Source organism: Trachurus trachurus, assembly GCF_905171665.1.
Source record: "Trachurus trachurus genome assembly, chromosome: 15".
Lineage (NCBI taxonomy): Eukaryota > Metazoa > Chordata > Actinopteri > Carangiformes > Carangidae > Trachurus > Trachurus trachurus.
Window position 1 is genome coordinate 11,787,255 of NC_139906.1, and position 288,358 is coordinate 12,075,612.

The following is a 288,358-nucleotide window of genomic DNA, read 5'->3' on the forward strand; positions in this document are numbered from 1 at the left end:
TCGTCTCTCCACTAATGGACAGATGATTTGGAAAGTATTATGAGGCTCAAAATCGGCTCAGTGAGCTGTGCACGAGTGTGTGGCCAGCTCTTTGATGGATATCCCTGTTCTGATTGCCTGAGCTCAGTGCCATATAAAGAATCTCTTAGCTGTGCCCCGCAAGAGTCTGAGACTGATGCTGAGATCAGGCTATCTGGCTACTGTAGGGGATCAGCAACTGGATAATGAAACTCTCCTGCAGACAGGCACGCAGACCCTCATGCCCACAAGAAAGCACAAACTGCCAGAAAGACACACACATGCACACACGCGCGCATAGACACATATACACCGACACACACAGAACTGTTCCATGACTGATCAGCTTTTCTTTCTCAGTTGCCAGATTGCCAGGTCTGGAAGTGGCGGTGGTAGTTGTGCTGTGTTGCAGGGGGAGAGTCAGTGAAATAGGAGAGAGTGAGGGAGTAATTTCACCGCTGGTTTATCAAACACCTCCACAGTCAATCTCTGGCTCTCACCAGCCTCATCACCGCATGGAGCAAATCCTCTCTATCAGTTTTCCTTGTCATCCTCTGTCTAATGAGCTGCTGGATTGCGTGTGCTGTGGGCATTATTGTACAGAATTATACGCAGTGCCATCTTGATGCTGTTATATTTTGCTTTTAAAGGAATTTTGGATTCCTACATTCATGTGCAAATCAGTGCTGCTGTGCCACATGAGCACTAACAAGGCAGCAGCTTCTTGGCATTTTAGTCATGCAGAAAATAATATTTATTATTGTTTGAACTCATTGCACAGTTCATCAGTGAATAGATCAATGCAAGAATTGGCTCTCATTTGAGATAATGGCACAAAGAGGATATTTTATGTTGAGTTTTATTTCAAATTAATGCGCCTGAAAGCATCTCATCTCACACAAATTTAAAATGTAGATTAAAACGGAGGTTTTAGGAAATACACAGACATGGTTTACCTCCTTCACACTGCTGCATTAAAGCCGGGCAGACTGCACAGAGCTCTCTTAATTAAATATCAGGCTTTCATGCAAGTTCAAATATGCAGCGTGTCAGAAGGTAGTGGACATGCTAATTGCTTTAGCGCCATTCACTGGGTGAGCTCGTCTTGGCCAGCTTGCAAGAGCGGAGAAGAGTGGCTGTTAGCTGTCTGAACACAGGACATGATGTCTTTTGAAAAGTCACTTCATTTGCATTTTATCCCGGGGGCCAAAGAGCAGTGGTTGAAGGCTAACACACTCCCACACACACACTCCCACCACCCATACAAAGCCCATGCACCCCACACCCACATCTATGACAACACAAGCAATTACAGAAAACAAACTGGGAATCGTGTTAGTTATTTGTTCTTTTGGACCTCTTCAAAATGTCTTCGACTTTAAGCAAAACTCAGCGACTGCACTCACAGCAGGGTGGTAACTGACAAGAGTCGGCGCCTTTTCTTCACTGTTGGGGAGGCTCAGTTGGTATTTTTGTTGGTATTCTTCAGAAATCAGACAAAGAACCACAATCAGGCTTCGATCTAGCCCTAAATCTTTCAGCACACTGATGCACACCAGCTGTTTGAGGAATCAATCCAGACTGTGAATTGACTTCAGGCGATTCATGGAGCTTAACAAGTTTGTTCATACATTTTGTTTTAAGATGTTTTTACTTGAAGACTAAAAGCAGTCTGCTTTATTCAGAAATATTAAGTGGCATTTTTGTATTTCCAAGTTCTTACTGCTAATTATGGGATGTTTTGTTTGTCGCTTCTCAGATTGCATTAGTTGGCAGCTGCTTTGAGAGCCAGCTAAGTACAGACCAGTATGAGCTTGAAGTCCATCAAAATGAAAACACATTGTAACACTCTCCAGCAAACCATACAGTATTCAGCTTTTTTTTTTCAGTCAAAAGACTCGCCTAATGAAATCTATCTAAAGAGAAAGCATTAGTGCAAGTTGGCAACATATCACTATCACAAATCTCTATGTTTAGCCTTTACAATCCATTCATCCTTTTATATTCTGGTACTTATGTTCAGCCTGATGCTACCATCACCTGGTCCCACATAACAGTCCAGATCCATCTCCTCCTACTCTCTACCATTCTTTCTTTCTTTTTTGCTTTATTTATTGCTTTCTATCTTGCTTGCTTTCTTTCTTCATGCAAAGAAATGGCGACATGAATGCCACTCTCTGTCTGAGCGTCCATCTATCCTATACAGATAAACTCTTTGCTTATTTCATCCGCTCGCACCACGGTTCATTCATTTGGTCACTAGTTGCCATAGGTAAGGGTTGCAATACAGACTGAGTGGTAAATTGACCCTTCGCCAACTCCTCCCACAAACGGCTATTGTCCAATCCTACGTTAGCAACCGTAACTATAGGCCTGGCAAGCGTTCCGCAGTGAGTCATTACGTTTGCTTTTGTGGACACATTTTGAGACTAGGATGAAAAACATTTGTTTGTAGAGAAGGATGTTGTTGCTGCTGCTGCTACTATGGCGGTGGTGGCGGCGGCAGCAGCAATATAGAGATGTTCAGATACGAGCGGACTTTTTTTTCGACTTGAGCAAGTGTAAATATGGGGATAAACATATGTTCACCTCCAAAATGACAGCTGTACTTTTACGGCTTTTACCTGGGCTTTTAGGCGAGGGATCCTCCAGGCAGGGACTGCTTTCACTGACTGATACAGCGGTGGGAGAGAAAAAAACAGCAGCGAAAGCTGTATGTGGTTCACAATTGCCCAAAAACTTGCAGTTTGACAACGTTTCATGACCAGTGAGATGACGTAAGTCTTTGTGGGTTGATAGACGGTAAAATTACCGGTCCTTACTGCTGCTCTGTACATTGTCCAGTCGTGTCGTTGAACAGATGTTTTATCCTCCTGCGCGAGTCACGTCACTGAAAACTATGAATGGTCTTTGTGACTTCTTCTCTCTATTATCTCAGAACAGTTTATCCAGACATTTGCTGATATTTCCTTTGAAATCGATACCAAATATTGCCAGGAGCATGGCTGGGAGTGAAAGCTTGCCCGGCGTAGCAACAGTAACCAAGGGGGCGGGGCTTACGCAAAGGGTCAATTGAGAGATTTGCCTTTAGGCTTAACTCCTTGTTCACCACAATGGTCTGGAAAAATGCCAACATCGCTGCTGAAGCTGCACCAGACCAGCCTTCCCTGAGATGTGCACTTGAACTTCTTCGCTCAGAGCATCCAGGCTTCTTCACTCAGCTGCAAACTGCTATAGTCCATGCCGGAGGTCATGGTCTGAAGATCAACATCATCTTCAAAGAGCACAGAACCAATTCGGCGGGCCTCTAACTGGACGGTTCCCTCTCTCTCTAGCTGCTGCTCTCAGACATGGAATTTGCGGAAGTTATGGTGAAAAGCATTTCAGTGCAACTTTGACCGTCTGTTCAGCACTGACTCACCAATCAGAGGAGAGGATCAAACTGCTAAAAAAAGCACCCTGTTATTCCTAAGGCTCCTGAATGAAGTGTGAGAGAGATGTAAAACTATTTGTTATGGTGATATCAACATATTGGACATGAGAACACACAACAAATCTTCATATGGAAATATCACAAGCCTCTTCAACATATATTTGGGTGTTCGTCGACGTCTTGCCTTCTGGCCCCCAAAATGTGAGAATTGACAAAATAAATCTGTAATTTGCAGGCTCCCTAGATTGAAATCCATGTGGTTTTATGAGCTGTTCCCTCAGATGTCTTACAGTGATGAAACTAGCTTTCGATTTGCATAATACCACCCCTACCTGGTACCAGTAGTAGGGGTGGGGCGGGGCAAGCAGTGGCCGATCTGCGTTTAAAGGGACAGGCTTTGAAACCAGCCGTTCTGAACAGGGCTGTTTTGAGCGCATGAAAATGGAGCCATGATGTTTGATCCTTGGGGTGTTTTGACCACAGCATGTCACGGAACTATTTTAATTTGTGAAAATAATATGTCTTCTTTAATGCTGCAACATCTGGAGAATTAAATGAACATGGACAGTTTATAGTGGAAATGATACTACAACATGCTTCCTATATTTGCCTTTGTATGTGAAGATCACATTAGTCAAGATGTGTGTTTTTTAAAGTGAATTTTTGAGGACAAAAGAAAAACTGCTTCACCATTGTAGACATTGATTCATCGCTGACTTTAACTGATGGAATCCGAGAGATTTCTGTTCATTTTAAGTGCTGTTCAATTTTCATTGTTTAATGCTCTCCCCCGCTGAGGAGCTTGTTGTTATTATCGTTCAACCTCAACATGAAAAAATGACTGAAATTGGAATCATTCAGTTTTCTGCATGCAAGGGTAATAAGAAACTTATCTACATCCAGCTGTCATCAAACCTCCCTTATCCTTCAGTGTACCAATTAAACAGAACAAGGTATGCGTGCACATTCAAGGCTCTGCCAACGATTCACCTGTTTGTATTAGCGGTCTCAACAGACTATTTGTGATTCAGCCAGAGGGAGACCATCACTGTGTTTTAGTGTGCGTGTGTCGGTGAGAAATAGAGAGTGATAGAGAGCATGTAAAACAGACTGGGTTCAGACTGGTGCCTCCTCTCACATGCACACACAAGCAGAATCGGAAACAGCTGGGCTCCATCACTTCAGGAGACTAAACCCAAAGGTGTTGAAGCACGACAGTGGCTCAATGCTGAGCTGGTAAAAGATCCTGCAAACCTATATCTTCTTTCTCTCTCTCTAACTCTCTCTCTCGCACACACACGCACACACACACACACACAACACACACACACACTCACACTCATGCCAAACAGAAACGCAGGTGGCAGCTCCCTCGCTGCAACAAGTACGGGTTAAAACTCGACAAGGTGTTAGAAGAAAAGGTAGACCCTGTGGACCGTTTCTCTTGCTGCTTAGCAACATCCACACATACACACTGCTTTCTTAAACTCCTAAATAATGAAATCACATTGCTTTGGTGAAATATTTTCCAGATAAATCTGCACTGCAAATACAGAGATTATTTTTTCTATACTACTATGATTACAATGTCCAGGTTACATTCAAATATCAATAATAAACATATTTTTCAAGCAGTTCCTCCAGGAGCCTCTGAGTTAGGCTTAGAGTAATCCAGCTATTTTAAAGTAAATTGAAAACCCATTTGTGCCATTGATTATGTGTCACCATGTGGCTTAAAGTGAATGCTCTGATCTCACCGAAATATTTCCCCAGAATGGCGATCAAACAGTTGTCACAGCACTCGAGTTAAGCAATGCTTTAAACACATTTAATTGACAACACGGAACCCTTTTTAGATTCAGATATTCCCTGCAGGCAAAAGTGTAAATGAAAAATGCACAAACACACACACACACGTTGTTCCTGACCACACACAGACTATTTGCCTTCCACAGTCATTGTGAATTAATGCTGTTATCTGTCAGCAAGATGTACTGTAGGTTGCCTGTAGCTAAGGTGGACATGGAGACAAAATAGAATATTATCTTCCCCACAGGCTAAAAACACAAGAAAGCTGTTGTCATATACACAAAATTTAAATTGGTTTTATCATCAGCAATGTTTTAACCATCACATCCATGTCTCTACTGTTCTGTGCGCAGACCATTGTCTCATAACAAAATGATGGATGTGGCATAAGCAGATATGTGTTATTGCCAACACCAGTAATGTTTTTTTTTCTACTTTTAGAAACTTTTTAAAAGTTCACTCTGCAGTGCTTTAAAGTTGTTTCCCTACTCAGCCAAAGCTTCATTGATTTTACACATGAACAAAATGAGTGAATTGACATACAAAGGGCTGTTCAGCCTGTGAAAACAGTTGCGTAATAACCTTTATGGCTGTGGAGGAGTTTTGCAAAACGACTTGGAGTCAATACACTCAAAATGAATAGCATCAACAAGAACTACAGAACCTCTGTAAATTTTGTTCTTTTTAGACACAAGATGTTCTGGATATAAGTGCTGGCAGGCTGTCGAGGTGTTGTCTGGGTTTTCAACCGGCTGCCCAAAGATTGGCACTGATTCTGCTCTAAGGGAAGAGCTCATTCCACCACTGCAGGGCCAGACGAGAAGGGAATCTGGAGTGAGATGAGCAACCACAGACTCCTTAGAGACGTTGTATAGTAAGTCGGCCAGAGACAGAGGAGAGAGCTGTGTTTGGGGTTGAGTGCAGAGCGTGATCGTGGCTTGAAGGTAGAAAGGCGCATTTCTCTTCACCGCCCTGGAGGAGAGCACCAAGTCTGGATGCATGTTGCAACACACAGCCCGTATAGTGTGTAAAGGAGGGGGTTGATGTGGGGAAACTGAACATCAGGCAGGCAACATTACTCTGGAATATACAGAGGTTACAGGGCAAGGGCTGTTGTTAGGAGGGAGTTGCAGTCCACCAAGGGACAGGAGTGGATGATTGTTGCCATGCTGTTAAGTTGCAGTATGGGAAATGTCATATCTACTGTAGTATTTCAGGAGTACATTTGAATATAAAAGTCTTTTATGCAGTAAATAAACCACAGATGGAAGAGGTCAGGGTAGATCTAGAGATCCATTTCCTACTGACATTCAGCTCTGGCTTCTTTTAACCATGCAATTATTCCCCTACATTAACCTGGTATGTATTATTGTAACCTACAACACCGTAAACTCAAACCTAGTCCTGATTGTGCCTAAATCTGTTCAAACCTTGACCATGGCACTGATTATTCAAAAAGCTTTGATCTGTTTTAACCAGCCTGACAAAGGTGCATTAAGATGCTCAGGAAGCAAACAGACAAGCACTGGATTTTGTAGTTGAATTTGGAGGATTGTCACTGTGATTATTTTTTGATCAGTGTTTGCGGGTCCCCTAACTTCCTCAAATTGCTGCAATGCGTATCTAAATTTGTCTCGGTCAAAACAGCTCTGCACCTGGCAGTGCTCTCATTCTGTCATTCACTAATACTCATGTTCAGAGAGGACTGAAGATAATAATTGTATGCAAATGAAGGAAAGGAATGCTCTGCTACTGTATTGCACCTTTCTCCTCTGAGTGAACGGTCACTCCTATCTGCGGGGGAGCCCCTTTCACTCTGAATGACAGCTGCGTCAAGTAATGCACATTTATCGGACTATTCATGACTTTGCCATTACTGTTAAGTCTTGGTGATGTGTATTTAAAATGATCTAAGGCCTCCCTAAGCGAGATAATATCCTGCTCCAATCATGTTTGTGTCACTGAATGGATCGCTTGGCACCTTGTCATCAAATGTAGTGTGACAGTTAACGTAATAGACCCGCAACACTAGACTATATCATCTGCCAATTAATTAATCCAATACAGCCTGGCTAGGCCTATTAAATCCCATTCTAATTAATCAGATGCCACCAAGATACTCTGTCACTTACCCCAAATTTGAAGGATAATTACCCAAATGGAAGCCAGTAATATTACTGCAGATATTTTTTTTTAAATAATATGTGCTTTTAAATAAGGAAATGAGGCATATTCCTGCATATTCTCAGTATGGAACTGACAGATTTACCGCGGTGTTAATAAATCTTGGCTGTGAGCGGAAACCAGCTGCTAGGGGACATTTTTACATATGAACTCTGGTTACTGAGTTTTAGAATGAGCTTCACAAGTAGTAGAGTGAGAGGTGCACATTTGGAGCCAATGCAAGGAAATCTAGTTCGGTTTCATATAAGAAACACTTATTGTGTTAGATTAGACCCAGGGTTTAAACTTCTTTAAAGTATAGGCTTCTGTGCTAAAGGAATGGGAGGAACCCTGAAGAGTTCAAATGACCAGAAACTGAGCTGAATACTAAGGCTCTTGTCATCTCTACCTCTTACGCACAGTATGAGGGAGAGAGGTCTTTTCAAGCATGTCTGTCAAGGTAGCAGCAAGCAGATAAAAAAGGAAGAGAGTGAGACTGTGACAGCATGAGAGAGAATGAAAAGGGAAAGATGAAAATGAGAGAGACAGAGAGAGCGTCAGATACTTTGTTAGTTCTCTTCACTGGGGCCAACTAAAACCTTGGCTTCTTTATAAATAGATTAAAAACGGTGTTTGTTGGGAACTGTGCTGCCTGTCTGTCCAGTTCCTCTACCTCCTCCTTCACTGTATTCTCTGTCTTTATCGTTCAATTTCTGTACACGGTGATAATGAACTCAAGTGCAGCCTATCATCTATGGAGTTTACCTCTTCAGGTTTAAACTATACCCACTGCTTTGTGTAATGTTTATTCCAAACATATTGCACAGTGAATGATGATACTTTTCATGTGCAGCTGCTGGACCAAAGCCTGCTGCTGGGAAAGCAATTTGCACATTGCATTCAGATTCTTTTGTTTTGCATAATGGACACAGAAGTTGAAAACTTTCAAAAGCATTTGTCTGCAAACATCATTTTGAGATTGCTTTTTATTTTTTACCTGTGATCCCAGGCACCAAAATGTGGATAATTGGAATAATAGATGTTTAGCAGGTGGTAGCAGAGCTTTTTACACCTCAGATAGGCCTCTCTTTTTCTTGCCACTGTGTGTTCTCTATGGTTTACCTTTGGTGGTTTTTCTTTTATTCCTGTATTTAATAATGAATCAGATTGACCTGCTCTTAAAAACTAAAATACTCAAAGGATTTTGTTGTTGCCCTCATTTGCAAGGCATACCTCTTTGCAGGTAGATTTCTGAGTATATCTCTCCTAATTGGCTCCCCTTTCAAAACCTCATCCACTAATGACTGTCTTGCAGGCACAGCTGGAGTGAAATGCAGCTGACACAGTGGATTCAATAGCGCTGCTCGCGGCACCTAAAACAAATGGCTGAACAGTTGCTATTAAGGCTATAAATTCTAAACATCTCTGCAGGGGGAATTAGTGTTTTGCAGATCTTGCTTATTCTGGACACTGTGGAGGCTGCGCTGGCTACAAAATTTTCATTTCATTGTGAATTCATGTGCAGATTTTTCAAATTAATACCACTATTAAAGTCAACAAGAGGTTTCAGATTCTTGGAACTGCCGGCATTTTTATTTTTTTCTACTTTCAGTTTGAGGAGGGATTTCATTAGACAGGCAGCGAGACAGACAAGCAGGCAGGCAGACAGGCAGCCAGGTAAACAAACTGTCTATTTGATACACCATGCCCCCACAGACCTGTGTAAACAATGAAATGTGGACAACAAAAATAGAAAACAGTGGCCACATCTGACATCTGTGCTTTTCCTCTTTTTATTTTTTTAACAGTAACGAGTAACCACGGTCCTCTCCCAGTTGGACATGGACATGTTGATGAGGCACATGGTTAGAGAATAGGGAAAATAACACAACAATAAATCCAGCTGGAGGCTGGAGCAACCTTTTTTTTTTTTTTTTCATTTTTCAAACCACAATTGATAATGAAACCACTCTCTTTTGTAGGCAGTAGTACATATGTTTTGTTTTCAAAACTATTTTTTCCCCACATTTGCTCGTTTGGAGAGTAGAATAGAGTGAGATGGATTCAAATCTATATTGCATGTGCTGTGGAAAGGTTTGGACCAAATCTGGGGGAAGAAATGTCTCCAAAAATAACACAAAATATAAGTCAGATCTAATAGTACAGAAGCAGCAACCACACCACAACAGGTCTACAGTCCATGGGCAAGACTATGTATCAAGGTTGCATACCTGAATAAGACTGAATCCAGAGTTATGTCTGTGGCTGGCAAACTCCCAAAGCTCTGATCTTGCAGCTGTCAAAATTCTCCAGGGTAAACCAGATACACCTTCCTTTCTCCCTGTTTCAGACCTTTTGTCCACTGGTATAATTTTTCCATATATGTTTCATACATTTATTACCTAGTACATATTTCACTAAGGTTCAGTACGGTGTAATGTTTAAATTTATAATGATGTGGGTAGTCAACAATTCACTCATTGAAATTCAGAGTCTGTGATGGAGGTTGTGCTTATTCTCCCATAACATGATTAATCTATAATGTTACCTCAGGCTGTGTATTTGGAAAAGAGTCTTGCTTATTCACCTCTAGTACTGCAGACACTTATTGCTATTCCCTGCACATTTCTGGTTGACATGAATGGATTTTCAACTTGTCTGAGATTTAACCCTTCTCCAAATTGCTGCAGGGGGTTCATATAACTATACCCACGGCCACAACAGTGACACAGTGACGGACTCCTCACTCTACTCATAATATAAAGTGTCATCTGCTTCTCTGCAACTACTTTTGGTGAACAAAGTAATTATACCAGTGCACTTGTATTGTTCTTCTGGAGCTCTAAGTGCATTTCTCATTGGTAAGGGTAAGCAACATTAACACAGTGTGTGTATGCTGGACAACTGCAGTAAGTGCCCTAATTATGTTGACTTGCAATACATTTGACTGCGCACTGCCGGCTCCTTTCCATATACAATGGGTATGTTAGGCTAAAGGCTAATGAAGTAATTAAACAGACTCAGACTTATTCTGTAGCACACTGCTTGTTGTTGAATCATGTACAGGGATACAGGTAAACAATATACGTAGCTACTGTTGGCAATTACCTGTAAGGATTACCATGTTGAGTCAAAAACGGGTGCAGTGAATATAATGGCACTAATAGTCCAACCAATCAATGAAGAGGCAGCTACACATGATACATGTGTGTGTATTACACTGTGGTGATAATTTCACAAGCAGCAGTGTGCACTTCCCCAAGCCATGCATAAGAAAGTAATTTCAAATTAAACCGAGAGATAGGACTCATCAGAAGGAGCTGAGTATCCTGCACACAAAAGACGCCATTCTATAGAAACAATTAATCACGCTGAGACTTGTGCCATGGGCTTATGGTTAGAAAAGCGTGTTATTTGAGATGAGGGAAAAATTAGTTTATCAAAGAATAGGCCATTAGTAGGAGGTCACCGTGCTGTATAACGGTGGTACTTATCTATTCATGACTAACTGCGGTAGTTTTTTTTTTTTTTTTTTTTTTGGCTCTGCATGTGACAGCTCCTCTTCATCTAAATTCACTTTTTGGCCTTGTTCCAAAAAAGAGGAGAAAAAACCCTGTCTTTCCTTTTCACTCCATTGCTCATAGCCATAAACATTATGACTCAGGTTTGTGTGTGACAATGAAATTCCACCTTCAGCGCCGAGAGCAGGCGTGACCTACCGCCAATGTCTCGGTGACTGTTGGCAGCTTTTTGAGTCTAACTTATGTTGACACGCATGGAAGTCCATGAGGTGCACTCCCCAACTGGGGGTGCCCATGATTGTTCAGTTTTAGAGATAATCATTGGGAGGCAGGAAGGGAGGGGGGGTTTGGACCAAAAGCAGAAACGCTATGAATCAGCTGCGCAAGCTAAAGAGCCCAAAAACAGGTGATTAACCACTGGATGGTGTATTTTCCATGAAAAGGTATTCCCTCTCCGTCAAATGAAATCTACTTACTAATGCATGGAGCTGGCTTACTCATAACACAAAACACACAGGGCCATTCATTCAAATATCTCATAAATACCTTTCTATATGCAGAGAATAAATATGAGAGGACCTATATTATTTTCAGGAGGCCTGTCTGGTATATGGTAATGACTAACATAGGCTAAGATAGCAAAAATTACCACTTAGACTTAAACATATTCCCATATGGAGCTTCAGCTTGTTACATCGCAGCTCACCTGTGAACCAGAAGCAAGACTGTCATTTGGCACAAGATGTATTTCACACACATATTTTTAGTATAATCTATTTCTTTTTATTCCACTTATAATATCTTATGTGAATAAAATATGGTGTTCATTTTATTTTTCTTATGTAGATGTTGTACAAGTCACAAAAGGTGTTGTTCCCACCATCGAGAGAGAGAGCTCTACATCACATGCAGGCGTATTAAACATGAAAAAGCACAGAATGAAGGCGTTTTAAGACCTGTGTGAAATGCCAGTTAAGCCACCAGTTAAAATGAATAATTTATTGATGAAATTGTAGCAACATATTGCTTCATAGATCAAATAAATTAAGATATTTATTCTTCTACTGGGGTGTGATGAATTTTTTATAGTATTTTGGATGCCTGTCAACTTAAAAACCAAATCTCGAGGTTAAGCTTTCTCTTCTGATCCCTTTGGAATGAGCCTTTATTGATCTACATGTGTTACAGGAGCTGTAATTGAGATCAAAGGGAAATAATTAATTTCATGGTATGTTCATGGTATGTTCCTTTCCTCAAAATGTCAAAGCTATTCCTACATATAGCTGTGATATATGGCACTGTGGGCTGCAGCTTGCCTTGACATATACTGTTATGTTCCACTTCTCAGATATCATAACCCATTTTTATGTAAATGATAGACAATGATGGAGCAGCCTGTGTTCACCAGCACAACAAAGAAACGACATGAATTGCCATTTAAAAAAAAAAAAGAAAAGAGAAAAAAAGATGGAGATGTTTTTGCGAAACACAGCTGCAGTATCCACAGGTGGCCAGTAGGGGTAGTGTGTGATTTTACAAAAACTTTAGAGGCACTGATGTTCGTTCCTGCCGCGATGAAACCCATGACTTTGACATGAAAGTGGTGGATTTATTGGGTGGATCGCGGGCTGCGTAAAAGCATTGTTCAAGATGTACAGAAGGATTTGGGAGCAAAACAAACAGTCAACCATAAAGATAATGTGCTGCACAGTGAGACGGTCGCCTCTGGTTGCTCCACAGGTGCCTGTTTTTCCTCGTGCATCTCGCTGAGGGAGCTGTCCTCTGCCGGCGGTGCTGAAAGTTTCTTCCCTGCGCCTCTGACAGACTTAACCAAACAATTAAGAGATATTTCCGTTTTTTATTAAAGTCACGAGAAATATCCTTTAATTGTAAGATTATGCCCATCCAGCAACTCCGTCTCCTCCACGAGTACTTCTTCTCCTCTAGCTCTGCACACGCCTAGTACTATTCAAGCACTGCGAGGCGTGTAACTGCCACCCAATAGAAATGACTGGCACCCTGTAGTCTGATTCACACACAAAAAAACAGCCTGCAATTTAAAAAAAAAGAAAAGAAAACCAACAATGCTTTAAAATCCCGTGATAAAACATACAAGAAAAACGAGGGCGTCAATTTTAATTTTGCCGAATTTGACAAATCGATCAAGTCATGCATCTGTGATAAAACACTGAGCTATTCTATGTTCTTCTGCAAAAAAAAAAAAAAAATGCTCCTCCGTTAACTCGCGTCCAACTGTTCCCCGGTTGACTCAGGCGCTGTGGCTCGTGTCACGTCTGTTCTGTCCACCTCATCCGTCAGCCCTGGCTGAGGAGCATGCTGTGTGGAAATCCCTTCTCTCTGCCACATCAGCTGCGGGTCCGTGCGCTGGAAATCAAAAAGAAAGATCAGCTCGTCTCGGTCTCTGTGCTGTGACTGTCTCGCATCTTCTCTGGAAAACGCCAACTTCTCCAAAAGTAAACACCGCCGTCGAGTTTTTCTCACCTCTGGTTTTGGCTTATGCGCGTTTGCCACGCACCCGTCTTTCTTTTCAATGAGGCAGAGGGAGTTTTTTTCTTTTGCTTTTCTCTGTGTGCGTGTGTGTGTGTGTGTGCTGCTTTGCCTGTTGTAACCTCCAACCTCCAATCATGTGTTTAGTTATCGGCTCCCCAAGCGTCTTTCTCCGGCAAGTCCAAATCATTTCTACCAGGTTTGTCGGGACAGCAGCCGAGTCGTGAAGTCTCTGCAGTCACGTGATGGAGACAGTACTGAAGAGTGTGTTTTTTTTCGGAGTGTGTAGCCTATGTGCGTGTATCTCCGTGTGTAGTTAGAGGGGTGTCCCTCCTCCGCATTTTTTTTTTTTTTGCAGCTTGCCATGCTTTAGACGCCGGAGCGCAGGGAGAGAGGCGAGAGTGAGAGGTAACGCCGGTCTCTCTCACCGGGCTACCTGTCTTTTCAGTATTACCCCGGGTCCCCGTCGGTTCCTCCGCGTCTGTTTTTCTTTTGGAGTCCACCTTTCCCTGTGGTCGTCTTGTTTTTTGTTGGACAAAATAAAAGCTGTGATCGTTTCTGTAGCTTTTCATGCGGGTCTGATCTGCCAAGAGGAGGAGGAGGACAGTGGTTCTGTTTTGCACTGGGGTTTTGATCATCTTCTCTTTTTTTCTCCTTTTTTTTTCTTGGGTGCTCCGTTTCGACAGAAGGCTATAGGACAGCCGAGCAGAGCTTGGATGAGCCGCCTCGCTGAAATCCCGAGATGGAGTTGCTGCTGATCTGCCTTTCCCTGTGGATATTGCAATGCAATTCGGCCAGAGCGGACTCCATCATACACATCGGTAAGCGTCCGATAAAACAACATGCTGTGGTTTAGACAGGTGGAAAGGGAAGGCGTGCGGAAATAAAGCTCAGCCGGCGCATACTGCGTTGATCACAGGATTTTGGTGAGAGGGCGGGATAAATAGTCTATTCAGCTCGCATCCTGTGTTTAAGCAACACCTTGACTCTCAAGCGAGTTGAAAAGTTGCTGTTTTGTTAATGGCAATACCTCTGACCTTTACTAGGGAGATGTGTTGTCAGCGATTATTTACTACTAGTTATATGTCACCCTGTTTTTGCAGGCAGTCACTTTTCGACGGCAGACCACTGCATTAATGTTGGCTTCACATCTAAACCTCATCACTGCCGGCCTGTAAATTGCAATTCTGTATTCAAACCACGGATTACAGTAACCGTGGAGGCCTGTTTCGGGCAAGCTTAGGCGAAATTAAGACCCAGCAGCCAAAGGGACGAGGCTTTTTTAGACCAAGGTACCTCTTGTCTGTACCCGACGAGCCTCAACTTTCGCCGGGACGTGACTGCAATGTCAATAACAAGACAGAGGGAATGTCAGTGGAGTTTCGTTTTAGAGATGCAAAACGCATAGAGCCTCTTTGTGCTCAAACTTCAAACCAGAGCAGAGCTTCCTCTCCCTTTTTTTCTTCTCCAGAAATCGAAAAGGTTTTAAACTCATCATGGCATTCCGCTGGTTCTGATTTGATGTTTGACGTTTGTCCTTAAACATGGCATTACGGTATTGCTTTTCACAGTTTAGAAATTATTCCCCCCCTCCACACACGCGCATGCACCAAATGATTGCCCTGGTTTGTGTCCCTTTTTAATGCACACGGTCACGTATCCACTTATAATGACTGTCTTTGTAATCTAGGATAAAAATGTCAATGTCACTGTGAGCAAATCTCGCCTGTGTGCTCCTCTGCTGCTGCTGCTGCTGCTTCTGCTGCACACAGTTTGCTGCAACAGTCTGGCAAGCAGCAGGTGCTCAGTCACTGGCTTAATACAGCGGTGGGACTTCATCCAGATGATATTGGCTGATGCACCGCATAACGTTTGGGTACCCCAATTATAATTTTCCCTTCCCGAAACCTTCCTCTGTGATATATGTGCGTCTCGCGATAGCAGTTGATGCCATTTCGATAAACAGAGGAAGAAAGCGAGGGGGGGGGGGGGGGGGGGGGGCAGCAGTTGAGCTCCAGTGTGCCTCCCTCCCACACAAGGCCTATACTGTTTAATGTTTAAGGTGCCACTGATCCAGACGTGAAAGACGTTTGTTCTCCAAGTTGCCTGCATCAAACACCACAGCGTCAATGTGAAGAGGCCTGGCCGCTGTCCATGGTGCTGAAGTCTTCAGAGGGCGCACTGGGGACGCACATGTTGCACAACTTCAAGGTTACATGAACCTAGATGACACTTCACGGTGTTGTTCAGATATCAATCACCGTGTCATGCTCTCGGGTCATGCACGTTAAAGAGCTGCTTCAGAAACAGCGACCAAGGCGCAACTCATTCACTTCCGCCCCAACCTGCAACTCCACTGTGCTCTCACACTTGACTCCATCGAGTTTATTCTTACTCTGCAAAAAAATAACTTGTGATCATCATTTCATTGGTCAGGTGCCATATTCGAGGAAAACGCTGTGAGAGATGATGAGATTTTCCAACTTGCCATCTCAGACCTGAGTCTGAACGACGACATTCTGCAGAGCGAGAAAATCACCCACTCTGTGAAACTCATCGAGCCTAACAACCCTTTCCAGGCTGTGCAGGAAGGTAAGTGCGACACCCCCGCCACCCCCCTCCCGAATCCCTCTCTGCAATACCCTGCTCTTTAATTTGATTATTTGGGACTGGCGGGCATGTCAAGGGGAGGGGGGCTGGGGGGAGGGGGCGGGCTCTTTCTCTCAGCGGTGTCTGGTTACGACGAGGCAACAAGTATCAGGCGTAAAAGTCTTCACTGCCCTGATCTAATGGGCCCTGATGCTGCTGCTGTTCACACGTTGATCAGTCAGTGCGATGTCTAGTGGAGCAGGCAGTGATGGCGATCCACGTGTCTGTGTGAGAGAGGAAAATGGCTGTGAGTGTGTGTGTATGTGTGTGTGTCGCCACCTGCAAAGCGCTGTGCCGCTGTATACCATATCAAGGTGTCTTCTATGGTTGAAAAGCTAGGTGGAAGCATTGCGTTAGAGCACAGGAGCTTGGGATAATATATGAAATAAAAATCACTTGAAGACAATCGAATGTAATTTCAGCAACATTAGGGAAAATATATTTCTGGCTTTTATGTCTTTTTTTTCTTTTTTCTTTTTGAAGGATGAGTACCGCAATCTTATTCATACACATTTATCAGCCCTCAGCATTTTTCCTTGAAATGGTTTGTCTGCCTCATTTGGATCCCCCCATAATTGTTGAGGATGCGCACACCTCCGCCAAACAGACAGGAAATTAGCAATGGAATTATTTTAGTCAAGGTTATCGCTCTTAGTCATTGAAAAGTGGACCCATACACTGTTGACTGCAGAAGATATTAAAAAATGTTCTGCTAAAATGAATCATTAAGACTTTAATAGGTTCCTAGGGACCTTCAAAAGCTGTTTATGTCCCCTGCACTTAGTTACCAGCCTGTACTTTTGTCCCCAGTTACACAAAGGCCTGGATGACTCATTGCTATTCATAGTGCCCCTGACAGGCACAGAAAGATGATAATAAGTCCTGCCTTTTGCTATAATTATCCCATGTCATTTAGCTGTGCTTCTTAACAATGTCACAGATATCTGGGATTCTAATTCACATTACCTTTGTAAACCAAAATCCTGATGAGGCTCACGTGAAGTTGACAGGTTCTTAAAGGTACACGGAACGGAAAAGATAGGCCTGTTTGTTGCTGCTGTAGAGGTGAGATAAAAAAAAAAAAAAGTATTACACATGTGCGCGTCAGATAATTTATCATAGCTGTTGCTTGAGATGCAGAAGTGTTGTAATTAAACAGAGTTGCCATCAAATCATGTGCAGTTTGTGCCGAACTGTAATTAATTCAGTAGTATAGTTAGAGATGGAGTGTTTAAAACGTTCCCACTTTAGACCTACGCTTGGTGGAGAATATACAAACTGAAACCATGGTAATTATATATTTTTTTCTTCTGACATCCCCCCACACAACATGCATTCAATGCCACGTCTTGTAAAAAACTTAGGGACTCGTAGGTATTGTTGTTGTTGTAAAAAGGCGTGAACAGTGAAGGTGCGAAGAGAGTTTGTGACTATGTGCTCGTTTTTCTTTGTTGTATACTGAACTGCCTTTCATTGACTTCACATAGGTGTCAGTTCACAGGCCTAATTATTGTTTATGTACAGGCTCCTGGTGATCTTAATGGGGTGGTTAGGGGGCATTTAGTCTCTAGAGAGAGTGAGGAATAATGTTCGGTCTGACGTGAGGATCGATGGGTGGCCCTGGATTCTTGCACTAGACACAAGGCAGGGTGGCGAGTGCTGAGTGACAACTTGGATAAGTTGACCTTTTGCTTTGCTCTTTTGTTCACTGCCATCCCACTGTGAGTGGCAGTCAAGACCTTGGTATTGAATGGCAAAGAAAGGGGGGAGAAGAGAGTGGGCACAAACATGGAAGGAATCAGGGTGAGTGAGGGGAATGAGGATGAGTTGATAGAAAAGGAGGATACAGTGGCTATGGAGAAGATTAAGGGTGAGGAGAGCAATGAGGAGAAGAATAACCATGAGCACTTGCAAATGTGGGGGGGAAATGGAAAAAAAACGGAAGAATAGAATTATGATGAAGACCTGAATAAACATGAGTGGACAAAAGAAGTGCAGGATGTTTAAGATAGGAACGAGTTGATGAGGAAAAATTTGCCAAGCCAGTGAGGGGGGTAGTTGCAGTTGTTTGTCCTTATTTGGCTTCCTTTGTCCTTGCACTGGTGGGACAAATATTAACAAGAATGTCACACAGACACCATGGACACATCAACACTCAACTATTCAGTCCTCCCACATTCTTATCGTTTAAAGATGACAGCTCAAGGCTGGTTGGATATACCGCCTGATCACACAACTGGCAGATGCTGTCCTATTTATAGGCTGGAGCAACTGGAGCGATTGAATAGGGCGATTTCAACACAAGGAGCAAAAAACTTGGTGGAATATCTATCTTTGGTGTCCTGAATGATTGTCATGAGAACCGTGGTTTTGAGATGCCATCAGTTTGTGATACAATCGCAGGAACAAAACCCAACTTGTTGTCATCGCTGCAACACGAGGCATCTGCTTTGCATTTCTTGATCAGTTTAATAGAGATTGAGATGAGGCATTGGCAAGAATAATGAAAGAGGCTGAATCAGATATTTCTTTAATCATGTATAATTCTGTGGAAGGAAAAGTTGAGATGTCTCCAATAATGTGGTGACGCACAATTTAACTGCACATCCTGCCATTCTAATCAGTTTTCATATTTCACCACTTATCCAGTAGCAGTCAGTCAGCAGTCAGCAGGGAAACTGTGGCTCTCACAAGGATTTGAACATTCACAAAGTCTGTAAAAACCATAGAAAGCTGAAGTTCAGAGCACGGTCACAACATTGAAACTAGTTACTGGCTTTAATGTTGTGGCTGATTGGTCATTGACATAAATTAGATTAATGTTTACTCACAGATCTAAAGATTGACACCACTGATTTCCACCCCACCTTTACTTAAAAGGTGATTCCCCCCCCTCTGGGGCCTGATAAGTACGTAAAGATAAGAAACAAAGTTTCTCTAACCTTCCCTGTCTGGCGTTTTGTTCAAAGAATGTGGCAGAAAGGTGAAAGCAAAGCTGTCACCTCCTTGTGTGATTATGTAAATCCAAACCAATGCATATTTCAAGAAAAGTTTATAGATCCATGGTGAGGTGGATTTTTTTTTTCTGTAGTTTCTCAGAGGACATGAGAACAACCTCCTCGGGTAGATTAGCAAATGTAAGGATTCCCCAGTGCACCACCAGCAAGGAGTTATCCCATCTCTCAGAGCAGCTGAGAGGAAAGGATTGTGTGATAGGACGTGGCTGAACCGTTTAGTGTTTGTGCAACAATTTTCCTGTCCGTAAAGCATTGAAGGTGGTAGAGCAAATAATGTAATGCACCATTACCAAAGGTCAAATTGATATTGCTGCAGGTGCATGAATCAAACACAGCTTGAAGCACAAGAAAAGTCAGGGGATCACCAAAGTCATTAGGATTCATCCTCTGGGAACCATGATGTCTGTGCAAAATTTCAGATTGACATATCTAATATAAGACCTGTCAGTCTGGGCCACCATCACAACCTGTGACAAGCAAACTAAAAATACAAATATCAGCCTGAATCGGGAACTATTTAGCATGAACATTGGACATCAACATTATGTGGGGGTTTGCAATGTCTGCTAATTGACTTCAGGCGTTTTAAAGTATATGTATATTATTATATTATTTTTGACATGATGGATTCTCATTGCAATAATAGGAGACACAAAGGAATAAAAAAACCAGACAGCAAACAAAGCCATCCAACCACTCAGGGAGGAGTTTTCTGTACCTCTAATGTGCAGTAATTTGCTGAGTGTTCTGTCCCTCCGAGTCTTCTTCACACACCACACCACTAGTGACCCTCCATTTTCATCTAACCCCTGCCAAGGTAACGTCAAGGAGGATTTAATTCTTTACCCCTTTTCTCCGTTAAGCCAATAGCGCTTGAGCCATTTGCAGTGCAGTCCTTTTCTTTTTTTGTCTTCTTCCTTTGCTCAATCTGCAGTGACAATAGTCAAAATGATGGTTCCTTTGAAAGTGTTGGCATGGGTAATGTAATATCCTCTATCTGATTCTCTGCTCATGACATGTCATTATTTGGTGTGCCCTAAACGTGATGGAATGCTGCCCTTTCACTATTATTGTCCCCCTGAATTTAATAATGCTGCATAAATCTTGGTAATGGATTTGTTTGTGTTTTTATGTCTTTTTACCAGCCCTACACAGAGGGGGGATGATCAGGCCATTTTACCGGCCCCTGTTAATTACCCAGCGGTTATTTTAATCCGTCATAAGCTCCTCAGTGGGCTGTATAAAGGCCTGCTGGTACCTTAATCAGCTAAGTGATGTTGCGGCAGAGGTATACCTTTTACCATTTAATCCCTTCACAATGCAAGGCCACTCAGCATCCATGTAAGTTAACCTTTAGTCAGATGCTTGAGCGTGTGCACAATAGAGCACAAAATCTACAGCAGTGGTTTAGTTCATGCTAAAGAAAACATGTGTTCTTATGTAGAAGAGAAGATGATTAGTAAAGCAGAGTGTTGCTCATTTAAGGTTCAGGTAAAAACAAATTACACATTTCTGTGCAGATGATTTAGGAACCAAAGGCAAAGGGTGAATGTTTTAAATATGATGCCCTCAATAGCTTTTATTCTATTCATCACTGAAGTTCATATCAATCGGCCTCAGACTGATAACATAATGTTGAGATCGTGGCTCTCTGGGTATCTGCAACATAATTTTTTTCCAGCACTCGTTTTTTCCCCCCAGCATTCATTGCTCTTCTTGTCACTGAAGATAGTTCTTTATGACTTTGACTTTAGGTTTGGGATCCTTGTCATGCCGCAGAATAAATTTGGAACAAGACAAACTGATCAGATGCCTCCCTGATGACATTGCGTGGTAGATCAAAGTGTAAACAGCTAAAGTCAAAGCCAAAACTTTTGCACAGTACTTTATATGTACAGTATGTAATCCTCTTATTTGTGTTTTAGGAGAGAAGTAAACACACAAGTAGAACTGCAATCTGGTGTGAGGCTGATCTTCAGTTATGTTCATTGTTGCATTGACCAAAAAAAAACAACAGGCATTTATTACAGGCTGACTCCACAGGAAATGCCTCCCACAACCCAAATAATGCCTGACAAAGATAAAAAGAACTAATTAGCTTGTAAGTAAAAAATAACATTGAAGGGTTGAAACATCTGGTTTCTGCCATCCCACATTGGACAGATGCAAGAATGACAAAATCAACTTGAAGAAAAATACAAATAAGAACAAAGAGACATCTGCAGAATCACTGTACAGCAGTTGGTTTCAGTTTAACGTTATGTTGCTTCACTTGGACACGTCAACAGCATTGTTAGGGTTAGCAGCTTAACTGACATTCACCATTTCGTCAGATCTGTGTCCAGGCAACCGATCGGTCACCACAACCACTTCGAACCTCAGAGGGCACTCCAGACCCTGTGGATGCTTCTTTGTGGAATTGCACGTTTGGCTCTGGTGATGTGGGGAATTTTAGTGAGTTGGAAGTTATTCTAACAAATTGTGCAAACTTACCCAAACTTGCTCAATGTTTTGTTTTTTGACACATTCAGGATGCTGCATTGTGAAAATTGTGAATTTCCGTTGGACAGCTTGGCTCTGGCAGCACAGTGAATCTTGATGTTTTGTGGTGTAACTGGAAGTTGCACAAACTTCACATATTTGTTGATTGTCCCACTATGAAGACAAATACATAATGATGTCTTAATATGATGTGTAAATAGAAAGTAACCCTTGACTGACAATCATCATTTTATTTACATGGCGTTCTGATCAGTATCATCATTGCTTTTCTTCCTTACAAACTCCTTTGTTTCCATACACTCTTGTTCACGGAATCTTGTTGCGTTCTCATTTACAACCACTGCCATTTTATCCGTTTTCCAATATTGTTTCCACAGCTAAAACCCTCAAAGAAATACGGTCTTTTCCACCTTATTTGTGGTTTTAGCTTACTGCAAAACTGTGCGCCTACACAGTGGCAGTTCAAGTCTGTTGAGGCTCCAGGCACAACATTGCTAGGGGGGGCTCTCCAATCAGCATTCCAAAGAATGACATGGAGCGCCGTTAGGGAGGTTTCCTACTGAAATGTCATTGCAAATTATCCATAAGTTGTTAAAGGCAGGGGAAGGTGCATTTTGAGACATTGCTCTGGAGTTAAGTTTGTCAACCCTCTGGGCACCCCTAACAGCCTTGGGGCCGCGAGCAGTTGCCTTGCCTTGCCTGTTCACAAGCTGCGCCTCGGTCTTCAGACCCCACTGTGTGTGTATAGGCATTCTTGTACAAATATTGTAATAATAACCAATTTTATATAGTCAACTTTGTTAAATTCAAATGAAGATATTTCAGATATGACAAGTGGGGCACAGATGCTTGAACTCATTTTATAGAGCTGGGGGGATATGTCAAATTTAAAAGGTTTGGAGGCACTGCAATAACCAAAGAATCATAACAAGTGCTTTGTGTTATCTACTAAATCAGACATAAAGGAGATGATGTAACATTTTGGATAAAGAATGAATGCTGAGACACCTACACTTGAAGTTGATGTGGTGCTTCCTGATATCAACCCGATAAATATCTTGTATTTATGTCATCCTGTCTGGTTTAAAACATTTGATAACACAGTGAGAGCTGCCTATGATGCTGCTCAGCTTGTTTGGATTTTGCATAATTGAGGGCAGTTTATGCGCTTCTTGTGCAACCGTGCCATTACAATGTGTGATCAACAGTATATCAGAGGACTTGGATGTGTAGATGCTTTACTGGAGGTGTCGATGCGAGAGCCCTCTTTGGTACATTATGGATCCTGTTGCAGTATGTTATTGCTTTGGTGGTTTTGTTGATGTCTCTGTCTACTTCATTACAGCTCATTTTCTTTCCTGGAGGAGTTTTCAAAAACCAAATGTTACTTCTGTTTTTGCACGGATCATTCTTTAGTGAGAATACACCTGTCAGTGGAGTACTGTGGGTTATACAAACCTCCACTCATCCTTCTATACATGTGCTATTCACACTATACAGTGTGGATGTCATAGGAGAGGCCCTATGGGAGCTGCAGTCCACTGTGGGCTGACAGACACACGAAAGAAGATGTACTCCTCCAGCCTTTCTCTACAATAGCCAAAGTCAGCAATGTCTGCCAACTGCTGACCAGCACCTGCCTCAGTGGGAGCCGAGATAGAGAGCAGAATACAGAGGGGGAGAGACAGAGAGAGGTTAAGGATGTTAAATGCTGGATCCGCTTAGCAGGCCTACAGGTTTTGTTCTGTGTGCTGTACAGGAGCAGCCGGTCAGTATTCCTCTCCTGCGGTGAGTTACCTCTGTCTCAACATCTGTACCTGGTGTCTCCTCTGGCAGATTCCTCTTGAAAGGAGCACGGAGACATTTCTAAGTATCCAATTATAGTGGAGAAAAAAAATGTCAAAAGACTTTGAAAAGTGGTTTTGACTTTGGAGTCAGAAGGCCTGCTCTGCCGATTATCTTGAAGAAAAACGTCAGTTCACTTAAATGCCACATCTGATCTATATTCAAAGGAATCGTCTACAGCATGCTAAATGTCACCATGAGCGTGGGTTTTAGTAATCTTTTTAATTTGAGTAAACAGGGTCAGCCTTGTTGTGACGCGTGGACGCACAGTCCCGCAAATGAATAAATAAGTAAAATGTAAATGAAGAGAGGGAGAGAGACTGCTCTGCTTGATCTGATCTTTCTTGCAGGTTTTTCAGGAAATTAGGAAGTTATGTTTGGTCTGCGATGCAAACGAAATTACTGTATTGCACTAATTAGAGAAAGTGGCACTCACTTTGGATCTTGCATTTATGTATTCATCACACTCTGCCACACTGGCAGACAGCTAAGGGCTGATTTCAAAGCTTTCTCATTGCTTTTCACAGTGCCATGTTTGATCGAGGATTTTCTGTGAGGTCATTGTGTGTAAGGCTGACTAATGGCTTCTGGGTGGTACGGCGGCTGTCTGCGTCTGAAGGACGGATGCAGAAAAAAATTACATTTGAAAAGCAGACACATTTCAGATGGGCGAGGTACATGAAAATATAGATTCATGTCTGGCCGTTGGGCCCTCCCATCTTACGATGCAACGCCTACAGTATGCAGTGTTCCTAAATTTGGCATCAGAGAATATAATTTGGGTCATTTAGCAGCATTGTCAGACAATGACATCAAACTAGCAAGGAACCAAATTTATCCTGCCCTGCTTCTGTAATTGTTGTTTGAAAGACATTAAGCACCTGTATTGATTTTCCAATATGACAGCAGCATCTGATGCATGACGAATGGCTAAAGGAGGCAAAAATTTATCAGAACACCTGCACACATGCCACACATAACTCATCGAGCTGCCTGTTATACATACACATGAGCACACAACATATGTTTTCACTATCACAGGTCTCTCAGCCCCATGTCTTATTCATGTTCCTGTCTTCTGTGCTGTGACAGATTTATAACGAGCTGCAGAGAATACTGTGACAGATGTTAGTGCTTTGCCACGACCCCAAACAGCCCCCAACCACGGCTGGGGATTGGCCATCAATACTACTCTACCTGTTAGAGCGAGTGGAACTGAAAGAAGGGGAGAGAGAGAGAGATGGGGTGTGGGGTGGCCCAGAGGATATGTTCTGTCCAATCAGATTGATGCTGATGAGGCCCGCGGCCTCTGTCCATTGTAATACATCGCAGTCCCACGTTGCTAGCATCATTCCTCTTTGTACACACCTCACACTTATGCTTCGACGTTATTGAGCTGTCCAAAGTGTGCTGTGATGACAGAGACGGGGAGGGAGGCGGAGGTAGAGTGGGCGTGTGGGTGGTAGGAGAGGATTCGTTTGTTGTTTCTGCACTCTGAATGTTTGCCTTTATGCATGCGGTCGTATGCTGCGATGTGTGCGCGCATTTGTGGTGGTTTTATAGACGCAGGTGCTGTGGTCCGGTGAGAGGTGGTGTTGGTCATGATAATAGCTGAGGGAGGGGAGGGCATAGCTCCCCTCTTTCACTGACTTCTGAGGCCGGCTAGCTCAGAGGGAAGTGTGTATAATTTACTACCCACCACCTGCACTTTTGGCGGCAAGAAGACTTCATTTCAGGATGGAAGACAAGGAGCAGAAAATCAGCCCCAAGTAAATCCTATTAGAGGCTAAAGAGGAGTCGGCTGAGGAAATGCTGCACGGCTACCTCCAGCTTCACGCTCTGTTCAGAGAGGCCAGAGAGAAGAAGGGAGTCTTGCTGAGAGTGAAAGGGTGAAGCAGAGCGAACTGGTGAGCGAGCGTGATGATGAGAGATGGCGGGTTGATGGAGATGGAGGAAGGCAGGGGGAGAGAGAGAGAGTGTAGGGAAAATGGAACAGAGGCTGTGAAATCTCGGGCCTTATGGAAGACAAGAGGGGCAAAGTCATTTTAAACGGCTCACTAGTCTCATTGATGAAGAGATGCCAAAATGTATTTGGGAGCCATTGTTTGCATTACTGCCCACAGACACGGATGCCGAGTGGGACCATCTGTCACAAGAATCCGTTCTCGGTCTTCTTCGCCGAGTCTCTGACTCTCTGTTTCTCTTTCACTGCCATGGGTCCTCTACCATGCCCAGGCAACATGGATTTTATCCAAAGATGAGGCTAAGCTAGTGTGTAAGCTCTCTCTGAGTGAAATCAAAACCCAGCTTAAACCTCATGAGTGAAAGCCTAAAAGAGTATAGAGGGTGAAACATACAGGCGTCAGCGAAAACTGGGTCGAATACCCATCCTAATATAAATACACTTCAAACAGCTCAGCTGATGAATAAGTCTTTTACTTTATTCTTCAGCTAAGGTCGTTACAAACCTCTGCACGCTCACACTGCTTTTTTTTTTTTTTAAACTCGTGCACAGTTACACAGATTTTACTCCCGCTCCTTTCTCTGCTCATTCATCGACTGCTTTTCCTTTTAACAGCACTTGATCATCACACAACAGTCTCGCATGTTGTGGCCACTAAATGTAGAAATGCAAGTCTGCAGATAATTGGAAGAATGAGAAAAAAATAAGTACAATACTGAGGATCAGTTTGTCTTTCTCACAGTTGAAGATATCTCCCAGCTGAAGATAACAGCTAAATCTTAGATAAATAATTGATTTGTTTTTGTTATTGTTTCCAAAAATGTGCTGACTCCATATCTCAGTATTAAGCAGGCCTGGATGGATTTGTCTTTTTTTTTTTTTTTTTTTTTTTCACGAATCCATCGTATTTCCACATCAAGGTAAATCATTCTGGGAGCTCTCATGGGAAGTGGAGGCCTAGATTTTGTTGTAATAACTGTGATGTGATCATCACCACTTAAACATGCAGCTCGGCTCGTTGCTAATTTGATGGCAATCCATCTCATATTTGCTGAGATCTTTGACTAAATGTCAACCTCTGTGACACTATAGAGGAAATGTCTGGAGATCAACAAAGTAATTGGGATTCACCCTGTATCTGAGCAACATGCATGTCTGCACCAAGTTAGATGAGATACTAATGCTATTTCAGTGAGGACCAACACTACCATCCATATAGACACACTGCTAATATGATATTGTGATATTCCCTCACTGACTCACCACATGCCCACTAATATTAATGAGGGTGCATGCAAATGTAGCATCACTGCTCTTGTTCTTTGAGACATTTCCACTCATGGTCAGGTTTTGGGGTGGGTTAATGGGCAAATTTTGATTGGTTGTTTGTGTGCAACATGGAAAGTTTCCATTGTCACAGCACAGAAGAAGACGCTTAAAGCAGCCATAGGGGCTTGTTTTACTTCACCTGCAAGGACGTGTAACAGGTTGAGGAGAATCACTTTAGTCAGAGAAAGAGCTGATGAAGAGTGCAGCAGTAAATGCACGATTTGTGTCTTTAAGCCTTTCCAAACCCAAGACAATGTGAATGATTCATTATTTCACTTGAATGAAACAGAGTAGGTTCATCGTTGCGCATTATCGTGTCATTCTGAGACGCAGTCATTTTGTTTACCTCAGACACAACATGCTTTCCAGGCATTCTGTAGCCACAGCTTTACGCTGTCACTTTAATCACTGTATGTGTATTTTCCACACAAAGGAGAGAAAAGCACATTAGGACTGTGTAAATAATTACAGTGTACATGTCATAGCATTTGCTGCATATGTAATCAACTGTGTGTTTGAGTTGCTTTTACTTGTCACAGCTTTGTGTGCCTTGCCGTGAATGTTGACATGCTGTCTGTTTGTGTGTCATTTTGTGTGTTAAAATCTACAACACCATCGCCGTGACCCAGGTTCAACTCCCAGCAGTTGTCCCAGCTTGGCGCTGTGCTCCAACAAACGTTGGAAGTTCAACCTTTCAAAGGTTTGGAAGTTCAGATCGCCACATAGAGTTGTAGCAAAACTGAAAACCTTAATCTGCCCCTTTCATTTCTTGGGAGGTTTGAGGGGTCGTAATGAGCACATGCAGTGTGTGTGTGTGTGTGTGTGTGTGTGTGTGTGAGAGAGAGGATGGAGAAAGCAACAGCTTTGTGTTAAACTAGTTTTTGATTAGGACTCTTTGTGCAAACGTTTATGGTCGCTATGATGACTTTCATTATCCCCAACTTCTACTGCAGAACCACCACAGGGACGACATTTGTGGATTGAAGTTAAATGTCTCGTCAGCTTTTGCCACTCATGCCTCCCGAGTGATAATGTAGTTTCATCTAGTGGCACCATCAGCTAGCTTTATACTTTCTTTATGTCTACAACTGTGCAAAATTAAAGACATTCCCATCATCCTCAGCGCAGCTTAAGTTAAAGCATAAATATGGCAAAATTACACCTACTATGTAATCAGCATGTTAGGATTGTTTTGAACATGTTTGCATTAAGCTTAGGGCGACTAGACACCCGCTTTTCCCAGGCTTAGTCTAGTTTTGGTTGTCTGTCACTGCAGATATCCACATATTTACCAGTTAAAAACAATGTTGAAGCTAACAGGAGGAAAAGTAAAACTAGGAAATACGATTAAAAAGTTGTGAGTCGGTACCACAAAAGGAAGTGCAATTTGACTTTGTAAATTTCAAATTCTGGTAACTATCTCATTGTGTGCTCCACTACCACACTTTATTTATACTAAAATCGATCACGTTGCCCTCAGTGCTGGTCCAGCTAGACTCATAAATAACTGACCTCACGCCTGTGTAAACTAACTCCACCATGCAGAGCAAAGCTTTCTAATATGTCCACAGAAGAGATTCTGTTAGCAGGCACCTATATGTGATTGGCTGGTCGGGGTCAGTCCTCTAGATAACTGCACACATTTAATATATGAGCTCAGGATTTGAAGGTACATGACAAGTGGCTTTAAATATCACAAGCATATGCCTAGACTCCCACATAAGGGAATTACATAATGCGTTTTCTCATCCATTATATGAAAACCATATACAGTATACCGGAGCCTTCAGCGTCCCAATTCTCTGTACGGCTCTTGGAAAATAGTAATATACCAAGCACCATGCCTCGCGATCATGTTTTGCATAAATCAGCCTTTAAACTAGCAGTTGGGATCATGTATTTGTTTCAAAGAAGAGAGGATTTTTCCTTTTGCAAATATTAGAATTTTCAGTAGATAAAAGAAAGGAGCACAAGAACATTTTCACAGTGGAAAAAAATCAACACCCACCCACTAACTTCAAAATGATGATGCGGCTGGCCCTTAGGTATGTGCACTTAGTCAGAGGGTGTCCAAGACTCACCCAGGTAGAAATTGGACAAGTGCACACACACAGCAATACAAACAAAAATAAGATTTGGCTGGAGTGATTTTCAGCCACTTAAATCCTTGGTTATCAGTGCCTTCTCCACAGCCCCAGCAGCAAACACTGTGTCCCGGGCAACAAGAGGAGAAAAAAATAAAATAATGAAATGCTTAAAGGGGCAGTATTTTCATGAGGTCAAACACGACAAAACTTTCTGTATATAGAGGCTTATCTTCCGCGTACAAGAACGGTATCACAATCAGAAAAAGATGCCCCACAGGACACCATGAAAATATACAAAGGAGATGAGTAGGAAGAGATGAGAAGCACATCGCCTCGGGTGGAAGGAGAGGAGGAGCGGTGCAGGAGGATGTGGCAGCATTTCAGATCATCTCTCTAACTTTCCCCTTTCTCTTGGACAGCAGGAGGATGTCCATCAAGGCAATGTCATCATTTCTGGCTGTGCCAGCTTCCTCCTAGCAACGCCCTGGCAGGCCACTCACCCAGGAAGAGAGGCTAGAAAAATGAGGCATCTCCCCATTGAATAGTTGTCCCCTCACTGACTCACCACATGCCCACTCCCTGCCATAACAAAGACTCCTTTTAATAGCACAATTCATTCATCCCAGCACAGTGTATGTGCTTGTGACACAGGCTCATATGTGGTAGATGGAAGGTCATTATGAGTGTCTTGGTCTGCTCTGTGAATACATACAGGATGTGGATGTGAATGTACAACTAACTGGCTTGTTTGTTATTCCCACATTGAAGGCGAGACACTACCAGGCGTATTTTCATGCACTGATCAATTTTGAGATTTTGGGCTATTTTTCTTCCTATTTCTTCCTGTATTCTTTCAAAAAAGTCCAAAAATGGTAGAAAGTCCACATTAAGGTGGTTATTTTACTTCACCGTGTCTTCTTTTGTCAGTAGATTTCTCCTAAATTCACCAAAAGTTAACATGCTACTCTGAATCCAAAATCTCCACTTCAGCAGCACCAAACCTTCCAGTTTTATTCCTGTCTATATTATGAAGGTTTTACAGAGGGAATTGTTGATGTATCATTCACAGCCTGATTAATGCAACATTTTATTCCTAAAAACATGGCGAAATTAGATTTTTTAGGGCTGGTGACAGTATTTTCTCATTTACAGAGTGATAAAAAGAAATATCCTAAATCCCCTCTTTAAAAACTTCTGACTCTAATACTGGTATGTCAACAAAATCAAACAAGGCCAATTGTCCATTGTTCAGATTTCGGTTATGCAAATGAGTGCATATTTCATTAGATATTGCCTCATTTACATATTAAAACATAACATTTGACAAAACTTGTAATACAAAAAATATTTGTCTTAATGTAAGTGATAAACTTGGGAAGTCTCATGGTGATCTGTTAGTTAAAATCTTTACCCTACAGTATTCACCTGTAGTGTTATGGAATTGCAATTCCTCAAAAACTCCCATAACAAGATGTCTAGAAACCACAGCGTTACGGTCACGACGCCCCTTCGAACCATGTCTCTTGTTTCCGATTGCACTCGGAGGGAGTAATCTAATGCCTTGATCCAATGCGTTGGTTGATATGGCAACAGCTCCCTGCTCAAGATAGAGCAAATTTCCCCTGTCCACCTGTTGACAGCGAAGAAACAGACTGAGACACATAAGAATGGAAATGTGTCGTGTTTGCTGGCAGGATAAAAATCAAAGCACATGGGAGCAGCGTTATCATTTAAAATATCTGTCTGTCATAGGGGCTGTGACTTTTTTTTTTTTTTACCCCTCTTGATAACTCAATAACTGCACGATAAAATCAGTCTCTTGAGAAGGATGTTTGGAACTTTTTTTTTCTTTTTTAAATGCTGATGCCAACGCAAGAGGGAATTCATATTCTGTTTGTCATAATGGAAGTGTGCTGAGCAGCGTCCTGCTTTACTTCAAATTAGCTATTTTCTTGATTTAAATGCAAACCTGCGTGGTGTATTAAACAGGGGTTATAGTGACAGGAATATTCAGCTTCAGCGTCTTTGTCGTGGAAAAAAGAAATCCAGAGAGCGTTAATGACCATGCTCAGCTCCTTCCCCCTCTGAGCCCAGAAGAGAGAAAATACATCAGTCTTAAAGTCAAAGTTGCTGCATGGTTTGCGGCTGCTGGGATTTCCTTTTTCGCTTTTGCTGGTTTCCTCCGGGGGTTCAGTGGTGACGGAATCATTGCAGTGTTATTTCTGTGCTGTCTCTCCATTTCAGTATTTCAACATCTATTTAGACCACACATCTGCTTTAGTTTTCTGGTTAGTTAAGTGGAATCATAAGTACTAACGCTGAATTTGTTTTTATTGCTATTAGGCTTTCCAGAGCTCTATATGAACAATGTTAATGTGATTTAACCAGGATCAGAGTTGACCTCAACCCCACTAGCCCTGATTCAACACATCATCCATGTTTAATAGGTCTCAGGGCAGATTGTGATAGGTTATTGTTTGGCTCTGTTTGCGTCACTATTTTAAGAACATTTGTACAGGATATTTTTTAATTTTTTAATTTTTTGTTTGTATGGTTTGAAAATCCCCGTCTGGAACCAAGTCCAAATTGTTAAGGAGCTAATAGCAGCTTTTGTTGTGAGCCGGATCAGGATCGTGCCACCATTTTGTGTTCATTAATGTGTTTGCAAATATTAATACATGTGTCTGGCTGCATGTGTTGGTTGGTGTGTGTGTGTGTGTGTGTGTGTGTGTGTGTGTGTGTGTGTGTGTGTGTGTGTGTGTGTGTGTGTGTATGTGTGTCTATGCTTTGCAGAGGCTCAGTGTCATCCCCCTCAGTGAGGAACAGGCTCACAGCTTTTAGGATTTTGCCTTAAACTGTGTAAATCTCTGATTATGTGTTCCTCTATTGAAGCACAAGGTCTCAATGGAAAAGACTCTTGGAACGTGTCATCAATAATCTCAATAGTCCAGTAATGCTTTTCAATCCTCAATTTTAAGCGCAGTCGATGCAATTTCAGCTTCTGCTGTCCCTTTAAATTAACCCATCCCATAGATGTTCTCACCCTTTCTAATGCAACACAGTCTATCTCTGCTTCCTTTTATTGCTTCTTAATGTCACCCTTTGCAGTGTTTTCTGACTATATGTGCAGTATAAACAGAGTTTATCCTGCTGCTGTGTTGCTGAGAAGGAAAAGGCTCTAAAAACTTTGTAGCTGCTTCCCTCAGCAGAAATGGATTACACCTGGCAATGGTTTCTCTGAGGATCAATGTTGGGCTTGAAGTCCCGAGAACAAAAAACAGCGTACCATGGATGTGTGTGTTTCCTTTGACGTCTTCTGACCCTGGACAAGCTGGGCTACGTTGATTATTGACCATGCAGGGTTGATTATTACTCACCCACAGACCTCGGTTTTAATATGGGTGTGTATTAAATATAAAGTGGCCTCAATAAATGTGGCACAGAGGAGAATATAGCTCTATAAATAATGTACAATGTGCAGTGTTTGCTTTGGATACAGGCCACGATTTTACATAAACTTCTATTTTGTGGTGCTTTGTTTTTCCCTTTTCCATAAGGGCTGGATAATAACACATTTTTATCATTAACTGAGTTTCTGGGGTAAACATATCATCCTTATATCCTATGTTTTCATTCTACAAACTTTGTCCACATTAATAATTCATAGTAAACTACTCTTTCTGTCCCCATCATCCAATGATGATGATACAGCAGCTTATTTAGTAGGATTCACATTTGGTTGTAAAATGTGTTTATAAAAGCAGACACATACTGTAGTCAGGCCAGGTCTTTTGGATTTGTCCTAGATTGAATCTGCATTCTTGCATCTTTCCGTAAAATTTGGTTTAAACTCCTTTGTTTGTTACTGTCTGATAGTTCCTCCTCCTCATCTTTCTCTGTTAGAAGGCAGACGTATGATGAGATTATAATGTTTATGATGCGGGGCTCTGTTTTCACATCATTTATTTTGCAACAGGCTCTACGAAATGGGAGAGCATCTGTAGTGCGCGGCTCAGAGAGGCTGGTTCAATGAACGGAATAACCAGAAGTCATACCCCTGTCATGACACTGGGAATAAAGCAGCTGATCAAAAAAAAAGTATTTGTTTATTTTTCCCATTTTGAGACATTTGGTCTGCAGTGAGACACGGCTCACTGTTTGTAAACATCAGGTTGATTATACTTGAGCCTATGGTTTATTGGGTTCGCAAACAGTCAGTGTTTCTTACCATGATTGCTTCTTAACACTAACAAAGATTCTCACCATAAAAATGAAGGTCATGTTGCTCTTAAACCCTGTTTAACCAAAACCACCACCTTTTGAGGTGTTTATGGCCTTAATGCATTTATAATTGTGCCCAGCAGTACTGGATTTTCATTGGTGAAATAGAACATAAATATACTGTATGTAGTTTTTGGGTGTTGGTGGAGATGACTCATGCTGTTGTTTTTCTTGGGAGATGAGTCTCATGTATCAATATTGGAAATCTTTGTTAATATTGTGATAATGATTAGAAACCAGTCCTAATTTCCACAGACAGTTTGCAGAACAAACTGCTCTCTCAGCACAAGGCTAAAAAATGAATGAATGTCTTTTTCTATACTATAGCACACAGTTACCATATATTTTCTTGGGTGGGTCTGATGATGCAGCAGATAAGACTGACCCACTACTGACCCTACAATTACTTGAGCTTCCTGGCTTACTTAGAGCTGATATGCTTAAAGTCATATCAGCAGCTACTGCTGAGTGAAAGATATCCACTTTCATCTACCTCCTCTGCCTGAGGATTTCATCTTATGAGCTGACTTCTTGGACCTTGAGGCTGCCACTGACTGTCTAATGATGTGTGCATTTGTTCTTTGTGGAGAGAGTGGGTTAAGGCGTATCGGTCTCTGTACACAGAGGGCCAGCAGAGCCTCTTGGGGAGTCGCTGCCCAGAGAGAATAAAGTTCTGCTCATTTTTCCCTGAGGCTGTCTCATCCTCACCAGGATGTGGTGTCAATTCTGAGCTCATTCCTGGACTCATCATAGGCTCCCGGTGTAACGATCCTGTGATTAAGTCTGATCAGCAGTGTTTGAGCAACAGTGTTTGACCATGCTGTCTGAATTGATGATTCCCCCCGTTAAGTTCCCCATAGGGATCAAGCTTCTAAATGACCTTACCTCCCTCTTCTAAAAGCAGTAATGATCAAAGAAAGGGATGTCTTTCTCTCCACTCAGCAGAAATCATCACAGTCCAGAGTTCAGGCTGCACAATTAATAAAGGGACTTTGAAGTTTCCTTTAACTAGATGTCAGGATGAGATTATAGCCTACCATGAACATGGTTTTATAACACATACCAGCCACTGCAACACAGTGGAACATATCCACTTTATGCAGCACTGTGCTGTAATTAAGAACATTTTATGACACCATTATTATTATGGCAATAGCTTTTAATGTAATTTTAAAAATAGGGTTTAGCAGACGTCCAGCATGCTCTGTCAATTCCACTTAATTTTATTGCTATGTTTCTGTTCTTAGAAGCATCATCACTTTATTATGTTTGTCCTTTAAATCATTATTCTTTAAACTCACATAAACTTCCTCTAAATATATTATAATTTATTCCACAGTTCTTTCCTCTGCAGTGCAATCTTGAACCACTTGTGCTTTCTATACAGCGCAAACCATATCACACTGTACACGTGCTAAGCTTACTAACCACAGGAAGACAAAACAACACATTCACTCAAAATCCTGTATGAAACAATAGATAGCTTGATATTAGTTCACCTCATTAGAGAACCGAGGTAATCAATACAGTAACTCCTATCCCTTGAGTACAAATAGAGCAGGATGGATACTGTAGGTCTCTCTATCAATAGCAGATCCATAAGAGCAAAGCCAGTTATAAAGTATATTTAACTACACAGGTTCCAGAGTGAATAACTATGATCTAACTAGAGAAGGTCAAAACCTATTATGTAGCTGAACCCTCATCCTGATTTTATAGCTGCAGCGTTGTCTGACTAAATCACCAAACACATACATGGAGGCAAAGACTGAGCTGTGATTTCAGCTGTGTTTACTGTAAAATGATGACAGAGAAAGTCAGAAGAGACAGACTATCCTTCTATTTTAGGATATTTACTGTAAGCTACTTGAAACAGTTATTGCGAGAGAGCGGCAGGAAGAAGGGGTGGAGAGAGGGAAAGACATGCAGCTTGAGACTTGAACCTTGGCCACTGTGGCAAAGACTAAGCTCAAACCACACAGTTTACCAGCTACACACCCAGAGATGGACAAAATCTCATGCAGAGTAAAGCTCACAATGGTTAAGCTTGTATTTGCTTTCAGCTTCATGGTGTAACAGGAGACTTTTTGAGTGGTTACATTACCAAGCCTCATCACCGCTCTCCCTCCCTCTCTTCTGCTTTCTCTCCTTGGTGTGTCTTCTGTTTAGACATTTCTTCAGCCTCAGTAGACTGTGGCTTTGCCCTCCACTGACCAGCAGTGGAAGCACCATCACTTAGACATTCAGTCATGCCATGTCTCCTCTATTCGTCATCACAGCGCTGGTCCCACTGTTACAGCCCAGCCAAAAAACTGGGAATGAATTCCATCCAAACTATGTTTGATAATTTACTGCTCTTCGTATTGCATAATGTTTGTCTGAATAGAAAATCAAGTTTCAAAGTATATCTCTCCATTTATAATGACATGATATATAAAGCCAAGTCAAAAGTAACGCACCCTGTTATCCACACCCTCCAAGACAATTACTCTTCTTGTCTGTTCTGCAGAAAAATCCAGACTGTAGGCAGCAGTAAACAATATATGTTTTGACAACTACTTACCAGTAGATAACTGCTGTTTGCTTATCTTTGTTAAGCTTTGTTTGTTTGTCTATATATTTCTCTGTATTTTTGCTCTTGGCTTGAAGTGTAGAAATGCATTGAGAGCTGTGCCAACCAAGAGTCAGATGCATTGTCTTTGTCAACATACTTAGCAAATTTCTTCTTTCACGCACCGGCATGCAGAGAAAAGCATCTGTAGCGACGTATAGCACTCATCCGAGGCAATGGAGATGCAGCCAATTTGTTATTTAACTCACATGTTTCATTACAAACGACAACTTGATGAATGTGACCTTTCCAACACAAAAACTGTGCCAAAAACAGGGGAGGATTACTTTTCTCCCCCGGCAGCTGGAAAGTGGAGTAGTTTCCTGGCACCACCACCTTTTGCCTTTCACTTGTACAGTATGAAGTTTGCAAAAGCAGCCCTCTGAGGCTCCAACTTCTCCTACATCGCTCAACACTGCTGACCCTGCCAAGAACAGAGAGAGTTAGTGCTTCACTTTTCGTGTTGCTGATTTTGTTCATGTTTATTTTGCATTTTCTTTTTCCTGCGCCCATGTTTAGTCTCAAGAGGCGATCTCATTATAGACTAAATGTTAAGATCCAGCTCCGCTTGTTTTCTCATTACTTTTTTTTTTTTTTTTTATCTCTCTCTTCCTCTGCGTTGCACTTGTTTTTTCTCCCCCCCTCTAAAATAATGTGCTCTGCTTCGCTCATCATGTAACTCCCTGCTCATATGGATTAGTTCTGGAGTCGATTTCCCTGAGGGTTGTGGGTAATGCTGAAGCCTGTCAGAGGTCCTACCTGGATGCTAGCTCTACCCGTATCATATAGATCACAAATCGAGTTGATGCTAATAACTTTCACAGTGTTTTACTCTGCGCATGGATGCCTTCTAATTCATGGGATGCTGCCAGTTTTCACTCACTCTGTCTGTTGCAGATACACAGCCTGTGTAAATACCTAAACCCCCTCTCCTTACCAGGGAGAATAAAGTACTGGTGTTGTGCCATAAGCTTTTCTGATGTGATTAGTCCTTCATTAAGTGACATAAACACCCACAATTGCACAGTTTTTATGCTCAACGAATCTGTTCACTTTGCCACTCCCAGCGTCTGCACTGTATGTGCTTGGCAGAATGACAAACACACCTACATGTGCGGCATTTAAGTATTGTGTACATATTGTACAAGTTTTCATAGAGCAGTTTTTACAAGGCTTCACCGCCTGACTCAGCCCCTCTCATGTAGCCATTATTGTGTTGTTTGAAGCCGAGCTAATATTGGCCCAGGGTTATTAACCTCATTGGAACATTCATGAGGTCTTAACCTTGCTGTGTGTGCTCCACTCTGCAGCCCCTCATCCGACTTTGAGGGTGCATAATCACATCGAATAAAAAGGGTGAATTTGCACAGAAATAACAGAACAACAGAAATAAACAAAATGTTTATTTATTTTGTTCATATACACATCTATATGTATATAGATGTGTATATTACCCGGGGTTTGAGTTCATAAGATCTAGGTCAAATGCTTTATGGTTTAAAAAATCTGATTGTTCTTGGGGAAATCCAGCCAAAGGGTAAAACTGTGTCCTTTAGGGTGGGAAATGGGTTGTGATTTATATACAGATCATGCAGCCATTTGGTACGGGCTATTATCCTGCATATGATTATCATTATTCTCTTTTGCCTGTTAATCATGGCAATCTTCCAGGATATGTTGGCAAGGTGATCACATTTAATCTGGCTGTGTAAAGACCACTCCACAGAGGTTGTTTTATCACTTAGCAGAGGAGGCTTGCATTATCCAAATGAAAAACAAGCTGGAGAAGAGGCTGATTTGTCACAGGCTGATTAGACCTCTATCTGGCTCTCCTCTTTGCTCTGACAGGAGCTTTTCAAGGGCACGGTCAGACATTGAAGAGCCCCTAAAAAGCACAACTGCACTGTTTCTTTCTAAAGCTAAGCAGTACCAAAAAATCCTCATCACTTAGTGATGGTTTTATTTTCTCAATTGTTGCGTATTCACCGTAAAAGAACAGCAGACAACAACGCAATACGCTTTATCTTTGCTTTTATTTTAAGTACACAACATGGTGTTATTTTCTCACCATTAACTAAGGTATTCATTTTGAGATGAATAATGGTTTTTATAGATGCTTTTGAATGAATAGCTCGGAGGCAGCAGGCAGAAAGTTATACAACAAACAGCACAGTCGCTGTCAGGCGTCAAATTTCAAAACAATAGGCGCAGAACAAATGATGAACAGTGTGAAAAAACATCCACTCATACTCACATATTTATGAATCGAATGGAGCTGTCAGCACAGCCATGGTGTTCATTCTGTTTGTCTCAGACAGCGTAATGTGGAAGAATCAAACAATTGTTATAGAGCAGACTTTTATGTAAGTTTTTATATAAACATGACCCCAAAGATTTCCTTTCTTTCATGCAGGACGTGTATGACTCATTGTTCATGTTCACATTTGTGTGTGTGTGTGTTTCAGATTAGCTCACCTTCAGGGATGAAGGCATGATCGCTCAGTAAAACATGACGAATTCCCAGGTTGCATTCTGCATAATAAGGCCTCTCTGTCTCGTTTTCCCCGAGGGCCAGACGCTTGTATAATCCATTAAATATAACATGTTGGAAGGGGTCACTTACGTCTTTGACCTGAGGCTATCACAAAATCCGCCTCGCTAATTGCTCCTCGACCTTCTCCTACATCATCAGCCAACAGGTAGTGATGAAGTTACTACTGTCTCAGTCCCTTTTATAAAGTGGAGACTGGGCACGGGCACAGACAGCTTAAGGAAGTATTGAGGTCTGTGGTGTATGCCCTCACGTTTAGCAAACATCTGCATCACTTCTGCGAAAGCATCCTTGAACTAGACACCATGATTCTGCAAGTTCTTTGAGTGCTTGACTGTAGCTGGATGAACAAACACTCAAAACTTGAAGGATTCATCAAGTATGACTTTATAATTAGTAATTTAGAGATCCTGTTAACATAAGACATGCCTAATGCATCTGGCTGTCAGTCTGTAGCTGCGATAAGGCAAATCCTGTGAAACCCTCTCGACACCTGTGGAAGATTTGTTCAGAGCTGTAAAAAAAAAACAAAAAAAAACTAGGGTGCAAGCAAAAAAAAGCTCCTTCAACATATCATGCTGTACTATGACATTTTATAGACAAAATTATTTCTCGTAATAACGACAATAGATAATCGTTAATAGCAGCCCGAGTACAGAGTTGATATTTGGCATCTAGGCTGTGACCCCCTGTAACCATACATCGACCTCTGCAGAGAACAAGGGGGGTGGGAGGTGGGGGGATAATAACTTCCCCCCAGGGAAACATGGACTCAGAGGATACGGGTCGATGCAGGGGTGGATGTGAGAGCTTATGAAACTCTTTATGCAGCATCTCCAGCAGCGTTTTCACATGAGCAGTGCAGCAGCAGCAGGCATGGCAGGGCAGGGCTGAAGAATGAGCAGAGAGCTGAGGGCTTAAATACACTGCACTAATGCAAATAGTGGCTTGCACTGGATACACTGTATGATGCAGTGGATAGAGAATGTTTTAATTATTGCATTATATCAGAGTTAACTGCCTGACCTGCCTCACGGACTCCTCACCATGTATATTAATCATATTGTAATGGTAGATGATGGAAGCCAGCGTAGTTTTCCTCTCCACACTTCTTAGATGGTGTCATTTAAATCTTGAAGGCGCAAAGAGTAAAAAGTGCAAAGAATAATAACACATTATTCATCTCGCCCCCTTAGATTTATCTTGTTCTCAGATGCAGCAGGGAGCCACTTAACTGTAAATAACCAAATTAAACCTAGCTCCACCTCGACCAGTTACAGTAAAACAGTAAAATGCTGCTTCCACTTCGATGCATCAGTATTTAAATGTATAATAACTATATCTATAATAACCGGTCATAGAGGGTATTTCTCTGCAGCAACCACTTTCACAGCTCTTTAAGTACATTTTCCTGGTAACATAATTGTGTGTTAATTCTTGTGTAGCTGCTTTGAGAAAGATAGAAAGCAACATTTTAGAAGCTAATAAGGGTAGAGAGGTGAGAGGATGATCACACAGTTAATCAAAGAAAACGATAAGTGGACTGAAGAGTAGGGAGATCAAGGAACGTAATTCTCTCTACGTTTTTCAAGCAGTGAGGAGGGCAGGGCTGTGGTGTTATTCCCCGGTGTGATGGGTCTAGTTTTAGTATGCAGTGGGCTGGTGGTACTGTAGGTGGTAAGAGAGGGAGGTGACCTGAGGGGGGTCCCTCTGCAAGGAAAAAAAGAAAAGAAAAGATGTTTGACTCATCTGCTCAGCCCCGATTCCACCTCACTGTTTTCATCCCACCCCTCAAGTCAAGCAGTTTTGTGCAGTTTGTCTTCATTGCTCTCACAGTAGGGGTTCTTCTCAGCATTAATTACGCCATTCAGCTCCTTCTACCTTTCTCCAGCAGCTCACATCCTTCCTATTGAGAAGAAGTGAGCTTCTATTTTTGGTTCGGGGTTGGTTGTTTAGATAACATCAAACATTCTCATTCACACATTTCATGGTGAATGTACTATCTCCACACAGAACCTGACATAGTTCATTACCCTGTGGAGTTGTGTGTATATTCCTGTAGAGCCACAGTCTCTTGTGGTTTTTAGCAGCAGTGGAATGCAGTTGCACAGTGGGTACTTGCACATTCAGTTAAGAGGAAATCCTCAAAATGAATGGTGTATCAGTCGTAACTATAAGACTGAAAGACTGGATTCTTGGTTTAAGAGTAACACACAAAGCCTTTACCTCTAAAAGAGAAGTTCAAGGTGGTCCTGAAAACTTCTAACTCACTGAGGCTTATAGTCTCTGTCAGCTCGTGTCAGTAAAGTGCTGCTACTGTGACAGTGTGGAAAAATCCAGTTTAGACTGCTGAGGAACTCCTGTCAATCAGTGAAGATGACATAAGCACAAATTAAATAATAAAGGTGTAAAAGCTAATTTCCATGACCATCCCTGGATTAGCCAGCATAATAAAGTAGCATTATGTATGTATATCAATATCCCATCGATATCCTGTCAAAGGAAGAAGTGATCCTTTATCGATTGGGAAAATATCCCTGAATCAAAAGAGACTTTGATACAAGATACAGTCCTTTTGACAAGTCAATATTTCATTTTGTCACGTATACTAATACAATATGAAATATCCAGAGTATACAAGTAAATCAATAGAGCTTCCTGTCTGTAAGTAGTAATTTGGTGAAAATCAATTGAATTTAATTCCATTTAGTCCAGCTCATGTATATTGATGCACAGGTTTTTTTTGTCCACATAGCCCAGTGACCTGTAGACATGATGAGTAAGTTCATTCATGAAACATAATGAGACATCCATAGCAAAAGGGTCAAACCCTGCCCCCTTTTCCTACTTCAAGTACAAGTTCTTTTAGAAAAGTCAGTCTCAGCACATTTGTGACAAGGTCTTAAGAGGAATTTCTTAGCTAGGACCGTATCATAATGGGAAGATATCCCATAATATGCCCCCTCTTCTTTTAGGCTGCAGTCTGGTATAATCTGTCTCTTTGTTTTATAATGAGTTCCGAGGGGTTTCCGTGAAAGCACCAGGATGTTTAGGATTGTTTGTGGGTTTGCTTTATAAGCTGTGTTTGACCAGAAACGAGGTCCATGCATAAAGAGGTGGCAGGTGAGCTAGAGAACCTGAGGAGATAAGAGCTGGTGGTGCACGGACAACAGTTTTGTGGCCACGAGTATCAAAGCCATTAGCCAGCTTATCACCTTTGCTCTCCTGTGATTAGCCTGGCTACTCTCAGACCATCTCTTCTGAAAGCCTCCAAAAAACACCTCTAGCCAGGCGCACCACTCATGTTTCTCTGTTCTTCCCCGAGAGTGGTCTGAGAGTGAAAGTTGTGAAAGGTTGCTGGTTAGACAGTTGGATTTGTTTGGCACCATTCGGACTGGAAAAAGTTTCTCAAGGGGTTTTTCTGAACTTAAATGGAATCAGAAGAAGTGATGGTAAATGTAGGCTGGAGGTGATCTGCCTCTGTTTATTGATGCTTGTTGGACAGTGATGGTCCATGTGAGCTGTATTCTCTCACTTCCAGAGACCTGTTTGGACTGTTTGATTTGTTGCTGATGATAAAAAAAAAAAAAAAAAAAAAGTCAGAGCTTGTTGTGGTTCTTTAGCGTTGTTTGTTGACCAACTCCCAGCACACGGTAAGGTTCAACTACAGTGAAAGGTTAACGTTTCCTTTTTCCCTGTTGCACACGCACACACTCACCCATTAGTTGGCTTTTTGCGTGTTATATTCAGCTCAGTGCAGGTGAAAGTACATCTACAGCGCACAGTGATAGCTAATTGTAAGGCTTTGGCTAAATCCACAGCATTCGAGGTCATGCCCTCATCAGCCCACTGAGGTTTCATTATTGTATTTATGTAAATGTGTTTTTCCTGTCTTACATGATAACAGTAAAGCACAGCTGCTAATGACACATCTCATATACACGCTGAGAAATGAAAAAAAAAAATACTAAGGAAACTAATGAGGTAATACTGAGCAGGCAGGTCATGAGCAACACATAGGGATTGTAATACAAATTGTGCATGCGTATATATGCATCTGGCTCCAAGTGTGTGTGCTATGCTGCACAGATACAACCTTAAGTGATTTGTATTGTGAGCAATTTGTGTGCAAAGACTCACTTAAATTTGTGCATACGTCTTTGTGTGCATGTTTGTTATGCACATGTGAGTAGGCCCAGTGTGCAACCAGGGCTCTGTATGTTTTGTTGACTCTGTCTTTAAAGCCTGTCACTGTGAATCACCCACTTTGCTCTCCCCTGACACAGTGATAAGGCTGAGGGTTTGCTCTTCAGAAATTAAAAACGCTGCAGTCCCCTGCGCCCCGTTTCTCCCTGGGCTCCACCCTGCTCACCAGAGTTCAATCTGACAAGATCTGAAGGAGTGGTGGAGCCGTGGCGCATCCCGCTCTTTATCTCGGTATTGATCACTTCACTGCACGAGACCCCCTAATCGTTTAGATGGCTGGATTCATTGGGATTAACCTGTTGTCAGCCAATCTTGGTGATACACAGGCAATCACCTCCGTATGTGATGCGTGTACACACAGAGGTACACATACTGTAGGAATATGATCACCCATGTCTTATACGTCTGCAGAGACGAGCTCCAACGGGACAGATAATTACAGTATTATTGTCTTTTAAGGCGGGCGCTTTGATTAGTCAATAATACATATCAGAAAGTCTTGCTCTGAGGGGTGCCTCATATCATCAGTGGTCTGGGTTCAAATGTAACCCATGACATGATTTTCAGTATATCGTTCCATCAATGCTAGACTAAAGGCATAAAAAAATGAATAAACAAAACAAAAAAAACTACACTGCAAAACTAAACAACAACAGCGAAATAATTGTGACATGCCAGTCTTTTTATTCCAAGATGCTCTCTGTTCTGAGTTGATTATCTTCCACTTTAACATATTGCACAAGATAAAGTAATATCTGTTAGCTGAGGGCCTCATCAGGCTGAATTCATATAGTGTGCATAAATACAAGAGGTTCTTTGTATTAGGCTTATTTACTGTATGTGACTGTCAAAATAAAGTTACATCACTGTTTCATTACAGCTGCTGTCTTACTGAGGAATTAGAACAGAGACGCCATGAAAGAAATAACTTGACGTTACTGTATTAGACAGATGCTAGTACAGTAAGTGGATCTTCTTACCTGTGGAGAGAGCCAGACCCGCAGTTTCCCTCCAGTTCCAGTCTTTATGCAAAGCTAAGCTAACCATGGCTAATTGACTTAACTAGCATTAGTTGGCAAATTTCCCAGCCTATTACTTTGATGTTTTATAGACGCTTGTGTTTTTCTTCTATCAGTTGTCAAAACGTCTCCTGTGGTGATGTTGAAGCTTAGATATCAGTATCATCAAAGACCTTGAACCCTCAGAAGTGTTCTCCTTTATTACGGCTTTACTGTAAAACCTCTACTCAGTTTGAATAAGGCTCAGCTCTCATATAATTCACATCAAGTCACCTGACTGTATTATTAATAATAATAATAATAATAATAATAATAATAATAATAATAATAATAATAATGATAATAAAAATCATGTTGTTAATTGTCTTGAGAGAAAAGTCAATTAGTCACAGCCACAGTCCCAACAAGGTGTTTAAGCCAACATAAATACCTTTGTAGATCTAGCATGAGTATGCATGGCCTTTATATGAAAATGGCATTTTTACACAACACATTAATCAATAGTGTTTAAGTGTAACATTTCTGCTCTGAAGTGTGATGTTCCAACATCTGATTTGCATCTGGTTCAAGGAAACAAGCTATCAGAGAAATTTATGTAGTGTATCACTTTTTTTTTTCTAGTCCTAGTCCTTTGTTGCCAGTGTCGCAAAGTGAGGCCGTTTTTGTTTTTCCTGTTTAAGGGCTTTTATATGAGGCTGGTGTTCAGGTCACAGGTTCCCCAAGTGACTCATTAAGTGGTTAGATGATGGAAATTGCATTTTTTAGAGCAGTATTAAAAAAAGGCCATGAGGGCTACATGAATTGTTATCCCTGTAGGAAAGTTGCAAGCAGTTGTGTCATGCTGATCAAAATCTCTGAAGAGGAGTGCCAAAATGGGATTAAAAATGTCCCCATGCAGAGCAATGGAGGCAAATGCATTTTCTCTCTCCGCCTCATTCACTCACACGCGCAGCTACACACACACACACACACACACACACACAAATGAGGCTATACTGTCCTTAATGTCAGAGATGATGATGACGACGGTGATGTTGATGATTGCGGTCATAAACGGCTCGGGTGATAACAGAATGGCTATTGTTTTGTCAGTCTGCATTGCTTTTATCCATTTGCTGTTCAACAGAGGCGTTTAATGTTGAAATGTTCTGCTGTTATTGAATCATAGTTTTTGAGGTTACGATCCTGCAGATATTCTCATTGTCATAAACCATGTGAATCTACTGTATGTTTTACTGTTGCGCTGTATGCTCATTGTTTTGTATTGTATTGCTTATACCTATTGCCTTTCCATTGCCCCTTATGCAGTTTTGTCTAAAAATACAACAGACAAACATTTCATGGCTCAATGGGTACTACTGCATGAATGGTACTGGCCACTCCAGTGGAAGAATGATCCACCAATCCCTCTTCATTGGTATTGTCTATTATGACAAAGCAATTACAGCTACAGTAAGTGAGGAAAGAGTGAGTCATGTGTTACATAATTATCTATCTATCTATCTATCTATCTATCTATCTATCTATCTATCTATCTATCTATCTATCTATCTATCTATCTATCTATCTATCTATCTATCTATCTATCTATCTATCTATCTATCTATCTATCTATCTATCTATCTATCTATCTATCTATCTATCTATCTATCCTAGTTGCTAGTTGTTGTCCTCTTTTTTCATCCAACTTCTCTTGGGCCGTCTGCCTCTTCCTGGCACAGAGTTAAGCCTTTAGGTACTGCATCACCCACTGTCAGTGTGGGTGGGGGGCTGAGATCAATCACTGGGCCTCTAATGCAGTGCTTTAGCATACAAGGAGTGCTTTGAGGTTGATACAGTCCATAGGGAAATCATGTGATGCACTATTTATACAATAGGTACCTGTAGCTGCCATTCTCTGCCTTTCATTTTATGTAACCTATCTCTTCTGATTTGGACGGTATAGTATTATTTTTATCTAATTTTATGCACTCAGCTCAGAATAATAAAAGCTTACCTTTTCAATGACTTTATTATTATCTCACTGACCAATGGTTCTGAAGTGGCAGGTTGGGGGCAGCCGTTTGAAAACATAACACGCCACAAGTCGATACCTGTCTTGTGTTTATTCCAGAAATCTTGGCAACTCCTTTGGATTCACCACAGATGACATTTATCTTAGTTCTGACCTTTCTCAAGATGGCCGGTGAATCAGATCATTACACCTCAAATCTCTGGCTCCTCCACACTGATAAATTACTCACCCAAAATGAAATTGTCATCCTGCTCAACGCCCCTGCCTTTCCTAGGTATAAGACCATCAAAGGAAGTGAATGAGACATGCCATGTGCTGTTCCTCAGGGAGTTCCGCCTTAACAGTAATAAGGCAGCCTAACCAGGAAAAATGAATCGTGTTCTCTTGCTGCGAAAAGGACATCATCTGGCCTTTCAGACTGTTTTCATTCATGATGGAACTGAAAGATTTAGTATGTTTGGCGCTCACATTTTACTCGTGCCACGTTCACATTACCTATAGGCCTCTCTGGCAGGATGAACTTCTAACCTGCCAATTAAACAGAGGGTTGGATTGAAGCCGAGTGTCTATTCTCTATAGATTTCCTGCTGCTCTGTGGGGCTCAGATTGATCACATCCAGCAGTTACTTGGAAACGGAAGCAGGAGCAGGGATGCTGACAGGCAGATAGCATTTAAAAAACAAATGCACACAAACACAAATAAAGCAGCATGCACACAAACACGCACGCACACACATACTCGCATATGACACAATCCCGTCAATGAAGTGTATGGTCTTTGCCTGTATTTACTCAGATTAGAAAGGTTATGCTTCTGGAAATGAGAGAACCGTAAAGGTTGTGCATTGACGTCTTCCTCTGCTAATATTGCCACACTAATTAAACATGTAGTTTTTACCCCCACCCTCTATCCAGCAACTCATTTCATCCTGCCGCCCCTCAGGCATCCCCCTCAAATGTCAGCCCCAAACATCGTCATGCTCTGCATGCATCCACAAATGACTGGTGTTTAGAGAAGATATGTCTTTATGTGACTAACATGTAGTGCACTGGTTCATTGACTGTGTGCATGCATGGGCTGCATGTCTGCTGATAATCCTAACTGTCTCACACAAGGTGAAAGGCAGGGCATCCACATCGTTTAATTTTAACCCAGCGTATCACAACCAGGAGCATCATCATTGAGTCATTGTGACTTAATTACCATGTCGGAATGAAGCATTTTCTTTATTATTTCTTTATTTCTGTAGCACATTTTTCTGAAACACACATGCAGCATTTCAAAAATATCAAGCACAATTGCCACAACATTTTTTACTCTGCAGAACATCACTTCATTTTTTGCTGTGAAAGAGCCGTAACTCACTGAAAACGTTTAACTTGTGAGCGGAAATGACATCAATTCCTCAACCAGTTCATCAGATACCAAAATGAAATGTCAAGACCCTAAAATGTCTCATCAAACTTTCTACATCCACCAGTTTCTCACTGACACTGTTCAGTTTTTAACTCTATTCAAAGTAAACACTTTACACTTTCATCAATATACTATGGAAAACAAATAGAATACACTGTCAGTGGTCTTCACACAAATATATGCTGTTTCTGCCTGGCCATAATATTTCAACAACGTTTACCCAGTGGAGAAATGTCTTATTACATGATGCAATGTTTAGAGTACATTAGACTGAAGTTGTTTGTTTCCACATTTGAAAAAAAATGTATACACTCTGTTCTTACAACATGTATACTCATCTAAGAAATGTAAATACTGTTTTGAGAAAATGATCTATTGACAGATTCACACGGTGTCTTGAGAATTGAGCTCTTATAGTTAAACGACTGTGTCGAAGCAACTGAGGAAACCGGGAATATGAAGGCTATTAGTGAATGATTTATGACTGCCTAGTAAGACAGCAGCAGAATAAACTGATAATTAGACCTCTTTATGCTAAATCAACATCTCTATCAAAACCCACCCATGATTCCCAAAACCCTGACATGATTATCACCGGGGGTTGCATCAAGTACGGCTTAATAGTCCTCATTTTATGAGAGCTCAATTTAGCATTGGTGGCATTTAGCAAAGGTTGAAAATTCAACATAGCATCATCAGCATGTTGTTTGGTGTTTGTATGAGCTCGCATTCCCAGATCTCATGCCAAGCCAACACTCACCTGCACATACTTCATGTCTCCGGGTGGCTTTGCATACAGAGTGGTTAATTGGCAGAGTGGTTATTTGGCAGTGTGTTAGTCTAGACTTGTTTTCCCTTTGAAGTCAGTCGAGTTTCTAGTTACCCCTCCACCCCAACCGCCCCACCCCCCACAGCCCGACATGGCTTTTCCCTGCATCAGCCTGTGTCTGATGAAAAGGCTGAGCTGTAGTGGGTAACAACGCAGCTAGTCCCAACTGAGCTTCCTCAGACGGAGGGATAGAAAGCCGAGGGAGTAGTTTAATCACCTTCTCAAACGCCACCTCTTTTATTCAGCCTAGTGTGACTTCTGTGGGAGGCAGGTGGGCAGTGGTGCTGCTGAGTCACATCTGCATTAGGAGGATGGAAAAAAGCTAACAGAAATAGTAAAAGTAGATTTATTTAAAACGTTGTGAAAAGAAAAAAACACAGATTTGTTAACTAAACCTCAGATTTTAAGTGGACACTAATTGGATGTGTTTGTTAATGCTTTAAGTTAAAAGTCAGGACACAAAAATGATATGCAAATACAGTGATGGATTTTCCTTTAAAGGTTAATGAAAGAAAAACAAGCATTTCATTCTTGATAAGATGCACCTGACTCGGCTCCATGAAATCAACTGTTTCTGCTCTCGTAACTTGTTACTTTGACTCTAAGATCAATGAAGCCAATCAGCACAGGGGAGAGGGTTTAATGACACAGGCTCACTAATCGGTCACAGGCTCTCGTCAGCAATCGACAGGCCCTCACTTTAGTCAGTCTGAGATGGAGATTATTACCAAATGATACAGCCTCTGTGATGGACACATGGCCAATAAACCAATCTATATCTGCTACTAGTTGAAGTTAAAGCATCGGTTTTTAAAAAAGCAAGAATACTGCTTCACTAGTGGTGGAAGATGGCTGCAAAAGGAATTGTACTATAGAAGATTAAAACATTAAAATGCTGTTCTTGTTATGTCATGTAAGAGCATTGTTTTGCTTTTTGAGGTACTGTTTAGAGTAAGAAGAGGAAAGAAAATGGAAATCTTAATGCAAGGTCTACAACACAACAGTCTGTCGGATTGAATTTTCTGCAGTTTTTATTAGGTGACTTGTAGTTGATTGAAGAGGTGAGCTGTGATACGGAGCCTTTTTTTCTCTCCAAATAACAAAAAGTGAAGGAATGTGTGGAACAATATTAGCTTATACAGTACCTTCAGTCATGTTATACCAGAAAATATAGACAGAGCAAATCGAAAACAAATTATTTGTACGCAGGTATAGTGTTTTGGGAATTGATTGTAAGGCGCAGTGTGTGTGGTTGGCTTTAAGGCAAAAGGAACAAAAGCTCAAAATGAAACCATGTTTTCTAACATACTGGCAGCTTATGACAGAGCACAAATCAATCAAATTTGCTATCTGTACAAAGGTTTGATGACAAAGAAAAATGTTGATCAAAAGAAACACTCAACTGGCGAAGACAATACTATTTTCTTCTCTTGATGAAAAAGAACAAATTGTTGAGATTATCACGACAGTTCTGAGACACACATTTTCAAAGCCTTCTCCATTTAATTCAATTTTATTTGTTTTCTCCCAAAGCCAGAGAAGAATGAAGCCAATTAATTAAAAAAGAAAGAAATGTTTGACTAATTAAATTAGTGAAGGCTCTATTTGTTTTACAGATGATTCTTTTCCCTTCCTTTTGGCTGAGGGGTATTTGTTGTTCCACCTCACGCTTTAAAATACGCCAAAAGTGTTTTAAATGTCATCTCCCCTTTACCTTTGGCATTCACGCAGCCACATATCAGCTCGCTCCCACCTCCATGTTTCTCTGTCGGCTCTGTGCAGTCAGCGTTGCAGTCTCTTGGCTAGGTCCTCACCAAATACCCTGGACTTCATCTCATCCAAACAAATTTATTTTGGGTTCCTCTGACCAAAGCATGTGCTGCCAGTACTCATCAGACCTCTTTTCATCTTCTCTGGCAAAAGTTTAATCTTGTGGTTTTGTGCCATTTTTGTGAGCAATGGTTTCCTTGGGCGCCATCCGTAGAGGTTGACTTCATTCGATGTCCCTCTCTCTGTCTTGTCAGGCACTGAGAGACACAAGTTACCACAGTGCCAAATGGGCCAAATCAGTGGCATTCACTAGTCTTTATTTTCATGCAAGGTCGTATAAATAGCAGGTTGTCCATGGCATTATTTCTCCTCTTATGCTTCCTGTTCCTTGTAGTATGGCACTTCCTGTTCCTCATAACCACTGCTGTAGCTACAAAGATGCAAAGATAATCCTTTATTTGTCCCACAATGGGGACATTTAAAACAGAGATTTCTTTTGGAATACCATATGCAATGTAAAAAATGTTATAATTAAAATGGTACTGTACATACAGTACATTTTAGTGATATTGACCAAAGTGTCCTCTGTTTTTGTTCGTCTGAATATGCGTTATCCATCTCTAGGTCCAGGCAGTCTGCTGTCGGCTGGGTCAGCACTGATTTGTGAGGCAGTAAGAACTGGGCGTGTAGCAGCTGCCTCTGCGTTTCATTGACCTACGCTTGTAATTACAGTGTGAAAATATCAGCTGTCCTCTCACGTAAATGTCGTCCCAGAGTGAGCAAAGTTTAATCGAAACAGAAGCCCTTGCCTGATCTGACACAGAGGTTATGAATGCTGATAGCAATGATGGGCTGGGAGGGGAATGTATTCACTTCTTTTTATCCTCCCACCCATAGGAAAAAAGAAGGTTTATGTGGATTGTAACCAAACAACATCATAATCCACAGGAATATTTTGTCACTCCCTGAGTAGCTTAATAACCAGGATTTCTTGTTGTCACATGTGCCTTGAGAGCCGAGCTCTGAAAGTGAGGTGTGCAGCACAAATTACTCAATTTAATACATCGTTTCAATTGGAAGTCGTGTCAGAATTTACGTTTAGACAGACTTTCATCATCTTGCTGGGTGACATTTTTAACTGACATCCTCCAATAATACAAGAAAGCAAAAATGGATCTTTTCCCATTGCACGATTAGCAGAATCATGCGCTGACGTTTTATCTCGGTCATCACAATAACAACAAATAAAATAAGCACTGAGCAGGCAAACCTGATATTCAACACTGAAGTTAAATTCAACCAGTGCAGTGGCTTTTACAGATTGGCAAGTAGAGCTAAAGATCCAACATCCTGCCCCATCGGCGCCCATAAACCACTATTTCAATGTGCAATTCAGCAGTTTAATGCACCAACAAGAAAAATGAACTAGAACTAAAACATACCTTTTCTTGACAGTGGTAGTTGCAAAATTCAGAGCCTGAGCTGTATCATAGTTTTATGCAGCCTGTCTTTCCTGCACTGAAATTCTCTATCCTGTATCCTGCACTCTATTTCACCTCTCTACGCTCCCTCCTGGCTGAAGAAGTAAAAGGATTATTCCTTCAAACTGACACTTGCTATATAAAATGTGCAGTATAGAGGGAGAACATCTAAAAAATCGCCTTTGTGATAATCTTCAAAATATTTACCGTCAACTGACAGTGACACACAACAATGTCACTACAGAATCCTCTGTTTTCTTTCCTGAATATGCTCTCTTACTTAAACTTACTGTAGCTCCCACACAGAGTTCTCTGTTAATGAGTAAACGAATCAACAACATCACACCGACTTCTCAAAAATCTATACCGAGGAAATCAGAAGAGTGGAAGCTGAGTCAGAGACAACCTGATAAGCACACTTTGGCTGCAGTTAGTCACTCTTCAAAGATGTTTGGATTATCCACAATGTGCAAACCCCCATGAAATATTGCTCACCCATCTGTTTGAAGAGGTCCAGTCTTTGTCAAAGGGACATGGTTCCACCAGTGGAAGTGACAGAAACTGTAATTACAGCCAACCAAGCTTCCAGAGAGAATATCGCTTTCACTTAACATCATTCTAATTGATGTTTATTGTAGGTGTTAACTGGCCAAACGTTGCTTGCCTTGTTTGTCCTGACAACATGCCCCTGCAACAACATACGTCTTACAATTGTACACCCACTGCTGTAAATAGATGTAAAGAGGAGTAGTTGTGTATGCCTGGAAACACTGACCGCCCACATGATGTACAGTAATCCAGAAAATGGGAAGCAAAGAAAATATGTGCAGTAGTTTGTTGCTTTGACCAGCATTGCGTATAAGTTTATCACAATACAGTGAGATAAATACACTCCTTTTTTTCTGAGCTTGTTCTTTTTGAGCTTTTTTTTTAGTGGTGATCCTCATGCATATCATTGTTATTACCGTTTGAATTGCAGGATCGATAAAGTAACCGTCATTGTTTGAATATGCCTAAACAAATGTCACCTATCTTGGTGTGCATCCTTGCGCAAAGAGCACGGGGCTTAGTCTAGAGCAGGTGGAGCTCCGATTTCTTCTCCGATTCTTTGTGTGTGTGTTCGGGTAAGCGAGCTCTGACTTATCTTGGTTGTGAGCTAACATCATAGGGTGTTGGAGTCAAAGCACAATAAATCTCCCCAACAAGGAAATCACACCTTCCACTATCTCGAAAACACCCTTCATCCCTGGATGCTCCACTGAATACGTTAAAATACTTCCACTAATAAAACTACAGGGCATCTGATGCACTCAGGGAAGAAGCTACCAAATGTAACATGAGAAAAAAAATTCCAGCTATTGTACAGGAGCTATCCCAGGAACTGATTAACTTAAATATGGAAGCATTAGTTACAGCTGCAGCCATGCTCGGTGCGTGTCGGAAATCTTCATCCCTCGGACAGCAGTACGCTTATTGATAATGTACCATGGTGCTTCAGTGCCTTCTGCAGAAATACCCAATTAATAGCTCAAAGCAGCTCCACTGCATCTTAAACATTGCATCTTTCCAATATATTGTAATCTATTGCTGCTGTAACCTGTCGTGTGCTTAGATCTCAGCAGAAAAAAATGTCAGTCAATTATACTGTGCATTGATGTTGGTAATATCAGCAATTTATTCTGTGTAAAGACACAGGGGCAGAGAGGGAAAAAAATATCAATGACATGAGGCACCTCTGACTCCATCATTTATATCACTACATCCAATCCCCTCTTCCATTATCTGTTCATATCTCTCTCTTTTCCTCTCTCTGTCCCTCCCTCCATCACTCCCTTATCAGTTTCTCCCTCTCTCTGTCCCTCCGGGGAAGTGTGGCCTTACCTAGGGGCTATGATAACACAAGTCAGAGTCATAAATGGCTGCAGAGTTTGGAGGGAAATCAGCATTGGTCAAGCGCTTAGCCAGAGAAAATGCAGTGGTGTGTGCCGGTTGCCACGGGGGCCAGTCGAGGTCTTATTGGCTGATTTCACTCAAGCCTGACCTTTCTCATGAGGGAGCAGGGACAACTGAGCGTCCGGTAACCGAGCAACATACCTTAACCCCCGAGATCCGCAAACACCACCCGGAGCAGGGAGGAATCAGTCACATAAAAAGTGTGTCATGCTGGGGAAACTCAGGCACATCCACACAACATAGTGGCCTCACAGATACTGTATCTGTTGGTATAATCTAGATACTCAGTTGCAGCTCAGTTTCCACCATCCAAATTTCACATTTCATCCATTTTTTTGAAATGTATCCCAGTTTTTTTTTTCCTGCCAGTTCTGCAGTACTGATTTCTACACCATATATATAGCGTTGGCCTTAGGTGGCATGACATGACGGACTACCTGTTCTACCTCTGTGACGCATGGTGTTTGCCAGATGCGTCATCTCCCCTCATGCGCCCCAGCCGGCCAATAGGAGCGAGAAGCGCAGTGACAAGGATGAAAAACTCCTTGGCAGCTTCTGGGAAGGAACTTCAGCTCTTGGCTGGTGGATGGGAACTTTTATCTCAGCACCACCTGTGTGCTTCTCAAAGCCATTTTTGACTGAGCTGACTTGTTGGACTAAACTGTGTGCAGAGTGACACCAATATGTCCTTGTTTTTTGGCACCAAAACAGTTTTATTGTTGTTGTGCCTTTCCATATATGTCTCTCGTCAAATACCTCCCCTGAGCTCCCCTTTGTTTGATTTTTGGTTTGGACAAAAGTTGAAGGTCACGGTCAAAGTTGTATAGATCCACCTTCACGGTTGAAAGAAACTGTTGCTGAGTTGTACTTGATCACTGTCACCAGTCATTATAACCCCAGACTTAAGCTGTAAGCTCCCTACTCATGTAGACAGCTACAGCGTGGGTGTGCAGTTTGTACAGGAACGTCAGTTTGTTCACTTCCCTCTCATACAGATCTCCATCTGCACCACTTTGCTCTGCCTAGTATGAATGTGACTTTGCATTGACCTTTCCTCTTCATAACCAATGTGAACAACCTTACATACATTTGTTTGGCGGTGATACATCATCACACTAACACTGACTTTGCCACTGAGCACAGCCATTTGTCAGGTAACTCTTTTTCTGAAGAAGACAGCATATGTACAGTTTACATATATTTTCATGAGTAATGAGTACAGGCTTCCACTTAGTGAGTGCATTGTACATTCACACTCATGCATCATATGCATAAAAGTACATATTTGCATAAAAGTATAAAAACATAAAACAAAGACACTGCACACAATATGCCATGTATATCATATCAAGTCTCAGTGGTCCAACTACAAGTGAAAGATTTGGGATATTAGCTGTGGAAGAAAAGCTCAGTGATGATATGTAAAATGAAATGATGAGAGCAGGATGGTAAAATAAAAGAGAAAGCGAGAGGAGAGAGAACCAGTGAGACATGAGAAATGTGGGATTCGATTCCTCTCCCATAACAAGCTTATTGCAGTTTTCTGTCCGGAAGAGGAGGATGGAGGTGTCTGCTGTGGACATGGCTTCAAATATTTTATTGTATACGCGTCTGTGTGGTATTCTGATAATAGGGTCTTTTTTTATTCACATGTATCGTAGCAAAGTTAACATGGGGCAGCATCAGTGTGGCCAGTCCTCATCTTTTCTCATTACTTTCTCTGTCTTCTTTCCTTTCCTATTTTGTTCCCTTTCCTTATTCCTTCTCTTCTCTTCTCTTCTCTTCTCTTCTCTTCTCTTCTCTTCTCTTCTCTTCTCTTCTCTTCTCTTCTCTTCTCTTCTCTTCTCTTCTCTTCTCTTCTCTTCTCTTCTCTTCTCTTCCCCTCTCTTCTTTCTGTCACAGCTTTGGCTCCTGCTGAAGACAGATAACGGGAACTGGAGGTTTATATTTGCTTTATTGAGCGTTAGATTCACAAGTGTGTATTCAGCGTTGATGGATGTTCCTTATGAGCCGTGCCCAGTGTGAGTGTTAAGGAGTCCCCATGTGCGTGTGTGTGTCTATGCAAGACTTTGTGCATGTGCATATGTGCGATTTGATGTGTGTAGGCTGTCAAAAGTGATCTGCATGGAGTGTAGAGAGCTGAGGGTGAAAGAAAATGAAGGCAACTGGGAATATGTTAGTGTTTGCTATACATAGGCAAATGGGCTTGCACAGTACACAAATATATGACAGAAAACTGGCTTGACTGCGAGGCTTGTGTAACATGAAGATAACAATGACACCATGCCACAAAATTCAAATCACTTTTATCCTATTTCGGTCTTTTCACTAGAAGTACCCCCCCTCCCGCCACACACACACACACACACACACACACACGATCCCGCTCATCATTTTCATCTCATATCAGTTCAGCTTTCTGAGGTTAGATAATAGATCATCTTCCATCTCATTTCTCCTTACAGCATGATATTAGCACATGGTGTCTTCTCCCAGATTTCCCTCCTTTCATTTCAGATTTCACTCTCCCCCCGCGGTAGCTGCGGCTTTGTCGAGGAATTATTAAAGAATTGGGAGGAAACTGTTCACTGATTTTGTTTTTTCCTCCCTGACCTTTTTCTGTAAGCAGTAAATGTCTTCCAATATAGTGACTATACCATTCCTCTCCATCACCAAAATGAGGCCTTAATTAAACCATCTATTTTCCTTCGAGTTTAATTTGAAAATTCCTACAACCACTGTGGCTGATCTGACATTGTAAGTCAAGTGCACTCACCCATACCACACATCATAACTGCCATCTGCTTAAACATGCCTGCGTGTTGTAGTTGCTCCCCAGAGAGAGTGCCCTCGATCTGCTTGGCACTGGTCTTCAGTGGTGGTGTGTGAGAGCCTGAATGGTTATAGAGTATGACACACACATTTGAAAACACAAAATCAACGTGTAAAGCCCATGGACCACAGATCATATGCACACTTCACATGAATCCTAGAGAACCACTAAATCTCCATAACAATGATTCATAAAGACCAGCTGTGGAATAACTAATCATAACCTCCACTTCAGTTTAAGTACCAAGAGTGCAAATAGAGCGTTACAAGTAAATGTTCTGTATTAAAAACACTAATTTATAATACACTGCTAAACCAAAAGTACTAATTTTGCAGAAGAAAATCAGGCCAAAGGTTCATGAGATAAATCTGGGGGGTACTGAGATGATTAATGGGGTAGGAAGGAGAAAAGAAAAGAAATGAAGCTGCACTAATCTGTATTCATTTTCGAACCATTCTCTTATCTTAGCTTTTTTACAGTTCAATTTCACTTCTCTGGGAATCAAATATTTTTTAATAAAAACACCTGAGAAGTTTAGAAGGTAAATCTGTCTTTTGAGGAACAACTTATAACTTACAAACACATGAACTCAAGCGGTTTGGAACAACTGATTTAATCTTGTACAGCCTAAAAAGTGGTAGTTACGTACGTCTCTGAAATACAGTAAATGTGATGAAATAGGAGTATAAAGAATAAAGTAGTTAGAAATACTAATGTGATTTACCTCAAATTTGTTCTGAGAGTAAAATATATCGAGTTAGTTTCCCCCCAGGAGCTTTTGTTAAGTGATTGACAATGTACAATATAGGATAAGAACAAAAGTGACATACAAAAGAAGTGCTCCCATGTTTTCACCGCTGGCAAAATGTCCTGAGCCATACATTTTCCTCCATCCATATTTAATTAGCAGTCACCTCTGTGCTTTTAGGCGCCTGTGTGATCTGTGAGGCACTGAAGTCCAAGGGCACAGCTCGCTCCCAGTCACTTTGGATGAGCCTGTGCAAGTGTGAAGCGATGGAGATAAACACTGGGAAAACATGACAAAAGAGAAAAGCACTCAAATCCTTCTTGATTGGAGCTGACACACACTTTGTGCCACTCCCCTTTTCTTGTGTCACCATATCCAATCATTCACCTAACAGTGTTTCTTGGTTTTGTGTTTTTGAGCATGCCTGTTGTGCATATGTGTGTGTGTGTTCAGTAATGTTGGTAAGAAGAGAGAGAGAGAGAGATGAAAACACAAAGGATCAAAAGATGTAGATGCCTCTGTAATCCAACTGTGTGAATCTGTCTCCATCTCTGGTGATTTTCTCAGGGTTAATCTGTTAATAATTACTGTGACACAGATGCTGCCATCTCAAAGGACCACAGAGAAATACATTACCCACCTCCTACCCCCCACCCCCTGCCTCTCATTTCCTTATTCCCCACATGAATTCCCAGATATCTGCACACACATACTCAAAGCATGAACACCAAACCCTCAGTGTCTTACTGTACAGCCTCCACTTATGAATCCCTTTCATTTCCTCCTCATCTGCAGAAAGGTCAGAGGTCAACATGTGCTCTTAATACATTTAAAACTACTGATTCCATAGATCTGTCAGTCTTAGGTAATGCAATAACAATTGCTCATCACTTTCCTGCATTTGTAATGATGCTACTCAATTTGTAATGTGATCATTTCTGCTTTATCATTACTTTACAAGTCATACACTTCCTTAATCTTACCATATAAACACTAAGTGCAAACACGCTTTTAGAAGTGAAGGATTGTGATATATTCACTGCTTTAACCAGTTTCCACTCTGAACTGCTGTTCTCCATACATGTAGGTTATCAGTTGAGAGAGCCCAGCTCAATCCGTAACAGGGCTATCCGTGGCTTCTGTTGTTTTCCTTAAGCCTGATGCAAAAGTCATTATCTTACCAATACAGTGAAATTGATTTTTCTTTTGTTTTGCATGATAAACATCACAGCTTCTGTTTTGCATTTCCCAGTATTAACTTAATCACTGAATTAACCTTAAATAAGCATGGGCAGCCAAGCTTAGTGATGAAATGAAAGACATCCAGTCACAGAGAGGGACCTTCGTTACTGAACTGAAACAAGCTCGGTCATGATGATAAATAAATAAAATGGTGTTGAATAAGATTTTCTTTAAAAAAAGCAAAGACTCATGAGGAAAAAATGCAGAAAATATTAAAACATCCTCCACTGGAGCTTAGAAACAATGACAAAATGAAGAAGTAGAGGAGAGCCAACCATAGAGCGAAAAGACCAGCAGTTCAAGACTCACATTAGCATCACTCCTCTGGCTTTCTGAGAACCTTTTTATCTTCGAAAGTCAGCACCAGCGTTCACTCTGTTTGGCTCAGAGACAGATGCTTTCCACTTTAAGCACACCAGCCTCCCTTTTTCCATTTGTTGAAATGTTCTGATCCCCCGCCTCTGTCTGAGTTTTTATTCTGCTAATTAGTGATGGTAAAACAACTGACGTCTTCGATTTACTTCACACCAATCACTGTGGCTTCACCGAATAGAAAACGAATTACAAAACATTACTTTTTATTGTACGTTATGCTATTATGTCCACTTCAGCGCAGATCGTCTGCATGCTGTTTGCGCATATTACGGTGGCAATTTGAAGTTTTGCTAGGTACACCTTGCAACATGCGGGGAGGAGAGAGTGCAGCATTCATACTGGATGTTGCACATACAACATAAGAAAGTGACAATTAAAACAAGTAGAAGTGTTTTTACAGGACAGCTTGAAGGCCGACGCCAGACTCTGAAAAAACTTAACTGTGCACCGAAAACCAGCCTGTACTCACCACATGAGATGTTGCCATGGTTACACAGCAGGGATTTGCCACCCACTGATGCTGTCTAAATGTTTTCTTGGCTCAAGTGCCACCTTTTGTGCCCTGATCCTTAAAGTATAAGCAAAAGCAAAGCGGAGCGGTTTTCTCCCTCTGCCTGGTTATTGAGCTGCATAGCATCGGAGGCTGGCACAAGGACAGAACGTCATGTGGCCGTGGCAGTGCCCTTTTCACGCTTTCCATGGAATACACACTCCAAACCACACACAAACCACTCAATGTCCACCCAAGCCGGATTTTAAGTGGGTACAGGTGGAGTTGTTATTGTAACGCACACAGACGCTGGCGTGCCGCCCAATCTCATCTCATAAACAGAATGGATACAAGAGGTCACAATAATCCCCTTTTTCATCTTCACCAAATGTACCCTGACAATTCATCTCTTTAATAATTCATAAGACCCAAACATTCTATTTCACAAACTGAATATAACGCTGGCCTACGACAAATTATCTTATCTGAAAACTTGTCCCCAGTATCGTTATCCCTCACCTAAAAATCATGACTCACGTTTCAGCGGTTGTCACTAGGTGGCTGACGGAAAGGGCTCATTGGAGCCTCTGTGATTTCATTCAAAACCCCTTTTTCATTTCCAAAAATAACATTTATCCTCATTACAGTTAATGTATTACCTGTGACATGACCGTTACACACAATATTATAATAAAAACAGAAAAAATAGACTCCACTCCACTCCACTAGAATCGAAACTAATAAAATCCTCCATGGACTTTGCGGGGAAACCTGCAGCAGTTCTAGGGAATTCATTTTTGTCCTTATGGACAGGCATCTACAGCTACAACACATGTATGCATGTGAAACATGCATGGCTTTTTTTTCAGGGAGGGAAGGAAGAGAAGTTGTTTAGATTTCATCTACTTGAAGTTTTTCTTGATCTGCCAGTGGAAATGTCTATCTTCTGACATTAAGTATATTTACGTACAGTGATTGTTGCTTTTATATATTTATTAGTTAAGAATGAATATACACATATACGTGGCACACAATTATCATGAATTTTAACCCATATATTGGAGCAGTGTTGCAATTTGTAGTGCAACACTCATACTGTGAGAAGAATGACCTCTTCTCCACAATACACAAATCACTGTCTGACCTTGCAAATATTGACGGTCAGAGTTGAATGGAGGTGAATGATGACAAGTGGCGTGTCTGGTCGGGGATCACACTTTGACAGGAAGCGCGTTTTAAGGATTTGCGAGTGGAGTCGCGCAAGCTTCAGCTAAAGTGACTGGTGACTGCGATCACCCCTTCAGAGAGACATCAGTCATACAGCCTCTTCACCTTCTGCCTGCTGCTCTCTGACTTTCCTTCTGGACCTCTTGTTCTGTTCCACTTATCCCACATCTTTTTTTTTTCTCTCTCCAACTTGAACAACAAATTTTGAAGCTGCAAAATATTTGCTGGCAAATTTCCCACCAGTATAATGTCTATCAATACCACACACACTTAAACATTTGACTAAAAGTTGTATTCATCAAGAGCAGCCTCTTCACTTCTTTTCTCTAAAAGGCTCTTCTGTACATGACTGAACGGAATATGTTACCTAAATAATGGAGTTTCCAGATAACTAATGATGAGTAAAATGGTATTTTTAATGTAGTCCTCCTCCAAAATGGGATGCACCTCCTGCTGTCTTCACTGTGTATACACAAAACGCCTTTTTGCATCAGGAAATGGAATTCACTACATGATCTAATGAGCCAATTTAAAAATTCAGGGTGGACATTTCCTTATTATTGGGCAGAGATCCCATAGGTAATTGCTTAGGTAAATCAAGTCAAGTCGAGTCAATTTTATTCATAAATTTAATACATTTGCCCCAAATGGCTTTACAACGTATAACTACTCTTAACTGTCACTCTCGATAACGAGGGGCAACCCCACACTGATGTGACTGTTGAGCAGAAGCTTTACTCATCCAACAAAACATTATGTTACTTTGTGGTAAAGTGCATAGTATCAAGCTTATGGCTGCCACATGGAGGACTCATTATTTTTAATTAGCCCAACCTTGTCCATTGTCACCAGCTTTACAGACTCGGTGTGTGTTTCAACAGTTGTCGTGCTGCCAGTGACATTTAGCGTCCCGGTGGCCTGAATAAGAGTCGCCCTGGCATCGTGACTTCTGAGATTCAGAGAAATGAAAGCAATGAAAATCCCTGTGAAGATGGCGGAGACAGGGGTGTGTGAAGAAGGATGGAAGGTCTGCGTATCCTGCTGGACTGTCATCAGCAGTCATGGGAGATGAGCTCCTTTTCTGGAGGTGAAACAAACGAGCAGCCTGTTACATGTTGTTGTGGCTTTCGCCCATGTGAGCTGCCCCATAACCACAGGTTTGCCGCATCTTTTGCTGCAACAAAGCTGTGCTTTGAACTCTTGGAGTGTTTGTGATTTTACATCCTTCCAGAGTTGCAACCCCTGTCCAATTGTAGCTCATTTACCACCCCAGACTGTATGAGAAAGCCTGATTGATGTGCATGAATGTGAGTGTTTGCTGTGATTGGCATTAAGCTTCCTCCACCACAGAATCTCTCCCGTGGTCCATTTGGGTCTGACGGGTGCTGATTGGGTTCAAGTGCTCCTTGACTGCAGATGCCATTTGAAGATTGCTTCCATCACCCCCCCCCCTCTCTTGAAACACAAGGACAGATAAGAAACAGACTTTTCTCTGGGGATTTGAAAAGTTCCCTGTGAAACAGACACAAATACATGTACACGATGGAAGTTTTCCGCTTACCTTTCCACCGTCTTTTTTGTGCCTTCTGTCAGCCAGGTGTACATGTCCACACATTCACATTTAGCACACACACGCAGGAAGAAAATACGGCAAATTGTATTTGCTTGCTCCAAGGCAATTCCCTTCAAAAGAGAAAAAAAAGATGTTGAAAACGATTGGTCTTGAAAACCCTTTTAACTCCCCAGTCTTCCACCACTCCTTCATGCCATCTTATCTTCCCTATACAGCATGCTAATCAAAAGCAGTCGCGCCCTGCTATCTCTCCGTGGGATCAGCAGCTTTGTCTAAGTCTTTGCCCTGAATGTCTTAAAAGCAACACCTTTTAAATTAGCACAGGTGTTGTGTTGGCTTTCAGTCGCATGTAGCACACGGAAGATGAAGAAAACTGGCCGCAAAGTTATGGAAGTGACAGAACAAATCCTTTTTCAAGGTGTGGGATTGGTGACCTTTTTGCTGAACAGGCTGCCTGCTGACCGCCATTCATCTCTATCAAGAATGTACATCAATGGTGCTCAGCGAGCTAAAAAATCTAATTGTAATCGAAAGCATTTTTCACAAGCTTCTCCTGCCTGGGGATGTTTTATAAAGATGGCTCAGGAAACCATGGTTTATTATTAAAAGCCTGTCAGGAGTGATCCTTTATTGATTTTTTTCTTTTTCTTTTTGTGCAACGAAGAAATATAAAAAGGAAAACCTTCATGCCAGAAGAGCTGTACATATTACAAATTGTATGCAATGTAAATTTGGTTTGTAATGTAAATATTTGTGTCATAAATTAACATAAGTATGTAAAATGAAACGTGGCATTAAGCTGAAGCATCAAATAAGAGCCCAGCCGCATAATGTGTAAGATCAAGATCATGAGATACTTAACATTTTCTGGATACTCAAGATTTTTTTCTGTCGTGTTACATGCTACTTTACAATTACATGCTTCTGTTTTACATTTTTGCAGTTTCAAAAATTCTACCGTTATATTTTTGATAGATTATTATTATATTCTTGCGTTTCTGTCATTTTATTTGACATTTAAAGTTATGCCACACTTTCCATTAAAGTTCACAGCCACTCACAGTATGTACACAGTATGTAGATTTAAAAAAAAAAAATGAAATGAGCTACTGTAAGGTTAACGCAATGAAAACAGACCTTGGTAAAGTGAACTCGTATTTACAGAGAAGCTACTGCGCAGGAGAAACTATGTTTAGCTTGAAAAGTTCTCATCAGTCTTTCTGGGAGTGTAACAGAAATAATAGTTTATATATCATTATATTGTTTTAGTAAAACTTAATACATTGTAACAAACAGTCACTGCTGCTGATCTAGATCCTGACCACACTGTAAAACCATATAAATGGAGTTCCACTTTAAATCCATCCCCATGCTTCCTTTGAACACTGCTGTCGTTTGATGAAACACTACTTCTCCCCTTTTTTGAGTAGACTGTAATAGAAAACTTTACACCCTCTACAACTTTGAAATCCTGACCATACACCGAGAGTAGGTGCTAGTCAAAGAGAAGCAGACTACTCATGATACTCCTGGGATCTGGTGGATGAATGTAGCACACGCTGTTGGCAGGCACTGGAGCACAGTGTGCACATTGCACTGTAGTAATATTAATAAAATCTAGAGTGCTTTTCAGGCATCTTTTGAAATTTCCCCACACTGAAGACTCAAAGGAATAAATATCTCCACAGGTGGGTTTGAGGTGATGGCGGATAACATGTTGGTTTGGTGGAAGAGGGGCGTCGAACGACTGCACAATTTGATTTTACCGCTGTTTGAGGAGATTTTGGAAGTAGCCTGCATCTACACTTTCACAAAAGGTGTCATGTTGTGTTGTTGAGTCAATGATAACCCAGTGCTTTTTGTGGGACTAGTGGCAGCGAAGCCTTATAATGGGTGAGTTATGTAGGGAGTAGGGAGAGGAGGGATGTTTCAGAACATCTGTCGCGTCAGGAGTCAGATATTCATGATGAATACATTTCATATCAGCCTCCCACATTTGCTGCTTTCTCTGTGTATTTCTATCTAGTTTCTCTGTTTTGTCTGTTTTCCTGGTTTACATATTAATTTATTTTGTCTCATTGTCTCATTCTGTTTTCTTGGCATGTCTCTTTCTGCCTTGTGTTTCTCTATAGCTCTCGTCTGTGTGTCTCAGTTTCTCTTGCTGTCATCATCACCAGTTATTTATACCTCTCACTTTTTTCACTCCATTATCCCATCATTCCTCTTTACAGGTCCATCTCTGCCTTCCCTGCCTCTTTTATCTTCCCTCTCTCTTTTTAATGTCCCCCTGGATGTCAACTGCCTCTTATGGCTATCGTTCTCCATTTCTCCCTCTAGCTTTCTTTCATTTATTTATTTATTTTTTGTTCTCCACCCATGCCCTACCCCGCCATCAATAAGAATTTATGCCACTGCTGGGAGCGTGCTGGGAGGAGGGGAAAGGAGACACCTGCAAGAAGCAGAGAGAAGCACAAGGAGAGATCAGAGTGACCATCAGATGAAGTGCAAGAATGCGAGCATGAATAGTAAACATGAGAGAGCTCCTACGGCTGGGCTAATTGAATTCCACTCTCCCCTCTGAGTCGGGCTAGCGGCAGCAGTTATAAGGAAATTCCTGAGAGAGGGAGGAAGAGGAGGAAACGACGAAAAAAAAATAGGGAGGATAGGAAGAGAGCGAGTTAGAGAAGGGTCAAGAGATTGGCTAACAAACATAAGAGAGAGAAACTGAGAGAGAGATAGCTCCTCTGGCCAGACTAATTGAATTCCGATTTTCCCTCTGAGATTGGTTAGCAGCAGCAGGCAGGCAGACAGGCTGCCCCCAGCATGGATCAGCTCCGTCCAACCAATCACACTAATACAGTGTTTATTTTCAATCCAGTGCAGCCCCGGTCAATAGCTTCTTCTCCAGTGCAAGTCCAAGAGAAGCGGGGGTGGGGCCTCACTGGGGCTGGGGGCCAACTTTAGTAAAAAAAAAAATAAAAAAAAATGAAAAGCCCTGTGTGTCAACTGGAACCAGAGTCTGACACACAAATCATCTCGTTTGAAAGCAAAGTGTTGAGTGAATTGCAAATGTATCCTTTCTTTCTCTCTAATATTAAGCAGTGGTTGGTGCAGTGTAAACCATAGCAGGAATGTGAAATATGTTATCAAGGCCAATATTGGTACTGCTTTCTCTCGGGAGGCGGCGGCCAATAGGAATCCAATTTGTGGGAAAACCTGCACTAAACCAATTTACTTCATCCTTCAAGGATAAGTCTGGTGAGATTCTATATTTTTCTCATTGTCAACACACCCCATGAAAAGGCCAAAACTGAATTGGGGCACACTAACAGTTATTACCTGTGTAGCCTTAGCTTATTCCTCGGAGCTCCACTGTTGTCCAGACACCGTAACAGTCATATCAATGAGCCACACGCTGTTGCACTTGTGGAGGTTTTTTCTTTATAACGATTAAAATGGGCACACCAGTGTATTCTGAGTCAATCTGGCATATGCTGTCCTTGCTAGCTCACCAAATGTGAGTGTTTTTATTTGGAGCTTTAAATAGTGCCAAATAAATGTTCTTTTGGCCCGTTTTTAAAGATTTACATCCTCAGTATGAATGTTTTTGGGGCAGGAACAGGCTGGGCAGAAAGTCAGAAAGTATTGGAACACGACTAAGACATTGTTGGTATTGATCTTTGGGTGGAATTTGTTGACGCTAAATAAACTATAGAAATGCAGCCTTTATCTGCTGGTTATTCAGTCATGATGAAACATGAACACGGTCAGAGTAAACAGGTCATTTCTGTTTCCAAGCGGAGGTTTGCCTGCATGTCTGTTTGCACGCGTTTGCTTCTCCATAATTGCACATTTGTATTGCAAGTTTGGTCTGTGTCTTGACTGCCTGTGTGCCTCCAGCTGTGTCTTAAAGCATGGGAAGGGGGAAGAAGGGAGGGAGGGAGGGAGGGAGCGAGGAAGGGGGGGGGTCTCTCTGTGTGCTCATTATTCGCCTCTACCAGGCTCCTCGATCTCCCTCGCCGCTCTACGTCACCACCCATCGCCACACAGCCTTTATGAATATTTAACCAGTCCTCAAGCTTCTCTGCTCCCCTTTCACGCTTTCCTTTTATTCCCATGCTTTTTCTGTTATCCTCTGTCATACCTTTTTGTCGCAGCTGCACACATTTGTCTTTCTCCGTCTTTCCCTGAAATTCTTGTAAGCCCCCCCCCCACACCTCTGTATCTCTACCCATCTGTGTGTCTCCCTCCATCTCTGTTTTAGCACATCACTTGCTGTTTCCTACAGTGGGGAGGAAGCCACTGCTCTAGACTCTGCCCCTTAACGCCCAATCGTTGTTTCTTATTTAATCTGTTCCGCTTTATTGAATTTAATTATTTCTAAATGATTAACTCAGAGTTCGGATGTGGAGGGGAAGTGGGTGGAAGGGGGGGCAGAAGGACATATGTTGTGAGACGGGGTGGAGGGGCCATTGGAAGAAAGATAGTGGGGATCGTGGCTTTTTGTTGTGGAGCCAGGCAGAGTAAATAGCTTGGTATGCACACTCATCAGTCTTTCATTCCATTACTGCAGCAGTGCCTGCAAATGCACGGCCGTCTCCCGCTGCTAGCTCTCCTCACCTCAAAACCTACCCAACACAACTGCAATATTTACATTTTAGGTGTGTGAGTGTGATAGAGAATATGAGAGAGAAAAAGTGAATTTGCATTTTCTTGAAATATCATGCTACGCCTCTGAGTAGCTACAGGTACCAAATCAGTCTATTTTTCAGGGTGACGGTGTGTGCATGTGTAGTTGTGTGTGCGATCAGGTTGTGTCTGTATGACAGGAATAAGGGAGCAGCAGGTACTGTTTACGTTCACATTGTCGTACCTCAAAAAGAGGTTTTCATTACACTGCCAGAAGGCATTGTAATGAAAGCATAGCTGTAATGACGTCCAATAGGCTGCTGGTTCTTTATGTGACTGGTGGAGAAAAGAAAAACTAGAACGATGGGGATGATGGGCCACTGCAACGCTGCAGTAACCCTCCATACACTAATATTCATAGAGATTTACATCAAGAAAAATATTGACATAGGATCGCACAAATGTAAAGACATGCTTGTCTTTATATTGCAATAAACACAACAATAGTTTTTTCAGACACCCCTCTCTAAAATGATGTTTCAGATTTCAGCCACTGTGCAAAATATATAATCAGTTTCATGTCTTTTAAATTTCCTCCCATTACATTTAGAAATTGTAGCTTTATATAATTTTTGTACTCAGTTATTCATAAACATACACATGAGGAAGATGCAAATCTTCAGAACAGCCCCACTTTGAGAGGCTTGTTGTGTTTATGCTGCATGTTTTTCAAAAGTGTTGTAACTTTTTACTGACTCAAGCCTTTTGTAGTAGTCAAGGTAAGCATGCTCACTTGGTGGAGTGGCGTCGGGCGCTGTATGCTGATAGGAGCTGATGTGATTGGCAGCATCTCCAGGGGTGCTACAGGTGCAGCTAATTATGTTAATGAGCTGGTTTGTGATTGGTTGACATCTGGGCAGGAGAGCAAAGTGATAACTTTTAGCTTTCTTGACAAGAGGTGCAGCATCAGGGAGCGCGTGCTGCAAAGGCTCAAGTATGAGACAGTAATGGGGACAAGAACATGACAGGAAATGAATAGGAGCCAACATTTTGTGGCTCAAATTGGATAACGATTTATGGAAAAGAGGAGATAAATAGCTTTTGTAAAGCCACAGCTTTTCTAATACTTAATTGTTTGTTTTTTTGTTTTGGAATTCACCTTCTACCTAAGTCTACTTGAGGTATGAACCAATAGTGTTACTCATCCAAACAGGTGATTTCATATCTTAGATGTGATAACAAATCTTCACAATCTTATTTTACTATGTATGAATATATTTGCGTGAGTTAAAGTGTGAATAAACAGTTTTGCTTCTCGGATGAATATATAAATAGTCTAGTGGTCACTTTGTGGTCTTTAATCTCAGCACAGCTGAAGAAGAGAGCACAGGTGGTTTTAGCTCAACTTATAAGAAAAAAAAAACAGGGTATAATATCACCATTACCCCCAAACAGTTACAGAGGAGTTCTTGCTTGACAGTTCATTGCAAAAATATCTTTAAAGGTGTACAGAAAAGAAAATTGAATTTAAGCCCACTCTGGGTCATAAAATTAGTGTAATAACTCATCTATCAGACGTTGTAGGCCAAACTTTGTGCAAAATTCTATTTTTGAGTAAATCCGGGCTGAAAGTGTGTATTTTTTTTTTCGCATTGGATAACGCAGGCGCACGGATTATACGTCAGCCTGTACACGATTCACCAGCCACTGATATTGGATCCGTCATCCGTCATTCAAACGTCTGAGACAACACACACACACGGAGCTCGGGCTCGCCCCAAGCTTTGAATATCCCGCCCGCTCCATAACGACCAATCAAATTCGTTTTCCTCACTCGGGTAAACTCGTGTTGCAGCTCGTGACAACTCGGCGCGACGGGCGCGACAAACGGCCATTTCTGTACACCTTTAACCCTTTTTTATGAAAAACACAATTACATGAAGATTGATTGAAGTGTTTATTTCGAATATGAAAATAAAAAAAAGAGAATAAGACAAAACATTTAAACATGAAATATAGAATACATATTCGAAAAGGAGTGAGAAGAAGTAAAACTTATAAACTCCCACCCCCTCTCCTTATATATGACTAGCTAAGATCCTTGTCTAAACATATCTTATGTTACAAAATCATGAATATAATTTATTTATAATTTACTTTACGTTTTTTTTACTTTACGTTTTAATTTAATTTACGTTTACTTATAATTTACTTATACACACTAATTATACATACATACTAATTATACAAACATCCACATCCAGATACATACACAAACACACGCGCACATACATGCAAAAGGAAAAAAAAGAAAAAAGATCAGTGACTACACCGTGCAGGGATGCCATATGTGGATTCGGTATTGAAGGTTTTAGTCCTCCGTAATAAGCAGCTCACATTTTGAACAACAGATCTGATATGTGCATTTCATATCACGATATTAAGCCTGACTGCCTGCTGGTGTAAATATGAGGCGATTCTTTGAAGGCGCTGATAGACAAATCTAGATGACATTAGAGTGAGAGCACCAGGTCTGCTTTAGGTGAATTCCCCTGCAGCTCAGGCTTCACTGTCTCGCTCAAGGACTTTTTAAAGGTGAGTTTATAGCAAACAGTCTGGAGCATTTACTCCTTTAGTCTGGTCGTTTGCTCAGAAAACGTGACACAAAAGATGCCTGAAATATCTGTCTAGTTTGTCTTCCAGTGTCATGGAAATTTCTTCAAAATGCATTTGATCATTGTGGTATAAAAAGAAGGATGTTGACAACTGACAACCTGTGGTTTCTGATTCTTCTAACTCAGCAGTGTAAACCCAAACAAAACACAGTCATTTAAATATAGGAGGCTCCAGTTTCGTGGTGCAAGATGGCGCAGGGTGGCGCAGCCCACGCAATGCAAGTTTCGTGCAGCGCGCAGTCAGTTTGGCAGTTTGGTAGACCGAGGTGCACCGAGATGGGTGTGGCGGCACAGCAGGGGGAGGTGTCGACAGATTCAGCTTGGTGCAGTGACAGTTTTGTACCAAAAGGCTGTGCCGAAGGTGCGCTGGAAGCTCACCAGCTCCAACTTAGTCTACTCTCGGCGCACGGCGAAGAGCGGCCGGTGCAGTGGTAGTTTGGCTGACCAGCGCACAGTGCGCACACATCACCAAAACCTCACAGGCAGGTTTCCAGAATGTCTGGCACATTTAGATGCAATAAATAATCACAACAACCACTATTTAATGCAACTAATGGAATCAGCACGTCAATTTATAGGTTATCTATATCGATTGTCCCGTCACATCTGATGTCAGATCAAAGGCGGTTGGCATGCGTAATGGAAACTCAACCTGACAGATTACAATGTGATGTAAACTAACGAGTTCACATCTGTTTCAGCCAACCTCAAACAGCCTCGGCATCAGAGAGTGAGTATATATTCGACATCTCCCATCTCAGAAAATTAAAAAAAAAAAAAGAAGAGAGAGACGCTTGCCGACGAGGGCCGGCCACAGAGCTCAACGATGCGTCCTTTCGCACAGCTGCTTCTGATTTCATCCCCGTTACGCATGGCATTTGTTGTGATCTGTGCACACTACTCATCTTTGTTACACGGGTTTAAATATAGGTTACTAGTCTCTTTAGTAGTGGAAAAACGGTGTGTTTCTTCGCACTGGGGAACGGTTCTTAGTGTATCAGGGCAAATCTGATTAGTAACTACTTCTGCTCAGTCTGTGGAGGTCTGTTCATGTTACTATATATTCGGCCACTGTGAGCTTGGACCTCCCGGACCAAAACATCAGTTTCCCCCTGTAAAATGTTTGGTCGTCTGGCGTCGCTGTCTCCTTCATCCATGTTGAAATATAAAATGACAAAATTGCAGTGCGCCTCTTCCGCAGCGCATTTAAAGATCTGAGTTGACTGTGTTAAACCCACTCATGCCTTCTCCCCTCCCTCTTTCCCACTTGCGCTGGTAGGAGGGACGGGAGGAGTACCTGCGCCAGGGTGCCTGTGTCTGGTCCACAAAACTAGAGCCCAAGGTGTTGCTGCTATTGTACCTAGCAGTGTGAAAGCCTCCCAGCGTGGGAGTGTGGCCTTTTTTCTCATGTTCTTATCACTTTGTTGCACCGCACGTCACACTGGAGAGGATAAAAACAGATAAAAACATGAATATCGCAAGTTTGTCTGTAGAATCTTAATTCAAAAACTTGTACACTTACAAATAGGGATTTATTATGGCTGACTCCACAAGTAAAGGCAGGTCAGTGTTGACAGACATCCACTTTGTTCACCAGTTTTAGCAACTGGAAAGCGTCATGGCCAGATCTCCCCGCTTACTAACCTTCTTTTTGTTGTCTAAAGCTTAGATATGTCTGTGTCTGGAGTGAAAATTAATGTGAAGAAGCACAGTGTGACAAACCATTTGAACATCACAAAACATAATTGGTTTCTATGAAGGCACTATCTAAAGGTGATGGCTGTTCACTGCTTTACAGACCTGCATTCGCAAATGATAATTACATGAGCAGGTATTCGCCCACATGCTCAATTACCACATATACCCTTCTGTTAATGACAAGTGATTATGAAGAATTGATGACCTGATGAGAGGATGGAAAACATGTTGTCCATTGTCTGTCTATGAGTCCAGCAGGTTTGTTTACACACTTGTGTTTAAGCTGAAGCACAATATGGAGGAGCAGAAATACCCGGGGGAGTTCCAGACAGTGTGAAGGGCAGATGAGGTACAGGAGGTGAGAGATTAGAGGGTTCACGTCAACTGTGTCTGGCAGGTGGCAGAGAGGCCACTGTCTCTGGGTGAGACTAAATGGCTAATGATTGTAGTGTTTACTTCATCCTTCTCTCCTTATTATACAGTTTTCCATGAATTATGTATCATTGATAGAGGGGTGACTGTATGGATTAATGGCCACCATGAAAAAAAAGCAACATATTCCTATGGAAACCGCCAGTGATGGTCCTATCTGTGTTTCACTGGACTGGACTCGTTTTTCATTGCACACCTTATGCACTCATGTAACTTTTACTACCAAAAAAACAAACAAAAGAAGGAATAGCCAACAACAAAAAAAGAAATCAGACAAAAACGAGGTCAACCAAGCAGTAGGTATCACACGACCATGATATTGCTGTTACGCTCTTATTGTCACAGCTCAAGGTGTTGATGCAATTTTCCGCATGGGGGAAATTACACAAACTTGTATCTGTGTATATGTGTCTAAGAGGACCGCTGACATGTGCACATACTTTAAGTGGTTGACATGCCTGAAAGCTTAATGTAGACAAATGTCTGATAGGCGATTTGTAGTTTCTAAAGTCCCCATGCCATGATGTTTTCTTCCTTTTGTTTCTTACTGAATTGCACAGGGGATGGGTGCACGGCATCCCTTGCACTTTCTAAAATTGATCCAAAAGACTGATTTTGTTTGTATGTGGATAACTACTTCTGATAATCTTCATTATATTCTCCATCCATAGTTTTGATATGGCATTTCTATACAGTAGCCTACATATTTACATATGAGAAACCTGGTGGGATACAATACATTTCCCTCCCTTGGATGATAACCTGTTGTGAGGGCTTGCTGTCTCCACAAAACCTTATCCATAATAGATTGTTATTGAGCTGAAGATCACTTTTCACCTGGGATGACACAGTAGGGATTTCTCAAAATGTCAACTGCTCAGTGTGATTGCTCAGTGTGACACGGCTATCTCATTTCATAAGAAGCCTAGACTTAGCGTTGGAGTGGAGCTGTAATATCCAAAGGAATCTTGCTAGAAGTACCTGTCAAACTGGAAAGCTTTACAGAAGTAAGAGTCACTAACAATTGTATTTAATTGAACTGGAACACTTTGGAGGTTTATAGTGAAATATGCTCAAGATCCAGTGTTGGTGGATACGGCCTCCTTGGTGCTCTGAGTGGAGATAAATCCACTAGCAAGCCTGTTATGACCTTTAAGACCCCTGGCACACAGTGTACCTCTTGAATGCAGTTTCCTCTCCGACCATCGCTTCTTTTAATCGCCATGCTTGATCACAAATAAAATTCAGGAACATGTATTTAATCACCACGGCGGGTCCTATGTGCACTCCTCTCACTAAGCCTGCTTATTGACTCAGCCAGCACCAACAATCAGCCTACTAAGCTTTTAATCTAAAACACAATTACCACCTATGACTCGATGGTTCCAGGCAATAATGTTACTGTTGCTCTATGGGAACAGCTGCTATAACCCTAATTTGCACACTCCATTGGTCAGTTAGGCCAATAAACTGAAAGCCGAACAAATAATTATTTGCAATCATTCATTTGGGAATGTATACATATGACAAAAGCACTTGTTTTAAAAGTTATGTTATGATTATGCACCAAGAAATACAATCATTAATAGATAATAAACACAATGTAATCCATTGCCAGGGAACAATATGATACAATAAATTGGTAGTTCACAGCAGAATGTGTTTAGTCATCCACAATTACAATGCTCGTGTAATCACCAGTAGTTCCCCAACTAACAGTGATGCCTGTTTTTAACTATTGCTTTGAATTGACTGGGGTGGCACAGGGCTCAAATAACAATAAAACATCTTCATGATAGGGACGTTATGCAGAACCTTAAGCTGGAAAAGATCAGATGTACCCTCAACGGCTCCATCCACAAATTCCTCATTACTTGGGACTCTCTAATAACTTATGTGAACAATTTACCTCTGAATGATTACACCTGACCTGCCCTTGAATCATTCTGTAATAAGAAGTATTAGGTTCACTTATTTTTTTGTCTGTTTGTTTTTTTTCCTCTTGTCTTTGCCTGTCTGTTGTCTATGACTAGTTTGTCACGTTGATTTTGGGTTTGATCTGGTTGTTGTCGGGACTGTTTTTCTATAGTTATTTATAAAACAGAGAATATGATTGTTTTATATGATAATTGGAAAATTACAAATAAAGTGTTTAAAAAAAACAAAAAAACATTTTCATGATAAAAAAACAAAACAAACATAATATAATCATAATCTGACTGTTTTTTTTTTTTTTTGTTAGAATCTCTCACTCCAGTTGGTTTTGCTATTGTTGCTGCAATGACAGGATTGTTTAGGTCCCTTGTCCTGTTATCATCTGTGCAAGGTTGCAGGGCAGATGGGAAGCTAGATACGGGTAGCTCCTGCCTCCCAAGTGCCTTCTCGTCGATCCCTCTCACATGCATTTTATTTTCTTATCTTCCTGAAAGTGGACCCTACCACACTTGTCTCTATTTTATTCATATAGTGAAACATCATCATATGCTCTAATATAGTAGCTGCTCAAGCCCCTGCGCTGGGAACAAACAGAGGAAAGCAACGTGGTTGGCAGAATGCATTAGCATTAATCTGACAAGCCCTCTAGACAAAGAAACATCAGAGAGCAGTGGAAAATAGCATGTCATTTATAGTATATGAATATATGTGTATGAATGTGCTTCTATGCAAGGGTGTCATATTCTCACAGTAGGCGCAAAGGACATAAATTGAAGCAGTAAAATTTAGGTCATATTATAAAATTTCCAAATATACTACAGCGCATGTACTGTACTGTATATCCATGTAAAATGAACAGACTACTGAAGCGCCCTCATAATGTAAATGTGAGAGGGCCCTGACCTTTTTGCATTAATCTGAAGGTGATTCATGAGGTTTCTAGCATTCTTGGCAAAAATGAAACATACAGTACAAGCTTCCATTGCAATTGCAAATATCTCTGTGTGTGTCTTTTTATCTGTCTATCGTTTTGAGAAATCGTGGGGGCCCATTTTTACTCATTGACATTTTATAACAAAAAAAACAAGGAAAATTATATGTGGCCTAAATCAAATCAATCAAATGTTCCAAGAGATTCATACATGGTATTCATGGTATTTTTGTCCTTGACTAATTTTGACAATTGAACAGACTACTGTGCATGTGATGACTTATACAATAAAATGATGCTGATATGTTTTGGAGAGAACAACCATTAGACTGAGAATCAATCAATCACCTTAGATCAGCAAGATCTATTCACTATTCACAAACTGTAGGCTACCTGTACTTAGTCATTTGCAAAGATGTATGAAGACATTTGCAATTTGATGAAATGAATGAGAAATTCAATTCTGTTGTGAATAATTCCCAAGTGGTTTGGAGGTTTGCCCATGTTATTTTGAAAATGTAATTTCTTTGAACCAAGTATTTATTGGCTTTCATATGTATTTACACATCTTTTAGTTTACATCATATTTTTCTTTCTGTTACATACATATGAAAAAAAAATCACAGTTATTCATGAAATGTATAAACTGAACAGTCAAACAAATAACAGTTTGGCAAACAACTTATGCTCACTGGACTGTTTCTGACATTCTTCTAAATCACAAATACACTTGGACAGTTCTGAGGTAGCATAGTTTGACAATGTTTCACATTGGTAGATTTAAGTATTTGCTTACAGGGCCCCATCTTGTTGAAAATTTAATTTCAGTTTCAAGAAATGAGCCAAACCAATGGAGAAAAACTGTAATACAGCTGCTTCATGATCAAATGTCAGCTTTAGATATCGTTTAGCTGTAGCCAGTGACAGCTATTAAAAGTCAGAACCTCAGTAAACTAATGTAGAAGTGAGGAGGGCTTACAAAAAAAAAATTAAATAACCATTTTAATGCCCTGTGATTCTGAACAGTCTTCTCAAGTTTGAATAATAGTATCCGTCAAAGCAATCTGACACTGCATAGTGGAAATTATTGAACAGTGTGTTTCCAAATGGCACCATCTAACAACATCACATCAAAAAATTAACAGATTCATTACACACTTTGCAATCTTTAAATCTTAACTAAGGTTTGTGTTTTTGTGGAGTGTTTAATTTCAGGTGCAGTCAAGGTTTTCCCGGTAGTCAGCGAGTAGGAGTGCAATATACTACTCCCAGTGGATATATCTAATCATTGTTATTTGTACCACTCTTACCTGATAACAGCCTTAATAGCCTTAATGATAAGTGGTTGCATTTTTTTTTAACAATTCATATATCTGACACGTATACTTCAACATTTAATAGAAAATACCAGAGGCAGGGTACGCAAGTACGTAACCTCACTGCAGTTAGAACCACAAACATTCACTTACTTGACTTTCAAAAACAGACTTACGCTAACATGGATATAAAGACCCACATTAAAGCAGAAGTAAGTGGTCCGGTCGTTTTCGCTAATGCTGCGTTCCAGGCAGGCTTTTGAAATCGTAAATTACAGCTTCAAGTCACAACTTACGACTTTGTAGCGTTTCAGGCAACCCACTCGTGTTTTTCCGACCTGTTTTACCGGTGAAAGTCACTATAACGGCCACTCGTAACTTCCGACCGGTGAACTCGTACCAGATCGAACTGGTACGACTTCACGGTCGGAAAAATACGAGTTTCCTTGAACGCACCATAACAGTCCTCGTCGCTACGTCACCACATTCACGGCGTTCCTTGGCTGCACACACAGCCCTGCATGCCGTTCTCTCTCCTCATTGGATAAAAACTGTAGGATACGATAAATGTTTTCTCTTCGGCTCAGAGCAGAGCAGAGGGACTGAGAGACCCGTGTTTCAGTCCAAACACTCTATGTAAGTGATTGCTGTCGGAAGATATAACTATTTAAGACTTATATTAACACAAATATATCACTCACTTCTGCTTTAAGAGATAACAGATATGAAAGAAATTGGTACTAATACAAAAGAAAGACAATATTATGTTCAAATAATGTAAATTATACCTTTGCTTTGCTGTTATCATACTCAGACAGTTGTTAATATTCCTGTCCTGAAAGATGGTCAATTATAAACATGCTGTAATATAAGTTTTAATCACCAGTGCTTATGAAGTGTAATCTTCTACCTCTCTCATTTAGGAAATAAATATACAATAAAAATCTTCGCTATCTTGTACAAAATGTATTTAAACATGGTGAGACAGGCTGAGGGGAGACTACACAGAGGTGTACCTGTAGAGATGAAAGGGAAGCCGTCATTTGTCTACAATGATCTGATGTGCAATAACAAACATATTTGCTTTTGCATATTTTTTTCTTCTTTGTAGTGAATTCAAAGCTTTGCCTTCTTGATTATACAAGTGAATTGACTTAAAAAGTGATCCCAGTTAGCCAACAGAACAGGCATTTAGATTTAAGAACTGCCTGAATTCATCAAAGGTAGTGGAGATAGCATTGTGACTTTGGTTTTATTGGTGAATGAAGTAATCTAAGACAGAAAGCAGCACTGTGCAGTTGATGTTGATTCACACTCAGCCACAAGATGACTTCTGACACTGAACCAACAAAACACTGAGTTTCGAAGATGTGTAAAATTGAACTTGAATGTTGTACTTGTTGTAAAACATACCATTGGATTGCTTTAGATTATAAAATAGTACATGCCATTGTGTCTGCCTTCTGTAAATCCCATTTAATTGGCTTCTAAATGGGCTTTTAAGGGTTGCTGTGACAAATGGCTTTTTTAAAGACTATTTTAGAAATCTGCCCTCATTCTCCACGTACAGTATAATTCTATTTGCCTTCCGCCAATATTGAGATTTCTCCTACACGTGGAGAACACTAGCTGCTGTCTTCAAGTAGATAAATATGTGAAGACTTATTTGAAGCTTAACAATGAATGTTCATAAGGTAATTTAGGCCATTTGGGCCGCAGCCTTTTTGCCCATGATGTGTCAGTGAGTTACAGCTTAGCCCCAGAGGGCTGTCGCTTTGAGCCCTAATGAAGAGCAGTATGTCACTGGCCATATGGCGGGAGTCATGGTGTTAGTACAGCCACTCAGTGCCAGCTGAGACATGCCATGATGGCAATTGCGTGTGTGTGTGTGTGAATACTGCATCGATGTGTACAGTATTTGCATGCATGGACCAACAGTTCTGCATGTGTACTGTTTGTGTTCAGTCTAAGTGTGCTCATGGGTGTGTATTTGTGTGTGGCAGTGGGCTGCACAGTGTGCCAACAAGCCTGGCTTGAGAGAGCTAACAGACGGCCTGGTTTTTCATCAGTGCGGGTCAGTGGCTGAAAGTAAGGCCTGAGAGCACCTGCTGGGTAGACAGGCTGTCAGCCACGTCAAGTAGACAAATGGGACCGTCCAGGGCCTGGGGGCATCCAACAAGGTCAAGGGTCATTAGCAGCACATAGATAATGTGACAACAGCAGCCCTTGCCAATATGTTTGCGTTTCTTTATGCAGGTACCAGGGTTGCAACTAATGATTATTTTCATTATCGATCAATCTGCCAATATGACTGTGTTGGAGCGGCTCCAAAAGAGCAAGATTTGTAACCTGGTCCAGGCAGCAGTGGTGAGCACCTACGGTCAGAGGTCCGAGGTGGGACAAACCACAAACCTGTGACAGGGAATGGGGGTTGTGTTGGTTCTTCTTACAGGATCTGATGCTAATGTCTTGGTTGCAGATACCACAGGGCAAATTCAGAGGTGTTGGAGACATCACATTATGAGGGCTGGGACTGTTTTGGCAGCACATGATAAACCTTCAGCGAATTCGACAGGTGGTCATAATGTTTTGTCTAATGGCTGTAAAAGTTAGACATTAAAATAGAAAGATAATCTGTCTGCTATATACTCAAGTGATGCAAATTAGACTTTAGCCTTTGTGTCATAATCCAGGCATTGCCTGGGTGTATAAAGGACATAACAAATAGACTGTAATGCCCTGAAAGACATTACACAGTAATGACCTTATTCATTTGACACCATTACAATTACCCAGCCCAGGGGCTCAGCGTCTCGTTTCTTCTCTCTCTCTCTCTTTTCGGTCTTTCTATCCATCCCCTTCACCCTCTGTAGCTCTCTGTCATTTTCTCTCCAGTGCTACGATTCAGCTCACAGTTTGATTCACAGTTGCTTATCATGCATACATCATCCTGGCAAGACGTGTCTTCATCAGGCTGAACACACTGACAAGTACGAACACACACAAATGGACAACAATAGTGCAGACGCATTCATCTTTAAACACCTTTTGAGATTTGAGGACGGGCGTGCACGTACTGCAGTAAATTAGTCCAAAACTGGGTAGAACTAATTAGCCACTGTTTTGCTGAGGGAGGTTGGAAGGGAGAGCATAAGAGATGAGATGTGTTTAACAGATGATCTATACGCAGGGTGCTTCGCAGTGATCACCCCCACTGAGGGAAATTATTGCAGTAAACAGAAGCTTGCATCTCATAAATGCATCTGCATTCATTTGACTTGATGGCGGGCCTCACAGTGCCATCTTCAGCAGTGGGCGATATCTCTCTCAGCAAGAATAGCACTGACTGTCATCCATAGCGAAACTGAGCAGAAATGAAAAATAAGCATGGAGAACAAAGAGGTGAGAAAGAGACAGGACTTGCCATCTGGTGTGAAGGCAGAGAGCAGCAGTACCTCCATGACCTCAATGTCCACACCTGCTCATTTGTCCAAAATGCTGCATCACCTACAGTATGGCTATAAAGAAATGGTTAGGGCTATGAGGAACATAATGGCGATTATGATGTGTCCGGTGAGAGTAACTTTTCAGTAATGTTCAAGCTGTTGAAAACTAAAGTTGGTTTCCTATCCTAGGCTGTTGTTATTCTGCTTTTAAACTTGGTCTTTTGATCTTACACCCTCCCCTCCATCACATTGCCTTGAGGGTACAATAGACACTGGCTGATGGTTCAGCAGACACTGGTAATATTAGATGTGGCTATTTGTGTGTTTAAATATATTATAATTGCCACATAGCCAATGTTAAAATTAACAGTAATTTAGTTGCAGTCTAGGAGAAAGGTTGTGAGCTCAGCATGAAACTTCCCTGGCAGAGGAAGTCAACTCTCTTATTTTGCTTCTATTTCTATAGCTAGTTAGCATTGTATGAGTGTGTGTTATAACCTTTGGTCTTGTAAGGATAACAGTGGTTGAAGCTCCTGCTAAGACTGTTAAGTAAACAGTTGTTAATGCCAATGCTATGAGCAAGAAATAGTTCCTTTTGATATATTTCTTGTCAGCATACTACTGCAGCACTATTGCACAGTGTCCTTGCTTTGCCATTGTAACTCCCATTTGTAACATTGAACATGAGAATTTGCAAATATATATTTTAAAGAAATTCCCAAAAGAGCAGTTTCCCTCACGCATCAAGGGATTATTATGGCACTCAGAAATGATTAAATAATTATCTGTTTGCCGTGACTTGAAGCTTAAAAGGATAGTTCAACATTTTGGCAAATTGGCCCATTGCCATAATCCCCTGCTCTGCCGTTCTAAAAATAGCTTGCACCGACAATTAAAGGTAACGAACCTACTCCTAAAACTGTAGGGATTATGGCAATGGGCCAATTTACCAAAATGTTGAACTATCCCTTTAGATAGATTTATAAGAAAGGCTAACAATGTCATTTCCCTCCATCAGTAGCCCTGTGAAGGCACACTGCTGCCTATATTCTATAAAACCCTAATTTAGTCTATTTCCATGTCTACTTTTAGATTGTTTGCTGGCATGGCAACCTGGGCTTCAGGATGGAACATGATCTTAGAAATTGTGGAGGTGGCTTGGAAGAGAGCGAAGGCACACTGTAGTAGTTGCAGGACATTAACAAAGCACACTTTCATAGGTCTGGGTTTAACTTTCAGGTGTAAGAGGAACTCCCTCGTAGGCTACCTACTGTACAGTATTATCAGAAGAGCTTCACATGTACATAAGGAAGAGGTCAATGTTTGCTGTGTCTGTCCCTGAGATGAGTCATGTCGTGAAAGTGATGCTACGGATAATGCTTGCGAAGAGATTATTACAGTGTCTGACATGTACTGTAGCTGTACTTCCCAGGTTGTCTGATGTTGAGTCAGACCTGTGTGACATTTAAGCTTCTCTTGATATACATGTGTGATGTGTAATCCTGATACCGTATGTTTCTCTCTCGCCAAAGCATCAGCTAACTTTTCAATTTGATAAAATTTCAACCGCCTCAGTTCTTTGAAAAAATAGATACGGATAACATAGAAAATATTCTCAAAGCGTCTATTTATTCTGTCTCCAAAATGTTGTTATCTTGAGTGAACAATCATTCCTTGTCCGTGACCTTGGAGCTCATCATGAGCTTTGTGTTTATGAAACTGGGCTCTGCCAGGCTCTCTGTGAACTCGTACCAGATCAAACTGGTACGACTTCACAGGTCGGAAAAACACGAGTTACGAGTTGCCTTGAACGCACCATAACGTCTTGTCAGCCGATGGAGTTAGCAGCCCCCCGCCCTCGTCATGGATCTATTGGTCCTCGTCCCTACGTCACCACATTCAGGCGCATCCCTTGGCTGCACACACAGCCCTTCATGCCGTTCTCTCTCCTCATTGGATAAAACTTGTAGGATACGAGAAAAGTTTTCTGCTCGGCTCAGAGCAGAGCAGAGTGACTGAAGCCGTTTTCCCACTAAAATTAGCGGGTCGACGCGGGTTTTTTAAACGCGGGTCGACCCGCTAACAATCTGCATTTGGCCCCTTTCCCATTGACCAAAATGAGCCGAGTCTGCCCCCCCGCTGAGGGATCAGACAGAGCATAAACCAGTCGCCCCGCTCTCATCCGCGGTGCAAGAGACACACACAGTCATGCCACAGCCGCCCGCCGCGGAGTGTCCGTCCGCCGAGGCAGACTCTCTGGCTGGCTGACCTGGAGCACCAGGACCGCGGAGGACAGAGAGTCTGCTGCGGCCGGATGACGGACGTCCGCGGCACAACACGTCAGTTAAACAGACTGTCGCTTCTTTTCTTTTCTTTTTTTCTATCGTTTTTGGTCAGTGTTCTCTGATGTTTTGATCCCAGTCTCGGATGAGAGCAGAGCGGAGCAGAGCTTTGTTTTGGTACGTGATATGAGACGCGACCGGCGCGATGACGTAGCGTCACGTAACGTTCAGTGTCATCACGTAAATTAGCGGGTTGACGCGGGTCTGGCGTTCCCACTGCAAGCCGTTCGGAGCCGAGCCGATTAAAGGCGATTTTAACCCGCGTCGCTTGCCGAGTCGTTTGACCCGCGACGACGCGGGTCGACGCGGCTCGGTGCGCCTTTCCCACTGCCACCAAAAGCCGATTGTTAGCGGGTTTAAACGGGTTTTTTGGCCAGTGGGAAAGGGGTATGAGAGACCCGTGTTTCGGTCCAAACACTCTATGATTGCTGTGGGAAGATATAACTATTTAAGACTTATATTAACACAAAAATATCGCTTAATTCTGCTTTAATGTGGAAAATAAATTTGAGCTATAAGCTAATATCTAATTATACATTTTCATTGTATATCCCTGTAAAGATTGTGTCCTTGAAATTAGAGCATGTTATTACAGTGGTATTAAACATTACATAGACAAATACTTATTCAGTGATCTCACAAGCTGGTGCATTCCAGCAACACTTGACGGTGAAACTTCAAAAAGTTTAGTTGCAGACTAACTTCTTCAAAAAGTAGTTTGACAGCCAGTAGGACTGTTAAAATGACTCCCTGTCAGAGCACATGTGTTAGGAACCAACTGTTCCAAAGCAACTTCTTCCTCTAAACATAAACATATGTACAAGGAACAAAGGTCTTAAAAATCTTACCTGCAAACAGCTGTCCAGCTGCACTGGCACTGCGAGCCCAGATGAATGTATTAGACAAAATAATGTCATCATGATAAAAACTGGTATCACTATTCAAATACTATGATAATTGTGAAGAATGGTGTTCAAACTTTTAGGGGCTATTAATTCAGTAAAACCAAAGCAGACCTATTATGATAATGACTCATAATTTCCACTTTAGGGCACAGGCATGATGGCTCAGTTAACCATTAATTCAGCAGTATCAAAACAATTAGTGCAGCAGAAACCTAAAGATAAGCATCTGTGTAATTTTATTTACTTTTTTTTATCACTGTTAATGTCTTTAATTCTAAACCCACTCATGTATTTGCCACAAGCTACTGCTGTCTCTGCAAGTTAGCTTTGTTTAACAGAGGTCATGGGCTCCCATTGTTTAAAAAAAAAGGCCATCATAAACAGTTTGCAGAGGCATACTGCTGCCGTGAATAACCTAATACATCATTTTAAATGAGATGATTATGGTAATTTTTCCTACCATAACTTGCAGATGTATCACAACTAAATCCACTGTGCTTGTGTTGAATATGAAAAGATAATTGTCTGCACATCAACATTGCCTAGAACTCCATCTTAAGTTTTGTTTTGCAGCTTAACTGCCGCCAGAAGATTATAACGGTGTACTCTGTTGGAAAAAGCAGACATTTTCACATTAAAAGTGATAATTAGGTGCAAAGTACAATCAAGTCAGGAGAAATACCGGTAATCACAGCTGTCAACTCATATTGTGATATTGTTGCATTGTGGTCTTAATAGATAGGTAATTGAATTTGAAGAGACTGTTTGAATATGAATCATGAATAGCATTAAACCTTATTATAAAAATAATTTCAGGTGTTGCTGCTGAGATTCCTTTCTTTAGGTAGGAAATTCACCATGACACGTACATGCACTGCATAATGTGTTTAATTTAATGTGCCCTAAGGCCAAGTGATGGGGAAGAATGCATGCTATGCTACAGTATGTGACTGACCCACAGTGAGTGAATTCAGTATACTTAGATTAGGACATTTCGTATGCATGTTTATGAACATTCACATGCTTTAAAAAAAAAATGTATGTTTGCTCTTCTGTACATTTATTTTTGTGTGAATGCGATTATTTGGTAATATTCATGTGGATGCACATGCGCATATTTATGCATCGATGCAGGTGGCTCCATGTGTCTGCTTGAGATTAATCTGATGGTGGGAAATTCAATCAGACCCTGCTGTTGGATCCACCCTGCGCAGATCCATCAGCAAAGCGGGGGACATTTACACAGCAGCAGTGTGGGGACATTCTTTACAGCACAGACAAAGGGGAGGAGGAACATGCCGGCACTCTGGACTCATTTCAGAAGCTCCCATTTGTGCAGGCGTGGCGCTGCGAGTGGAGGGAGCAGGAAAATGACAAAGTTAACAAAAACAGTGAAAGTCAAAGCAGATCCATGTGAAATAATGCATGTCATTTATTCATAGTGTTCCTCAGATTTGGTCATGCTTTGGCCCTGGTAAATTAAATAGGACTCCCTTGTGCTGTCATGTGGCATTTTCCCCCCTCATCTCTGGTGTTTTCTTTTGCTTCATCTTCTGCGCTCTCATCTCCATCTGTGAGGATTGAATAGTTCAGTGAAGAAAGAGAAAGATAGAAAGGTTAGAGCAGAGCCAGTCATGAGAACCATAGTTCTATCACTCCTCACAAAGCTCATTTGATGATCTTATTTTATAGCACTGAGTATTATTGAATAAACCCTCTCAAATACTTCTCTGCCATTGATTAAGTTTGCTTGGCATAATAGAAATCATTCAACCAACAAACCCTTCTCTGGGTATGATATCGAATCCTTGTGTGCTTGCAGTTGACTCATAAGCAAAGATATGATGAGAGACAGTGATGAGGATTTTCATTCATAATATCAGTATTGTTTCATTTTACTCACACAGTTTGCGATGCTGCTACGGTGGCCTATGTGGTCCACACTTCAACATAGGAGCATGTCTTTACAGTAAAAAAAAAAGGACTTTTCTTGATAAGATGATATTATCATTACTGTTACTCAGTTTTACAAAGTTTTTGCCAAGCATCAGTATCAAAGACTAGTTAAGTCTTTATCATTCATCACTGTGCTTCACAAAGCTGTACCTCCTAATTTTTCTTTGCCTCTTAAGATGCACAACAAAGCTCCTTCACTTTCTTCCTGCATGAGTAATCTGACGATCTTTGGGCAAGTCCCAGCAACTGATAATTAGCTCGCTTGTCAAGTGGATGCAACTAGATGAACAAGCATCTTTCTCCAAAATGAAATGGAAGTGTAGCCATGGATATAGCTCTGTGAAATTAACATCTCAGCCAATCAGTCTGAGCTGCCTTTCTGTGACTGCTGCTGGAGTCAGCCGGGCTTCACCACTGAGAGATACCCTGCCACGGGTTCATGCAGGCTGGAATACAAGAGCCACAATTAAATCCCTGTGTCACTGCCATTAATGATGCTAATCTATTCATCTATCTGGAGATCTTCCGGCCTTGTGTCATTGAGGGTTATTCACTGCTTTGATCAGCCTGAGATACTGTGGGCAGCATAAGTCAAAGGCCTTTGCAAAGGATTGTTTCTCTTAGGAAGGATACACTTCCCAAACAGTGATAGAAATGTACAGTAATGCATTGGATTTTGGATTTCATTCCAGTTAAGGCCACCCTACTTTGAAAGATTTCAGGATACATTTAACTCTTGTCTTTCTAAAGCAGGCAAAGTCACTTTTTATTTTCCGGAAAATTGTGATTTTTTCCCCCCCTGCCAACACCAAGTTTAAAAGATGGAAACAAATCCAGAGACACACTCAAGGCATCCAGTGCCTTGAGTGGAACCCAGCTAGTGGTTATGTAAATGCATCCTTCTCTGCCATAGGATTATTCAAATTAGGTTGTTTCAGACCCCTCTTCCTTTGTCTATAAGCGAGGGAGAACAATAACAGAAATGTGGAAATCATGAAGTGATCTAGTGCTGTAGATACCATTGTGGGGTTCACTGTCAATCAAAATGTGGGAAGCTGGCAGTGGCACAGGTAAGCTGAGAGGTTGGAAGAGGTGAAGTGAAACTCTGAAACAATGACTTGCACCTGGGTCCCATTTATGACCTGTCTCATCGTGTTTTTCCTTGAGGAGGTGCTGAACTCTGAGGAAGAAACTCTGCTGAGCTGAGAAAGGGAAGAAAGAGGCAGACAGACAGACAGACAGGGAGGATGGTGTGGAATAGGTGGTGGCTTCCTATCAGCCCTATCCTCAGCTGCTTTTGCTGCTTCACTCAGTCTCTGAGTTTATGGGCAGTGTTACAGAACAATGTTTCCAGGCAGCAACTTTATGACATTTGTGTGCGTATGCCTCACATGAAAGCAGTGTCTCATTTTTCTTTCCAACCTATTGATGGTAGACTTGATGAAAGGAGAGCGAGCACAGCCTGGTCAGAGTGGGGCTCTGGTTGCTCTGGACAGCCCACATAAGTATTTAGCTGCCTGGGGAAACTCCACTCATCTCCCAGATGAGACGCAACGCCTCGAGTAACAGTCAGACAGCATTGTGATTAAAGAACGTGTTTGATCAATGATCTCCAAATAAAGGAAGAGCAGAAGAAAGGTATTGTGGTGTCACTGTCAGTAGCTAAATAAAGGAAGCAGAAAAATAGACGGGAATTGAAAAAGATTCCACAGAATACTTTCAGTGCAGCCATCTTGTTATGAATGTACAAACATATTTACCTTGGCATTTTTGTCACCTTAGCAGACATTTCAGTGGTGCGGCTTCATTCTGGGAGACAGGTTTAATTAAATACAAGTAGCTTCCAGTTTATTAGGAGCACCAGGCTAAAATGAATGTAGCCTAATAGCCTTGCAGTAAAAGCTGCTGTTGAAGTGTTGTTTTGGAGAGCTGTTTTTTCAACTTCATGGTCATTTTTCCCCCCTATGCAGCAGTATATGGGTCTTAAACAGGGTAGTTACTGTTTATTGAATTTTTCTATGATACGATAAAAACTGTATTAACATAGAAGTGTCACTATTCTGAAGCCAAAATCAATGAACTTGAATGTTGATTGTAATGAATGCTAATTTGTTACAGAACTTTTGGAGGTGATGTCTCAGCTGCTTGTTGTATAGGAGAGCCAGGTTGTTCTACCTCTCCCCCTGCTGATGTGTTACGAGCTCCCCTCCTGTGAGCTACGTGAAAGTGTTTATCAGATTGGCAGTCACTTATTTTTAAAAGGTCTATTCTCACGTAGAGGCAGGACAAGTATTCAATTCATGGAGCATGTTGTGTCTGTTTCTATTTATTGCTAATTACCAGTATAGTCGTGTCAGTTTAGTGGTTACAAAGAAATGTTTCTGCAACTTATTTTTTCTATCTTTTAGTACTAACCTACCACAAAGATGAGATAAACCAGATGTTACCCTGTGGTGCATGTTACGTTACATATGGTATTATACATTTTTGTTGTGTTCTCATTGTGATCACATTGTGTTTTTGCGCACAGAGTTCAAGAGATGACATTGTCAGCAACAACAAAAATGACAAACAGGCATGTTAAGACATGACACTGTATTTACAGCTTTCTTCATTTGACATAAAAGGGGTCGTGTCTCTGCGACTCCTTAAGGAGGCAGCATGACAAGTCATTTTTGCAGTCCTCCTATCAGCCAGCTTTGAAGCTATTTCTCCCGTAATGCACGGTGTTATTATTTAATTGCCTTTGGAAATACAAAAGCACAGTGGAGATTTCATCTACACCTGGTTTAGAGTTAGGAAGCTGCATCTGCTCACTTTAAAATTATAATGGGTGTTTTGCATGATCGTGCATTTCTTTTTTTTGCTACAAGACAAAAATGAGTTTTGCACATTAGTTTTGATGGTATGTTGATGTTTTATCATTCTTAGATGGCCTAGAATAGAAACTGTTTTCCTTCTGAGTTATCTAAGTAAGTGCCAAAGGCCAAAGCATCATACTCTCGTCCCTTCTCTGCAGCCTCTCTGTAGAGTATAAAGCTGCAACTCAATGCTGAGCCATGCTCACTCACTGGAATAGAGCCACTGTATACTGGAATCTGCATTAGGGATGTGTGTGTGTGCATGTGTATGTGTGTATTTGAGTTTTATATGCATGCCAAGGTCAGTCTGACTCCCTCATGTGCAGGGGTCAGTGCAGGGTTGAGGTTTCTCTTTAATGCCCCATCACAGGAGGTGCCACTCAGCTCACAAGGTCCAAGTCATGATTCTTCCTATGATTGCTAAATGCCCTGCAGGTGTTTCCACATTAGCCTCTAAATGTATTTATATCATCCCTTTTATTGATGCTGTTACCTGTGATATTCACGAGCTGGGATTTTGTGAGACAGCTGTGCTAGAATTGTGCACACGTACCAATGTAGATTTGAAAGGTGGTGGCATAGATTATAGTTCTCCATCTTCTCTAAAACATGTATGACACCGTGTGCATACCTGTGGTGACTAAAACTCCACATTACTTATAAAGAACAATCATTATTTTGTTCATTCATGCAAAAACAAAGGAAAGAAGAGGGAAATTAAGGTGCAGGCTTTCTCCTGAACTCCATTATTCTGAAAGAAAGAAATGCTGCCCCTGAAGACAATGTCATCATTGCGTGTTGAATGGGAGCTTGGCAGCCTTTCTCAGTTATTCTAAAATTAACTACCAGAGCAGCAACAGCAATAACATTCAATAACACACTCTAAAATGTTTATAGATGTGCTACTGAATGACATGACTCCACTGATTTTTAACTGTGACAACTTTTCAGTTTTTCTTGATTGTGCTCTCTGAGTTCCCAGCCTTTTAAACTTCAAAGGTAAAAAAAAACTGTCTTTCATATCATTTTAAGCATTTTCTTTCCTTTATGCTTGTCATCCACACCTCACATGGGATCAAACAAAAGTCACAACAGCATTTCAGTTGTGTACTGCCTCCAGAATGATATGAACAAATGGTGAGAGGCATAACAATCCGTTCCCGTCCATTATTTTCTTAACCTAATTGACATGAAAGCCCAACTAGACAAGTTGTGGGGATGGTTTGGAGAAGCTTAGAGAGCTGTGACACCGGGGAGCTGATCTATTCTCAGGAGTCCTGCTGCACGTTGCCACATGCACTCAGATATCTGTGTGACAGCCTGGGTAAAATCTGTTACATGCATCTTCTGCAGCTTCACACTATTTAAAGTACCCGCTGAAGTGTCATTGATAAGACAGATACTGCAGTTAACACTAGACTAGCATGGACGTGTATTTTTTTCACTCTCTTTGCAGGCAGTGAATGACCTGAAACCTGGCAGAGTGAGTAGAGTGATGAGATAATGCACTGCACAAGCCAGTGTTCCCATAGTCGAACTAGTTCATCTAAGAGTCCCACTTAGAAGGAAACTGTGTATATTGCATCCTCTGAATTGATATTCTGAGCGGAGTGTTATGAAATTAAATGGAGACAAGCAAAATTATTATAATTTATAATCAGTGCCTCTTTGTTTATGCTCAGACTTCACACTGCTGTGCTGGATAGATCTCAAATTCCACCTGTACCTCAACAGCGTTGCAGGATTTCAACATGGGCTATGGCAGTCGGCCAAACTGTGAGGAATCTGTTCCTTTATTTCCCTTGTTCATTTACTTGTTCATGCCCTTTTCCCCTCTGTTCTGGGCTAATCTGGCCTGACAAAGTGGGTGTAACATTACATAAACCCTAGAGCCATTCTGCTGCTTGTTAATTAACTCTGCTCATCAGCCTTTGCCGTTTGAAGAGCTGCATATATAAAACACAGTATGGTAAACCCATGGAATATGTTCATTATAAAGAGAGTGAGAGAAGTTTATAAGCAGCAGCATCAAAGCTTACTTCATTCATACTTGGGTATATTGTGTAACTGAAATCTGTGATGCAGATTACTACTATTTAATTTTGCACCTGACTTGCATTGACTTGCCTATTATTGTGAATGGCATTGAGGCGGTGGAGTAAATGCACCATTTTAAAAGTGATTTTAGTATTCCAATATGCACATATTTGCACTGTGGTGTCTCTTTTTTGGCTGTCAGGCTTCAAACAGCTGTGTTTCCTCGGCACAGAGCTCTACCTCCTTCCAGAGGGGTTTGAGTAGGTGGATTATGAGAGCAAGAAAACAAACTTCAAAACAACCCTCCCTGTCATGCCACTCACACAGACTTTTCCCTCACACTGTACTTCCTGCTATTTAGAATCTGTTTACAGTGAAAATAAAATAAGTGAAACACTTTCAACCCCACGGTACTGCGGCGAGGAGCCGTTTAAATAGCTGATGAGCCGTCGCTGTTGTTGTCCACCAACGCCTGTGTTTAATAATCACAGCAGTATCATTAGCAGATATTGATAAGCAGCTGTATCTAACTAGCACATCATAATTAGTCAGAGAATGCTGGAGGTGTTGGTTTGGTGGAATTTGTTCCACTTAGAGGATTCCTGTGTTTCATAAGGCTCAGTGTGGTGGCGCTCACACCAATGAAGCTCCAGTTTTTTTTTTTTACTTAATCTTGGTCCATTTTGATAATCTGAAAAATGTATTGATTAAAGATAATTGATTAATACTGTATTTAGCAGCTATCTGGATAACTGACCGATTCTATAAACCATAAGATGTGAGCTGGGTTTCTTGGTTTTAAACTAAATATACAGTAATTGGGTTCTGTTTGTTGGACATGACATTTGATGGTGTGCCAGTTTCATTCCACAGTCAACAATGAAAAAGAAAAAAAAACTGAACACAGAAGCCTTGTCAGTACATTCATAGACAATGTTTTTTGCACTTGCTGTGATTATCCAGATCAAGGTTCACCTGGTTGGCATCAGCCATAATTTTTATAGCAAAGTCAGCTGGCTTTTCCTGATGCTTAGTTCAAATTAGTTTTTATTGAACTATAACTACTCAATTGTGGGCCTTAACCAAGAGTTAACAATGTAATCAAAGCACCACCTCATTGCTATAATAACTGAATCATTAGCATCTGAGCACACTGTATGTGTATGCCTGGTGGTGCTTCTTTTTTCCCCTCAAAATACTTGCTGTGCTTGATGGACTGATTAAAAGTGATGACAAGACCGTCATTAAGCAACACACTGCAAAAGCCCCAGCAACACACACTGTAGGCACAGCCTCCTCACAGCAGACAGCGGTGAACATGTGCTTGTACTGCATGGGCTGAGTCAGCGCAGTTACTGCAGTGACAGTTGGCTGCTGTCCTACCGCTTCAGCTGAGGTTGCTCCTCAGGTACAAAGTGACGAAAGCTGCCACGACTGTGTCTCCATCTCGTTGGAAACACTCAGGGAGAGTGCGACACAAAACAGCCTCGACCCGACCGGCACAGACGGTTTACCCCCAGGCCCCATTTCTCTATCAAACATTAACACATCATAAGGCGCTGCTTCCTGTGGTAAACAGCGGTATGGGATCAAACGTTTCATGTCCACTTTCCATGCTGCCATGAGCGTGATGACTCATACAGGTTATGTGTAGATGAGCAGCTGTTGGTGTTTTGGTGTTTCATGTTGGACTGTGTTTGTTTAAAAAAGAAAAACATTGATTTGAAAGACAGACTAGAGCTGAAAGTTTCTCCTGGAAAAAAAGACAAATATCACCCACACATTGTCCAGTCGGGTCATGTGTCACAAAAGTTTTGCCACTGCACTAAATAAATAACAGTGGACTGGTGGGGAACTTTTTTGCATCGTGACTTTCTCAGTTGTTGTAAAGAAGTGAGGGTAGAGTTTGTGAGTGGTGTGATCTTGCAATACAGAACAGGTTTTTTCAAAGTCAGAGGTCTGTAGTTTCACAGTGGTTGTGCTAAACATTATTGGCATCTCAAACAGCTGTTGGCACACGGCAGCAGCCGTCCTGGCAACATAAGAGGTGAGACAGCTTAAAAATAATGAGCTATGTGAAATTTAAAACGTTGACTATATGCGCTGTCAAATTAATTCCCTCCGGTCTCTGCTTTTGGCTGCATGTGTCCAGGGTGTTTGGTTCAATACACTTTCTCCTGTCACGACAACCACGATGGAGGGGCAGATTTCTGAGCAACGAGAGACCTTGAGTTTGTAAATGGAGGTTAAAAATAGCAACATCTTAAAGGAAACCCGAGTGCATTAAAGAGTGTCTCGTGCCTCTCAGTAAATACTGTAGTAATTCACAGTGCTCACTTTAAAGCTGACATATGGTGGTTGACATTAATGTTCCAGTGTGTGTGTAGCAGCAGTAAGAAAATAACTCGTAACTTGAGGTTCTTGGCCTTTTAAAAGGCATGCTTTACGGTGATCGATCATTTAAACAGAGTGAGTTGTCCTGTAACTGCGTTTGGCTAAATGGTTGAACAGGTAACACTCAGACCTATTTTGTGCCTCAAGCCTGAAAATAGAAAATGTAGACCACAGTTCATATGTTTAGACATGATCTCATCTTGTTATGCTGCAGTATCCATATCTACTCATGTTCGCATTGTTCATTCAATCATAATTAGATTAAGACAATAAAGCGAGTGGGGCAATAACCATACTCTGATAATGGTAATGTGATTAGGAAAGCATAATCACTGTAACATGAAGTCGTCTGATTGCAATCTCATCAGGCAAAGATATGTTTACGATGCCAGTTTTTAAAAATGTGTTTCAGATATTTTTTCCAGCTCACCTTGACTTTTCTTATCCCAATAAACTGAGGCCCAAACAATTAGCCAGCCATTCCAAACATATAAAAAATAAAATGTCAATCAAGTTTATCAACACAATAACTTCCATTGTGCTTCAAGGTATCCCATTCCAAAAAAAAGTTCACAGAGCACCAAATTGTCGATCATTTGTCAGTTTCTCTCACTTGGTACGATGAAATGAACTCTGCTGTAGCCAAATGAAAGAAAGTCATGTTAGACATGTGTATAAGAAGCCACCAGGATGATATCTTCTTCTCTCGTACCACTCCAACAGTCTGACAGCCTCAAGACAGTGATCAAAGACTTCATAAAAAAGCCCAACCCAAACTCATACTGGACACTGTCAACCATGTCATTTCCCAGCACCATTCACAGTCTCAGATCATGTTCATCACCCCAACCCATCATCGCCAGGGTCGGACACTTCGAACACTATTCAAAGAGAAAGGAAAGAAAATGGAAGGTACAGACTCAAGAACCAATGTCCACATGAATTACTCAAAATAAAGAAATAAAAGAATACAGACAAAAAAAACAAAAAATAGGAATCTGACAGTGGACGCAGATTTAGATTTCGCTACTAAAGCACCAACTGTATAAATAGAAGCCTTTTAAACATCCCTCTACCAAAGAAAAAGTAGTAGTAATAGCTGTAGTAGTAATAGTAGCAGTAGTAGTTGTAAATCTGATGGATATCTCACACATTGGTTTCAACAGAAGAAAGGAAAAAAAATATCAAAGAATTCACTAAGGATGACCTTCCATTCAGAAGATTGATAATATTTTTATTTTCATACCATAGTGAATCACAGTGAATGTATTGTAGGATTTTTTTACTCTGATTGTTGTGGCTTACTCTCCTCTTAAGCCCATGAGAGCGTCTATTTTGTGCCTTGTGTGTCCTGTTGATTTGGGGCCGGTGCAGATTGGCATTAGGTGGGGAGATCTCCACAATCCCTCCCAAGACCACCCATTATAGGCTAAATGAGTATAATCTGGAAAACGTGCGGTGAACAGGCTCCCTCCCAAGGGCATGGAGGCTTTTTAACAACCTGGATTTGTATGGTTCAACCCCTGCCTAAGAGTGGAAGACTACCCAACAGGGGGCAATTAAAGGCACCCAGTTACTGAAAGAGAGAAATGCTAACCCTGACAATCCTGCGCAGTGTCCTCCACTGCTGCTTTGAGTATTCATGTAAACTGCAGCATCAGACTGATGCCTTGACTGCAGAATTAAACCACTGCACAAATGGATATCTTAACACTGACTGTAGATTGTATGCCAGGTAATTTATTAATGGTTAATTTCTATAGGGAAAGACCAAACTGCAAATAATGACTGACATTGCGCTTGTTACTGTAATTGAGTAAGTCTTGTTCTAATACTTCTCCAGGGTCTAAATGTGCTTCTCAATTAATCTTCACACTTAACACTGTCAGCACCCTATAGGCCTATAATGTAGGCTTGCAATTATTTATACATATTGGTTTAATTCTTGCATCAATAAAATTTCACTTTTACTACTTCACACTTGCACTACTTCTGCTTAGCATGCTGGTGAAGAAAAGATGAGTGTTCTACACTGAAGCTCCTGCTGACAGATCTCTATATTGTCAGATCACGTCAACGAATGCCTCAGTGTGAATCCTTATTTTCATTTCCTGAGAACTACAGGGAAAAATCCTCAGTTCAAGACTCACCATGTTATACCACTTGTTTGAGGAGTAACGTTAAGCCACTGTCTGTTACTGTGTCCCTGAAGCTCAAAACAGACCTTTTCCATACCTGTGTGAGGAAGAACAACAAGGGTGGTCTGAAAGGGTCTATTGTCCCTGGTATTTTATTTCAAGGCCCCATAAATAGCATTAGCCTCTACCTGGGGATGCTTTTTGCAAACCCAGCAGCAGATCAGCAACAGGTCATAGAAGATGTATACAAAAGAAAGAAATATGTTCTTGTTTGTATTAATGCAATAACCATTACATTTGAAGCATGACATTTCAGTATGATAATGGAATATACTTTCAACAGTGCATAAAGTGCATAAAAGTAATGGTGCCTTAGGCCTATCCACTCTCTTTTACCATTAATATTGACACTGTACATTTTATATAAATTATAATTGCATAATAATAGTCACTGATATACAATGCAGAGTCCTTCTATTAATTAAATGTCATGACACGTGTCATATACTGTACATCAACACAGCTACCTTAAGATGTTTCTTCTATCAGTCAAAAATAACACCAACACGCTCTGTCATTTCATTACACAAGAGCCCATGTGATCAGTTTATTAGTCATTCAAGGACTTCCTGCTTGCAATCATGTGCAAACTTATTCAGATGATTACACTAAACAACCAGATTATTGCATGCAGGAAGGCAAACGCCTGTGATTCTGATGGCACTCGTATCTCTTTAGAATATGTTTGGCTATTTATATCTATACGTTTCATATTTAGTTTGATCTCCTCTGTCATTATTATTGCTGCGGCTTTTTGCTCTTTTTTTCCCTGCACAGAAAATCATTGGCCAGATGCCAGAGTTTAAAAAGGCATTTGGGGGGAATAAGTGTAGAAATAGATAAGGCAGGCTAGAAGAAATTAGATTTAATCTGAATTATATTGTGTCCTTGTGAATACCAAAAGGTGGCATTTCCCTTTTGACCTTCACTCTAAGTACATTTTAAATGAGATGCCCTTTACATTTGAGTATAACAGGTCAACTTTGAACACAGAGCATCTGCGTCTTTTTGTGCAGAATTTCTTCTTATTCTTCTACTTCAGCAGAATACTCTGTTATTGTCCCAGACCTGTTGAAAACATTTGGGCTCATGCTGTTTCCCAGCTTGGAAGTTGAAATGGCATTTCCCTGCTAGGCTTTTTCTGGCAGCTAGTGGTGTGAAGTGATGCTGTGGGGCATTGTGATTGGATTTGCCTTTTTGAATGTTTTGACTTTATGCCTTTTTTTGCATCGAATGCCAAGTCTGCCGGCCTGTGCGGTGAATCAATCTCACAGAGAAGACCAAAAAGAGCACAATTAAAGCTCTAAACTGCAGATCAGAATAGGCAGCACAGCTTGCTACCAAAGCTGGGCTGCAGCTTTTAGAATTCCACACGTCTCCTCTGTAAATGACCTCCATGAGAAGTCCTTTATTGTAACTGCACTCCCCAGAAACCTCTGGATTATTTTGAACTCTTTGCAATATCAGAGCAGTGGGACACAGTAAAGCCCATGTAAGAACAATGCACACCTGTGACAAACCAGTTTTTTTTTCAGAGATTTAAGGTTCAATACAGCACTTCAGTAGCCTTAGTCGTACCCAGTAGGCTACCATAATAATAAAAAAAAATTGAATGTGGAATACAGGGCCATATAAACAGAGATACACTGTTAGTGTTCAGTCTTCCATGATTCTTATTCATCCTTTGCAACCCCTCCACAAATGTCCATTTATAAATTGTATCAGCCAAGGAAAGTATCTGATGTTATCCCCCCGATCCATTCCCTGCATATTTTCAAGTTGCCACCATCAAATATGATACATGGTCATACTCTTATGGCTTGAATTAGTGACCGTCCAGAAGGGATTTTGTAGCTTTATTGCTGCTAGTAAATATGAAGAAGGGCAAAGGAGGAGAAAGTTGTGTCACCTTATCCCAACACTTCTGTCTATTGCACCGTATATAGTTATTTCAGTGAGGTCATTTTCGGTGTAAACAGTATCATAAAGAAGGATTGTTGCTGTAGGCTTAGGTGTCCTTTTTCCCTGTTTTGCTGTGTGTTGAGTGTCTGTCACTTTGATAATGATAAAGGAGGCACCACAGATGAACAAGCAGCCCACAATTACAAACATCTAATAATAGCTGTCCTTGGGTGATGTTTTGTTCTCCTGTGGCTCCATGCTATCCATTTAAATGAGCACATTGCATTGATTGATTCTGACTATGATCACTTGCTTAATCCAAAAACTACTCTTTCCTTGCACTGTCCCTAATACTAATGGTGTCCAAAGCAGTGTGAACATGTGCCAATCTGTCGTAAATATACAATACATTGATCCTGTGTCTCAGAAGTCAGCCTAAACTTGACATTGTGAATGTCACCTCACCAGCTTTTGGAACGTCTTAACAAGTATCTCTCTACTCTTGAGCTTTCTGTTCAGTAATGATCACATGGAGAGAGGTTGCAGAGAGTCCTTCAGTGGGTGGAGCAGTCGCAGGACACAAACAGACTGAAGTGCTGACAGACACACACAACCACCTCAATGCAGACCCAAACACTCACACATTAGTAGCAGGTAATTGCATGGTAATTGTGATTAATCAGGTGTGTGTTTAGGTGTGTATGTGTGTGTGCGCGCGTGTGTTGCTTCATTGCCTCAGGCTAGACAGCAAATAACAAAAGGGTTTTTCTTGGCTCAAAATGAGGCGGAGGTGGTTCCATCCTGCTCGTCTGCATGTGTACTCTGCCATCAACTGACTGGAGCAAACGCATATGTGTCACTCTGTTCTTTTTTTTTTTTTTTTTTTTTTTTTTTTTTTACAATTTTATAACATTTGAAACACTTGAATCAATCAGTCAAGAGCCCTATTACAAACCTCACCTCACCTCAGCTCACAACTTTCCCTAGTGTGTACATTTAAAAAAGAATCTGTACCAATTTGGCTTTTGTGCCATAATAGATGTGGCAACAAATGGAAATCAACAGGGTAAAATAATTGGGAAAAAAAGAAGCTTTTTTCAATGAAGACACTTGTCAGAGTTTGACAACGCTGGAAGCGACACGTAATGTGACCGCCCCCTGACTCACCTCGTGGCCTTGGAACTCTCTATGCAGTAAAAACCTGCAATAGGGAAGGTCTCGGTCAAGGTGTTTAAAAGGGCCTGAGGAAAAGGCTAAAAGGGGGCTGGATCAGGGGCCTACGGGGGCTAATTGAACATTGCAATGACAGGGCCAGTGAGGACAGAACAGAGCAAGGAGCGTTGACTCTGAGGCCACCCATTTTAAAAGAGGCGTGATCAGATTTACTGATAGGAGCAAACAGAATAGCCTGCTCCAAATAGGCAGAGCGTCTTATCACCACTCTGAAGGATGGTAGGAGAAAAAGACCAAGAGGGGAAAGAATCCAATTCAGGCCATTTTTTCCCCCCCATTTCTCTTTCTGTCTACGATAAACACAGCCAAAAAATATTCACTAAACAAACATAAAGTGCAACAGTCCATAACTCAAATAAGCAGTATTTCTTATATTTCCACTGATGGTAATGTAATAGGACTGCAGACACCACTGGTCCAACTTTAAGTCTTTGTTTGTTTTGACAAAGGCCAAAAAAACAAGCCCACACAGTGCCACTGTATGCTTCCTTCCTGCCCACATGGACAAACTAACATGACCACTGTGTCACTGTGGAACATAATTATGCACCGTTGGTGGACCCAACCTGTCTCTGCCTCCCTTCTTCCACACTGTCATTTTTGATGTTTGCTCTGGTTTACTGCTTTTGTGATACAGGATTCTGTGCTACACATTGCTCTTATAAAGATAAGGCAAAACACAAAATAACGGGAGCATCTTCCCTTTACTGCTGTGCAGACTAGGTACAGTATACAGTAGTGTAAAAAATGAGCACGCAAGATGCATCTCTTCATGCGTACAATAAAGCAATTTAATTCCACTCAATGAGAGAGGCACCTTGTTATTTACTCATATCTTCTTGCGTTAGGCAAAGTGAAGCAGGAAACAGGGGTCATAGCAGCTGAAGCTGCCAGATTCACTGTGATGTGTGTCTCCTTCCAGATGTATTCGGTGCCTGAAGGCAGAGGCCTACCTGTCATTTATTAAACAGGTGCACTGGAATGGAAACGCCATTCATCTGCCATCTGTAGAAACTTTGAGCCCCCTTTAACTTTTATGCATATTCATTTGATGGATCACTGTGTCAAAAAGGGTGCAGCACAAATTTGTACTGTGCTTGAATGCACCGCACAGAGATCTTGCCCCATGTGTGCGGCTATGGCAGTATACCTTCCACAGAGTTCAGCGTGCTGGAGCTGTGTCAACACATTGACCTTACAGGGTATTTCTTACAAATCTTCTAACTCCCCATTGGTTTCACTACTCAAACTCTCAGCCTCCCACACCAGGCTACTGTAACTGTTCACATGCCTGCAGATTCAATTTCAACTGAAAGTAATCGGAGAAAAAAAAAGTCTTGATTGCCATTTGCAGAAATTACATTTTTTTGTATTTGATCAGCCTTAGATTAGTTCAAAGGGAATACCTTGCTCTCAGCTGCTTGGTAATATCTAGTACACCTCAAAATCACTTACTAGCATACTTTTTGGTCTGTATCTGCATCATGACATTCATAAAAACAAACGACTGACCTACAATTCAATTTAAAATGCTTTTAACTAATTCCATATGTAACAAAAGCTTTTTGTATCATCATAATCTTTCATTGTGTACAAGGCTGGAGAAAAACTCTACTATTTGTTCCTTCTCCAGTACATGAGTGAGGCAAGTGGATAAAGGGAGAAACTGTCAAAAAAGTAAACATTTATGTAGTACTGTATGAATTGCATCAGGCGTAAATTTGTAATCATCATTCTATTACTTGGGTAATGGCAAAAAGATTTGTCACACAACTAGACATGGACTTAGTTTAAATATAGCATGGAAGTGGACAGAAACCAAAAAAATGTTCTCAAGTGCTAACATTTAAAATACACTGCAGTTCCCATCTGTGTAAAATCAGTTAAAAAGCCCCTTGTAAATCTTCTGGCTTATCATTTTATAAAGTTAATTTTCTGAGACAATAAGCCTCGAGCATTTTTAGCTCACTTTGGAGAGCCCAGGATTCCGATTTCTTTAAGGATATATGCACCGTCTCCTCTAGTAAGATTTGTGCTGTTTCATCATTGGCAGAAACCACTTAGCCAAGGTCTACATTCCTCGGCCCTTCGCTGGAATATATGCAATATTCATCCTAGATCTTTTGCATGGCACGTACAGAATTACAATCTTGAAATATTCATCTGGCCTTCATTTACAGGAAAAAATCGTATGGTGAATACAACTCGGACATGAGCAGAAACCAGAGGAACATTCTCATTTTAGTTGAAAACATGAATTATGTCTAAGCTAACATGAGTGAAAATCACAGCTAGGGCTTTGGAAAGTCCTGTCCCTGAGGTGACTGGTTAAGTGAGAGTTTTGACAAAAGTTGTCTGGCTGCATGAGATTACGCTAAGGTTTTTTTGAGTTCCAGCTAGGTGTCCATGCCAATTATAATCAAGGCCTGGAGTGAGCATGTGCCATTATGGCCCACATCAGTCCAGACTCTATGATTAATGACTGTTCGAATATGGATGTGGGAACAATGACATTGATAGATGTCACCTTGCCAATGACGCTTTTAACTCACTCCTAAATGGATTTGGTACCGTGCATGACTAACTGTGTGTCTCTGTTTTCTCTTCCCTCTCTCTTTTTCGCCATTTTCTCCCTCTTTCTCTCTCCTCTGTCCATCTGCTTCTCTCTCACTCTTGCTTCCGAATGAATGCTGCCATTCCTCTGCACCAGGTAAGAGACAAGTTTTTTTTAATTTTTTCCCACACAAACTCACACTCAATATGAAGCAGCGGCGTACAGTAAGTGGTCTAAAAAGAAAACCATCAGTTTGCCAACACTAATGCAGAACAAGACTTCATTGCACATGCTTTTGGTCCTTTGCCTCCTGCTGGCCCGAAGAAATCCACACACTCGTCACAACAGCACTGTTGTCTTCCCTGCTAATATGGCTTTGAATACTGAATAGAACACATTGGCCCACTTTGTCATAATCCCACACTAAGCCATGACACTGGGGGGCTCAAGGCTTTGCCCATATATGCACATAATTATGGTTTTTCAATGCCTAAAAATCACTGTTGGTTGTTTCTCTGTTTATAATGAGATGCACAGCCTTGGGAGCAAGAGGGGATTGGAAAACAGATGCCTCTGTACCTTAGAGGTTTGAAACACACCAACATGAGTGAATGGTGGCTGGCTGCCTTGGGTTGACCCCCTGTGGTAAAGTAGGCATCTGCCTATTTGTTTTTAGTTTTTGACTACATGTCATGTGGTTCATTAAGAACCAAAAAAGTAACCAAAAAAAAAAAAGGTCCACGAGATACCTGACCCAATTCACTGACTGCAGACTAATATGTTGACTCTTTGCACAAGTTTGTTAAGAAGTTAAAATTCTTACTAGATTGCACACCAGCACTTATGGGGCAGAGTTTTTAGCTTTTATTTAGGGGAACATCTTCAGGGCGGAAAGTGTTCATGTTGCTCCTCGCTATGGATTAAGGGCTCATTGAATGAGCTGTGGACTCCTAATTGAGATGGCAAAGCCAGAGGGACTCCTGAGTCTTGCTTAAGCTAACAAGTATTTAGAGATAGTGGGTAAGAAGGAAATGAGGTGAGTGACAGAGATGGGGCAGTGAGACGTGGTTATATGGAGGGTAGTAGAATCAGAGAGGGATTAGATAAAGTGGTATTTGCTTGGGAGGGGAATATTGACCAGGGGGGGACATGGATTGTGGGGGCTAAGTATTTGGAGTGTGCATAAATCAAATATAAAAAATGATAGCGAAAGCCTGAAATAGGAAGGGATAGATCAGGGCTGGAGTGCAGAGTAAGGCAGTAAGGTGGAGGGAGGTTTGGGGGGTAGATGGACAGATAGGAACTAGTGAAGTGTGAAGGCTCTGGATTTCTCTATCAGTATTCTGTCTCTGCGACTGAGCTTCAGGGGCTTCCCGCAGCAATATCTTCTGTTCTGCTCAATCTCTCTTTTGCATACACATGTGCATACACAGTACACACATGCACATAGGTATGCTCTCAAACACAAATAGAATCAGACGCACCTCCACTCACTGGCAAACACCAACAAACACAAGCTGAATAAACACTTTGTCAATTTTATTTTTCATAGACATCAACACCCACGGCAATAAACATGGGGAATTCTCTAAATACAAGTATTTTCCCATTGTATGTAAACCCACAACTGCACTGTGGTGAAATTCCATGTCCATAGATTATGCTAAAGCAAGGCTGCTAGCTAAAATCATGAATAATCTCATGGCTGAAGATGTAGCGCTGGCTGTATGGGCCTCATGGATTGTGATGGAAATGAGCCTTTGTGTCGGCCTGGATGATATTGTACTCCGCAATATCTTAGTTTTCAGAATATCCAAGAATGTAAAAAAGAATTCACTTCAAAATAAAATTATCCAGTCTTGCCAAATGAGGACCAGAGATTAAAGGACAGCACAAGCTAACTGGGAGCTCACTCAATGAAACAGAAGCTGAAATTTTGAAGTAAAATTTCTTATTGTTATAAAGGATGTCAGCACTTGAAGCAGAAAGTGTGTGAATATTTCTTTTATTCTTTTTTTTTTCAACTGTCACATTTCTTTGCTGCTAAATAGGAACAGCAAAAAAACAGTTTAATTTTGTTTGTGGCGTTTGATAGAGAGAACATTACTTTCATATTGAATTATGTTTTGAACAAAACTCTTGTCTCCCATCAGTTTGTGTTTTGACTTAGAATTTATTACTGAGTAAAACTAAAATGCTGACTCTTTAAAGTGACAGTGGTTTGTGACACTTAGTAATAGTGGGTTGTCCCTTGATCCCCAGAACTCCCCTTCTCCCTTTTCATGTGATTCTGTCTTTTGATGTTGTTTGTAATGTGCATGAGACCCTAGTTGTTCATTAAAGCTCTCCTGATACAGAAGTTACTCAGGTTTTTAGACTTGGGTCTTGTTGAGGAAGTTGTGCATGTTTCCTAACTTTAAAGCTGAATGAACATTGCCAGACACTCCATCTAATGACTAATGTGTATTTAAGCAGTGGCACATTTGTGTGGGCACCTGCTGTTTTGGTACACAGCCTGAAAACGTCAGACAGCAGACTGTGCTGCTTCTGTTAGCTCCTGCTGTTTATTTTGGTTTGAGAAAACACCTGAACTTTGTGAAAAATACCTTTTAATCCACTAAGTGTCATTGCTAGTTAGGGCAAGTGCAACTTCTATGTTTTCAACCAGTTTATGTTAACACCTGTTCACTCTTGCTTTATGTAAAATTTAAATTGGATTGCAGCAGAGACCTTTCTACTGCATATAGCATACTTAATGGGCATTTGTAGCTCATACAACCCCACTTAAAAAAAAGCTGAACTATCCCTTTAAATGCATGCAGCATGAAGAAAATCTCAAGTGTGCGTTCAATACAATCAGTTTTGTACATCAAGTTAACCTAATTATACGATAAAAATAAAAAAAACACATTGACAAATACTGGGCTATAACTGGACAATTAAAATCCGAATAACAAGTAAATAATTCTGATGTATTAATGAAAAGGAGCAGCTTGACCTCTTCAGAAAGATTTTATTATATATTAAATTATAGACTGCATCAGAAGGAGTGCCAGCTTTCTGTGTACACTTTCATTTTAGACTGATTTGAAGGCACAGAGCAGCATCCTGGACTTGACTAAAAAGGACTCTCAATAAGAGCAAAACACATAATTTAGGTGCTGCTACTCAGCCCCAGAGGTCCTCCATGCATCTCATTAGCTTATACTGTAACAAAAGCTCTGCCATAACAATCCATTAGTTGAAGAATCAACTGCAAGCAATCCCAGACTCTGCAGACCCACACCTACCCAGCGTTTAGTTAGGAATGCCTTCATGTTGTAAATCCTCTGTTCTGCCACATCCCAAAGGTGCTCAACTGGATTCAGATCTTGTGGAGGCCACTTAAGTTTGCTAAATTTATTATCATGCGCCAATGTTGTTGACTTTTTAGCCTTCTTGAAGAAGCCTTTGGGAGATGGAAAATTGTGACCGTAAAGTGGTCAGCGGCAATACTCAGACAAGCTGTGTCATTCAGACCATGATTGATTGGTATCATGTGGCTGAAGTGTGCTAACAAAACATTCCCCATTCCACCAGCCTTGTCTGCACTGTTGACCTAAGGCAGGTTGGATTCATGGATCCATGCTGTTGATGCCAAATTCTTACACTGCCATCTGTGTGCCACAGCGCAGAAACAGAGATTCATCAGACAAGGCAATGATTTTCCAGTCTTCAGCTGTCCAGTCTTGTTGACTCTGTGTCCAGCACAGCTACAGTTTTCTGTTCTTGACTGACAGGAGAGGAACCCGGCGTGGTCCAATGCTGTTGTAGCTTGTCCACCTCAAGGTTCAACATGTTGTCCTTTCTGCAGTTGAGATGAGCTGTTATCTGAGTCGATGCAGCCTATCTTGTTAGCTCCAATCAGTCAACCAGAGGACAGGTGAAAAGATCCCGCTCCTTGTTATTCCACTCATTAACTAAAGACCTAAATGTGTAACAGAAATGACTAGAAATCTGCACACCCATGGATCCCCCACACCCATTTGATCTGAACAGTCCCTGACTGACAGTATATCACACTGCCGACCTCTACTACTAGCTATCCTGAGTGTGAAAGCCCTTGGCTCAGCCCTGGTTATTTACGCTACTCTTACTTTGACATATTGGTGTGTGCTAATAAACTCAGGTGTGTTAGTCACTGACCTACCGATATGTTCACTCAGTCTAAGGAGATCTCAGGGGTAAGCAAGCAGAAGAAAAGCTTCTCAATAGAGCTGTTTTGATTCTGCATGCCATGCGTGTAATTGACCTCTCCCTCTCTCTGTTTCTGACTCTTAGTTCTCACTTTCTTTTTTCCCTTTACTGCCACCTTTATTAAAAATCACCTGACTCCACTGAATAAAACCTGAACCAATTCAAGTATTTTGCACATTCAAATTAATGGGTTTGTTGGTTGATAGCAATTGAGTTGGCCATGCAGCTTGATGTTAAATTTGAAATATTTCGATTTTAGTTTGATCCACAGTTTTAATAAAAAATTGTATACGGCATACCTAAGTTTTTCTTTTCAAAATGATTTCTATTACACACTTCAGTGGATTTGATTCCTGCTTTGATTTTTTTTTCCTCCAACGTGATGACATCAGACTTTACCTCTTACGACTGTACATTATAGAGACACAGCAGCATATTTCCCATAGAGTTTTGTGTTTGGTTGGAGGACACTGTGTGATTGCTGAGCCTGCAGCCTCTGGTAGCTTTCTTGCCGTGCTCTGGTCATAGGGTCAAAGTTCTGTCCAGTTATTTTGTCCTGGTATGGGCTCGGGCCAAAACTAACTGCAGTTCCTTGCAGTGACAGCCACCCGTGGCAGAGGTTGTCACATACTTTAATGATTAATTTTTCACTCAGAGCCCTCCCCTCATGAGACAGAGCCAAACTGTTTTCACAGGTCAGAGGAGAGAGTGAAAGCACGTAATGGATTCCTGCTTTATCTCTAAATGGCCCCCTTCTATTATGAACAAAACAAGTAGACTGAGAAAGAATAAAGTCACTGCTATTGGAGAAGTGGATTATCTGGCCTGATCTGGGTTGTAATTAAGTTGGAGAAAAGTGTATTTTTCATGAAACACAAATCTTTATGTTTATCAATTATATTGTCACGTACCTAGATTTGTCATTTTAAAGGTTATTTTGTCCCTGTCTTACAACAACCTTGCTTATGTTTTGTACAAAGAACCCTTTTTATTACTTATAATAATTCATTTTTTCCCATCACAGTATTAATGATTTCTTATACAATTACAGATGAAAGAAAAATAGGACAATAAATCTCAGCTACTGAACATGCAGACTGTGTTCCCAGCTGCAGCTGTGGCTTCATGTAAATATTCATAGTGTCTATTTTTCTGCTGACACCTGTCCTGTTGGGGTAAATGAAGCATGGAGAAAGGGGTGTTGCTTGCTTGCTGCCATCTTACCCAGAGGATGAGTTGACTTCAGGAGGTGTTGATGGTTTAATGAGCGTCTGGCAGCAAGCTACTGTATCTCTGTGCATATGTGAGCGTGTGTATGTGTGGTTTCTTGTTTACCGACGCCGCAGTGTTGTCCAGCATGATGGTTTTTGAAACGGCCTACCACTGCCCCTCTCTCTGTGCCTCATCTGCAGTACAGGAAGCCATGGTCTCATCTAAAAAGCAAGAGGGTCCATTAGCACTGCATGATCTGACACTGTCACTGCTAGGCTGGATACAACCGATGGCTGGGCGTGGAGATGTACAGATGTTTGATTTGTGAGTGTGGCAAACAGGAGGGACCATTTTCACTTTGCAGTGGTTCCTCATTATGGCCGCGGTTCTTTGCAGAACACAAAACAGATTTGTATTCAGAATTCAGAAATGGCTGTTGACCTTGGCAGGTCAGGCTCTTTTCACCTCAGCCCACACAACATTGATATACTATGACCAATCCTCTGCAGCGCAGCTTGTTATCCTCTCTGCGTGGCTGGGTATCTCGTTAATGGTAATATTCAGTTTCTGTGCCCGATCAGAGTTTTGCCAATGCCGTGTAGCTGACAATCTCTGGTTGTGGAATGATAATATTCTTTTAGGTTGATATGAGGGGCGGTGAAAGTTTATTCATGATTTGTTTTGATCCTTTTTTCTATATGTTTTTTTTTTGTACTCTCTATGATATCTGTTAAATTGGTGGTTTTAAGCACTTTTTTTTTTTCGTAATTGCTGTTTGTGTTGTCCTCACTTTGTCAGCGCATTTGTCAGTGTTGACATAAGTGCTCTTTTTTTGTAGCTCAAACTAAATCACCACATTAAAAATACATGTCATTCACTTGATGAGTTAAGTTGCCAGATGTCAGCGTGATGCCACAAACACGGAGCACCACTCCCGAGGGCCACAGATGGGAACTCGTAGAAACTGGCATAGCGCTGGCCTTGTTTACACTTGTTAAAGAAAAAAAAAACACAGAATGTTGTGGCATTCTGAATCTGTCAATAAATAAATAAATAATAACAATCAACAGGGAATAGTATTGCCATTTGCTAATTAAGACTTATTGCTATTAATACATATTGACCTGCAGCTGCTCCTAATGCACTCCTCAGCACTATGTCACACCTTTTAAGCCAGTTCATAATTGTATAGATTGCCTCAGGGTCTGGTTGTGCAATCTATACAGTATGTTTATAAATGTTCATCTAATCTATTTTTTTTATATAATACAAAAAAAACAATACAGTGTCATATAGTAAAGAACTGTAGTTTTAGCCTGACTGAGTTTTGTGGTACTTTGCCATTGCTGCTGTTTTGTTGTTTTTTGTGTTTTTGTTTGTTTGTCTTTGATTTTGAAATGTTTTGTTGTTTTTTTGTTTTCAATGAAATCCTGAAATGCATCAGTGACTTTTTTATTATGAATGTTTGATACCAACCCCAGGAACTTTGAGGTAAGCCATCAGCATCAACCTCCCTTATCCTCCATGCATTAGCACTTTGATATGTGGAGTAGCTGAGGCTCACAGTGCAGCTCTTTGTTTCCGATATGTGCATCTCTCTGATGTGGTGTATGTGCCTGACATGTAGATCAAGGCAATAAAACAAGCAGCGGAGGACCTTTTCTAAAAGTTCACTCAGCCTCCTCTTCTCCCCACCTGCCTCACATATACAGCATTGCTCTCCTGCCTAAATTACAACATCTTTATCGTGGTTCTGCAGGTCTGCTCCAGTAGTTCAATTTGGATCAAACTTGTTAGTATGAGCGGGTTTCAAAGTTGTCGACAATGTTTATGGGAGATTTTCTGCATTGCTTTCCTCTTATCGCAAACAGCTCACTTTGTTCTGACCTTTTTAATCCAGTCTCATTTAGATTAGTTAAATTGTGTTTTCTGTATCCTCACAGGCTTTTCTACTTTTTGTGTAATGAAAACCACAAAAAACACAATATGGAAATACTGGTGGGAAAATCTATCATTTGAAAAACCATCAGTCTGAAACAATCAATTGTTTTTTTTACAGAGGGAGGGTTTTTGTTATTCAGACTGAAACATTGGCAGAAAATAAGTGAAACATTATTCCTATATCTGCTAATTTTATTTTGCCACAGTTTCACAATAACAAACATTCTACTTCAAACTGTTCAGTTTAATCATCGATGGCAATAGCAACGCAATCAGCGATTAACATCCATCCATGAAGTTGTTTTAAAGCTATTGATTTTCCCTTTTTCCTCTTGAACATTTGTAGATTTGTTCTTTGCCACTTCCCTCATTTTCAAAGTATGAAATGCTGTGAAATTATCTCCTTATACTGACAATGTCTACAGACAACAATGATTGGGGCGGAACAAAAAGGAAAAAAAAGTTGTTTTTAAAGTTATCTTCACCTCGGATGGTCCCGGCCAATTTTCTGCCAAGTGTTTGTGTTGCTGTGGACGTAAGAAGCAACAATCAGCTGTTGCCTCGTTTTCTGCACCTTGTCATTTGCCTTCTCCAAGGAGGCTGAATAGTTTGAAATCTCACAGCCTCACCCCTCACTTTTCTTTTTTGAAATGGGCACCACTATTGTGGTGTTCAAGGGCACTGGCTGTGAAGAGATGTGTCAGTCACAGCAGCAGACCAATATCCAGAGTTTTCAAATGTACAGGTCAATTCTCCTCTATTCTTGGTGCCTTGTCACTGAGGATCTTGCTGAATACCTCGGTGATCTGTCAAGGAGACGGCCTCTCACCCGCCTCGTTTTTTTTTTTTTTTTTCCTACCACTTTCTGCCTTCCCCTGCTGAATTACTGAATAGTTTTTCTGTAACTCTTTCAGACCATCCAAGAGTCACCCTTCAAGCTCAGCAGGCCAACACCACTGGAGCTTTTCTGGGCCACTGTTAACTCCACTGGCTCAGGCTATGCTAACAATGAAGATCAAAAAACCCTCCCTTGTTAACACGACGCTCTTTCTTACTAATTGTGACCAGCAGCAGGTTTTTGATCCGATGCTATGACAAGCACAGAGCACCTTAAGGCTTCCTGATAAATTACAGTAATATAAATGCACTCACAGACCGTGAGCAGCTGACAGTTTAACCTCTTTTTTTCCATGAGCATTTCCTAAACTTGTGGCCACATGACTGACAGAACAATTTAAGAATCATTCATCAATCGGCGGCCTACGGTGCAACAGTGTTGTGCAGGCTCAGGGGCCGATGGGAGATTTTTCTGCACTGCAGTACAATGAAGTTTATTCACCTAAGTCGTGCGCACTTCTATTAAGCATTCACAGTGAGAAACTCCAGCTGTTTAGTAGCTAGTTGGAAAATTTTATTTTAAGCGCAGCTCAGTCTCTCGGTCACTCTTGACAACTTGTGAATAGAGGCGACCACATCTTATAAAAGAGCTTGGTTCCAGAGCTTATGGTGTGTCATTTGCCATCACCAGGGTTCACAGTGTCCAAATCTGTTCCTCCCCTGCTGTTTGCTAGCTGGTATAGGACTTGACCTCTACGTGGTTTTGATCATAGAGGTCCTGAGCCCACAATAATTTAGCAGAGCTTTATTTAGAAAGTGCTGTGTGCTGCCAAAGGATAGGGTCCGCCCTGATCCACAGGACATGTCTGCAAGTCTTTGATGTCCCCATTCTGAGAAAGTTCGGATCTTTTTGAGCCACTGTTTTGTCTCAGAAAACCATGCTCCTCTGTAATCCTTTTTAATACAGCAAAGCCACATTTAGACAGGATTAAATATTAGAGGGGATGGTGGGAAGTAAAATATTCACATATTAATTAATAATTTCAGATTATATTTTTAACATGGCACAATCATAGGAATGTGGTCTGATGTGGACACTTGGCAGGAGAATAGTGATTCCTACCTGTAGCTGGCAATAGAACAACCCATTTGATGAGCTCTTCCTCTGGCTTCAGGTCATTGATTTCCAAGTAGGCCTGCATGGTGGCATTAATATGTTCCTGTCTGTTAGAAAGGCATTCTTGACTAAAGTCAAATTGCATACTGAGCCAGCAAGTTCACAGACAAACAAGAAAAGGGCATTTGCATCATTCACATGGGGGTACAGCCCATCCTAGACTGCTCTAGGAACAAAGAAAGCAACTCAGACAGACCACTAGCTCATTACAGGGCATGTGGCAATGACGTACTGATATAAGTGGCAGCAGAACCCTCCTTTTTAATGTTGTTGCTGCTTCTATCTTTAACTAGAGTGGGCTGCTCAAAAGAGGGTGCACAAGGTCAGTTTGAAAAGTGATTCCACTTTGCTGCCACTTTTGTGTGAAAACGTTTTCTATCTCTGACTGTACAAGTCAACAACACAACAAAGCCTGCTCATGTATTATTAAAATTTAAGTGTGAAATTCTTTGCACTACAGCCTCGTTGTAGGTAGTCTGGGGTAGAGCATTTCTCAATTTTGAACTTATATTAATAGCATGTAATTTTCATGGTGTTGGAGAAGGGAAGTGGAGATTAGAGCAGCAGGTGGTACTCTTTTGTCCAGCCGCCCGCAGGTCACTGTGTGAATGTTTAACAATATGATTAGAGGAGAAGTTCAAACAATATGTCAAAGAAACTAGAGAGTGAAGACTGTGAGAGATCAAGGTGACTGTTACAGGTGAGGTGAATGATGATGAAACTTTGCTGTGGGTTGTGGTCCTGAGTCAAAATTGCTCATCAAGAAATCCATGGCCCTGTTTAAATGTGCTGAATACCCTTTCCTTGTCTTTCACACTGTGCAGCGAACACTAACCTGTGTTGGAAAAGTGCTACGCTTTCACTCTTCGCTGCTTCTGGTGGGCAGTTTTCCACACACAGTTTTTTATTTTTTTTATTTTTCCCCACAAACAAGGCCGACGCTGCTCCAACACACTGCTGTTCATCTTTGCTAATTAAGGCAGACAACATGTTAGTCACAGTTATGCTGACAATCAATCACCTAGGAAGACGATGAAACTGGGGGGCAGATGTAAACACACATGATGAATGTTCTGTCCTGCATGTCTCTTGGCCGGTCATATTGTTCGTTCCAGTGGCTGTGTTGCATGCAAGCGTTGTGTGTATTACAGTAGTGCTGTGAGAAATATTGACATGTGAAGTGGTGGCACTGCACTCGGGAGGTTTAAACTTGTATGCATATGGAGAAAATCCAGGTTTTTCAGGTTGTTTCTACAGCATTTTTGAAACTGGTTTTAGGTCTAACCTTAATAGGGCTGCAGATTATATTGTTTTAGCATTGTCGTGGTGATGTAAGCAGACTAATTAACTCAAACATCCTGATGCTACATCTCCTATGGTTCCCATTTTCTACCTCTAATCTAAAAGTAGAGAAAATTAGGAAGTTACGAAAAACAAATGAAACTTATAGTCATAATTATGTCTCTGTTATAATTTTTAAATTCAGGTAGGTGGTGAAAATAACTTTCTATTAAATTTAAGGGACTGAAATGCATCTCATTACAGTAAGACTAAGTGTTTACCTTAAAACTATTTACATTTTTATAATTGCTATTTAATCTGAAAACACACACACACACACAAACATGTACAATAAAGACAGAGATTGTGCTGTGATTTCAGCTATATCTATTTTTAAAATGATCACTTGGAGGGAAAGTCTTTCAGCCTCTGTCTGAGTATCAATCTGTGGCTCTGCTAAGTGGACAGAGGGTGTTATTGGTGACTCCCTTTTAAGAAGCCGGGTTTTGTCCACAAATTCATTGTCACTCAACTCATTGAGTCAGTCAGTCTGCAACATTTGTGAATTTATGGCTCTTAAAATTTGAGGAAAAAAAACATGACAATTTTCTTTTTTCCCCGGGTGAATGTATCTTCTAGAGGCCACTGTCTTCAGGTCTTTTTTATTTTTATCTCAAAGCAGTGCGCAGTGCACAGAGAAAGAATCTGTCACACAAAAGAGACATTCATCTGTGTTCAAAGTTGCAAAGTACCTAAGGTCTGCTGTTATAACAGCAAAATAAAAGTTTTAAAGGCCACTGCACCTTTTTCAAACAACTGAAGGACTGAAAAAAAAAATCTATTTGTGGTTGATGTAGCTGTTGTTTGCCTTCGGAAATATTCTTATTTTCATTACACTGTGTTTAGCTTTGCAAAATAGAGTTAGTGATACGATTTCTTTAGCTTTTCTCAGATACCTGCCATGCATTTATCAAACTGTTATGTTGTACATGAAGTGTACATAGATGGTATTGCACCATCATCATCTCAAGCATGCTCGAGATAGAAATTAAATATTAACAAATTAACTTTTTTTTTTCTCTAAAACTTAACTCTCGACTCAACCGCACCGCTTACCACAGCTGATATTTGTAAATGACAGTGACTTCACCTCATGTCAAGAATGAACTGCTAATCAACTCAGAGTGATCGTTCAAAGCAAATGTTGATGCACAGTTACCATTCACTATTTATACAGCAATCCACAACCAATGCCCTTCTTACCTCTAAGACCATATTTGTAGTATACCGTATGACTCCATCGCTCTCTAATTTGATGTTGCACATAATAGTTGCATAAAAGGAAAATAAGTGGGAGACAGGGCTTCTATACTGTATGTTTGTTCTATAATGTTTGAGGCAATAGCTGGTGGTTGCATAAGATTGCATTATTGCTCAGGGATTTCCGTTGAACTGTACGGTAGTATATATTGCCTCTGAATAGTATTTGTATTCAGGCTTCAGCTCTTGTGTTGCTCAGTCCTGTTGCACAATGTTTTTCTCCCCTTTGTCAACAGATATGTGTGATGTTTTGCCTGTTTGCCCAGTAAACACAATCTCTGAGTACAGTACAGCCCTAATGGCTCAGTTGGCTCAAAGCTTGAACAGTGTGGAGGAGCACAGCTCTGATGTCAAAGCACAGAAGTTATGCATTTTCCATAAAGCATTACAGACAAGCCTCAGGTGTATTTTCCCTCCAACTTCTACACATTCTCTGTCATCACAACCGCTGTGCTATACCTCCAGTAGAGAGACTTAGCGAAGGAGCTGCAAAGACAATAGCTCTCAACAGCTGGTGCGTCCTTTGGAGCACAGGGTTTCTCTTTCAGTCTTTGACAGATTCATGGAAGAGCATGTGGTGTTTTCGACACACATGCACCCACATTCAATCAATAAGGCATACTAGTGTAAGGGATTCACAGTTGGTTCTGAAAGGATTTGCCTATTATAAGTCTGATGATTTCTTCAATTATGGCTTTATGTCATAAAACTCTCCTGCAGTGGTTGTCGTCTGTACTTCAGCTTCCATTATTATTGCACCGTACAAGCTTCTGCTCCTAATATGATTACATTTTCTCTACCTATCACATTTAATACATACTTTTTAGCTGAAGTGCTGAATTCCAAAAAAATCCCACTGTTCACTTGAACAAGGATGAAAGTATCAGTGTGCATCAGATAGGCCCACTTAGATATTAAGAGGTAGCTCTTGATATTCACACCATTACACTTGATCTCAGTACAGGTGGGACAAGGTGAAATTAGCTGGTGAAATTCAGAAGCTCAAGTCTGTGGTTATAATGGATCAAATGTTTTACAGCAAGCAGAGACCTGCAGAGAATACTGCCACTAATAATAGAGGCGACCCCAAAAAAAAGTTTATTCAGTAGATAAACAATATAGGTTTTTCTTGTGTTTTCACAGCAGCAGTCATTAACTGACCAGCCATGTGTGTCTTAAATGCCAGGTTGGAGCAGGCCAAGTGGTTCACTGGCTTTCATGCCTCGTTTTCATATCGAGTGAGAACTCTACCTACCCCGTGAGTTTTGCTGTGTGCCAGCTGAAGAAAGTCTGACGCACACTCACAATCCTGGTGCATAGCTCTTGACACGTCAGCAGGAGACACATCCATCTTTGTAGATAAATGAGATGTTACCTAAAGAGGAATAGCGTTGGTTCATGGTAGCAGGCGTATAGAAAACTATAAATAAATGTGGAGCAGTGTGGAACTGTCTGTAAGGTGCATGAAGTTCCATAGGATAGATGGTGTTAGGGTGCACTAAAGCAGAAAGTGATAGAAGGGATAATTACTACTGTCCAAGAGTGCAATAAGGGAGCCATTATCACTAAAGTCGCAGAAGGGGGCATCATGAAGTCAAATGTCCTCCCACTGCAAATCGTCGATTTCTAGGTTTTGCTTTAATTTTTACATCTCATCCTTTTCTTCCATCTGAGCAGCGATCAAACTTCAAGCTCAATCAGCTCAAGGTCAGCCCATTGACTCAGAAACACTAAAAGGGAGGGAGAGGCTGAAGAGGACGTGTTACAGAAATAGAAATAAGCGATTGAATGGATGGGAAAAATACAAAGATGTGTGGAGAATGGGATCAAAAAATAATAATATTAACACACAGATAAAAGAGCTCAAACTGCATTGAAACAAGTCAATTGCATTAGTTTGGACTCTGATGTCACTTGCTCCCTTTTGTATCTTTGTATATGCCTCCTTGTTAATTGCCATTGTATGAGACACACCCTCACTAATGTTGTGTCATCTCTCAAATCTGACCAAAGGCCGTCTGATGCGCCCAGCCACCCCCTTCATTTCTCCTCTCAGTGGGTCGACGGGGGCAGGTCACTGTTGTGACATCACAGTCGGTGGGACAGGTCCATACCATCAATCAAACCTAAAGTGCCTATGAGAGGCCTTTAATATTTTACTAATTAAGATTGCTGAGTGCTCAACTATAATTCACTCCCACTAAAGTGGGGCTGGGTTCACTAGAAAGTGTTAAGTGACATTGATTGCCCTATGGTAGTGTACCCTCCATAATGGGTTTTAGGAGATTTGCCCTTCTTCTTGCCTGTCCTGCTATGGTTGATCGGAAGATGCATGATAGTCTGCTGAATATGTAATGGATGTAGTTTGTTTCAATCCTCCTCCCATTTGACTCTGACTTCTGCCCTTACAGTACAGCAAGGATGAATATTGTACTTTTGCTGGTCACTTCTGAAGCACTGTTTCTATTCCCATGGTCCATTGGGAAATTGATTTTGAATGCAAACTTTTGAATTCAACAAACCCTGCATTTGCGTCACACCACCAATCCAGTCCCCTCTGTGGTGAGTAAGCACTTTCCTATGCTGAGGCCTCCCTTGGAAGGAGTAGAAATGTGATCACCAGTTGAAAAGCACTATACGCCTGCTCGGCTCAGCTAAGCATGGCATTTCTTGAGAGGATGTGCTGTTCATACACCCTCCATTTCTTTCTCTCAAATCCTCGACTTAGTTTCCACCTCGCAGCCCCTAGACAAATAGAAAGGACAAGCCAAGATAATGCAGATGTCCAGCCAGTGGTGGGATCAACTGGAGCAGGTGGATGGCAAACCAAAAAAATATGCATATGTAACAAAGTATTCGTTTTTTTAGACTGAAGGGGAAGCAGTTCTTCAGTGTCCAGGCTTCATGGTGTTTAATTCCTTCTGCTGAGGCAGGCTGTCAGTTCAAAAAGTCTATGTCAAACTCATGCTGATGACTCACTGCTTGCAGAAGAGTGCAGCCATTTGAATGTTTAATAATTAAGAGGACTTAAAGTCTGGCAGCTGCAAAATGATTGCTGACGCACGATTCAGCAATTCTAATAACTGCACTTGCCCATGGAATAGTAAACGTGTAGTAATGATTACTGATGTCTCTATCAGATATGAACTTTGAGCCAAAACATCACACACCAAGGACCAGACATTTGATTTAACATAATATCTGTATATTGATTTATTTTGTTCAGGCTCTTGGTGTTTGATGATTTGTATCATATGTCACCTTTTGCATAAGGTCAATTCAGGCATCCAACACCACGCTCATGTTTTACATTCTTTGATAAAATCCCACACTTTAATGTCTTTGATCGTCACCTGGGATATGAAAACATTAGACTTAAAGCAGATATCAGCTTCACGGCCGTTTCGGCTAATGCTGCGTTCAAGGCAGGCTTTTGAAACCGTAAGTTACAGCTTCAAGTCACAACTACGACTTGGTAGCGTTCCAGGTAACCCGTAGCTCGTGTTTTTACCATCCTGTTGTCTGTGAAAGTTCCCTATAACGGCCACTCGTAACTTCCGACCCGTGAACTCGTACCAGATCGAACTGGTATGACTTCACAGGAAGGAAAAACACAAAGTACGAGTTTCTTTGAACGCACCATGAGTTAGCAGCCCCCGCCCTTGTCAGGCATCAATTGGTCCTCGTGCTACGTCACCACATTCACGCGCATCCCTTGGCTGCACACACAGCCCTTCATGCCGTTCTCTCTCCTCATTGGATAACACTTGTATCCCACAAGGAAAATTTTCTCCTCGGGTTACAGCAGAGCAGAGTGACGGAGAGACTCGTGTTTAGGCTGAAATACTTCATGTAAGTGATTGCTGACGGAAAATAGGACTATTTAGGACTTATATTAACAAAAACATTCCACTGATATCTGCTTTAAATTCAGAGGAAGCAAAACTGTTGTCTGGGTTATAGCTTGGTTATGAAGACACAGCAAAGTGTCTCCCCTGCTGTGCTGCTGACAGCACCGTCAGTTGGACACTGGGGCTGAGAGTATTGGAGCAGCCAATAGAAACAAGTCATATCACCCTGCCTCATGCTGTCCAGTGTCGTGCTGCCTCAGTTAAAGCCTCAGTTTGTAAAGTTTACAGCCTGGCACACTGTTCCTCAGCAGCAGCTAAGACAACAGTGCTGTGAGTCAACTCACAAAATACACATAATACATTGACCTGCTGTTTGGTGACTTTCACCATCAAGTTATAATTTGTGTAGCGTACTGTACAGTCTGGTTGGTTGTGTGACAAAGTTGTTTGTTTTCTCAAATGATTTGGTGGCACAGTTTTGAGTGCTTTAGTTTTATTTGTTCACTTTTTATATTAATATACTTTTAATATTAATCCTGGAATGCCATCCACTCAGCAAGCACCTGAAATACATGAACACCTACTTATTGCAGCATAATTCCCAATCTGTAGTGGTGCCATGGTGTGGCAAATGTATTCTTTCCCCTTAGATGCCCATTAGTCTTACAGTAGTTTGAATGCAATGGTCCATCTTAGTATTGTTGCTGCCCAGGTATGTATCTCTTAATCATTTGTCATCCTCTGTTTGTTATTTCTGAGGGTTAGGGTGCAGCGTGTTGCAAAACAAAAGTGGCCCCACTTACCAGATCTGAATCCAACAGAATACCTTTGGGTTATAGTCGAGTAGGAGACTGGCAGGTTGAGCAGCTCACAAATCTGCAGAAATCCTGTGACGCAAACATGTCGACATGGAGGAGAACATGGATGGACATTGGAATTTTTCCATCATCTTGAGGAGTCTATGTCACAAAGAAAGGAATATTTCTTTCCCTAGGTTTCTTTCTTCTTTTTTTTGCCTTTATCATTAGATCTTCATTTACATTAGAATCAGGGCAACTTTGGTAACAGGTGGCACACAGAACAATGTTATTGTGAGCAGTGGTTCATGCTGTGGTTTTACCTCTATGGCTGATGGTGTGCAGCCTCCCCACTCTTTTCAGCAGTATCCATAGCAACCAAGGCCTATAGTTAGATAAGCATGTTCAGTGAGAGGTAGATGTTCAAGGAAATATGCGCAACCGTTACAGTGTATGACAAGCTGAAGTGGACCTACAATGTTGGTTAGGTAAGCCATGAGCTCATTTAGGATCTTAACCCAACAATTAACCTCATACAGACACAAGGCCTTTGAAGAGGACAACTGGCATTCCTGATTTCACTTGCTAATTGCATTGCTCATCACTCTTCTCAGTGCATTAAGCATCAGCAAATGCGTCTGCTGTAGACAGCAGACGTTTGAATCCTCAAACGTTCTTCCAGCAACCACAAGATTTCCATGCCACTCTGCATTGAGGACAACTTAAGGGATTACACGTTTACTCATCATGTTTTCCACTTACTTTTAAAATAGCCTGTTGCGAAAAAGAAGCAGAAAAATCTCCATGTTCGTAAGAATAATTATGTTTTCCTGTTAATAGGGAACACAATGAGGGTATTTTAATGGACTGTTAAGCTGTATATTAATGAAGAGGTCCACTCCTGGCAACCCCAGCAGCAGAACCAATGGATTTACTTCATGTCTGTGAGCGCAGTTGCTGAGGATTGGTATCGTGATTTAAGTCTGTCAGCATGCTAGGGAAAAATGAAGATCATGAGATGAGAATCTCTCTCAATTTAAAAAAAAAGACATGAATAAGTTTCAAATTTTATCACTTCTGTTCAAGCACTAGGGCCTAATTAAAACAGCCTGTCGTAATAGGTAGACCTCTGATTCTCCTCTAATTATTGTGTCTTTGTAATTTGAATTAAAGATAACTACCAGGCTCCTGTTTCCTTATTGACCCGGACAACTGGGTGTATAGGTCACAGGGGTTGATAGAGAGAAGAGAGTAAAGAAAGAGAGAGCGGAGATGAAAATGGAAAAAGGGAGATTAATTGTCTGTTGTCCTAAGATTGGTTATCAGCTTCCAGCTCCTTGCCTTGCCTCTTTACGGGCTGGAGATGAAATAGCAGGCCTTGCGTTTCACATGTCCGCGCTGATGAAATTAGGCCTAGGTAGAGAAAGCTGGGGAGACACAGAGTGAGTGTCAGATGGAGAAGGGTGGAGGATCACGGTGGAGGACCATGAGAAAGTGAGGCGGATCTGAAACAAAGCTGGAGTGACGGAAATGAAAAGGATTAGAAAATGGACAAGATAAAGGCTAGGGTTTTATTATTACACTCTCTGCATTAATGCAGTCCCCGCTTGACCTGTTCAGTGAACGAGAAAAAAAATATTTTCTAATCATACTATTAGGTCTTGGAACATAGTTTGTAAACCCTCACCACTAATCCGTTCTAGCTATACAACAATGAATGCAAATGCAAATACACTTTTTGCTGCTTTCAATTACTGTAATCCTTCTGGTGAAGGGGTATCTTGGGATAATACAGTCTCTGATATTTGACAGTCTGTTGGAGGTTTTCTTTTATTGTGTAATGTTGAAATTACTATTGAAATGACAGAAATGACTTGAGTTAGAGCCAGGTTACAAAACCTTGCCAGCCCTGTTAAGTCCTGTTCAGATAAATCCCCGCTAAGTGCACCAGTCCAATCAGCCTCTCTAGTTTTTAGCGTTACTCAAACATTTCCTGGACAGCTCTGATTCAGGGATACACGGGGAGAGTGTTTTCATCTTTTTATGCCACATTTCTGTTTTCTCCATCCACAGCCATGATTATCTTCCGTTGTGGATTGTTTGTTTTATCTAAATAAAACCAGATTACTTAAGTTGGCACAGCACTTCCAGCTACTTCAACACTGCCTGAGCAATGTGTTGACAAGAGAGAGAGTGACTCCCGAAGGCAACACGCATTAACACACTGGACATTCCTTAATGTTCTTGCTACTGTCTCTCCTTGAGGGCGTTATTCAAATGAAGTCATCAATGAGTGACGGATAAAAGATTTGTCCCAGAGAGAAATGCAGTGTGATTTAACATGTATGCAGTGTACTGTATGACTGCATTTATGTGTGTGTGGGTGTGTGCGTCGTGCGAGGATGGCCATAAAGACACTTCATCAGCATGCCATTGTCATTCAAACTTTGAATGGCAGCGACATGAACTTAAAAATAGCCAGAGGTGAGGGGCCTCTCGCCGATTACGCAGAAAAATAGCGAGAATTCAATTATGGCTGTGCATACATGTGTGAAGGGATTTAGGGGTGGCGCATTTTTGAGTTTCAATGCTGACAGTAGGCTCGAAAATCCAGGGCTAAGTTTGCCTGAAACATTAAATGATAAGGGAATTAAAAGGAAAATAGCATACATTCAGAAATTCCTGCACACACACACACAGTGTCAACTTCCAAGCGTGAATTCTGTTCCAAACACCACCTTCTTAGACCCTGTAATAGCACTGCAAACCACCATCCAATTCAATCTCCAGATGTCGCATTTATTTTAATGCCTTTTTTTTTGTTCATCCACTAAATTGCAATACTCTGATAAAAGGCTGGAGATAAATTCTCCTTGCATTGTGAGGCTTTTCTCAGACTCATTGAGGGGAGAGTTTAATGGTGTAGTGTGATGTGGTAAGTGGTAGGTGTCCTTTCCCATGGTATCCTTTTCATTGATTGGAAAAAGGCAGTGGCAGTTCCCTTGTTGCTAATAGCCTGCTGATGTGTCTAATCGGGGACTGTGTGACCTTTACAGGAGACACCCTGCTTCCTTCCTCGCCTGCTCAGCCACAGCACCACACATACACACACACACACACACACAAGTCAAGGCCCATTAATCCGGTGAGTTAGCATGCAATCACCACGCCATATGCCATTTTACCTGTCGTCTTCAAGTGCAATTGACAGGTAATACGCATCAAATTTTCAGTCTTATTCAATTTAAGAGACATCATTTTAATGGAAGGTTTTATGTATTATCAGAACAAAATCATTAAAGCATCACAAGCACAGCGTAATCTTTCTCAAGCCTCTGTCATGGAGCAACGCCCTACAGGCCCAAGAAAGTGAGACATGGGGGAGTCAGAAAACTTTGCAGAACCACAAACTTTGTGCTAAAAAAAAAAAGTCGAGAAATCAATTTCAATCTTTCACTAAATCAGAATCACATTGTGAATATGGCTCCTGCCTGCAGGTCATCTGAAGCTATGGTGCAGGGTGTGTAATTGTGTGATCTGATCAGGCTGTAATTGTATTGAAAAGAAATAACCTCGCCTCATTCTACTTGACTGGGGCTCTCTTACAGCCGAGAGAATATTCACAATAACTTGGTCCCGGAGTAAAACTGCCTAATGAAAGTGTGAATGGCTTTCACACTTTGAGTCGTGCTGCATGCGGAAATCACAGAGTCTCCATGAGCCTGCTCGAGAAAAGGCAAATGGCCCATTGAGCCCACTTTGCCAAACAGTGGACATTCTCATGCTCATTTCAGCTTCTTTATAATTTTTCCTTAAAGGAGCATTATCGCAAATACAGCAGTAATAGCATAAAATAAGCTGAAATATGCAAAAGATGGGTCGGGGGGAGCCATAACTAAATTTACAAAAAAAATCGCCAACAGTATAGTGTCCGTGGGGCAAATGCAGCATTTGTCTTTGTTATGATCCAAGCCGGCCCGGCGCTTGCTGCGTTAAAATGCACTCGGAACTCGCAAATCCGACCTCCGAACCGGACAAATATGCAACAGTAAGTAATGTAGCAGTGTTAGGGTGCTCACAGTCACTGAATCGCTGGTAGAACACTTTGTCTCCACGTCCCTGTGTCTTTCTTCAGCTGTCCTCTCAGCGTTTTAAGGAGGAGGAAGTTGCAGTTGCTGTTGTTGTCGTTGTTGTGGTTGTGCGCGACATAGAGCTGCCGCTTCCACTAGCGAGTTTTCTTTTTCCCGCGATTGCGCGTTCATTCGGCCTGGTGAGGGAGGAGGAGGGGGGAGGGGGAGGACTAAACGAGGCTGCTCTCTCTCTCTGACAGCTGCCCACTTGTTTATATCTGATAAGCTCCGCCTGGCTCCATCTAGTGGCCGAATTTTGCGATAATACTCCTTTAATGCTTTAATTAACTCAACTTTGATACCTGCGACATTATTATTAGAATGTAGCACTTCAATTAGAGCAGGTTCTGCACTTTTAAAGATTTAATTTCCAAGTGCACACGGCCGAGTAAGTAAGAAAAGTGTTGGGAGGGGGGGCTTGGGTGCTACTTGAGTGGTTGGAGTCTTACCTGTCGAAGCTAACTGATGTGACTGAGCAGCACTTGTGGAGTTTCGGTGCTCCTGGGAAAAGAAAAACACGTTGTAGAATATTTTTTACAGGCTGCATAACTCAATGTAGGTTGACTGCTGTGGCCGGGCAGTTGGTCCTCACGGTGGGGGGGGGGGTGGTGCAGCCGTAGCAGCATGAGAGTTGATACGCGGCTACGGATCGGCTACCATCCTCACCACTGTCGCCAGATTGGATGCGTTTCAGGATGCTGTTATTTTTGGCCTGACTTTCAGATGCTTGGGGTGGATGTCTGACCGAGGGATTTTTAACACTTGACGGGAAAGCTTTTTATTTTACTTAACGTGAGGAGCTGTCAACTTGTCTCCCCTCTGTTCTGCTCTGCTCTGTGTGGGAGGGGAGGGTTTAAGACACACACAGTGAAACACAAAGAAGAGAGGAGAGAAATGAGACAATCACACTGAGTTGAAATGAAAGGAGTGCACTGTGCACATGAATTAGGTAAACCACATAAATGGCACTGGTAGAGGAAACGCTTTCATTTTCATCTTATTATCAAGAGAAAAGTGAAAAATACCCATTTTCCCCCTCATCTTTTGTTACTACTGTTATTTTGGACAATCTTAAAAGTTTTTGTGTCTGTTTACCTGACCTGCAGCTGACTCCTGTGCGTCAGATAACCTCATGGGTCAGCTCAGTAACAGGGTTTGTTCTTCACTTGTTGGTTATTTCAAATGGTTTCTGCCTGCAGCTGCAAAGACACTTCATGTGTGAACACTGACTTTGAATTAAGCCTCGCTCTGTGTGTGTTCTTTTGGCGTTAGAGCCTCTTCCGCACCCACACAATCCCTTTGCTCTCCCAATATGAGACCATCGTCGATTCCTCATTGTGAGAGCTATCTGCTCACGTACACACACACACACACACACACACGCATACATATAGTATATATCCACATGAACACACTAGGCTCTTTCACTGCTTTCCTTGCCTGGATGGCTGTGTAATTGAGTTTTGGGGATGCAGCCTGGCACTTCCTCCTTGTGTGCAGGCTCTCCTCATTACAGAAGCCTAATTGGGATTAGTGCAGCATTTTGTTTTGGCATTGTTTGCCAGGCCCATGGTCAATGCCAATATCTGGCTGGGTCTTCTCCCCAACTCCAGGACAAGGAGCCATTTGTGTGTGTGCGCGTGTGTGTGTGTGTGTGTGTTTTCTTTTGTATGTGTGTGTCTTTGTAAAATACCTCTACATTTGACATTGTTGTTGGCCAGGGAGTCTGTGCCAGTACAGACGCTCTCTCCACAGAATGCGGCAATAGCATTACGCAACTGTAAATGCCTTCATAGTGAAAGAAATTCTTCATGAATAAAAAATGAGTCTTTCAATATTGTTCCTTTTTAAAACGTATTTTTATATAAAGATTGATTGGTCTTTGATGCATTGTGTATAAAGGCAAGGATGTAAATGAGCAGTTTATACCTCCATGCTCATCTCATCTCAAGATGATAGCCAGCACTTAAAGGGAGATGGATAACTGAATAAGACTAGAGGGGAGCACTCAGAGAGTGTTCACTTCCACCAAGGCTATTGTCAAATAACATCAAAAACATATTCATAGTAAATGATCCGTATCTGCTCCAAAATTCTATGAGTTCTTCCTTGTCCCATGCCTCACCCCTCACCCAAGTACACTGGAAAACTGTAGTGTAATCTTGCTAACAAATAAGAATACAAATAAACACCAACACAGGTGAAAGCATAAAAAGCATTTGACAGAAAACTGTGGAGACTGGACATGAGGATGGAGGAGAGTGTTTCACACAGCTCACGTGATCTGAGCTGATCACAGGAGATGAGAGGCTGAAGTGGGGGTGTGTTCACTTAATTCCACCATCACCATACTCATCTCCAATCCTGCAGCTCTACTGTACCCTTCACTTGTCATTTTAATAAAAGCCCTATTATCATTGGCACATTACTTAGCCTATGTATCGTGGCTGTCTCTCTTCACACGAACAGATAATAGGTTGTTCAGAAGGTTTAACAGACCCCATCATGCGTGAATGTGAGGTGCCACAAAATGAATGAATTGTTTCCCTGTTAATTCTTTTTTTTTTATCGCGAATGTTCTCTTTATAGAGGAGTTTGATGAGTTTTTAATCTATGGCATATAGTGCACACATTGTATGGTGTAAAAGGAAGTCCATCTTCACTAATGGGCTCTCTGGGCTATACTGTATAGAGGAAAATAGTATATACCAGACTTTTGAAAGATCCCGTCATCCTCTAAGAGCTATATGTAAGCAACTGCACTGGCTCTTATCCTCTCCTCTGAAAGTCTTGGTAGCTACGGAGAGCATAACTTGCCATCAATCCATTTATCCATCCATCAGTCTAGTCCTGTAACCACCACCTGTATTACAGTGGTGTGGGTGATGTTGCTGCCAATCAGTCAGGTTGAAAGTGAACATTTTTTCTATTACCTGTCTGTCTGTTTCCCTATTGATGGATGGATGGATGGATAGATGGAGTAGGTGGAGTTTGTTTTTACACTAAAACGTTTATCTTTGAGTTACATGATACAGAAAGAAAAGAAAAGAACACATGTGAGGGCTCAAATGTATAATTTATGAGATCTTGAGGAATCAAATTGTAGATATTTGCACACGGAGCATACAAGCACACAAAACATACGAGGAAGCTTATTGTGAGTGCTTAAATACACAGACAAGCAAACAAAAGAAAACAAGGCACTGCTCAGTGAGATATTTGTGGCACACACGCTGGAAATTTGTATGTGAAGCTGAAACTAATAATAAATAACATGTTGTGATATTGGAGTCTGACAGTCAACATTTCTAAAACCACAAGAAATGGATTGGTTATTGGATTTGAAGATGTAACAAGCTCCACTGTTGCTGGACTGAGATCAGTGGTTGTTAGGGGTTTGATGAGGATCAATTAGCAAAACTGTTTAAATGGATCAGAGCCTTTTTAATTGCACATGACAATCCAGACTGTTGACATCTGTCATCAGCAAGAGAAAGGCACAGAAAGGTGTGGGGGAATGAGAAAACACAAAGAAAGAGTAACCTCTCAGTAGTTTTGCTTCATGAATTTCTGACTTGTATCTACAGTCATCCTTTTGATATTAGTTTCATCTAAGCGTTATCAGTTCTGGTTTTTACTGTTTTAATCCTCTGCGGAAAAAAAGGAGACTGTTTTTTTTCCCCTCTCGTCTTCCTGCGTTTTCTTTCTGAAAATGACACACTGAGAGCTTACCTTCCTCTGCACCTCCACGACTTGTCACTCTGTCTGAGCCAAGGAAGGTTTTTTTTTTTATAAACTCACTGATGAGAGAACGCAAAACCTTGAACCTGCTCATTACAGAACACTCTCTCACCAACCGGTGCAGGCATCAAAGAATGCACCAAATTGACTCCTTAATACATCTGAATCAACACCAGCACATCTCGCTGCCCTACTTTACTTTACATCACCTACCTGAATAAAAGGAGAAGTCTCACTGCAGATCTACAGATGTCTTGATGGTTGCGTGGTTTGTGACATGTATAAAAGTCCCAGGCAGCGAATGATGTATGTGGCTTTCTTTTTTTGTGTGTTTATGATCTCTAGATCAAAGTATTTCACATCAAGAACCCTTTAACTGAAACAAATTAGACCGTGGCGTGGACGCTCATTTGGTTAGATCTCTTTTTGCTTTAAATAAAGTAAAGAGATAGCCTTTTTCATTTTGTAGGAACCCCCAGAAATCTCAAACATGCCTGGGGCTCCCTGGACCTCACTTTGAGAATCACTGATCTAGATTGTCTCATGCAAATGTCCCTCAAGTGTCACTTAAGCGAGAATTACTGCAAAGTTACAACAAAAACCAACACTATTCAGAGTATTGAAAGTCTTCAAAGTAGCTTTGTGAGCCATATTTCCTGCAAACAGACCCTATGTTTGCCTTGTGGTGTTCTGTGTTTCTTGTTGAGAGGTTTTATTGCAGAGCAGCGTGTTGATTCTGTTTGCTCTGAGCAGATATGCTTCCATGCTGAATATTGCCTTTGCCATCATATTTATTTCCACATATTGAGAATTGAAGAGATGTGAGCTGACTTACTTTACATGCTGCATTCTCTGCTGCCTAGCTCATACACGGTATGGTGCAGTTTTTGGAATCTGTTCATGCTTGAAAAAATGTTGAAGCAACTCCAGGTTACTATACCCACCCCCGCCGCCCTTCCCTTGGTATAGTAAGTGAACCCTGCCAAGAGCATGATGCAAAAAATCCACTGCTGTTTGTGTACTCTGGGTAGTGTGAGCACCTCTGATCAGCTGAGGAGCTGTTTGCAGCACGCCTGCTCTGGCATGAGCTCTGAAGTGGCTGAACATGTCATCAAGAAGACAACGCAGCATCTCGCTTGCTAGTCGATGCATTTTATTTATTTATTTTTTTTGTCACAAAGCATGTGGTTAAATATTTTGCTTTCAAAGCTCCTGTTTGCATTCTCCTTCTCAGCCATTGCAGTGTGTAAACTTGAGGTTTAAATAGATTCTGAAACACTGCACATGACAAAACTGACACAACAGCTCCGTCGCGTCACAGAATTGTTAAGATTTTTAATTATTCATACAGTTTGACATGCCCAAGAAGAACGGGGCCAATTAATTTGAAAAACAGAAACGAAAGATAACTTCAGCCAAACACTCAACCCTCTTCACCCTTCATTAGTGAGGTTCTATTCTTGTCTTGTCTTTTTTTGTCCTCTTGTTTTTGATAGTTTGCATCTCCACCATATTTTAGATGACAGATTTAATCTTCCTCAACATTCATAGCACTAGTCTTCAGCTGCTCTTGCTAAGGAGTTTTTTATTAATTTTAAGTTAGAGGACATACAGTTTCAGCTATAGGTCATAGTTTTTTAAAGCCTTTTTTTCTTTCTTTCGTTCTTTCTTTAAGCCATTGACAGCCAGAATGGGAGGTTTGTTGTTTTTGGCTTGTCCATTTGTACCATTCTGGTGGAGACAACATCTTATTCGAGTGCAGTCGTGAGTCAGTCTTTCTAGTTTCTGTTTTAGAAACCGGTGTGTGGTGTTTGCTGTTTTTGTTATCACCAACAGGTTGGAGAATTCCTCCTGTGCCAAGATCCTTGAGCATGGGAGTCATCGTTTCATTCAGTGCATGAGCATACAAGCCTATATTCACAGTGCCATCTATAAATGTCAACTCTTTTTGCACTCACGCAGCCTCATATCAGCTCACCCGCCTCCATCTCTCCCCATGTTTCACCGTCAGGCAACTTTTTGTTCAGTATTTGGACAGACAAACTTCCATTCATAGAGCCGCCTATAAATGTCATCTCTCCTACGCCTTTTGCACTCATGCAGCCTCATACCAACTCACTCCCACCTCCATGTTTTACAGTCAGCAGTGTGAAGTCACTGTGCTCGCCCTGGCCAGATACACTTCAAATATCAAGGACCCCATCTGATCTCAACTTTTTAAAATCTTGGTTTCACTTGAGCAAATGTGCTGCCAATACTCATCAGAAAATAGTTTCAGTGATATTGATCAAGCCGGTGCTAAGTTTTGTGGTGTACTATATTGCTACCAGTCACACAGCATGATCACACAGATCAAATCTGACAATGTTGTCATAGCACAGTTTTGTTGCACACAACTGTCGTGGGACTCAGTGCAGGGGCATTTGTGGTAAACAGTTCAGCTTTTTAAATTGTTTACGCAAGAAACATTGCTCATGTTGAGCAGGCGGACAGTAGAAAATGTTTTGTGGGTGGTTTGTAAGAGATTATTCAGATACACATGGGGATAGCTGGGCTAAGTGTGATTCAGTGTAGTATTGAAAAAAGGATAACATCAAAGGGGGGATTTAAGGTGACATTGTATTTGGAGTTTTAATCTTTTCAGTGCATCATGTTGAACTGCTGTAGGTTTTGAGAAAGATGGCACATGTTTGTGTACTTTGTATGTAAAAACCATGTTTTTCTTATTCCAGTACAAGTGCGCATACTTTATATTCTTACTTTAATTCTACCAAATTTGAACACAAAAGAGGATCCACCAGAGCCATTCAGTATGCACAATTGTATAGATCTACGGCAGGGTGTGGTGCATATTGGACTCTAATTGTTCTTTTAATTTTGTTTTGTGTATTAACAATTACTTACTGCGATAAGCAAACCACAAATGAGAGTGAGTGATACTATATTCTTATTTACGATCAGCGAGAAAGCAAACAAGCATTTCCCAGAATGTCAAACTCCTCATTGTATCCACATCGAGACTGATATATTGGATCCCTATGAATAGCGTACACTACATCACACTGTATAAGTTCATTAAAGTTTTTTTGGCCTGGGTCCCATTAGAAAATGATGACCATAACTACAGCAGATTGATGCACTATGAACGGATGTCTGCCTTTCTTGTGCCAGTGCAGTGCTCAAGAGCCCATTAGGTTTCCCTGGGCCTGCCAGCAGAATCTTGAAGCATTTGTTTTGACCTAGCAAATTAAAATGTCTGCTCTTATCAATGCCCTCGGGGCTCGAGGGAAGGAGAGAGATGTCGCTGTCTGTCCTTGTCAGGTTGCCGGTCTGTCTTCCATCACTTGAGTAACCACAGACCTGCTGTCAGACAAAAGAGCACTTATGCTCTCGGTGTGTGTGTTTGTGTGTAGGTATGTATGTGTGCGTCTGTGATTGAGTTAAGGAGAGAAATAGGAAGGTGTTTATGATGGAATAATTCCTTTTCTATGCAAAAAAGAAGCTTGTCCCTACGTTATCATTTATGAATAAAAAACTCAAATTTTAAAAGACAGGCACAAGACATAGAGATTTACTGTTGATGTGTAGCGTCACGTGTCTGCTTCTCTGTCTCTTGAGATGATTACGTGGGCCTGACCTCGGATGCAAGATTGTCCCCTATTTTTCTGGCATGAGATTTTTCACCGTGCAGGACACGAATCGGAAGAGGTGACTCCTATGTGCTATATTACTTCCAACTTATTCTGGTGGACGCTGCATTATTTTTAGATTTATTGTGTTTTGCCCACTTGCATGCGCTGCTGCTGGCAGCAAACTGGCAGGCAGTGTGCATGTGACTCCTCCCAACAGTTGGTGTGTGGTTCTGCTGATGTAGTTCATGTTTGGGGAAGCAGCAGGGTTCCTAATGAGGATGTATGGCTGTTGATGCAGACTGCCACCCGGCTGCCCTTCTGCAGAAATGCATACGATTTCAGTTCTCCCCACCTTTCTCTCGTTTTCCCCTCTTCCTCCCCAAAAAATTTCCCTTAATTTCAACATTTTTTCCTTCCTCTTCTGGCTCTCTGATTCCTTCACTTCTGCTTAGTTTCCTTTTCTCTCCCTCTCTTACACACACTTGCACACAGCATGCTTGCTCCGTGGTAGTCTGTGCATGTGAGTTGAGAACGTGCCAGGGGTCGGTCAAAGGTAAATCACACATACTACATATAAATGGGCCGGCTGCTGCAATCATTGCTATTCTAAGAAAAGCAACACTCACATGTTCCACATCTTTCTTTTCCATTCAACTTTTCATATCCCTCTTTTTTCCACATCATGAAATCATCTCCTACACTACTTCAGTCTCATTTCTGCTATCAGTCAACTTATTATTATTTCCTTTTATCTCTCTTGGTCTGTCAGCCCAAACCTGTCTGCTTACCCCTCACCGTCGCCCTCTAACTAGCTTCCTGGTGTGATATTATTACTCTCCCTCTCATCCTTCCTCTCTTACTCTTGTTCTTTCTTTATGTGTCTCCTAGGATCGATTTAACAAAATGCAGAGCTCTGCTATTACCCTACAGGGACAACCATTTGACAGATCCAGTTCCTAGCAGCATGAGCCAGCAAACACAATGGGGCAAGGATGAAGGTAGATAGTCACTGACAGCTAACAAATAGGCCCATAGGACTCAACAGGATAAGATAGCCAACTTCTGCACACATTAAATGCCTGATCTCTTCACTGATAGTGAATGAACCGAAGTAGCAGTGAATGAAATAGATATGAGCCTGATAAAGGCAGCTGATACTTTCCATTAAAGGACTTGGTAATTAAAACATATATTATAAGATTCCTTTTTAGCACACTGGCATTCAACCAAAGATTGATTCTGAATCCTCCAGGGAAACTATTTGGAACGTTTAGGCAGACTACATGTTAAGAATATGTAAAATGAAACCTGAGGCAACAGATGAGAGATGATGTGGAATAATTGTAAATGTTAATCTCAGAAATTGCAAAACTAAATAGATGCAACATGACTTGGAAAAACACAAGATGCAGACACTGATAACTTCATGACTGTTGGATAAGAATACTACCTTGTGCACACACCATGTCAGCAAAGCACAAATATTGTGATTCATGTAAATCATTTTAAAAAACCTTCCTGTTTTTTAAAAAAGAAAAAGGTCTGTTGAAACCCAAGGGATTTAGCAAAAGAATGATTGACTAAATCTTTAGTCAGAAGAGGAGAATGCAGAGAATGACTGAGCTGCTTGTTTTGTATTTTTCTTTTTTATTTAAAACAAAATATACGATTTGAATGTGTATATAGATTAATCAACATATAGTGAGCTCATTGATGTGTCTTGGCCCAGGAAGGTATACAGTGTTTGATAAAGAAGTATTTGGCAACATCTTTGCTGCTAAATTTCCTAAATAACCAATACCATCAGGTGTCAGACTTCAGAGCTGGTTTTCACTCTTTATCCTTTTTAACAGATGGCCTGTTGTGGTGATATAAGAAAGCTGTCCCTCCCTCATAGGGAGCTTTAATTTTCACTCATCAGTCATGGTTGAAAGGTAGACCAGCAGGTGCTCAGCGAGGAGGGCTCTAGATGGAAGTCGGCAGTTTGAGTGAGATTGCTGACAGGCATGGTCTAGTCAATCATTCTCCATCCACTAATGCTGCCAATGGAGTCCTGATCTTGCTCAGTGTGTCATCAGCCCCTTTCTAACCCACTCTTCCACCTCCACCAATTGCGTCAAGGCCTAATGCATTGTTTTATCCACTTTCAAATGGGGCGGAGGACAAGTTCAAAGCTGGGAAAAGTCAGTATTCTATTCATATAGCAAGTGCAATATATTACGCTTTTTTTTTTTTCCACTGGCCCCAAAAAAGAACAAAATATGTCTCAAATCTGTTGAGTTCAATGAAATGCATGACCTGCTGCATGTGCTTTACAATATATCACTGAGGGTTTGAGGCTACAATGTTGAGAGGAAAGCTTTTACTTTCCATCAAAGGGTTAAGCAGGAGAGGCAGGCTCCTTGTCTAGGTCTACACACTACCTGTGGATAGAGCAGGAGTGTGGGATCGGCCAATTAGAAACACAAGGCCCTTGTAACGACTAGTGCTAGAAGCTTGCAAATTTAATAAAGAAAGAGCAGGAGGGCATCTGCTTATTAGCTGTGAAGAATGGTTTTTTTTTCTGTGGTCATGGTCCAAATGATCTTTCCACCTTGTTAGCATCTGAATTCTGTAATATCCAGTTCAACAGCCAGAAGAACTGGGGGTAAGAAGAATTCTGTCTGTGAAATGTGCAAAAACAAGTACAATAGGCTACCATTTAATTACAGAATGAAAGGATGTACCAGCGGCCTTATCAGTAAGGTTAACACATTTGTAGATCATATCTTATTTTCAGTTATACTGTATATATATGTTCAGAATAACAGTTTTTATGCCCATGAATAAATGACCCAATCTGTTTTTTTTTTATTTAGATGCAATAATTATCAAGAACTTCTCATGTAAAGATCGTAGTATGGCTTGTAACACGGGACATCAAATAGTTTGAGATCTGCCCTTCAGCTTCTATAGCTACAGGTTATTTGTAGTATAGCTTCATCTAGCTTAAAGACTAAAACCAAGGAGAAACGGTTAGCTTTGATCTGTCTAATGACGAACACAGTTTGCCAGGTGCAGTGATTTCAAAATGTCTTTGCTTCAAAGATATTGTGATACACGACCTTCCATAAAACCACATTTTTTCTTATTTTAGTATTCTTTTTTATTTACCAAACTGATATAAGAATGCTATCGATTGTCATCTAAATATCGGCAAGGAAGCAAATTATTTTTTTGTTCTCCTTGTTTGTTTCTTTCTGTCTTGATTTCAAGCTATCCCTTTAACTGTGTATTTTTCATTTATCTGATTATTAGTAGCAAGAGCTTGAAAACATAAAATATTCTTGTGAGCTTGGTCCACTCTGCTCTCCTGCTCTTGCGTCGACCTCAGGGCTAAACAACCACAAAGCCAGTGGGAAATCTAGTACTCGCCTGCATGTTGCACTCATTTGAGAGAGAGAAAAAGATAGAAAGAGTGAGAGAGCAAAGAGAAAGAGAGAAACAAGGTGCAAAGTGGAATTGGAGATGAAGCCAAGGACTGGAGAGTGAAGTATAGTCAGGGATAAGAGTGGTAGAGCTGAGGGAGGACTAAGAGAAGGACAGTGTGAAACCATGTAAAGTAAGGCAAATGAAAGAAGAGATAGAGCAGAAACAGCTGTCCAGCAGTGTGTGAGATCTGAACGGACGCAGGACCAAGACAAATTGAATCCATCTCTTTTGTAACACTCATGTTTACTGGGTTTTATTTTTGAATTTCAAATCCAATTGGATTTGAACCTGTGTTTTATTTACATTTTTACTTTTGTGTGACAGTACATATAGAAGATATGATATCAGCCCACCTCTTCTCATGCAGTGTTTAATTTTCTTTAAATTGGGGTGGTCAGTTCCCAGGTATGTCTTCAATTGGGGCCAATAAGGAAGGCCTTGAGAAATGTAAAACAGAGAATTCCTGCAGGGATGGTGAATTATTCACACCTACTCAGTACTTCTACCTATGTAGATTTAGAGAGTCTCTATGGTACTGTCTGCATACGTTTAATCAAAAGCAGACAGAGAATCATGAGGCTGACTAGAGACCTTGATTAATTCTCACTCAGACCTTGAATACTGTAATGATACCGTTGTGTGCAGGCGATACAGTCCCTATATGACTGACAGTAGGATGTAGCAGTGGCTAGCATTTAGCCGTGAAAAGGTTTTACTAGTTTTCCAGCTAATTAGCAATAATTCATCTGCTACACTGCACTCTGGGTGAAGTCTATTGAGGCGGTACAAGTACATGCAGTTAAGATACAAAGTTGTAACAGAAATAAATGAGGGACAGGGGTGCACATGAAAGAGAAGAAGGTGGGGATGCAGGCAAACAGACAAAGATAGTGGGGTTTTGAGACATCACAGCGGACATTTTAAGATCTGAGACACTGAGACAAGACAGCAGGAGTCCTCAAACAGATGGCAGCTCAGGTCTGCTGGGTCATTCAGATCGGTGATCACTGGAGCACAGTACAGAAGAGTGATTCAGCAGTAAGCCACCTGTGTCTCATGCCATATAAAGACCCAAAAGTAGCAAGGTGATGATTGCAAACATGGCCACTACATAGATTACTGATTATCAGAATTTAGCAGAGCATAGTTCCCTGTGTAAATAAGCTGCTATACCATATCTTTTATACTGTGATTGTTTAAGTCTCAGTTTTGAGTTTTGAGCTCACCTCTATGCTAATGCTTGACAGCTAATATAACCTAACCTTAACTGCTAATTAAATATTTCCCCAACTCTGTCCACAATTGATTCATCTCCAAGTGTCACTGTTTACCATGATCCCTTTCACTTTCAACTGCACTTGTTTTCCAAAAAGCAAGAAAAAGTTAATGGAAGAGTTTAATGCTAATCTGAATTTATTTTCTCCCAATGGCCTCCTAAACTTGAACAATGTCACTTTGCCCATCAACTGGATGCTGGATTCAAGAGCTTGTGAGCAAAGGCAAAATGAAGGACTCTTCAAAGTCTCCAGTCTCATCTGTTCTGAACACTGAAATGCAAGATTTACCATGGGACCAAGCATGTCATTGCACCAAATACGAAACAATATGTTAAGCATTAATGGGGAAAAACAACCAATCAAATGTCATTAAGAGGTTATGTCCACAATCATCTGTTTCAGTTTTAATATATATCACATAGGTCCAGCTTCAGCTCCTATAAAACAGGTTTTTGTAAAAACTGCTGTTGATCCTGCTTTAGTTTAAAGTTTTGTTTAGTTTGAAATTACAACATATTGGTGTGGACACAACTAAAGGTCACCCACTCTCTAAATTGTTGCTAGAAAACTTCTTTGTAATATATTTAGCAGTTATAAAAATGGCTTAACCACATTACATGACTTTGTTCTCATTTATCTTACTGTAATAGACAATATTGTCTATTATGTCCTATTATGCCTGTCCATCACAGGGTTTTAAAATAACAAAACTTTCAAACTTTCAATTAATTTTGTCAAAGTTTGAATTGAATGTGAGTTTTACAGACAGACTGTGACAGATAATTGTTAATATCACTTCAAAACTACTTACAGCATCCAAGATGTCAGTTGGGCACTGCCACTGACCTTAGATTAGTCACAAGAACCATGTCACCACAAAACAGCACTTGAGACATTTCTGCCAGTAGACACAGCACGCTCTGTCTAACATTGCAAAAGTAAAAACACCTGAGGGGTATTAAATAAATCTAATTGCTGTAGGAGGTAGTGTAATGAACTGTGTATGGAGGAATGACTGGTTTGTGATTTTAATCAAACCAGAAACCCTGTGGCTGGGGAGACGACAGAGCAGCCTTGCAGGACCGGGTATTAGCTCACCCCACACTGACACTTCAAATTGATGTTATCAACATGGTAATAGACCTACTTTTGCCAGCTCCCTTCATGCATTATGGGGGATGACAGCTTACTTAGGGACTACATAAACTAAATCATATTTCCACTAGATTCTCTGTCTGCTCATATTTACCTCAGTATCTACAAGCAGATGGACTGGCCAGTGTGTCCTCCATGCCGCCAGTTGAATTGGCACACTGGAAAATATGGCATTGTGTCCCTTTGAGCCATACCTGGAGATACACACGGGGCACTGAGGTTTATCTCGGATTAGATACAACACTGATACCCTTGGAGATTGTTTAGTTGTAGAGGCAACATAACAAGATTTAACATAGACTATAACAAATGGGACACAAACACCCAGATATAAGAAATAATAACAAATGCAATATGAATTTTATTTAAGGCCAAAACATAGTTGAATAGTGTTAGTCACAGTCACAGAATCTATGCTAGTATTTCCCAAGCTATTGTCAGACCTGTTGATCTAGTTTACAAACACAAGAATGGGCCCATTTCATAAAGCTCCTGAATGATCTTTCATGAGCTTTACAGTCTGTTTTCAAAGTATTTTGTAAGAATGTGAAAACCTTGTGATTATTGTGAAACCAAGACATACATTGCAATACTAGATGTCAGAAATCAACAGTGACTGAATTTTTATATTTTTGTGTTAATATAAGTCTTAAATAGTTATATCTTCCGACAGCAATCACTTACATACTGTAGAGTGTTTGGTCTGAAACACGGGTCTGTCAGTCACTCTGCTCTGCTGTAAGCCGAGGAGAAAACTTTTCTTGTATCCTACAAGTTTTGTCCAATGAGGAGAGAGAGCGGCATGAAGGGCTGTGTGTGCAGCCAAGGGATGCGCGTGAATGCGGTGACGTAGGGACGAGGACCAATAGATCCATGACGAGGGCGGGGGCTGCTAACTCCATCGGCTGACAAGAAGTTGTGGTGTGTTCAAGGCAACCCGTAACTCGTGTTTTTCCAACCTGTGAAGTCGTACCAGTTCGATCTGGTACGACTTCACGGGTCGGAAGTTACGAGTGGCCGTTATAGTGACTTTCACAGGTAAAACAGGTGCAACAGGTCGGAAAAACACGAGTTACGGGTTGCCTGGAACGCTACAAAGTCGTAAGCCGTGACTTGAAGCTGTAACTTACGGTTTCAAAAGCCTGCCTGGAACGCAGCATTAGCCAAAACGACCGGATCGCTTACTTCTGCTTTAACATGAGAGGAAACATAATACTTACAGTAATATACTGTACACATATTATCACCTGCTGTAAAAGTTGGTTTGATTTAGCTCAGCGAGCAGTTCCCACAAATCATGTCTATTCAAAAATAGTACCCAAATATTGATCTCAGAGTTTTGTATATAACGGAACATTACGAGACAGAGGTGTTTTCAAGGTAAATGCAGAGACTGCTTGCCGAAAAGCTGCCCCCGACGGGAACGCGCAACAGCGGTTTTGCAAGAATTCACCTCGAAAACGTATTTGTTGGATTGTGTATTTGATGAGTTTGATGAGGGAAACCAAGAAATCCTATTATCCTCTGTAGCGTAGCTCTGAGTAGCTCGCGACTCTGCTCCGCCGTTCTAGAAATAGCTTGCGACAATTAAAGGTAACGAACCTACTCCTATAACTATAGGGATTGTGGCAATGGGCCAATTTGCCAAATTGTTGAACTATCCCTTTAAGTTAACCCCTCTCCCACGACCAGTCATTGTATATATATGCTGGCATATACAAACATAACTGCAAGCACATAAATATGTTAAACATAATGAATGGACCTGTTTCTAGGGAAATGGTTGTCAAGTGACTGCCTGGAAGCCACCCACATGATATAGCCTTGACAGTATACATCCCCATGTAAAGCTGAAGATGACAAATATAGAAGATCTGTGTTTTGCAAGCCGATCCAGCCCAGAGTGGTAAAATGCAATAAGTGAGAGTGTGTGCAGGCTTTTACCTGTAGAGGATATGTCAGTGTCAGCCCCCACAACAGGCCTCAGCTCTCTCTCATGCCCGAGGGACCTCTCTTTCTGCATTTTGTTTTCTCTTTCACTGCTCACTATTCATCTCCCAAAAAAGAAAATTAATAAAAACTAGAGCACATAACACAACTACGAGCAAAGAAAAGAGCTCAGATTTAGGAAATTGGATCCTAATTTAATGAAATGATTAGTCATTTGCTATGTTGGACTTGACACAATAAGCACACCTGGTGTCTGAAGGTAACAATTGCTGATTTTGAGTAGTTCTGCTGTCCTCCAGTTTCGTCATGGTATCAATGAAATTAACTGACATTTATTGTGCCCTTTGGCAATCATATACTGTACGTCGGTAGATAAACAATCTATAAGTCAGTCAGTATTCTTACCCTCTGTCTTTGAAGCTAAACTTCAAAGATCGAAGAATGCGGATTCGCTTCAGGACACAGAGTTAAAACTAGAGTAGCTATATCATTTTTTTCTATTATGTTTTAGGTGTTGGAAGACATCACTAAGGCTGACTCACAAACTAGCATAAGGTTGTAAAGAGCGCAACAGAGCAGGACAGGGACCAGTGGGGGGAGTGGTGTGACATGCTAACACTAGCTTGATTTCCATAACTGTCATATTGTAGCTTTAAATAACTTTTAGGGTGATATGTTGCTCTATGAGTGATGGCGGTGACTGTATGAGTGCATTATGAACTGGAGGAGGGAAAGAGGTGTCTTGACACTAGTGTACTCTAATTGTTTATTATGCTTGGAAGCTGTTGTGGCGAAGGGAACATATTTTATGTAACCTATGTTTTTATGCAAATAGAGTGATATATCATTCAAGTCCTTAGATACACACTCCTGCGCAAATGCAAACAAAGATGTATTAACAGAAGCATGTTTTGGCACATGTCTGCTGCAGTAGATGGTTAATGAACTCAGGAATGTGTGCTGTTGGCAGCCCGATGCTCAGTGTGTCACCTTGGCATTTATCTACAGATGCTCATTACGGACTTTAAAAATCCTGCCACTTGTTTTGTTTTTTTTCTTTTCTTTTCTTTTTTTTGTTTTGTTTTTTGGGGAAGGAGTGTGGCGCCTTAATGGACTTGATAATGGGGATCTGTCTTGTGACAGCCATTACCGCCTGAGTTTAATGTGCACTCTCAAGGTAGTATGTTGACATTTTCAGCTTGGCACATCCAAAGGCTTGGCTCGTCACGCATGCTGCTCCTATGTGCCCAGCCTTCCAAGGATAATGAGCTAATTTGTTTTTCAACAGGACACAGCTAACATTAAGAGGAGAGCAGATCGCCTGGGAAAGGCAGTTCCTCTTCTTCGAATGAGAGGAGTATCTCCTTTTAGAATTGTTCTGCGTGATACATTTTCAATCTTAATATAATGTGTACAAGATGACAGTGCAAGCATTGCAGCATTTTACTGTATCTCCAAAAGGTTTGGTGTTTTTGTTTTTTAACAAATTGATGCAAATCTGTCTATCATGGTAATACTTGTACTTCACCTTGTGAATATATCTCATGTTTAAAATAGTATGATTGTTATGATTGACAAGTTCAAGACAGGCAGTCATAATTGCAGTGTGTGGTAGAAGCTGGTTGTTCATCTCATTAAAAAAAAAAAAGAAATCAATATTTTTTTTAAAATAACAAAACATGAATTTCACATAAAAGCTATTGAAACCTGGAGGATCCTGGTGCTCTGAATTAAAAAAAAAAATTACATAATAGTAAGCGAGTACAGATTATCATTCTCTCAAGAGAGATGGAGAGGAAAAAACTTCAGCATCATCTGCATAAATAAACGGCATAATTTACTTAAATCATTCCAAATTACTTACATAAGATGACCCCCCCTAAGAGACAAACACTACTTAGAGCGAAGAACAGGTTAAATAAACAGTCATCCATCCACCTCACTGCTGTTTGTTTACTTTTACCCACACCATTACCTCATCTAAAGACCTTACTGGTGGTAATTGGAATTTCATTGATGTGCACCTCTTTTAAAACATGGTCTCTGCCTGCGGAGTTAACCACACTCACCCAGAAAAAGATTTAAATGATAACAATCAATTGAGCAGATTTGAAATTGCAGAGACTGACACTCAATCACACTCAATATTTATTCAAATATGATTATACATTTTCAGGATGAGAACTGCCCATCCTTTTTCATTTAAGGTATTACTAACTTTTGAGAAATTAAGGAGGTTTTTAGAATTTACCCTTCGGTTAGACTGTTTTGTACTGGCCAATATAGTTATGTGTACTGTATAGTGCTTAACCATATTATTACAATATAATGTTGTTTCATCACCACCATTAGAGATAGGAGTGTTCATTTTGATTTATGTTTGTTTGCTTCTGACCCTATCAGATACTCGTTAGGCTGGTGTCTATAACCCACAACAATACCATTACATGGGGTTTAAAGTGAATCAGAAAGATCCAGAGTGTCTAACAAGAGAAATGACACATGGGGAAAGTCCAGTTCATTGTTGCAGAGAAATACTGAACAGCTATACTACTGCTCATGCAACACAGCATTGGACTGGCATTAAACCTCAAAATGAAATAGACAAGGCCTTCGTCAGTCCACAGCAGACGGTTTGTTTACTGGACTTAATTCAGAAATGGCAACATGTCGACATGCTGTGGGGTTAGTCTGGTGTGCAGTCTGTTAACTATGACACCTGCAGTGGAGAGAATACTTGCTCAGAAATTGAATAGTATCAATCAAAAATGCTTACTGTCTTTGATTTAACAATGTCCGTCTGACTCTAATCAAAGGAAAGTAAAACTGTTTCAGCATAAATGGTTCACATTTTGGCACCAACTCAACAGATGGGCATGACGTTCCAGTCCTCTCTCACCACATGCTAACACAAGTCCAATATTCACTCACTCTTATAGGATTTAGCTTGCTTATGCACCAGACAATGATATAATGCATTACAGTATTTTTCATCATTGAAAACCAGAGCAGCTCAACTGCATTGGCTGGCAAGCAGCAAGATTAAAGTGGCTAAACTCTGGTTTGGTAGCAGGGCTGGAACAATTCCTTTACGAAGAAGTAATTTGTGTCCTACTAACCCTTGTCTCTAATTCTCTGTCTCCAACCTTTGTGAGGCTGAAATAACCGAGCACGTCTGCATGTCACATCTGGATGCTTTATCCGAAGCACCTGTCAGTACTTTTTATGCGGTTTTACTATCAGGTGGCCTAAAATGAGCTTCCTCACTTCATTGCCAGTGCCAGAGGCTACATTACTACATTACAGGCTCTGTGCCTTGACATTGCACTGATATACTGCCCAACACAGCAGAATGAATCAGCAACATAATAAGCTTAACCCATCAAGTTGATTTAACACTTAAGAAGAAGGCTGTTCCTTATTATGAATCAGGTCTCAGTTAATGGTAGTGGTGGATCTAGATGAATTACTCTGCAAAGTAGGTGAACACCTATCTGCTATCCGGCTGGCCTATGAACACATGTCCGGCTTTGGTTCAAGCTGTGGGAACAGGTGGCTGTGATCCTGCGTGCCAACATGAGCCTCAGTGGAGCTGGTTAATGTCTGCAGTATTCTGGCCAGTATACAGTGGAGGCTACAGTCTGATTTCTAGTAATGTAATAGATCACAAATGTTATCTTCCTGTAAGCTCTTCTCCAAGTAGCCAAAGCTGCTTTTCCACAATGAAGTGACGACTGTTTAGATTGCGGATGTGTCAACGAACATGTCAACAGGGCGTTAATGATGCAAAAACACTCGTCACATGTGAGATTATTTGCTGTGAGAGATTTGGTTAGTTAAAGTGAGCAGCCTTGTCACTTTAGATTGTGACACTTTGACACTTTTCCTCTTGGTGTCCTCTTTCTACAACTTTTCTCTTTCCAACTGGAGAAAAACATTCTAACTTTGTCTTTGGTTGGCTGGTTACTATGAACACAGACCTGTGCTACATCCACTGTATGAATGACTGAGTGATGAAGTGACCCAAATGGTTAGGTGAGTGTTGGACTTTTTCCATTGTCCTTTCAAAGCCTCTTGGGATGAAGAGTTTCTGAAACATTTACCTATACTGCATACTGTACATGGACCAGCTATATTCTAGATTTATAACTATCTCCCTTGTGTTGTAACACTCTGCAGTGTAGTATCTCTTGTTCACTTTGAACCAGCAACCAGCTGTGGCCCCACTCTGGCAGCAGTGGCCTCGTTGTGACATCCCAGGACCAATGAGTCATGTCTAGCTGTGGATGAGCAAAGCTGCAGCTCAGTGTAGCCGCTACTAATGGTGCAGAGTTTTTACTGAAACATTTGCAAGTGAGTCAACCCATAAAGTGATCTCGGGGTTGCCCCAAGAATTTAAAAACTTGTAACTGTGAGATGTCAGGGGAAGACTATAAATCACTCAGGCACTTAGAGGTTATACTCCTGAGCCCCCCAACTACCTCTTTACTGTGTTATCACATGCACCACATGCTAGTCCTGTCAGAGAAATGAAAGAATAAGCAGATGGGCAGGCTAGTTGGGAATTCAAATGGGCTATGCATTACAATTTTCTTTTGGCTCTTTTTCTCATAGAAAAAGCAAATGCTTGCTCTTTGATAACTTCTGTGCAACTGTTGTTTTGTTTTCCCTTTTTTATTATTGGTCCTCTGAAGACCTGCCAGCCGATTGCCACTGTTGAATTTGGGGGTTTTAAAAATTCTGCTTGTGGACCGAACAAGACCTTATTAAAGATTAGTAAACCATTCTATCTAATCCTGTTGCATGCTTGTATTCTACAAGCAGCACAAAGGCAGAGAGCATCCTTGACTGAACTTATGGTAATTCATTATTTATCTTGCATGTTTGAGGTATTGCTCAAGATGCAGATGACAAGGGCAGAAAGACAAGGGCAGGTTGATAAGGAACGTGCAGGGCGAGATGAAGAGGACAAGTGAGTGGCAAAAGACGGAGTGAGATATGTAGACGGGGGAGAAAGAGAAAGAGATCGGAAGAATACAGACAAAGGCAGACAGAAGAAAGAGATGATATCAGAGCAAATGACACATTACCAGGAGAGAGCGTGAGATGGTTCCTAATTCCAGCATACAAGCACATACCCAGCCTGCCCCTGTCCCGGTGGTGAATGAGTCACGATTATCCTCTGATAATGCTAGACACTCTTTCTCAATAACACCATCACAATCAATCACCACAAAACCTAAACACCGTTCTGGGTTTGACATGTTTCCCACATTAAAACACAACATCATTCTCACCTTGTTCAACAATCAGCCAATGACCGTTTGTCCCAACAGACACTACTGCGTGTGGGTTTTGAGAGAGTTTAACACCTTAAAAAAAGAAAACAAATATACACTCACACACAGAGACATCAATGTGTATGCAAAGGACTATCTTATGCACATTAGACTGGCCATATTATCCCTGGAAGGAACAGTGGTTGTGCTAAATTGATGAGAGAACAAGTGACAGAGTCAAACACAATCAAAGGAAAGAGGGGGCGAAAAGATAACAAAGAAACGGAGCGGTGGAGATTTTTCTAAATATAAAAGCAATTACAGAGTGATATCTGTCTTCTTGTTGGAACGGAAACATAAAGTCATAGAAATCATAGAAAAGTAAAACCGCCATTTTTCATGTTGTAGGCTGAGGCTCCCAACCCACGTCTGCTCTGTGAAGCACACCAAAAGCTCAGCGCTTCAGGGAAAAAGGGTTAAGTCACTCCCAATTGTTCAGCAGTGGAGTCTGATGCCACAAGACATGGCAGCTAGTTGTATCACATGTTGGTGTTGTTGTTTATATCATTGTCCGGTGGCATCAGTTTCAGTGTCAGAATAGCAGTCAGTGACTCAGCACTTTCTGAGAACCGTGCATTGGGCGTGTTTCCGCAGTCGAACCATTCTCCTCCTCCTCGTTTTGTTTCCTGACTTTGTGAAGTGAACGTGCAAGGAGTAAACAGTTTTTCATTAGGTCACGCTTTTCTTCCATGCTGCAGAGATTTAGACTCTAGGCCTTTTTCTGTCATGTCCCTCGGGCACCAGCAGTCAAAATATATCCCCAAGCATAAATTTCACAGGGCACAGCAGCTATCTTATTTGTCAGCTCCGATGTCAGAAATAATAAGAACCGGCTCACAAAAGTATATTTAACATAGAGACCCAGGCGAAGAGACATGAAAGCACGACAGAACAAACTGAGTCTCATTGTCAATCCACAAACCATTTTGATGTCCAATATACTCTGTGTTTTTTTGATTGATTGCAGCTTCTGCGGCAAGGAACACAAAGCAGCAGGCGTGACACAAAGTCCCCGACAAAAAGAGCACAAAAAAAAACACAAGACACTTTATTTGCTTTTGCAAGCAACAAAGCATTTACAGCATATGTCTCTTATGTACAATTGTTCATTAGATTTCCCACAAAGCACCAGGCAGTTCGTGTGAGAGCCTCTGAGGGCGGTCTGCCCATAGTGCAGGTCAGATAACATTATAAATGTCTGTAATTGGTTCTTTTATACACAAACAGTGAGAATTTGTTATTACAGTACATTATGTATGAGAAGGCCATCCCAATGCAACAATTGGGATGTTTTTTCCCCTCACCAAATAGTGATGTTATACAGTAAATGGACTGACAGACCTCTGTCCTGGTCAAAACTGTGTCCACCTCTTTCCCCGACGGCTCCTATACCAAAGAAGGCCCATCCTGCTGCCAATAGCATTGATGTAGCATTGCCTTGAGGGCATTGACAGATAAATTGCTCTAAATGGTCAGCATCTTAACCCTTTAGCCACTAGGACACCACTCTAATGTTATTTCAATCCAAACAAACTGGATGAATTTACTTGGTGAGACGTTTTTAAATGTTGGTTGAGCCTGTGTAAGAGAGTTACCTGTCCAGCAGATTTCTGAGACTCTCGGTTGCCGTTGTATTGAATTGCATTATATTGTGAGGTGTTCCTGACCATGCCCGGGGACAAAACAGAAATTGAACATTCAGGCTTGACAAAGGTAATATTTACTGCAGGGCTAACGCATTGGGTCGTGCTGCACTGTACAGATCCTGTTGTTATTGTATCCACTCCCTTTATAAAAATGGTATCTACTGTACTTAGTTTATTTCTGCCTGTCACTTTTGTGGATTGTGGGCCTATAATTTATAGTAGAAAAATACTCCATCACAGTTCAGATGACACGGGCAGACTTAGCATCAATAGTATTGACGTGTATATATACTGTACCCTTATCTTCGTCTGACAGCAGGAGTGCAGGCAAAGGAAAAGGGCCATGGATGCTTATCTTCACCCAAGATGAGCACAAGACGAGATTGAGCGTGTGAATGAGAGAGATGGAAGGATGATTCATTTTAACTTGAGGGACAATGTTGCTGCACACTTCAATGTTGAACTAAGCTGCAGTCCAGCTACCGTATAATACTGATCTCTCACATTTCTACCCGTGTGTGGTGAAGAGCTATAATATTATGGGAAGCTGCCAAGAGCAAGTGTAAGGACCTATTCATAATGAGGAACTGACACAACATCCAGTCTCCTCTTAACTTAGTGTGATATGGATCATTTAAAGCTCTTACGAATGTTCTACCAGCTAAAACACAAGAAAAAACTGCACTACATGCCAGTTCTCCCTGATGAATACTTAAAAGGCACCTATGACTAATTTAAAAGTTGGCTCTATTGATCTCGTTGTGACTTAGATCAAGATACCTGAACACTGGGTAGCCGGGGCCACTGCTGATGATACTGTATTCATGTGTATGCATGCACACAGACACATACATCCATACAGTCTATGGAACTGTACAGTAGTTTAAATTCTTAACAAGGTAACAAACAATTACATGAAAATACATATTTAAATGTCAGCATTATGTTTTGTAGGTACATGACCGTGGCCTGTTAATGTATTGTGAGCACCTTGTTTGCATAATAAGCAGAGGCTGTCTGAACTTGTTCTTGTTATTGTTCACTGTTTCTTTTCTTTGGCTCACACAAAGAGGCTCATGGGGTTATAATACTGAATCACATCTCTGGTACCTAATGATACTGTTTAGAAACACATACTGAATTTTGGCATCTGAATATGATCTAGCATTGAGACAGGTAGCTTATAAGGTCATTTCAACCATAAAACCGATATTCACTTTGCAATAGTTTTTCACTGTAAAATATTGAAATCAAATCAAGTCATATTTGCATGATGGTCTAGCTTCTTTGTTATTTCATAATTTCACATTTTGATTGCATAAATATGCACTCATCCTAAAAATGATGCGGGTAATACAGTAAAAATAGCTGTTTTTGTCTGCTATTCAGACTGCACCTGATTAACACAACACAAAAAAAACAGAAATTTCATTCCGCATCACATATTACAAGCTGTCTCAATTAGATCAGTTACACCATTGTCACTGCAAGGTAGAGTGGCATTGAAGGCATTGTAGAATTCATCCCAGTGGTGACTCTCCTCTTTGAATTTTAGGATTGTGCTCTGAGTCAGAGCAAACTAAATGAGACTGTCTCATTTAGACTGTGAAATCACTGAGACAGCCCCAATTTATGCAGTATTCACAACAGCAGTGGTGTGGTGGTTCATCTCATCCCTTCATATTACATTGGTAAAATGAGGGCAAGACACTGATGACATCCTGTTTTCATGGGAAAACAGATTGTGTGGCAAGAACTTGTAACATCTTCTTGATGAAAATTTCCCCTGCACTGTGCACGCATAACTGAACTGGTCTGATGAGGCGAGGACTTGTGCAGAGAAATACAGTGTCCTTTTTGTTGATCAGACCTAATCTGCATGGCAGATGTCATTTCACACTGTTTCAATTAGGAGTGCAGGAACATGAAAAATACTACCTCCAATCTGCCAGCCCCTCTGCTGATTTGGTCACTGCTTGCTGACGGATGAAATTGCATGATCTCAGTGTGATTGCGTTTGTACCAGCGTTTTGAAGTACAATGTTGATTAGACATGGTTGAAAATTAATTCACCACTACTGGATTCATCGATCAAGCGCAGCATTACTGAGAGAAAAATGTTGGTTTCTCCACAATGGGTTTTGATGGATTAGCAAATCTTTTCTTCTAAAGAAAACAGCTGTTGTTTGCATCTCCCTATTGTTACAGCTTTCAATTACTGTAGGCTCGTCTGCTCTTTTTTAAAATCCTTCCATCTACAGTATTCAGAGACACAGCCTATACATTTATTGATATTAGCTACTCCAAACAAATAAGAGGCATAATAAATCATTGGGTTTAAGATGCGTCTTCCTGGCAAAGAGAGCTGTTCCTTTAAGGTGTATGTATAAGACTGCTGTTACATGCTGACATTAGATGTCAGATTGCTAGCAGGACATGACTGATGACCACTGTCCACTTCAGTGGGAACATTTAAGAGTCATTATTACACCATTATCATCCTTGCCAATGACTGCGGAGCCCTCCTCCCGCCTGTCAGTGGGCTGTCTGCTATATAATGGGCACGGGGTGTCCATTAGGAAGCCAAAATGGCTGCAGTCGCACTTTAGCCACAGTACAGTAAAAGTGGCTGAGGGACAAAGACTATAGGGTCTATGTATCATATGGAGAAAAAATAAACTTCTTAGGGGTCTATATTATCAATTGATTATCAGACTTGTTGCTGAATCATTTTCTGTCTATAGAATAATTGTCTACTGAAATAATTCAGTAGGCAGCGGCGCAACATGACCCTGACTATTAAACAATTATTGTTTGCTAACTATTATTGTTACCATTAATTAGCTGCTTGCCACTTGAATTTCCCCTAAGGGATAAATAAATTATTTAACATTGATCCATACTGCAATCACAGCACATACACACAGCCCTGTAAAGTTTATAGTGAGTGGGTTGCCTATAAGAAAACGTGTTAACAGGAAAGAAGACTGCTCTTTTTTCCACTTTTCACAGCAGAGTGTAGTGTTTTTTGTTTTTTGTTTGGTTATTTTTATTTATTTATTTATTTTTTGCTGTCTGACACATTTGGATATTGTATTAGTGTTAAAACATGCTCCAGATTTGTATTACTGTCAATCAAACAGTATCCTACTGAGTAGAGTATTAGCATGTCACGCAGCAGCACTGAGTGCCCTACTGCACACATTGCCCCCTCCCCAACATACTAACAGCAACACTCCTTCTCTGCAGTCAACTCTCCTGAGCATTCATGCAAAAAGCTACAAATAATCCCTCTACTTCCCTTGCGCTCTTTCCCTCATCGCCTCTTGTTCTGCACTCTCTTTCTTGTTCTACTTCAACTAGAACAACTACAGTGCATCTCCCTCCGCCTCGACTGTCTGACATTCCCACTTTCCGGGCTCCTCCTCAGTATGTTATTTAGTTGCCTCTGTACTCATGATTTACAGTGCCTTAATGTAGTCCTGTGCATGCAGTCAGCAGATGAAATCGCCATTTGTCACATTAATAGTCCTCCCCCTCTGCCACACATTCACACACACACACACACGCGCATATACAAGCTTTTTCCAGTATGGCTCCATTCACAGAACCCCCTCCCAACCTCTCTCCCTCTCATCCACCTCCTTTTCTCCCTGCTCTCCCCTCCCTTTCAGACCTCCTCATCTCGAATGCCTTCTCTCCACGGCCGCTCTCCCTTTTTCTTCACCTCCCCCTTCACACATCCTCCGGTATCATGTTGGATTTAACTTCACGGTGTCTTACCTGTATATGTTCCCTGTGCTTCTTATGATGCTCAATATTGAGGTTTTTTTTTTTTTTTTGGATGATGTAATATGCTCTCAGACTGCGGTGCTGTTGCTCTGTGCTCAATTCTGCATTGACATTGAAGTAGATTATATAATTAGGCATTATGAAATTCAGCAACATTCAATGCAGCAGAACACTTAATTGCTATTTTGTACAATATGCTCGGTTGTTTACGCTGAAATTATTAAAGCCGCGCTGTGTGAGAAATAGTGGCTTGAATTTTAAAGCCCCGTCTCATGTTACATGCAGAATTAGCCTGCAGACGTTATTCCTGTTTGAGATGATTGTGTAGCTCATATCAGAGATGGAGTTTAAAAATAAATGTGAATATAATGTTCTTCAACTTTTGGATTTGGATTCACAACACTTTCTCATTCATGCTAATTGACCATGTGTGTCTCTTGCGTTTTGAAACCAAAGAGAGGATGCAAACAGGTCCAACAATATGGTCAACAAATTATGAATGTGAGTTTGTACTCTGAGAAACTTGAGACAAATAGAAGCTGCGGTTTCCAACTCACAAAGGGATACTGGTTTAAATATGTATGTCGTATCTTGTGAAAATGCCCTGATTCGATGCACAGTTGCTTTCAGTCTGTTTGTTAAACCGAACAGTGTGAAATTAGGATCACTATCTGTGTCCTGCTCTTGAATGTTTCAAAAGCACCTTAAAAGCAACTCGGATATTGACAGAAATAGCACATTGACAGCATTTTACCATTACAAGACACATAACAGTATTCATCTGTGAATACATACATGAATCCGTTTTGCCATTTGGCTTGAATGAGTCATCATTTCAGGTTATTGATCAGCTGTCAGATAACCTGAATGGCAAAATAACAAATACCTTTTGGTACAAATCACTGCAATCTCAAGTCTTCATATTTGTATCGTTATTAAATATTTATCACCACTTAGGCAGGACTCATCTCTTCACTGTCAGAGCTACAGTATTAATAATGTCAAAGATGGCATTTCCATCTTGAAAAGATATTTGGTGTTTTGTCCCAGCAGGCATTCTGACCTACCTTAAGAGGATCTGAAACAGATTATGCCCAAATTACATGTCTAAATAAAAATGTAGGGACGTTATAAAACCCAACACAGACACTACAAGCATGTGTCTACGGTCTTAATCTGTACTGGTTTACAGATTTCCAGCGTGTCTACATGAAAGAGTGTGGGGTGTGTGGGACTGTATTTGGTTTAGACTCATGGGAGGCGTCATTTCACATCTAACCCTCTGTATCCAGCAAAAAATATTCTTGATTTTTATTTGTCACAGATTCCTCCCACTCAGTCGCCACCTCTGGTCTTTGTTATTTCAGTACCTCACTGACTCCTGCAGCTCTCTGATTCATCTGCTGTTTTCATTTGATTATTACCTTTAACAAGCATTTCTGCTTTAATCAGCCGTCTCGTTTTTGTCTGAGGACAAGGATTAAAGGATGTCCCCCCACTGAATCTCTCATCTACACATTATAATACAACTTCAGTACCAACCCTCTCGTTCCTGTGATCTGCTCTCTACTGCAGAGGCTCAGGCGTAATCCTAAGTAGGATACACAAAGAACCATCTTGAATTCTTAAGCCTAGTTGAACACACTTTCTTGAATAATGCATAGCACTCTTTAAACCAGAAAAATTAATTTAGCAATAAAGATCATGGTGGAATTGATTAGTTTGATTGGACATTTGAGGCATATCTAACCATGTTAAATAAATACTTCCTTATTTGTCTTTTCAAATTATTTTAACCACCCCTCGTTCTTCTCTCTCTTTTTCCTCTCCTCTGTCCAGCATGCGAATTGATGAACCAGGGGATCCTTGCTCTGGTCACATCCACAGGGTGTGCAGCCGCAAGCGCCCTGCAGTCCCTGACAGACGCAATGCACATCCCCCATCTTTTCATCCAGAGAAACGCGGACGGTTCACCCCGCACCTCCTGCCAGCTCAACCCCAGCCCAGACGGAGAGAGCTACACGCTGGCTGCCCGACCACCTGTTCGCATCAACGACGTCCTGCTCACCCTCATCTCTGAACTGCACTGGCAGAAGTTCATCATCTTTTATGAGAGCGACTATGGTGAGTTAGGCACAAAATTAGTGCAGCTGATGGCTAAGTGTGTCCCATAAACATGACGTTTGTGTGTAAGTCGATCTTTTTCATTTAAATGTAAATGTGCCAAAACCGTCTCCAGTGTCAGGGGAAGATCAGTCTGCCGCTGAAGCAAAGCCGCATTAACACTGAGGAATCACATGCTGAAAAGAATACACAGAGTTGGAAGTAAGATGAAAGCACATCAGCACTCCCACACAGACACACACAAACACACATACTGTATATGCACAGTGCTAAATAAATCAAAGTTCAGTAGAAATTGTAAGGAAAACCAAGATATCTTCAGTGAATTTGCCATTAGTAGCATGCCCATGAAGAGACAAGCCTGAGCCTAATTGGCTCATTCGTGGGACTAGAGAACGAGAGTCTGTCCCAACAGTACTTTATTTATTCTCAGCTGTTTTCCATTTCTGTTTTTATTATTCCCGCTACGACGTCCCTGTGGACTAGACCTTTCTTGACACACATTTGGCAAAGGCAAGGGGCTGTGGATGGAGGAGTGACTGGCAAGGTAGTACAAGGGCAGAGGGATGAGGGGAGTATATTGCTGCATTGGCATTCCTCAGATGATACTTCACCACTGCTGGCTAATCTTTTTACTACTTGGAAAAGTGCAATCTAGGAGGTAGTGTAAATCTGTTTTATTTTTTTCAATACAGTGGAAGCAGCAGTGTATGGAGTATAGTAACGCAGGCCCTCAAGGGAATACAGCCACCCACAATCTCAATACAAGCTACGACCCCACAGTTTAGACTCTGCAGCCGGTCACGGTGCTGCATGTGATTGTAGTGTATGTGACATGCTGTTTCAGATTTACACGGATCTGTCCTTGGATTTGTTTCTGCCATTGGCCCTCTCTGTAGGAAGATGAGTGCTCTGAGCTTTGATCTGAATTAAAATCCCACTATGGAGGAGGATGGCATCTTACTGTACCTTCTGCCTGTCTGACTGACATTGAATCCTGAGGCTCAGGAGGAGTGACATCAACATCATATGAACAACCAGCATGTGCAGTTAGTGTAATAAAGTAACAGAAGTCCTGTATTCAGTGTGCTAGTGCAGGTTATTTGATGCAGGGTTGTGAGAGCTGCTAGGGAGGTTTAGCCAGGTGTACCAGAACAGAATCTGACCCATGAATTGAAATGAAAATGTATTTTAGACACTTTAAATAGATTCCCACCTAAAACAATCAGTTAAAAGGGTGTGCTTCATTTTGAACTGTGTTTGTCTGACTAGCTGTCTTGCCATCTGTCTGTCGTTCCTTTTGACTGGCTAGCTGTCTGACTGTCTGTCTTGTTATCCGTCCATCCATCTGCATTTTAAGAATCTTTCAACCTGTTGTTCCGGGTTCCAGTGCAGGTTCATTCACTGAATCGTACAGTATCCTCTCAGCAAGGATGAATGTATAAATGTCTCATGCCAGCACAGTGCAGTTTAGCCTTTTGTTGCAAGTCCTGTGAGAGGTAACCTGTGTCTAATGAATGAAGGCTCAGTTTAACAAGGAGGTGTTGGTGAGAAATAAGGGTGGGAATACTAGTTCTGACAAACTAGCCTTTTTTAAAGTCTGCTAAATTAGGTGCGACAAAGTCAGCACTGCTGACATTTGTGCTTGTGTTACACTGTTTAAGTCTGCACTCGTTTAATTAAGGAATGTAGCGGCTAATTAGGACTCACATCACAGAACAGTCAAAATACCCGTGGTGCCTGCCTAGAAGCAGCACTACAGTGACCCACACCACCGCCCAGAGAGAAGAGCCCTGTCTGCAAATCTGTGTTGGCACTGAGTGAATGTTGAATTTATGCTCAGCAAGTGTTCGTAGAGAGAAACAGCTGCACAAGTTCACTCAGTTTTACACGGATTATGTTTTTGTATTTGTATTTGTATGCATGCATGCGTGTGTGTGTGTGTGTGTCACAAACAAACACAGATACGCGCACACGTCTGTGTTTGTTTGTGATAATAAGTAATTTAACACATTATCAATGATAAATAAGTGTTGACTTTCTCAAACTAGTGCTGATCTGTGTGAATTGTGTTTACTTTCCAAAACTGCTGTGGGTATTGTCTGAAATGTTTTTCTCCAAAATAACTCTTTTTTGACACTTGGCTTCTAAATATTGAAAGATACTTTTCTTCAAAAACCTGTTTCTATTTAACAAAGCCAAATTTCTTCTTCTCAAAACACAAGCAGTGGTACAGGAACGTTTCCTGAATACTGTATAACAGTTTAAAATTGCAAGATTGAAAAATGGGAAATGATCAAAGAATGAAGATCATTACAAATCTTTCATTGAATTCCAGACATTGGTTTTTATTAAGTGTTTATGATTCTGACATATTCCAGTTGATACCCAGAAACAGCCACTACAAAAGGATACCAGTACTAGTAGATATGTGAGGTCAATGTTCTCACATAAAATTAAGTTGCTACGTCAAAATTGAGGGACCCTCTCTGGTAGTTAACAATTAAATGACTAACCATGATAATCCAATCAGATTTCTACAAATAAGTAGCGATAAAAATGGCAAAAATTTAAAAATAATGACTTCGCTGCCTGAACTGTAAGCCGTTGGAGCACTATATGTGGTCTTTCTCAGCTTCTCACAAAAATAGTGCTTGACGTCTGCAGATGATTCAACACATCACAGCAGTTCTCAGGTTTCCTCACCAGCTTTAATGTGTCATACAGCAGCCTTTAAAATACTGCTGATCATCTATAAATACCTCAGTGGTTTAGGCCCAAAATACTCTGTACATCTCTGAGCTCTGACCTCCTCCTGAGCATCTGCCAAAGGAAGTGGTTTAAACTAAAGACAAAGTAGTAACGTTTCATTACCATGCTGCGCAAGCACTCCAACTACCTTTAAAACCTTTTATAACAAATCTGTTCAACGCTGCCTTTCTTTAAATCTTAAGCACCCCCCACTTCTATCCCTGCTGTGATTATATCCCAAGCTTTTTTTCCTAAGATCTAAACATTCATTGACATTGCCTTAATTTGTGCTCCAAGTGTCTTCTGCTCCTTTTCCCCCTCTCACATGATGTAAAACAATTTGAACTGGCTTCAAAGTTGTTTTGGAAAACTAAATAAAATCCACGTTGCTTTCGAATACTTCCAGTTTCATTTTCTGAAAAAGTAACACAACCACCTCCACATCCTGTGATACATCTAAACATGTGAAGGTACTTCTAACCTACTTCTATGATACACACTCTAACTTCCAGGAAGTAAGAGTGAGAAAATTGTATTTGCAATTCTTTTTTTAAGATGTTCTAAGAAAAATTCTGGGCTATGCATTTCTCTATACTGTAGTTTCCAGGCGAATTGCTTTGCCAACTATTCAGAAAACTCTGCACTCTAAATCATTTTTAGTTTGCTCAACTTACAAATGCAAGTTCCCCTGCTGCCTTGAAAAATGTGATTGAACAGAACTGAGGTATAAGAGTTACTCGAACATCACTTTATGATTTCTGAAGATGTAAAATGGAGTTAACTGAACTGAACACGTTCAATAAATTTTAGATATGAAGTTGAACTGGCTGCTGTTTTAATTTTTAAGTTTAAAGCATCACTTTTTCATTTCACATAAAGAACCTCCAGCTATGGCTGCTGAAGCCATTTTGTACCAGAGTCAGTACAAAGACAACATGCAAGGCTTTTCCCCATGACATTTTATTAAATCATAACACTGTTTTATTGATTTTAAAAATGAATACAACTGTTACTCTCCTGCACATGTACTAGAGACACTAAGGCAAGTTTACATCATCTTCAGTTTTCTTCATGCTTGTGCTGAGAAGTCTGTTAATATGCTGCCTTTGTTTCTTTGACAACTTCATTCATCTAGGTGTGTGAATCAGCAATCCATTAATTCACACATAATCTCAAGTCAAAGAAAGGTTATTTAACAATGTAAGAGGATCTGACATTTTAAATCCTAAATTGAATTCATTTGAAATTAAGAAAACATACTGTATATGGACTTACACTTAACAGCACGTTAACGAGAAAGATGACTAAATTTCAGTATGATGTTTCCAGCCTGCTTCTCTCATCACCTCCCATCTCCCATCATTGCTAAAACTTCATAGGCAGAGTTGTGGAACACCACATTGCTTCCAAGACACACTGTCAGATCAGTGATAATCAAACAGGGGAAATTAGATTACGTAACTTTACTCACACTGCCGGAGCTCACATCAGGTTCTCAGTGGGATCTTGCAAAAACCTTCCTGTCCTTTCTCTTTAGCCCTCTATCACATGAAAAGTATAGGAAGTGACATCCCCTTCACCAGGGAAGATCACTTCAGGTTAATTTTAATTTTCTTGGACCATCTCTAACTGTAATACAGAACTTTTTGTCAAGGCTTTGGAAGGACAGAGACTATGGTTCTTTTTCATCATTGATTAACATGATTATTTCTTTGATCATTTCTATCATCATTAATTTTGGACAGTAATAGAGAGTTCTGTTCTTCCAGCCATGGTCGTCACCTTGCAAGACGAGAAACGTCCTCCTCTTTTCAGACAACTCCTCCAGTTGTACTTCTCACACAGTACTTTGCCCTCCATCTTTCTTCTTTCCTTCATCTGTATTACTTTCCTCTCCCATCTTCTCTCCTGTGAGCTCTGTTCTGAACGTCTCCTCCAGAGGGTTTTACTTTGTCCTCCAAGCTTCATCTTTCCCTCATCCTTGTGGAGTTACCACATTAAATTTTTCCTCTTTCAACCTGTTTAAATTGTTACAAGTGGGACAGGCAGCAGCAGTGACATTTTATTTGCATGAATATTCAGTAATGTTAATGTGTACACATTTTGATTACTATGCTCATATGGTCTGGGCTACAATGGAGCGTTAATTGATTTTTCAGTTTTAATTTGTGAGGGTAGGATAATTTCTCCCATAACATGAAATACATTTACACAATGTATACATTCATATTTGTCTTGTATGTCGATGGCCATAATTACTCACATCCTTGTGTATTCAACTGTACTGTATGTGAAAACATCCACATACTGTATACATGCAGACAAGTGGATATCAATGAATGCAGGCAAACTGCTCAGTTTAAGACAAGAGAGACACTTCTTTAATAATGCAAAACAAAGAAGGCATCCAGTGGCCAGGTAAAGGGGAAGTAACTTTTCCTTTAAATGGTCAGGTTTCAGAGAAACTCATACTCCGCACATTTTACAAGGAAAGAAAGAAAGAAAGAAAGAAAGAAAGAAAGAAAGAAAGAAAGAAAGAAAGAAAGAAAGAAAGAAGGAAAGAAGGAAAGAAAGAAAGAAAGAAAGAAAGAAAGAAAGAAAGAAAGAAAGAAAGAAAGAAAGAAAGAAAGAAAGAATTTGTACCCAAGAACATTGCTTGAGTAATTGCACTTAAATTTTACCACTTGAAAGAGACCATGTCATAGACCCCAGTGGAGACTGAGGGCTCTAGTTTCGTGGCACAGGGTGGCGCTGGGTGGTGCAAGTTTCCTGCAGTGCAACACGGTGCACGGTCAGTTTTGGCAATTTGGTAGAGGGGTGCGCTGAGATGGGTGTGGCGGCGCAGCAGGGGGAGGTGTCACAGATCAGCTTGGCTCAGTGACAGTTTCGTGCCAAAAAGCTGCAACGAAGGTGCCCTGAAAGCTCGCCAGCTCCAACCTGGTCTACTCTCGGCGCAAGGCGAAGAGCTGCCGGTGCAGTGGTAGTTTGGCTGACCAGCGCACAGTGCATACTGCATACACGTCACCAAAACCTCACAGGCAGGTTTCCACAGTTTCAGGCACATTTATATGTAATAAATAATAACAACAACCATTAATGCAACTAATGGAATCAGCACGTAAATTTGTATCTATATCTAGTCTCGTCACATCTGATGTCAGATCAAAGGCGGTTGGCATGTGTAATGGAAACTCAACCTGACTGAATTAACACAGATTAAAACGTGATGCAAACTAACGAGTTCACAACCAAAAACATCCTCAGCATCAGATAGTGATTATATATTCGGCATCACTCATCTCAGAAAATTCAAAAGAAAAGAGAAAAAGAGAGAGACGCTCGGCAATGCGTCCTTTACGCACAGCGGCTTCTGATTTCATCCCCGTTACGCATGGCATTTGTTTATGTTGTGATCTGTGCACACTACTCATCTTTGTTACACAGGGTTTAAATATAGGTTACTTAATGTGAGCGTCTTTATTAGTGGTAAAAGGGTGTGTTTTTTGTTTCTTTGTTTTTTTCCACACTGGGCAGCGGTTCTTAGTGCATCAGGGCAAACCTGATGACGATATTAGTAACCTCCTCCCAGACTACTTCTGCTCAGTCCGTGGAGGTCTGTTCATGTCACCATATATTCGGCCACTGTGAGCTTGGACCAAAACATCAGTTTCCTCCTGTAAAATGTTTGGCCGTCTGGCATCGCTGTCTCCTTCGTCCAAAGGTGAAGAGAGGAGCTCATTTGATTGGCGAAAATCTGAGCTGGCTGTGTCAAACCCACTCACGCCTTCTCCTCCCCCTCTTTCCCACTTGTATTGCTCCGGTAGGACGGACGGGAGGAGTACCTGCGCCAGGGTGCACCGTGCACAAAACTTGCAAAGTTAGCCTGGACACACTGCGTTGCACCTGCGCTGCGCCTAGACTGTGTGTGGTCTACAAAACTAGAGCCCTGAGCCTTTCGTTGAGTCAATCTTGTCTCTATGAGAGAACTGGGAGTTGTACAGAAAGATGAAATCATGTTCAGGTTATTAAACTGAAGGACTCAGATGGAATTCACATTGAAAGCCAAAGTTTCACAAAGACTTTCATAAGGTTGAGCTTAAAAAAGGGAGTGTGCACACCTACAGTCAGATCTATATATGTTTGGACATTTGCATTAAATCTTAAATGAAATGATGACTATTGAATTCAAGTGAAAACTTTCAGCCTGAATTTATGGGTATTTTCAGATGTATGAATCATGCGGTAATTATAGCCATTTGACAGGCTGCCAGTTTCAAGGCAGAGCAAGTTATTGGACAAGTTCCTATAAACTTAAAAAAAAAAAAAAATTGGCCACATTTAGCACTTAGCTGTAGACCAGCTGTATCTGTGGCTATAGTGATAACACTTCACCTACTATGTGAGAGAGAAAAAAACATGTTCAAATAATGTAAAATTAAATGTCAACCAAATATACTGGAGTGATGTTGGTCCAACACTCTAACACATCTTTGTAGGCTGCACTCAACAAAACCTTTATGTAGTTATTTAACGATTTGATCTTTTTCAGCTTCACAATAGCATTACTAAATATATTCAGGAATTTAATGTTATACACCAATACACTAGATATGCAGCTGAACAAGAACAGCAAAGCCTAACACAATTTTATGTATATACTATCATATCACTTGAAATCTCGTATTAAATTCCATTCAAGTTTTCTCCACATATATTATAAGTTAAGTTTGGAGGAAACGGATGTAAACTGCAATTGAGCTGCGAGGTAGCTTAACCAGTAAATAACAGTAATATCTTGGATTGTAGGATCCAATATTTTCATCAGTCTTGTGACTGTCGGGGGGCACAAGAGCATCAGAGCATTTAGTCTGTGTATATCCATCTAGTAATATGAAAAATATAAAAGTTTTAGATTCTTTCCGACCTCGAATATCACCTTTTTTCATTTCCCAAAATCTAATATTCAAAACTCGTACCAGATACAAATGCTCAGATTCATTAGAAGCATGCTATCTGTGCCACGGCTATCTTTATCAAAGTGGGAGTGAATGGGTGCATGATGGATTTCAGGATGAGGCGTGATAAGTTGGTGTTTTGCTTGACTGCTGTGTCATCAATTTGCAGATGGTGCGTTAATTTATAAAAGCAGACATTAGAAAAGATAGGGCCCATACTTGCATGTGGCCTGGGGCACTTCACTGTAGCATGACGCACACAGAATTGTCCAAAACATGATTTTCCACATTTCTCTTAAACTAGATTTATTTTTATAATCTGTCATATTTCTTTAATGTTTAGCATTTTTATGATGGGAGCAACACCAGGCTCTGCACTGGAGGAAAACAGGGTGAGCTTTGTGTTTCATTACAGCTTAAACAGCTGGCTTCCCTGACCTCAGGGGCAAAGAGTAGTTCAGTGTAATGAAGTGTGTCAGGGAAGCCAATTCATTCCAGTCTCTTCCACTGCATCAGTTGCATAAAAAGCACATTATGTAAACAACTTCTAAAGCATCACTTCTTCTGGTTCCATTTATCACTGGGCCTTTTCAGCACCTAATTTGATTCTCAGTGAGCAAGCATGTTACACACTTTTCTTCACAGGTAACAGGAATAACATCATTCTCATGCTACTGTAGTTCCATAATGACGTTATGTTGCGACTACAAAAATATCCGTATGTGCTTTTGTGCCCACAGGCAAATGCAAAAGAGAACAAAATTATATGATAATCCTATAACAGCATATTACTAAATAAAACCCCCTCTATGGTTGTTTAAGATTATACTTTTTCATTCTGTGTTATTTGTTCTGTTCTTCATGTTGTTATTTTTCTTTCCTCCTCCCTGTCTCTTTTATCAGTAACACTTTTTTATTTTGTAGCCAATGAAAAAAAATGCTACTGCCCCTGAATTGAGCCACAGGGCTGGTGGGTACTTTAATATCTCAGGTTTTTTGTTTGAAAATGATAAAATAGGCCTAGTGCATGTCAGGGCCATAAAAGTTCACATCTCCAACTGAAAAACAACCGAAGAAAAACTCTCTTTCATCAAGGACCACAGCCCCTTGTGCATTGTGGGTATTCTTCTCAAACCGACCAGAGTGCTTATATATCAAATGAAACTTTGACACACACAAACAATTGTTCCCTGCAGTATTTCGGCTACATTTAAATTGCACCAACTGAACACACAGTTGTCGGTTGAGTTGCTGTGCTGAATCTAAAGATGTGGTTTTTATTACACTTCTTTTTACATGTGACTGTGACTAAACATAACCCAGGTTCATGCTTGTTTTTCTCTTAAACCAACCATGTCTTTAAACAGACACCCCTCAGGAGATATAATAAGTCTGCCATGCTCTGCTTTGTTAAGTCCAACACAACATGGCTGTCTATTTGGACTACACCTGTTGCAGCAACAGCTGAATATCCTCTTCACTCCCAATGCCCAGCCATTACTACAGTATATGGTCATAGTTAGCCATTGTTGAGCTGAAGCTCTTAACACTCACCATTATAAGAATGGGTTTGGTAAATAGACTTGCACTTACATTATATAGCGCTTTTCTAGTCTCTGGGACCACTCAAAGTGCTTTACACTGTTGGACACATTCACCCATACACACGGTTACTTTTTTGCACATGGTGTCTAACCATTCACACAGGTGCATTGACACACCGATGATACATGGGGGCAAGTGTGGGTTCAGTGTCTTGTCTAAGGACAAGCCAGGAATCAAACCACCAATCTTTTCATTGGTGGAAGACCTACTCCACCTCCTGAGCCACAGCCGCCCACAGCTGGTTTGAAAAAAAAAAAAAAAAATCTCTTTCTTCTGTTCAAGACCTGCTAACTTAAATGATTTTAAATGATGGCCTTAGGGAGGTCAAAGTTTTCAGTTATTACGTACTTTGGATGGATAGAGCCATTAACAGCTCCCAGAGGATAAATTCTAATGACTTTGGCAATCCACAATTTTTCCTCTTGCACCACCGTGAACTTTACATTTGTGGTTCTGTGTGAAATATCTCACCAACAAGGGTATGGGTGGGTCTGACATACGGCTATGTCATACATGTATGTCCCCCTCAGAATGAATTATAATCACTATGGTGATTCTCCCACTTTTCATCCACCGCCATCATTGGTTCAAAGCTTTAATTTGTCCAATACTTTGGTTAATAACATCATTCCCATCAGCCTCATCTGCACAGGATGAACATTTAATCACACTTACATATACTTGGTTTGTACGTTGTAAACATAATACCTGCTTAACGTTAGCATGTCAGCAGTGTCGTCATGAGCATGTTATGTAGCATGCAGCTGATTTTCCGCTTTTAGTTCAAATAACTGCTGTGCTCAAATCCAGCTTCAGAGAGCTCGACTGTAAAAGGTTTAAAAGGTTTGTAATACTGTATGTTATGTCTTTGTAAATGTCATTGAAGGTGTGCTTACACCGCACTCAGAATACTGTGTATGTTAAGCGAAGCCAGCTATTGATTCTGTGGGGGATGATGGACAGTGGGTTGACTATCTGCAAACAAAAGCCCCTGTAAAATTGCCGTGTCATTTTATCATAACAAGGGGAGCATAAAAGGGACCGTGTGGCACGATTATAGGAAATCTTCAAGAAGGGTCGATTTTCTTGAACATCAATAGGCTCCTTGGCAGGTCTCTCTGAGTTAACCTGCACTTAGTAATGACTGTGGAACAACTACATCTGTCTCCAGCCTCCCTGTAGTGACCGGTTCTCTGTTAGAGGAGGAGAGAATAAGTCTAGGATTAGGTGTGAGATTGATTAAACTGCTTTTGGTCCCAAGTGGGAGGTGGTTCCTAATGTAGAAAGTGCATTTATAACACAGGCAGAGTCTGAGCATAGCCAAACTAAAGCCATCTCCTGTAGAGCTGGTAGCCAGTCTATAATGTGTAATGGGGGAGCTGGGGTGTGTGATGGTCCTGAGAGAATGAAGGCCTGTGAGAGCAGGGAAGGCACATCTTGAGAAACTTTTGTGTAAAGACATATGCTTTCATATACCTTTTTATTGTGTAACTTTATTTCATCTCAGTTAATGTCACTTTTAAGGTCTGTAACACTGCCAACTAACTTGTCAGGGATTTCACAGAGAGTGAACATACAGGTGACCTTCAATTAATTGGCTTTCCATGAGAATAGAGAGAAGGAGATTAAAGAGACAGTAAAATAGAGGAGAAAAAAATGTGCCATGGAACAGAAACCGAAAAAATGTCTAAGCTGTTTTATGTTGTGTAGGCAGTATATATTGTAGATACAAGTCAGGGATTAACACAGAAAGTGGTCTGTATTAAATATCATGTGGTAATGTGCTAGAAGCCATTTAGAAAATGTTAATTGCTGCGGTAGTAGGAAATCACAAGAAGTAGGAAATATGCATATATTGTACATGCAGTCCTTGCTAATAAATGCTGATTACTGGTTAGAAATGAAAAAATGAATTCAGCGTGATCACACAAATGGATCTTACCTTTTTGAGAGAGTGTCCACTAATTGCACGGGCCTAATTGCATAGTTTTATGTTGATTCTCAACAAAAAAGTTCAACAAAATGTCTCAGAGCCAATTTTCTGAATAATAACAGATTATGTTAACCCTAACCCATATAAAAGAAAGTTCAAATTTCTTCAAATTTAACCTTGTGGTCTTGTGCAGGCCTGATTATTTTCTATTTTCACTGATTCCTGACTCTACATTATGCAAAGTTTTTTAATATTACATTTTTATCTTGCCAGTTGCGGCATTCTGGTCTAACTGGCTCCCTCATAAGCACACAGCATTGTATCATCCAGAAGCATGCCAGCCAAATTTGAATATGGCAATTAATTTCATTGCCCCCTCGTGCAAGCCAAAAATGCAATCACTGTACAGTATCTGTGAGACCATTCACCAGGCCCAGACTGAGATAATAATTCAGTATGGGACTGTAACTCCAGCCCAGCCCGCTATGCACATTCAGACCACGCTGCTCATATTGGAAGCAATTTGTTGACAGCACTCTCCTTTAGTTTTTTTTATAGACTGTGACCAACAAAAGAAAATGTGATGTGATATATTAATGCCTACTCAAAGAGTAGTGGTAAAAAGCTGCTTTCTAAACTTTCCTGGTGAATGGACCACAGTTAAATTGACAGTACGTGCAGACCCCCTCATATTCAACTAAACCCAAGGACAACATTTTGTGGCTCAGAACTGCACTCAAACGAAATCACAGCATATTCTCATAAAATCAATCACCCTTGTTCAGAAAATAGAAAAATCCTAATTCTTACTTGTAAACATGAACGACAGCAGATAGATCATGCTCATTTGAAAAGATGTACCTCCATATACTGTACACAGCAGGTAAGATATACACTCACTTCAATAGGAACACCATACAAAGACTGGTTAAAAGTTAAAACCTTAATTGGTCTCAGTCTTTTGTAGAATGGACATAAGTGAGATACTGCTCACGATTGCATCAATTAATTTTGCAATTTTGTCAGCATTCATGCTGAAATCTCATTCTTTGCCTCCTACCATCTATGTCAAGGTCCCTTACTGTTGTGCATTCAGTGCTTTTCCGCTCTCCAACAGGTGTAAAAGTGGTTACCTGAGATACCGTGGCCTTTCTGTCAGCTTCAGTCTGACCATTCTCCTCTGACCTCTCACATCAACAAGGTTTTTTTTCCGTCTGCAAAGTTGCTACTCGCTGTATTTCTGTGGGTTTTGGTGATGTTGTTCTGGGTAAAAAATAAAAAAAAAACTCTAGGGACAGTTGTGTGTGAAAATCCCAGGGGATCAGCACTTTCAGCCTGTTGTGCACCAGCCGTCATGTCACTGTCAACCATCACATTTTTCCTCACTCTCATGTGCAATGTGAACATAAACTGAAGCTCCTGACCTGTTCCTGCATGGTTTTATGCACTGCTCTGTTGCCACATGACTCACTAATTATATGAATAACAGTTGCTCCTAATAAAGTGCTTAGAGACCGTAAGTGAGTATAATAATAAGTGTCAAACTGTGTCAAATTAAGAGTAGAAGTGCATGAGAGGTCAACAGTCGACAGTGGCTAGAGGAAGATTATTTCAGAGATATGACTAACCATGCTTTTATTTATTTTTATTTTTTGTATATACACATTTTTTTGTTGTTTTTTCATGGTGGGCAAAGATCTGAGTGAATGGAGCTATATACAATGTGTGTGTATATATATATACTGTGTATATATATACATACTTTATATATATTGTTTTCCCTTTTAAGTATTTTTTTATTTTGTAATTTCAATTTGTGGACCTTCCTTTCACACCACTAGAGGCCATTTCATCAGTGTTGTGACACTGATGTTGAGACCAACTTGACATTGCTTGCACACTATCATGGTTTTTGACACGGTGTATGGACATTATACGTTTTTCTTCACCTTGTGTATTTCGTCTGCAAGGTGTTGTTTTTATATGTCTCCACAGCTTAGTGTGTAACATGATATACATGCATACCGACGAAGAAAAACTGTGTGCATGCTCATCCTCATCTACATAATCCTAACCTATATGCTCACAGATAAGGAGAACTTAAATACTACTTAGACAGGGTGTTTTTAATTTGTTTACACATAGTAACATACAGTATATTTGATATTATTTTGTTGTCCCTGCATTGAGAGCATTAATATAGTGATATTTTATGCTACTTTGTTAAAAGGCTATACTGTATAAATCTGCACGTAGTAAAAAGATGGTGCATTGAAACTGAAGCAGTAATTTTGCTCTTTATGCTTTCTCTCTCTCTCTGTTGCTCTAATTGCTGTTGTGGCAGTTCATAGCACACTCAGCGCTTGATGCATTTCAGATTGCCAAAAAAAAAAAAATCTGTATTGCATATAATTAACTGATGTTATTATTGCAAGAATAAGAGTGATTGCTTTAACAGACTCATCATATTTTTGGGTAAACACAGGCTGGTAGCGTAGCCACTTCTCTAGCTTTTCCGCCTGAATTGCAACACAGCTTGACAGCTCAGTAAAAACCTCTGAGCTCTTTGATCATGATATGCTCATTTCTGTATTGCTTCAATCCGACAGGGAGTCCCACTTTAGTTACAACTCGGTTAAGATAGAGCCAAAAAAGGACGTAAGAGCCACTTCATGGGGCGCTCTAAGTTTGCCTTGATCTGCCTATCCCGTCCCAGATACTGTTAGGAAAAAGATAGGTGTGGGACAGAAAAGAGTTGTAGTGAGTGAGCTGTCAGAGTGAGAGAACGAGAAACTGATGCAGAGGGAGGAAGGCAGAGAAGAGGAAAGTTTCGATATCTAAAACTTTCAGAAGCAGATTTGTGTTCAGAAATGACGCTTGGGTAAACATGTCGAGAAATCAGACCTTTAATTCCACGTTAATCCTCTTTTCTGCAGCCCTGTCCATGGCTGACACGGTTGCCCCATGGAAAAGCCTGCTATGGGTTTGGAACGCCAGCTTTGAAGTCCGGTGTTTCTATATCGAGGTCCGAGAGTAGTTATCGCATGGTAGCTTTCCCTTGGCTCTTCATGGGATTAAAACCTCTTGTTTGTTTGTTACACTATATTTCTCCTATTTCCCGTTTGAGCAATACAAGGTTTTCACCCGACAGTTACATATTGTCACCACTCTGAATTATTTGTCTTGTTTTGGTCTGTTATCCCAACTCGATGTTGTTTTGCTGCAGTCTGAACTGGATGAGTGATAAAGTCATCAACTCCACAACTTGTTCATTTGTGTGCATGAATCAGTTTTTTGTTTGTTTAATGAGACAATTTACAAAAGGTTTTTCCTTTCATACTCTGTGGGTTTCTTATGAGAGAGATTGCTCACACTGAAGAGTGAAAGAAATATTAAATCAGATTCTATGTTTAGTCCATAGTCAATATCACCAAATGTTACTGCAGCTGAATATGGCATGAAGAAAATACTGTAGGCAAAATTAATTGCAGCTATCCAGTCATGGGACTGCAGTGAAGGAACTGATTAACTTACAAATTGTGTTTGTGCTCGAACAAAAGGAGCGATTACTCAGAGGTTGAGCGTTTTGTCCATTGTATTCAGTGTAAAATCACCAAGGGTAAACATTTCAATTTAGAGACAATAGTAAAAGGACTGTGCAAGGATGTGTGTTTGCAAAGGAAAGAGTTTTCAAGGAGTGCTGCAGTAAGCGTTTGGCGACGCTTCAATATGATGAATGATTTAATTTCACGTTTTGTTCTGCTCTTTGAACATTTTTATTCTGAAGAGAATCCAGCGGCAAATGTGAGTATATATGTGTCCAAAAACAAAAATAAACTGCAATAGAACAATGGCGGGAAGAATCAAATATTACATATAATTCTTTATGATGTGCTCTATATGGCACTTAATCATATTGCTACTTCAACTTGCCTCAAGTTGTTGTGCAAACAGAGGAGATGTACCAATATGTTGCTTCACTGCTCAGACCAGGTCAGGGTTTTGTTTTTTTCCTGTAGCCTAATTTCTAGTTTTGGCCTCAGAGCAACTGGAAACCAAGCACGTACTTTGTGTGTGTGTGTTTGTGTCTATTTACCTTTTATATGCCACTGTACATTGTCTTTTCTCAGCAGTAAAGCACCAGAGTGCTTGATGACTCATCAAAATCTCTAGAGATGGAGAACAGGGGAAAACCCACACATCCACACACACACAAACACAAACACACACACAAACTCACTTTCTTTCTTTCTCTCTCTCTCTCTCTCTCTCTCTCTCTCTCTCTCTCTCTCTCTCTCTCTCTCTCTCTCTCTCTCTCTCTCTCTCTCTCTCTCTCTCTCTGTCTCTCTCTCTCTCTCTACACACACACGCACACATCTATTGTGGATGCAGAAAGGAGGTCTAGCCCTACTGATTTCACCTAACCTCTCTTTAACAATGCGGCATGACTTGGCACACGCTCGGCTGCTGCTCCCACCATGACTGCTGGGATTGGTGTTGCTTATTGTGAGCCCTCTGCTGCACATCACCTTTGATTTGTGTGTGCTGCTCAGGCTTCTTTTAAGTGGTTTCCTGCATAATGAACACACACACACACACACACACACACACACACACACACACACACACACACACACACACACACACACACACACACACACACACACACACACACACACACACACACACACACAGAGGTCTCTGGGTACAGCAACACCTGTCTGCAGTTTCATATCCTGTAAACCCCTGGAAACAGAGAGACAGGAGTGCTTGTTGTGTTTTGTCATGCTTTAGATCAGGAGCAATGAACGAAACCTGCCTTGAAGCACTTGGAACGAAGCCTGAAAATATAGAGTGCATGTGCGGGGTGTTGAAAAGCACGGGTTGTTTACCCACAAATCAGATTAAATGCTTCGGGAATAAAGCACTGTATAACACAACACCTGCCTAAAGTGTTATTTTTCACGTGTCTCAGTGTCTGTGGGTCCCACTTCACCAACTCCCTGTCCCTGTCTTTGTCCCTCCAGACATCCGGGGTTTGCAAACCTTCATGGACCAGGCCTCTCGGTTGGGTCTGGATGTGTCCCTGCAGAGGGTGGACCGCAATGTCAGCCGTGTCTTCACCGACCTCTTCAACACGATGCGCACTGAGGAGCTCAACCGGTACCGTGACACTCTGCGGCGGGCTGTGCTGCTCATGAGTCCTCGAGGTGCACAGGTGTTCATCCACCAGGTAGGCCTCAGTGCTGAGACTTTCTTTTTCATCCAGGGATGAGCAACATGAAAACAAGCATTTATTTAGTGAAGATGATTCATAATGAATAGGGATAGGAATTGAGAAGTGGTTCCACTTGGGATCCGGTCGTATAGTCCAAACCATTAGAACAGTGTGCCACCGACCTGTCCCACTATTATAGTTAAAGAGCGGTTTGTGTGTTGGTCTGTGTAACTGCTCCATCTAGGAAGCAGCCAAGGTTGCATAATTTTAATGAGGCCTTTCAAACACCACTAAGTTTGCCCAGTGTGGTGTAAAGTATTTTTCCCTTGTGCATTAATGGTCCGATTATAAAAAAAAAAGGCATTATACTGGAATAAACATCTCTGTTAAGCCTAAAAAGATGCAAATACCAGAAACAGCTCAGTTAGCAAAATCTTAAGAGGACAAATTCCATTAATCACTCATATTGTTCTGTTGCTACATGTTTGTTTATGCAGTTCATGATGTGTTGTGTCGTGTTTTAAGCCGTGTTAGGCAAGCTGCTTAGACAGTTCACATTAAATGAAGGTTTACTACACTGAAATGTAGCAAGCCAAGCTACTGCAATAACTGGAGCCACTTCAATTTCTTAATGAAAACCAACCCCAGGCCAATTCAGGTTTCTCGTATGTGTGTACTGTATGTGTGCATGAGATGGGTTTCCTCTGCAGTCTTTAGATCAAGTAAACTCAAGTTTACTGTAAGTGTCTATGTTCCCTGCAGCCTACAGTAAAGACTGATTGTTGCAGTTTGTGTCTTGGTGCTGTGGCAAAGTCATTTCCCTACACAATCAATGACATAACCACTAACTTGAATACAAACCTCTTCTCCTGTGAACGTTCACTCGGTTGTACTTAATCACCAAGTGGTTGAAGTCATTGATTGGTTCACAGAGTCACACTGTGTTGAGGACACATGCATGAGTACTGACCATGGAACAAAGGAACAACGAAATACCGGCGTGTTCACTAGCACCAAATAATGCACAAACAAAACACACAATAAAATAACTTGGGAACTTCCACTACCTCACCAGTAGTCCATCCCTTATCTGATAAAATGAGATGCAGCTGTTGGTTTTCATTTGTGTGATTCTGACAAAACCCAAAGCAGCTGGCAGAAATCCGCCTGAGATATTTAAACCAGTTCTTCCAATATTCTGCTTTAAATATTACAAATATATCCATGGACAGAAGAAATGGTATTTCTACAGTAAATCATTCATTCAGTCTTCACTCTGCTACTGCGGCACGGAGTGTATTTACTATTCTGATCAGCACTATTGCATATAACTCCAGGCAAGGTTCAATAAAAACAAAGTCAACAGTGTGGAGCCATACAGGATTTGTGCCTATCTACAGTAAGCTCACGCTGTTCTAATTTGGAAGCTGTTTCTAACCTTCCTTCTATTTGCTCCTTCCACACATTTGCTAATCTTAGCAGTTGAAATTTTTGAACATGTAAGTGCTCATGATAAGGAGAATTGACATGGAACACTGCACTTGCATGAAAAGTGTATAATTATGTGTTATAAATAATATTGCAAAGCGTCTGTGATGTGTCAGCATTTGAAAAAAGTGAGATCTACTTATTCTATATCACTTGAATCAGTGGGAGAAGCCTGGTTTCACACAGAAAATCCATTTGAATACACTATGCAAAAGACATCCATTTAGGGTTAACAACATTTAGAAAAATGTAACAGCTTCTATGCATAGTTTAAAAAATGTAAATGTTTACATTAAAGACATCTCATTGAAGGCAGTGTTTTATTTCTTAATTCATTTCTTTTCCTTTAAAGTCCCAGAACACTGAAAATGTATTTTCTCTTGGTGAAGAACCTTTTCCCATTTCCTTTAATGTCACTCCCTATGAAAGAAAGACTAAACTGTAAGCTCTAAGTTATGACATTTCTATAGGCCACAATAAGTAGACATATCCATCTTACTTAGTGAATATGAGTCATCGATAGAACAGAGATGGAAGGGACTAAAAAAACAGAAACACTTCACAAAAGGAATATCATATAGAATCCATATTTTGTCTTTTTTATTGCATTTGGAGCTCGCTTACATTTAAAGAACAGTGGAAGATGACAAATGACAATACAGCGTGTATATATCCTCTTTTTAAAAAGCCATGCACAATTACATGTATTGTACATGTGATATCAGGAACACATCATTTTCACAATGATTTCCTTTCTACAGTGAAGATGTCTGGAAATGCTTTGACTTATTTTTGCCATGAACTTCTTTCCTCTGTGGCAGCAGCCTTCAGAACCTCCTGCAGGTTAAACTGGGCTTTTAGGGCTGAGTAACTCTGAAAGACTCACTATACAGTAGATGTACTTGAAAACACTGGCAAGACTAGCAAGTCAGGCTGCAAATAGCCCATAATGCAACACTCCCCATTCCAAGGGAATAATGTGATATAATCGACGATGCATGACGTTGTTGTTGTTTCTATATCCTCAAATACAAAATAAAAAATTTCCAGCTAATCTAATATCTTCTAGCCATTTATCTATATATTTTCTGTATCCACTCATTTAAACTTTCTATTAAATACGGTAGGAACAAATCAAGAGGCCAGTTGGTGTCACAAATTGCTCTATAGATGTGACATTTTTTAATAATCATAATTTCATACAGGTCAAACTCATCTCTTTCTCCATAGATATGCAGAAAAAAGCTGTCAACAGTTAAATATTTTTGAACGTTGATGATAATCTTGCCATTTTCATCTTCTTCTTCATCACTTTTTCTGTTTCCTGCACACAAGAACTTTTTAAGACAGTGTTTGACCAGACATCTGGGCAGCCTCCTTGTAATGAACACATGCCTCTAACTCCAACCTGCAAACATTTAATATCAGAGTTGAGGTGCCCTGGTAGCTCACCCGGAAGAGTGCATACCACATGGACGGAGAAATATAGAGGATCCTTTGTACCTTTAGCCATCAGGCTTTTTTGATTTTTTGATTCTTCTGCAAATGGTGATGAGCCCGAGTATATGGGGGCCTTTAGTCCTGACCGCAGCGGCCCGGCTTTGAATGCAGCTCAGGCCCTGTGGTCTCTGTCTCTCTCTACAGTGTCTGTAAAAAACATGTAATATCTTAGTTGGTCTATCTTTAGCAGAAATATCTCCAGTGGAAATCTTAAGGATGCCTGGTGCAAGGAAAGTGGCTCTGATATACCTCTTGAGTTTTGCTGAAAAGGGGCTAAGTGGAATTAAGGATTGTCCTGTTAATGTGAGACTTCAGCTCATAAAATTTAAAACTTACACCTAAAGGTCGAGCTCAATAAGATCTATTACTCCTTTTCTCTAAATGTGACTAAAGTGAGTTGGAGGATGGGGTTTTTCACCCCTGCTGGCCTGGTCTTGCTGTTAAGTGCTGACAGATCTGGGAGGAGATATTTCAATGGTCCTGTACAGTGTAATACTTAGGAGGCAACTCACCCCTGGCCCTGACTGTCCTTATGCTTTACCGAGTGGTTCTGAATAGTACTCTGAGCTTCCACAAGGGTCAACTGGCTCTCATGTTTGGCATGGCTATGGCTAAAAAGGGAATTAGTTTGGGGAAATGAAAAATCTTCATCTTTTCTTTGTTATAAAAAAGGCTAATTGACACAATTTCCTTTCCTTATTATATTGGGAAAAGACAAGATACTCTACGTCTAATTGTTACTCTGAGTTTGCACATTTGCACCCTTTGTGGAGTATATTAAGAGGAAAGGTGTCTTAGACAGGTCTAGAGCCCCATGTGTTCATCTGGTTATTAATTGCCAGTTCTCCTCTCTGACTGTGGTCTCCTAAATACTCCTGTGGACATTTTTGTGTGTTATAGCCGTGGGTATTTCCTACTCAGCTGCATTTTATTTTTTGGTATATTCATGTACAATTTACCAACACTATTGTATGATGCTATATGTATTCTGGCTTACAGTATGTGTGGGCTGGTTGTTTGTTTTTCACTGTTCCATTTTCTTTGTTCCTTTGACAATATTATTCTAAGAAATGTTTTAATATAGAAAAGAACCTTGACTAACTCTAACTCAAAAACACCACTTACATACCAATTATCCTCTTTTAAATGCTCTATTAATCTAAAAGTAAAGCACTTGTAGACAAATAAATCAGTGCTCAGGTTATGACTACACCAAGGCTTTCAAGTTTCATTAATGATATGCAGCTTTGATCCTCTGCTTTACTCCAGTGAATTGGGTACACACACACATTCACAGACCCTGTAGATAGCTTTTCTTCTCATAAGATTGCATTTAATCACATCAATTAAATTCTTTATTATTCCTTATACAATTAACATGAGGCATCTCAGGGACTAGGATATAAGTACAGCTCCACATTCAGCACACCCCACAAATGCTCCTGTGAATATGTTAATATATTAGAATTGCTGGAGATTTGTTAATTCACCAAAGCCTCATTAATATGTTGGTAACTGGTGTCGCAGAGTGTTCCCGCTCCCCACCAGAGATACTGGGGGAGAAAATGTAAATATGCTAATATGTGAATGGAGAATGATGATGAGGCCTCAGAGAGTGAAACAGTTTCAGCACGAGAGAAAAAAGTAAAGTTGCCATGGTGACAGAAGTCAGGAGATCAAAAATGAATCTTTTCTCATGATGGTTTTAAATGTTAAGAAAAAGTACTGGGATTACTGGGATTGGAGGTCTCGAACAGGATGTGCAGGGCATAACCAAATATGTTAAGGCAGTGTTAAGTTGTTACTGAAACTATAAAGGTGATCTGCTGCAGAGTAGCAGTGCTGTTCATCACAGTCGTCCTCTGTCTCCTGCCCTTTTCTGCATTTGTCATCTCCGTGTTTTACAGTTTGTTCAGCTCCAGTCGTTCTCTTCTGATCTGCCCTATACTGTTTTATAGAACACATTGACAAAAGGACACTAAAAACAACCACTGATATCACAGACAGACACACAAAACGGCTGCAGAGATATGCAACATGATATAAAGACACTGAATAAGTGTCTAAACCGCTGTGAGGAAACATAAAATTACATATTAAGATCCAAAATGACTGTGCAGGGACCAACAATACCACAAAAAGCTGCAATGTGAATACAAATTCAAAACAACTACAGTACTAAGTAAATGACAATGACCACAAAGAAACAGCAGCTTATACTGTGGGTATAATTGGTGTCATACCATACATGTGCAAGATTCATATCACAAGTACATTTTCACCAGGCCTGATGTGTGTGCAGGGTTTTTGTCATTTTGAGCACAAAATAAAAGCAAATATTTTTTTAGATACAAAATGACACAACAAAATTTACAAACATCTTATCATATAACCTCACCACATTCAGTGGAGTTATTTTTTTCCTACATTACACTATGGGACACAGGAAGCCTTACACGTGTGTCCATGCTTCCCCTACAAGGTCGGATGGAGGTGAGGAAATAATATCCCACTCCACACTGGTCAGAGGATAAAGAGTCACCTTTGTCAGGCCGACAGTTCATCAAAGACTAATATGGCCGGGCCATATTCATAACTTTTAATTTCAAGTTCCTAATTCGCCTGACTAATAGTAAAGGACAGAAGTGCATTAGAAAAAGTCATCTGAGGACACATATTATATTCTGTTCAGATGACGTTCTACTTCCCTGAGTAACACATTCTGTCACAAGTCAGTTGTCACTTCGCCAGTCTACTCTCAGGCCACAGTCGTTTCTCATACTTCCAACGCCATGCATATGCCACTGACAGTGTCTGCGATTTTATGTTGAAATTCTGGCGTCTTGTTTTCTCCCGTCCAGACAGTTGCCATCTCGTTTCTCGTTCACTTTAGCCATGAGAGGATGCAGCGTCTTCTGTCAGCTCCGGTGCCACGTCGTTCCTGACACCCAACTTACTGTCTGTTCCCTTCATGATAGGGGAGCGTCACTGAGTCACGCGAGCCTTTTAGAGAGCCATAAAGTGGAATTTGAAGCTTTCAACTGTCCCATTTCTACGTCCTTGGGTTGTATTAGTGAGAGTTTGCTAAATCACTTGCATGAAACCATGCACGTTTAGGTACAAAAACTTGACACTTTTTATGAGTTACCAAAGTCACTCTCCAATTAATTGTCAACGGTGCAGCTCCAAGCTATATATCTTCAAGACACCCAAATTAGATTTTTGGCTCTCTGGGTTCTGGCTTTTGGAGACAGGAGATAATTTTCACCAACACTGATTAAACTGCTTGAAGTAATTGGTATACCTGTACTGAATGTGAATTCTTAAAATTAATCGTATGTCTTAATATTAAGACTAATACATGTTATGAATATGGGTTTATATTAAGAGTGCACTATTCTTAGTAACTGAACCTGCAGCTCTTATAAGTTCATTTTAATCTGCATCAGCGTTTGTAATGTGATGTAGGTGAAATTCCCCAGTCTCTGTTGCCTCTGCTCTCACTGTGCTTGCAAAACAGTGTCCTCCTTAAGCTGTTGATTTGAGGGGAAACAGAATGGGTGGTGTCGGTTTGCATGCCAGCTCTGCAGGCCAGTTGATAGATGGAGCAGAGAGGCCGGGTGAGGTCTGCCTCCTGTGCGGCGGCTACACCAAGCTACAAGAGTGACAAGCACTGCTTCCCTCTGCCAGGGAACGTGAGAAAGGGAAGGAGATGCTGCACATGGTGGCAGGAGGGGAAAGAGAGGAGGACAGGAACAAGGGGTGAGAGAGAGCACAACAAGGACAGATACAAAGCCAGAGAGATATATAAAGGATGGGGAGATGGATGTAGGGAGGAAAGGTCAAAGATGAGTAAAAGATGGGGAGCTAGAAAGGGGCTCCAAGATAATAAAGCACTAGCTGCATGAAACAGTAATGGGTAGAATCTAATAGATGAGATGGCAGCAACGAGAGTGCTGAGAGGCTGGACCTGAGAGCGGCAGCCACCAGAGAGCCTAGCTATTTAAGAAAGGAGGGTTTTTTTAAACCAGTGGGGGAAAAAAGATGGCTTTTGTGTTCAGAGATAATTAAGGGATGTATTTTGACAGCTGTAAGCATTTTAATCTGTAGCCTATGAAAGTGTGAATGCTTCCCAGGTTGCACATCTAATGTGGGAAAGATGAAAACTTGTTCGCAGCTTTATCATACCTTCCTGTCACAGTGACAGCTGAAATGAATTCAGCTGGAGGGAGGTGCAGTTTTGTTTTTCTGAAAAAAATAGACTATGTTGTACCTTGTTACCGTCTCTTCTTTTGAACCTGAATGATAAGTCGCCTCCGGAGCTCACTGCAAGATCATCTGATGACATTTTAAAATACCATTGTGCAGAAACTCTCATAATTATCATAGTCTTATTTTGGTAGTGTTTCTAATAATTAATTAACACTACCTCATTGTATTAGTGGTGCTCTATACTATTTCAACAATGTTTATCCCTGAAATTCTCTTAAATAATTGACTGTGACATATCCAGCCAAGTTCTTTTTTCTTTTTTCGAATTATGTTTACGCAGGAGTAAAAAATTGTCAGAAGTGCTGTCTCAACTGTAGAGGATATACTGCCTTATCCACCACCTGTCTTTGAGAGTAAACATTATCATTACTCAACTTTGTTACAAAACGTCAGATTGAAATACAAAAATCCTGAATCTGTCGCTAAACGATAAAGATTGTTCTTCTTTTTCTCTCTATATTTGGTTTTCCATCCTGAATAAAAGCAATTTTGAATGCAGACATTCCCAATGGTGTCAGCAGCAGCAGAGCTCCATGTGACCTGCTAAAGGATTTAGGACATACTGTACAGCTTCACCTGCTACACTGCTGGTACGTAATGGATTACTGCATCTTCCTTGTGCCTTATTTTAAGTTGTAGGCAGCCGAGTATTTAGCATTTTCTTTAATTTATCTCCACCAACTGGAACATGCACTTCCTGTTTTCAGCAAACCGGTGGCATGAAATGTGCTTTAACTTTCTTGCCCCATCCCAGAATGTCAGCATGAGATGTTGAGAATGACTTCTTTCAATACACAATCATCCATGTTTGTTTTTTCCACTCATTTAACACCCAACAGTGAAACAGTGACTTTGCTGTAATTCCTTTTTTTGAGCGACAACAAAAGCGCGTAAGGCCTTTGAGAACATGTCTTTGAAGCCATCTGACTGCATGGCATATGAGGTTTGAAACAGATTAACTTGTCAAGACTTGAGACCATGAATTGCTGATTAAAAATGGACCCTTGTGACACGTGAGTGTGAGATGTAATAAACACATTTGCCCTTGCTAGGAATTGTGTTTTGATGTCAAGGACTCTTCCATCTTATTGTCACAAATGCTTGTGGATGGCGATTTAAAAGCGTCTTGGTTTGACATGTTATTATGGGGTGCTTTGGAAATAGACAGCGATGATGGTTTCCTTTGCTTTGGGAATTTAGCGCTGTAGACATGACAGCTTGTGAGGCACAACACAGACACACACGCGCACACACACACACATACATGCATGCATGCGAGTCTCACCCACACTTTCATCCACATCCTTCTGACATGAAAGCTGTACTGTAGATGACTCTTGACAGTAAGCTCTCACTGTGTAACATTTCTGTGTCCTTCCCAATTGTTTTGTCAAAGTCAGAGTGTCACAGGTTGAAAACATTCTGGAAAAAATCAAAGTGTTTCAGACTGCATTCCCTTTAATGTACTCCCAACAGGGTGCATGCTCTGCTTTAAAAAAGAATCTCCAATAATAGACTGCAGGGATGCAAAAAGTGGCTGAATTTGAGTAAAAGATAATTTACTCCGTTTTATCTGCCATGTTTCAAACCAAACAGTACTCCTCCTTATTATCTACACCACTTTAAATTGTTATCAAACTGTGCAAAAGGTCCGAAACCACTTTCCACCCACAGCACCTCTCAGCAGTAACAGCTGATATCCCCGGTGTCTAGACTGTATTCATTTCCTGTGCCCAGTACCTTTGCTTTCACTCACTTTCTCCAATATTTTCCTCTCACCTTTATTGTTGCTCCAATTTTTCGACAGTCCTTCTTCTTCTACGGATAACACAACTTACTAAGATATGATAGAATATCAAAAATCCCGATGAGCTGTAAAGCCTTGTCACTCCACTGTACTCATTTTACTGTGATGTGTAAAGTAGGTGAGCTTCTCTCCTGAAGTGTGAAGCGTGGGTGCAGGAAATAAAGACAGTGAGACTTTGTGTTTGAATTCCTTGTATTCAATTTCCTCAAAACAGGTTAACTTAAAGGCTTTAAAAAATCTGGTTTACAAATCAAACTTTATTTCACTAATTTAAATATCACAAGCTCTGATCCACTCTGCTAAACCTTTTTTTTTTTCATATCTTTCTGCCCTCCACATCATTGAGCCCAGCACCCATTGCTCTGGCAGCCCCACCGAGTTTTTTGCTGGCAGCCATGATGGGTTGTGGTCCTTGCTGCAGCCACCAGGAGGGAATACACTTCCCCTCTATGACACTACCACCCCTCACATGACATCACATTACCCAGTCCTGTTTTTTTTCTGAGTTCTCCAGCCTGCAGCACAGTTGTTTCTTGGCACTTGGACTTTGCCGCTCCCTCAGAAAAAATAAAACTGGCCATGACTTGGAAGTGTTTATCCCAGCATGACTCATTAACCTGACACAGGGAGCACGGTGTTTGGTGCAGGAGAGCGTAATGCTGGCACAAACAACAGCCTTTGCATTCATGCAAACACACACAGAAGGACGCCCAAACACATGCACACCTTCACTGCATCACCCCTCATTCCTTCCCGAGATCCATCACTGCCAGTTCTGTCTACACCCCCTCCCTTAGTGCTAATGAGTGAGGCCAGGTATAATTAAAAAGCTACAAAAGTGCCTCTCGACTTGATGTTTTTCAGTTTAACTGTATATATTTGCTAGTTTATTTGCATATCTTTGGTACATATATTTAATTCTCAGGTTTATGCGATATACCAAGGAAAATAACAGACATTTTCTCTCTTTTTTTAAACATGTGTACCAAGGCAAGTCACACTACCCTGAAGTACAAAGTAGCTCTGTTTTATCTTTATAATTAGCCAAGAGTTATTACTGTGGAGCGTGGACAAACTGTGGTGCACAAAAAAAGAAATAAAAAAAGATTTTGTGTAATCAATCAAACTACAAATTCATCTGCAAAAAAAATATGAAACCGTTGATTATTACTGAAACTCAACTGTGAGCTAGGAGATATGTTTGGAGAATTTATGGTGCTGAAACATAAAATAAGCTCTTTAAGGGGGGCACTCTAGGGATTAAGGATTGCATTATATTATAAATATAATGTTCCTGACTTTTAGTCCCTAGTATCAGTCAAGCTCTGAAGAGGATCCCGTGCCTATACTGTACGCCTACCCTACATAATTCAATTCAATAGCATCTTTTGTTGTACCATTCCTGTCTTATAAATGGCCATGTCTTTCAAACTCCACACCCCCTCTTTGAAATTTGAATTTCCAAACCCAACCTTGGTTACAGCGTCAAGGTTATTTTCTTAGCCTTTGCAAAGCTCTACAAAAGCCATATATGACTTCATAATGCTGAATAAGGCATCCTATTATTAGTAAACTGATCATAATGTATAATATTGTTAACTTTTTATTCGTCATGTTTAGATAAGGACACGATGGTCACGATAAGGACAGAATTGAACTGCAGCTTGAGTTTTCAATGCACTCCATTTGATCCATCTCTGAAAACATAGATGTGGCGTGCTCATGTTTAAAACAGCATGTAGTCCACCAGTGTTGGGTGGGACACTGGTTAGTGGGATGGAGTCATCAGAACACTGTAACCTCAGTGATCATTTGTTGAAGGCCAGAGGTGAAGAGGTGTGGAGTTTATCTCGCTTACCGTCCACTGGCGTTGCTCCCACCAGGCTTAACGCTCCCACCTCTGGACCCTTGTCCTCTCCCTCTGACCCTCACTGCTGCTCCTCTATTCCATTTTCCTCCCAATAACAGCATGACAAATTGAGCCTGCCAGAAAACGATCTATCATTGTAAGACATCTCATCCTCTTCTGCCCTCTGTTCGCTCCTCTTCTCTCTCTCTTTGTCTCCCTTTCCCCTTCTGTCCCTGTTACAGGACATTCCCTCTTTTCCTCTTTGTATTTTCCTCATCTTAATGGTTTCATGTTTCTCTCTACACGGGCACTTTATCTTTCTGCCCTTGCTTTTTTCCCCTCATAACCTCATCCCCTTCTGTCTCTTCTCTTATTGCACTGTATACTTTTGTCTGTGTCTCCATTTCTCTTTCTGTTCATTTCTTGCCCTCTGTGCAAACCTGTTTTGTTCTTTAATATTCCCTATTTGTTCTGTTGTCTCTCTGGTTGTGTTACTGACACAGACACATTAGAGTCACACTATTATGACTTTTTTTCCCTCCATGTAATTTTCTAACATGTAAATAGACACCATAACTAGCACAATTTTGAGCAATGATAGAGCAAAACATTAGTAGCAGATGTGTTATAGTGTGTCATTTTGTAGCCTTTGTGTACTCCAACAAATAATTTCCAATCCCATTCCTGGCTTGAAGCAAACCAATTTAAGTTGGCTATGACTAAATTCAGCACCTCCAAGTGATTTTTCTCCATAATAAGCCAAGTTTTATTACCATGGAGCATGGCGAAACTGTAGTGCATGCAGAGAAAATATTAATTGCTTTGTGTGATTAATAAATGCTTCAGTTTGACAGGTAAATAATAGATGGCTCCCTCTCACTACATGATCAATTAAGGGTACCTCCAGGGAGCTTGTGAGAAACTCTGCAACACTCTGCGGCTGTTGAGTTTGAAATATTTAGAAAGTATTTGCCTATGCATACAATAGGTTACCTCCAACAGCACAGCATTTCTATAACAAAGTAGTTCATTACAACAAAATCCAAATAAAACCACATCCCCAGGTACATATTTCAAGGGAGGGCAGGATAAGCAGTAGCAATGCCTGTATATCGAAACTGTGATATTAAAATTGAAACCGGGGCAGTTGGCAAGCTCTTTACTTGATGGATTGTTATTACTTGCACAAGTATGATTCATCTGCTGAAGTTAAAGAGCTTTTCATAAATAATTTGCCTTTTCATAAGTAATGCTGGAGAATTAAAACTATGGTGTTATGTGAGGTGATGGCTTATCCATTCACATTAATCAATGTCAGGGGATTTTTTTTTTTTTTAATGTGAGGAAGGGCCTTCAAAGGGTAAACAACATGAGCCTTGTGTTACTGACGATGATGGCGGTGGTACAGGGGATTATCATGATGATGATGATGATGATGATGTGGAAGGTGATGAAAACAACACAGTTAGCGCCAGAGCCCCTCAGTTGACGGCTGGTCCTTTGCCTCTGTGATCGCTCTAAACTTGCCCTTGATGTCTCTGTGCAGTAATAAGAGGAAATGTTTAATCCAGTCAGGTGTAGGCCAGTAGGAGGAGAAACCTCTTCTCAGTTTTATGTATTTCAGTGGCAGCACCCAAAACACATTCTTTTCCTGACAGAGGGTAATAAACTTTGATTGATGCTTGTGATTATGAGTCATGCTTAGCATTATTGAAACAGTAAACCTCATGGGCAATTCTTATTTCTTCAGGAGGGAAAACAGTTAATCTCATAAAGGCACCCAGTGAAGTCTATCTCATTTATTTGGTGACCTCTACAGCTCTATGTAAGTGTTAGAGGCAGAATGGCAGTGTTGCTCCCTCATAGCCTGTTGTGGGTTTTTTTTTCTTCTTTTTTTCAGTAAGTCTGCCAACAGGAAGCACAAAGGTCAGCTGGTTAGAAAGTATTAAGCGCACTCTATGTCCAATAATTATTTTTTGTGGTGCAGAGGCATCTCAGCTATTTTTTTTAAGGTTTTTTTCTTCTTCTTACAGAACACTCATGTAGTTCATATTCCTGTTGAAATGGAATAGGCAAAACACAGTTACTTTGTATGTATACGTTAATAGCTTTATCACTCTGTACATTTATCTCCCTGCAGCATAATATGAGATGCAATTATACCAAAACCCTACAATATTGTAGGAAAGTTCTGTCTCTGTGAAATTGTTGCTGTGGGCTCAGGATTATTGCCCAGCTCCCAAGTGGCAGACTCCAAATACAGTAAGAGTTATAAGGGTAATTGCAAAGCCAACCACTTGGAAAACAAGTACTGCATTGGTACCCAGCACACAGCCTATCACAGTCCAAAAGCTCTGGAGAGAGTGTTCAATTAAAGTACAGCCCGAGTGGAAAGAATATAAATACCTGAATGGCAGCTCAGGTGTCCCTTTTCCCCTTTCTTACCTGTTTTACTTGCTTACTTTACCCTTTCCTCATTTTGCTCTTGCAGAACTAGGCTACGTGTGAGTCAGTGCTCAACATGTGCATATGCATATTCATCCGTTCCTTTGATGTCTCACTCACAGGTCTGTGTTAACACCCACATTTGAGAGATGTGGCCATACGCTGCATCTAATTTATGTCTAACCACTGTAGGTGGAGATATACAGGGACTGTAACCTGTTCTCAGTGTCCACAACAATTTGCAGTTTATAAAAGGGAGATTTCCCCCTCAAAAAAAATACACCTGCAGCATGAATTATATGGGTGTTCTTCAGCATCCTGCTCAGGTATCAGTCAGTTATGTCTTCAGGAAATTACTTTGGCAGCTTGATATTCCAGCTGCTTCTGACTTGTTTGCCCCGGGTTTGTTGGTTATGAAGACATTCACAAACTGTCCTTATTTGGAGACAACATTCATAGTGAGCAGCTTACAGTTACACATCATTTCATTTATTATTAAATTCCAACATCTCACAAAGGAATATAGATTCTCACATATCCATAATCATAGGTATTATGGATTCTGTCCCTATCATTCAGTGAAGCTATTACTTGTGCAACAGGTTATCAGCACCTCGATGCTGAAAGCTGCTTTATCCCACAAGCGTGTGGGAGTTTTATAGGGCTGCGAGTGCTCGTACTGTACAATTGCAGTAGCAGATTTGCTATGCATTGGAAAAGCGTTGAGTGAGATGCTTAACTGATTTTGGTGTGAAAACCCAAATGCAAAGAGCACTCATGTGAGAATCACTGTAAATGCTAATGTATAATTGAGCACAGAGGGACGGTTTTTGAACCTCATTGTCACTCTCTGCCAAGAATGTTGTTTGATTCACTGAGCCAACACTTACCCGTGATCATCACATCCTTAATTTGAGCATATTTTAGACTTGAAATATTTAGAACGCTGTCAAATTAAAATTTGGATCATGTTAGAAATTAATTGCATAAACTGTGACTCTGATTTGTTTTGGTTTTGGTTTGATTCATCTGCCCGTTAAAGTGTTATTTACTTTTCTTCCTACAGCTTTTACTTAAGCGCTGTCACTTAATTTTTCACCTTATATTTCACAAATCTTAATGAAATAAAAGCACATTTTTGTACTGATCCATATAGACACACACACACACACTTGCTGGAAAACTCATTATAGTCATAATGAGGACACACCCATGAAGCACAAAATATAATCATAGTTACAACGGAGAGTGGCTAAAGGTAGTTATTGCTCACAACTGCACACTTCAGGTGGCATTTAAAAACTGGAGAATAGTTTTTCTGCCCTTTCCATTTTCCAGAGAAGTTGTCATGTACCTGCTGCATTCGGCTGAAAACTCCAGTGAAATGGATTGTATAGACTTTGACGAGTATGAATCCTTCACTACGTGATCCTCTTTCTTTGTGTGTGTGTTTTTTTCTTTCCTTTTACACCTTTTTATTCGTTATCTCCTCCTGACATTCTCTTGGCACTTCAGTGATGGAGCTCAGTGGTAAACTGGGATTCTAAACTGACCAATTTGTTGCTGAGAGTCCTGTAAGCTGCCTTCCATACGGAGTGGCTCATAAAGCAGCTAGAACTGACTCTGACAGTCGGGGTGTTATTGTCCCATTGATATCCATTGTGAAGGTTGATGTCCAGGTGAGCGATCCTTTTGTGAATCTTTAAGGCATTTCTCCAGGTGACGTTTGGTATTTTGAAATCATCCGTCTGAAATTACACATTTCTATCTGGCACTGGCTTTAACACTCACCTTACATTAAGGCAATGGAACCTGTCTTCTGTTGTTCCTCTGTAACACAGATCTGGCCACTCTGTGGTGTGAAAAGAGAATATTGCTATTTCCTTTGTTGTATGCATTATCTGTAATTATTAACACCCAGTTAAAGTGGACTTGGTTTCAAAGCAGCAGAGATAACTGTCATGGTGTTTCATTAAACATCTTTGTAAGAGGCACTTGAGACATTTTTTTATTATGGCTGATCACTCAAGAGGTTTACATAATGTTTTTCTTTTCTTTTTTTTTCATATTACTCGATGGCTTAAATACAAGTTGTCAAAAACCTAAATGAAGAAAGTCTACATTAAGGGAATGGAGTGGAGCATTAAACCAGAATGCGACACAAACATTGCAGATACGTATTAATCACAATTTATAATATGCTCCTCTAGCTTAGAGAGGGCCAGTGAAGCATGCCTCTAAGCCTGATGAGAGACGCCTTTGGAGAGTAAGGGTTATAGCAGTGCTGTGAGGCTTCAGGGTGTGTGGCAGGGGGGGATAGATGGATGAAGAGGAGGTAGACTGCTGTCCAGGATGCCCTGTACAATCTCCTCCAGATCCTTCTTTCAAACAGGCCTTTGCAGCCCTCTATTCAAAAAGCAGTAATTGCATCATTTTTCAAGCCCCTTGCTCTGTCTGATTGTGAGACTGGCCCCATTAATCAAACTAATGGAGAAGTAAGTGATTTCAAAATATAGGCTTTGATCATGCACCCTCTATCCTCTCCTACAACTCCGCCCTCTCCTCAGCTTTGGGAACCCCTCTCCTCCCACCTTCCCATATCTGTCTTTTTCTCATAGCACTCTACGTGCACTTCACTCTATACTGTATGGGTTGCGTTAATGAAAAAATTATTTCCATATTATATCCTTTTAGGCTTCTGTTAATGTATGGGGGAGGTTTTTGTTGTGCACATTTGGGCAGTGCTGTGGCTCTCTGGCTTGATTAGGGTTGATTTCCAGTATAGCAGTATACCAAACTGCGTATATGAGGTTGTAGAAAAATCATTGTGGCCTATTAACGGGCAGTATGTCCCAAAGAGTCACAGTTCAGACACATTTATTGATCTTGATGAGACAGATTAAATTAAAGTGCTTCTCAGGTGTATTGAAAAGCTTGTGCCAGCTATAAAGCAAGCGCAACTATTACTTGAGGCCACTAGCAGAGCATGCTGGCAAATTAGATTCCTTCCAAGCAACATAAACCACTGCTCAGAGAAAAACTCTCTTTGTATCTTTCATGTAACCACAGGGGTCTTGAGGGAACAAAAAAAGGATGCACAAATGCTTTATTTACAGTGCACTTTCCCTATTTTATTGTGTGTGCGGTTGCTTTTCATACATTTCTTTAATTGCCCCAGAGTGTTGTTTACTGGGAATTAATGCCTATACAGGTTATAAAGGTACCTGTGTACCTCATCAAGTACCATACATGCCAGTATTCATGCTCTCCTCAGCCCACTGTTGTACTGTATATGCAGTACCAATTAAAATTTCACAAAACGAATGCATCTTATAACAATATCTCTCACCGTTGCAGTGGTTGGCAAAGTGCCATGGCCGCCACCTCCTCCTCTCCTTCTCTCTGCAGCCTTCCTGTCTGTCACTGCTGTTTGGAATTAGCATTATGTCAAAACTTAAACTTTCACACTCCCACTCTCCATAGCACCTTTTCTTTTCCATGGTGTTCTGAGAATATGTCTCAACCTGTGTGGAAATAATTAGGATGGGATTCATGTTCGTCTTTGGCCCAGCTAACCTCCCACAGTTACCTCTCTTGCACCCACCCATCTTCTTTCTGTCTTATTTTCCTATCTACAGCACTTATCTTGCTTACATGTGTCCAATCAGGCAGTGTGTGGTGCACAGAGTCTGTCTGTTCACGCCGACCTAGCACTCAGCAGCACAGAGAAGTTCTCCATTTCTGGGAAGAGAAAAACTGAATGTAAACAGATGCATGGGGTACATTGCAGTAATTAGAAAAACAGCTCTACCTTGTGGGTTTTAGGAGAGGCCAACATTAACACGAAGTACCTGATGTACCTTCAGTCATTTGTTGCAGTCTCCCTTCCTCTACCAGTATCTTTTCTTTTTACCCTCTGCATGTGTTCCCAGGCTTTTCACTTCAAAATATCCGTGTTCACTCCCCTGAAGATTAGAGCGTGTATACTTAAAGAAAGACTGTCACAAGCCAAAAATGTTTCAATGTATCTTTTATTCAATGTCTAGGATCTTTTTTCCTTTAGTTATATTGAGTTGGTTAGAGCTTGAATGGTCTTTTTTTCAGGAGTTGGTTGCCTCTTATGTACAGAACATGCAGTCTCAGACCACCAGCCATTAAGCTCCATTGTAATTGCCTTGCTTATGCAATGCGACTCTCCTGGTGCTTTGTCAGCTGCACATTCATGCTTTAAAAGTCTCCAGTTCTCTTTCAATGTGTTCTTCTTGATCCAGATCTGGTGAGTGGGGAGGCCACTGAAGTTCACTGAAACCAGTTTGAGACTTTTACTTTGTGACATGGCGGGGTATTATCCTGCTGGAAGTGGCCATTAGACGTTGGGGATCTGTGACCATAAAGTGATGCACATGGTCAGCAGCAATACTCAGACAGGCTGTGTCACCGTGATTGATTGGTATCAAGGGGCTAAAGTGTGCCAAGAAAGCATTTCCCTTCACCATTACACCAGCAGCAGCAGCCTGCACTGTTGACACAAGGCAGGTTGGGTCCATGCACTCACGCTGTTGGTGCCAGATTCTGACCATACCATCTGCATGCTTCAGCAGAAACTGGCCGGCCTGTGTTTTTCCAGTGCCCACTGCAGCTTCAGATTTCTGTTCTTGGCTGCCAGGAGTGGAACCTGACGTGGTCGAATGTTGCTGTAGCCCATCTGCCTTCAAGGTTCGACGTGTTGTGCTTTCTTTTGCTCACCACTGTTGTAATAGTGGTTATCTGAGTTATCTGAGTTACCATAGCCTCGCCTGCATCAACAAGGTGTTTCTGGGTGTTTTCTGGATGTTGTGTTTTTCTCAAATCCCAGGGTTTTAGAATTATTTAAACCAGCACATCTCATACCAACACACAGCCACATATTTTATGTAAACATTGACTGGAGTTCTTGGGCTGTATCTGCATGGTTTTATGAACTGAACCGCTGCAGTACATTAGAAGGTGAGAGAACTGTAATGACTTGAACTGATGAAGGTAACTGTGGCTTGAGACAGTATAGGAGACTGCATAGAGAGCAGTCCATGCGTTTACTTTTACTTGTATGTGTTCAAAATGTATATATCAACTGCAGTAAAAAAACAGACAAAAAAAAACAAAACGATTTGGATACAAGATTTGGAGGATGTGCTACAGAATCCTCTTCTTTCAGGTTTCTCACTTTACCTTTGTTTTCACTTTCCTCTCCTCTTTCTGTGAGTAGTGACTTTGAGGCAGTTTCAACAGTATCAGAGTGTGATTGTGGACCCTTGAGCAGAGATTACAACAGTGTGTCTTTCGTTGTCTGTGAATGTGTCTGGGTGTTTCATACCTCGTAGGCGAGTGAGAGAAATAAGTCCACAGCACATGAGAGGACTGAGGCTTTGGCAGCCATTGATGTCATGTTAGCACACTCCATTGTTGGGGTTATGGTGGTCTTTAAAAAGAGAACTATATAATTATACTGTAATTGTCCACAAGGACCCCTGCGCAGCTGTCTTGCATGTAATCAAAGCGGTTTATTTCTTGCTCCACAAAACGGAGCAAGCGTCGAAGCTAGTCAGCTTTTATGTGGAACAAAACAGATAAAAGTGTCACCCCAAAGACCCAGCACATGGAGCTGTTGTAGGAATTCGAATGGAAGAGCAGAGATTGCTGTCTGTGCTGCTTTTTCGTGTGAGACTACATATCGTGCCCTGAATGCAACACTGACTAAAGGGACAGCTTAATTATTTACATGTTTCCAAATAAAAACTTACGGTACTTCTCTCTTAAGTAGTGTTTTTCAGGTGTGGAGTTCAGTGTAAAGAGAAAGTTATGTGATTCATTATTCTAAATAGCCTCTGAATGGTGCAAAGTGCTTTTATGGAAAACAATTATTGTACTTCACTCACCTGAAATGATTTGACTAATGTTAGGTAATGGCAGCATGCATTATTCATTTGTATTTAAATATCATTCTTTTGCTTATATATTGTCTTCCCTTGGTGAAGTTCCTACAAATTACACATTTGAAGTTGACTGACTGTAGTGGATGTTGCACCTTCCAGGTCTGCCAGGTCATTCCCGATGCCAGAAAAAAACACACCAAACACATTAACAAAGGAGAAAGTGTGTGCTGAGATTTCACCTGTCCTCACTCTGAGAAACATCGAGCAGAGTCAGACCATCTTTAGTTATTTTTTCAGGCTTTTATTTATTTTATTACAGTCATAGTGAGAGAGAGATGACATGCAGCAAATGGCCACTGGTCAGAGGCCAGCGGGGCGAAGGCTAAGCCCAAAGTACATGCTACAGTAGGACTTGGACTTGGTGATGTATCAGGCTGCTCCCTCCAATATAGATTCTTATTTTTTCATTATAGCACAATAGTTTTACCTTAACTTATGTAAATCTCAGCAAGTCTTTATGTCTTCGTGTCCTTTAGTAATGATAGTAATGATACATAGTAGTTGATTTGCTGTAATGGAGGTGAGACTATGTCTATGGGACACACTCCTCTGCTTCACTGCAGTTCCCACTGTGGGAAAGCAGAGCGGCTCAGTAGGCTGCGACTGAGCACACCACTAAACAGTGACAGAAGTACATCACTCAGTCAGTCAGCCAGCCAGCCAGCCAGCCAGTCAGGGATCAGCGAGGTTTGGATAGATCATACTCATGTTTGCCTGTTGTCAAAAAAAGCTATCTACATGCGGCGTATATAGAGATACTGTTCATTTTCCAGGTCATTAATGTTCTGTGTTATATTGTTCTCTGCTTGGACGCCAAGTTAAAATATAAAACAACATTTGAGTTGGTTTTATGTAAATGTAAAATGGGCGTCTGTCCTATGGTGTGTTACTTTGTACAGTGAATTGGCCATATATCTGCATGTCCTTGTGTTGTAACTGTAGTCACAGATGAAGAAAATAACTTTTGGTGAGGTAATCAGTTTCTTCTCCAGTAATTATCCTGAGTTATAACATCCATCAGCTATGCAATAAAAACTCAATTGCAAATATCATCAAAGATCCACAACATAAATTTCCCCCAGGTGCAGGTTTCAGTTGAAGCTCAGTGCTTCCCCAAGGGCACACTGCTGAAATGCAAATTCATCTTCCTCAAAGATATACTGTTCAAGAAGTGTGTTTTGGTGTCTTGTTAAAATGCTAACCACTGTAAGTTTGAATTTCGCTCACTGAAGTGCTTTCTTTTTAGACTGTAATGATTTCTGTCTAGGTGATACATGTCTGATTATCAACTTAAACATTTAAACATGCCAGCCAGTGATTGTGTCTTGTATACAACAGAGGCTACATCTCTAAATCAATCAATCAGTGTCTGCTTTGGAAGTTTGGCACAAATCCGACGTGTGTAGATTTATTTTGGAAACGTCGGAAAGAAGACAGGACTTGCTTTTTTTTTTTTTTTTTGCAGCGTAATGTATCTATTCGTATCGTTTCGTCAGTGGTCCGACCCGACCATGCCTTCCAGAGGTATAGAATTAGACTACTTAGAAATAGCGTATCTTCACACTGATGGGCTCATTTGCTGTTGTAGGTAACAGTGACACATCAGCAGAAACCAGAGACTTTTGTGTATCCAGTTAAAAGCTCCGTACAGGGGCTTTAAGGCACACAGATTTATTTTGTGATTTTTCTGTGATGAGAGGACAGCAAGTAAAATTAAGATTTGATGCTTCTGTTGTGTTTCAGGCTTGTATTTTGATTGCTGTGGGAATTATTTTGATGACATTATATACAAGAGGTCAAAACTATTTGAGAAATAATAGTAATCATAAGTGGGCTAATGGAATGTAGGCAAAGATGACACTTTGACTAACATGAATATTTCATGGAATTGGTTGCAGATAGGAAATTATTAATGGCATCAGGAAAAAAAAAACATAATCCAGCCTCCTCCTAAGGCCCTCTCAAAATGTCTGTGGTTTAGTGGGTTGAATCCAAGCTGTGGCTGAGTCCACCACCCTGTGCATGAGCAACAACTACTTCAAAACGCTCGCCGTGAAGTTTCTCACGGCTTCACTGGATGTTTGACTCAGGAGGTTCTTTAGCCTTCTGTGTTATTCATAAAATGTCATACCTGGGCTTAATCCTGTTAGTGACTGTCAGAAATCCCCCTCACAACATTACGGCTCACAACACATGCAAGTCCACAGGGGAAAGACGGATGCAGAGGGCAGTTCAAGAGTCCACTACATACTTTGAGCTTCCAACCATCCAGAAAATGTAGTGGCACCTGTTACTTAGACTTTTTGTTGATCTTTGAAGGGGGAAAAAAAACTCCACAGCGCATTACAGATGTTTATCTTTTATTCTCAAAGTTGTCTTTGCCATCTATTTAGCTCAAAGTTGGTAATGGAGCAGGTGTTATTGATGCTACTATTGTCGGTGTATTGGGGTGTAAGATTGCTGATATAATTTTAAGGTTCTTCTAATTTTAGTTCATTCAGCGAGGTTAATGTGCCAACTGTTTATTCCCCTGTTGGCAACATCAGCTATTCCACTCATAGCTATATCAGGCCTGTGGGACGCTAACTACATGCAGAGAGCAGCTAGCAGCCTTAGTGCAGGGGCAGATGGGAGTCCTGATTTGCTTTTAATTCATCACACGTCTGCCATCTTTTTGGGAGGGCCACCTGGTCTTGAATACTAACCGTGGAAGGTCAGAGAAGATTTGTTCAGGTGTTGGATTATCACTAAGGACTGCAGATCAGTATCCAAACTGACGTTTCTCTCAGGTTTTTTTCAGCTGCTGTTTCTTTTTTAGCATTGAGCATTAGTTAATGGTGAAACTGTGGTGATGAGACTCCAGATTTCAATGTATGGTGTAAAGGTATGCCCGTTCTGTATGCCTGTGCCAGTGTGGCGGTATAGCAAGGGTACCTTTGTATTCCATGCTGCACTGATGGAGCAGATTAAGTGGTCTTAAGGTGCGTTTCCACAGCAACCGTGGCAAATCTGGGTTCAGAGGGACTATTGTGAATCTTTTATGACAGGCCTCATTACTCCTTTCTGGCTTTTTTCTGAAAGATTTTTTTTACACCAAAAAGGAACACAGAAGGTGTGACGGCAACCAAAACCTTTTCATTGTCCACCATCTTCAAATTAGATCCAAACACTGAGACCCTGTGAAAGGCACCGACTTCAATCCAACAGGATACTCTGGTTGCTATGCACCCAGACATGACCTTAAAACTATGGTGCATTGGCTCAAATAGGCATGAATCTCTTGTCACTGAACACACACACTGAACAAGAGTAAGAGAGGGAGCAGAGAATAAGGAGAGAGCGAGGTGTAATTTAAAAAAACAAGAAAAGAAAAGTAAAGAAAATGAAAATAAAGCCGTGGCTGGATTCTCAGAGAATTTCAGAGACCATTATAAGAATCAGTTCATAAATATGCATCTGAGATACATATGGATGAATGGATAAAAGTTATAGATGTGTATCCCTCCCTAACAGAAGTTCTGTATCCACACAATCCACAATCTGAACTAACAAATGAAATTACACTGTAATTACACAGCCACAAGGGTGTTTTTTTGTTGTTGTTGTTGTTTTTTTGTTTTTTTAACTTAAAACCATTTAAGATTGTGTGACTTAAATACATCAATTGTTTCCCTCAATTGATATTTCATAATCTGAATGAGACATACACCATGAAATTGTTTTTCGGCCACACAGACATTGGTAAAACACCTTGCATTTTCAGTTCTCCAGTGCTCATGAGTGTTGTTAACCTCAATTCCAGGGTCATTGTCGTTCTTCTGTGTTTCCAATAATGCTGTTGTTGCACATGTCGTTTTAAATAAAGCAGCACGTGGCCTTAGGAACCTGGATGAGATGGGTCCAGTTAGAATTAGTGGGTAATGACCGAGTTGTCTGTACATTTTACACACTGCAAGCGTAATGTAAAGATTGCAAGCAGTTGTAGACTATAGTCTGACATTTATTTTAATCTGGCAGTGTTATTGAATTCTTCTGGTAGCTCTGTGATTGGAAATATCTGCTATTATACCCACACAAGCGGACAAATGAATACAGGCACAATCATATAGATATAGTGATTAAGACTGATAGAAACAAACCAACGAAACATTTTTCAGGAGCAAATCTTGCATATTGTTGATTTTAAGGAAATCAAACGATAAGTAGCTATCACTCAGACAGAACAAATAAATGTGTTTTTTTTTCCAGCTGGGAGGAGATATGCTTATTCTTTCCACATGGCGATAATACAGATACTTGTTTTGAAAGCACACTGAATTTAAATCATTATCTAAACTGTGATCATTACACAAACAATGTCTACCATAAGCAAGGCATTCATCATTTTCTCTTTCTGTTTTCTTCTTTTTTGTGCCAGACTATGTGCTTAAAGCCCAGCTAAATTAAAAAAGAGAAACACTGCAGGTGGTGTTGGGATGCAAAGATACTAAATGTATTGGGCCCAAACAACCAATTATCGCAAACAATAATTTTAATTAGCAAGTACAGCTTGTCTTTACTGTTATTCTTACTGATTAATCAATCTCTTAAAGTAATTTTTACAATGGCTTCTTAATAAGAAGAGCTGCAGGTTAATGTATTAGATAGCACATTTGATGGAATTAGAGCCCCTGATTAGTTTCTTATCAAAGCACAATTAATTAAACCATCAGAAATGTTTTCATTATTTTTTGCTTTGATGAGAACAGCAAACTGTTACTGTGCTGTGGCTCCATCTGTAAACCTGCAGCCTACTTATATAAGATACCGTAGGTGAAAGAAACTTGTTTAGTTAGCAAGTTTCCATGCTGTCTTCCTGTGCTTCATGCTGAACAATCAATACCAATTATGATTTTATGCCCGATTTATGTCTGTTGCACAAAAAGATAATTTATTCCAGTATAGAGTCAAGACTACTCTGCATCAAGACTCCAATATTTGACACATAGAGAAGTTTCTAGGCCTTATCACATCCTAATTACTCCCAAAGGTAAACCATTCATTATATCACAGTACAGTTAAACAACATTACAAACTGCAGCCACTATGAAATTGGATCAGCACCTCTCAAAATCACAAAAAATGAACCAATAATGTAAGATTGTTGTAATAGATTGCATCAGTTGTAGCTAGGTGTACCTATGTGCATTTGCTTTCTAGTATCAAGATGATTGTGTACTATAACAGATAATTGTATTGAATGAGTTTATTACACCGAGCTCTCTCATCTGCTCACATTCAGGATATCCATCCTCAGGCGTCTGAGTCTTGCCCAAACCTCCCCCCACCTATTTTCCCATCCTTCTAACCACAATTCCTCTCAATCCCTTTTCTGCTGTCACGGTTTTAAATTGGAGTTGGCGTTCTCCTGGCTGCCTTTGTGGCATTTCTACTGTATAAGAACATGCCTGGGGTACTTTGCCTCCCTGATTAAAGATCTTACCGTCGTCAGGCTGTGGCTGTATCAATGGTATAGAATGTTCCTCAGATGTCACTCCAGACTCTTGCCTCCCTCTCCAAAATCCACATTTCTCTCCAGAGTTTCACTGTTACATCATCTCTTGTAATGAATGGAAAGAAAGAAAACACACAAAGGCAAAATTACTCTGCCTGAATGCCGATAACATTTAAGGTCTCAAATGGATTTTTGGGCTTTGGTGTGATAAATTTCAAGCAAAGCGTAAAACCCTCGCTTAGGTCGACTGAAAAAGGACTATGTGCGATCAGGAAAGGGCTGATTAGGTAAAATAATATAGGAATTGTACTGGGACACAGGGGGCTTTTGCACTTAAGAGTGGCAAGTTTTGAATCCTAAAGAGCAACTTCCTAAAGCACAGCAAGCACAGTGGGGTTAGTGATTTGTGAGCTCTCAGCACTCAGCCTCTTTTCAATGAATTTTTCTATTTTCAATTGAATGGAGAACTGTCTGACCTGTGGGTCACTTGTAAATGGAGGTGAAAACAAAACAAGCTGTGAATGTTAAGTCTCTGTCTCAGTTTAATACACATACACACACACAGAAAATAAAATTGAAATTCCAGGAAATTCAAAGTATCTTGCCGCTGGAGAAAATAAGAAGTGACCTCAAACCAATCACCTATGAATTCAGCAGAGCTCTCAGTCTGCCATAGCAGACTCATAAGTATGTCAGCAATTACGTGTTAGTCACATTCATACAGCAGCTCACAAACAGCATTTAGCTTAACAAGACTCTCTAGAGTGTCTGCAGTTGTCAGCATTCAGTTGTGCTGTGAACTGGTGCTGAACCTCTCAAGTGGTGGTTTCTGTTGTGCCCAGGGCCTCAACAAAACATTGCATCCCATCTGGTTCACATTAACTAACCCAGACTACTGTGTTTGCGTTTGTTTTTGATGACAGATTTTTGTCTGGAACAATTCATGCAGTTCAAGGAGCTGTCCTCTCTCTTAAACGCTGAGATTGATCTTCAAGGCAGACAATGGTTCTCACTGTCCGATTTTATTTAGGACCAGAGAGATGTTATCATAATTTGGATTATTGGATTATTCATACATGAAAGGATGTTTGCTGATATCTTTCCATACAGATTACAGAAACCCCCTAGTGATCATTTGCATTTAACACAGGTTTACAGTGAATTGTTGTGCCTGTGAGGTCACAGCTTCACATGCCACATCTTACTGATGAAAGAGTGTCTGGTTATTTATCTTGTCAAAGCAAATAGGCATGTTGTCTTTATTTAGGAATGGTTCAAGTGCTAATGAAATTATCCATGTGTATATTTTACACAGTGCATTAAGAGCCGGGAATAAACTGAAATGGTACAACAGAGAGAAAATAATAATGCTGCTTATCTTTTTCTAAAAAAACAAACTCACATGGGTCATACTCAGATTAACCTTTACTTTCCTCTATCTGCTTCTATTCTGTCTTTTTGCTCAGATTTTGCCTCAAGTGGTCCCTACAGCCCTACTTTTGGCACCAGAGCCTCCATTGTAAATCTTGCTTTGTTCCGCATCTGTAAATAAGTACACACACTTGCAGACACACACACACACACACACACACACACACACACACACACACACACACACACACACACACACACACACACACACACACACGTGTATGTATATTATATATATGTATATATACTGTATCTCCAGTGTAATGTTGTGCCTGAAGGCTGTGCAACACTGTCGTAAAAGCTTTTCTTTTTTTCCCCCTAAAGCTAAATTGCAATGATAAATGATAAAAACCTATATTAAATAAATTATGAGAATAACGATAGTACTGATAATGTCAAAAGATACAACTCCTTGATGGAATCTATTCATCATCAAATGTTGCTTCTGAATCTTAAAATAAATACAACACCATACTGTACATTTTAGCAGCATTCATTACATTAATCTGATGAGTATTAGTCCCTATGTGATATGTATTACATACTGTAAATCTGTAACATGTAAAATAGTGTCTGTTTCACAGCATCCATTGAGAAGATTGCTCTATACATTTGAATTACAGGGCAGTGCTTGAAGGCTCTTTAATTTTATGTCGATGAGATATGACATTCGGGTTGCTCCCTCTTTGTCTCATGGATGAGAGATGACAGCTCTATGTGTGTGTGCAATTACAGTATATGTGGATCTGTGGCACGGCAAATTAATAGTACTATTCATTTTTTACTACAAATAATAATAAGTTACTACATTAATAGGAAAAGAAGTCAAATATCATCTTGACATTTGCAAAGGCATGAGCTACACTACAGTCTGGGTGATCACTCAGCCCACATTCGTCCATCGGCACAACCCTACATGGCAACGCGACCACGGGGGTGAACATTGGTCTTGCACTGGCATGGTCCTCTTGCAGTTTGATGTGAACAATCTGTAAATGAGAGGAGCATTAAAATCAAATCATGACTCTTCCAAGGTTAGACTATCGATTCGTTTTTGGTACTTTGCTCTGCACAGGCTGTTATTGATGAGTGTGGTGTCGTTAAGTAAAAATGAGGCGAGCTTCCATCACTTCTATGCTGTTGTTGTATGTTGTGTATCAGTCTTCATCAGTGTCTGTGAGAGGGATTCATTTAAACACTAATGACAGCAATTTGCAACAGAGACTCAAAGCATGACAGATGTCAAATGTGTGCAGTTGTCTGACAGGTGGAGGAACTCAATAATTAAATGGACGGTTTACAGTTATTTCAAGGGCGGTTATTTTCACCTCTGCTGAGAAGCTTTAGGTCATTTAGTGAATTTAGCTACACTACATACTTTCTGCCGTAACCCAGTTTCTTCCACATCAAAGAACCTGGGTTCTCTAATCGATGTACAGAAAATGTATTTTCTTCTGGGCACTTTTTTTTTTTTTTTTTTGGTAACCTGGTTTATGCATTTTCCTGATAAAGACTTCAGACATGGAGAGCATTACTGTGACAGCAGAGCAGCAGGATAAGAAGATAGATGTTCACAAAGTAGCCAATTTCTACCTCTTAAAATGTGACCATGTTGTAAAAATATAGACACAGTCATGCTTTGCAAAGCTGTGCACTCTCAGAGCTGGTCCTCCAAAAAAATTAAAATAAAATAAAAAGTGTAGTTCCAAAATAAATACTGATACTTGGTAAACTCATTTGATTTAGATAAGGAAACTTTACTGATAGCTGGTCAGTTTTAATAGTCAAAGTATGGCTAATGAATTCCTAGTGAACCGGTGGGGGGGTAATATGTACATCTGTACTCCAGGCTTCATTCTCATATCCAAAAACCTTGCACCATGCATGCAGCAGATGTGCTAAATATTGCATTATTTATTAAGACTGGTTGGTCTAGTGTGCTCCAGGCAGAGTGGTTTTGCATTCCTCTATGTTTTCCCCAGTGATCAGATCACCCCCTCTGTGATCCAGAGTACCATACAAATGAAGCTGCAGAGTTACCTGAGGACTGGCACGTACTGTTGTAAGATCAGAGTGAATTACACACAAGGTTCTTAAAACGATCTAAATTGTCTCTTTTCTTTCTCTCTTTCTCTTTGTGTTTGTCACTTCAGGCTGTGGAAACCAACCTGGCATCCAAGGACAGTCACTGGGTCTATGCCAATGAGGTGAGGCCAAACACAAACACATTTAAGCTCTTTGCACCTGAGTGAATTTAGACTTCATTGTCAGTTTGCCTCTGTCAACACACGGTCTCATATGCTGCCAAGGCACGCACAGACACATGGAAACGTATAAGGCTGTCAGTCTGTACACTTTCATATCCAATTAGATTAACAGCACATCATTTGTTTTTATTTTACCTTGGCTCCTGAGGGGCCTGGTGCTTTATTTGATATTGTATAATTGCTGTGCCTTTAACTGTTGATGTTAGTGTGTCTTTCCCCCCCTGTGTACAAATGCTCTATGTGTTTGACATTGACCTAAATGAACTTCTAAAGTGGCTGTAACAGCACAAAATCCAGGTGCACTTTGTGAATAGAAAACAGCAGACTGTGTCTTTAGCTTTAGTACGTCAGCGCTGCATTACCATTGATTCAAAGTGATTAGGAGATAAGGGGGAGTCATAGGATTGGCCCAACACTAAAAGCAGCTGATGAAATACACTAGATAAAAGGTTGCTCCCAGCTGATATCCATCCAATATTAGCGTTGCCATTCCTAATACAAGCTCTCTCTCTAACACACACACACATACATCAATGTCGATGTATTTTAATGAAATATCACCTCCACATTTATAGGAACATCTGAGCCTGTGCCCGACATCCAAAACATGACAGATATTGAGCCACTGTTCACAATGCATGATTAATGTGTGTGCGTTTCTCCAATAGTCATGTTTGTTTATGTTTCATCGAAATATGAAGCTATTGTAAAACTCAGGGGGGAGTCAAACACAGAGGAAGACAACACACATCGACCACAATACCTATTAGACTTTAACCAACAAACATTTAATAGCTGCCATTTGTACTGTAGTTAGGAATTCACTGTGCAACATTTCAGTTTATTTCAGTGGCTTAAATATTGATTTACAAAAGTTAATGAGGCTCAATGTGTTGGAAACCTGCTGCTATCTGGCAGCCTAAAGTACCTCATTTTAGACCATAATGAGTTTTTATAAAAAATGACGGCCTTGTGTTTTTTGAATTCATGTTCACTGTTCAATTCAGCACACACATGACTGAAGTATTGATTTAGCACAGCTAATGAGACCTTGGGTTCTTATAAACTTTCGCTGTGTTTGGAAGCTGAAGTCACATTATCTCATCGATATGTCTCCAAAAAAAAAAAAAAAAAGGAATTTGTGGAGATAGCATGAGAAGACACAGACTGTAGTTCTTAATTTGAAGCAGTGCTCACATACAAACTAAGACCTTCACCAAGACATTAGCTTTAATTGCATCAGACTCTGAGAACAAATGCCATGTGCGTCCCTATGGCACTCCAGTAATGGTGGATGTGATGTGGCTCAGTGTTGTGCATTTAAAGGAAAAAGTATGGCTGTTTGTATCTGTGAACTATGAAATATATCCCCATTCTCCTTCCTCTGTCCCTCTGTCAGTTTCTAATTTTAATTTTCCTCCCCCTCTCTCTGTCTTTGTAAAGACTGGAGAGATTTTCTCCCTCTCACAGTAATTTCTGTTTATCCTTATTTCCCCTCTCTCTCCTTCTGCCTCAGCCTTTCATTTCATCACCCAAGATAAACTGCCCATGAAGCTAACAATCACCTTGAAATGAGAATAACACAGAGGCATGCTGAAAAGGCTAACAGGAAAATGTAATAGTACTCATGCTGACCAGATATTGGTCTCTCTGTTACTTCTCATGTACAGAAGAAACAAGCATGAAACTTCAGGGCACGTAACTCGTCCACTCGTCTTCTTAGATCCTATTTTTCTCAGAGCACAACAAGAGACCCCATGAAAATTAAATCTAACAGCAAATGATTTATCCACAATTCTTGCTCTAAAGGGAAACTGGAGGAAGGTGCAAAGCTACTTTGTTTCCATTAGACTGTGATTTGATTTCTAAGATGCTCCTAACATGGCTGATGGCACTGAGCGCCTGCACAGGGTTGTTGGTAATTAATTCAAACACGTGCACGGACAGACAAACACAATGATTAAAGGTCCAGTGTGTAAAATGGGGGGGGGGGGGAAACCGTTGACATCCAGCATTTAGATTGTAGATTGCAGCGCTCGCTCGCGCCCCTCCCATCGGCAGAGTGACGGTGGCCTCCCAGGACAAAAAAACTTGTTTACCGCGACTGGGAGTATTTCAGGAGCGATGAGGTGAAGATCTACCATACCTCCTTCTTCTTTCCTTCTGCCTTCTTCTTCGTTAATTTATTTATGAACGCGAAACTCGCAAATCGTGCTTCTGGCTGGCTGGACTTTCCATTCAGGCTGCCATACAAACATGGCGGCGCATGATGGCAACACTCTCTAAAGCAAGACCCTTGCTATATGTATTTATAAAAGAACAATTATAAGGCTACGAAAACCAAACAAATTTCATTTTATAGCGATTATTTACTCATACAATTATATTCATGGGTAGTATAGTCAGATTTTGCCAATAAACCTTGAGAATTATTACTGTGTCTGAAATAAATAAAGTGTTGAATTTAGATTTGTAGATTTGTGGAATTCCTCCAGGCAGTTCGTCCATTTTATCTGCCTCGTCATGACTTAACTGTGACATTCATTTACTCATGTGATCTTGAGGCTCGCCACTGTCATCCCACCCCCGTCAGCTCCACAGGTACCTGCCAGCCCCTTCACACCCTTCACAGTGGAAGCCTGGTCTCACTTTTCATTCAAGTCTCACAACAAGTGGTTATGGTAATCAGCCACCAGCAGCAACATGTGGCTCGATGAATGTAGTTGTCAAGCTAGAGATGTGATAAGAGCACAGTGAGAGCAGAGTGAGATGGATGGTGATGATGAGCGAGTATGATCACAAGTCGAAAAACAATAAGGTGTAACGGACTCATAGGTAGACGAGAAATAGTGGAACAGATGCTGTGTCTTGAAAACTCTTTTTATTCAGTGCTGTCATAAACATTATTCTCAAGCAAGGAGACGACGTTGGAGCACACGGTCAATTTTAAGCTGTTTATTGGGTGTGGCTGCTGATGTTTCGACCTAAGTCTTCTTCAGAGCAAAACCTTTTGCAGCAGGACAGACTGAAGTATCCTGACCTGTAGTCACACAAAATTTACAACTCAATAGCAGTTTTCATTAGACCCTACCTGACTGGTGTATGCCCATATTTTTCAAACATAACAAACCCTAATTCACAATGCAGGTTTACAGCATAACAAAATTTTATAAATCCAAACCGAGGCTGAAATTTAACAATACTCCTTCCACAGTCACAGATAACAATATAAAACTGCGTAAAATCAGTGGAGTGCCCTTGAAAGTGAAACACTCAAAACTTTTTCCCCAACATAATTTCTCTTCACTGAAGGGAAGTTCTAGCTCAATTCTTCCTTCTCTGATTATCTTTGTCAAGCAGTGATATGGGACTGGTCTGCTGATTTAACCTCATTTTAGGAAATACTCCATTCCCATCTATGTAGTTGTTGAGGTTAAACCACAGTCAATGCATGGCAGCAACTGCCCATCTCTGCTTTTTCCAAGAAGCTTTGATCTATCTGTAAGTGTAAACACCAGTCCAGGTTTGGTGTTCTGCACAGAGCTGCAAATATCTTCACAACAAGTTTCCGGCTGTGAGAACAGAACAAAGCCGAAGTCTTTAAGCTGGGGAATATTTGGGGTTTGCCTAGAATGCAACACATCTCAGATGTGTTTGCCTTGTGTTCTGCTCCGAGACTCTCTACATTAGTTTGAGACTGACACTAATGCATTTGAAAACCAAACGAGTGGGTTTGAGTGGCACACAGTTCATGAGCCCTAAGGGTGTGAAACTTACTCAACACATAAATGGCCAAAATAATCTTTAAGAAAACAGAAAAAGCTTTGAAATTAGAGTGTAAGAAGTACAGCAAGGCTTGAAGTGAGCAGAAGGGCGCAGGGATGACAGGCGGGCATGCTTCTCCCTAAACCACCCACTAAACCAGGATGCTGCAGCTGCCAGCACACAGAAGGTTGTCTGCATCTGACACTGTCTAGTGGACTGAGATGGATTGCACGTCCAGAGAGGATTTGTTGTTGTTTTTTTTCCCCCCTTTGAAGACGGGACGGTGACACCTCAGAATGTTTGATGGATTAGGCAGCTGTGCCTTCTGTGACAGACAGAGTTGAGGAGGACAGTCATGATATGACTGATGTCTTGGGTAAGTGCCCAACAAGCAACTGAGATGGAGACCCTATTCTACAGACGCAATCTCCACCGCAGCGCCCTGTAGTACGGGAAAGTGGATTGCAGAAGCGGCCACTTACGAGATAAAGACATTTTTCAATTATCTTATTGCTTATTCAGAGTGGTATATAACATTGCATTTATCAAAACATTGAATTTGATTTTATAGGCCTTTCCTTTGTACCATTAACCATTATGAGTATCCATCCAGAAACCCAATTCAGATGTCAAAAAATGATGTACTAACCCCACAAATGGTGACCACAGGAGACTTCCATCGTCGTGGTCATAAATCTAAGGCAGTCCAGACAGGCGATTCTCTTCAACAACCACCTTATCTAAATGTTACAGCAGTTACAGTCACAGTCATTTAAAGTCACTGAGGTTGTTAAGTGGACAATTCAAATTATACACAGCATGTTTCATTAAAAAGATTAAACTCACTGCACCGCAAGGCTGAAATGTAACTTCCGTCTTAGCAAAAAAAAAAAAAAAAAACCCTCACAAACAACCAATGTATGCATCATATGAGTACCTGTGTTAGCTGCTGAGCTTTAAATTGGTCTCATTAGACTGTTGTATAGGGATGTTATGGGATGGCTTACTCAGGTGTGCTGTACTACAGTTTTTAGCCAGTCTTATCTTAAGTGATAACACAATTATACTGCTGCTATCCTTAAGCTTGAACTCTGTATTTTCTGTTGGATTGATGAATTTCTGCCTCATCACAAACCCACGTGCACCACGGTGGTTGGAATGGCTCAGCTGAGGTGATGTTAATTCAGATCATGTGGTGTGGTGCAATTTGGCATGAAATTACATTGCATTTCCGGCTGCTTAGACCACATGTTGTTGCAAAAAAGGCCCTTGCTTTGTTTCAGTTTTATTTAAAGCTCTAGCTCTTCATGAACTGTGAGCAGCCAGAGTTTGGTTTTTTTGCTGCATTTTAAGATGTGGGGTTATTATGTGCATGAAAAATATACATAGATATGATTGACTTAATTGATGACATGCTACTGTACAGTACTGTAGTTGTTGGCGTTTCCTCACATCGTTGTAAAAGGACAGGAATTGAAATATTCATCCCTCGCCAGCTTCCACAGCTGCTCTTCAAAAAATTACATGGTCACACCCATGGGTATGTGACCCACTCGTATTTTCTGCCTGTTTCAATAAAATAGAATAAAAAAAATAAAAAAAGATATTTCTTTGCCACTGACACTGATGCATATTTCATACCAAAAAAATAAAAAATACATTGATCCCCAGAAGGGAAGTAAAACACAGTAGTGTCACTTCAACTGTCATAAGCTCATGAATCATTCTTTACTGGCACTCAGTCCAAGCATCATTAAATAAATATAATGGTGTAAAATAAAACCAAATAATACCCCGGTTCACTCCTTATTACAATGGCACACCAGTCTGAGGATTAAACAATCACTAATTAGTCCTTAAGAGGCAACTGTAAAAAAAAAAAAAAAAAAAGAAGAAAAAAAAAGGAAGAGCTGATTTTCCCTCTACTGCCTCATAAAATGTATAAAATGAGTGTGATTTAACTCTTGCATTGTGTTGTTTTATTACTGCAGTTTTTCATACCTAAAATCTAAGACAATGTTAATGTATGTATTAAATGTGCTTTAATAGAACAATGACCATCAAAAGGGTAATGCCTGCACTGTATGTTTTTAATAGATAATACAGCAGCAGTGGCTCTGACTGTATGATATGGTTCTTAATATGAGTATGATATAATATTTATCTGCACAATGAAAAACAGGGAATTATGTCATCACTCTCTGTCCTCAACATGATGTAGATTCTGGCTGCGGCACTTAATGATCAATTTTCAGCACAACAGAACTGCCTGCAGAACATTGCAGCGATTTAACTGCAAAACCCTTCAGTTTTGCATAATTTCTCAGAGAGTTATTATGTCTATTGTTTGATGTTGGAGAGGGAAGTCTCAATTGAATATTAGAGTTGCCACTGCTACTGAAAAGAACACCTCGGATAATTTCACATAGTCTCGAGAATCAGCAGGAGCTTGCACCCTGTGTTATTTGAAGCTTGATCCCCCCCCTTCTCCCATAAAAGGGCAGCAGGGCACCAGTTATTTGCTTCTGTCTCTGGATAACTAGATTAATAAAGTAATAAAATGATCTGAAGGTTATTTTCTGCCTGACTAATTAAAATCTTTTCCTAACAATGCACTGAAAGCGCATAAAAAAAAGGACCTGTATACAACATGTTCGTAGGCTAGAACAACTCAAATTAATGTCATACGCACAGTGCTCTCTTCTTCCTTGCCTGACTCGCATTACTTCTCAATTTAGTTGCCTGCAGCTTCAAAAACCTTACTTCTAATTAAATTGCTGTCATGATTACGGGTACATTTTTTTATTTATTTCTCGCAAAAGATTAATAACATTGACTGAACAGCACAAAGAGGATAATTTAGCCTATCTGTCAGCTCAGCTTGATTTGATTAATGTATTTTGGTCATCGGCTGTCATTGAAACATGACTATGCTGTATTCACTTTTTCAGAAATTTGAGTGGGCTACCACGAAGGAGGTGTGCTAACTGTGAAAGAACTGTGGAAACTAACAGTAGTTTATAATGGTGTAATCTTACACTGCATACAACTCAGTATTTAGATTAATCACGTCTCTTTTGTAATGCTGCTGCTTTTTTAAAATCACTGTAATCACAGGCCTTGATGTATCTCTCCTTTATTCTCTTTATGCACTAATGGCACATACTAATAACGTTTGTATGCCTATTTTCCAAGTGAAATACATCATAGTGGTGTCCAAATTGTGACTTAATGGTGTGTGCCTTCTCCGGAGACAGAACTTGGAAGGCACGCGTTTCATCAACCATGTGCCGTTGGTCAGTGGCATCGCTGGGTCAGGTTATGACACAAACGTCACCCATGATGGTGACAGAACACTTGGACTGGGTGGCACTGGAAGTTATTAGCTTGGACGTGAGGGTTCGGCTCAGTGAACCATGCAGCATAATTCATCTGATTAATGTGTCACGGCAACTCATAAATATTCATACTTTCCACCCGACTAACTGTGAAGAGTCCGAAAAAAGAGTCCCTGGATAAAACTAGACAAGTTAGAATCACCTGAGGAGCATTTTACTCACGCTGTGCGTAGACAAAAGAAGTGGCAACACTGAGTCTTTGAAGAAAGAATCTGGCTTTTCAGTTCAAATTGTTCACCATAAAGTGATTTTACTCTGAAAATTCAAATATATATGTGATGCATGGCATTAGAGGTGGAAAGGAAAATGTATTGGGAACATAGCAAGGTTGACTGTAAGCTGACATAATTTAACCACATAAAGAAAGTCTACGTCAGACTGATAGCAAGATAAGGGATTTAAATCCACATTTGGATGAATGGAGAAAGGCGCCATGCAAAGACAGACGCCAGGAGATATTAACAGCGAGGGAGGACAGACACCAGCAGTAACACAGAGAGGTCGATGCAAAAGGGAAAGATCAGAATGTCTGATTAGGAAAACAGATAGAGAGCACGGATTCAGGCGTGTGTGGTGAAGGATTATATCAACCCAGAGCTGCTTAAGTTCTGACCCGACAGTAACCTCGCAGCTTTATTGTCAGATAGTATATGAACCCAGTGTTTCCCAGGAGACTCTCTGTCTGCCTCGGCATTGACCATCGTCCTGCCCTGGAGACCAGCAGGCTGCAGCTCACTGTCTCATGAATATTGATCCTACCCTTCGCAGGGCTGCTCTACACTGACCCCCCACACATGCAGCCCCCCGACTCAAGAGGGCCAAGGGTCACCTGCACTATTATCATGAAGGATACACTTGAAATGTTTGTTGATTTATTGATTGTGAATAACATAAATTCTTAAAATCCTACCATCCAAAAATAAAAATGTGATTTTTGTTTTTGGCCTAGAAAATCGAGACTCAGTTGATTCAAGTCATTAGATGAAGCAGTGCTGGGAAATAAGCTTTGTATGATCACGGTTAATGTGCACTGGGCCCCTGATCAACAAACAGCAACAGGAAAAGAAGATTCAGAAAAGCAAGTTAAGCTTCCAAGTCTCTTTTTCAGCCTTTGCGTCTATCAGTTTTCCCCATTGTACTTGTTGGAATTACCCCCACTTCTTGGAGCTGATTGCTCTAGTAGCTCCTCAATATGTCATCTGATATATTAATTGCTGAAGGAGCAGGTACACGCAGTGCAAAGCCCTCCGAGGTTTGTTTGTTATCCACATTTCCACTCAGAAAACAGCTTTTCATTACCCGCTAATTAATGGTTTGTGTCATGATGCCTCGTGGCACAAAAAAACCCATTTTACACCTTCGCAATAAAGACAAAAACTTGTTCAACTAAACTCATCCTGTGGTCTTCTTCTGTAGGAGGTCAGTGATGCAGACATCATGGAGCTGGTTCACAGCTCTCTGGGGCGGATGACCGTCATCCGTCAGATCTTCCCGTTGTGGAGGGACACCAACGTTCGCTGTATGAGGAACAATCATCGCATCTCCTCCCTGCTCTGTGACCCACAGGATGGCTATCTGCAGTCCCTGGAGGTAAAAACAGACATTTGGATTTTGTCTGTCCATCAAGGCTGCACAATGGTTCAATTTTATCCTCAGAAAATCTTAAGAATGTTTTTTTTTAATGGACTAAATTGAAATATTTTGATTGGCAATCATGGGGTTTGTGTGCCAGATATTTATTCTTTCAAGTAATTGCACCCATTTATGAGGGGAGAAACAGCTTAAATTAAAAAGAGACCTCTCTCAGTCTTTCAATCCACTCACAAATATCCACTTATTCCTTTTCTACCCCATTAAATTGAAATATTTTCACAGTTTTTGTTGATAGGCTCAAAACATCTTTGAATAATGTTAGCCTTGTATGTAGGTGCAAAGCACAGCTCACCTGGATTTATGAATTTATGAGACAACACAAATGGCCTACATTTGTAAAGGTAAAATATCATATTTAATATCAAGGTCTATGAAAATAGAAAGATTTACACCTTGAATGTACAATTATGAAATAATGACCTATATTGAAGAGGCACTAATTATAAGCTTATGCTGTGGCATACAGTAATGCCATATACTCTGAGCACAGACAAAGGAAAACATTTCTATACGCTTTAAAGGGAGATGTAAAAGCTGTGTTGTTTTTCCATTGACACAGATGAGCTACCGTCGTGTGTTTGAACCTGACAGATTGTCAGGAATCAGGAAAAAGTATCAAGATGTCCAAAGCAAAACCAAAATAAGCTTCTTTCAGTGGAGATTCAGAGCTTTAAGGAGGGTGAATACACAACATGAAAGCGGTATGATGGATGAGGATGTATTGAGTGTCTGACTGGTGGCAAGGCTGTGTTCTTCTCTGTCTTGTTTTCTATCCCTTTTGCAGCAAGTATTTATGGGACAGCGAGTTTGTGTTGTAGGAACAACCAGCATGTTTCATCCACTTTCTCCAGCAGCCAACAGGAGGAACAGTCGCCATCAACCAGAGTGACAGAACTATAAAACGAGCATAGTGTGGTCTTTTTACCTGCTGCGACAGAGAGACTGGTATTGTTTTCACCTTGCGAGCGTGTGTGTGTGTGTATGTGAGTCATCATGGAAAAATGTGGTCCTGGAGACACCTTCTGTAACAGGACCTGCAACAGACATGGTTCTGACTAATTCTGTAGGTGTTTGTGTGTCTGTCAGGAAACATACTGTAACTGACTCATCATTACGATCAAAATAAAGGCCACAGATAAAGATGGGTGCAGCTGGACCTGACAATAGTGGGTTTTCATGGGTCACTGTTGGTGTGATCCCATTGGAAGATTGTCTCCAGGTTCATTTAGTGCTAAGTACAAGTGCTGAAAGGGTTTGTGAGCATGTTTCCTGCTTGATCACACACACACATTACAGCATACAGTGTGTACGCAGCCAGGCTAAAGGACACTATAGACAAGCATCTGCCAAGTGCCACATGAATACAAATATTAACTGATAATGTATGCAACTGAATATGGATTAAACTCCCTAGATAAGGTAATTATCAGGGACATGCACGTCCATGAATATAAATGACTGCAGCTCAGTGTGACTGGGGAATAAATGGCAGAGAAATGCTGTGCTAAAGTAAATAAAAGCTTGTTTTTATCAAGGTGCAAACAACTTAAAATTGTAAATAAATTCAAACTGTTATAAAAACAATATTAATTAATTAAGTGTTGTGATACCATGTGCTTTAACAAAGGTGTCAGTGGAAGGCACCATATGCTCTAAAACTGATAATGCTATCTATGATTTGAATTAAGGATTTGTCAACCAGGAACCCAGCCTAAAGTAAATTTACTATGACAACGAAGGTCAATAAAGAAGATATGCCCTTCTGCACCATCACAGCTTTATTATCTGCCTAACAAAGTGTCATTCTCTTCCGTGAGTCTTTGTTGTAATCTCAATCACGCTGCCACTTATTACTTTCTATTGAAAGTTAAGAGCGCTTCCTCACACCTCTTAGACTTCTCCTTGGCTTAATCCATCTGGAGCGAAATGGCTGTGCTCTGTGGTTCTATTGAAATGTTCATTCCTTTTCATCCGTACTCCGGACAGATGGCTAAACCATGTGGTGGGTGCACGCACGGTTCTCAATAATTCACATGAAAGAGGGTTAAATATCGGGTAATGGCAGTTAAAGCAGTCATCAGAATAGTTAAACGGTGAGGAGAACTCAGCGCTTTCCTTTACAAATCCCTCTTTCAAGCCATGAGCTACAGTGTGACCCCAAAAATCACCTCAACATAGCTTCTGTATGAGTGACCTCGAGGCAAGTGGAGTGTGTGATGTCTTACTGCCGAGAGGCTTGGATTGAAGTCCAAACGTGTCATGAACTGAACGCCTGGAGTGGCAGCTTGTATTGCTTCCATGCATCTTCTGCTGTAGGAGGATTTAACTTGACTTGACCTAGAAGACCTATCAAATTCACTGTCACACTAAGACAGGAGGCTGTGGACATGATTCCTGACAGGGTGCACTGCAGGAGGAGGGAGACAGTTGAGCCCCTGAAGTTCATTAGAAGGACAATAATTGAACAAGAAACATAATTCTGCCCTCTCTTGATTTGAGCTCACCCCAAGTACACATGCATACAGCACATGGACAGTCAGGGCAGAGTTGCTGCCGATGTCCATGTGTCTTACTTCAGTGTTGTAATGAAAAGAGAGAAGGAAAAAAAAACAGCCTTTCATCTTGACACCAAAAGGCAGCCCTGACAGAGACAGAAAAAAGTACAAACTGCTCACCATTTGTCCCCATGCTCTCCATCCTCTCTCTCCAAGAAAGGAAACAAGCTTTTATTCCCTACTGAGATTTTTTTTCCCACCATCACAGGCTGAAAACAGACTGAAAGACAACTGCTTTCGTGTCACTGTTCCATTCACACAGGTTTGGAGCTGAGGAGCACTGTGATATACTGGACATTCGTTCTCTTTGTTGCAACCAGCGGTGTTGTGTTCTGTCGTGGACACTGCAAACTACCAACAAAATCCAAGCATGCATTTACTGTATTAAGATTAGCTGCCTTTTATCGCCCAACAGGTGTCCAACCTCTACCTGTACGACAGTGTTTTGATGCTGGCCAACGCCTTCTACAGGAAACTGGAGGACAGGAAGTGGCACAGTATGGCCAGCCTCAACTGCATGAGGAAGTCCACCAAGCCATGGAACGGAGGATGGTCCATGCTAGACACCATCCAAAAGGTATTTCAGTTATTTTTTTATTCCTCACTTAGCAGCGCAGATACACTTTATTTGATATTCTGTGAGAAATAATGAATCTCTAACTTCTGCAATATTATATCATTGATGATCATATGAATAGTTCACTACAAAAAAATCACAGTTTTATAAGAGGAATAAACGGCGGTTTCTACAGTCAAGGCACGCCTTAGAAAAGTCTATTGAACTATGATCTCCGCTGAAGACTCCTCAGATTCAAATTCACTACATTTAAAACACCCTGAAGGAATCTGATTATTGAATGTGATCCCCAGGTTCGGCCTCAGGATGGATTTGTGGCAGAGTCTGAGCTTTTATCTCTTTGTGCTTGTCTAAATCTCTGTTTTTCTTATTGAAATAAGGCCACACATACTAGACAGGCACTTGATTTCATCCATTTCAATCTGATAATGGATTTTTTTTCATTGTTGTACTAGTCAGTCGCACTGGTTTAATCTCAGCTGGGACATGCTGGAACAAAGGTTCTCTTGTCACATTGTTGTGTCGTTTCTGTTCAGACTGAACTGACTCCTGGCATAGTTTATACTTCTTTCAAAAATGCAACAGAATTCTCCATAAAAGGTGATTTTTATCTCAGCAACAAAACATATACCTGGAATTATGTAATGTGTGCTGTACCTGCAAGCCTGTTTGAGTGACACACATAAATTATCCTTTGAATGGTACATTTAATGCATGATTTGCATAAACCATATGCTACAGTATAAACTTGAAAATGTCCCTTGATGATTACATACTGCAAAATGTCACAATATTGGAAAAAAAGCTGTCAAAGTCCCAGCTCATGTTTATTAATTAAAATCTCTTCCCATTCATAGTCCATGCTTTATAGAACACCACTGTAAATTGCAACAAGAAATATAATATGCAGAGGAGTTTTATCGACTAATAAACATCTGCAGGTTTCCTTTTGTCTTACACCCAGAGATTTTAAACGGAGTGTAAATTGTTGTTCCTGTAGGGACGGATCAGTGGACTCACAGGTCTGATGGACTTTCGCGCTGAAGGCTCAAACTCTCATGTTCAGTTCGAGATCCTTGGAACCAGCTACAGTGAGACATTCGGGAAAGATGTGAAGCGGGTGAGTCTACAACAGTATTATGCTCATATAATGTCTAGTTGTCTCCTCAGGGCACACCTCACGAGACATGTTTTGATGTTCCAGGCCAAATTTTACAGTGTGGCACGTAAACAAACACAAAACAATCAAACTATGAGTTGTGTGAATATTTTGTTATTTTTCTCTACTGGGAGATTCATAAGTTGTGGGGTTTTTTTCTTCTTCTTCTTTCACTATGTCAGAAATAACTATGTACTGTAGCTGCTAGTTATTAGTAATGTATTCCACAGCAGGGTGCCTTAACTTTCCCATTTCACAAAGCAACAGTAGTGTGTCACTGTAATGTACTGAAATACTGTATGCATTAGACCACAAACCCCTCAATTACAGCTGTATCTGTATAGAAGTCAATTTAGCAAGCTATTTTTTGCTGATGTAGTTGCATGAAGTCTGTAGGTGTAGAGGGAACAGCAGGTTCTGTGAAACCGCAGATGAAAATGGCTTTTCTTCCTTCTTAGACATTGTCTCGATGTGACCACTCACTGTGTGAGGAGAGAAAAAAAGGGAAATTAAAGTGTTTCCTATTGTCTCAAGGACCCCCTGCAAACTTCTTAAGTTTAGATACTTACTTCCAGTCCTTGAGAACTTACGTCCTGCAGGTTTTTGTTCTTGTGAAATAGGTTTCCCACAACGGTTAGGTAGATACACATATATCAGGTCTGGGCTCATTCACGACCAGGGAGGTAAAAAAAGATCTGCAGTGCACTTGTCCCCAGGGACATGGAACTGAGTCTCACCTCTACTAGAAATAGCTGGAGGTCCAGTTTTGTGCCTCAAAGGAAGTGCTGTACAGACAGGCTTTGAACTGCCTATTGTTTTTTCCTGTACTGTTTTTTTTTTATATATATATAGACCAATGATTCTCAGCCCTAATCCTGAGGATCCAAATCCCTGCTGTTTTTTGTTTATTCTCTTGGATGTCAGGTGAATGCAATTACCTTACTAGTAGAATAGAAAATAAGCTGCACTCTGGTCCCTTAGAACTGAGGTGACAGGGTTTAGCATTTGACAGCACGGTGTCGGGTACGAGGATGAGGTTCCCCCTACTGGAGCTCCTGAATTAACCTGAACTCTCTCCTTGAATCTTTGGTTTCACCAATTCACCATTTTTATTTATTAAGGCTTTAACAGATCAGACGTACTGTATATGCATCTTACCACTACTGTAACTGACCACACAAACAGTGAGTTAACAACAAGAGGTTTTCTGTGCTGATGTGCTGAATCCAAACATTTCCATGAATTACTAATAATGAGCAGGGTGTCTGAGCTGACCGTCATCGCCTTGTTGAAGTGAGAGGTGGGGCACATTATTTGTGCACTCTTCTCCGAGCCGTAATTTGTTTGTCGCTGTGAATGCCCTGATTCAGTCAGGGACTTCTTGCAGAATGAAGAGAAATTGAGTTTCTTGGCAATCTATGTAGAGCAGGACTGACCAGAAGCAGTAATGAAGATTTAATCACCACTCAGTCTAACTGAAATCATGAAGCCAATTCATCATAATGTGGCCATTAGAATTAGCAGGAGACCCACTACACAGCATGTGTTTACACACAAGCGCGTGCACACACATACTGTATATACATACACACACACACTTTAACAGATACATACACATGCATGTCCATCAGTACAGCCACACATTTATATTAAGCATGGTACACATAAAAAAAACTGAATCACCAAAGTGCATTCACGCATACACCTGCATTGTACACACTCTTTTGGACCTGAGACATTAAGAGCATGCAGCCAGGCGAACAGAGCAGAGGCCACGGAGCACGCTAACATGTGGGCGCTTGTATCTCAAAATCATTAGAGGCAAAAGGGGACAGCAAGGCCAGATAATGGGATGCCAAGTGCATTCAGTGTTGTTGTTCATTACCTGGCATGTCTATCTGTGTGTCTGCCCACAACTTGGCAGAACCATTTACCGGGGGAAAACACATAAACACATGTACCTTTCCAGTGTGTTTCCCCGTAATAGATTGTAAATAGATTGTTCATATATATGTATCCAGCGTGGTCCAGTGTGTAAAACCGGTGTGCAGCGTAAATAAATGCCACACCATTCCATGGTTTCCTCCAAAATGCACTGTAATGTCATGTTTCTTTTTGTCTTTTTGAGTGGAGTTGAGCAGGGATTGCATGTTCCGCTCCACCCCGCGACGCACATCCACCCCTTTAGAGCCCTCCTCATTTTGTCCCTTTCTCCCCTCTCCTTTATCTTTTCCTCTCATCTCATCACCCGTCCACTGCATCCTCCTCTCTCTGCTCTCTTCCTCTCTTCCCTAACGCTTTCTCCTCATTTTTCAGCCTTGGTTTCCTCCCTCTCCATCATCGTTTATCTGCATTCGGTCCATTTTCTCCCCAGCCTGATGGCTCTTAGATGAGGCGTCTTTCTGGTTAGAAACTGTAATGAAGACTGAAATACTATTTCCTGGATGGCTACTGTGAGTTTTCCCCACCAGCCAGCGATGCTGCAGAGTGATCGATGCTGTTGTTGTTGTTGTTTTGGGCTCCCAGTTTGCTCTTATTGATGTGTCAGTTCGTCTCTAAGCAGATATTGCTAATGACTTCCAGCTTACGCGAAGCTCTTCATAGGGAAAAGTCAATTCATTTGAATGTAATTGTTCGTACTTGCATTTTCTCTTGCATGCATCCTGCAGTAGTTATCTCTAAACATGTCCAGAGTAACAGCGTGGGCATTATTTCATTATTCAAAATCACATTTGAGCTATTTACGACAAAAAAAATATCCTAATATCGTATGCCTGCCTCTTATTGTGAATGCCCCCGGAAAGGGCAGCTCTAAATTCTCCACATTCAATTTCCTGGTCACAAAGTGCATCAAAAATACATTTTTCATAAAGGTATAATGTACAGCATACAGCAGCACTCACCTGCCATAGATGGCCTTTCTAAACAGCCTTACTGGTGCTGGAAATAATACGTGGCAATATGTGACTGTGCCATTAGCCAGAGAAAAAGTAGAGGTGAAAAACAGCCTCAGATTTAAAACTGTTTTTTTTGTTTTGTTTTGTTTTTTTTAAACCATTGTGGTGAGTCAGTCAGCTACCATGCTCTGTTGGAAGAATGTTTTAAATGTAAGGCAGAGTTTTTTGTTGCTCATTACGTGCATCTTTCCGTTTCCTCCCAGGCACTCAAAATGGCTGTGTCATCAGCATCCTAAATCTGGGGGATTTAAAAAACAACCTTTGCCAGGTTGAAAGAGTAACACTCCAGAATCAGAACAAGCACATCCATCCAAATCTGGGCTCCAACAGTGGCCCAAAGCTTTCCCAAGTGCTGCTAACTGGAGCCAAGTCTTATCCTAGTTCAGACCAGAAGTCCATACCCTCCAAAATCTGGCCAAATATTGCAGCCATGTATCGACCAGAGCCAGTTCTCATTTCGTTGTGTGGTGCCAGGACAGAAGTGAGATGACACTTGGTCACAATCAGCCTGACTCTTGTCACTATAGTGTCGGTGATAGGAACTGAGCTTTTTTACTTTCCATCACCACCTCTTCAACCTCTGACCGCTGGTGTCTTCATATGTGTCTGGCTCACAAAGTGGAAATGGCTGATCGGGCTGTTGAATGTATGATTACTTTGCCAGACACTGGGAAGTCTAGCTTTTCCAAACTCACTTTCTGGCTCCTATGTAGTGTTTTGAAACATCCCCTACCTACTTGGATTTTCACCCACAGGAAGATAAATACCAGCACTATGAGCCAGAAATGTGAATTTCACACACCAAAAAAAAAAGCACAATAACGAGCAAACATCTTGCAAATTTGCACCATGATAAAATACTTAATCATTACCACTAATTATTTTTGCTGGATCAGTCTTGTCATTAGATAATTATTACCCCTCTCTAAATATGATAATTACATTGTTATATTTAATTATATTACAGTCCAGTGTCAGCAGTGCCAGGCACCTGTTTTTACTGAAATTCCTTAGTCAACAATCAACAGCATTAGAGTAACCCAAAATTCCATAACTATGTCAAATTGAAGTGTTTGCTATGTTTAACTCTACTGTATCTCAGTAACATTGTCATTTTATTATGTGGTACCTCTGGAATATGTTGAACTGTAAATGTGTGCAAATTGCCTTTTTTCACAAGAGTGGGCTTGCAAAGCATTAACTGGCAGTACACATTTAGGGTTCTTCTTACTTCCACACTGGCAAAAGGAAATCCTCTTGAGAGTCCCAAAATAATTGGATGAAATGTGGCTAATGTTTCTTCACATCCCTTAATTTGTTCTCTCTCATGTGCCCCAATCCATCATAAAAACAATACGGAACAAATGTCACCAACCTAATAGCCACAAAGTTCATTTAAATGCACAACATCACTGACAGTACCTGCTCTTTTTTGCTCTCACTTCAAAATATGAAGTAAAAAATAATAATTTTCAGTTCATAAGTGGGCACAATGAGTTGAAAACAGAATCAGTATTTTGCTTTTTTTTTATTGTATGAGAACCTCTCACTTTCATATGTTAATTTCAACTCTGTGCAACATTTTTGAAGCCTACACTGCATGCAATGAGCCACCAGATCTTTCTGGTCTCTCTTCATCTCTTGCACACAGTCTTTTTGAGGCAACACAACGCTTAACTCTGAAACAGGCATTAGGATAGGGGATAACTCTGCCTGCCTGTATACTGCAGTGATCCGACTCGCTCCTTTGCCTTTCTTCAAAGCACTATGACACATTTAAAACAATACATAGGTAACATGTACAATAAAAAGAAAAAGAAACAGGAAAATTTAATCATTGTGAACTTTTTTCTTTTCTTCACTTCCCCTTCTGATTTAATTTCAATAGACAAATAAACTTTTCTTCATGTTTCTTTCCCTTTTCCTAATTTCTTTCCCCCCTCATCTCAATATTTCAGCTTTTTAGTATTTTACAGAGTTGAACATAGTGGTAAAAAAAAAAGGTGCTGCTGCCTCACGTAGAATAATGGACTGATGCTGTGTCTGCCCAGCTCATCTCTAGTATATCAGGACAGATAAGATGTCTCCTGTCTTGACTGATCTAAATGGCCAGTTTATATTAGAGATAACCACACTGGTGCCTCCCCAGCCTGAAACATACTGTAGCAGCAAACACAATATAATCACATGTGCACCTATGCATGAATATTTATAAAATACAAATACCGGGTGCATTTAGTCACAGTAGAAGATACACAAGCAGGAAATAACAGGAAGTTAGAACATGACATATATATTCCATACACTTACACAGACACAGTTAGTGTAGCAAACAAAGCAGTGATGGTCAATAAAGAAGCTCGGTAGCATGATGGGCTTGTCAATATAAAGTAGCAGAGGAATAGGAAACGTAGAATAGCTGCAATAGCTGCTCAAACTATAGTCACACATCTATAATGGTGCAGTTTAAATGGTTGTATGAAAGGGAACCTGGTATTTTTCATTTTTTTAGGAGACAATGTAATTGTGGTGCAAAGAATCCAGGGCTATTTGACTTCCATCCTTTTGTTGTTTTCAAACGGTCATTGGCATTTACTCAGACCCATTACAGATGATTATTTTAAGGTATTAAGGGTCATAACCATTAGGTAAAGAGGTGCCTTGTTATTGTTGTGGCTTTTTGAACAGGATATTGCAAAATCTCATTAGCACAATATTCTCCATTGTACTGCAGATACAAGGGGGAAACAACTGGATGTTTTGATCTCACTTACAGTACAGTAGGTACACTCCTGGTGACTGATTGCTATGCATATTTATAGGAAGACGATCTAAAACTTAAATCCTCAATGAGCTGACACTTCAAAGAAAGAAGCAGGAAGGAAGCAGGAAAAGGGGCTTGAAAAGCCTTTTTTTTTTTTTTTTTTTTAAGATTTGGCGTCAAGCAACAAAAATAAGTTTTTCTTTCATGTTTCGTTAAGAATATATTTTTTTTATATAATACATCCTTCCTCAGCATAAATACGTATCCTGTTTCACTGTGTTGTCCTTGAAAATCTCAAATTAATTTCCTTATTTGTTAGAGCAAGATGAGTGTATAATTTGTTTACATTTGGTTGTAAAGCAATTATTCATCCACAAGTGACATTTTCAGAGCTGGTAATCAAAGAGCACAGAGTGTCCAGTCGAGTGTTGCTCGTTCATATGCAGGAGGTGTGGCTCCACTCTGTGTATTGTTTGTGACCTTCCCGATGGTGTCTCGATGTGCAAAGCTCTGTGAAGTAGAAGTGTTCCTCTTTAGTGTTCTTCAGTTTACAGAGCAGAGATTGCTTGGCGTTCTCCAGTGAGGACGAAGCTGCTCATGGAGAAAATAGCTGTGAAGCGGGCAACGCAGACTGACATTTCGCCTCACTCACACTCGGGCACGCACAGACACACAGACACGGTCACATACATCTGGATACACAGATGAACAAGTATACAAGCTGTTTTTTTTTTCTTTTTTTCTTTCAATTAGACTGTAATGCAGTACTTGCCTACAGAGCTGCATTCATTATACCCACATATGACTCAAGATTAACTGTCATCTCATTTTACATGTTGCTGAGCAAAGTGCAGTAGGTAAATACATACGGCATGACCCCGCATTATATTTACAATAAACAACATTGACATGCTCACAGTTCCTACATAAAGACCCTTAGGAGGTACACTTCATAAGTGATATCCTGCATAGGGAGAAAACTGCTTATGCACACCCACACCAGCTGGCAGGTTATACACACAATTCAGTTGAAGCTATGCATATGAAGCAACTCAGGGTGACTGTTAGGACTGAGGATTTTGAGGATGACATGCTCTGCAGTGGGTTTGGAGACCAACAACAGATTTAAGTGATAATGAAATATTCTTCTGACGTTTTTGTGAGCCTCTTTCACTGCCACACAATCTTCTATTTGATTCACAGTTGAAAGCCTTTGTTTCTGACTCGCATATCTGAAATAATTGTTTTCCCCTTGATTGTATAGTCGTTTGTAATTTCAAGTTTGCTTTTCCAAATTATTTCAGCGACAGACATTTATCTTTGTTCATTTTGTGTTACTCATCAATGCCGACTGTAACCAAATGGATCATCACAAGAACAGACAGAAAAAAAACATCAGGACAACACATTTATTTTTCATATTCTTCTTTTCTGATAGTTTCAGGAACTCAACTCAACTGCCTACAGTACGTCCAATCAAATAAAAGAGCAAAGGACCCTCAATATTTCATGAAACTCAAAGTTCAAAGTTAAGAGCACTTGTAATGAAACCTTGAAGTTTAAAAATATCTCTGCTCCACTTTTTCTACTTAATATTGTATTGGAGGTCCAGAGCTATCTTCTTGGGGGCCAACAGTCTTTTAGCATTTTGTATCAACCTCCCGTCACTGATGAAAGTTAGTCATGTAAGCTGCCTATTAAGATTCAGCAGGTTGTAAAATGTTCCAGACTGAGACGTTTGCAGTTTCTCCTGCACCCGTTTGAACTCAAGCTGTGGCAGTAATGACATGCAGTGTGAGAACTTCACTGAACTAACATGTTTGCACATAGTTTACCAAAAGCATCTCATCAAGGGTTGTTTGAAAACTATTCTGTTGTATTTAATCTAAAACTAATTGCACATCTTTTAATATCATTTCTTTTTAATGGCGTCCCTCTGTGCTGTGGAGTACAGTGTGTTTCTGTGGGAAAGGTACTATGAACTTCCTGCCGCTGGGAGACTGAGGTGTGCTGAGGCCAGAGAGGGCCTGTTGTTTGGCCTCGGGCCACCATTCTTGTCCTGTCAGTTCAAATCTCAAAGACCACTCCAAATGATGTGTCAGATCCTTGAGAACCCTTGTCCCGCTTGCAGCACTGATTAAGAATTTAACAAACATCAACTTTGCAACCTGAGACATAACTCAGAACGTTGACAGTGTGGAATGAGAGTTTCAAAGACGAGGTACAAATATAAAACTGATGCGTGAATGTGGTGTGTGTTTTATTCTGCACTTTTCACATAATGTGCCGGATGTCCACTTAAAGTTATACTGTAATTACGGAAAATTGTACTATTGCTCGTGCATCTCTTCTTCAACATCATTATCATCTTCATCATCCTTATCACCACCACCATCTGTATGATTAGAGCGTAATGTAAACTGCTTACTAAGTGTGTCAGTACATTCTACATTCAGTGCTGGAGGTTGAACAGAGGGTCCTAATGTCTTTCTAATGGCCGATGGTTGTTGTCTCGGAAACCAGCTCAAATGTTAATGCAGACATTGGCTACTCAGGGGTTGATTATCATTGTGAACTTACTGTAGGTACAAAATGACAAATTGGATGATTTCCTCACTTGAGTTTGTTATCCTGCCGCATGGTATCCGTTCTATCTCTCCACTGGCAATGGACGTCACGTTTTAATGATGACTCTAGCATCTGTGTCTATTCTCCCCTTTGCATTTCTTTTTCTCATGGATCTGTTTTTTTCTCCCTCTCTTTTAGCTGGCAACTTGGGATTCCACCCGTGGCATGAATGGTAGCCTTAAGGAGAATCGCATAGAGAGCGGTATGCAGGGAGTGACACTCAAGATTGTAACATTACTGGTAAGTTGTGAGAGTGCACTGAATCTATTAGTGCTTGACCTATGTGGGCGATTATTTGAGTAAGAAAAACAGGCACAGCAGCATATTACAATGTCAGTACAAGCAGAAAATATTATTTAATAGGCTTGAGAAACACTGGAAATAAATTCCTGTCTGTAATAGCAGCACCATGTTAGAAACACCTGTTTCCTACCTTCTGAGGTCAATAAAGATGGTGTTCACTATTCAAGAGCTTACAGTAACGTACATACAGTAAAAGATACATCCCAAGATACAAACCGTTACACTCGGTTCAGTGGGCTGTTATCACTGGTGGATGTAGAGCCAAGAGGAACAACACTGGATATTGGACAACTGGACCTCATTTAATTTACTTTATATGGTCATGTTCACTGACATTTTCTCTCCTGGAGAAGAGAATAGTAGGTAAGACCAACTAGAAATAAATCCTACTGTGCATTGCAGCAGCTTTTCTGAAACAAACTCTTCCACTCTTCCCTTCCCCCTCTCCATCTCACTCATCTCCTCCCACTTTCTCTGCTTTTTCTCCTCTTCACACATGATTTACCTGCACCATATTTATTCACATAAGTTCTGCTCAGCTCTTTCCTGGCAGTGTCACTTAATCAAGTCATTTGCCCCCTGCCCACTTTAACAACCCCCACCTTCTCTTCCCTCTCTCTAGCTCTCCCTGTCTTCTTTTTTTCTCCTCCTCCTTCACCCACTTAATTCTGCCCTGACACTCTCAACCCATAAAGAAGAACCATGGTGTGGGTGCAATAAATTTAAAATGGCAATTTCCACGTTGATGAACCATAGCAGTTGCCATGGTGCCATGTGTTACAGGTCAACAGTTGCTGAGGAAACTGTTTTATTAAGATGAAGTTTAACTTAGATCGCCTTCGAAGCTCTTCATGAAGGTGTCACCCCGAAGTTCTTAAGATGACTGAATGTGTCCTCGTCTCAGTCGCCTGATCTGGTCCCGAGGAGATTATGGTGCATTTTGATAAATGACATCCCTGTGATTAAATACACACTGACTTTTATGCTTTTTACTGACTTTGAAGGTAGATCTTAGCTTCAGGGACAAAACCAGCGCACACTCACATTTCTCAACATTATCATTATGTCAATGTTGTAATTCTTTAAAGCCCCTTTGACCAGATGTGCATTATTCGTTCAAACAGGAAGAGCCTTTTGTGATGGTGGCAGAAAACATTCTGGGCCAACCCAAGAGATACAAGGGTTTCTCAATTGATGTGTTGGATGCTCTCGCCAAGATCCTGGGCTTCAAGTATGACATCTACCAAGTTGCAGATGGGAAGTATGGCTCAGTTCTCCCTAATGGATCCTGGAACGGCATGATTGGAGAACTCATTGGAAAGGTTAGCATCTTTTCTTTTCATCTCAATCAATGTCCAGATGTCTGTCCAAATCCTATTTCTGGGACTCAAGCCACATTGTCTTGTTTTGAAATGGGAGCCCAATTATAAGGGTTAGTAAAATGGAAAAGATCAGAAAAAACATTCTGCAGCCAACAATTGTAAATCCACTTTCTCCCCTGGGTGAACATCTGATTTCTGCTTCCTGGAGGGAAACTGACAAAGTTTGAGGCTATTCTCGGTCATAATGATAATGGGATTTTCACTTTACATGTTTTTATTACATTGTAGGGAAAATGAAATATAGAGATTTCTTTAAATATTTATATTCTTAATCTTAATGTGAAAGCTACAATATTCATATAATTCTAAGCTTCCAAGTTCAAGTGTCTGAGGGAATTTCAGATTCTTTTTTAATCCTGTATGGCAATACAATAGTTCCAGTGTGATTAGTCTGTTTGTGTGTTAACTGAAATACCTAAGGAACTGATGTTTACTGTGTGGAAGAAAAGATGCTTGTAAAAATAATGTTACCCTCAGATCAACTATATTACATCTATTAATCATTGATGACCATATTTCCCAATATAAAGTGGCACGATCACACACAGTACACACATAAATTCAACATGAGAAAGAAAGTGCTCTTGAGTTTAAACCTCCATGAAGATCTAATGAGCTCCCAGGTTATTAGCTTCAAAGTCAACAATGTAGTGGGTAGATGATAGAGTAGTTATAAAAGGCAAAGCCAGAGTTTGGTTTTGACATTGAAGAAATATGATTGTGCCAAAAAATCAAAGGGTTTTCTTCTTACTGAGAGCAGAAAGCTACTTAGAAGAGAGGCCTGTGTGGGTAAAGAGTCGGGAGATGTTTGAATTTTAAATTTGAAAATGTGAACTGATGGTTATTCTTTAGGAAAAGTACTACAGTAGTGTTACCAAAAAAGAATAGATTTCTCCTTTATTGGAAGTCCCCAAAGAAATTGAAATCAGACGCAACTGGACTTGGTTATTTGTCTAGGAAGACGTTTCACCTCTCATCCAAGAGGCTTCATCACTTCACTTCATTGGATGAGAGATGAAACGTCTTCCTAGACAAATAACCAAGTCCAGTTGCATTCGATTTAAATTTCTTTGGGGATAATAATGACCTGGACAAATGAGAATATTCACAGGCTTTATTGGGAGTGAAAATGTGCACAACAAATGTATTTTACCTGTGGAAACAACAACAGCAGAAATGTTTGCATGCTGGGGACACAAGCACGATGATCACAGGGTCCTCAAAGTTAAGCTTCCTTTTTAGACACAAGTTTTCATGATGTTGCCAGAGACACATACAGTGTAAACCAGCCTCACCTCCTAAATAGTGAGGTCGCTAATGTTGGAATCATGTGGCTCTTCACCCACAGAAAGCTGACTTGGCCATATCAGCCATCACCATCACCCCCGAGCGTGAGAGTGTGGTGGATTTCAGCAAACGCTACCTGGACTACTCAGTGGGGATCCTGATGCGCAAATCAGAGGAGAAGATCAACATTTTCTCTTTGCTGGCACCATTTGACCTGGCAGTGTGGGCGTGCATCGCCGCTGCCATCCCCGTAGTGGGCATCATGATCTTCCTCCTCAGGCGGATCCAGGCAGTGCGCTGCCAGAACAGTGCAGGGGGCCATCCGCCACCTTCTGTCTCCACTTCGCTTCAGAGCGCCATTTGGATTGTCTACGGCGCTTTCGTGCAACAAGGTGGGTGATACAGTTTTAGTCTGGCCACAACAATGTGCAAGGACGGCAGTTATAATCATATATTTGGCATATAATGGACAACTGAGGCTTGGCAGGTTAGCCACACTGTTTCTAGTTAATGCTTCTCTTTGTAAAAGGTGTGCTTCAACTGATAAAGTCAGTGGCATTATTTAATGTCAGTGGTATTATTGAATTATTGAACGCTCTTGGCCTTCCGTGGCAGATCACCAAGTGACAGCCATGCAGCTCTTAAATGTGAAACCCTAAATTAAGACAGAACAAAACAGAAATTAAAACAGTGAAAAGTACTTGAGGGGATTAAGGATAGAAGATTAAAAAAAAAAAAAAAAAGTCACATTAATTAAAACGCTCATGGATGGCAGTATATAACAAATGCTGATTCAGTAGTGAGCCAGTTAGAGAGGCACAACGCCCACCCTAGCAGTTTCTAAAGGTGCCCTTGTCAAGGAGAACATGTCATCTTTAGGCCTGGTGGAGATCCAGGTATGTCCAGTTTGGATAAATGACTACTTCAGCAACTGATGTTAAAGCCTGAACTGCATCTATCAAAGTCTGGCATGTTGCCTATGAGCCTTTTTTAACCCAACACCCACTGTATCTCAAGTGAAGCTAAATTCCATGTCTTTTCTTTGCCTTTATTCTCTCCCTGTTCTCCTCTGGCTCGCGTTCCAACGTTGCCACTTTTTGTTCCAGTCAAGTGGATTGCATTTTTTTTTTTCTTCGGATGGCGTGGGTCACTTTGATATGGATCTGACTGTTGATGCTTAGTGTGCCATTGTCAGAGAGCATACACTTGGCAACCATATCCCCCCTATGATTTCATAATGATATGCCAACACATGGCTGGGTTTTGTTGTATGTTCAGCACAGATTAAACTATCCACCCACAGATGGACTGACTCTCTTCACTGCCTTTTTCAAACAAGGACTGCCTTCCTTTTGTTCTATATGGAGGTCAGGGAGAGGTAGGAAATAATCTGATGCTGTCTAGAAGTGAAGGAAATAACACACTTCTCTTATGATTAGAGAATTTAATCAATTTATTTCAAAAGATGAAAGGAACTGCACCATAGTGGATCTTTGCAGTGGGGTAAGATCCAGTGAAATTTCATACACATTTTGCATTTGATGACCTTAAGAAATCAGTCAAAGCCATATGTAATAAAAATGACTGATGCTGGAGTGCTATGCATCTGACAAGGCTCAGTTCCCCCCCCCCCCCCCCCCCCCCCCCAAACTGTCCTGAGGGTGCAGCTGTGTTGATTGTGACACTTTCGGACAAATATGTTTTCATTACATTTCACACTCCTGAATCTTACAGATGACATTTCTATGGCTTTACTCTTCAAAATTTGAATGTGTGCTGGCATTTTTCTCATGCATCTCATACACTGTTTTTTGGATATTTGGAGAGAAAGAGTCGGTGTGACAGAGAAAAAGTGAAGATAGCAAAGCTAATGTGACAAACCAGCCTTTTGCCGTCAAAGAAAACAAGGGAAAGGAAAGGATTAAAGATATGAAAGCAAGAACATTAAAAAAGACAGGGAGACGAAGGAATATTAATGATTACTACACTTGGAAATAAATGGATTTGGATGTGCAATAGACACATAAAACTGTGAAAGAACATTTCAGAGTACATGGTTTTCAATAAGCTGAGCTCTTTGGAAAAAAAGGGGATGAAAACATGGTGCAATTACACAAAATCATCATATCCATGCAGTCAGCCGCTCCAGAGTTAACATGCAAAAATGAGCATTATCTGTAAAGTGAGAAATTACAACTTGTAGCACCACCAATGGTGTGTGATATGATTAACCCACTAATCACTAGTTAACTCACCCGTGTTTACCACTCCGTGTAACATCCTATGAAGTCATTTTTATTTCCGAAGACAAAAGCAGAGCTCAAGGAAACATTGCACAAAAGGTTTTATCACTGTAAAGAAACATGAGGAATTATTATTCATAATTTATGACTATATTGCACCAGAATAATCAATTTACTTAACAGACAAACACAAAGCATGTTGGCGTATCTGCTTCTGCATAGAAGTAGATACGGGAAAATACAAGAAATAATACTGAATTTCAAAACATAAGCTCTTAAGATTAAAAAAGGGGGGGGCTTAATTTTCTTGGCTCACTCATAATATGAACGCTAATTGAAACAATAAGATCAGGATACAAAACAGTGATGATAATAAGCCATTCCTACACATTTTGGCTGAATTACAACAACGTCACATGCATAACTTGTGTGTATACAGATGTTACTGGTTCAAATTTGCGGACTTCACGCGTGGTCCACGCGAGACGGCACAAGACTCATGCATTTTTTTTCTTTGGCGAGACAAGAGGTTTTAATGAAAAGCCTCAATGTGCCAAAACAACCGCCAGGTGGCATCTGTGAGAGCGGATGACTCAGTGATCTGTGCAGTAATCCACAGCTTAAACTCTAGGCTATTAAACTAGAACTAACTACTGTATACACTGCCTAAATCACAGAAACTATTGTAATATGATAAAGCCTGTCTTGCTTTATGACTTGATGATTATGTATCACATATCGCCGCGATTAGGAGTGGCGCTGTTCATGATACAGAATACAAGAGGATGAAAGGAGAACTAGCTGCAGACAGTAAATAATATAGTAGCCTCGTTTTTCAATGACAAAATGTAACGACGGCAGCTACAGTAGACTATAGCCCACGTCTCACTCTCTTTTTTCGGTCATCTGTCTCGTCATCTCCAAAATGTGTTTTTAAAATGAGCCAACTACAGTACTGTGCAGTAGTGCCGCAGATTTCTCACTCCGCACCTTGTTTGAGAGTGCAGCTGGATGATTTCTTGTGAATGAACGGGTCTGTGTCACTTTGGGGCTGGGCGATAAAACATAGGATAAATAACTTTCCCTCGATAGAAGACGCGGCCGATACAAAGTCGTTTCATTCATCCATTTTTTGACAGACAACACAAACAGCCAGTGATAATGAGAGTGGTGACACCGTCAGCCATGCAGCCGGCCTGGACTTTTTATTTGTAATTATGAAGGATCATCTGCGCAAGGCAAAGATGATAGCATCAACAAAACACGGCGTAACACACGCGGCTGTATGGGACAGGCTTTTATTTAATTCAGAACAAACCGCTTAGCAAAAATGGAAAATATAGTCTATAATAATTAATTGATCTGTTGTTTGGCCACTGTTTGAAAATAACCCGAATTATGAGCAAATAATCTGATCCAGAACAGCAGTCATAATCAGACTTCTTCTAAATAAACCTAAACATTAAATAACTGGGTCAGGTCGGACCATGGGGTTATTTTTTCTCTTCTTCTTCACAGGAGAAAATGAGGTGCGCTGCGCTCACGGACGCGTTGATGTTTTGTGATTTATCTGCTGCCTTGACTCTGCCCTTTATACATGTGCGTTCAGATTAACAATAAGACAAGCCATGGTTGAGTTTATTGAGTTTTAGCTGCTCAATCTCATTGTTTCAAAGAAAAGGGATTGATTTTTATAACGAAATGAAACGAAAACAATATTATATTGATACATTGTTGTAAAAAAAATCCAAAAGAAACGAAAATGAACTAAAGAAAATAACTTTCACACACACACATTAAAACAGTGCGATTGGTTGAAAGCTGATAATTAGCCATGTGCTTATAAGCTGATTGGCCGAAACCAAGAACAAAGCCGCGTGAATGGCCAATCGCCATGTGTTAACATTTCCATATTCCGCACATTCTGTGACAAACTGTAAACTGTTTTCTTGTCTGTAACAACATCTATTGCACGTCTGTCCGTCCTGGGTGAGGGATCCCTCCTCTGTTGCTCACCCTGAGGTTTCTCCTGTTTTTCCCTGTTAAAAGGGTTTCCATGGAGTTTTTCCTCAGTCGATGTGAGGGTCTAAGGACAGAGGATGTTGCTACGATGCCATGTAAAGCCCTTTGAGACAAACTGTTTGTAAAAACGGGCTATACAAATAAAATTGCCTTGCCTTGCCTTGCCTTAACGGCCGACATGTAAATCAGCTGTTTCGATGGGCGTTATATGAATAGAGATGTTAATGTGGTACTTTGCACATAGGCTATTTTCTGTAACTGGAAGAAAAACAGCCAGCTGGAAGAATGTGTTGCCTAAATCTTTTACTGTGTGGGAGATCTCCACCAACGTAGCCGGGGAGAAAGTGATCAAAAGTTGTATTGTGTGTTTAATGCAATAATAATATGACCTAACAACAGATGAATTCGTACATAAACAGGTCCTAAATTATGAAATGTCATAGTTTTGAAGTTTAGAGGCAAAACAGGTTTTATTGTCAGTAGTCGCTGGAGGGACGATTGATACAGCTGTTTCAAATGTCCCTCACGCCACCGTGCGTAGTGATTGTGGTCACACTGCGCGATCAATATCTGTATATAAATCACCAAATTAATAGCCTAACTGTTTTGCAATGAACAACAACCGATTTGAATGAACAACATGTATTTTTAATAAACACCACATATTTTTAATGTTCGTGTTTATGACGTGAATCAACAGATATTCAGCAAAGTGAGGGGAAAATGCCGAGGGAAAAATGACAATATGTTCAACTGTGTATCCATAAACATGACTTAGGGCAGGGAAATAAGTAAATTAAATGAAAATGCAGTTGTCCAACAACTCGTACAAAAGAAGAAAGGCGAGTTTAATCGAAATGCGGATCTTGACAATTGCGCACGGGACAAAAATATTTATTTGACCTATTTATATTGTGAGAAATTATGTGACATTTTGGCAATAACAAGTACACTAGTATGTTGTCCGATATGCTTCATAAAAACGAGAGTAATGTCAGTAGTTTCTGTTTAAAACATGCTGTTTCAACCGTCCCTCCTCTGCGCAGATGATCCTTCATAATTAAAAATAAAAAGTCCAGGCCGGCTGCATGGCTGACGGTGTCACCACTCTCATTATCACTGGCTGTTTGTGTTGTCTGTCAAAAAATGGATGAATTAAACCTATAGACTTTGTATCGGCCGCGTCTTCTATCGAGGGAAAGTTATTTATCCTATGTTTTATCGCCCAGCCCCAAAGTGACACAGACCCGTTCATTCACAAGAAATCATCCAGCTGCACTCTCAAACAAGGTGCGGAGTGAGAAATCTGCGGCACTACTGCACAGTACTGTAGTTGGCTCATTTTAAAAACACATTTTGGAGATGACGAGACAGATGACCGAAAAAAGAGAGTGAGACGTGGGCTATAGTCTACTGTAGCTGCCGTCGTTACATTTTGTCATTGAAAAACGAGGCTACTATATTATTTACTGTCTGCAGCTAGTTCTCCTTTCATCCTCTTGTATTCTGTATCATGAACAGCGCCACTCCTAATCGCGGCTATCAGGCTGTCAGCATTGTCCCCAAAACGTCTGAGCAGTATTTAGTACGGTGCTGCCACCTAGAGGAAAACAGTTGTGGTGAAAAGTCACGCGATCACGCGATCCTGCAGTGCAGGAAAAACCCCGCAATTTTGAACCAGTAACATCTGTAATGTGTTTCTGGGATTGTCACATTGTATTATTTTCACTATTAACACTAAATTAGAAATTAGAGATAGTTGTATTAGAGGAGGATGGTGGTGGGTGTGTGTTTCCCTGTGTGTCATTTTAATGCCAGTGTGTTTTTTCTCCTGCACCTCCATAGGCAGCGACTCCATTTTGGGCTCCGTGGCTCTGCGTATTGTCATGGGCAGCTGGTGGCTCTTCACCCTCATTGTGTGTTCATCGTACACAGCGAACCTGGCTGCCTACCTCACGGTGTCACGCATGGACAACGCTGTCAGGTAGATCAATGTCTCCAATTATTATTATTATTTACATTTTTGAAATTGTTTTACTTACTCACTGAAATGCACTCAGTTGACTCCCTGTGAAAACTCCAAACAAAAGCCTCCAAACAACAACCTCAAACACTTCACACAGGCAGTTTAAATAAATAATCAAAATCCATAGAGCATAAATATACACATTGCATACTATTGTTTATTTTACCTCCATACCCTGATTTGCTCAGCCACAACAAACACTGGTTCAAGTGATGTCACTTGAGGCAACCAATCAGATTTCAAGCAGCTCCACTTGGAGTCACAAAAGGCTTGATACAACTTGTACTGTATGCAGCAGTGCTCCCAAACACCTCTGAACAGTCTTTGATGTAAAGCTATAAGGTTTCTGCATGCTTTCATGTTGTGTGTGTGTGTGTGTGTGTGTGTGTGTGTGTGTGTGTGTGTGTGTGTGTGTGTGTGTGTGTGTGTGTGTGTGTGTGTGTGTGTGTGTGTGTGTGTGTGTGTGTGTGTGTGTGTGTGTGTGTGTGTGTGTGTGTGTGTGTGTGTGTCTTGCAGTGCAATCTATTTTTTATGTGTGGAGTGTTTTCTTGAGGTAGCACACGTTATGTTTTCCAATATTTCAGCCACAGGAGCGGGTGCTGTAGCTCAGGCTGAGGGTTCATTTATGTGCATCTCTCATCAGCAGCACTTGGTACAGAGTGGTCTGAATGCCTTTCTGTAATTTTTGACCTGCTGCCTAACAACTAGCCTGTCCTCAGTCCAAATGTTATTTGTCAGTAAATCCAATTTGGTGTGCTGTCTCTCCCCAAAGAGCGGGCAGAGAAGCATTCGATTACATTGGGCCTGTCTCCCGTTGAACAAATAGTCGCATGTGGACATGTGAGGAGGGGAAGTGAATGCTGAGCAGCACACAGCTCACCTGTGAAGAGACCACCTCTCGCTCTGTCTCCCTCATGTTTAGATTGGCAATTACTACAACATTAATCTTTTTCATAGTACATTGGATGCAGTTTAGGGAAAGGAATAGACCTAACTTTATCACATTTTGGAGTTAGAGGAAAGAGGAAAGTGCACTGTGACCAAATTTTAAATTGGAACAATGAAAACACAGGGCCAACATGTTCCTATCTGCTGTTCTCAGTTGTAAGTGCTTTATAAAATTTGTAGTCTGTGTAGGATTCATTCTGGCCAATCTAAATTCATTGTGCAGAAAATGTGAACATAATTTCAGCAATAAATTCTGAGGCATCCTGTACATCCCTGAGAGATTTTGTAGAGGTGATAAACTTTCAAGCTGCACTAAAAATGCACTTTTTGTTTATTTGAGGAAAATGTGAGATGAGTGCTGGACTTAATCACTCTACAAAACAAAGTTTATTTTAGTTGCATACACCTAGATTTCTTTATTGCAAGTAGAAAAGCAAATCATTGCAACCCCAAAACATGTTTATTGGTTTAATTAACTGGTACTCCACTGCCTTCCTGACGTGCATGAGACGCCTCTAAAATTGCCCAGCATCAGGTCTTACTTAGCAGCACAGCATTCAAATTAACTCTGCCGCTCCAATTCCTAATTACATAAACTGTGCGAGTAAATACTCTTCTAAATGTAAAACCTGATGAGAACACATTTGTGCAACATCATTTGTGACCCCGACTATGCTGCTAGTAGTCTAAGTAAGTCCCCCACCTACCTGTAATATTCAAACTAAGACAGAAAGCAAACAATGTCATGGACGCACAGGGGACTTGTCACTTTTTTTCCCCCCGTTAAAATCTGGAACTATATTTTTATGCCTGGGGTCATGTTTGTGTGTGTGTGTGTGTGTATCGAAATGGAGGGGGCCCGAGGAAGTAGACCTCAGGTTATTTGCCTTTAAAGAGGAAAAAATGTCCACTTCCATTCTTTTAAAGCATGCTCGTGGTCCACTTGATAATTCAATAAACTGACAGTGGACAGCAGTCCCTGCCATTAACCATGATAAAAGTGGCCAAGTCTCTGGAACATCAATGATTGGTTTTCTATTACGAAGTCAATGTTTATTTAAAAAACACACACACACACACACACACACACACAGTTGTAATTTACCACATAAATCACAGCAAAAGCAACTCTGGATTTGTCCATTATTGTCCTAAGTTTTAATTTCTTTCAAAGAAAGAAAACTTGCTGCCTTTGCATCATTTTCAACTTAAGATCAGGCAAAATGGAAGATTAGCTTCTCTCTCTCTCTATGGGGTTTTACTTCCTCTGAGGTTGGAAACAGCATTTGCACCATCAACTGAACCACTAGAGGACAGATGGCACTGGAAATGTATACAGTGAATTGGGTGTTTTGGGCAAAGCTATTGTTGCCTCTCTCATTGTCCAGAGAGGCACTGGTTGACTTGGAAGAGGAAGGGTTATTTTCAACTCATGTGGGGGGCATCTACAGCACCATTAGGGGACAGGAAACACAGTTGGAAATGAGTTCTTTCATTTAGGGAAAGTACAGTAATCTTTATTTTTGTGAAAAGCATCCGCAAGACTGTTGCAATTAGATATGGTGATGGCAGGTAAAGTCATTGGTAAAATGCTTTAAAAAGCTGTGTGGGAGTCATTGTGTTTGGGGCAGAAAGGCTTGACTGTCTGAACCCGGGGCCATAGGACTTTAAGAAGATGTACTGCTGTATTTAAGTAGGAAGGACAGGTAAACAGTCCCCCACTGTTCAGTTCTAGGCTCCCTTTCTTTGTATGTACCCTTCTCTGCGCTATAGTCAATACCATCTGTGATTGTTTTGTCTTACACCTGGTCACTAAAGCTCTACTAATGACATATGTCACAGAAAAGGCTGTACATCTCTAAACTTAAAATGATTTTTTTTTTTAAATGTCTTCCCTGCTGTAGAAATTATTTGCTGTTTGTCCCCCATAAATCCAATGTCCAAACCTTGGAAAGTTTCTGCCAAATATGTCTTGAATATCTTGAACTTTAAAACCAGATAGATTAAGGTGCAGCTCGACTTGGAAAAAAAAAAATCAGTCAAGTGTCAAGATGTTTTTTATGATTTTTCTTACTGAAATCAACTTTCTGTCTCCTATAAGTCAGTTGAAGACAGAGTTTGCCTGCGTGTCTGTATTCCTAAATGTGTTCTTGCACCATTGCTTAGTTTGGTTCATTGGAACCCATTAGCAACTTTTACCTGGGGTACAGTGGTTACTTTAGCCAACATTTGTTAATTATAATAAATACGGTATAAACACTACGTGGCTTTGTTTGCTCTCTCTATAAATAAGCCTTTACAAAAAACCTCAGCCTTGGGACACAGAGATGAAATAGTTTCCAACCAAAACTATTTGTATGTTCCTTTCGTAATGGGAGAGAGAAAAACAGGGAGAAGGTCACGTTTCCTTCACTTTATTTGTCCCCCAGGATATCACATGAATTAATCCTAATTAAATGATGTCTTTGGCTGAGCTCTCCTGTTTTTGTTTTTAACTGTTACTGCTATAGCTGATTTTACATTTGTAAAGCTAAGTATGACCATGACCAAGAGTGCAGGCAGCAATTTAGTGCCTTTGATTCTGCCTGGAACACCTCAGAGGAAAATAGTGACATGCATACATACAAGAAGAAAATTCTGCACATGTTTATGTCTGTGGTTCTGCATTACAGAGAGAGAGAGAGAGAGAGAAGTGGTTTGTACCCTTGATTGATGCTGTGCTTCGTATAATAGTCCAGCTTTTATAGATGGTGAACAGAGGCCTTGGTTGGACCTCTCTGTATTGATCAGGAATCAAATGTATGTTGCTTTGCTATGAGACAGCGAAGTCAAACATGAAAAGGCACTTAAAAATGGGTTGCAGATGTCCTCAGTACAAGACAGTGACTACTAGTACTTCAAACGGTCACTGTCTGATAAAACCACTTGTGGTTGGTTTAATATTACCATATCTTTGATTTTTGAAATATGCCATCTGTCTATTGTTTTTTACATTACAATACAGGGGCTTTCACCTCTTTTAGTTATTCTATTTACTCCAGCTGGTAGATCTAAATATTTATGGGACTGATTCATCCCAGATCTATAGTTCCACAATGCACCACAGGTCACAGTGTTTGTGTAGTGATATAAAAGTAAGCCGTTACAACTGAGCATTTTACTTGGTGCAGTAAAGCTTTTGGTTTAATCTAACAAAATAAGCCGTAGACCATGAAATATCCATTGCATTGTTTCTGTTTCTGTTTCTGTCTTGCTTGCTTTTTCCCCACAACAACCACTGTTAACACCAGATACAGGCCTCTAATTAAATCTCTGAATTAGTCCAACAACATCATCCTGAGATAAGCTTTTCGATTCTCTCACTTTTCAGAGAGCGGGAGAGAAAATAATCCGAGTTGTGTAAACATCCTGCTGGATATCTAGTATAATTTTCTAAAAAAAAAATGTAGAAAATGCACAGATGCAGTAACATCAAACTTATCACTCCAATACAAGTCATGGAAGTAAGTAATCTGGGTAGACTGCCGTTCAAATTACGCTGGAAGCAAATTCTAATTAAAAGGACATTGGCATTTAGCGAAAATGATGCTGTACAAAATTGGCAATTACCTTTACATATAAAATATGGCTGCTGCAAGGAATCTCATTTCTTATTGCTCACACAGCATCTGCAGCGAAGGTTGTTCAATCAGAGAGTAGTTTTCAGGCATAAAGTAATGTTTATGAAAGGTAGATTAGAGTTTGGTACAGATTGCATTAGGGGTTAATGTCCAATCATGGTGCATGAACCCCCACTCCCATACTGGTCAGTATTTCTCAGGTTGCAGGTGTGTGCAAAGGAAAGGAAGTGGTGGCCGGGTAAAGCATTGGCATCAACATCACAAGCAGCAGGTAGCACACTACAGGTGCAGCTAATTTGGTTGATAAAGAGCATGCTGATTAGTGATTTGCTCCTAGGTGCATAGGAGGGGGAGGTGGTAATGTTAGACTTACTGATTGGATGGAGTGAACCTGGAGGGAGTTGAAGCGTGAATTTTAAACAGAGTGAAAAATGTGTATATGCGAGGATGCAGGCCAGGAGGCTGAGGTGGCTAATGAATAACAGTGGAGAGGAGTGTTTCCTAAGTCTGTAACTTCTTGCATCATGTTTGTAGAGAAATAAGACACAGATGTGATTTTACAAGCTGACAAAGTAAAAGCGTAACAGCTTTGTTGACAAAAACCTTGTAATTCAGTCCATGCATGTGAGAAAAAGCAATTGTATTAGACATAAACACACTGTTTAGGGAATCTTGATAAGTATTATAACATTTTAAGATCAAAGACACAGGATGGAAAACATGATTATGCATTTTAAACAAAAGGAAAATCTGACAAATTTGTACTGTCTTATATAAACTTTGAAAATGACTGTATATCAGGATTTTATATTAATAATCACGAGTCAGACTGTTGATGTTAATGTTTCTTTGTGAAGCCATCTTAGATCCCTGTGGCAACCCACTTCAGATACTATCCTTAGTCCATTGATGTTTACAATGTACAGAAATAACATAATTGGCCCTTAATGTCATTTGTTTGCTGATGATATGTTTGTATATTCCAGCCCACCTCGGCCTGACTCCCCTTCAGCCCGCTTAACTGTCACTCTTTAACAGACTAGTTTTATAACGCAGAAAAGACAGAGTACATGGTGTTCTTTCGAGATCCATATTCAATAATTATCAATAAAATCAATAATTGAGCCAAAATTAAATGTTATTCTGTTACTCTGCAAAAATACTATCTATTATTTTTTTCTTATTTCCTGTCAGTTTTCTGTCAAATGTGGTGAACTACTTTTCTACTGTGACCCTGACTGCAGGTCATTCCAGGATCTGTCCAAGCAGGTGGATGTGGTTTACGGGACAGTGAGGGACTCGGCCGTGTATGAATATTTCCGGGCCAAAGGTACAAACCCTCTGGAGCAGGACAACACATTTGCCGAGCTCTGGAAGACGGTCAACAAGAACAACGGCTTTGAGCACTCTGTCTCCAGCCCATCTGAGGGAATCAAGAAGGTAAGTATTTATTTTGGTCGTCATAAATAAAATATTATTGGAGCCCTTCAATCTTGCGTTGCCTGGAGGGATTTTTATCGTATTCATAGAGACACCAAACAAAAACTTTATATCCCTGTTAGTGACCTATGCAATGGTAAAAGGTCAGATGTAATCAAATTGTGTCTTTTTATAGTGTATTCAACACACCGTTTCTGTTAAGCCACAGAAAACAGAACAGGTTGAACTGCAGTAGTAAGAAGCAGACAATGAAGGGCTTCCTTTTAGTTTACTTCTAAATAGATTTTATGAACATTATAATTATACCTTCAGCTTTCGACAGAAATGATACTATGAAACATAAGCTCAGCCTTGATGATAATTAACTCTAGCTTGTTACTGTCACACATACAGGTAGGAACCAACTCAAAGTTAGTTCAGTAATTGCCATCACTGATTGACAGCAGCCTGTGAGTAAAGTGATATTTTTAATCTAGTGAATAGTGAGGGTTTAATTATTCTCTCAAACTGTTGTGCTGCTAAATTAACTTTTAATGCATTTCCTCTTCTCTCTATCTGCCTTAAACACAAATAAGAACACGCACATGGCTACACAGACCCACTCTGAAAGAGCAGATTGAAGAATCCATAATTAAACAAACTACAATGGAGTCTAGACATATGCACTTTAAAAGCATTAAACTGCAGTTTTTCCCCAACCGTTGCCTTTAGGGGCGGGGCAGCCTGCCAATAAATAAATATCTTATTTCTGTTTTGTTTTATTTACATTTATACTGAATTCATATTGCTGCTACTGAATTACTACAGTATGTTGCTCTTTTTAGCTAACATTATCATCTACTGTTCCTTGCATGTTCCTCATTCTGACTTCTCTGAGTTTTACAGATGGGTGGGGATGTGATTCCTCCAGTACAGTATGTGTTTATTTATTAAAGGTCAGTGGAATTGAGAGCCCTATATAGTTGAGAGCATGGTCTTACACTGGAGCGGAAAGAAGCTGGAGAAGTGCAGGCAAACACAGACCAAAACAAACAAAGCGTCCAGTAGGATATCAGACAGAGTCTTCACTCGAGGCAATAGCACATGATCATGTCTCTTAAAATATGCTACACAGAGCTGGAAAAACAGGGATCCAACTGTACATCATGTTCGTTAAAGAGAAAAAAAGTTGCATTAGTTATTCAGTGTGTACTCTGAAAAAAAATTATAATGTTAATTTCTCTGCAAATATTTTACAGCCTTACTGAGCTCTGTTTGTTCTTGCCACACTCCCACCAACACAGAGACATGAGTTCAAGGTGTAAAATAGCAAAGAAATTATTTCCACTGACTTGATGAATATTAGTCACCGGGGAATGATGTTGTTTAAGAGGATCATTTTGTCTCTAAAGTCGTTCTTTCCGATGCGGCAGATAAATTAGCGTCACCGTCTTCACATTGTCATAATCGATTTTGCTGTTGCGTGTGTGTTTTGTGTGTGTCCCGGGAACTTGTTCTATTTCCAGGCAAAGCGAGAGTCTTATGCCTTTCTGTGGGACATGGCGGTGGTGGAGTACGCTGCTCTGACAGACGACGACTGCACGCTGACCGTAGCAGGAAACAGCATGAGCACCAGAGGCTACGGCATTGCCCTGCAGCACGGCAGTCCTTACAGAGACCTCTTCTCTCAGAAGTATGTCCACATACACACATGTTATAATATGTGGTGGTGATATGTATCAATTGTGAAGCATTAATTCATTCTCAGCAGTAGCAGTACCAGCTAGTACCTCCTGGTGCTGGTATCAGCCGTCCTGTAAATTGTTTGAAATCAGGATATCTAAGGTGTATTACAGCTAAGCTCCAGGCATCCGTCCTGTTGGATATGATAACTTTGTACAGACCAAATGGGATTTGGAAACACAGCGATTTGAAAAAGAGAAATCAAGATGGGCATAATATACCAACGGCCAGATGATCAGACAGGTTGTGCACAAACTCAGGGTTTAGCCACTTTATCTGGAGGTGAAACCAGCGAGTCCACAAGTAAAGTCTGATTGCACACAACCACAGTACGGCAAAAGTACAGTGGATTAAAGCTGAACCATGGCTTTCAAAATGATGATGGATGTTAAAGTGATTGGCCACATTTTTACCTTATGCTTTTGTTTTCCCTTCTGAACAAGTTTAACTACCTTGCAGGCTTTCTTTTATCATGTGTGAGATCCAGATCTCAGTAATCACTTTGGCCAGTGCAACGTTAACAGGTGGCCCCCGCTATGAAGACATCACCCTCGTTGTGCTACACTGTCATTTTTGTATTTGTTTTGCTGGGATTCAGTGAAAGTTGTACTTAGAGCTTGAGCATTTGCAACCTGAGCACTTTCTCTGGACAGAAGCAGACAGAGAGGAACAAATTTAATATTCTCACTGTGTACTGTTTACCTTTTGTCTTTGGTTAATCTGTTTTGGCCTCAGACATGAGACAAACATATTTTCACTGTTGTCTTACATGAGTCATATTAGTGATTTTCGAATTAGGACTGGAAGCTTCTTTTTTTAAATAGAAATCAAACAGCATCTGAAGGTGCAGGATTGATCACTCTGTAAACTACAAACAGCGCCTGGATGAAAGATTTTTCATAAAAAAAGAAGGAATTTGAAGGCGTCTGGAGTTGTGATGTTTCTTGATTGTCTATAAATGATTTCATATCAAAAGCTTTGGCAGCTGTGTTTACACATACCTGGGTGTGCCTTGACGCTCTGAATGAATGTGCAAGTTTGTGCACAAAAAGTCAGTATGTGGCATTCACTGCTGAAGAGGTTGAATAATGAGTGTGCAGAAAGCTAACCGCTCCGATGGGACAGATTCACCGTCTCGCCTCTGTTTGTACTCAGCCGTCATTATTCTCCACCAGAACATCCATCTATTCCTCTCAGCCCTTTCTGCACCAACTAATGGGCTGACTGTAGTATTTGATCATCTTTGTTTTCATGCTTATATAGTTCGATATGAAACCAATTAATCTCACTGTGATTTGTTTTTTCTTTGACTTGTTTACATAGATCTGCTCTTGTAGCTCTTGTTAGCATTTATTAATTGTTTCAACGCTGCTGTCAGTAACACGTCTAACAGTCTGCTGCTACAGTATGCAATCTGCAGCTTTTAATAGCACTTTACCCTCCATGGGTCTTAATTGATGTTAATGAACTGTATTAGCATTGGTTGTTACCTCATGTTTTTATTAGTTTTGTCACAAGTTAACTGTATTAGTTTTATGTGATCTACACAGTATTTTTGTGTAATTGTATTCATCTATAGCAGCCTTACTGTACATTGATTTTCCAATTTTCCTTCATGTTTGTCTTTGGAAATTATTTAATTTCCCATTCTCCACTTCCATTCTCTGTAATTTGATTAGCCAGCATTTAACATGATCTGAATCAATGTCATTGAAGGCTTTGTCCGGGTTTCATGTGGTGTTATCTGTCACGCTGTGCGTGAGAGAACTACTCACTGTTTCTCCTTCCTACAGGATTTTGGAGCTTCAGGAAAAAGGTGACCTTGACATCCTGAAGCAGAAATGGTGGCCGAAGAAAGGCCGCTGTGACCTGCAGAGCTACGCAGACGCCCAGCCGGAGGGACGCGCGCTGCGTCTCCACAGCTTTGCCGGTGTGTTCTGCATCCTGGCTGCCGGGCTGCTGCTGGCCCTGCTGGTGGCCGCGCTGGAGACCTGGTGGAACAGCAACCACTGCCGGAGAGAGCAGCCCAAAGAGGTGACCACTGACAACTCGTCGGGCCAGGGCCCTGGCCCAAGCCTGCTAACCCAGAACCGGGCCATGGTGGCCACCATGGGTCCCCCTGCCCCTCCAAGGCCCCGGTCGAGACCGAGACCCCCGGGCCCCCCGGTCCTGCCCAGAGATGCCACTGCCACACTCTACTTTATGGATCCACCAGGCGCTGACGCCAGCCCCGATTTAGTAGAGCTGCAGTACACCCAGTTATAATAGGTGTGCCCCCGGATGATAGTCCAGACATCATGTGATCAATCTACTCATTCCTTCTCATGTTGGGAGAGAGGTTGGGGTGCTTTGTTAGGGACTTCTCTGAGGCTTCTCTCTCAAACACATTTTATGTGATTCTCTCTCATACTGACACACAGAGGCAGTGCCCACGTTTTGGGTTGAAGTCACAGTCACACATGTGAGAGAACCGCAGCTGGAATGATAGCAGTAAATAACGCTGTATTACAAATTCAAAACCACACAATGAAATTGTACTTCTGAGTCGATAAGTGCTTCAGTCGTACAATAGCTCTCTTTAGCTAATCCATTCAAGTCTTAATGCTTTAGAGCTCTGACTTCATTTTGCTGCTGTGGACTGGGCAGCCCCTCTGCATGAGGCGTCCAGACAACTAAGGCTTGACATGGATCCCTGAACTAAAGTGTGAGCAAAAGCAGATAGCAAACAATCTGAGCCTTGACCTGCCTGTTTGACTTGAACCACTGACTGAGGACTCATGCCATTTAAGACCCAGTCTGGTCCTGAGAAATAAATAAATAAATAAATCACAGTAAATCAAACTTTTTGCTGTAGACAGGAGTTTGAGTTACTGGTGTCGATTCCTATTTCAGTCTTTGTGCTCAGCTGCTCTCATAATAACCACATACTGCTGTCATGTGAGATTCACAGCAAACATCACTGTCTCATTATTTATAGAACATAAGCGTTGTCTGATGTGTTGTCTGAGTACAACCGTGGTTTTGTGCTCGGTGATTATTATGTTTGTAGACATGTTCAGAAGCAATATTCCACTCAAAATCTATTGATGAACAAACAATAACCTTGTTCAGGCTTGAAATGTGGCTAAAAGTTTTGTAGTTTTCTCGGTTACAGTTGCATCCAACAGGGACAGCAGAAAAAAAATCAAAAGCTAAACAGAAGTGTATGGGGGAAAAAAACGTATCTACTTGTTGATAGAAGGAAATGGATGAAGATCTTCCAGTTTTTGTTGCTTAAATGTGACAGCTGGCTTCCTTTTCCTATTCCTACATCAACATAAACATCTTTATTCTTATTTTTGCAAGCAGATTCAAAGCATTCCTCTTGATATCTGATCAAATTTAAATTTCTATTTGTCACTATAATATAATATCTAAGATTTAGACTTAATAGTTCAGGTTTATTGTTTCAGTGTGTTTATTCTAAAAAAAATGGAACTTGATGGAAATTGTTGTAAGTATTGTTCAAACCTGCTGAAACAAGTGTTACATGTTCAAAAGATTTGGGTGGCGGAGCTCTTTAAATAAGAGTCATTGGAACCATGACAGCCCAGACATACAGTATGTGGACATTATGACAGCCATTCAAACTTAATGCTATTGGACCACATCAGCCATATATAAAGCATCAGCGCAATTTTTTGGGAAACATTTGCTTTCTTTCTGAGAGTTAGGTGAGAAGATTGATACCACTCCAGTGTCTGTGTTAAATGAGACGCCGCAGCCAGCAGATGATTATCTGAACTCAGCATGAAGATTGGAAACAGTTCGGCTCAGTCAGAGGTTCATCTGTGGGAGTTACCTTGTTAAACAGTTTCTCTCCCGGTTCCCCTGTAATCTCACAGCGACAACTGTACTTGCCTGCTGTTCACCGAGAAGTAGTTAAAAGTAGTAACTCACTCTAAAAACCACAGACTGAGGTTTCACACATTAGTGCTTCAAGAACTTTAAAGGTTCTTGTTGAAAATGTGAAAGTACCGGCGAGCTCTGGCTGCTGTTACGATGGAGAAAATAAAAAAGCAATTTAGAGGTGAGGTGTGAATTAAAACTGCTTTGTCGTTGCAGTTGCGTGAAGACACAGTGTCTTGGTTTGAAAACTAATAGGACTAAAACCATAGTCATGACCCTATTTAAGTTGCAGATTAGTTTTAGTAATTGCATTCGTTTTCAGAACAGTGACATTTCTTGCCTCTGCCCAGTGTGAGCAGAATCTTGTAATAGCAACACTAAATGCACCAAGGGGGATGTAGAACAAAAAAAAAACACAAAATCAGTTTTTTTTAGACAAAGAACCAGATATTTTCAAGCTCAGTGGCTCATATTTTGTACAAATGATTTAAGTCTCACTTCCACACAGGCATGAGAGTGGTAGACTTTAGATCTTTTACGTGATTCTCAGAAAGAAAGGAAATCAGAGGATTTTCCAAAACGCTGAACTATTCCTCTTTTTGCCTTAGTAGTAATTAATTGTAATTATATGTCAATGTCTGGGACCGTTTTGGTTATGTATCATTGTCTATCATCTCCAGCAGGTGACTAAGGATTATGGTCTGGAAAGGGTTTCTGGTCCATTGACATATAATGACATAACAAGCGCTTCACCGGAAGGGAGGCGGGACATATGGACAGACAAAGAGAGAGACTGGGAGGAGGCCAAGGCTCTTGACACAGGTCAGGAGAGGCCTGACATACTCTACTGAATGGTCATTGGCTGTGTCAGGGCGAAGGGGCGGGGCATGGGGCCGGGCAGGGGTAGATTGTAGTTGCTTCATCTGTCATCTCACCCCATGGTCTCTGTTATTTGCCGTTTTGGTTTTATCTGTTTTCTGTGTGGCTCCACTTAAATGGGTGCATGATGATAAAATGTTGGTGTGTGGAGGGCAGGGTGCAGCCAAAAGCGAGCATGGTAACAAACAATGGAAAATCTGTATGTGATTTAAAAAAAAAAAAAAAAGTTGCATGCTCTTTGTTTGGCCTCTCCCTCTCCTCTCCCATTCAGTACTTGTCTCATTGATGCCTGTTTCTGGAACTGAAGAATGAGATGATTAGACTGTAATTTAGATTAACTGATTTAAACTACACGTCCATGTGAATTTTATTGTCACAAAGTCCAATTCATTGGGTTTGTGTGTCCGTTTGAGCGTGTCTTGTTAACAGCTGATGCTCTTCATGCAAGAGGCACCTCCTGTAGATGTGTGGTCACCTAATTGTGGAGAAAATTTAAACACTTCTGCATGAAGAGACATCTTCATTTAACTTCATCTCAGAAATGGAGACATTACCTTTTTACAGCCCCATATTTAAGATTTACTGTTTTAAGGTAATGTCCCTCTTGATGTTGACTGCTTGAGAAATTCCAGTATATTCTTAATGTATATGTTTGGGAAGCAGAAATAAGGCAGTCAGTTATTTTAGCATCCTCCAAACCTACATGAGAATTGCTAGATGTGTGTTAGGCTGTCTCTAACTGAATGATAGAGTAGAAGTGCATCGCCTGTACTGAGGGTAGTTGGTCATGATGGTGATAATGAAACAACCATTGTAACTCCTCTTTTTCTGTCCTCTTTCACTCTCAATCCTCATCCCATTCATTCTTTTAACCTCTTAACCCCTTTCACTGCACATTCATTTTCACTTTTATTCTTTATCACACTCATTCTTAATTACATTCATGCTCTCCCTTCCATTAAAACCTCTATCCACCATCCTTTCTCTTGGCTTCTTTTATTCCACACACACTCTGTGGCTCTGCCTTTCTTTTCATCTATCTTTAGGACAAAGAGGTGAACCTGGAACAGGTCCACCAGCGTTTGAACAGCCTCCTGGACGAGGACTTGGCCCACAAGCAGCTGCCAGGCCAGTCTATCGAGATCTCTGCTCTGGACATTGGCAGCATGCAGCCCAGCCAGTCCCTGGAGGCCTTGTCTGCTCGGGACTACCCAACCCATCGGGGGCCGCGGCCACTCTCTGTAACCACCTTCCTCCAGGAGGGTCATGGGGCAGGAAGGACACTGGGCGCAGCCGCTGGCAGGACCTTGCCCTTGCCCCTCAGCAGTGCCACCATGCCCTCTATCCGCTGCAAACACAGGGCGCCCAACGGGGGCCTCTTCCGGCAGAGCCCAGTCAAGACACCCATGCCAATGTCCTACCAACCAGTGCCAGGAGGACCCATCCCAGAAGCCCATGAGCCCAGCCACGGGACATCCATCTGAGCACACCCAACATTCACAGACACTCCAGCTCCAGGAGATAGTGGAGAGCTCAACAGAGTGCCAACCGTGTGAAGAGATATAAATAAACCCCTTAAAAAAAAAAAAAAAGGATTTTTACTACTACAAGTGATCAAGAGTCTATGGGACGACATGTGACAGGATACCGAGACTTTAATGTACATATTTGTAAGTACAAAGAGAGAGAGAAGCAACATTAAAAAGTGTATTTTGAATATTCTCAACAGTTGAGTTTAAAAAACATAAAAGTATTAAAAAAATGACTGTTTGAATGGCTTTGTAAATTTTGTTCTAAATGAATAAAGGTGACAATACTTTGTGGTTGTTTTCTAAGTGCCAAGTTCAAAGATGTTTTCTTTCAGATTAACATTAACTGAATGTACTGTAAGAATTCATGATAAAAGACATTTCACACTTCAAAGACATTGGAAGAATTGATTTGTTTCATATGAAAAAAAATAAAAAAGTATAATACAAAAACGAAAATGTGTGCTTGAGAACATATTGAGAATATTAGTGTCATTCTGTCCTGAAATGTTGATCCCACTCTCTCCACCAACACAATTACTCCAGTAAATAACACCTCACTATCAGTGGTTATGCTTCATTTTTAAAATGGTTTGAACTGATGCTCTGTTACCCTAAATACTTTTTTAAAAAACCTTTGACAAAACATTTGCAATTCTTTTCTTATCTTAAGATTTTTTCCGGATTTCAACATGGCATTGCATTTTTGATTGTTGGATTTTTTTTCTTGTTGCAAGAAATGATGGTTCATTATTAAGTGCATTCTTACATCTGAAAACTAAAGGTTTCAGGTAAAGGTGCGCAAAGAGTTTAAATCAGTTCAAAACGGCACTGATCTATTTTGAAGAAAATAAACATTGAGTGCACATTTTTGCAAAGAAAGCGTGAAATTCATCAAATTTGTTCCATGTATCTACTGTAAACAGCTGGCAAATAATATGTTGGAGATTGATCTTACCAGTTTCAGCCAATAATCACAAAACAGGAGAATAACATCCAAAAACAATTAGCCGACCATACATCTGATACCAACTGATCATTCATCTTGATCCCAACTTTTACCACACTCATGTTCCACCTTGGCAAAACTATCAGCACGCGCACACACAAAAAGGGGAAACAGGAAACGGTCCATGTGGGAATGAAGAATAATTGCTAACAATGAGGCCAACTCATAACCCACCTTCACACCACCTGCAGACACACATGGGGCATATGTGATCAAACTGGGCCCCGATGCCAGCCCCTGCACAAGGGGCCCCAGTTGAACATTTGGGAACACAGACAATACTTGGGCTGGGGACATAGCTGCTGTGTGTCTGTGTTGGGTACTGGTCTGAATATATTAAATTAACATTGTGAATCTCTTACGAATCTTAATTTACACTCATTTCTATTCTCATATATGAGCCTCATGATTAATCTCAGAGAAACAACAACAACAACCGGTTACAAACAACAAACAAGCTACACGTCCAGTATCAGTGTCCAGAATCTTTAACTAGCTGCAGTGAACCCAGACGAACAAAAGAGCGCAAAAATCATTCTCACAATATTTATAGCTGTCAGGTTGTGATGATAAAGGGAAATACATCTACAATCAATTGGCCTCTTGATCAGCTGGACAGCAGATACTGTTGATCAATAAGTATTGTTTTCTTTTATATAAAAATGTCTAATTTAAAATGTTCCTTTTTTTGTCTTATATGTTAGAGTTTTGGGGGAAAAAACTAAAACATTGCAAATGATACCTTGGGCTTTGGGATATTTAAACTATGGAAGAAAATGGAAGATGACTTAAATATGAGATAAAGATTTCAGATCATATGTTTTTTGCACTGAAGTAACATAAAATTAGTCAAAAAGCAGGATAGCAAACATCCGTAGCCGCCACCACACTCTCCCACTGGTTCCCCTCGCCACGCGCGCACCTCCCTCTGCACATACAGCTTACATCTGATTTCTGTTCATAAGATACCAGACCCTTTGATCAACCGCACTGCTCTTCCTGCGACTGGAGGTAACAACTGATCAAGAGAAGTGATCTGTCACTTCAAACTCAAACGCCAGCGTCCTGTCAGCCAGGCTAACCAGGCCTTCTTAAAGACGACTGAATGAAATGTCAGAATAAGAGCCAAACGCTTCATTGTGAACTCTCTCCGCTTAATGTACACTTCGATTCACTGTCACTACATGCTGAGTTTATTAGAGACACATTTTCAGGCACAAGCATTCGTCAGTTCTGTCTGTAATAAACTGCAGCAACTCAAACCTTTCTTTCATATAAAATCAATTTTCTTACGTCTGCTACGTGAAGATTACACAACACTTGAGTCGACTCCCTGGGGGGAAACGCTCAAAGTATACTCAGATAATGACTAGATTCAGACTCCTGAGGGATCACTGCGCACTCCCATGTGTCGATCAACGATGAGAGAAAGGCCAACAGGAGTAAATCCCTGAGAGGCTACAGAAACTGCTATTGAGGGGATGAGAACAGTTATCACGGTCTCAAGAAAAGATCAGATGGCAGCCATTAACTCATGCACCAATTACATGGCACAGGTACTTTTGTGTCACTCACTCATTTGAAATGTCATACTACAGTGGTTTTTCACAATAGCGTCCTACTGGAGCTCCTGTGATTAGACATTTAAGCAGCGTCTCAAAGACAAAAAATGATTGGCAGTCATTGCTTAAGTCCCTTTAAAAAAAAAAAGAACGTAGCAGCAGGTTTTCACTATGAGACTTTTCTGCTTTTCTTGTTGCAACATTATGGCAATTTTTTTTTGTTTAGAGGCTTTGAACTGTTGCTTTGGATTGTCATTTTGATTGTTGTGACTGACATTTTTCACAGTTTTTTTTTTATTATGTTTTAATCAAGAAAGTAATGGGCAGATTATGAGCAATAAAAAATAATCACGAGTTACCCAAGACGCCATAAATATGACGTCTTTCACTTTCACTGTGCTACTGAGACACAATATATTTATCCTCCCTCTTAGTGACTGTGGTACATGCACCAAATTACTCCCTGGCTTCCTGACATTAAAGAGCTTGTGTTGCCTCTGCAAGGCGAGAAGACGCTGTAACAGGTTCAAGAAGCAAACCTTTGAAGATCGCAACCATCCTGTGGGGAGCAACCGTTGCCACCGTCGACACAGCTATGACTGCATGAGTCAGCGTTGCATTAGTCAGTTGCGGGGTGGGGGGGGGGGGTTTCTGATTGCTATTTTTTTCCTGTACATTATAGAGCCATTGAAGCCATGGACCCATGCTGCTGGTCTGATGAGGATGGTGACTAACACAGTCTCATGGAGTCACCATCTGCTCGTTTTCACCTGAAGGCAAAGTGTTTCACCAGGACGACACAGTTCAAGTTTTTAGCTCCTGCAGCAACAAGGACATGATATCTCACCGCTCACACTCGCTGGGTCGATGGTGGAACGGTGTTTTTTCCCATGTTGTCAGATAATACCTAAGGTGGCCCCACTTGACTGCTCTGTGCCCCCTAAAGTTGGAAACTTCAAAAAGGAAGTCAGGACTTTAAATAGCTTCCCCAAAGTCTGAGCACTTCACCATACTCGAGCTAGGAGATCTGTCTGTGCTCATATGTGTGTTGAGATTGTTGATTTGCCCTCGTCACCTTTCCTGTCCGCCGGCCCTGCCTGCCAGTCGTGGACGTGGCGCTGAGCAGAGCTGTAGAGTCTCCATGGCTTTGCTCAGAGGAACCACTGACCTTGTTCTGAGTGCTGAGACCTGTCAGGGACACACTTCCCGTTTTCACCCTAACGCAAACAGTCCACTGCCACCACTTTATGTCAAGACTCATCTTATGACATGGCCTTTTTCACCTCCACATCAGACACAGCACACACACACACACACACACGCTCAGCCTCAATTTGTACCCCAGAGGAGTAAGTGAGATTACTTTCATCTGAAGAGATTATTGAAAAGGCCATCTTCAAAGACAAGTCCACTTTGTGTAACATTGTGTAATTGTGTTAAGTGAAAACATGTGCAAGTAAAATAAAACGTACTGTGCCTCGGGGTAAAAAAAAAAAAAAGGAAGAAAGAAAGAAAGTCACCTAATAGGCTCATATCACTTGTAAAACCAAGATCTCCATCAGTTTTTCACATAGCACATTATCACAGGAACAGGGACTTTGTAATTATACAATTCTGCCACATGACTCGCATGAATAGTCTGTATAATTAGCTCGTGTGGGCAGTGTGAGGCAATCTGCTGTAAAATAACTTCTATTCTCCCTGCAGGGAGATCACTGACCGTCTGTCCAGACTGCCTCTGCAGTCTTATTATCCATTCATTGAGCCATCATACCTTAAACTACAGGCAGGGCTTTTGCTTTCTTGTCCGGAGGGAAGCTCTTTGCCTTTTTTGCCCTCAAAAGTTTGGATCTCAATGGCATTAACTTGAAATGTTTCCATATTTAGCAATTTATCTGGGGACAAATAAAAAACTTCCGCACAAGGCTGTTAAAAATTACCCGGAATAGACGAGTCATGATATTTTATACTACTTAAATAATTTCAAATGTGATCTTTCGCTCTTCCTTTAAGGCCAAGTATCTCACTGGTGATGAGGAGATTCTTTAAAGCCCATCTGTTACCTACAAAGCCATCTACAGACAACATAATAATTCACTGCTTAAAGTACATGAAAAGCAGATGGGGAGCTATAACTGGGAAACATAAACCGACTCAATTCAACTGCTTGTCGACCTTTGGGGAAATAAGCTTTCTTGCCTCTTTGCCGAGAGTCCAGTCGGGAGATTGATAAAACTCCCAGCAGCAGCCAGCAACTAACTTATCTTAGCATGAAGATGAGCAATAGGGAAAGCTGGTATTCTGGCTATTATGTCATAATTATTTTAGGTTAGGTTAGGTTAGTTTATCACAAGTCGACAAATTACAAGAGAGATTATGGCACATTTTTCCTTAGAAATAATTAATTCATTTCTCATTTTGACCACATTTGATGAAGGACAGTGTAGATTTTTACTTTACTTACAACAATGTTTCCTAAATAGGTAGTGGAAATGACTAATTCCTATATTTATTACATCATGTACAATAAGTGTGATTAGATTGATGATTCAGAATAAAAAACTGTGAACACACTACATTTGCATCATGCTCTTACAATCTCAGAGCCTTTTAAAGAAGCAGACTGTTTTCATATATATAAATATAGATATAAGCATCTCTAACACTCAAAACATATGGCCACAGTTTTCTTCACAGGTTTGTTTCAGAGCACAGACTCTTGGCACACAGCTACAAAATATGTTCCAGGAACTTACATTGACAATATATTTTCATATATTGTCAATCTAAGTTGCTGGAACATATTTTGTAGCTGATTTAGTATATCACCAGATACATTTGCATAGCAGTTGCACCTAAAACTGCAATGTCAACAGACAAGGATATTGAGAAATGAGATTAGACGCCGTTTTATATTTGCCAGTTTTCTGTGAGAAAAACATAATCCCAAAACTCCAGGGGCATAAACTGTTGAACTGTTTTAGATTTGATATTTTCTTTAAATAAACAGCAGTAAAAGAATTTTACACTCTTGTACCAATGAACTACTTCCAAACATTTGTTAAGACACTTCTTCAGTTTGCCTGTGAGGTAGATCAATTAACACAACTCTAAGTAATGTTCAATAGCAGCAGTACAAGGTGAAATGAGTTTAACAACAGATGAAAAAAAGGACCCAACTAGAATTACAGCCTTATGGTTTTAAGTCTTTGCCAAGCAGCTGGCGCAGGAGACGTGGTCACAATCTCCCCTTCCTGAGTCACAGCGCTGAATAATAATGAAGGGTTTTTTGTTGTGATGTCATTGTGAAGGTGACTTCTGACATTTGTGTTGAATTACGACATCATTAGCGTATGAGTGAGGTAGATATTAACGAAAACATGTTTTGTGAGGTTACAGTGACCTTTGACCATCTAAATCCAATCTCTTCCTCTTTTAGTCCGAGTGAATGTTTGTGCCAAATATGAAAAAAAAAAAAGACTCGCTGGGATATCATATTCATGAGAATAGAACGGACAGACGGATTTATGGACAACACAACATCTCCAGCCCTTCTCCTCCGACCCTGAGTTTCACCACCACAGTGTTATAAAACCTCTGGCTCAGACTTCTGGCTGTTCAGACTGAAATAATTTCACATGGATTACTTTTCATGAATACACAGGGTGTTTCACTGAAAGGTTGAGAGAGTGAATAAACTTGGTAAAGAAAATGAATGTAGGTATGTTTCCAGACAGTCTGGTGCTTTTTACCTGAGCCTTTCTCATCAAAACCATCTTAATGCTACCTTGATGGAAAATCACTTCATCTTCCAATTATCTGCTGAAACAGTGGCTTCGTGAACACAAAACTGTAAAAGTATTTGTTAATAAACCAAAGAAATAGACTATTCACATTCTGATAGTGGCAGTGAGAATTTATCCTCAGCTTGATATCCTCCAAGAAATTAAATTAAACTTCATGGTGGCACTATAGGAAAGTTCAGGTGATCACCAAAGTCAAAAAAGTGTGATGAAGATAATGTATTCTGTGGGTAACGGGGGCGGGACTAGATAAGCTTTTGCTTCTCCCGCTTTCCCTTCCGGCCACGTTGCTTGTATTATTTAAACTAAAGATGATGTGTGATGATGACTGATCTATCCATCCATCCATTTTCCGCCGCTTATCCGGAATCGGGTCGCGGGGGCAGCAGTCGGAGCAGGGATCCCCAGACTTCCCTCTCCCCGGAAACTTCCTCCAGCTCTTCCGGGGGGACCCCAAGGCGTTCCCAGGCCAGCCGAGTGACGTAGTCACTCCAGCGTGTCCTGGGTCTTCCTCGGGGCCTCCTCCCGGTGGGACATGCCCGGAACACCTCACGAGGGAGGCGTCCAGGGGGCATCCTATACAGGTGCCCGAGCCACCTCAGCTGACTCCTCTCGATGTGGAGGAGCAGCGGCTCTACTCCGAGCTCCTCCCGGGTGACAGAGCTCCTCACCCTATCTCTAAGGGAGCGCCCCGCCACCCTGCGGAGGAAACTCATTTCGGCCGCTTGTATCCGGGATCCAGTTCTTTCGGTCATGACCCAGAGTTCATGACCATAGGTGAGGGTGGGAACGTAGATCGACCGGTAAATCGAGAGCTTTGCCTTTCGGCTCAGCTCCTTCTTCACCACGACGGACCGATACAATGACCGCATTACTGCGGCCGCCGCACCGATCCGCCTGTCGATCTCGCGCTCCATTCTCCCCTCACTCGTGAACAAGACCCCGAGATACTTAAACTCCTCCACCTGAGGCAGGAACTCTCCCCCGGCCTGGAGGGTGCAAGCCACCTTTTTCCGGTCGAGAACCATGGCCTCGGACTTAGAGGTGCTGATTCTCATCCCAGCTGCTTCACACTCGGCTGCAAACCGTCCCAGTGCATGCTGAAGGTCCTGGCTCGAGGGAGCCAACAAGACCACATCATCTGCAAAAAGCAGAGATGAAATCAAGTGGCTCCCGAACCGTACCCCCTCCGGCCCTTGGCTGCACCTAGAAATTCTGTCCATAAAAATAATGAACAGAACCGGTGACAAAGGGCAGCCCTGCCGGAGGCCAACACGCACTGGGAACAGGTCTGACTTACTGCCGGCAATGCGAACCAAGCTCCTGCTCCGGTCATACAGGGACCGTACAGCCCTCAGCAGAGGGCCTCCGACCCCATACTCTCGGAGCACCTCCCACAGGATGCCACGTGGGACACGGTCGAAAGCCTTCTCCAAGTCCACAAAACACATGTGGACTGGCAAACTCCCATGCGCCCTCGAGCACCCTGCGGAGGGTGTAGAGCTGGTCCAGCGTTCCACGGCCAGGACGAAAACCGCATTGTTCCTCCTGGATCCGAGGTTCGACTATCGGCCGAATTCTCCTCTCCAGCACCCTGGAATAGACTTTCCCCGGGAGGCTGAGGAGTGTGATCCCCCGGTAGTTGGGACACACCCTCCGGTCCCCCTTTTTGAAGAGAGGGACCACCACCCCGGTCTGCCAGTCCAGAGGCACTGTCCCCGACTGCCACGCGATGCTGCAGAGGCGTGTCAGCCACGACAGCCCCGCAACATCCAGAGACTTGAGGTACTCAGGGCGGATTTCATCCACCCCCGGTGCCTTGCCACTGAGGAGCTTCCGGACTACCTCAGTGACTTCAGCTTGGGTGATGAATGAATCAACCTCTGAGTCCTCAGCCTCTGCTTCCTCGACGGAAGGCGTGTCAGTGGGATTGAGGAGATCCTCGAAGTATTCCTTCCACCGCCCGACGATATCCCCAGTCGAGGTCAACAGCTCCCCTCCTCCACTGTAAACAGTGTTGGCGGAGCACTGCTTCCCCCTCCTGAGGCGCCGGATGGTTTGCCAGAGTTCTCTCGAGGCTGACCGGTAGTCCTCCTCCATGGCCTCCCCGAACTTTTCCCAGACCCGAGTTTTTGCTTCCGTGACCGCCCGAGCTGCTGTCCGCTTGGCCTGCCGGTACCCGTCAGCTGCCTCGGGGGTCCCCCGAGCTAGCCAGGCTCGGTAGGACTCCTTCTTCAACTTGACGGCATCCCTTACTTCCGGGGTCCACCACCAGGTTCGGGGATTGCCACCGCGACAGGCACCGGAGACCTTACGGCCACAGCTCCGGACGGCCGCGTCAACAATGGAAGCGGAGAACATGGTCCATTCAGACTCAATGTCTCCGGCCTCCCTCGGAATCCGGTCAAAGCTCTCCCGGAGGTGGGAGTTGTAGACCTCCCTGACAGGGGATTCTGCCAGACGTTCCCAGCAGACCCTCACGATACGCTTGGGTCTTCCAGGTCTGACCAGCTTCCTCCCCTGCCAGCGGATCCAACTCACCACCAGGTGGTGATCAGTTGACAGCTCAGCCCCTCTCTTCACCCGAGTGTCCAAGACATACGGCCGGAGGTCAGATGACACGACTACAAAGTCGATCATTGACCTCCGTCCTAGGGTGTCCTGGTGCCACGTGCACTGATGGACACCCTTATGCTCGAACATGGTGTTCGTTATGGACAGACTGTGGCTAGAAGTCCAATAACAAAACACCACTCGGGTTCAGATCGGGGAGGCCGTTCCTCCCAATCACACCTCTCCAGTCCACTCTCCTGTCGCTGCCCACGTGAGCGTTGAAGTCCCCCAACAGAACGATGGAGTCCCCAGTTGGGGCACTTTCCAGCACCCCTCCCAGGGCCTCCAGGAAGGCCGGGTACTCTGCACTGCCGTTCGGCCCATAGGCCGAAACGACAGTGAGAGACCTATCCCCGACCCGAAGGCGCAGGGAAGCGACCCTCTCGTTAAGTGGGGAGAACTCCAACACATGGCGGCTAAGCTGGGGAGCTATGAGCAAGCCCACACCAGCTCGCCGCCTCTCACCATGGGCAACTCCAGAGTGGAAGAGAGTCCAGCCTCTCTCAAGGAGTTGGGTTCCAGAGCCCAGGCTGTGCATGGAGGTGAGCCCGACTATCTCTAGCCGATACCTCTCAGCCTCCCGCACAAGCTCAGGCTCTTTCCCCCCCAGCGAGGTGACATTCCATGTCCCTAAAGCCAGAGTCGTTGTCCAGGGATTGGGTCGCCGGGGCCCCCGCCCACGGCTGCCACCCAATCTGATCTAACTGACACGCCCAAAATAAACAAATAAATAAATAAAAAAGTCTAGTGTATTGGCTTCAGCCTCTGAGCACTATGTGTGTCTTCACTGAATTTCATGGAAATCCAGCTGGATTTCATAATACATCTGTCAACAGACCCCTGCATAACAGAAAAAACAAACCACAAAGTCATGATAAAATAGAAAAGGACAGAATACAACTTTTATTATACTCCAAGGTGGGAGAATAGGAACGTTTCAACTGTGCACCTCTGGGACTAAAAGAAAGCCAAACCTCCTGCCTTACAACAACAACAGTAAAAAAAAAAAAAAAAAAAGAAAGAAAGAAAAAGAAAAAAGAAAACTGCACTTCATTCCCAGCATTATAATAAGAAACACTGTGGCTTAAAAATGTTGAATTTTTCATGAGGCAAAAGGGCTTCTGTGAGAGTACAGGTGTTACACAATGTTATTTCATATTGGTAAAGCTGCATAAGTGCTTCACTGTTAAATTATGTATTCTTCGCTCCTTAGTAAACTATTTGGTGGTCCTCCTACTGTAAAGGCTTCTTGATCTGACTACCTGCATAAAAATATCCAAACTTTGAAAACATTTTTTTTTTTTTTTTCCATTTGTGCCATAGAAAGACAGTCAAAATGCTTCTTCTTTTTTCTTTCCCCAAATGCAGAAGATCGCCCTTTTTTTATTGAGGCAAGTACATTTGACTTTCGCATAATATTTGCATTTGAAAAGGCTCACCTGCCTGGTCAGAAAGTCATCTTACAGTAAGGAAATATTCCCCAAGTGGGAGTAAAATGACCAGAACTATGGCTGTGTGCACTAAACTTGTGTTGCAATATTTTTTTCCTAGGCTAAACAGAGCAACATGGTAAAATACAGGAAATTACCTAAATAACTGACAATATCTTCTTGTTCTGTGTTTTTCTCCTACTCCTCCCTTATTTTACTGCTTTCAAGACCTACAGTGTGTTGTGGCACTTCCTTATGTCATATACAGTAACGACATATATGGTTCATCCAATCCCCTGCCAATTATTTTACAAAGCACCCAACCTTTTTCCAAACAGTTTCCAATGACAAAGATGATTCTATGTAATAATGTAATAATTATCAGCTTGTGAATACACCAAAGCTACCAATAAATGTAAGCTGCCATCAGGGCATCGTTTAGCTCAGTGGGTAGACCCTAACCTCCATATACAGAGACTCTAGTCCTCACCGCAGCAGCCCAGGCTCAATTCCACCGATGCCCCTATTTGCTGCATGTCATCTCCCCTCTCTCTGTCTCCCCATTTCATGTCTCTCTCCATCTCCTATCAATAAAAAGGCACAAAAGCCCACCCAACCCCCCAGAAAGAAAATGTAAGCTGCTATCAAGGACTGTCTGTGCAGCCAAAGCCTGATACACTACTGTATGTATTATTCCTCTGAGACACAGACCTGAAAACATCACTGCAACATTAAAAATGCAGGTGTAAATATGCAGCAATCATCAGCGGTGCGTGGGTGTGGTTCGACTGACAGTGCTGGCAAAATGAACAAAAAAAAGGCAGCTACTGTAATCACATTTTGATGTGATTGTTTAGAAAAGACTAACAAGAAATTAGCTCAGGGTTTGTAAATGTCTTTCTGTTTGTGTATTATGATAAGACAACATGCGTCACAGTGTGGAGAAATGGATTTACGAGTGGCACTCGGTGCAGAGAGCACTAACCCAGACTGTATACAGTGAGCTGCACCATCTTCAATCACCATTATTGGCAGGAATACGCTCACCCACCTGTCACCTAAGTGGCTCTTGAAGCCTAACAGATTTTGAGCTGCAGTATATTGAAATTTGCTGCCTGTGCACTTACCACGAAAGGGGTAAATCTTTTTTTATTTGTTTTGTATTGTTTTTGTACCAGGCTGTAAACATGTTTATTTCTGCTGTAAAGTTCTTCTAACATGGTACGTGTACAGGGATTGACTAACTATTTGAGGAACTGCAGTTTTGGGTGTTTTACATGTTGCCTTCATTTTTCAGCCCCCGAGGCGGTGAGTGCCCTGACCTACACCCAGAGCAAGTCAAGCCTGGGGAAACACAAAAAAAACCACCATCGGATTTACAAATGTTTCATGAGGGAGGAGATGGCTTTGACATTGTTTGTGTAGAGGAACACTTTGTACAAGAAAACTCCACAGGGAACCAGTGACACCTCTGCAGTCAGTATTAATTCATTTAGACAAAGGATCAAGACAAGTGTGTTTTCAGCCTGACAGCACGTTGGCTGTAAAAGGCTGTGACTTCAGCTGGAGGGGGAGTAGTATTAGTACAACCACTAGCTTCTCTGGATTCATCACTGGGTCTATGAACTATAGGATAAAAGCTAATCACTTCTTTAAACCGTGATGAAATCTATTTTTAGTTTACTGCAGCCATGATAAAAATGACTGGTGATATCTTCTTTTTATTCTCGTGGCGTTCTGCAAGCGAGACAGCAAAGTTGTCCCTGGCAGGTCTCGGCAGCAGGCGGCTCTGCCTCCTCACCCCCTCTACATCACACAGCCATCAGTGACCCGAGCATGGCTTACAATGGGACTAATTAGGATGAGATAATGACTTTGTTGTGCAGCCAAAACAATGCCCTCGCAGCTCAAAAGGGTCAATTAGCGATGAACTATGATTGCTTCACCTTTTGAAAACAGGAGGTCTCATGTTTCTGTGGGGACTGTTTGTTGTCTGACGGCCGTGTACGGTTTCACTCCCATACTGCAGTTCTTTTTGTAGCGACTCTTGTCCTGCAGCTTGGCTGAATACCAACACTGTACTATATCCATCCCTAATAATATCCTCATTAAATCATTTATGCCACATATGTTTTTCCAGACAACAGCACAGGAGGAGCTCTCTAGCCGAGCTGTGCAGCATCCACCTTATTCCACGCTTAGGTCAAATGAATGTGGCACATCCATTTTTCTCCCTTCATGTTGCTGGGAAACAGATTAATATTTATCATGAAGCCCAGTATATGTGAAGTTGCTAGGCCCTACCTGAGCCGAGCAGTATTAGCTGTGTGATAAACAACTTCTTACTATCTGATAAATAATCCAGGAGAAACACAGCATCCCGACAGAGCTATGAAAGTTTTATGCTCTGTGCCACAGAGGCTCTTTCTCTCACTGAATACCAGACATAACTCGGGGAGCCGACAGAATCTCAATATTTCTCTGTTTCTTTCCATCTGTTTTCTCCCTCGCTATTTCCGTCTCTTCAGATATGCCTAAAATGCCTCTTTTTTCTGGCTAGTTTTGTGCTCAGTGTTTGTATCTGGAGATGTATTTTTCTCTCCAACGCTTTGGGAAAAAGAAAAAAAAAAAAGCTCTCCTCAACTCGCCAACAGGTTGTTGTGCAACCCACACAGTGTAAGTCCCGGTATAGTACTACTCCTGCGGCCGGCCAGTTAATGAAGATGCTATTTCTAAAGCATGTGTCTCAAGTGCAGACGAAGCATTAGAGTTAACTGTCCAACAACAAAACAAACCACAGAAAAACAACAGTGTTTTAGACGTTGGCTAATAAGTGTTACAATGTGATAGAGACTGGTGGTTAGTTTAGGATTTTTTTTTTTAAGTGGCAGATTGTGAAACCATCTGGTCAAAAATAAAAGAGACAGACCTCAGAGATCCATCACTTTGCTGTCTTTATATCCCACAGTCTCCCACACTGTGCTGTTATCATAATGAGCTGCAGTTGTCATATTGGGGGCAAGTTCTAATCTCAGATGGAGCTATGACTATTAGTCAATTAATCACATATCTGATTGAAAGGAAATTAATCTGCAGCTATTTTGATAACCGATTCACCATCAGTAATCCTGTAATAGAACGTTCTCAGGTGTATGTGCTGCTTATTTCCGTTTTATACTGTATATTGTCTTAAGATTTTAGGTGGGAAAAAAACAAGAAATTTAAAGGAATCACCTCAGGAATCCAAGTAGGTGTAGACTCTGACCTAAATTTCAACAGCGCCATAAACATTATTCGAAAATCACCTGACAAACAGCTTAAACACAAGCAAGAATATAAGGATTTCTGTCTAAAAAGGATACAGAAAAGCTTATTCATGCATTTATTTTCAGCCGGCTAGACTATTGCAATGGTGCTTTCACAAGTCTTCGTAAAAAATCAAGCAGACAGCCGAAGCTCATCCAAAATGCTGCAGCCAGAGTCCTCACTAACACCAAGAAAGTGGAGCACATCACACCGCTCCTCAAATCACTGCACCGGCTTCAAGTGTGTCAAAGGATAGATATTAAAATCCGACAGCTTGTCTATAAAGCACTAAATGGTCTTGGGCCCAAATACTTCTCTGATCTACTTGTACGATACAAACCACCCAGATCCAGGTTTACTCAGTGCTCCCAGCATCAAAACAAACCAAGGTGAAGCAGCTTTTACTTTCTTTGCTCCCAAGCTGTGCAACAACCTCCCTGAATACCTGAGATCTGCTCAAACTGTCGGCTCATTCAGATCAGGCTTCTCTCTGCAGCTTACCAAATAAATCCAATTAATTTGTTTTTAATTCTGTGATTTATATATTCGCACTTGCTTGTTTTCAATGTCCTTTACTTATTCAACTTTGTTTTTAAATGTATTTTTAGTGCTATCATAATATTCTATTTTCAATGTATTTCCTGCATTTATATGTCTGTGTAAATCTATTTGAATGAATGGATCTATGTAAATAAACTCTCTATTCTAGTCTATTTTTGCACAGCTACATTATACAACTTTTTTAACGTCAGAGTTTTGCAGTGAGCACAGCAAGTGATGTTAAGCACAGAGAAGACATAACAGCAACAAAAAAGGACAGAAAAAGGCAACAAAGAAGAAAGTGAAGCTAAAATCACAAAAAGCCCATTCAAGAAACACTGGTGAACAATGTCACTGCATTCATTATTGCACACTGTTGTGGTGCTTGTGTGAGATTTGAAGCATACAAACATATTCACTTGAACTAGACAGCAAGTAAATGTGTGTGTTTTTTTAGGGCTGATTGTGTCTTTATTTGGCCTGTTACACACCATCTTCCATTAACCCTCCTCATTTTTTGTCAGACTTGGAGTAGTTGATGTAACATGTTTTGAGGGAAGTTTTTCGTTGCATTTTATCCTAAAATGTTTGCAGATGTTTTTAAGCTTCCACTGTACTGCTTTTCTTTTGCAAAAGAACATTTTAACAGCTAAGACCTGTCATTTGGGGAGATTGGCTCTGTCAACCCCCCAGAACCAAACCATTATTATCTACCCAAAACATGCTCCACTGAAAAGTTTGCCTATGATTTTTTAGGGGCATGTCCTTCCCAACAACAGCAAACTTTAGAGCAGTTTTTAAATGAGTCGGTGTGAGCTGCATAAACATGACAGTGTTTTGCTGATGAGGAGTCCCAGTTCTTTGTCACAGACTGTTTTGTTGTTCCTTTGAACCTGTGCTGTGGACAGACTAGGGCCAAGTCTCTGGTCTTTGTGTCCCAGTTACTGTGGCCTCAGGCTGCATGCATTTCAAAGTGGTAAGCTCATCCAGTTACATGCTACGTTGCCATTGAGCCAGTAAATATAACTTCTACAGCAGAAACACTGAGCATTCAGCAAACCTACACAATCAAGGACAAATTCAATAAAACTAAAAAGGCTGTTTAAATAGCTGAACTACTTAGCTAATTACCTGCTATTCAAAGCGAATATCTACGAGTGGCAGAATGACAGAAATGGTGGCAATTATCTGAGCAATTATCCCAGAGGAGAATGAAATGAAAATTACAAACACTACAACAGGTGGATCACCAACTACAGTAGCCTACACTTCCCATGAGCTTCTAACATGCCGGGAAGTTTAATGTGGTTTCATTATGTGGAGATTAGTTGTAACTCCAGCGGCAACGTACAAGGCTGAAAAATGAACCCAACATGCAAGTATCAACGGCTGCTTGAGTTTGGTCAAACCCCATTGACTCCTATGTTAAAATGCCTAAACATTAATTTTCCTTACATAACTCATTAGTTAAAATTTTGCTGACATTTTAAGTTCTGCATAATTGAGGGTGTGCTGCTTTGAGTGACAGTGGGATGGTTATATGCACCAACCCATTTGGGGATAAACTGGGGGTTCAGCTGAGTCGGGTTCTGGCAAGATGGTGGAACAGCCAACTACACTCTTCAGAAGTCTGAGTGATGCCCGTTTTTATTTACAGAGGTTATTTTTTAAACTATGTCATGTCATGTTTGAGATGCTACTAGAAAGACAGTTTCACTGATGAGTGTTTAGAAGAAGACTGCCCTTGTTGTTCTGTTTTCTAACGCACAGTGTTTCTTTCTTTGGCTGTGGTTTGTGTATTTGCAGTACGTCTGTCTAAACTGTCAAATTGAAAAACATATTCTTTAATTAGTTTGTGCTTTTTTTTTTCTTCTCACTGAATGTGTTGTCAAGGTGTTTTTCTCAATCTGCTCCAACTTTGTTAATTGACTATATATTTGTATTTAATTGCTGTGCATTGAGCTCTTTCAGCCACTGTGATTATCCCCATGAGAACATTAATCAACAACTGTGCGTTTACCATTAAACACTGAAAAACATTTAAATTCATATTACTTTTACCTAAGTGGCACCTGTAGACACTGTAATTGGATCGGAAAGGAACTTAATGAACATAAAATAAGTAAAATGTGAAGAAACACGAAAAACAATTAAATGTAATTATTTTATTTGCTTTTCATTTCACTAGTCTGTCACTGTCTGCCCAGTGTATCTTAGTATCTTAAGATGATCTAGATGGGTTTTTAATGAATTTTTCTCAGGCCAACAGTTTAACTCTTTGTTTGCTGGACTGACACAGGTAAAGATATTACATATTTGGAAAGTGTTAGAGCAAATTGCCATGCTGGTGGAGGGAAAATTGGTAGGGGGAAAAAAACAGGCTGCATTTACTCTTCAAGTCTATTTTTATACAGCTCTGCCAGACAGAACGGGATTGTGGGAGACCAATGAATCAGTCTTTACCCTCCCTGGCCTCTTTTTCTTTCTCTCATTGTCTTACAGCCGCTCCACACTCCATTATCTTTCTATTTCCCTATTCGTTGTGTAATAGCTATCTTTACTGAATTCATAAGTTGAATTATGAATATTTCACATGAGAAAGTGGCAGCCAAAAAAGAAAACATGAAATGAACTTTCCAATTAAAAACTGCAGGTGTTGAGCAAGGTGGACTGTTTTGATGACAGTTGCACAAATCTGTGCCAAAAATCAGTCTCTGCGTGCTTTTTTTTTTTTTTAATGTTATATTCAGGAAAGAGACCTGTCATAAAACATAAACAGAAAGTATAAACATGAAGCTGCCTCTTTCTTAATCTCTCTAACCCATGACATTGAGATGAAAAATGAAAATGATCCCTGCAGTTAAAATGTGAATTTGATCGTTTTAATATTATACTTGATGGTTTTAATATAACGTTTCACTTCCCCAGTTTGAATATATTGACGTTATTGGAGATGTGACAGTATTTTTATGTGTTTGATTTGTTTGGACCAACTTTTTAAAACAGCAGTAAAATGTCCAAAAGGTTTTCATTCTGCTCTCAGATGAGCAGAAATATCTTGGAAGCAGTTGCCAGCGACTCGCAGAGAACACGACGTGTGATTCACAAAATGGATGCATAGGTTTTCCTTGGTCGATTTAACACTTTGGTCCAGACTGAAATCTCTCATCAACAATTGGATGAATTGCCTGAAATTTTGTCCAGACTTTGACTGTACTGTACTGACTTTGGCGATGCCTTGTGATTTTTCATCTAACATGATGCTTTCCACTCATCCAGCAAAATATCTCCACTTTAGAAAAGTTTAGATTTTCAACTGTAACTGGATGGACTGTTATTCTGAATTGAAAATAACTTCTGTTTACTTTTCAACAGTCAGGTCAAAATCTTCTGTTAATCCAACTCTTTGTTTTATGATCTATACCTGCAAGAATAACATTCCCATCAGTCTCATCTGTTCTTTGTGTTAAGTGCTAATTAGCAAATATTAGGACGCTAACATGCTAGTAAATTGTTCCAGGAAATGTATATTATAAACATCAAAATGTTAACACTATTAGTGTGAGCCTATCAGCAAGCTAATTATCATTAGTTTAACGCACCTCTATGTCTTTCACTGCAGTTTCACTCACAGTTGTAGATTCTTGTTTAGATGCATAATACCTTGTCAAACTAGTTTGTTGTGAGTTTGCACTGGCAGCTGTAAAGGTGTTAACTTGGTGACATACGGTCATGAATGCTGCAAATTAAGATTCACACCATCTGCTCTCAAGTTTATTTTTTTTTATAGCTCTTTCAGGTTCAGGAACTGGACTTTTCTAGGTGTGACCCCATGGAGAAATATTTGCTTGTGCATTTGACTATAATATTTACCAAACTCGCTACCAACCAATCAGCCTAATCCTTATAATTTACATTGTAAATGGATAGAAAATAAAGCCAATTTTTGGGATTTCATTTTAGAGTCACATAAATGGTAAATGTTTTGTGTGCAGAAAAATACCCCAGTCAGAGCTGGCATGATAACCGCATTGCTTTCAGCACAGTCACAGTAAGAATTGTTCAAATCCAAGTACCATAAATCCTTTAAATCCTAATGGGAATTTTTCAGAATACATTATTCTCACTGATTTGAAATTTTGGTTGAAGTCAAATTCTTTCAATAATTTGCTACACTGTATTATACGCAAATATTCTGCTGCTTTAAGACCAAATTTACATCCAGGATTTACTGAAACAGAACAGAAACTTGTCATTAAAACAAAAAATTTGTGGGAAAAAAAAAACTTTATTCTCAACACTATAGTCTGGTAAATAAATAAATCTAAGAAATGTTTTTGTGACCAAAGCATCTGTAGACCGGCAGATACTGCTGACACTCTTTCAATTTGTTCCACTTGCTTGTTTAATCCAGAAAGATCTGATGATCACAGTGCTTCCCCATGCAAAGTTTAGCCTCTTGCTCTGCAGCAGGAAATATATTCCTATGCAAATTACAGTGATATCATCTGGCAACTTCTGGTGACATTTCGAGGAGCAATTATTTTTATGCTGAACAGAGTTTGCGTTTCCACTTATAAACCTGTGGCAATAAGTAAAACAAAGGTTGTTTCAAACTTTGTTTCATTTCTGTCTGAAAAGCATTGGGAAGACACACAGTGGCATTTCCCATGTTGGACACACTACTGAACAACAGAAAGTTAGGTAACTCTTAGGGACAGCATCACACATTCTCACAACCTCACAAACAACCCTGAGAATAAAGAAGCAGGCTTGTTGTATTGTTTCAAATTTTACAACCTTTTTTTTCTCCAGGTCTTGCTGATGGAGTCACGGTCGGCTGTCAAATGTTGCACATATTTGTTTCTGTTTCACATCATCTTGCCATATCTGACAGAACGTCTGAGTCTACACAACAATCCCACAGCCATGTGAAGGTTTATGAACCAGCTGCTGTTCACTGAGAGGCAGCCAACACACTGGGCACAGAGCAAACAGCCTCAGACATCCACAGCTCAACAGAGAAGAAGATGCAACTACCAGCTAGATTGCAGAACACCAGTGTTACACTTGTCAAAGTTATTTCCACTCTCACTTTCTCAAAGACAAAGTATGATCTGACTGTTGAGTGAGGTGTAAATCAAACAGCTGCACTGGTATCAGCAGAATGACCCTGGATTGTAAAACATGAACAAAGAATTAGAGTTGTAGTCGAAACTAAGTGAAACAATGTCATCATGTGGTCTCACTTGTTTTAACATTTCAATATCAGACTAAATGCCTCATTGAAAGGTGGATTGTTTTGCTGAATAATTCACACAGAGACCGCAGCAGATCCATACAGTATCCATCCATCCATCCATCCATCAGGCCCAGAGCCAATCCCAGTTGACATAGGGGCAAGGAAACCCTGGACATGTCACCAGTCTATCACAGGGCTGACATGCAACAAGGCCTTTTAGATTTGCCAATTACCTTAATGTGCAGCACGCAGGCATCCGGACTGAGCACAAAAGGGCCTCAAGCTAAGGAATCAAACCCAGAACCTTCTTTCTGTGAGTGCTAACCACTGGGCCACCACGCAGCCCTGCAGCATGTTTATTTATTACATTTTTACACCAAAGATATCTGATATTCATTTTGCATTTGCGTACTGGTGAATATTTAGAATGATGTACATAATTAATATGTAATGCCATGTTTATATTATGTAACATAAAGGCTTACATTTTCAGCTCCCTTCTGTAAAATAATTTCTGCAATGTTGTATAAATGAGAAAGTATAATGGGGACAAGGCTTTGGAATAACGCTGGTTAACACGGCCATTCTCCACATGAGAGGCCTGATTTCAAGGCCATGTGTACACTTAAGCAGGTTTGTAGTGGGCCTTTGTGCTAGAGTGCATGACAGAGATTACTGTGGCAGCAGTGCAGCGGGATGAAAGAAACAGTCCAGCAAAAAATGAAATGCAGCAGAAAGTCTGAGTTCAGACAGACAAAAGGTATTAAAAATGAATGAAAAAATTCACCCTTCATTAATTTCAATGGGGATGTAGCATCAGCCAAAGTTGAATTTGCTGCAATGCAACATCACCCGCTGCACATTCCTGGTGGATTACTTTGGGAAATGAACAGTGAACTTCAGCCGCTTTTATGTTTGTTTTGTTTTATTTCCCTTTTATTGAAAGTGACAGTAGAGACCGACAGGAAACGTGGGGTGAGAGGAGATGAAGGTGTGCAAATAAGGCTCCATCTGACATACATCCAGGGATGTTGCAACTATACGCGAGTGTGTCTCAACCACTGGATAACCAGGACACTGAATTTTGCTTATGTTTACCTCACTACCTCCATGAAATAATTGCTGTCACCATATCTTTCCAGAGTTGTAAAAACGTGAGTCTGTAATACAAAATGCTGCCCAGTGCTGTGGTGTCTACTGAGTATTCAAGCTGACAGAGCTCAAACCAGCCTCCACTAACATCAAGAATAAAAAGCTTCTGGGACTCTAAATAATTCGGTCTTCGTGGCTGCAGTCCAATAAAACACCTCCTATAACTCCAACTTCTATTATAAACATATAGTTAAATTAAATCTCTCTGCACTGTGAAGAATACCTACACACTATAAGCTTTTGAGGAGGAGAATTTATGTGTAGAGGCATGTCTAATATAGTGGCTAACAGATGCTCTCTTACTGAAACATCGTTGGAAATACAAAAACAGAAAAACAGCATGCAGCATCTTATGTACTCAATATAGTAAAAATATGCCAACATCAATTTAAATATACGGTCAGTAGTACAGCAGGTGGAGGTGGGGGGTGCAGGTTTTGGAGTAGCCATGGTTTGGGCAGAGCAAACAGGGTTAGGAAACGTTCACTATTTTGTTACATTTAAGTTTATTTCTCTTCATTAATCTCCATAATGACAAAAGAAGACAGAGTCATTGAGAATTTTTTGTAAATGTATTGAAAGGGAAAACCTGAAATATAATGTTTACATACTGTAATTATTCACTCCCTTTACTTAATACTCAAGCTGCAGCACCTTTGGCAACCATTACTGTCCAGGTCCCTTCTAAGGTTTGATGTGAAAAGCTCTGTTGGTTTCAACCTCTGATTTCCTGCTGTAATCAGCCCCCCATAACCTGGTTTCTAATGTCCTTGTAAACAGAGCCATCAAACGAGCTGTATCACTGTAAAACAGCTGCTCCCTTTGTCTCTCAACGTGTAACTTCATCTGCAGATAAAGTGAGTCTGTATCAAACGAGCCCATCTCCCTTTTGGGCTGATGTTAGCGCCAAATGGGACTTGACAGAGCCAGGAAAAATTCAAAATATTTATTATCGCGAAGCCAGAAGCAATATTTGTCTGTTTGGGTCGGTATACCCATCTGATGAATTGTGTTTGAGGGACAGAAGTTAAGCAAATAATTGTACCGCTCTGAGTAGCGCTGTTAGGCCTTGTAGTGTAAACTGCTGTATGAAGATGCTGGATGAGTAATGGTGTTAGGAGGACGACTGCGCAGGTTGAATATTAATCTCCAAACTCTGACAGACGTGGTCAGTCTGGTAGAAAGCCTGAACAGAAAGTTATTTTTGGTCACACACACACACACACACACACACACACACACACACACACACACACACACACACACACACACACACACACACACACACACACACACACACACACACACACACACACACACACACACACACACACACACACACACACACACACACACACACACACACACACTTTTACGTATATGAAGTCTTATCGTCCCAAGTTCAAGTTGTCTACATTTGAAGTTTATGGGGAATCAGCATTTACTCTGCAAAGGAGACATGGGTTGAAGAGCTGTGCATGTGTGTGTGTGTTGTACAGTATGTGTGTGTGTTGTGGCTGGTGAAAGGGGGAGTGGGGGTTGGGGTGAGATTGGGGGGTGTCGTGTTCAATTCCAAGTGGCATCACTTCTGTAGGGACACGCAACTTGTGTCAGCAGGGCAGAACTAAACTGCTGCGAGCTCCAGCAGCGGCCCTGGCAAGTAAATTGAAAGAGGATTTAAGGTGAATTATGTGTGTCAAACTGAGATTATCATTACAAAGTCGCTTTGCTTATTCAGACGGCTGCTCAATAATTAAAAGTCAGGTCCACTTTTAAACATCCTGCGTTCACAGGTCAAACATGGGACACTGTCGGCTTCTTCTGTTTACTACTCTGAACAAGCAGGGAAAACAAAGATAAATGAAATGTCAAAAAATGTATTTAATACATAATTTATTGACTAAACACTTCACTATATTTTATGGTCTTATTATATTATTTTTCTCTCAAATCCTCTCTTATTTGCATATAGATAAAACAGGATTTCTGATAAGGTCAAACACACACTGTGAGAATTTTCATTCAAGGACATTCATCCTAAAATGTAAAACATGAGGAAAAAATAAAACTTTCAACTATCAGTCAAAGTAATGCACCGTGCTGAAATGATGAGTCGATCAACTGCTTACGTAATCAATAAGGTCAACATAAAATCCACTGCCAACAACTTTGATAAGCAGATAATTGTATAAGTCACTCAATATGCCAACATTTCCTAGTTCAATGTGAATATTTGCCACTTATATTTGAGTTCTTAGGGACTAAGCAAATAAAAAACTGTGATAATCTAAATTTGATGCAACCCAATGACAGATAACAATGTTTCGTTTATAAAGCATCTGAACTATTAAAGTCTTTGTAACAGAGGTTATGTTGATGTTGAATATTCAAATAGGACCTTCATCTCCCCACTTTGAATATTCACAATCATTCCACCTGTTTTTAGTCACAGTCATTTAGTTTAAGTTATAGAGAGGTAAATGTGCTTGTTGACTCCTGACAGCTTAAATCTGCCATTTTAAATGATCTGTGCTTGGCCCAAAAATTGTCATTTGGCATGGTATTTTGCTACACTCAGTGAATTCACTAATTAAGTAATTGCACACAGTTCATAAAAAGCCTGCAGAGAGTTCTGTCACAGCACACTGACGAGGGCGACCTGCCAAACGTCTGTGCTTCGGCCCCCCTTGTGCTATTTATAAACGCGTTGAAACGTGTTTTGAACGCCTCAGCATCTTTGCGAGTTTGGACCTCCCTCTCAAGTTCTGTTCCCTCCAGCTCACGAGAAATGTAGGATGTCAGGTGTGTGTGTCTGTTTCATCCTCCTCATATTCTCACACACACACACACACACACACCTACTGACCAGTTTGTACACTGCGAGGGTGCTGTCTCTGTGCCCACGGCAGGGCAGATGTCCCTTCATATGGACAAAGCCAGGGAGAAGAGACAGCTTAGATCTCATTAGCAAATTATAACATCAGTTCATCAGCATCCACACCACGGAGCAGCCTTGGGCTCTTCCTCCCACTCCCCATCAACAGCTTTCATCCTCGTTCAGAAATCTAAATGTTTCTCGCTTAAAAAAAAAAAAAGAGCATAAAACTGAAACCAAGTGTCAGGACCTTTCTTTAACTGAAAAAGTTCCTTGCTTATTTTAACCGGTGTCTTTATGCACAGAGCTATTTCTCTTTGCCTTTTTTCTAAAAATGGCTCCACAGAGTGCCTAAGTTTATACCCAAAAAACAGCTCACAGTTTTTAGCCTTGCTCATGTTGACACTGTGCAACAATCTGGAGCGCATATGCTCAGAATAATGAATGTTATCATATATGTTTAAAGACTTCCTCTGATGAAAATCAAGTGTTTAGCCCTGTAAACATGTTCTCATTGATGTCTTTTATATAGCACAAGGAATACATTTAACAATTGACAACATGACCCCCAATTTCCACTCAAAACACATTGAAGCTACCAAACCCAAACGTCAACTTGTGCAAACTTGGGGCCGACAAAGTGAACCTGAAACCTTGTCAGAACACAGAGCAAGAGTTTTTCATTAGCACAGTCACTAACACTCAGAAACAAATAAAAGATGGTAACAGTGCTAACCATTCCCATTGATTCTGGCTGAGTCTCTCTGATGTTGTCTGTTGTCTGTATATAACTGTCACCACCATCACCATCATCTGTGCTCTTTATCCATTTATTACGTCTGCTGCTGCAATACTGGAAATTTCCCCCATTGTGGGACGAGTAAAGGAATATCTTTCCTTCATTAACCATATTGACACTCACTGCCTTTTATGTCCACACAGCACAAGCAGGAATTGTAGGCGGAGCCTAATCCTGATTTATTTCTCATTGAGGAAGTAAGCACTAATGAGCATCAATTTTCACTTTAGCTTGGGAAATTATATTAAATAAAATATCAATGACTGCAGAGTATTTTTACACAGTTCAAAACATGTCTAGAGAAGAACTCAAACATGCATGTGAATATTTTTTAACTGTAAAATAAAACATCAGCAGCTGCACAACACACTTGCTTCTGTATATGACTTGTTTATTACTGTCTCTTTGGGTGAGAAATAAACAAATTAAAAACATGTTGCATAATCACACACTCAGTAGGCTCTGTTCGGTATCTAAATGTGAAATTATTTATAGTAGCCCAATATATTTAATTTGTCATTAATGGATTAAGAATACAGAGAGGGTTGCATTTCCGATTAGCCTGACATTTCACTTGAAATTGCTTTCAAGGGGTCTTTTTACCCCATTATCTCAACGCTGTTTCTCAATTTGAAATAATGAGCACCAAAACCTGAAAAGGACAAAATTCATAAATAAAGCCCTTAAGCTCGGCGCAAATAAACTCACTGTCAAAAAACATAAACACAAGCTCGAAAATATTGAAAACAGGCTAAGCATATAATGGTGTTTGTGCTTATATTCAGGCTGCAGAGATCCAACGGCAAACACAACATTCAAGTCCACAAGTGACAAAGTGAAAACACATGAAAGAAGCATCGTGTAAAAACAATGAGCCAATTTTAAACCTAATTAACAGCTTTCCGTAACTGTATTTAACCATTTAGATCTCTGCAGCGTGTCATTCTCTGTCTGTGATTTACTGGACCTCATAATGACACAGAAAATATTCATCAGGGAAGCAAATCAAAACCTGTTGCTTCACAAATTAGCGGGTCAGTCACGCGCACAGCGGCGAGGTCCCGGTACACAAAACCTGATTTAAATTTGATTAATTTCTTCCTCAGATTTATGTTTTGATTCCGCTTCCACAGATTATCCCTCAACTCGTGAAATGACAACAGGAGCGGCACCGCAGGACCGTGAAAGTTGTTCCCATAGAAACCTCTCCCGTGGTGTCATTTTTCACTGCCACAGTCAAGTCACCAACAACAACTACTGTAGTGAGCGTCTTGCTGTTGACCAAATGAAAAAGGAAGGAAAGTGAATGAGTGAGGGTTGCGTCAGGCTGTCAGGGTGCTGCTGCTGAGACACCTAAGGGTCATTCATGCTTTAATAAAAGCTATTTATTACGTCACTATCTTTTCTGACGACACCGGGCTCTCCAGAGCAACTTGAGTGTCTTTGTTCTTTGTAGTTTCCTAAGCCACAATACATGAAAAGCAAAGGCACAATGAGGCTTTGTGGGCAAAGAGAACCTAATGACATGCCTTCCCTGCAGATTCGTAAGTGACTTTGATCCATGTGAGATGTTTATCTTCAGTGTCCAATCAAAGCTCAACATCGATTCCATCTCCGCATCAATGTAACCCATGGCAGCTCCAATCGTCCCTTCCTTTAACCAATCTCCCAGGAAAATCTAACTTGTCTCATCCTGTCAAAGAATGTCTCCGAGAGTTACCGTCCTCTTGTGGCGTGGATCACTGCCCGCAGATCCAGCCCACAGATGTTTCTAAAAAGGTAAAGCTCTCTAAAGGACACTCTTATGTTATTGTGTGGGCTGTTCTTACAAGGAAGAAACTGCCCCAAAAAAAAGAGGAAGAAGAATTTCAGACGCCCTGTAGCTAATCTATTTTCTCTCGCATTCATGTTACAGTATTGGGATACAATTCACAGTCCAGCTTGTCCCTGGTTGTTGTCCATCCTTGTGTTTAAGAATTTCAGGAAAAAAAAAATCTATAATGAAAATTTTTAGGGACATGGAGCCAACTGGTCTCTCATTACATAAAACATAATTAAAATATAATTACTTTTTGATACATCCATGATTCAAAATTTTCTCTGGGATTGCACTTACTGTGATTTTAGAGAATGGCTGGTTCGAGGTTTGAAGCAGTTATGACTAATTTCTTTAATTATCTAAAAGCAACTGAATCAATTGCGTGGATTAGGAGCTGTCAAGTCCGCATTTAATGTGAAGTCACTGGTCTCACATTTTGTTGAAGCATTTGTCTGGGCCAGCAACATGTTTCTCCACCGAGGACAATCGCACAACCTTTAAAAGTGTGGTGGTTTAGAAGCCAAGATACACTGTGTGTGGATGTGAAAATGCATACACAAGTATGAATTGTTTTTTTTTGTCTTCATGTGTTTTGTTATGTGTGTGATTTTGTTTTCTTAGGTTTGCTGTGGTGGAGTGAAGGCATAGGGAGTGTGGAGATGTACTGCACAGTGTGCTGCTGTGTTTGTGGGTTTGTCCAGTGGTGATTGGAGATTATTGTGCACTGATTATTGTGGGCAAAACAAAGATGAAGCCCGGCTGCAGGTCTAGAAATAAGCACTTTACTCACAGGACACAGTTCACCATAAGAAAGAAAACATGCCTGCTGTCAGTCTGTAGTGTTTATTGTCCACTAAAGCCAGCACTGATTGGAGTTTTACTGCATACATACTACAAACTTTCCACTGAAAACAATGGCACAAATCAGGTTTTTTTTTACTTCCTTGTTACTTCCTTGTGTTTAATGTCCAATGAATCAAACTCAAAGGTCTATTTTCTAAGTCTACCTGTAGCAACAGTACCTCAGCAACATGGAGCAGTTATGCAAAGAGAGATAATGAGATAATTATGGTTGCGATAAGGTCAGGGCAGTCAAATATGACAAATTAGAATTGTTTTTACCACTGTATATTACTGACGCAACCGGCAATGGGGATATACAGTACCTACGCTTTTAGCTAGGCTATCATAGGTGAATAGAAACTATCATTAATTTGATATTGTGTGTTTTAAAAGAGCACATCAGTGAGCGCCCAGCTCTGTGCACCCGCACATTTGTTTCTTGTTTTTTTCTCTTTTTTGAAAAACATTGCTCAGGGTTAATTATGATGTTCACAACTGTGCAGAGCCCCACACAGTTAGTGTCAGCTGTTATTCAATGCAGGTGTCTAATGTTGCAGTGTTAGCATTCATTATCATGCTGTTGGGTTCCAACAGCTCAAATTTTCTATATTATTCTAAAAATACATGTAAAATATTCTGTCTCCTTTATCTGTCTGTCACGAAATCTTAACGCTCGTTTATCGAACAAAAAAGTGAGATTTGTATTATTGTGGTTGTAAAAAAAAAAAAAAAAGAGATGGGGCAAAGTACAATGTGCTACCTGATACCTACTTTATTGTAACATTGTTTTTCGAGAAGTTTATTTCCAGTTATTACATGAAAGTACCAAGCAGCAAAATATGCCTATTACCCACTTAATAGATAATTGATAATATATTAACCCAGAACAGAGGTCACAGCTAAACTTTGTATCATTAAGGTTCATATTAGGTGACATGACAAAGAGTCAGCAGTATTGGTGTCATTTCCTTAATAAGCACCTCCAGTGAGCAGCCTTTCAAAAAGATTCACTCATGCTTCAAACTTCCTTTATGGAGTTAATGGATTTTAACAAGACATAGCCGAGTGACTAATTTGTGGGTGGTGGAAATCTGGCAGCAGTGGGAGAATCATCTGTCTGCTGACAAACAGATGTTTGCAATTTTGTACGAATGAATTCACAAAAACACACACAAATCTGACAAAATATTAGCAGAGCTACACTCGTCAAATTAGGGACCAATCAAAGTGAGTGCACAGCCACTTCCTTGCTGTGTTGCACCACTGAGCCGTGGTGATGGTTAAAAACATTAACCCAGTCAATAAGTCTGTATGGATTGGAACAATACTGTTAAATTTGAAGAATTTGGGAGGGAGGGAGGGGGGGGGGGTGTAACTGCATTTGCAATTGAAAATGTTGTGTTTTCTTCCAATAATAAAACTCTACTGTAGGTTTGTTCTAATCAGATTAAATAATGAGGTTGATTGTCATGCCATGGTTCAAATCAATCACAGCAAAGTCAACTTCTAAGCTAATGAAGTTTCATTGAAGTCTGTATGGGTGGGTGGGTGGATGGATGGATGGATGGATGGATGGATGGATGAGTGTTGAAACTGGCATGCCAGGCGATCAACTGGATAATTAAATCAGTATATACTGTCGGAGTCACAGCAGTGTTTTTTTCTCACTAGGTGGGGCGTCCATCTTCATCCAAGCAGACACATGTAAAGTCATTTGTCTGTTTTGCCAGCTCACATAAATAGTATTACTTAGATACAGCTGATTAAATTTCACTGAAAGTTCAGGACTGAAACTTTCACCTCCCACAGCTTGTTAAGACACTATTTATTTAGGTTAGAAATAAAATCAGGGCTTATGGCTTATATAAAAAAAATCACTTATTCAAACTGCGTTTTCAATTGAACACTTGATCACTCAGGCGTAGATGCTTTATATTCTGTTTGCCCAGAGGGTAAAGGGAACGCTTCATGGCCCCTGAAGCTGATAACTTTAAGTGATATTATGTATTTTGTAGGTATTTGTGGGGAATTATAAAATGTTTGCTATAGTTTTGAATTGTACTGTTTTTTTTTAAATAATGGCTTAGTTTGTTTTACAGCAGTGAAAATGTGCCAACAGTTTCTAGATGTGCTGAAATATTGGTGGCAATATTGTCACATCAGCTTATTATCCTTTCTGTGATTCGTCACTTGAGAAGAAACTAAATATCCACAGACACCCAGTCAAGCTGACCCCAGAGACTCCTGTTGAATTTGACTGAAATGGTTTTTGACGGCTCAGCGTGATCTCATGCTGTGATGCAGTAACTAACTGTCCTCTTTGTGTGCACCCCTGACCTCGAATGCAACATGTGTGTGTTAAAATGCTTTAGACATGTGTTTTGACAGATTTCAAAGGTAGATGAGATCATTAAATCTGCATGATGATGCTCCCGTGAATAAATACAGCACCATATTATGATTCATATTTTTGGCCTTCTGAACAATTTTCTAAGACTGCCGCTGTTAGATTGGCTCCCCTATCCAACAGTGTTAGTGGATGATTTCTCTAGACAGTAGTGGGTGTTTCAAATGAAATGCTTTCAGGCAGTTACAGATGTGAACTGAGCGAAGATGTCCACTCAGGGCCAGCATGTTGAACTCAGGGGATTCATTCCTTTAATTAACGGTACTGTATCCAATAAAGGATAGACTGTATGCACAACCAGCACATGCAAAAATAATTGATGGATCAAGAAAATGCTAAATCCAGTTTATAGCCTACACAATCATATCACCTCCTTAACTGCAAAGCACTATGTTGAATTAATTGAAATAATGCACTATAAATAAGGTTAAACCCTATTACACCATCCTAAAAAGATGGTCCTTTTTTTTTAATTTTTTTTTTTTTTACAATGAATATGTATAACGAGGACACAAGACCAGCTTTTGTACAGTTGGCAGTGTTTATGCAACATTTGCAAATGTTTATTTTCTAAGAATAAAAAATAGAAAAAAATATATATATATATATTTTAAATTATCGTCCAGTAAGACCTAGAAGTAAGAAAACTATATTTTGGATCGAAGTACCAAACTCAGGAATTGTATCAATACCAGCATAAAAAATGTATAATATACCACCCAGGTCTTTGATGGGCATCTGGTCTAGAAACTCCAAAATAATCCCAAATGGCGGTGATTGCACATATTCAGCAACCAAGAAACAAATGCATCTAAACAGATCCAGCTGGCAGCTCAAAATTATTGCTGACAGCTCGCTGCTCTGAAAAATGTCTGAAAGAGTTTAAATACAGAAAGCAATGTACCAGCTGGAATTAATAAAATCAACTGATAAGACAGGGACACAGTAGGACAAGTTGTTATTTCCTTATCAGTGTAACCAACATTATTACCCAGCTGACTCCTAAATCAGGGATGTCAGGAACTTTAATCTATAATGTTGTGACTTACAAAACTGTTGCAGGTCAGCAGTCATAGTTGTAGCTTGAGGAACACAGTTAATTGTGTAATTGCTTGACTCTTAGACTTTCTCCTTTCCAAATAATAATGTAATGAAGTTCGAAAGCAGTACTTGAGGACAGGGTGAGCATGAGGTTAAGTTAAGAGTGGAAAGCGATTATTAGTGTTTCGGGCCACATCAATGATGTGCATCCAGCTTTGATCAGGTGGTATTCTGCAGCCACGGCAAATCCTCTCAACCAAAACAGTGATGTTTGCTACAATATTCTGTTTATGAAGCTCATATTCACATCATTATTGTACTACAGTTGTTCCTATAATAACTGCTTTGGCCCAGCAGAAGCTTAAGGGCAGATGATTTCAAGTAACCTTAGAATAATTTCTGCTTTGCTAGAGTCTGATCTCTAAGGGAGTATGAGGTAAGGAACGAACAAAGCTTGGAAACAAACTGTAAAATCCAAGTTAATTTATCCCAGCCCGAAACTAGTTAGGACCAGTTTGATCTGATGGGGTTTCCACCTAAATACTCCAACTTCAGTAAGCTGCTGGGCCTGAACTGACCCCTCGCCAGGCCAAAAGCTTCTGGGAAATTGGGGCAACTTGGTTAGAGACCTGCATATAATAGTTGGAAAATTCTCAAACGACATCTGTTGTTTAAAATGCTTCACTGACCCGCAGCCCTGGGTCAACAAAGTGCAGCCAGTGAACGCTCCGTCCACTGTACATCCGCTAGAACAAGAGCACAGTTGTAATGGCCAGTGGGTTTTTTGTGGGATTCATTAGCCAAAAATACTTTTTAGGTGATTAGATCAACCTGTAACCAACAGGCAATTGACTCTCAATTGACCTTCCTCATTCATCCAACTCAATGAGCAACCACTCGCTTTAATGTTTTCAAACTCATGGCAGTCAAAGAAACATTGTCACCTTAACTATCCCTCAAAATCAAATTGAACACTCTTACTGAATCATGTTTAATTTTCCTAGTACGCTACCTTGTTGAAGTGGTTGTTCACAAGTGTCAGGGTTGAGGTCAGGCGGCCTTGAGCCAGCACTTGAGGTCGTTCATATTCAAAACACTGCACTGTTCGTGGTTGTTGTTGCAGACCTGTCCTCATCGCCATAATGGGGTCTCGGGGAATATCCCAGACTAATAACTTGCGGTGAAAAACTGAGCTTGCAAGATTCAGGCTGGCTTAAGTGATGCTGTTGACTAATGTGGGTATTACTGAATATGTAAAATCCTCACACTTTCAGATAATCCCTGAATGCCATCAATCCAAAAAACCAAGCAGCAGGATTCCTCTCGTGATCATCAGGGTCTTTTGTGTTAATCAGCCAAATAATCCTCACAAGCATTGCGGGGCTTGAGCTGTGTGCCACACAAGTTTGGCTGACAGATGACTGAGAGAGTACTTTTAGTTCTCAAGCACCATGTCTTCCTCTGCTGTATTTCCAAAGTTTTGTATGATGTCTTGTCCAGATGGATGCCCTGATGGGATTGGCACTGGTGAAGCCCCGAGTCAAGATGACCTGAATGTTTTAAAAACAGGACGCTCTAATCGTTGAGTCTCGGGAGTCTGTAACCAAGTCTGCATGTCTGGGGTATTACTTAGACAGAAAGAATAACACTGACTGGGCTTTACAAAATGAAAGCCCATGCCTCAAGAACAACCCTTTCAAAATTAGTAGTTGTGGAGCAGCAGCTATATAAGACCTGTTGGATATGCAGGAAATGCATATACTCACAGCTGACGATTCTGACTGCCAAACATCACGCCTCAGGAGAACAGGGAGGTAATTTGACGGAGGAGCAATCTCTGATCACAAAGCAGCACACAACCATGTGATCACATAAGACCACATTAAACATTCACAAGTGTGCTTTCTTCTGGCGCTACTGTTCTTTTGTTACTGTTGCTGCACAGGAGTCATATTTTGTTTGCTTCCTAACTGCTTTTTCTCTACCATCTGTTCCATCATCGCCTCTCAGTTGGCTACGATGTGCTTGCCCACTGTTATTATAAAGGGTATGAATCAATCTTATTTTTTTTTACCGTCTCATATGATAGTTTGTTTTGCCACTAAGAGACAAAACAAATAGGTACAGCAGCAAGACCAAAAGGAAAACTAAAATTACAGCTTTAAAAAGTAAATGCAATCCAAACTGACAATGATCCAACAAAGCCCTGGACAGTTGGTGGCCTCTGACCATTACGATGTTGTTAAAATTTGGCTGCAACGTCATGTGATTAAATCAAACACATACACATATACTGTACAGTATAAAAGACAAAGACTGAGCTGAGATTTCAGCAGTATATACTGTAAAATGATCACTCAGGAGATACAAACAATCTTTCCATTTTAAAGTTATTTTTCAGACTTGGTGAGAGAGACAGTGGAAAATTGGAGAGAGAAACAGGATGGCCCGCCGAGAAGGGCCACAGGGCAAAGACCAAGCCCAAATGACACACACTCTAACCTGGCGAGCCACGGAGGCACCTGCCTGACATAGACTTTATTTCATATTTTGTCTCTTACACAGAGCACAGCCTCCATCTGGGATCCACAATAGTTTAGGTTTTATTTACTTTCAACTCCAGAACAGACTTTTATTGGAGCTAAAGCATTTTTTTTTAAGAATATTTTTTGGGCATTTTATGCCTTTATAGATAGTACAGTTGAGACAGACAGGAAACGGGGAGGCAGAGAGAGGGGGAATGACACACAGTAAATGGCGCCCGACGCGGGATTCAAACCAGGGCCGACTGCAGCGAGGACTGTACCTCTATACATGGGGCGCCCGCTCTAACCACTACGCCACGCGACGCCCCGGAGCTAAAGCTTTTTTACCGGTGACTTGTGATTAGTTGTTCTTCTGCCTCCTTTAGCAAAATGAAGATGAAAAAACTGAATATCTGTATCACAGTGGGTTTTAAACAGGCTCCTTTAAAGTTACATGGTTTTAACATACAATTTACAATCAGCAGGTGTTATTAAACAGCTTCAGTATTTCAGTTAATGAAAAGAGTCTGACTTAACTATGTTTTCCTTCACTAACCAACCTCTGCATAATGAAGTAAATTATCATTTTCACCAATCCCATAGACCAAAAAAAGAATCAATTAACTTTAGTAGCCTATACTAATCAAGGACTATTAAGGGAACTATCTTTGAAGTCTTTGACAGTAAAAGTTCTTTCGGCAGTGTTATTCTAAAATGTTTCAAAGAACAAAACATGAACCTTATTAACTCTTTTATATATGTATGGATTGAAAGGCCAGTCGACAGGGGAACACGATGTATTACATATCAAAGAAAAAAAGATCATGAACTGATGAAAAGGAACTTTATGAATACTAAATATGCTGAATTACCATTTGTGAGGGTGGGTGGAATGGATGTTTTATTGTTCTAGGATTTCTGTTAATTAGCTATTTTTGATAAAACAAAACAGTAAAATGAATGTAATATATTCTTTTAAGTTGAAAAATAATTAATAATCCCAAACTCAAAAAAACACAGATTTGCATAAACAGGGCAAAGGTGATGGCATTAAATGCATTAAAATTGATTTAATCCATGTTTGTGTTTGTTAATTCAATTTCCTCTCTCACTCCTGGAACTGGAGCTGGAACTCATATTTCCATACTTTCTTTCCCCCCAATATCTTCACAAATTCCTTTGGGGCTCTTTGCAGAATGATAGTACTTTCATTGATGCAGGTGTTCCTGAGTGCCTGCATTACCTCCACTTACTTCATCTGCCTCAATTATTTCTGCAGTGTCCGAAATTCAGTCCTCTTCATGTTGCTGCCATTTGAGTCTTTCAGTTTCACAGCCAATTCCGACCATTTCAGTTGCTTGGTCAGTGTCTGTTGATCTGATTGGATCTAGATGTTAGGGAGAAACTCTATGGGTGATGCTGGGAGAAGAAGAAGCACCGGAGTCCTGGATGTCTGCGGTGGAAGTTTATTTGGACTTGATCGAGGAGAACACAAGAGTCATGGACACAACACGAGTGCGTGATGCCATCCGAATTCTAAGTGGCCGGATGACAAGTTCGGATTCTTATAGGGTAAAAGTGGACAGAGCCTGTATGTAGAGATGTGTTAGCACGACCATAAAGATTTACACTTCCTAGGAGGGAAGGTACTGTTTCTCCCTTTCTGTATTGTGTTATCTGGTGATGGTGCCAGATACTGTATCACCTAGGTCTGGAAGCTGTGTCTGGAAACCACCAAATAATGAGATTTAGGATGTGAAGGAAGTGAACATGGTCTTGGCATGTTCCTGGAAGAGGGTGCAGGGGCAGATAACTAACAGTACTAACAGTATATCTAAGAGAGGTGCATCTAACTCTCTGCCTTCAGCTATAAACACAGAGGGGTTGACCTTTAACCATAACTGCTTAGGACAGTGATCCTCAAAGTGTGGTACGCCCTCTAGTGGTAAGCAAAAGAATCACTGAATTATAAATAAAAAAAATAAAACAATTTTTTTACGAATATTCTTTCAGTTTTCGGCCAAAAATGTTCATTTCGGTGCTACTTCATTAATGCTGCCGCTGCTTCAGAGTTGGGGCAGATGCACAGTAACAGTTACCGGTTACCATACCGACGAACTACAGTGTCCTTTTTTGTTTATAATGTCTTCTCCTTCAGCCTCATGTTCTCACTACACATGTCACTGTGCAAACCTCACTAGTAGTACACAAGTACATAATTATCATCAATTTCCCTAGCTAGCAGATGCCTTTTCAAGTTTTCTTCAGTACAAAAGTGAGTCGGTTTTCTGCACATCCACTGGTGCATTGCTAAAAAGAACTGATAATAGCCGACTCTGCTTTTAATGGTGCTGATTTGCCAACTACAACAACAGGGCTAAAATTGTAGCCTACAGCATTAACCACTTAACCATTACTCCATTCCCATTTGCATCCTCCAAATGGAAACTGTACATACAAAAGATTATTAAAAGGAAGACACCCCAAAGCTGCATCTGTACAATATGGTTATATACATTTGTATATTGGCCTGGGGCTATTTTTCATGTTTTGGGTCCCTTAACATTCTAGGGAAGTAGAGCAGAACTGAATGCCTCAAAGCTTTGACCCTTGCCATGGTAATGATCTTTTTTTTTTAATTCTTTTGTTATTGTATGCATAACTACAAAAAACTGAACAGTCCATGAAGTAAAAAGAATAGTGATCCAAGATCATTCACTACACAACGTGTTTTGAATTGTTTTGTTTTGTTTTGTTTTTATCCTCTGTGAGGCACTTTGGTAAATGGTAAATGGTCTGTATTTTATATAGCGCTTTTCCATCGGAAACGATACCCAAAGCGCTTTACAGTATATCATACATCACATTCACCCATTCACACACACATTCACACACTGACGGCGGAAGCTGCCATGCAAGGTGCTAACCACGACCCATCAGGAGCAAGGTGGGTAAGGTGTCTTGCCCAAGGACACTACGGCAGCAACCGGGACAGAGCGGGATTCGAACCGCCAACCCTCTGATCATTGGACGACCCGCTCTACCACCTGAGCCACTGCCGCCACTTTGTGTTACATTGTATGAAAAGTTCCATTTAAATAAAGTTGATTTGATTTGATTTGATGTATCATTTGTTATTCTTAGAAAAGGAGATTTAATCTTGTGATAGTTAAAATGAAAGTTGTTTTCTCACTGTTCTCATTTCTCATGTGACCATGGGATACTGAAAAGTCAAACACCTGGACCTTCCATAAAAGTGCTGGAAACAGACATATTTTAAATCTACAAACATTTTGGTGAATCATCTGAATACTGTAACCTGCGTTCAACACTTCAAATACCCAGGTGATTCTCACTGAAGCTTCAAAGCCCCAAAAACTGCTCAGGTCTGCTGGGAGAGAGACTGCCCCTCTTTCAACCAATGCTCCTGTGCACAGGGGCAGCTCCACAGAAACCAGTTTTTTTTTCCATTTGATTGGAAAGAACTTGACCCTCTGCACAGAACCCTGATTTGGGAGGGAGGAATCGGCACTGGCACGGTCCTACCTAGACCTACAGTACAAAGAACGGTGCATAGCATTTAGCTAGCTGTAATGTACAGAATATCACCTCATTTCCTACTCAGGCCGTGACTCGACGTCTCACAGGACTTTTATCTCATCGTTGTCATTCACTTATCGTTCCCATGTCATTATGGAAAGGTTTAAATCGCTCACAGTACAGATGTTCCTGTATGCTGTCCCCCCAACCTGGATGTGATCAGTGTGCTGCTCCACCCAATGCACAGAAGTGGAATTCTTTGTGTACTATGAGGGGTTGAATAATGAAAACGTACCGGTGCAACAGACGAGTGCACAACAGTCTGAGAGTCAGTCAGGGACCTCAGTGTCAAGAACACCATCCAGAATGAAACATTTTGCCATGACTCTGCATCTAACTCAACATGTAAGATTTGAAAATTAGCAATGGACCCGAAGTGCAACCGAGGCTGATGGGAAGGAAATTAGTTTTGCAGTCATTGAGTCATAAAGGAAAGGAGTGGATGAAGTAGTCGACACACAGACATACCTTGTCATTCCTTGAGCCCATGACCTTTCTCTTGAATGCCCGTGTGTGTACACAGCCATTAAAAAAATAAATATATACTACACACACGCACGCACGCACATATATAGTATATATAAATCATATATATTAACCATATTACTATGGTTAGCAATGTTCCATAGGTAGGAATGAAGCAGGTAGGAGTGAAGCTATTCAGGTACTTGTACATGTTGTTGAATACACTATAATTACACCGCCCGTTTCGTCCATGTATGATCCTCCTAGTGGTTGGCTTTCAGGTCTGTGAGTGTGACAGCATCATGTAATTGCTGTATTACTGGTTTAGCTCTTTGTGGATCAGCTTTTTATACAGTACAGTGCTGGAAATCCAGATGGAAATCCAGACACCAAAGTATAGAATATTACAACTATACACCGTCCTCTCGGGTTGATTATATCAGCACTTGTATTTCGTTGTTTTAAATTATATTTAGTCATAGAATAAGAATAACAGGAGACTGTGTTCGTGTCCGTTCATAGGGACAGCTTTTACTATAAGGCATTTTCAGTGTGGAGATGTTAGATGGTCGTGAAGGTGCAGCAAAAATACAACTAACAGCCATTATATTTAAATGTGATTACACTTACCATTTCAAATTTCATTACGGTAAATACACTGTGGCATATGATATGGTTTTTCATTTACCTAGGCCCTGATGACTTTAAGCAACACCTTACCTTTGGATTAGCTTCAGCCATGAACCATGTCGGATGTTAATTAGGTAATGTATAGGGTATACACATCATATCTAATATATTCTGCTTCTTATTGCCAATTATTTCAGCTCATTGTTATGATGATGATACACTGGGTACTGTGGTGATTTCAATAAAACCTTTGGTCCTCTCAAATGTAGAAACTAACCATGACACCTTGTGGGAATCATCTTATATTATAGTGAATTCTTTTTAAAATTGATTATAACTATTTTCATTAAAGGACTGAATAATTGATCCGTTTATAAAAAAATGCCTGGGGCGATTTACCAGAGCCAAAGTTCACATCTCCAAATTACTTAGTGTTTCCCATCAGCAGTTTCAACCCCAAATCAATTTAATTGGAAATTACACAGATTGAGGAAAAGCCACTAGTCCTGCTGGAACCAGCAAATGCTTGGGTTTTAATATATTAGCGCAATATTAGAATTGACGCCAATTAATTTAACATCAACTGCCTATCCATTTATCAAATTCACCAAATGCTTATTTATCTATTAACAATTTGTTGTATAATATAAATATATATACTTTTTTTTTCAAAGTGCTTGCCTTGTCAGATTGATAGTCCAAAACTATAAGACATTATATCTTAGATAGACAGTCGCAACCATAGGATATAGGAAGGAAGAAAAGAAACTCTCCATATACACTATGAGAAGCTGGAATCAGTGACAGTTCAGTGTTTTTGCTTGAATAATGATGAACTACAAAAATAGTTGCCAATTATGTCGTCAGTGGATGAGGAAATAAATGAATCAATTGGATTCAGCTCTGTGTCTGCCGATCAATCAGCTAATTGTTTCAGCTCATGTAGTTTTCTCTCACTTAGTCTCTGAATTATTTTCTAAATATGACTGGAGCTGAGGACTTTTTCTCCTCGACCCACTGCAATAAAGCCGGTGCCAGAGCTGATTTAGACCTGTGTGGAAACATGTTAACATTATTCCGATGCTTTTTCCGCAGTAACACGCTTCAAGAGTTTTAAGGGAATTGTCCCTTATTTGACAGCACTCTCTGACACACGGCAACTGTAGCAGTAATGATTACAATGAATGAAAAATGGAACAGGGTGGAGGGCTAATCAGGGGAATGGATAGGCTGTCTGTACCATTCTGCTCCGCTACCCACCGGTCAACTCAATCAGCTTTTCAAAGGAGGCAAAAAAAAAAAAAAAAAAAAGAAGCACACAAGCTCTCTATTGACTGCCAAGCATCACCATGGCAACCTTCTGTCCTCTTTCCCATTTTCTCTCTTCTTTTTTTTTGTAGCTAAAAATCTTTCTAGTCAACGTCTCCATTAACATGTAATTATATTGTAATTGTATTGTCTTTTTCCAGTGCAGACTTCTTTAATTGCAGCTTCAAATAAGGTCCCATTTTCACTTGATTTGTTGTCGCTCAGTGGTTTGATCTGTTTTCATTCCTTCAGAATGTAACTCACTGTAACTCCACCAGCTGCTAGCAGTGCAGTTGATACAACGCTGAGAGTAAAACTTTTAAGATAACAGACCCTAAGCCACAAAGAAAAGCGTACAAGAAATGTATATCCCTGCAGCGTACAAGCTTCATTTCTGAAGTGTTTGATACAGCAAGGCTCTTTAGGATCCTTGGTTTTAGAGCGGAGATGGATGCTGCAGACTGGAGTTTAAGGGAATCTTCTCAGTGCAAGATAAAAGTATGAAAACAGATGGTCACAGAATAGAAGCAAAGTATCATCTCCCACCCCCAGGTGTTTCATAAGCAGCAAAGATTGCTTACAGGGGTTTGGTCATTAAAAGGTGGTATTTTTCCAATATGGTTAACTGATGAGTGCAGGAAGTCAGATCTAAGAGAGTTGAGACAAAAAAATCTTTAGAGAATAGGCAGAAACAAGGAGTTTAGACACTTGACAGAGCATGAGAGAAAAAGAAGGCAGGGGTTGGCGATATCCCGGCATAATGCATCCCCCGAGTTTCTCATTATCACTTAATAGGTAGGGTTTACTCAGGAACTGAGCTTCATTTGTCTGTATAATGAACTAGAAGCAATACTGCTGAATTAACACATGCTTTCTATTGATTAGCAGCGCACATTAGTTCTGAACACAAAAACAAATAGCCCCAACCGCATTTGTTACAGCATCAAAGATATGGAAAATGTATCAGCTGTTTTATACTCTAAAAGGCCGTTTTGCTGAATGAAGCAGTTATTCCTCAGATAAATCTGCCATCTCAGGGGTGCTGTGCAACGTCTCAAATGAAAGACAATATAAAGGCCTCTTGCGAGAACACTTGTATGAAAATGTTTGGGCAAATTACATATTCTGTTGATTTGAGGTGACAAGGCAGTAAATGCCACTTTTTTTTAAGTTGCAAAGATTACTCTTGTTTTTCTTTTTATGTAGGCTATTTCTTTGTCCTTTTTTTTTTGGAGTTCATGTAATAAAATGTAATATTGCATTTGAAGAAGCTGCTTTTTTATGTTGGTGTGTTGAAGAGGTTGAATTTACATACTGAACACAGAGAACAAGGAGGCGTCTGTACTAAAACATGAAAAAAACAGAGGGGGGGATAAACACAGGGGAAATATGAAATAAAGTCATGACTAATATGAAACAACATCAAGAAAAGGCTTCATTCTCTCTGCAAATGATGCAAGTAATCTGAGAATCTGTAGTAATTATGTGTCTTTAACATAGGTCGCCTGATGACTGACATGCTTTGAACTCTTATTGAATGCCAGTTGGAAATAGCTTCTGAAAATTGCCCTTCTAAAAGCTTTAATGGCTTCTGATAGCTGATGAAAGATCTAATGGAGTAGATACCCGTGCCATTGTTAGAGTCCACAGGTACACAATAATTTCCCTCGGCAAACATTCGCCGGTCTCTGGGTAACACTCAACTGCACTGCACTTCCCTGGCCACCGAAATGGCAGATTACGGAGGAGCGCGGCCCGTCTGACAAGGCTGACAGCTCACACTCTCCATCTCAGACGTGCCTCCTGCTTCCCAATCACCTGAGAATATATGCAGTGGCTGCACTGTTAAACCAATGTTTTATATGCAATAGCAATGCAGTCTTAGAGCAGTTCACACTTAGAGAGGTGTCAGGCAGAGCGTGCCCAGAGGGGATGTGTCCTATTTGCGGCAGATTAGATGAGAACATACTGTATTAAATTGCACAGAGTTCTGTCAGCAAGATAAAGGATTGGTCACTGTGTATGTGTAGGGTTTCTGATCATCGCTGTTCCTCCAAAGGGAAATGGACGTTCTCTGCGGCTACATAAACCAAAATGGCCCTCTGAATGTGTAGGTGCCTATAGACATACTGTACTGTCTGACACATAGCGGGGAATAAAAGTGGGAGCGAGTGGCAGTGGACAAAAGGAGGAAAATTATGGGCTTTTGCTCATGAGCATCTATCAAACTGATGGCAAGAACACTGCGTATTGTTTCAGGGATGTAGTAGTTATTCAGGGCCTTTGATGATGTAACACTGGAAGAAATTACTTTCTGATTTTCAGATATACACCAGTGACTTAAAGGGGAAAAAATCATTTGATTTATGCATCTGGATGAAACTAAGTGTAACTGGAGATGTCAGGCTGAGGCGTTATTTAAAATGTTTTATATCAACGTTGAGGAAGAATTGAAACTTTTGTCACCTGTTCTGACATCCCTGTGAAATGGGATTTGGTAGAATCAATGTGACAAAGAACATTTTGTCAGAGGGCTTTAAGATTTGCTTTGTCACTATGAATATGCTTAAAAATCAAACATTAAATTCAAAGGATGGAGACTTATTCCAGCTAAAAAGATAAATATTTCTCTGGATTACTTCATTTGACAGACTTAATTATTTTAGACAATATAACTATCGCCTTCGGTGAAAAAGCAGTAAAGATATCTCCTTGGTTACATTTACATGGACATCAAATGAAATCACTGCCAAAGCTAATGAGGCGACATTAAGTAATCAGCCCCAGTTTGACCTCTTACAATTAAGAAATAAAACATGGTATAGGCTACAAAGCAATGGCGATTTAGAGAACTTAATTTACTGACGTGTCACTTGAAACGCCACATGTGTGTAGTATTGGAAATCTATTAATGTTACTCTGCAGCAGGTGCAATGAGTGATGTCTTCTTAAACAATTTACAGTTGAGCTTGCAGAGGAAGAGCAGACAAAGCAAATACCATTTAGGCAGGATACCATCAGGAAGATCACACAAATCTGTTCTTGTCATTTTATGCTTGGCAGAAATAAAACACACCACGGGAATGTAAAGTGTCTATCTGCATATTGACTTTACCAGAAATCATTATAAGGTCGCTGACCTTTTGGATATGAAAACTCATATGTCTGAGCCTCTGTTTTGACCCCTTTAGTACGTGAATAACATTAATTGACTTTGCATTATACTCCCTCAATTCAAATTCTGATGGTGTTCAGGCTCTCTGCAAATAATTTCGTTTAGACACTTGTGACAATAGTGAATAAATGGTTTCTAGTAATGTGGAAATGAACCTAAATGCTACCGCAACAGTGTTCTCTGTCTCATCAACAGTCGTTTAATCAGATTTGATTTATAGTGATGAGCGCAGAGTGTCATCAGGTTGTGATTCACATTGCCAAATGGCGCTGATTGGTACACTTAAGTACATGATATCACCCTTCTTTAGTTCTGACCTCTTCAACCCTATGAAAAAGACATGAATCTCAAATGTTAATTTTAGATCTGTAAAATTATGTAAAAACAAAGTCTAGTGTTAGTATGCTGTGCTGGTGTTGATGAAAATCTCTTGCATTTTGAATTTATGATATAATATTCTCATGGATAAAAGTTTAGATTTTCTTTAGTGGCGATAAGTATCTCAGTAGTTTTACATCTCCTGTTTCTATACAGTAGGTCTGGCAAAAACCAGGTGTCTCAGAGCCACTCCTCTGATTGGCTGATGCTGTTATGGGTGGAGCACTGCCAAGGCAACCACGAGGGATTGTAGCCTACTACTGTTGCTTGGTAAAAACCAACCTGTAAGAGCAAATGGAGACAGTCGGTCAATGCTGAAATTGGTCTTTAATGCTGCTTTATGTGGGAAATGATCTTGAATTGTAAATGTATTTGCAATGATTCATTTTTGAAAATGTCAGGGACACAACAAGACCTTGTCTGTGGACATCTGCTACCTTTCATGTCTTCAGAAGTGCTTTGCTACATAATGAATCTAAAACTATTTTAAGGCTTTTTGGAGAAACCACAGAAAAAAGAGACTGAGCGAGAGAGTTAAATTAAAAGCACTCACCGCTCTAACTTCGATTAGGCACATCTTACTTATGACTTTAAAAAGTAACATTATTGGTATTTATCTTTTACCTATTTACTGTAAGACTTATTATGGTGTTGTGCAAAAAGTAAGAATGTGTTAATTAAAAACAAATCACACAATAGGGGTTGTGGAGAAATTCTGCAAAATGTGTCTTTTTATCTGCAAGTTTTGCACTGTACAACAATAAACAGAACAGTAACTTGTGTCTATTTATAAAAGTTAGTCAGTGTCATTAATCATGTTTTAGTATCTCATTCTCAGCCTTTAGCAAGGTGTATTTTGATTGACTCACACTGGACAGGGCATTTTCTATAGTGCTGCTGTTCAGTGGGACTCGTGAGGTGAAAATAAAAAATAGACAAACATACATCCAAAGCACTCAGCCATGGGGGAAAATCCATCCATCACCATTAATACAATTCTTTTTCCCCTTCATGCTCTTTTGAATATGAAACAAGCTGCCCACGGGTATTGTGACAACAAAATATATTGTCACTCTTTCGGATAAATACAGACTTACTCTAAACCTGGGCAGCATGAAGTACAGTAGGAGTCACAGCAGATATTTTTTCTACATATTTTCAGAATGAAAGTTCCAAAGTCTAGACGAGTTAACATGGTTAGCATACTTGAATCAATAAGCATTTACGTCACCACACGCCTAATGAGTATTGCCATTAAAAAAACTAAGAAATTTGATTTTCACATCTGTAGAAAGACACAGGAGAATGGAAATTATTTAGTATAATATGTCTCAGCAGTCTAGTAATCTGAAATGAACAAAACATTGTATGATTCCATAAACACTGAACAAGCAGCTGTTGTTAACCGGAGGTTGGTACCGTAACAGATGTGTGTGTTGCTTTTTGCACCATAGCAAGTGAAATCTTTGGATAAATTGCTTTGAAACAGCCAATTTTCTCACTGCTAGCCAAAGTGTTTTCAAAACATCCGTCCATGAAGGGAAAAAAAAAACTTCTTAAGCCATCATCAAAAACTCACCCATAAACACCTGGCCGGTTTATTTGAAGTAAGTGCTATTTCCAGCATTACAGGTTTGTGTTGTTTCCATTCACCTGCATCACATCTAACAGAATTGACCTAACTCCCTGCTGACACCTGAGTATTGCTTTGCACTGGTCTGTGCACACGGGTGGTCGTGTTCTCAACCTCTGGGAGACTTACTGTAGCCAGTGATTGACCCCACTCACATCATGTGTTTCCTGTGGTTATCTGCTTCCTCCTCTTTAGACTGTGATCAGTAATCCAATATAAATGTAAAATTTACTTGAATGGTAGAAAATAAATAAATAAAGCAACAACACCTTTTCCCCAAGCTAACATGACTAAAACTAAAAATCATAAAATAAAAAAAAATCTAATCGTATTTATTCACAAACAGTTACAGTGGCCAAATGTGTGACCTTTGCATTGGCCAAACATCCCTTGCCCAGTGAGTGCTCACTATGATGGATTAACTGTATCATGTGAAAGTCACCGGTGCCAAAGACTCAGTCAGGGCACATACAGTATTGAATCCTCGGGCTTGCAATATAATCATGCCAGGCTCCCCTGCTAAAAGCTGTCTGACATTTGGCTTTGATTTCACATGCATTACAGAACAAATAGACTATAGGAATAACTTCACCTGAAGCTAGAGGAAGCAGGAAGAACTCCTGTGTAGAGACCGCTCTACAAAGCAATATCTATTGTATGGATGTTGAGAAAGCTGCAGGGAGCGTGTGCTTTCTCCTCAGCAACGGCCCAAGCAGATGGTCTACTACTACAGATGTTACTGGTTCAAATTTGCGGGGTTTGTCCTGCACTGCAGGATCGCGTGATCGCGTGACTTTTCACCACAACTGTTTTCCTCTAGGTGGCAGCACCGTACTAAATACTGCTCAGACGTTTTGGGGACAATGCTGACAGCCTGATAGCCGCGATTAGGAGTGGCGCTGTTCATGATACAGAATACAAGAGGATGAAAGGAGAACTAGCTGCAGACAGTAAATAATATAGTAGCCTCGTTTTTCAATGACAAAATGTAACGACGGCAGCTACAGTAGACTATAGCCCACGTCTCACTCTCTTTTTTCGGTCATCTGTCTCGTCATCTCCAAAATGTGTTTTTAAAATGAGCCAACTACAGTACTGTGCAGTAGTGCCGCAGATTTCTCACTCCGCACCTTGTTTGAGAGTGCAGCTGGATGATTTCTTGTGAATGAACGGGTCTGTGTCATTTTGGGGCTGGGCGATAAAACATAGGATAAATAACTTTCCCTCGATAGAAGACGCGGCCGATACAAAGTGACACCGTCAGCCATGCAGCCGGCCTGGACTTTTTATTTTTAATTATGAAGGATCATCTGCGCAAGGCAAAGATGATAGCATCAACAAAACACGGCGTAACACACGCGGCTGTATGGGACAGGCTTTTATTTAATTCAGAACAAACCGCTTAGCAAAAATGGAAAATATAGTCTATAATAATTAATTGATCTGTTGTTTGGCCACTGTTTGAAAATAACCCGAATTATGAGCAAATAATCTGATCCAGAACAGCAGTCATAATCAGACTTCTTCTAAATAAACCTAAACATTAAATAACTGGGTCAGGTCGGACCATGGGGTTATTTTTTCTCTTCTTCTTCACAGGAGAAAAAGTGCAAAGTACCACATTAACATCTCTATTCATATAACGCCCATCGAAACAGCTGATTTACATGTCGGCCGTTAAGGCAAGGCAAGGCAAGGCAATTTTATTTGTATAGCCCGTTTTTACAAACAGTTTGTCTCAAAGGGCTTCACATGGCATCGTAGCAACATCCTCTGTCCTTAGACCCTCACATCGACTGAGGAAAAACTCCATGGAAACCCTTTTAACAGGGAAAAACAGGAGAAACCTCAGGGTGAGCAACAGAGGAGGGATCCCTCACCCAGGACGGACAGACGTGCAATAGATGTTGTTACAGACAAGAAAACAGTTTACAGTTTGTCACAGAATGTGCGGAATATGGAAATGTTAACACATGGCGATTGGCCATTCACGCGGCTTTGTTCTTGGTTTCGGCCAATCAGCTTATAAGCACATGGCTAATTATCAGCTTTCAACCAATCGCACTGTTTTAATGTGTGTGTGTGAAAGTTATTTTCTTTAGTTCATTTTCGTTTCTTTTGGATTTTTTTTACAACAATGTATCAATATAATATTGTTTTCGTTTCATTTCGTTATAAAAATCAATCCCTTTTCTTTGAAACAATGAGATTGAGCAGCTAAAACTCAATAAACTCAACCATGGCTTGTTTTATTGTTAATCTGAACGCACATGTATAAAGGGCAGAGTCAAGGCAGCAGATAAATCACAAAACATCAACGCGTCCGTGAGCGCAGCGCACCTCCTCTTCTCCTGTGAAGAAGAAGAGAAAAAATAACCCCATGGTCCGACCTGACCCAGTTATTTAATGTTTAGGTTTATTTAGAAGAAGTCTGATTATGACTGCTGTTCTGGATCAGATTATTTGCTCATAATTCGGGTTATTTTCAAACAGTGGCCAAACAACAGATCAATTAATTATTATAGACTATATTTTCCATTTTTGCTAAGCGGTTTGTTCTGAATTAAATAAAAGCCTGTCCCATACAGCCGCGTGTGTTACGCCGTGTTTTGTTGATGCTATCATCTTTGCCTTGCGCAGATGATCCTTCATAATTAAAAATAAAAAGTCCAGGCCGGCTGCATGGCTGACGGTGTCACTTTGTATCGGCCGCGTCTTCTATCGAGGGAAAGTTATTTATCCTATGTTTTATCGCCCAGCCCCAAAGTGACACAGACCCGTTCATTCACAAGAAATCATCCAGCTGCACTCTCAAACAAGGTGCGGAGTGAGAAATCTGCGGCACTACTGCACAGTACTGTAGTTGGCTCATTTTAAAAACACATTTTGGAGATGACGAGACAGATGACCGAAAAAAGAGAGTGAGACGTGGGCTATAGTCTACTGTAGCTGCCGTCGTTACATTTTGTCATTGAAAAACTAGGCTACTATATTATTTACTGTCTGCAGCTAGTTCTCCTTTCATCCTCTTGTATTCTGTATCATGAACAGCGCCACTCCTAATCGCGGCGATATGTGATACATAATCATCAAGTCATAAAGCAAGACAGGCTTTATCATATTACAATAGTTTCTGTGATTTAGGCAGTGTATACAGTAGTTAGTTCTAGTTTAATAGCCTAGAGTTTAAGCTGTGGATTACTGCACAGATCACTGAGTCATCCGCCTGTCGTCCTCCGTTCTCACAGATGCCACCTGGCGGTTGTTTTGGCACATTGAGGCTTTTCATTAAAACCTCTTGTCTCGCCAAAGAAAAAAAATGCATGAGTCTTGTGCCGTCTCGCGTGGACCACGCGTGAAGTCCGCAAATTTGAACCAGTAACATCTGTACTACCAACATGGATACCTGCTTCTTTCGGGTAAAGGAAAAATAAAAACGTTCTGAGTGGGTTTCTTGTAGGGGTGTGCATCTCTCCAATACAAGACGATCCGATACGTATCTCGATACATGGGGTAAGATACGATTTAGGATCGCTACATTTTAAAATTGAACGATTTGATTCGATAGGATTTCGATACGATTCAATTCAATATGGCACAGCTCAATTCGAGGGGTATGATGCAATGATAGTTCCTTGTTGAAAGCAGACGATCATTTTACAATGAATTAACATGTCAGTACTGTAAATGTGGCATATCCGTTTAAAAAAACTAAAATCAAAACTGATTTTCTGATTCAAATCGGTTATTCTTTACACCCCTGGTTGCCTGTATCCTCTTGCCAGTAAATGGTAGAAAACAAGGAGTTCTCAAGGAGCTGCACCTGCCTTTCGCACAGCATACAAAATGCCACAGTGACAGCATGTCCCCCCTGTCCTCCACGGTCCCTGCTTTGTTTCACCTCACAAGCCACCTATCAGACGTCAGTCGGAGCGTAAGATAAAGCTATATGTCAGGGATTCTGCCAGTTTCTGAACACAGAGGAGCAGAATCCCTCTCCACTCACAGCAGCAGCAAATTTTCTTGAACCTACAGTGCCAGTCAAAGCGCTTGTTGATAATGGAGATGTATAGGAAAAAAAAAAAAAACCACAGCAGCACAGTCCTGAAGGGTATACCTCATCCAAAGAACGTCGGCAGACAAACAAATAAATCTAAACAAGTCAGACGGTCGGATACACAGGTGCTATTTAAATGTCAGTAACATTATAGAAATTACCTCATTAAGTGCCCAGTAATTATTTGTGACAACCTGTGCTTGTCTGCTATTGAGTTAATTGAAAGCTTTACATATGAAGTCTGGCTTTATTGTCTATCTGCCATTGGAAAGAGCTGCCTGGGGAGCAGGAGCTTTAGATGGAGCGAACAATGACATTGGATTTAAAACTGAAGAATGGTCTCTGCAGTTGCTAAACAACAGAGCCCATATGCAATTTACAATAATGGTTTACCACTTTTAGTTGTTTCTGGCTGGGCAGCAACAGCAGAGCCCACCCTGTAATCGTGGATGTCACTGACTGACTGAACGTACTTTGAGCCGCAGTCTACCAAGCTACTCTGCTGCTTGGGAACTGCAGCGAAGCAAAGGATGGCCTCCAACACACCAAGCCTCGCCTCCATTACAGCAAATAAAACTGCTTTCATTGCATGTATCATTACTAAAGAGGGAGAACAGCTAAACACAAACTGAGCAGAGGAAAGTAAGGAAAGTTGTCGTTTTGTTTCCAGACTTCGTTCAAACCCTTCTGAGCAACCAACAGTTCGACAGAGATCTGCCTCTAATAAAGTCTGTTACACTCTGCAGTTGAGAGTAAACCAAAGTTTTAGTTGGAGGCTGTGAGGTGTGAGAGACATAATAAGAAATATAGTCCATTGTTGGCTGTGTGCACTGACAGCTCACCTAAAGCTTTGGCTTTAGGTGTAGTCTTTGTCCTGATGGCCAGGGTTCAGGTCTGGGTCCACTCACTACGACTGAAGTAGAGTAAACAGCAAAGGCCTAAAGAAATATCTTGATAAAAAGACAGACAGTCTGTCCCTCCGAGTTTATTAGTAAATGCAACTGAAATCACAGCTCAGTCTTCATCTTTCATGTATGTGTTTGGTGATTTCATCCCATGGAGTCCCAGTAATAAAATCAGGATCTGACCACAGGCGGTCCAGCCTCATACTAGGTTTTGACCTAGAAATCCATTTCTAGCTGCCGACTATCGGCTTTGTCAGTTGAGACGACAACGCCCTCTGAAAGATTTTACCAGCTGCAGCAATCTTAGAGATTAATTCATGTTCTTTAACTTCCAAGTGACTTCTTTTAAAAGATCTTGTGGAGGGGGGTCATCCATATTCAATTAAAAGCTGCCTACATCAGTCAGACTCCGACTCAGAAAGTCTGAGGTTTAAAGCTTCATGTCTCACACAAGGAAGTCAGCAGCATCCTCACAAACTGATGACCCATCTCCCAGACATTAGAAAAGAAATCACTCATTTCTTTTGTTACCTTCATCCATGTCAAAGCTCCAGCTGGTCCAAAATGAGGCAGCTAGACTTTTAACTGAGACGTGACATAGCATATTACATAAGCACTGGCTGCTCTGCACCGGCTACCTGTTTACTGCAGAATTGATTTCACCTACAGTATAAAGCACATCACAGGCTGGTCCCACCTTACAGAGCTGAATGATGGTGCACATGGCCACTGCAAAACCTAAAACCAAGTATGAAAACGAGCTTTCATTGGCATAAAGAATACACCTGTGTCATATGCACTTTGTTTTATAGCATGAGTTTTGCCTCTTGTGCAGTTTTATTCAACTCATTTTTCAACGGCTATTCTGTTTTTTTCATTTTCCATTTTGTTCCTTCGGTACTTTTAACTCAAAAAGGTGCTTTATGAATACATTTACCTTACTTTGTATTAAAAAAACTTATAAGATGTAAGAGGCTGTTATCACTCTAAATCCTGTTTGGCTGCTTACCAATTTGTTTGTATTTTCAAACTTGTTTTCACTTACAAGAGCCAACAGTATGAAAGATGAGGCTTTTAGGATGGAGCCTTCCTAATGTGTTTTGCAAATGTAACACTATCTTGGGCAACATTAACTGTGGCTGCTGGAGTGTAAACTTTCACCACATTCTATAAAGAGCAGGACAGAGGAGCTTGTGTTACAGTATCTTAAAGCCTGACACTGCAGTATACAGACCCGTCCACAAAATGGGGAGATATTACAGAGTGGATGTGCTTGTGAACTAATGAACTATATAACCTAATTAGTTAATCGTTGATTCCTTGGCTCTTGGGAAGGAACGCCTGGCCTTCACTGTCACTGGATAGACACGCAAATAATTTAGAAAAGTGCATTAATCCTGTTTGCCTACTCTTTATTTGAATCAGGTAACAAATATATTCTATGCATGGGAGATAAAGTAAAAAAAAATGTATACGCCAGAAATGTAACATGGTGTTCCTTATAGGGGAGAAAAGAATCTGCAGAAAAGAGGGAAAAAGTCTGCAACACTTGATCTTTTGCTACTCTGACTTCTGGGATTTAAAACACACACAAGGGTAACTCTTGTTAAGTTATCTCTTACAACCTTTTGGAAATCACGATGTGTGAAGCTCCCCCGCTGATGAAGCTGGAGCTGTACATGTTCCACACAC

At 40.7% G+C, this 288,358-nt stretch overlaps 1 protein-coding gene across 1 annotated transcript; it reads left to right on the plus strand.

Moving 5' to 3' along the window:
- Window positions 1–14,194: 14,194 nt before the first annotated feature.
- On the plus strand, window positions 14,195–237,504 carry LOC310998606 (glutamate receptor ionotropic, delta-1-like; the record flags this gene model as incomplete). The annotated part of the gene is made up of 16 exons (XM_083988739.1): window positions 14,195–14,273; window positions 15,889–16,044; window positions 147,533–147,817; window positions 164,089–164,294; window positions 192,691–192,744; window positions 201,384–201,557; window positions 204,591–204,752; window positions 205,753–205,872; window positions 214,399–214,500; window positions 215,688–215,885; window positions 217,294–217,628; window positions 223,347–223,481; window positions 229,336–229,531; window positions 231,037–231,203; window positions 233,047–233,287; window positions 237,067–237,504. The coding sequence occupies 16 exons, from the start codon at window positions 14,195–14,197 to the stop codon at window positions 237,502–237,504; spliced, it is 3,048 nt and encodes a 1,015-aa protein (XP_083844865.1).
- Between the last annotated feature and the right edge of the window lie 50,854 nt (window positions 237,505–288,358).